Consider the following 261,518-nt stretch of genomic DNA (forward strand, 5'->3'; position numbering starts at 1 on the left):
TCCCCTTCCACTTGAGCAATAGCAGGAAACTGCAAGATCTCTTAAACCTAAATAAAATGAAATCCTAATTTTAAAGAAATTAGTTTTTTTTTACTTCGTTCTGCTGAAAAACGCTCAAAATGTGTTTAGTGCCAAGAGAGGTCACACTAAACACCGACGATGCCTAAAGAAAATATTTAGTCCTGAAAATTTTATTTTTTATTTTGTGTAGATATTTCCTGTATTTTTCTGTATCTTAATAAAATTTATTAAAAAATAAATATGGATGGACATTAAAACTTCTAAAACAACAAAGCTGGTGATGGTGGCCTAAGACTTTTGCACAGTACTGTATGGGTCAATGACGTGACATTAATTATTTTGTGTCTGTATGGTTCAATTAAATGTAAAAGGGTTAAAATTTCAAAATAAATTACTTGCACATATTCTCTTTTTTGAGGGCCAAGTCTAAAATTTCTGGTTTTATTTCATTTTGAAAGAATATTTGGGGGATAATTGCAAAAATATCAATGTGGTATAACCAGTTTGTGTCAATTGGTGTAACTATTTTTAATGAAAATATAAAAATATTCATAAAAAATGTGAGAAAAATGTAATCATCTAGTTTAGAGTATTATGCTTTTTTTAACAAACATTTTTACACCATTTGTCAAAAATTAGTTTGAAAACATAGCTGTTTTCAGCATGGACAAATATTACAAAAATGCACAAAAATTTACATTCAGAAATAACTAATAAAATTATATTTTAAAAAGATTTTTTAAACTATTACGCCTACATGCCATCAAAGTGTATAAAATATTTAATATTTCTCATTCTTTGGCACAATTAGCGGTTGCATCATTTGACATTTTCAGGTCCATTCAGTCTTAACTTCATAATTTCATTAAAAATTTCATTAAAAATTTCATAAAAATGGTGCAAACGTAATTTTTTATTCCATAAAATTAACATAATACACTATGTGCATTGAAATAAACTTGATGTGTCTTTTAAAACCAGTTTTTTTATGATTTTTGAATTTCTCATCTTGCCAAACAGTTTTTGTCACTGACCCTGTTATATTATTATTATATGTTATAATTTGTGTTGTTTTTGTCACTTTTTGTTAAAGGTTATATATTAAAAAACATGCATTTTCAAAAAAGATGCACACTTCTTGTATCCAGTATTTTGCCTAGCGTCTTCCCCTGCCGTTTTCTCGAGTGAGCCTCTCTGCTATGAATTTCCCCTGAGTGCGTCACCGGTCTGGCACCTCCCACGCCGAGACCGCTCTCATATGTACGGTTGTCCTATCTATGTTTCGTGCTCCCCCTGCTGTTCCTCTCTCGCTTAGACGAACAAACAGCGGGCCGTGAGACTAAGATAGATGCATAGACTAGCGCACACGGGCTATCCCCCCCCCCCCCCCCCCGTGTTCTGTCACAACGCAAACGTTCATGCTTTACACTCACAGAGTCCCTTGCTCCTCACACAGTCAGCCGCGAGATCTCTGGCACCCTCATATGAATTCCCTGAGTGCATCGCCGAGTGAAGGCCGCTCATACGATGCATGGTTGTCCTATCTGTGTTACATGCTCCCCTCTGCTGTTCCTCTCTTGCTGAGATGAACAAGTGGCGGAGCCGTAGAACTAAGATAGATGCATAGGACAAGCAAACACGGGCGGGTCCGGCCCCTGTTCTCTGTCATAACACAGCCACTCGTGCTCTAGGCTCGCGGAGTCCCTCGCTCCTCCCTCCGCAGTAGCGAGGTCTCTTAGCGGCTTCTTAGAGTTAGTGCGCGGTCTTACGGCTCCTTGCCTCTAAAGTGCAGCTGTCTAGTGTTCAACAATTACAGAGCTTCATGCCCCTCCCCTTATGGAGCGGCGCGATCTCATTCGTCTGCTCGATAGGGCAAACACGCCACTATTGGAGCACCAAGAACACTTATTATAAGAGCCTAACCGGCCTGAGTCTGTCTCACTTCGGTAGAGCTCTCTATGTTTGTCTGCCCTGTCATTTCTCTCTGGCTTAGACGGAATCAGAGGCTGAACGAATTTGTTTGATAATATGCTGAGGCCCGAATACCTCCCCTTATTCAGTCCCGTCCTATATCAGTGCGCTGAATATTGGTACATTTCTTATACCCCGGTTTTTCTGCCCTTTTAATAAACGGCAAAACCGCGGGCCTCACGGCAGACTTCCTCTCTGCGTATGAGTTCTGTCTGACATCAAACCACCTAGAAATACTGCTCTGCTGTGAGCCGCTCTGGTCACCATCACTACAGAGGCTTGTGCACCTGAACGGCCAAGCTCTGGTCTTACTCGTAGCATAGCTGTGTCGACAGAGAACAGACTGTCTGAGAGAGCAAGGGTTAAGTCGCGCCTCGGCTGGACTGCCCTGAATTTTTTTTGTGTGCTCTGTTTGTCCAGAAACATTCACATGTAATACTTGTGCTAACGGACTTCAGTCCGTTGTGTATGCACGGCGTGATGGGATTACGTTCCCCCATAGCGTCAGCAACTGACGCAATGTGAAGTGAACCGTATTGAAAGGGAACGCTTAGGTTACTCACGTAACCCCGGTTCCCTGAAATAACGGGAATGAGCATTGCGTAGTTGGCCGTGCTACAAACGCCTATGCAGCGAGCTTCATTCGGCTACGCTTCAGTCGAATGCAAGTGAGGTATGGCGCTCTTTTTCGGACTATTATAGGGCATAGTCCCGCCACTTTCGTGGGCTCGAACGCCATAGGTCTGTAATTTTTACAGACAGTAACCAATAGGCTTAAATCGCGGAGTAAACAGGAGTTTTCCCCATAGCGTCAGCAACTGACACAATGCTCGTTCCCGTTATTTCAGTGAAAACAAGGTAACGTGAGTTACCTAAGCATTCAGTTTATACTCCAAACATGCAAAAGCATTATGCATATGTTTCATACATCTTTAATAAAATATAAGTTGGACATCACTTTTGGCCACTACTGTACTGTACATTTTCAGGTCACTATTAAAATGCATAGTGCAATTGGGTATTTTGGCATATTAAAGAGCCACTTTAGATATCTGGATCACAATGGTGATGTTATATTGTACAGTCCTAGTAAACTACAGTATGACGGATTGCAGCAGTCTGCTGCATGCTTTACAAACTATCACTCAGGCCTGAATTAAAGGCCAGTTATGCCATGCAAATTGCATTCAAAACTTTTTGGGCGTGTTTGCGTTGAAACTTGATTTGCATAATTCCTCCATGATTTGAGGGCTAAAACAATACACACTTTCATTCCCAGTGAATTCCCCTCATATTATCTTGCCCTCTGGATTCCTTGACATTTTCACATTAAGAGTCCTTCAGGATTCTCGATGTGGATGATGTGGTGCTCTTTTGACATCCTGCAGGAGGCCCGGTTGTCTCCGCTGGGTTTGTTTTACGGTCAAACAAATCCAGCCGGAGGGCCTTTAACTAGTTTTGTTTCTTCTGCTCGTGCACGAGGATCTTGCAGGGTGACACTCAGCAGGTCTACAGCTTTAGTCATGAGATTGCTGGGCTTGATTTGTTAAGAGTAAGACATCTTATTGCCCCTTCTTTATCTTGTTAGGGGGTACCTAGGGTGCAATCTACCGGTTCTTTCCTGCCCAGGCACAAGTGTCTCACACTGAGAGCTTGATAGGACCTCGACTGTTGAGCTTTTGATTGCTAAAAGGTCAAGCTGAGCTTTGTTATCTCGCAAGAGGACAGTAAAGTGGTGGCACATGAGACCGCTACAGGGACACAGTCACCATTCATAACAAATTTACCAGAGATGAGAGATGCTGACAGACACAGCAGAATACCAATAAGCTCATCCAAGCTGCGTAGAACTTAAGTGCCGCGGATACAACGGCTCTCAATGTTAATGAGCAAAGAGAGGATGAGTTTGTTTGTTTGTTTAGAAAACCCCTCACTTTTCTGTCGGTTACACTTGAGTTAGCTGAAGGTTTGTTGCTTTGAATCAACGGTTTGGAACCTGATACCAAAGGGATAATTAATATTTCCTCTCTTCCTCCATACCTGTTTACTCTCGGATGCTTTGACTTTATCAACGCACTTCATTCACAAATGGGCTCTGTTTGAAATGCAACACTACACTCTAAAAAAAATGTTGCTAAATAGCACTAAAAGCTCGTAATCATAGGGGAACCATTTTTAGTGCTATATAGCACCTATAAAGCACCCATGAATAACCATCCGGGGGTGATATAGCACCACTTTAGCACCAGATATGGTTCTGCACAATATGGTTCTACATAAGTGCTATATGGCACTTAAATGGTTCCCCTATGATTAGGAGCCTGTGAACCACTTTTAGTGCTATTTAGCACTGTTTGTTTTTAGACTGTACACTGTCCAAAAATGGGTACAGAACTGTACCTTTTCTGTCACTGAGGAGGTACCCTAAGGTTCCGTTTTGTACCTTTTCCTGTATACCAAACGTAATACAATGTTGTACCTTTTTGGGAACATTAATGTACATTAAGGATTTACAGTTAAAGGTACAGTTAACTGTAACGTTCCCCCTAAAATTTAACTGGTTTAAAATTGTTCCTTAAGGTACACAGTAGGTCCTCATGGTATAATATTGTACCCCAAAAAAGGGACAAAATTTCAATGTCTTAAATACCCATAAAGGTACAAAAATTCTTAAAGGTACCACTTTTGTACCTTTTTCTGACTGTGTAGCATAGTGTTTTTCACCATACTGCGCAGTGTGCACTATACACTCAACTAAAGGATTATTAGGAACACCATACTAATACTGTGTTTGACCCCCTTTCACATTCAGAACTGCATTAAGTCTACGTGGCATTGATTCAACAAGGTGCTGAAAGCATTATTTAGAAATGTTGGCCCATATTGATAAGATAGCATCTTGCACTTGATGGAGATTTGTGGGATGCACATCCAGGGCACGAAGCTCCCATTCCACCACATCCCAAAGATCCTCTATTGGGTTGAGATCTGGTGACTGTGGGGGCCATTTTAGTACAATGAACTCATTGTCATGTTCAAGAGACCAATTTGAAATGATTTGAGCTTTGTGACATGGTGCATTATCTTGCTGGAAGTAGCGATCAGAGGATGGGTACATGGTGGTCATAAAGGGATGGACATGGTCAGAAACAATGCTCAGGTAGGCTGTGGCATTTAAACGAGGCACAATTGTCACTAAGGGGCCTAAAGTGTGCCAAGAAAACATCCCCCCATCCCATTATACCACCACCAGCCTGCACAGTGGTAACAAGGCAAGATGGATCCATGTTCTCATTCCGTTTACGCCAAATTCTGACTCTACCATCGGAATGTCTCAACAGAAATCGAGACTCATCAGACCAGGCAACATTTTTTCAATCTTCAACTGTCCAATTTTGAGCTTGTGCAAATTGTAGCCTCTTTTTCCTATTTGTAGTGGAGATGAGTGGTACCTGGTGGGGTCTTCTGCTGTTGTAGTCCATCCACCTCAAGGTTGTGCGTGTTGTGGCTTCACAAATGCTTTGCTGCATACCTCGGTTGTAACGAGTGGTTATTTCAGTGAAAGATGCTCTTCTATCAGCTTGAATCAGTCGGCCCATTCTCCTCTGACCTCTAGCATCAACAAGACATTTTTGCCCACAGAACTGCCGTATACTGGATGTTTTTCCCTTTTCACACCATTCTTTGTAAACCCTAGAAATGGTTGTGCGTGAAAATCCCAGTAACTGAGCAGATTGTTAAATACTCAGATTGGCCCGTCTGGCACCAACAACCATGCCACGCTCAAAATTGCTTAAATCACCTTTCTTTCCCATTCTGACATTCAGTTTAGAGTTCAGGAGATTGTCTTAACCAGGATCCCACCCCTAAATGCATTGAAACAACTGCCATGCGATTGGTTGATTAGATAATTGCATTGAGAAATTGAACAGGTGTTCCTAATAATCCTTTAGGTGAGTGTATAGTAGTACTTTATGCATTATAGTTAGATCTTATACAGTACACTGTCAGAAAAAAGGTTTGAAACTGTACCTTTTCTGTCACTGGGGTTGTACCCTAAGTTTCCTTTTTGTACCTTTACAGGAATACAAAACAGAATACAATTTTGGATGTTGCATGTTAAAATGTAATCTGTAATGTTTGGAAAACCTCTTAAGAGCCTGACAGGGTAGCATTGTTGCCTCACATCAAGATGGTACCCGTTTCAAGTCCCTAGCTAGGTCAGGTGGCCTTTCTGTGTGGTGTTTGCATGTTCTCCATGTCAGTGTGGGTTAACTTTAGGTACTCCAGGGGCCTCATTTATAAAAGGATGTGTAGAAACCATCCTACATTTGATCTTATGATCATTTATCAAAAATGCATAGGTGTAATTCATAAACCGAATGTACGTGCAGAAAACATGCGTACCCCTTTCTTTCAGATGTGAAATCACATATGATCTTGAACTTGTGTGCAGCGTAGCAGTTTCAGATATCTGCCTTTAAACGATGCATAATGTAATTTACATATAAAATAGCGCTTGTCAATGTTTAAACCATTTTCGAGAAGCAAGAATGCTTTAAATTCCAAAAAAACCTGCAGCAATCAGACAAGCAAAAGTGCGTCAACTACTCAGACTCTGACGTGGCGCTAAACACTTTTCCATGTCAAAGACAGTTTTTATAAATATGGACTTTGCCGTGGATTTTTGCGTACGCACACTTTACGATCAAATTTGTGCATACGGTGCTTTATAAATGAGTCCTGGAATGGTGTGAAGAATAAATAAATAAATAAATAAACTAAGTCCGACACAGGCATGAGCAATAACGACTTATAAATCTTTTTTTAATTGTTTCCATTTTGCAGTATACTATGTCTGCATCCCAATGTAAAGGCTGCATCCTTCAAAGGTTAATGATGTCAAAGTGGCGCGACGAAGGCTGTCCCAATTCGAAGGCGCCATTAAATGTTAGTTTACAAATGCATCCTTAATTTCCGTGACGTGAAGGATCTATCAGATTTATGCATTCACAGCCTCAGTTATCCCAAGATTCATTGCACTCTTGTAACGGCTATATTTAAAAAAGAAACATTCATAACCTTAGTTAAATAAAAGTGTGTATTTTAAGGTCATTGTCAATGTTTTACTGTTATGTTTTGCATTCATATTATTGCTGCAATACTGTGTATGTTGCATTTTTTCTTACTGTATGTTTGTATACAGTAAATTTAATTTACTGTTGGGTAGTTTAATGTATATCAATGTGTCATATTCTCTAAAATAAAAATAAAAATTGTCTGCCTATATATTTGTTAAAAAAAAATAGAAATGTTTTTTTATAAACAGAGAACAGCAGATAAAGAAACAATGGATCCTTCGTAGACTAGCACAGTGCTTCCCAATCCTGGTCCTCAAGGACCCCCTTCAAAAAGTTTTAGATGTGTTCTTGTTTAAAACACCTGATTAAACTAATCAGCCTCCTTCCAAAATGGTAAACATGTCTCCCTAACAAGCTGATGAGTTAAATCAGGTGTGATAACTAAGGAGACATCTAAAACCTTTTGGGAGGGGGTCCTCGAGGACCAGGATTGGGAAGCACTAGGCTCTGTCCCAAGTGGCACACTTCATGTGGACTTTCGGTCTCGTGGCCTTAAATTGCACGTGCTCGCTCAGTCTACGAGTCCGTAGGGTGTCCCATCTGTCATTTTTATGCTTCGAAGTGTGCTCATCAGCGCCCCCTTTGCCCCCTTGATCCAGTCTTCGAGAAGCCCGCACTGCAGCAGGCTTGGCGCACTTTACCAACCCAGAAGTCCTTGTAAAAAGGAAAGAGACCAATCAGACGATGAAAGGGAGGAGTTCACACTGACGGGCCACTTCTCTTACTATTTCCGGTGTGACGCTCGAAAAAAATACGACTTCGGTGCACCCACATAGACTTGCATCAAGGGTCCCTACAGTCTGCACTACATGATGTCATCAAAGTGTGGACTCTGAGGAGGACCACAAGTCCGGAGTGTGCCATTTGGGACAGGGCCTGTTTCATGTCAGTTCACTCTTTGGACCGATTCCTGGTCTTCGAAGTCAGCGTCCTTCAAAGGATCCAGCCTTCGAATTGGGATGCAGCCAATGTTTGTTTTAAAAGAGCACAAAGCAGGTCTTAACCCTATGCAAATAAACACCACATTCAACTGAATAAACCCTATTTTGTTCCCGAAATGGAAGTTAAGGCTAAAGCGTTCTTGCACACAAAGAATGTCAGATAGGTGTCAAATTGTATAGCATTTAATGGTATTGACATTTACTCAAAAAAGTATTTAAATGCAGAATATCAATCTATTCATACACAGCACAATTTATTCATTCAAAAATGCCTACTATTCCATATCAATGAGATGCATTATGGACAACATTCAGAATGCGTCATTTACAGGAGGAGGTCCAGGTGTCATAAAAAAACGTGAATTTGTAGAATCTTCCACCATTTCCTGTTTCAGCTGTCTGGTAGGAAACAGATAATACCAAATTGGGAGAAAATTGTTCAAATCTGTGCACAATCACCCCCATCTCTCCTCAGTAAGACTCCCCTGGCACGGTGGTTTCCATCGCTGCATGAGACCAAGCTCAGCACTCAGTCCTATCAGCATCCATTTCCTGACCCACTCACAAACATTACTGAAAACTACAGTCGTTCAGGTGCATTTACTGCCAGCCCTTCCCATAGAGTAGAGACTCAAAGACCCGTTGTGTCTGGAGGTGAGAAACAGATAAAAGAGAAAGAAAAGGGAAATGTGTTGTCAGGATGAAAAGGAGTTTGGGTGTCCTGGAGGGTCACAAGGCCATAACAGCTAAACTGGTCGCCTTTTTCTAGTTGAAAACCAAAAAAAGAGCTTTCAGATGTGATTGATGTGAACCAGTCTGTGAAAACCCAGCTATGTAACCAAAATATAAGTTTATTATCTTTAATATTGACTAAGTACTGTAAGGTTGTGTCAAAGATTGAAATCAATGTGAAATCAACCTTTAATGCTCCAAATCGAATTATAATGGTGCATTCACACCAGACGCGGTAGAGGCGGCAAAAACGCGCTATTCACGTGTAGTTGGACGCTTGAACATTTGAGTTTACTCGCTTCATTCGCGAGTGAAAGCTGTGCATGAAATCCTAGTCATTCGGAAATTCGCATCATGGGAGGGTCTTCTGCGACTCTCGCTTCCTGTAATCACGTCACTACTACAGCAAGGTCCTGATTGGTTAATGCGGCGTGGAAATCCGCCGTAGTTCAGATTTTTCAGAGAGAGAGTTCCGCACCATTCGTGCTGCAGGATGCCTAATCGCGTCTTTGCATTGACTTAACATGTAAATCACTTGCTCTTGCCGCCTCTACCGCGTCTGGTGTGAACCCTGCATAATGCTACGTACACACCAAACGCGGGGCATCGCGTTACTTGCTCTAGATTACTTGCGGGATTTAACATCGTGTCATACAAATTTTTCGCTCGAATTGAATATTTTGAGGTGAATTGCGCGTGTTTTCGCGGCAAATGTGGCACCCATATCGCGTCATTTGCATGCGAGGATGCGTCTGATCGTGTCTTTGCATTGACTTTGTATCTACTCACGCAAATCGTTGAACTCGCGCCTGGTGTAAACCCACAGTAAGATTGAGACTTTAGTCTGGATTTCACAGAACGGTCACATATTTATACAGTACAAAATCATTAAGAAGTCTCTGAATAAAATTTGTCCTGGTCTGAGTGCCATAGCTTTCATAGGGATATAATCTTGATGAAATAAGTCTATTCTGACATGAAAAATGTTAAATCATCTGTTAAAAGGAATTTTTATCCTGTTAGGTTTTTTGCATATACTATGTAAATCATCTTATCGATTTAAGTTTTCCATTTCTTTGTTTCCATTAATCAGTCCTTTCAAAAAAACTCTGTTTTTTGTGATTGTTGCTGGCAAAAATCCTTAAATCTTGTGGCACGTTTTCTTAAAAAATGAGATGGAATATGCGGGATATTTATGCAGTTTTATGCAATGAAATTGCGGGAACTTGCCAAAATTGTGGGAACTTGCAAAAACTGTTTGCAGCTTTTCATTGATATTCACGTCGTGTACTGTAATTACGTCACTTCCTAACATTCCCATGAGAACAGGAGACATGGCTGCGCATGTGTGAAGTAAATTTCAACATTTTCAACTTTCTGCTAAAACATATATGACTTTTTGCTACGAAAATGCCGGGATTATGAAATCATGCAAGCCCCGCATATTTCGCGAGAAATCTGCAATTTATGCGGCAAAAGTGCGGCGTATTTAAAAAATGCGGCCCCCGCATAAATATGTGGACTTTGGCTGATTATGCATTGAATCGTGTGATCGCATAATCACCCTTTTCTGGAGGGACTGGTTAATACAAGTATTAAAGGAATAGTCTACTCATTTTCAATATTAAAATATGTTATTACCTTAACTAAGAACTGTTGATACATCCCTCTATCATCTGTGTGCGTGCACGTAAGCGCTGGAGCGCGCTGCGACGCTTCGATAGCATTTAGCTTAGCCCCATTCATTCAATGCTACCATTTAGCGATAAAGTTAGAAGTGACCAAACACATCAACGTTTTTCCTATTTAAGACGAGTAGTTATACGAGCAAGTTTGGTGGTACAAAATAAAACGTAGCGCTTTTCTAAGCGGATTTAAAAGAGGAACTATATTTTGTGGCGTGGTGGCACTTTTGGGAGTGCTTCGACTCAGCGCAGTAACACCCTCCCTCTCCCATTATGAGAGTGAGAAGGGGAGCGGACTTTTCAGGCTAGTCGAAGTGCTCCCAAAAGTGCTATTACGCCATAAAATATAGTTCCTCTTTTAAATCCGCTTAGAAAAGCGCTACGTTTTATTTTGTACCACCAAACTTGCTCGCACAACCACTCGTCTTAAATAGGAAAAACGTTGATGTGTTTGGTCACTTCTAACTTTATCTCTAAATGGTACCATTGAATGAATGGGGCTAAGCTAAATGCTATCGAAGCGTCGCAGCGCGCTCCAGCGCTTACGTGCACGCACACAGACGATAGAGGGATGCACCAACAACTCCCAGTCAAGGCAACAACACACTTCAATATTGAAAATGAGTAGACTATTCCCTCAATAAAGCATTTTCTGTAAAGCAGCTTTGAAACAATGTGCATTGTGAAAAGTGCTATACAAATACATTTGAATTGAATATTTGTATTATTAAATAAAAGAAACGATTGTAAACAAAAAAGCTTTATTTCATTGTTTCTTTTTTCGTAGTTGTCCTTTGCCAGAGCATCTGAACATTTTATAGGAACTCAAAATATGTTTTATTCACATGATTAACAAATAAAAATAATTTCATAGTAACACTTGGAGAAAAAAAAATATTTTAGGACTACATGTACCAGAATGCATCGTGATACAAGCGGGAAACAACAACAACAACAACAGCGACATCTGACTTGTCTAGACTGGTTTAACTGCAGTACCATCGTTGCTCTAATAGTTCAAGGGTCTACGTTATAGTTTCATATCACATATGAAGAATTTCTGCTGCTCTTTTGAAAAGTAAAGTTAAAAATAACACAGGAATAAGTAAAATATAAAACTTCCAACAAACATTTCAAAAAAACGTTATTCGAGTGTCGTTCTCCTAGGCGATCCATGACGACTTTCCTTGAAATCTTCAGGACATATATTCTTGCACAGTCACAAAACAATGCACAAATATTCCCACATCTGTATAGGTTCCCCTTTCCTTGTCATTTCTCAATGAAATTGTCACAAAAGCAGAAGTGCTGTGTGGATTTGAAATCCCTCATATATATATATATAGAGTCTTGTTCATAGCGGTCTGTTTGCAGTGCAAGGCCTCGGCCCGTCAGTCTGTACGCCAAAGGCTGTGATGTCACAGGGTTCCGAGGCCTCTAGTTCAGCGGTCCTTCTCAGCACAGATAAAGGGAGAGAGTGCAAGTGTGGGACATCTATGTGTGACGGGGCAGCACATAGAAAAAGACCACATTCAAAAAGGACAGAGAAAGAGAGAGAGGGGAATACAAAGGAGTAACACGGGTCGGGACTAAGGTTAGAAAGCCGAAACACGAAACATTCGACAGACATCCCTCTTCCACTTGGCACTGTATACACTGCAAAAATCCTTTTTTAAAATCAATATTTTTGTTTAGTTTTCCAGTAAAAACAAAACTTAAATATTGTTAGTGCAAGATAAATTTACTTAAGAAGCATAAAAAAAATAAGTTTTGACTTAAAATTATAAGTTGACCTAACTTTTAAAAACAAGTTAAAATTATTTCACTTAATTTGTAAAAATTTTAAATGTTAATTTGACATCATTTTTTACAATGTAAGATATTATTGTGTTACAATAATGATTTTTTATTTTTAAAATTTTAGACGTAACCAAATTAATTGTATAATGGCCAATGGTAAAATGTAGAAAAAATAAGGAAAATAAATTTAATTCAATAAATATTCCCTAAACGACTCATCTAACACAATGTTTGCTCTTAAAAGTAAATTGATCTATCTTTTACTGGAAAAGGTACAAAAATAATGATTCATGTTGCAGTTTGAGACAGACAAATTCATTTCAGATTAAGCACCAGTGAAAAAAGGCAATTTTTAGCTATTGTTTTTATCTACTCAACATTCTTGTATTTTGTATGACAAAAAAGATAAAAAAAATCTACATTGTCGTTTGTCACATCACCTCCCCTCCCATGATTCCAAAATTCTAGTTCCACGATAACATGTGATCTTATACCAATGCCAATATACCAATTTTCCCACCCCTCTTATTAAAAAAGTTTAAGTACTTAGTGTCTTTGGCAGATTCACAGATATACTTTCAATGAGTAATGGAACAAGTTTTTCTAGTAATTTCGTATGTGACTGTGACCGCTCTGTACAGTACATCTGTTTCTAGGCAAACATCAGCGTACTCGCACCCACGCACGGACAAGCACGAACACATGTATGGACGCTCACGCACTCACAATAGGACATCTTGAGCTCGGGTGACAGCGATGGCTCAGGTAGGTGGTTAACAGGGTGGCGTCGGTTGAATCCGGCCGCTTTACATGCTCTCTGTCTTTTACTCACTGCCGTTGCTGCCCATATTTGGGCATTTACAATAAAAGTTGGTTCGCGGACATCCTGCATGGTTGCAGGACGGAGAGAAATCCGTATTAGCAGTGCAAGAAGGCAGGTGAGGAGCAATGTCTGTTGGCTCGAGTCCAGAACTGATAGGGGAAGAGTATGATGTTGTGATGTAATGTGGGGCGGGGCATGTTGGATGGGCGTGGTCAGGGGAAGAGGATTATAATGCTATGAAGGACACAGAAGCAGAAGCAAAGGAAGGATGAGCCACAGGCTGGGTGTTAATGCGCAACCGCCACCACTGGAGTCATCTGTCAGGAACGGCTCTGGAGACTCATAGAGGGAGTCATCTGAAAGAGAGAGAGAGAGAGAGAGAGAGAGAGAGAGAGAGAGAGAGAGAGAGAGAGAGAGAGAGAGAGAGAGATATTAATCATCACATTTGCCATTTTTTTGCATGCTGAATCCTTGCCACTTCCTGTTTGCTCTAAATCACTTACATACAGTATGCAGAAAATCGTGTAATACCAGCGATCAATGTGTCACCTGTCAAGTATCTCATTGAATGCCTGCACAGCTTTTAGTGTTACACAACCTGCATCCCAATTCACATCCTCCACTAAAAGTAGATTTACTGAGGAAATTCGGGCCACTTTTTGACAGTCATTTCAATGTAAAAAGGTGATTTTTTTCGCCCTACTTACTTCTCTAGTACAATTTCATAGTTGTACTTTAAATAATCAGGATTTTAGCCCCCCATATAAAGGATCTGTCTGAAATCGTTGTTTTATTAGTGAAACCTTGACCTTTGACCCATCCTCATACTTTTTCCCAGCCTGCTTTTCACTGGCTGTTTTTACCAGGTTCAAGAGTTCCCATTCCTCAAGTCCTGAAGACAATGAAATGACATTTGGGGTTTAGATTAAACCTCATTCTATAGCAAGATTAAGTTTCTGTGGGGTAATTGAGTAGGAAAAATAATGGCGAGACGGATGCATTAAAGCTCTTTGCTGACAGGAATCTTTTGTTAGATTCCATCCCGGATATGCACGTATAAATATTTCATGATAACCCAAGTCCACACCCCAATAATCAGGCAATTACGACCTTCTACACCTCTGGTTCTTAATGGCGAATAAACGATGAGATCCACTCGTCGTTTCCTTAACAATTTAAACTATCTGATGAACATGTCAATGTGAAATTTTTAAGACTCTAAATTACACATGAGATTAAATTCTTGTGAGCGTATGTTATCTCTCAAGACATGGATGGAGTCTCAGGTGCTACTGTAAACAGATACATGACAGGTGAGATGAGAAGTGGATTGTTTCTTTCATTTGCATGTGGTTTTCTGAACTGCTCTCTGGAACGAAGCACTTGTGTTTGCTAACAATTACATCACGCTAATAGGCTGTCACTTGAGTCACAGCTTCTCAAGTTTAACATGACCCTTAAAAACGATACAACTAGAGCTTTTGAGAAACAACTAATCGCTGGATTTGCACAAGTTTAGATATGTCAAATATGGACACACCTAACTGGTGGTTTTAATCTATACTGGGTTGTTTCAACCTATGGTTGGGAAAAATGTGGACGAACCCCAACGCTGGTTTAAATGAGCATATACTGATTGTTTAAACTCAAAATGCTGGGTTGTTTCAACTCATGGTTGTGTGAAATATGGACAAACCCAAACATTGCTGTGTGGTTTCAACTTAAAATGCTGGGTTGTTTCAACCCATGTTTATGTAAAATATGAAATAACCCAAAACGGTGTGTTTAAATTAGCCTATGCTTGGTTGTTTCAACTCAAAGTGCTGGGTTGATTCAACCTATGGTTGGGTAAAATATGGACAAACCCAAACGCTGAGTTTGAATTAATCTATGCCCATGGTTTAAACTTAAAGTGCTAGGCTGTTTCAACCCATTCTTGGGTAAAATATGTACAAACCCAAACGCTGGGCTAAAATTAATTTATGCCAGGCTGTTTCAACTCAAAATGCTGGGTTGTATCAACCAATGGTTGGGTAAAATATGGATAAACCCAAACGCTGAGTTTGAATTAATCTATGCCCATGGTTTCAACTTAAAGTGCTGGGTTGTTTCAACCCATTCTTGGGTAAAATATGTACAAACCCAAACGCTGGGTTTAAATTAATTCATGCTGGGCTGTTTTAACCCATGGTTGGGTAAAATATGGATGAACCCAAATGCTGGGATTAAATTAACCTATGCTGTGCGGTTTCAACTTAAAATGCTGGGATGTTTCAACCCAAGTTTGTGTAAAATACAAATTAACACAAACACTGTGTTTAAATTAGCCTATGCTTGGTTGTTTCAACTCAAATTGCTGGGTTGTTTCAACCCATTGTTGGGTAAAATATGGACGAACCCAAACACTGAGTTTAGCCTAATCTATGCTGGGTTGTTTTAACCCATATTTGGGTAAAATGTGTAGAAACCCAAATGCTGGGTTTAAATTAATTTATGCTGGGCTGTTTCAACTCAAAACTGGGTTGTTCCAACCCATGGTTGGGTAAAATATGGATGAACCCAAACACTGAGTTTAGCCTATTCTATGCTGGGTTGTTTGAACTCAAAATGCTGGGTTGTTTCAACTCATGGTTAGGTAAAATATGGATAAATCCAAATGCTGGGTTTGAATTAATCCAAGGTGGGTTGTTTTAACTTCAGGTTGAGTAAAATATGCACAAACCTAACTACTGATTTAAATTAATCTGGAAACAATCCATATTTTGGTAAAAACAACCCAGCATCTTTGGTTAAAAACCCAACACATATTAATTTAAACCCAACGTTTGGGTACTTCCATATTTTACCCAAACATGGGTTAAAAATCACTTGCAGAATATATGAACTAAAAATGCTGAGTTGTCTGTGAAACAGTTTGAACAATAACATTTGATGGGCAGAAATGCTGATGCTAGAATATGTATGAAACCTACAATTAAATTTTTTTCTGTAAAACTGGCAGAAACTACCTTGATATAATTAAAAAAACTATTCACCAGCCTTCAAGCTATGCAAAAATGTGGTTCCTCTCCAAGTATATGCCTCTTGATGCAACGTGCCATTAAGTTTAAGAAACCTATCTTTGACACTGCGCAGGTCTACACGGGCTAAACACAAAGACTGGTGTTTATTAAAGGCTGGCTTAACGAGCACATTTTCTGGACATGCTGCCATGGTCTCTGTAGGGAGAGTGATTTAAACAGCATAGCTGTCAGGCCTACCTATCGTGAGAGGTTAAACAAACCGAGGCCTCTGTGTTTAACTGCAGGCTATACCGGTGTCTGTGGCTTGTGTGTGAGAACCCCCCGCAGGTCTATTAGGGTCTGGGTCTGCTTGCCTTGATTAGTTGCAGGTCAAAGTTTTTTGATTGTTATCTGGCTTGTGTGAGATGAATAGCTTCCTACAGCGAATGCCCCCGAGGGGCAACACTATCTCTCCACCGTTTCGGGTATCATGAACGATCGCCCCCATAAAACAAGTTGTCTTGAGTGGAGGTCCACAGGAATTAAGTTCCTGAAAGTAAATTAAGCAACGTCAACCATCGCTGGAGTTAATACAGGTGTTCCCAGAATTCCCATGGTTGACCTGCTGTGTTAAATCAAGCTGGACACGAGGATTGGGATGTGAAATGCCTGGTACGGATTTGTAAGTATCACCAGCTTTGGTACATAAATAACATACTGTTAGAGTCAGAGAACAGAAAGGTCAGATGCATGCTGGGAAATACTCACTCGTGGGTTTGACGTACACTTTCAACTTCAAACATGGTTTCCCAGCGAGGTTGGGGTGTGGTGAGGCTGTGGAGAGACAGAGGGTTCAAGTTTAAAAATGATTGTATTACTAAATCTTCTCACAGACTGATAAATGTATCTGCCTTGACAAGATTTACATAGAAACAGCTTAGCAAATGTAACATACAGTACATGTAGTTTTACAGTTGACCTAAATCACACAGACTGGACAAGCTTATTCAAACTATTGAGTTTGAACCACTCTGAACAACAGCTTAGTAATGATGGTGATTACAATGTGAAACCCTTTTGTCCAATTGTACAGATTTTGGGACTTAAGACTAGTTTATACTGTGTTTGACCCCCTTTCGCCTTCAGAACTGCTTTAATGTTACGTGGCATTGATTCAACAAGGTGCTGAAAGCATTCTTTAGAAATGTTGGCCCATATTGATAGGATACCATCTTGCAGTTGATGGAGATCTGTGTGATGCACATCCAGGACACGAAGCTCCCGTTCCACCACATCCCAAAGATGCTCTATTGAGTTGAGATCTGGTAACTGTGGGGGCCATTTTAGTACAGTGAACTCATTATCATGTTCAAGAAACCAATTTGAAATAATTCGAGCTTTGTGACATGGTGCATTATCTTGCTGGAAGTAGCCATCAGAGGATGGGTACATGGTGGTCATAAAGGGATGGACATGGTCAGAAACAATGCTCAGGTAGGCTGTGGCATTTAAACGATCCCCAATTGGCACTAAGGGGCCTAATAAAGTGTGCCAAGAGAACATCCCCCACACCACCACCAGCAGCCTGCACAGTGGTAACAAGGCATGATGGATCCATGTTCTGATTCTATTTACACCAAATTCTGACTCTACCATCTGAATGTCTCAACAGAAATTGAGACTCATTAGACCAGGCAACATTTTATCAGTCTTCAACTGTCCAATTTTGGTGAGCTTGTGCAAATTGTAGCCTCTTTTTTCTATTTGTAGTGGAGATGAGTGGTACCCGGTGGGGTCTTCTGCTGTTGTTTCCCATCCGCCTTAAAGTTGTGTGTGTTGTGGCTTCACAAATGCTTTGCTGCATCCCTCGGTTGTAACGAGTGGTTATTTCAGTGAAAGTCGGCCCATTCTCCTCTGACCTCTAGCATCAACAAGCCATTTTCACCCACAGGACTGCCGCATATCGGATGTTTTTCCCTTTTCACACCATTCTTTGTAAACCCTAGAAATGGTTGTGCATGAAAATCCCAGTAACTGAGCAGATTGTGAAATACTCAGACAGGCCCATCTGGCACCAACAACCATGCAATGCTCAAATTGCTTAAATCACCTTCCTTTCCATTCTGACATTCAGTTTGGAGTTCAGGAGATTGTCTTGACCAGGACCACACCCCTAAATGCATAGATAATTACATTAATGAGAAATTGAACAGGTGTTCCTAATAATCCTTTAGGTGAAAATTTAAGTAAATTTCCATGCTCTTCCAAGCTTTATAATAGTAGAAAACAGGGATCAGGGAACAACTTCTGACTTAAAAAAGAGCACAAAAAAGTGCATTCATCTTTCACAGATGTAAAACCAGTCTGCTACATCAGTTTAGTCTGGTTTTAGCTGGTCTTTTTAGTATGGTTGTGGGGAGAGTGTATGGAAACCTGTACACACATACACACCCGAGATTCAGTCATCACATCCAAGGGAGAGCAAGAACACGTTTCTATTAATCTGCTACATGACTCTCTATCACACACACACACACACACACACACACACACACACACACACACACACACACACACACACACACACACACACACACACATACTCAAGACATTACTATGAGAAATCACTTTAAGTGTGTTCTCGATTAAAGGTATAACTTCATTCTGGTTCCTGTTACACCCATCACCTTCAAAAGCACACAAATGGATTTTGGGCTAATTTTTTAAGATCACAAATGGAAAACAAATCACCATTTCAGCCATGACACAGATTTCAAGCTGCTCTTCAGATACATAAAAATTCCTCTGGCAATTACGGCAGATCAGTCAGAGGCTCAGCTAATGGGCGGCTAAAGCGCAGAAAGCTTCTTTTGGGTTAGTTCTCCTCTAACAGGTGTGCTTAAGTGTATGGGCGTTAAATTGGCACCGTGTTTTCTCTCGCTCTCCAAAATAAAATCCAGAAATCTGAAAGATTACATTTTCCTTTGGGGGAAAACATCATTCAGTTTATGTTATTCAGACAATTCCTTACTTTACTTTACTGTACTTTATTTTTATGTAAGATTGGAGTTTTTTGCACATGTACCACCATGTAAACACCATGGTATATGAATATGATAACTGTTAAGTACCGTGGTGGTCTTGAAGTACTATGGTAATACTTTTAATGCCTTCAATGTACCATGGTAACACTGCAGCACTTTGTAAAAGAGGGATGGAAATGAGCCAATTTACATTATATATAAAAAGTTAATGTGCCTAAAACATTTTAGGTTTATGTGCCACCAACGTCACTAAATCAGTTTACTTATTTTACACAAATTCAGCCATTTAAAAAAGTTAACCAACAAAAAGCTTTATAGCAGTCTCTGCATATTGCATTATGATAACATAAACATTAACATATACGCATTTAGCAGATCCAAAAGTGACTTACAGTGCATTACAAGGTAAATTTTTATTAGTATTCATGTTCCCCGAGTTCATACCTGAACCTTTTTGCACTGTTAACGCAATGTCTTACCACTAAGCTACTGTATACAGTAGCTATAAAAACACTTTACCTTTAAAATAGCCTTGGCGAAAGGAAATATCCGGATACCTAATTACCACAAAAGCTCACCTAACCTCATACCCTCGAGCTGCAATCTGTACCTGTTTTTTTATGATCATGCATGTGTGTAAAAGTGTATATTTTTGTATGAAGAGAAGCAATATCAAGAGTATGTTTTTATGAAGAGAGATCATATAGCGCATTAAATGTGTGTGTGTTGGGAGGTGTCTGAAATCCCCATTTGCTGTATTCAAGCACACAGCCATGTGAAAATGTCACAGTTGCCATTTACTCAGTTCCTCGCTCTGGCGGGTCAGGGCGGGGTCGACCCAAAGGTGATGGACATTTTCTATTGTTGTGGGATCACCAAACTAAGCTTCGGTCACCCCCTGCAACCCCCTGGCCTTTTCTGCCAGACCCTTTGCCTCATAACCCCAGGGGCCATGACAGCAACAATATTGATAGTAGCCAAACACTTCTCTGGAGGAGGAGACGGTTTTCATGTGATGAATAGCAAGACTAAGTATTTCTCAGCCCAGACCGCTGTCTGGAACAAAGGGAGCACAATAGCGCGTCTCGCACCAAGCGAAAGGGCGGACTGCATTAAAAACAGCTCAGGACTGGCATAAGAAACGCCCAGCTTTGAGTGCAAACTTTGAACCCCGAGATCTTTCTTTTTTCTTTGATTGACCCTGCTTTTGGGCTTCGTCTTCCTTCAAACTGCGGTGACAACATCACATGGTTGAATTTAAGGTCTAGGACGCCCCGTTGGTTGGGGGACATTTTTGTGACGCCCTTCACCACAATTTTTGTAGACAAAAGATGCCCAGCGAGAGTTTGCTTTGTGCCAGACTGGCAGACCATGAGACGTCACCAAATCTACAAAACTTATTGTATTTTGTTTATTCACCTTTAGCTTTGGGTGAACTACCTAAAATTTTGCTGATACTAAAAGTTAGTACTTTTTTATGGTAGTGAAAGTCAAGATTTCTTTTCTGAACACAGAAAGCCCCCTGATTTTCTCAACCTTAAGGCCTGCTCAGCATCTCTGGCCTATAAATCTTTGCATGTTACAGACAACAGATGGCCATGAACCATTAGAAATGACTCCTCAACAGATTATTAGGACAAATGTGCTTTTAGCGTTCAAAAGAGCAATTTGTGCGACTATGCTTTTAGGATCAGGTGTCCTGACATATAAGGGGAGATTTATAGACACGGAGCTACAGGTTGTTTCCCCCTGAGCCGAAGTCCTTTTAAGCCAAATCAGTTCATCCGGTCGTATTAGCAACGCCCCTGGGCAGCGTTTTCCAGTAAGCACATCTCCTATTTACTTAAATGGGAAAAGATCAAAATCTCAACGACTTTTGATCAAGATTAAGTTCAAATGTGGTTTAAAAATCGGGATTCCGAGAATAAAAAAGATCTGGACACAATGTATTAGAAATGTATTGTACTAAGGCCAAATAGAAGTTTTTGGGTGTCGTCACTTCCAGAAAAATTATTAATTAAAAATCAAGAATAAAATAACATTGTTTCTTTATAACATCCTAACTAACATGCATGCATATTCGCGTGTCTCTCCATTCATACAGCCATCATATTTGGGTGATTCTCACGAAACCATTGAAACACCACGGTTCTAATGATTTTAGCTTTAAAATGTGTAATATAGTAACATTAAAAAGCATCAGAATTAACACAATACTGTGTTCTACCTTGCACAATGTGTGATTTCAACATAAGAATTTATAATTGTAAATTTTATCTCATTTTCTGCTGAAATTCTCATTACCGCAATGTGTCCGGCTGTGTTTGAACATGCGTTATGGTGTAATTTAATCAAATTAACACAAAAATATTAAGAAAAAAAATAAATGGATGTTTTGCTAGACTACTTTAGATGACAGAAAAAATATTTACTGAATATTCATGTATAATAATAATGGAGAAAAATTAGGAAAATGATGTGTCCATGCCTGATGTTCTCATCCACCGCAACACTTTTTGAGAACAGTTTAAGCACACATACAGAATTTTAATAAAGTTTGATTTTGAGTGACCAAGCACATGGACCAGTTACTTCAAGATGGCTACCAGGTAAGATCATTTTTTTTACAGTTAATTTGAAATATTGTCTTGTCAGAATGCTTACACAACATTTTGATTATCATTACCGCAATAGATGCTTATTAAATGTTAATTTAATTAATAGAAGCATAATACTTTGATTTAAAATGCATGTGCAGAATCTCCAAATTATGTTCTTTCAGGTTTGTCATGTCATTTTGAAAATATGTCAGTGTTGATGTTTTCTGACTGTTGCGGTAATGAGATTTTTTAGGACTTATTTTTTGAATTATGTTACAAAAAGTGTTAAATGATAAGTAAACGTTTTTAAATTAATGTTCCCATTTACTCCAGATTTTGTTTTTCAATGTCTGGTGGGAAAAAAAGTAAATTTAAGCAATTTTTACATTTTCATGCTTGACATTCTTAAAACCAAGTTTTCGTGAGAATCACCCATTTACAATAGTGTTGCACTGTTTTCATCACAAAAACGATTGGCTCTTTTAATTGTAAGGGCGGGACTTCCATTTCTACAGCCATCATATTTACTGTTTCGGCACTTTAATAAAAAAAGATGTAAGGTGGTATGAACAATCCAACATCCAAATTGAACTCTGTGACCCATGTAATAAGAAGGTTGCCATATTTAACTTCTCCCTTTCACATATATATACATATATTTGATTGATCCGTGCCCTCTATTTCTAACATCTCTGCCCTGAATCCAGAACCTCTGAACTGCTGGTCTCTGAGGGGACGGGGAGGTTCTGAAGCAACCCAGGACACAGTGAAAAGGGCGGGCGGATGCTAAAATTCATGCCATTCTGCTTAATGAGCTGCATTCATTTAAGATGAAAAGCCGCTTTTACACACGCAAACTTTCCTCTCAAAGTCTCTCCCCTCTTCTCAAAGTTGAAATAAACACACACACGCAGAGAAAAAAGCATAAGCAACAGGAAAAAAACGGGGAAAAACAAAAAAGCGGCGCAATTGCCTCATTAATGCATCCTGCGTGCTGCCCGAAGCCTTTCCCTTTTGCCTGCACCCAGCGGGAGTCCTTTTTATCAGGCCAAAGGACACCTTTCACAGGACCATTAGTGAAACAGGGACAGATGCACCCGGCAAATTCCCCCCTGTCATGTAAGTGAGAGAGAGGAGAGACGGATAAAACAGAGGGTAAAACAAAAAAAGAAATCCAAATCGCTCGCTCCGTCCGGTCGTACTAAAATCTGACCTTGAGGCGGTAGGTGGGCCGCCTCTGGACGGCAAGGTGTCAGGCCTGTCATCCGGGCACCATCCCGAGCCAAAACTCCCCCTCCAGGTTAATGGCTTTTAGCTGTTGTTATCTGAAAAATGGTAATGACCGGCACCCCAGAAGCTTTGGATGCAATTACCCCCATCAGGATCCCCCGGTTAAATATGACTTGACCAATAAGCATTATTTGGACAGTTACGCATGATGGCCCCGGTAACTGGTTTTGCACCGATCTCACTCCGAGCGGCAAAGTGCACGGCTAATAGTGCACGCGCCATTCAACAAATTGACATTTTCATCAGGCAGAGAGATCAGACCATGCCAAACCTATGGGAGTCGGACCCAGGGGAGTTCAGGGGTAGAACCGGACTTTCCGCCCCTCTCCCTCCTGATTAAACTTCTAGACATTCAAATTGCTATAATGAATGTCTCTGGATATCACTGCTCCGAATGTCACTTCAACTAATGCAGTAGAGTAGAGCAGACATTTAAATGACAGTACTTATTGATTTTTCAACTATTTTCATTTGTTTTCAATGTCTGGCATTAGAAAACAGAGTTTTCTGCTTTAGAGAAGAAATTGTTATTTTGTAAAGGCTGCTGTTTCATAACTTAAGAGACTTTGTAGCAGAAATAAAAACATAAATGAGACAATTGCTTGCTTAGAGTAAAAGTACACTGTCAGAAAAAAATGGCCCAAGCTGTCACTGGGGTAGGTCCTAATAAAAAGGTCCTAATATGTACCATTAAGGTACCTTTGAGTTATATGTAAGCACTCTTTGGGGACAAAGAGGGTTTTTCCCCTCCTAGGAGTTTTCCCACAGGGTTTTTCTACTAGGGGTTTTTTCATCAACATTGGCTTAACTTAGCACTTTACTGTATACGTTACATTATTACTACGCTCGCTTGTACAGTTTATTCTTAGCCGCTGAATTCTACTTATATTATCTATCGATTATTCTGTGTTTTCCCCTACATGTATTTATGTAAAGCTGCTTTGAAAGAATTAACAATTGTGGAAAGCGCTTTATAAATAAAATTGAATTGAATTGAAAAGGTGTACTTTTTGAAAGGGTACTGCCCTAGTGAAAGCTAGGGACCATTTTAGCCATTGTGATAGTTTACATAGCTATAAAAATGTGATAAATTCTCTTTTGAGGGTCGGAAAATTTGGTCTTTGAAACTTTTGATAACACACTTAATTTGATATTAAACTTTTACTTGTTTAGATTTTAGTACCTGAGCAAATCTGATCACAGTTAAAGACATTGTTGAGATCCCTTCTGAAAACTCGCAAGTCAGATGTAAGATTTCACAATGTGTTTATGCCGAAAAAATATGAGAAGCAAAGATGACTCCATTTGCCCTCCATCTAGTCTTACTGCTGCCTCCGAGAAACAACTAAAAAATTAAAGACATCTCATGTTTGTCTCATTTTTATTCCTACAGTATGAGTTGGGCTGATGTAATACATATCCTATCTTTACACCGAACAGGAATTTTAGGAGAATGTCAAAACAGATTTTAGAGACCAGTATCCCTTTTGGCAACACACAGTGCAATAAATATCAGCAGAGCGAGTTTCTCAGTAATCTGGTCTTTTGAAATCCTTAAAATGTAACACATACCACTGTATGCTAGTGCAAACAGTAGCTGGAAAATGCAAAGCCATGCATGCCGAATGAAACTGTGAAGCAAAACCTATTAATTAAGCTTAAGCTGACTTGATAAAATCTCATTTTAAAAACAAACACCAGGGAACTAACAACAGCAAACCTGTGAGAAGAAAAAACAGGGTTTTAATCCAAACACAGACTACAAGACTGGAGCTCATTGGCGTTTAATATTTTAAGTCTGCGACTAATCTGTGACAGGTTGTTGCCCGTTTGCAGGACACGCCTGTTGCTGAGGCTCTTTTAGTCTGCACATTTGCTGTGAAGACATCAAACTGTTTCCTATATAACAAAAGTAAGCTTTCTTAGCTGATACTCTCCAATCAGATCCATAAAGCATGTCATAATAACACTAACCTAAGTTTGACTGACACATTTGTGCTTTCAGCCAAATGTCCCTAGAGACCTCATAACAAAATTCAGCCGACTGAACTTGTGTGCACGTTATTGATTAGAGTCTGTTGTGAAATCTGGATGTCCTTATCAAGTCTGCATTTACCCTTTACACCCCAGTTCCTGTAACCCAAGAAGCATCAGTTGAGTGAATGATTGGACCCTGGGGCGATACTGACACCTGGTCGGTCGCAGGCAAAGAGTTTGGGGTTGAAGAACGAGAGTTACGAGAAAGAAAGAGGGGTGGGTACTTACAGATGTAGTAGTATTCATGGCCTGGGCGAAACTCGAAGCCCAAAGAAAAGGGAGTAAACAGCTGGAACTTCTCGGAGAACTTAAGAGGCCCGTTCGGACTCATCGGGCGATTGCATTCCCAGCGCTTGAAGCCTTTCTGGTGGTGGTTGCAGGTGGTGTAGCCATCGTAGTTGACCATGTACAGTATGTAGCGTTCCATGCGCTCCTGAGGAAGTGGATCCTCGTAGTGCGGACAATATATGTCTAGGTAGTCGTTGATGGCCACCTCCACCGTGTATTCTCCGTGCATGAATCTGCGGAAACAAACACAGATAACTTATTGTGCATTTCTTTCGTGTTTGAGTTGGACAAATTCACAAACATTATGAAGATGCCAGTCTGCAGATAGATCTTTTAACACAAAAATCCTTCAAACGGACCCTTTTATCAATGGAAAGAGAAATTGCTAGGCTCCTGTCACTCAGGGAGGAGATATTCGGTGACAGGATGGGATTGGTGGGGGGGTAATCTTGGTGCTAAGGGCCGAACTGACTGGAATGACCAAGTGGAGGTGGATGAGCGGAGATTGACAGCGGGTTAGAGGGAGAAAGTCACTTCATTAAGGGTTTTCACACGGTCTGGCTTCAGCCCAGCTCTCCTGAAATGAGTTTGCTGGCTGGGCCAATTTAGTCACAAATTGTGCACCTGCAGGAAGGTACGAGTTAAGGCGCAGAAACTGCACTCACTTCGCATGGAGCAGAAGAACGGCTGGACACACTAAAGGGTATTTGGACATATTTGGACGTGTAAGACACAGTTAAAAATGTACGTATTATAAACTGATCAACTTGACTTATGAATATTAATTAGGTGATTGCATAGCATAGGTGATTGCATTCATTGGACCAACTCTTTCCAGTGCAAATGTAATGGAGTACCAATTGAGCCCAATGAACAATTGGGTCACTGGAACAAAAATAATTTTTATTAAATGTTTAAAGACAATGTACAACTAATACTGACATTATATAGCTTTCTCATCCTTTCTCGCTATTATTGGGTCAATTTAAAAGAGCTAACCTCACCAAACCATACATGTGGCTTTCACATGGCAAGATGTATTGCAGCAAAGCACACACAAGACCCATGACTTCTTCAGATCTTCTCTTTCGGTCCAGGGCGTGAAGATTACATGAATAAGATCTAACATCTCCAGCAGTGAGACTGTAATGGTGTGTTACCAGTGTGGTTGACACACCTGCTCCATCCTCCATTCACTACGGCATCAAAGCAGCCCCCTTCACTACAAACACTACGAAACACGAGACAGCAAATCCAAATTAAGTGTTCACACACAATGTGAAGCCACACCAGGATGCTTCATCCAATTTAGCAGGATTTCAAAGTGCAACAAGTCAAAGATGAAAACAGAAGAAATGCTCTGGGTTCACAAAGAGCACAACACAAAGACAACCCCCCTGCTTTTTTCTGGGGGTCTTTGAGAGGTGAAAGAGGGCAGGGGGCAGAAAACTGGGGGGCTTTGGAGTGAGATTTGGCATCAGATGACAGCTAATCTAGGTCTGGAATTACTGTCAAAGGGCCAAGCCAGGCCAAGCACCAGCTGTACCAGCAAATGAAGCTTCTGCAGACGTCTCCTTGCCTTATCACCGCGTCCCAGACTACAACCCCGATTCCTTCATTCCCTTCAAGATTTTTCTTTGTTCATCGGCAATACTTTAAACCTCCATGCTTACATTACAGTTGACACGGACCACATCAGTGATGCTTCCCTAGTTCGCCTCGTAGCCAACAAGCTCAATAAAACATCTTGAAAAAACGCCTCGTGTTCATCTTTTACCGCCCCGGCGCAGAGACATTTCTCTCCCTGGCAGCGAAAAACGCTTCGCTCGTTCCGAAGATGTGTTTTTTTCTTGTTCTCCATTTTTTGTAAGGTTCCTGCTAATCCCGGCTTTGCCAGTAAATGATATCAAGAGTGCAAGGAAGAGTAATGGCAGGATAACTTCGCCATAGGACCCGCTTGATGTTTACGGAACTGTAAATTCAATCATCATGCCATAAAAAACACGTGTTAGCGGCCCTTTAATGCGAAGTGCGCTATCATTGCTACGGCGTTCCGCGGGTCAGGCATATCTCTTACAGATTCATACGGTGCATTATGCTTTAATAAATCGATATTGATGCCCCATTCCCCCCCTTTCTCATTCCCAGATGTCATTAAATCCCGAGGAGTCGACCAAATGATCCAACACACTCAGGCAACACGTCGTTCCCTTTGATTCAAAAGTATCTCGGTGTAAAAAATGACCTTACAGCCAATGGCTGGTGGATACGGGGTGGCGGAAGGGGGAGAGATGACAGATGGAAATATCAATAAGTGAGCCCAGAGTGTTTAGAGAGAGCTAATGCATGCAGTTAGGTGAGCTGGCTTCATCAATCACACTGTAGTCAGTTCACTGCTTTACTTCCTCTAGTCCTCCGAGCGCAGACTCGAACAGACCTCCCCGAACTCTCTCTCACTCTTTCTGCCGAACAACTACTGATCTCACATCAGCTCTAAATGAGCTGTATAGCCTCCCTTTCACAGTGTGATGTTTTCATCACTGGCCTACACTCCAGGTTAGACCCAAGAAGGATCTCATGGCCTGATGCTATAAGAGAACTTTCAGTTATTGTACAGTACAACAGAGTTGTTTTAACATCAGTTGGGTAAAATATGTCCAAATACGGACATAATTACGTTATTTAAACCAACAAATTTAATCCATATTTTACCCAGCCATAGGTTACAACAACCCAGCATTTTTAGAGTGTAGGAACTAAAACTGAGATTCATTTCTTTACCTAGCCAAAGAGGTTTTTGCAGACGTCTGATTTTTATATATGAAGTCTGCTATGAAGTCTATAAATGCAATTTATAAAAAAATCCAAGATCAAGCTATCAACATTTATTTGATAACTTTATGCTTTAACCATATGTCAACAACTGTCTTAGTTGTTTATACCTATACTTCTCTTTTAGTGTAAACATTTGATGGCCAAACTACCTATAGACAGGAACCTACAGTACAGTATCATTTAAATATTTGAAATACAAATTAAATGTATAAATGTAATATACAATACTGTGCAAAAGTCTTAGGCCACCATGCCAGAATTAGATTTGTTGTTTTTGCAATGTTATAGTGATCATATATAACTGTTTCTCAGCCTCTTTAATAGAATACATCCAGAAAATACAGGAAATAGTATTTCTAAAAAAAACTGACGTGTCAAGTATTTAGGGTAAACTCCTCTTCCACATGAGCAATAGCAGGAAACTGCAGGATCTCTTAAACCTAAATTAAAATTCATTTTAAAGAAATTCTTTTTACTTTTTTACTTCATTCTGCTCAAAAATGCTCAAGATGTGTTTAGTCCAAGAGCGGTCACACTAAACACAGACGATGCCTAAAAAAGACATTTAGTCCTAAAAATTTTATTTTTTATTTTTGTACACATTTCCTGTATTTTCTGTTTGTATCTTAATAAAATAGATTGAAAAATAAATATGGATGAACATTAAAACTTCTAAAACAAGTCTGGTGGTGGTAGTCTAAGACTTTTGCACAGTATAATATATATATATATATTTATTTATAATTTTATTTCACTGAATTTATTTTTAAAATGTAAAATATTTTTGCATGTAAAACCTAAAAAATCTATAAAATATGTGACCCTGCACAACAAAACCAGTCTTAAGTCGGACAGGTATATATTTGTAGCAATAGCCAACAATGTAAGAGTCAAAATTATCGATTTTTCTTTTATGCCAAATATCATTAGGATATTAAATAAAGATCATGGTCCATGAAGATATTTTGTAAATTTCATGTAAATATATCAAAACTTATGTGAGTGGATGCAGTTGCTAATGACTTCATTTGGAAACTTTAAATGCGATTTTATCAATATTTAGATTTTTTGCACCCTCAGATTCCAGATTTTCAAATAGTTGTATCTCACCCAAATATTGTCCTATCCTAACAAACCATACATAAAATATATAATGGAAAATGTATTTATTCAACTTTCAGATTATGTATAAATCTCAATACAAAAAAAAACAATTATGGTCCAGGGTCACATATAGTATAGTCAAAAACACTACATACCAAATATTAATTTTATATATTCGATTCAATTTTTATTTATATAGCGCTTTTTACAATTGGTAATTGTTTCAAAGCAGCTTTACATTAATAGAAGCTGGGGAAAACACAGAAAAATCGACAGACAACATAAGTAGCAAAATACAGCGGCTATGAATAAACAATACAAGCGAGCATATTAATAATCTAACTTATAGAAGAGGGTGCTAAGTTAAGCCAATGTCGTCTGACTCCCCGGGGTTAAAAAACCCCCTAGGAGAAAAACCTCCCGACTTTTTTAAGCATAGGAGGAAAAAAGTCCTAGGAGGGGAAAAACCCCAATTATATACAGTACATATGTGTGTGTGTGTGTGTATATATATAAATTAAAAAATATAATAAAATAAAATATAATAAAAATATTTTTTGCAGAACCAACACTCTCAGAAGTAAGGTATAAAAGCTTTCATGAGTTCGATACCATTCCAAAAAAAGACATGTTTGTACCTAAAGGGTGCACTAATATGTTTAGCGAAGCAATGAACCTTTAAAGCACACTTGCTGTGGTCATCTATATTTTGTTCATGTATTTTGTTTTGTTGAATACTTCTTTGATGGTGGCTACAAACTGACTGACCGGCCCCCCATTGCAGTCTCTACAGCTGAGGAGAACACATGTGAGCAGAAATCCAACTCTCCATTTTGGGGTCTTTGATTCGTTGTTCGGCCCCTATCATCCCCACAGGACTTCAATTAATCAGAGCGACCGCTTTCGTTCAGTGTGTTTAGAAGGAGGGTAACTCTCGGGGTGAACTTCCCCGGCGGTACGGATGAAGACGGGTTTGAAGTGCTGTGATTTACGCCGATATCTGGTCATCAGAGAGCCTAAATTCCAGATTTTCGAAGGTCTTTTGTAAATGTTTGCCTGTGGAAGAGCATGCTTTCCGAGACCGAAGCAGGAAGTACCTTTAATGCACAAGATTAAAACCAAACAAGCAGATCAGATAAGACACGATTGAAGATTTATTGTTGTATTTAGAGGCTCCTGACCGGTGCAAACAAATGTGAGTAAGACGTATAAGACTACAACGTCAGATTTCTGTTTTCAAACTTGTCTCCATAAGCAATCAGATTTGACCAAATGGAGTGGAAAATTAGTTTTCAGGGTTTTATAAATAAAACATCCATGGCTTGTGTTTCTGTAATCACTGAGGTCATGACAGGGTGACTCGCTCAACCTCTATACTATTGCATATAGACAGTACAGCTGTCTGGTGGTGAGACCAAAAAACAAAACAATCATTCTTCTTCAGAAAGCACTGGGTTTTAAGCCAGATCATTTATAACACTTCATACCAGATCTTTCCACAGAGCAGATGCTGAAGTTGCCAAGCTTTTCCAGGTCAAACATAAATGATGAGCTTGCAAAGGTCTTGTGGAGTTTGGCCCTCATTTAAAACTTCACCAGGCTGTTGGTTGAACCTTTATGTTGTGTTGCAGCCAAAGCAAATATGTGCGTTTATTCTGCAATTAACCAATGACCTGGCCATATTAGTTTAGGGCAAACATGGCCAGATAATAACCTGGCACAAGACTCACACGCTTTCGCATAATTCTCCCTCAAACGCAGCACCATTAGGTTTGGGACTCACTGCCCCTGGCATGCCGCAGGGCTGTGGACTTGTCCCTAGTGAGTTTTGAAATGAAATGATGAGGGCAGCTATGTACAGGTTAGCCCTGTTGTCAGGGGTTTAGCAGCACATTTCACAGCCATGTAAATGAGTGGAAAGGTGAATGCGTTGGGATATGCTGGAATGCGAGTGTTGTTTGTATTTGTGCAATAATGGAGATTCATTTAGTGTTGCACAGCCATGGCTTACTAATAACGCAAGATTTAGAGACCAAAAAATGCTTTCCATTTCAGTGAACTGACAAATTAAAACAAAGCCAAATTACGCTATACATCCTGTGATTACCATTTGGCATTTTGATTGTATATATGGAGGATTGGGCTCTGGGGGTCCCAAATACCGCAAAGGCGGGCTCCGCCCCCCGTCTCTCTGTGTGTGCGTGTGTGTGTTTGTGTGTATACGTGTGTGAGAATGGCCCTTTGTGCCGACGGCTCAGGGTCTGGAACCCATTTCCACATGCTCAGCTTGGGCTTGGTCTGTGCACCACCTCTCCCCATGTGGAACATGTTTATTGTTCTTTGTGTCAGGCAGACGCCGAGACCTCCGTGCCCCCCTCCTCCCTCCACACCTCCCCGCAATCTCTCCTGTTATTCCAACTCTGCTTGAGCAATTTTTCTATCACAGCATTTATGCAAACGTTATCCCAACTGTCGTTCACCCAGTGCTAAAAAACCAAGTCAGGGGGTTGCTGAGAAAAATAAAACAAGCAAAAGAGTTTGGGACAGCTGCCCCAGGGGAAAACCTTGTGTGCTTTGTGTGAAAAGAATAGAAATGCTTATTTTAACCCTTCCTTTGCTTTATTTTAACCCTTCCTTTGTAGTTATAGGCGTTTGGCATATTTATTCGAGCACCGTACGTTCTGTTTCATAGGAAATCTATTGTGTTTCTTTTGGAGACGTAATGTCCTTATTTACTCGGGGCCACTGTGGAGTGGCAGCAGTCACATAAAAGCGTCCCGTCATCACCGGTACATTGCGCCCCCGTGTTTAATTACATTTTTATGTCTCGGTCTACTTTGTAAGACCTTTCAGTGATTGAAAAATGGTGGGTGAGAATAAAAGTGACCAGTGCAGACCGGCAAATGAAAGTACAGCCAACAAATCTGTGTTGTATCATCAAAAGCGTGTTCAGCTGGGATTCTGTCCGTCAATGTACTGCAGCTCTAATGGGCCGCTAATGGAGGATGTTTACACACACACGCACAAATACACACATACAGCGGCTTCAGTATCTCTCCTGTTATTATTCTATAGGGGAGATTCACTGAAAATGAACTGCGTCCGCTGATGGCACAGTTTATTTACACTTGATTCTTTATAACAGCAGATTCACTAAAGGAATTATGCAAATCAGCAAACGGTGCACACCCTAAAAATTTGGTCTGGGTGTATTTCGCATGCCGCAGTTTTTCAGCCCGTGGGTCGGGTCTGAGCAGACTGCTGCGATCTGGCAAATTTTCACACCGTAATTCAGTCAACTAAATCTGTTGTTTAAAATGCCAGAAGTGTGCAAGACTACATGTCACATCTAGATACCGGTTGTAGCACCCACTCCCATCATCTGATCGTAACTAATGAATACCTGCTGCAATGAGCAATGAAAAACAAAGCTGAATGGTTTTAACCAAAAATGTTACACCTCTTGTTCTTTATCTTTTAATGGCAACACTTTACAATACGGTTTTATTTGTTAACATTAGTTAATGTACATATTAGCTAACAACAAACAATACTTACAAAGCATTAATTAATCTTAGTTCATGTTATTTTCAGCATTAACTACTGCATTTTTAACATTTGTTAAAATGATCTAACATAAACAATTGTATCGGCATAAACTAACATTAACAAAGATTAATAAATGCTGGAAAACTATATTGGTTCATCTTAGCTAATGCATTTACTAATGTTAAAGGTGTAGTCCACGATGTTTGAAAAACTCGTTTGAAAATGAGAAGGGCCGACTACCAAAACACACTTATAGCCAATCAAATCAAATCAAATGCCGGGTTGCGTATGTGTGGGGCGGGTATATCAACAGAAGGTCCAGATTCTATTGGGGTAGGGGCGTGTTTGTTTAGGTGATTTCAAATATCAACATTGGCTTTCAAACATCATGGACTCCGCCTTTAACGTATACAAACTTATTGTAAAGTATTACTGGTTTTATTTGTTAACATAAATAAATGTATTAGGGTGAGTCTCACGAAATCCAGACTTAGAAGGTGTCCAGCATCAGATTTTTTAAAAAGCCCTTGAAGCCAATTTTTTTGTGCACATATAATATATAACCATTATTTTTAGAGGATTTAAAAAATATTTCCTATAGAATTATTTAAATTTTTAGATTATTATTATCAAAAATTATCATTACCGCAACATGATATTACATTAAATATATGCACTTACAAACTCATGTTTCGGTAATGAGAACTAAAAAGTTGTCTAGGTACTATGACAAACAAAATTTAAACTGGAGAGAAAAAATAAGAACTGCTTACCTGGTAGCCATCTTGAATGTCACAGTCAATTATGTCCCTTCCAACAATTTTTTTTGAAAATGTTAGTTCATTGAGGGCTTAAACAATGATTGAAAATTGTTGCGGAGGATGAGAAAATTTTTCTTGTACACATTTATATTCCTGATTATTGTCTCTACATTTACCAATGATCACCAAATACCACATGTTTCTTTACTGTAAATGTTTATAGTATAACATGCACTGAAGCTTTTTATTTTTTAGATTTTTTCATTATAAATATTTCCATCAAAGAACCCAAATCCAGTCATGGACACGTTGCGGTAATGAAAATTTTCCCCATTAAATATGGAAAAACAACAAAATTGGTTTGTATGATGTCATTTAAAATCATGTGCAAAATAGTATGTGAAGAGATATTTGTAACTGTATGCTTCTTATTTTGATACTCTTACTTTGCATTTACTTTTTTATAAAAAAAAATCAGGACCCCTCATAAGTCTAATTTCGCGATAATCCTTCATTAGCTAACACGAATTAACAATAATCAGTATAGGTTTTCAGCATTTATTAATCTTTGTTAATGCCAGTACAAGGGTTTTTGTTAGTTAATTGTGCATTAACTAATGTTAACAGTTACAACCTTATTGCAAACTGTTACCTATCCTGTCTGAGATCACACATTTTCAAAAAAAAAAATTCATAACAAAAATGTAAATGATAAGTTACACCGAAATAAACTGAATTTCAGTATGTATTATTGTCTTTTGCTTTAATGATAGCATGTACGCGAGCTGGTTGATGGAGGTAAATCCGGAAATTATCCCAGCATGATTTGAAAATATTCCAAAAAGCATTTTGTGCAAAAGCCAGAAATCCTAAAACTCTGCATCAATTTCAAGGTTTAGTCTCAGACCACATGACCCTTTGTTACTTCAAAATGAACTTTCAGGAACTTTAATGATAAATACATTGTGTTATTAGGAGCTGTCTGGCATTTATTCTGCATGTATGTATTTGGTTCTCGTTGTCACCGGCAGCTCTCACGGCGACTCTAATGAGGCTTCTGGGATTTAATGGCTCGGCTGAGAAACTTTTCGCTCGTACCTGCAGACGCCTGTTGAGAAGCCACCATGCATCCCCGTCTATCCCTCACCGCCCTCAAAAACACACACTTCCTACAAAAATACACACTATGAAGCCTTCAACAACACACACGCTGCTTAAAACAACACGCACACACATGACACACTGCCTAAAACAACCATAAGCAAAATACACAAACTTACAAAACATCACATAAAACAAACCGTTCCCCTAACTTTGCATAAACCTGTTGACATTATATCAAATTATTACACGGCTCGTTGGTATGCTTGATTCTGATTGGCCAGTCGAGACATTTGCAGTCTCAAGACTAATAACACAGTAACCCGAATGCTGCAAATCATTTTGACAGGTACAGTTTAATATTACATATTAAAAATAAATTAAATATATGACATTATATTTAGAAATGATTAAACCAAATAGCGTCTTCGTGACGTGAACATCTTGTCTTATCTTAAAACCGAAAGTAAACTGATTTTCCTTGCTGAAGGTCTGCATTCGACAAAAGTGAGCTAATAAAATATTTTAAATCAATATGTACTGTTCCTTACCTTATTTATGAGGTGTAATAAGCGGGATAATGTATAGGCTTCGCGACAGAATGGACACAAACAGGAAATCATGATTTTTAGCTACATAAGATACTTTTACAGAAAGTATGGTTATGGCCTGTAAGATCTTGTGATTCATGACAAAGAGAACCAAATTACTAAAATAATAAAAGCGAAAGTTTTACGTGCGCACGCAATAGTTTCATGTGCGCATGCGAAAGTTTCATGTGAGCACACGAAACTAAGCACGGTAGTTTCACATGCCCACGCGAAAGTTTTACGTGAGCACACAATAGTTTCACGTGAGCATGCGATAATTTCACGTGAACACGCGATAGTTTCACGTGAGCACGCGATAGTTTCACGTGAGCACGCGATAGTTTCACGTGAGCACGCGATAATTTCACGTGAACACGCGATAATTTCACGAGAACACGCAATAATTTCACGTGAGCACGCGATAGTTTCACGTGCGCACGCGAAACTAAACTTTATTTAATTTTTGCCCCATGTCCCCTTAGGGGCTCCGTATGTTTCACTATAGACTATTTAAAAAAAATTTACCTTTACAAGCATAGCTAAACCTACATACACCAAGTACACACCGGTTCCTTTCACTATAAGACAACTCAAAGACTTCTTTGTTTTCATACTAATGTGATGTTAATGATATTTTATATAAGTTTATAAGTTTTTATCTTGGTGTGGACTTTCCCCTGCGTCCTGCTGATTTTAAAACAGTAAAAATGATATTTTCTATCTCATCTTTCCACCCCTAAAAAAAGTTGCATTTTCATAATAAAAATATAATATAAAATGGTATTCACTTCATGAATCTTTGAAGCCGGCGTTCATGAGAGGTTTTTGTCAGATTAGGTTTAACTTCTTGGAAAGTAAAGCCACATATACACATTTCCCACACCGTTACATCTTGGCAGCTTTCACTCATAAGGTTAATCATACACGACTTTATACTGAGCATAATTCAAACAGCGGCTTAAATCCAAGCCCCTTCGGACGTGTAACTTTCCATACTAAAGCCTTTATCAATACAGAGAGAAATATGAGAGCCTACCGATGTTTGATTCAAAATCAACACTAATTCGAACTAATACTAAAAGTATACGGCGAGCCGAGACATTCGAATCAAGACTCACTACTGAATGGATTTCATAACACGTGTTCAGTTCTTCAGCTCGACTGTATTTGAAAATAAAAACATGTGTGAGGCTGTGATCCAGTCAAATATGTCTGGGGTTTTCTGCTTTGTAATCAACGCTAAACATTTCTGAAGGCTGTTGGCTTTGACTTGCCAATCCTTTACTGCTTATTTGAGCAAGCTTAGTTTGGACGGACAGAACCGGCTTCTGATTAATCGTGCACTTACTGAGGTATTATTTCCAGTCGATTCTCCAAAAAAATGCATTTTTGAAAACATTTAACATGTTGGAGTTATATGTAGAAAATATGCAAGGGCGGTCGAGAGCGACACTAACCTACAGTACACTTCAGGAACATATTAAGTGTCAGCTCCAAGACGCTGCACCACATTACGATTAAAGGGATAGTTCACCCAAAAATGAAAAATCTGTCATCATTTACTCACTCTCATGCATGTTATTACAAACCTGTATACATTTTGTTCTGATGAACACAAAGGGAGATATTTTGAGGAATGTTTGTAGCCAAACCGATCAGAGGCCCCATTGACTTCCATAGTATTCTTTTTTCCTACTGTGGAATAGGGCCTCTGATCGGTTTGGCTACAAACATTCCTCACAATATCTTCCTTCGAGTAAATCAGAATACAGAGTAAGTTATTTTTGGGTGAACTATCCCTTTAACACGGATGAAATCCACCACCCATTACATCCTCTAGGGGGCTGCTGGGACCCGTGCTGTGCGACTGTGAATGTTTTTTCCACAGTGTGATAACATGCTGTTTTTCCCATTATGGGGTATGTAAACACCTGTCTTTGAAAACACACCCCATCCCAAACAAACAAACAAACAAACGTGAGCGTGGTGCGGTGCATAAGCATGCGTACGCATGCATGTACAACTAAACACATACGCAGGAATCCCTGTAATTGTTTCTCTTATTTCGTAAACACACACACACAAATGCCCTCGACTAATTCTCTCCACCTAACACACAAAAGAGTTGCTCTCAGGTTTCTACCTCGGCGTAATAAGGACAGAGTTCGTCAGCGGACATCAAACAGAAAGTGATGGTAATGCCGTGCACTCTACAGCTAAGTGTATCAGACATCCCACTCACTCCGACCCGCCCTCTTTGTCTTTTTTAACACCATTAGCAAAGTGCATGGTAATAGCGTTATAGGACCGCCCCGGTCCGCAGGAGAGGGATTGGGTGACGGACTCTCATCCACTCGGCCGCTCTCATCTCGCCCGGCCTCTTTTAAAAGGGCTTGATGTATTCTTTTCTTTCTTTTTGGTAAGTACGGGGCCATTTTCTCCAGCGTCGCCGCATTCGGTCAAACATCTCGCACAGAATCCTTCCCTCTAAAAGCACTAAACAGCATTTTCTCGATTTCTCCTAAGAGAAGAAAAGATCTTCAACACGCCGTGATTGCCCACAGATGAACCCGTGACTCACTATTTCGGTCAGTGTTGAAGACTTTCTGAACAACAGGAAAAAAGATATGGAGGAAATATACCTAAAAACAAGATCTTACTATAAAGTATGGTACAGGAGATGTGTCTATATTTGCTTTATAAAGACCACATGCATTGATTTTCCACACAAGCTTTCTTGTCAGGGTGTTCGTCACTCTGTGAATGTAACCTTATGCTCTCCACAGATGCGCATAAAGATCTTCTGGTTAAGTTAAGTGTGTTATACTCAAAACCAGTGAAACCCAATAAACACTTTTTATATAGGCCTGCACTACATGTGATGGATTGCGGGATCTATCCCAGATCAAGCTGTAATGCACACTGTTACTCTGGAATAGCATATAACTTTAAATCCATGTTTTTGCATACTTTGAGTTCCTATTTAATCCCTAGTCTGATTTATTGATTTATCAGTTTCTATGCAAGCGTGTAGATGCATTTACTGAATGAATCCCACTGGGCGCAGCTGTTAACAGGCGACATTTCAGACTTTTTTAAGATGTCAAATAAATCTTTGGTGTCCCGAGAGTACATATTTGAAGTTTCAGCTCAAAATATCATATAGATAATTTATTATAACATTGCCACTTTGTAGGTGCGAGCAAAAATGTGCCGTTTTGGGGTGTGTCCTTTAAAATGCAAATGAGTTGATCTCTGCACTAAATGGCAATGTCCTGGTTGGATAGTGCAGATTAAGGGGTGGTATTATCCCCTTCTGACATCACAGGGGGAGCCAAATTTCAATGACTTATTTTTACATGCTTGCAGAGAATGGTTTACCAAAACTAAGTTATTGGGTTGATCTTTTTCACATTTTCTAGGTTGATAGAAGCACTGGGGACCCAATTATAGCACAAAAGTCAGATTTTCATGATATGTCCCCTTTAAGTGATGGACATTTGTTAAACTTTGATGAAGCTCCTTTGTTTGATTCCTGAAAAATCTGCCAAATGTGTGTCTGCATCCCAGGTTTTTCTTTTCCCATTTTCTACATTTTGGATCAGCAGAGAAAAAAGCTAACGGATGCCCAGACCCTGCTGCATTTCCTGTGGGCATGTGGGCACATCAAGCTGGGAGGTGGAGTGAAATCCATATCCATATCCAAACGCTCTTACAACTTTTTCGTAGTAATTACAGGCGGATCATTTTTGAGATACCATCAGCGCTACGCATCAAAACCCACGTGTTTATTTTACCTCCACCCCCTTATACCAATGCCACACCCCCAAACTCAGACCACACCTCCTGTTATGACTAAAAACCATCCCCTGACCATATATGGGTGTGAGCGCAACGGGTCGGTCTCTTAGCTCAGGTGGAGGTCCGCCAGCTCCGCCCGCAACCTGAGCCTTGTAATGACAAGAGCCAAGACAAAGCAGGCAGTGTAGTCACCATCCAGCTCCCAGGCAAGACTCCCAGATGTGAGATAAAAGATACAAGCATAGAGACAAAGTTATCTGCAGCCTGCATCAGCCGGCGGGGGAAATGGAAACCAAAGCCTATTGAGTAGACTGGATCAGTGTGTCTAAAACACCCACAGGAGAAGAAGACAGTGGCGGTGGGGTGCACCCCCCTGGGTGGAGAGGTCCAAAACACAAGTAATCCAAGCCACGACTACCGCCCATTCCCAGGGTCTCCTTCCTTTGCACCCCCACAACCACCCTGACAGGTCCTGCTAGTGTTTTCTTTTCCAAACACTCGTCCATAGTGATGAGATGACAGAGTCGGCCAGGAGATACGTCTGTTGTCACAGGACTCATCTTCATGTTCTTACCCTTTCATGTAGTGGCCATGCATTAGCCGTGTTTTTCTTTGTGAAAGGTGGCAGGTTGAGAATAGATCCCTGCGGAGTCGCATTGGTTTCTGTTTGCGGTCAGATCCCAGTGCGCGACCTTTTCATGCTAAGTAATGAAGTGAGATCAGAGGTCTATCGTATCACGTATCGGCAAAATTACAAGCCTACGAAGGATATCTAAACTATTTAAAGACATTTCATTAAGAAAATCTCATATTATTTTACACAACGCAGAAGCGCTGAAAAGTGCTAAGGCAGAGGTAATGAATTTTTCATGACCTCCTACTGTACACATTTACATATACATTTATGTTCCTTAGCAGATGCTTTTACATCAAACTGTGCGCAAATGATGACAATGGCAATGTATATGAGTCCAAGTTAGGACTACAACTGTATAGATTCCTACATATGGGGTGGATGTATTTAGGAGGGTTTAGTAGTAGGTTAAAATTATGACAGCCTGAAGGTAGTGGGCAAGTCAATGGTGTCAACATAAAAACTATCTTGAGATCTGCTCTTGTGTGCACTAGCTGCCAATACCCGGTAAGTTGTAGCACAAGATAATTTCCTGAGGTTAAAAAAACAAATCGAGCAGGAAGGTTTTAGATGGCTTCTAAGGGACTTGTGTAGCAGATGCTGGACAGCAGGAAAGAGGTTGCGGCAGTCTAGCCGTGAAACAATTAAAGCCTGGAGAATTATCTCAGAAACCATCCAGGAGATGATAAAGATTAAATAAAACCAATTAGCCGTGTAGCATTTTGCCCATTCGAATACAATTTCAACACAGACACAAAAAAAACCAAACTTGTTGGCTCCTAAGACAAAATGCTACATTTTCTAATTTGTTAAATTGCTTTGGATAAACACACACACACACACACATGTTGGCATATGTGGTTTACGGGGACAATTCCTTGGACTCAATATATTTTATACTGTACCAACTGTATATTCTATTCCCATAACCTACCCCAGTCCCTAACCCCAATGTCACAAAAACCTGTTGTCTTTAATCTATGAAAAACTACCTTTTAGTTTACAGGGACATTTTTTGTGTTCCCGTTATTCATGTTTATAGCATAGTAAATATGTCATTATACACAGATATATAAATACATATATTTGCCTCAAGCACAAGCTATTATTTTGATGGTTAGTATGTAAGGAATAACGTACAGACGGTTATCGCAAAATAAATCCTGATAGGATGATCAGGACCCCCGACACTTATTAAAGGACAAGTTTGGTATTTTACACTTAAAGCCTTGTTTTCAGATTGTTTATGATGAAATAGAACGGTTTTGACCGAAACTTCGACATATGCGGGTGCCCCGAGAATTTTCGGGTGCCTGTTGCTTCACCTCCCCCCTCTACAATGTGTGCATAGGTGCACTGGAACAATCGTTCCCAAAATGCATTAAACTTTTGTTTACAAAGACCTGAAACTCACCGAGTGGTCAGGGGTGTTCACTGATATGCTTACACAAAAATCGCTGCATTCCAACAGGTTTTATTGTAGTTTTTGTCCAACTCCATTGACTTGTATTAGATGTGCTGTGAGGTACGTATTACTTCGCGCCGGGAACTTTGTTTGCATTCTTGCAATTGGCAAAGGTGGATTAGCGCCACCACCTGGGCTGGAGTGTCTATTACTCAAGCTCTCAACGGAAGAATATACGGGTGTGAGGCGTTTGGATAAATAGGTCCACAAGTTTACAACGAATGCTAAATCACCTGTTGGAAAGCATCTTTTGCAGCGATTTTTGTGTGAGCATATCAGTGAACATACCCTGACCACTCGGTGAGTTTCACGTCTTTGTAAACGAAAGTTTAATGCATTTTAGAAAGAATTGTACCAGTGCATTGTAGAGGTGGGAGGTGAAACAACAAACACCCAAAAATTCTCGGGGCAGCCGCATATGTCGAAATTTCGGTCAAAACCGTTCTGTTTCATCGTGAACAATCTGAAAGCAGGGCTTTGAGTGTAAAATACCGAACTTGTCCTTTAAGGTGCATTCAGACTAGCAGCAACTAGCAGTAGCACAGCGACGCAATCTCATTGATTTCAATGGAAGCTTGGCGACTGCCGGATACATGAGCGACAGTAACCTTTGGCGACTGAATGGGGCGAGTCCAGTTGCATGACAAAGTTGAGAAATGTTTAACTTTATGCAAATTATGAGCAACATTCGGGAGCTATAAATATTTATTTGCAATGGTCGTTACTGAAAAGCTAGTTATTTTCGTTTGTAACGTTTTAAATATTTATGTTTCTTTTAAAATCAGGCCTTCAGAAGTCTTATATTAACCCCCTGTGAGCCGTGTGGATTACTTATGTGAAAGTTGAAGCACCATTTATTACCATTATAAAGCTTGGAACAGCCAGGATATTTTCTAATATATCTCAGATCGTGTTCGCCTGAAAAAGATCATTACTGTTTATATATCGAGGATGGCTTATGGGTTAATAAGTTAAGGTGACATTTTCATTTTTGGGTGAACTATCCCTTTAAGGCGCCACTGTGGAGACAATTGTGTAGCCTAGTACTACCTTTTCTCAGTGGAAACACATGAAAGAAGGCCAGCACTGTGTGGAAAAGGGGTTAAAGAGGACATAAAAAGAGCCGAGGACTTCTGTCAAAAGCATGCGACTATCAAGTACCTCTACTTGCTCGCTCTGACTTCCATTGTTTGGCCTCACAATACTGGTCTGTAACGGTTTTGAAATCAAAGGTGTGCCAGGATCAAAGCAGAACTTGTGGGCCATTTTAAGCAGGCAGTGAAGTAAACTGACACTGAGGGAGTAGATGAATTTGGAAGGGAGGGATATAAATGTACTTTTAACTTCGAGTCTGGATCAAATCCACTGGATGTCCATTCATTTTTTCTCATCAGCAGCTATCAAATTACCATTACATTAAGAGTATCCCTGTTTGCCATCAGGTTGGTCCACATTAAATACATTTCATCTCTAAACCAAACTTTTCACTCTTATCACTGGAGCAGCTGTCAGCTGTTATTGGTTAAGCCGAGTTAGAGAGGATTGGATGTCAGGGAAATCAAGACAGCCAGATCTGCTCCAGTGTTACTACAGCTCAATGCTGCATGAAACCCAACCACAAAGTCGCACAGTGTCCAGATCTAGTCCAACATTTTCTGAACTTCTCTTGAACCGTGTTTGGTGGAGCGATGACATGTAACCGCAATGCACTTTACGGTTTGAACACGACACTGTCATGTGGTATCATACAGTATCGAATCCAACTAGAATGCATCAACATCCATCGCTTTCAAAACAAAAGCTACGTATTAAAACATTAGCTATGTAAAATAAATGAACCTGTAAATTATTCCTCCACGACCGACTAACAAGATTTTGTTTTAGTGACTCCTATCTAAAGCGGATATGAGCTGCTAGTTGTGGCCCAAAGCTACAACTGAAAACAAGCAGGGGAAGTCGCTCGCTACGGACAAATCTCTCTTTCAGAAGCCTGTGGTAGTCAGCCAAGCTGGGGGGAACGAATCCATCAGAGAGCCAGACGGCAACCAGGCTGACGGATCGATGAGGGCTGTGACCTCCAGCTCTGCAGCCTGTGAAGCTGGTTGAGAAAGTGACAGCTGAGATTTACCCATCGATTCGAGATGACAGAAGTAAGGCGCACGCGGATGAACGAAAGAAAGGAAGCGATACGTTTAGCCTCTATGGTAGTCGAGCCTCCTTTGTGAATTTCAGCTTCTGTGGTAATCGTAGCGAGGTGATCCCAGTGGCCGGCCAGGGGTCTGGGGTCAGGAACGCTGAGGAGCATAATTTCCCTGCCGTGTGGTTATTAGAGAGCGGTTGTAATTCCCAGAGCTCCACGGTTTTCCCCTGGCGTCAACAGCTAACAACAAATTAATGACAAGGGCTGAGGTCCTTCAGCCGCTCGACACCAGGTCTTGAATAAAAACATTTTTCCAAAGCTAAGTGTGTAACCTCACCCTGAAGTAGCCTATGTCCCAGAGGAATGGGAGGGGAGAAGTTTGTGTGCATTGTTTCGGTGCTCTTTACTCTGTAGGAATTACGTATAATTCAGCTTACTGCCTGCTTTCTGTGAATGATAATGCCATGTTTTAATAACGTCTTATATACTTGCACATCAAATAACTTCTATTAGATATTAAGTTTCACTCAACTGGATTTGTTCAGCTGCTCAAACGATCTACTTCCACTTACATTAAAATACATCCTGATTTCAAAGGTAAAAGTTCATTCTCAGTTTTGATAACCCTTGAATAAGTTGTGCAGTAACTCTACAGACAACGTTCATGTGACTCGTGCTTCATCCCTAAAGCGTTTTTACTCGAGTGCTGCTCAGCTGCCGCCCCTCCAGTGATCTTTCAGGCTGGCCCTTGTTTGGCCGGAGCCCCGCAATTGTAAAAGGTTGGGACTGGGTGTCCGCAACAGAAAGCTGGAGCGGGACTGAAATGTGCGTTAATTGAGCCAGCAGCATCCAAACCCTCCATCTGTCCATTTTCTCATCTCTAAGGAAACGTCATTCTGAGCTCAGTGCAAGCTGCTCTTGGCTGCAAAATACTCAATAATAATGGGGAGGTACAGCAGTCCACCAGCACAAAGAAACTTGATGTGTTTGTTGAGCGAGCATTGTAAATTTGATTTTTAAACACTTTTTAATTACAAGCAACTTATAAATTCTTGGAAGTCTGTTACAACGCCTCCTAACTATGCTTTGAGCAACTGCATGTGTGGTTTCTACATCTGCTGTCTTGCATTGAGTAGCCCCGTCCACTTTGAAATCTAATACATTGTAAAAAGTGAAAAGTTGGACTTTAATGCTGCATTCAGACCATCCGCGGTAGAGGCCTCATGCGCGAATGATTTCAATGTTAAGTCAATGTAAAGACACATTGATGTGCGTCTGGAGGTCTCTCGGTGCAAATGAGGCATTTAGCATGTCGCGGTAGACGCAATTCCGCCTCATTCGCACGTCTAGTTCGCGTTGCCACGGGAAATGTGCAAGTTGAAATATGTGTACTTTGGAGGAAAAACGCACCAGGTTAACCAATCAGGAGCTAGTAGTGACGTGATTACAGGACTCGTCACGCCAAGGCATGCGCAGAAGGAATCCCTGTGGAGCCAGAGGCGGAGCCGCAAGATCAAATTTCCGCCCAAACGCTCGCACGCCAAATTCAACCATGCCAATCATAACGACACGTTTCTTCACAGCGTTTTTGTATTCAATTCATATTCAATTAAAATTCGTATCAATCTATGAAACTTCAAGCAAAGGTAAGAAAACATATAAAGACCTATGGCAAAAATGGAATAGTGATATTAACCGAATGCTCTCGGCACGTATACACTTAATCTCGGCCTCGGGTCATTCAGAAATACTGGTTTGTTGGCAGAATCTGTTATATGCCACAACGATTTTTCAGCAAAGTCCTCTTAAGTGCATGGAAGAAGAATCGGATGAACGATGGCATGCAAATGTCAAGATGCAGAGGTTTATTTTGCCCAGTTAAATTGAGGTTTAAAGAATATATTAGGCAGTGTCGCCCGGTGACTTCTCTTCCGGTGGGCACGAATTCAAAATATGTGTCCGGAGTGTCGTGTGTTGCTTGTCACGTCAAAATATGTGTTTGTTGCTTCATGTGAACCATGTGCATCACGTGTTTTGTCAAAATACGTGCCTGCTGCCCACACGTTGAAAGGGTTTCTGATAAAAGAGACGCTTTACAAAATACTCACAAGATACTAATTAAACACTAAACTCTTTTGAAGCTTATGCAGCAGACACATATTTTGACATTACGCATGATGCACATAGGTTCACATGACGTGCCGAAAACATATTTTGGCATGAAAAAAAAGCAAATTTACAAATAACTAGTAAGATGCACTTAGAGCGTTTTGCATCTGAACTCTTCATACATGCGTAATAAATCAAATGTTTCTTAAAAATGTTTTTATTTAAAAACTAATTATACCGTTTGTCTAAGACTGCGCCTGTATGTGTTACCTTGCTTTGATATGACAGTATAGTGTGAAAACCCCAGATCGCTTAAGCAAAAACACTGTGAGTAGTGTGTTGGAAGGGGAAATCCCATAGCGCAGAGTGACATCTTGCTCTGTCCAGGTTTACAGCTCTTTAAAGCGTCCAGCAGAAAGCATGTCTTTGAGTCTCAGCGGTCATTAAGCCAACTGTAGGGCTAATTGTGCATGGTGTTGTGTGTCATCAGTGCATGCAGAGAGCCTGCTGCCCATCGTGTGCTTTCCAAGAATATGTCTCAATCTGCCGGGCAGAAGAGACAATTTTAGCACCACAACAAACCAGAAAATGTGTCTATGGAAAAATGCGACACTAACTACTTCCAAGAAAAATACATGCATGCATAATCGCGACTCTGATTATGACCTTTAACCAACTGCGCATGAGAACTGTTTTGTGGCACCGCTCGTGTTGTTCACGAGCAAAGCAAATACAAAAAACCCTTTTACTTCAGCAAAGTGGTACCCCAAATTTAAAGTGACAAGCTGTCACAATATGTAGAATTTTAAGAGTGCAATATAACCTCAAGAGGCATTGTGGGATATTAAAAAGCGCTATTACTAGCCAGACAGCAGTATGAAAATGTCAAAACCGCTAATACAGGATGAACACAAGTTCTCCGGTTATGGGCACCCATACACGTCTGTTCGGCTGGATATGCAGAAAATAAATAACACACACAGGTAGACACTCATTTCTGAAACAGGGACGCCTTTTTGTCCTTTTTAGTCTCTGCGTGAATCGCGACCCCACGGAAAGATCTGGAAATAGGCATTCGCTCTGGGGAGACAGGCACCAGCTTAGCAGAACCCTAATATTATCTCTCACATTATCCTCCCCCCCTCAGACAATAAGGGTGGTAAGGAAAGCAAGGAGAAAAGGAGAAAAACGTTACTTTGTGAATCTTTTGCATGGAGCAAATCAGAGGTGAGAAAAGATCTGATCGCACCACCTCAAAAACATCTCTGTCCTCGCGCGCCACTCAAGGACAAACACCTGCCGCCACGGGCCCTTTAAACCCCAAGCCCATGGTTTTATTGGAGGGTGCTGAGAGAGGCCATGCGATGGGCATCTAATGGTGAATCAGCGCTGTTCTCAAACAGGTACAGCTGAGGGGTTGATGACCTCAGCAAAGTTTTCCACCAACAATCTCACTGTTTGTGGATGCGGCGCGCAGGTGCAGGTTATCAGATCTCGGTTTTATTACATGATTCTGCTTCAGACCTTCATGACTGGGTTCTCTAAAGCAGTGCTTCTCTACTGAGGGGTTGTGACCCAAAAATAGGTCACAGGTATATTCACGTACGTACTGTAAGGTCATGGAAAGCAGGGGGAAGACCATGACACTGAATTAGTTATTAAAAAGCCCAACTATATAATTAAAAGTCATAAACAAAAGGTCCATACTGTTTTATGTGCTATGTGAATTTACTAATGCAATCCCATGGCAATTTGTACACATTTTACGAGATGGATAATACGTATTCATTCGTCTGACCACACTCGTACGTGACCTTGGAGTTTTATCATTGTTTTTTTACTTTATACGTTAGACCAGGGGGTTTCAAATGGGGTCCAGGGACCCCCAGAAGGTTCCAAGGAAATTTTAAGAGAAAAAGACAAAGTAAAAATTGTGAAATGTCTATGTGTAGCCAATTAATTAAGCTTGTTAACCAACGCAATCTCTTGGTAAACTTGATAAATTGCTCAAATAATGTGACCTTGACGTTTTTATTATTGTTTTTAACGATAATCGTACGGTTAGACCAGAGGTTTTCAAACTGTGCTCCGTCCCTGGAAAAGTTCAAGAGATGAAGACAGAGCGAAAATTGTGAAAACGGCGAATTCACTGATTTGCGTGAGTAGATTTCATACAAAGTCAATGCTAAGACGCGAATAGACGCGATGTGAATAGAGGCAGTGCGAATTGCGCAAATTGGGCGAAGCGAGTGCCGTGAAAACACGCGTTACTGCCTCAAACAAGTCTTCGCGCAAGTTTAAATCCCGCGAGTAATCTACAACGAGGAATGTGGTGCTTTGCGTTTGGAGTCAGTGGCCAAAAATGGTGTCCAACTCTGAACAATTGACATATTTGCAAAGGTGCATTAAAAAAAATGTATGCAAAAAAAATGTATGCATGTATGTTTGGAGTATAAACTGAACCTCAGCTTTGAGAAGTATTTAAAGAGGCTCGGCAAAAAATTGACACAACAAAGTATATAAAGACGTAGCCCAGGACAATTACTTCAAAATACTACTACAACAAATGATAAATAAATATAAATAACAGATCAAGCTTTAGTCCTGTTATATTTTTTATTAAATGGGAACTTTCATCTGTGCATTTTTTTGTGTATATATATATATACCGTTTCATCGGACGCACGTGCGGTGACACAATACGCGTCTGGTCCAAAACTTTACTTCCGGTTTCAGTTTGACTATTTCCTAAACTGAACACTTGAACAAATACCTCGTCGAAGATAACAAATGTTTTGGTTTCCTATGTAATCTACATGTTGTTGTTTTTTTTGCTTGTTATATAAATAAACTACGTTTAAAGTACTTTGTTGTATTTATTTTTTAGCTGAGTTTACCGGAAGTTACGTGTTGACCACGGACGCCACTTGTTTATGTTGTTACTGCTGAAACCGTCAATATATTTTAAAAAAATCTGAAATACGGTTCGGTTTGCGTTTTTTACAATAAATACATTAAAAGTGAAGTGTTTTGTCCATGTTATACCATACACATATATTTTGATGGTTTAATCTAACTTTGGGGGGCATTACAAGCAAAAATTTTGCAAATTTCCTCTCAGACATCACTTTTGGTCACAAATCTATCCAGTAAAAAATTGAAATACGGTCAAATTAATAGATTTCAGTATTTGACCATCTATTTTAATACAGGTTTGGGTCCCCGCAGTTGATGTCTAAAGGACAATTTGAAAGCACAGCTCAAAGGTTTCTTTATTGACAAACCAAACAGAATCATTTGCTAAATTTTGTAATGGCTGCACACAGCTGCCACTACTGTGATTAAAGCAGATTTTCACTAACCAGTTTAATCTGTGTTAGCTGATACTAGTCTCTCCATTCTAATATTATAGTGGCTTTGATTTTAAAGGATTTAAACCCCACTATTCTGGCAACATTCATCTACATCCAAAGCCAATGATGGTAAGCCACAAAGTAATACCAAAGTTCCTTTTGTATATGAATAACAATGAGTCCATTCTTCCTTTGAGCTGTTAAGTGATAGAAATTATGAGCTGAAGTGAAAGATGAAGAATGCTTTACATGAATGAGACTTTAACATGAGGTGTCCGGCTGTGGTGACAGTGAACATCTGAGACACTGTGCGCGCGCCTCAATGAGGTTTGGCAGGAAAGGTAGACTGTACGGCCCTGTAATGAGACAGGGATGAAAGCAGTGGTGGGGGAGATTACAGATGAGCATCGTATCGATTTTTAATTGACTGAGGAAAGTTGTGGAGGCGGTGGAGGGCAGGCCGGTGTGCGGATTATGAAATTAGCTTCAGCTGTCAATCACAGTAAGAGTAGTGGGTGGGGAGTGGCTATATTGTAATAATAATAAAAACTAGTAACTGTTTAAGGTCCAGATCGACTGGTCAAAATATGTACCTCAGGGGCAGTACTCTTTAAAAGGTCCTAATATGTACCTTTTAGGTACAGAAATGTATACCAATATGTACCTTTGAGATACTAATGTTTGAATTTTTAGGTGCAAGGCTGTACTTTTTGAAATAGTAGAGCTCCAATGACAGCTAGGGTACATATTTTGACCATTTCGGTTGATGGTGTGGACTGGTGGGTACAACAGCTGTGAGCAAATACAATACCCACCCACCTTGTGCAGACAACACAGATAAATGGCAAATGTAGGGTCATTAAATGAGCTTGATTTGTCAATGTAGGCGTTGCAAGAATTTTAGACTCTAAAAATGGGTCACACAGCACACAATGTACTATTAGATGATTTCTCTGGGTCACACACGTCCTTATCCTGCCACAACATCCACACACTTCTATTTCCTTCTTGTTACAAACACACATACTCTCTCTTTCTCTCTCTCTCTCTCTCGTGAGGATACATCCTCTTTTTTCTTCCACTGCCCTTCTCTATTTGCATCTTCTCCTTCACAACCCTGTCTCTCGTCCTCTCTCTCTCTCTTTCTCGTTTCTCTCTCATCAGTATCCTGGGGGAAAGAGCAAAAGCCTTTGATCTGGTCTTGCTTTTTTCAGAGGTTGAGAAGTCTTGAAATGGGAAGTGCTCTCCAATTAGCTCGGGTTAAATATTTCAGAGACTACACAGCAATTTTTTCCCTTTTTTCCTCCGATATGGAGAGACTCTACTCTCCTTTACTCGGTCTGTAATGCAAACCTCTGCTTCAGGCTTCATGACAAATATATTGTATTCTATAGGCTTTGAAAAGGCCTGTGGTTAAGGAATCCAGTTTTGGATTGATAGGACGTCCATTTCACACAATTCCTGTTGTGGGTATACCGCTCATCTCACCACATTATGATTGTTGACTTAAGATTTGGGAAGCATACAGGACAGGAATAGTGATTAATTCAAAGAGACAATAGTCTGGCTGGAAAGTTACATTCACGTCCAACTAGATTACTAGTGAATGTTTTGATGATGGACTTCAGACATCAAATAGCGAAATTCCGCAGAAATCATGCGATGCTCACAGCTGGAGCGAGACGCCTCTGACCCTCCTGTCAGGGACGGACAAAAAGCTGGGGAGAGGAACACAGGAGAGGAGGATCAACGGTCAAAGAGGTCAAAGTGACCTACCCTTTCCAGTCTACTAAAACATTGGAGTTCAGACCCTACCCCCCTCTCTCCGACTGTGTGACCGGGGTACGAAATGACAAAACATCAATCACGTATTGAACACACGGGCTCATATCTGTCATGGACCTGTCACAACTAGAGACTCTTGAAAAATGATGTAACTGAATTAAAACATGAAGCAAATGGTTAGTAATAGGGGATGCTTAACCTTAACCAGAAGATATTGATTGTCAGTATCAGGATGTCAAACTAGGTTATGCTATAAGAATGGTCCTTTTAACAACAAGTTACCAAAATTTGAGATGTCTGAATAGTTTAGAAAAACTTTGAAGCATGATAACAAAAAAATACAATTTAAATAGAAAAAAATATATTGATTTTAATAAATAAGCTTAGATTATGTAGATAGGCTTGGGGCACAGCTAAACATTACACCTTTGGTATGCAGTCAAAAAAAAAAAAAAAAATTTCTAACTATTAATGAATCTAAATTTGTAATACATACATCTGAAGCATGCAGTTTATGACATTTTATAAAATACATAACTTTATCATAAATTCTGTCATCTGTCATTAAACTTACAGATACCAACCAATTTAATAAGTTTGATTTAATTCAAATTTCAAGTTTGAAATTGTTTCATGTCATGAATCTTCATTAGTGGGCATGGGAAGGGATGCACCCTACATAAAAGCAGGACACACTCCAAAACGTTTGAGAACCACTGTGTAAGATAATGGTTTATCTAATAGTTATCACAAATTTTTTTTCATTTTTTATTTGTGCTTCTAATGCTTTAAAAAATGAATTGGATAGCAAAGTGTATCATACTCGGAGTGCGCATACAATGTCAATCTCTTAATAAAATAACAATAAACTAAACAAAAAATGTGTGACCCCCAGCCCATAAGTAGACAGCACTGTTCAAGCTCAAAGCTCCATCTGTGGATTTCAGCATTTACAATAAACACTCTGTGTGCTTAAGTCCCAGATGAGCAGTATGGTAATACGGCACCATTCACACATTCACTCCGCTCACCTCCCGTCTGACGTTATGCATCCAAAACATTACAGCCTTCCAACGAAAAACTACAACAACTCACACAAATACAATATGCATGAATCCAAATAACAGAGTGATTTTCTCCTAACGTGCCTTTACGCTTCCTAATGAAATCCTGGGGAATTACGGATAAGCACCTAAATTATTAAATTTTCTCAAACTGTTGCTCGTGCATTATTATTTTTTTTTATAATTCCATTTGAAGTGTGTTAATGAGGTTGGCGAGCCTCGGCCCTTTTTTCCGCGTGGAATAGAAAAGGAAGGTGAAAATAATGTAATGCCAAATTAGCCAGTAAATGGAGAAGAGAAACTGTGACCACAGGGACTTGGTTGGGCTTACTGGCCTGTGTTTCAATTAAAAACGCATATGTGTACAAACGTGTCTGTGCATTTAAACCCTTGCCAATGCAATGAATAAATCTAAACGTTTCTACCTATTCAAAAGCTTGGTATAAAGTGAAACATATCCTATAGGTTACCCTGGACCACAAAACCAGTCAACCAGGGTCAATTTTTTGAAATTGAGATTTATACATCAATATACATATATATCTCCATTGATGTATGGTTTGTTAGGATAGGACAATATTTGGCAGATATACAACTATCTGAAAATCTGGAATCTGAGGGTACAAAAAAATCTAAATATTGAGAAAATCGCCTTTAAAGTCGCCCAAATAAAGATTTACAAATTTAACTAAATATTTTCATGGAACATTTCACAATGATTTTTGGCATAAACAAAAAATCAGTAATTTGTATCAATTTATTGTTGACTATTGCTACAAATAAACCGGTGCGACTTAAAGGGACACTCAACTTTTTTGAAAATATGCTAATTTTTCAGCTCCCCTAGAGTTAAACATTTGATTTTTACCATTTTGTCCAAAAAGTTTCGATATTTTTCCTATTAAAAACTTGACTCTTCTGTACATCGTTTCTAGGCAGATATGGCTGCTGTAACATGCCTGCCGCAGGCGTAGTGATATTATGCACTGCCCGAAAATAGTCCCCTTGGTTACTTTTAATAGCAGGGGACTATTTTCTGGCACTGCATAATATCAAAAATCAAGAGGAGCTGGAAAATTAGCATATTTTCAAAATGAGTGGAGTGTCCCTTTAAGACTGGTTTTGTGGTCCAGGGTCACATATAGTGTAGCACCATTTTAACACATAGGTTATGAAAACTGCTTATAACTAGTAGGGATGCACCAATATATCGGCTTATAATCGGTGTTGGCGGTTATAGCATTTTTTCCAACTTGCAGTTTATATGCTCTGCACTTCTAGGATTTCATGACATAATCATTTGAAACAAAGAGTAAACATCAAAACGGTATATATTGGTATTAGTAGATGTTTTTCTAAGTACTATAAAAATATAATATATATATAAAGTATAAGGGTGTCACGAAATTAAACGAAATTAAGTCACAACTTCGAACTTCAAATTAAAAAATGGGATCGTCGATGCTGCCACGCCCCCATGTCACGTCCGGTCGGCTTGCCAAGCGAGGGAAAAAACTAATTTAGTTTATGTTTAGACTTCGGAGAGATGCGAGAGCGCGTGCACGTGAGACGCGCTGGATTTATTTCAGATGCTAGGAGTCCAAGACGCGCGCATTAAGTGCATGTGCGTGCAAGAAAGAATCCTCTCTCTACAAGTTCTCGCGTAAAGTGAAGCCCACAAACCCCCATGCGAGTTGTGCAATGTGCATCTTAATGTGAAACTATAGTAATAATAATAAATAATGGCATATAATTTTTGTCTTTCAAAACAATATGTAAAAACTAGGGATGCACCGATATGAAAATTTTGGCCGATACCGATAACTCTTTATATTTGGGGGCCGATGGCCGATAACCTATTATATATATATATATATATATATATATATGCCGATAAATATTCATATTAATTTCACAATTAAAAACTCCCAGACCGTGGACATCTTGTCTTTGCGCTAGACTAGCATACTCTTCCTAAGCCCGCAACATGTGTCATCTTCGTGCTCACAGAAAGCACCAATCAAAACTCAACATGGCCAGCAATGAGCAAGTGAAGTGGTTCAACAAACCAAAATAATCCATATTTATCGGCTTTCATTTATCGGCCTAATTTTGCTATCAGACCGATAACCGATAATATTAAAAATAAGCAGTTATCGACCGACATATCGTTATCGTTATATCGTGCATCCCTAACAACAATCGAGAATCGAATCGAACCGTGGCCCTAGAATCGAAAAAAAAAATGAAATCAAATCGAGGATTTGGAGAATCGTGACACCCCTAATAAAGTAATAAATAAATATCGGTATTGGCATAGAAACTGTCGAACCTTCACAGAGGTATCTCTCAAGCTTGTTACAGAGACGTTCTTCGAAGAAATCTTTATAAATAAAATAGGAGGTATAATTTCTTTAGTAAGCGATTTATCAATAATGCGAGAGAGAGAGAGAGAGAGAGAGAGAGAGAGAGAGAGAGAGAGAGAGAAAGAGAGAAAAAGAGATTGATTCAAAAGGTAAAAAAGAAGTAGGGAGTGACCATGGAGTGAAGCTATGCTGACCAATTGAGCAGGTTTGATCCTGTTGAAGTGCATCTCTTGGTTAATGGCTGTATTGATTGGTCTCAGTGCTGCTCTAATGAGTTGCTGTTTCTAAAGGAGGCAATGGGCTGAATTGAGTGGCCGCTCTACACATCTGCTTCACCCAGACTTTCTATTCACAGCAGAGCCAAATACAAGTGACTGTCTTCCTCAAACCATCATCACACTTCTGAACACATCTCACAAACACACATGTAGTACTGTACAAACACCCATGCCACGTTCATTGTAATCGTGTACCTTTAAAAAGGTCCCCCAAAGATCCAAATCCTATTATGCACGCTATGCACTCTGTAGTGAGTTTACTCAAATTTAAACAAATATTTAATATGAAACACTGAGGTACTTGCTATGATTAAAGCTTTGCTGCCTTTAATCCATGCTTGTTATAGCTTAAAAGCCAAATCTATGCTTGTTACCAATAAATAACATTTAGCAGATGTACACATTTTTATTTAACATTCTTCCTCATGAATAAAATCGGAATAAAAGTAATTGATGACTCATCATGTGGGTCAATATCACAATAAAGTGCCTTTGAGACTGCAACCCCCACCCCCCAAAAATCAGAGATTTTCCATTTAAGTTCATATGTTTTGTATTAAGGATACCTTAGGCTGTTAGAAATGCATATTGGTCACTTTTTATAAATTAACTACTGCAAGTAGACACTATACAAACAAACCTATAAAATATGTCCTCCACGTTATGCAAATTCAGTGCAAATTTCAATGTCAGGGTGGACATTTTTAGCTAAAGTTAGCATTTAATGAACACATGATGTAGCTGCTATAGCTAAGAAGTTCACCGTTTAAGCTGACTGTGCACTGTTTAAAATACATATTTTGATTTTCTGCTAAGTTTTATGTTCATTATTATTTCACAATCACAGGGTGGACATTTTAACTTGACAACATGCAACTACAAATGATACAAAATATGATAAAATTAGGAAAAATAAGTGTAGAAAACTACTGTGTGTGAATTATGTTTTCACCTCCACTGAATAAAGACCAAATGGGAGACGGGATGTCACTAACTACATCAGTTTGTTTCTTAAAGGGGCGTTTCCCCGAAAATGACAACAGCAATTTCAGGGACACGTTCAAAATGCTTGATATATTATGAAAACTGAATATAAATTATAAAAATGACTTGTTTTATCAAATAACTTGTTTAGGACAATTAGAAAAATCTAAAAGTTTTTTAATTTTATGTAATTTATTCACTTTTTACACTCACTACAGTTGAGCTGAGCACTGTCTGGTACATGCCAAAATCGAACACATCCAATCAAAGAAAATGGTATAAATGAGAAAACATATTTCAAGAGACTTATCATTATACTTGTGTGTGTAAATGTTTGGTCATTTATAATAAAACTTCATTATAGAATTTCATTATTTTGGATTATATTCATGATGAGTGAGTAATTCTGATGAAGACAGCAAAAGGCACTTTATAATGATATTGACTCATGTCCTAAAGAGTTTTTATCCAATCAAATGCACCCTTAATTTCACATGTTACCAAGTAGTAGGAAAAACAACATTTTAATTATCTCATGATTTACACACCCTCAATCCATCCAGGAAACATATTTTCATAATTTTTCAGACAAACATATATATATATATATATATATATATATATATATATTTAGAAAATACAGCGCAGAGAGCAAAACAACAATGCCAGTCACAAGTTAAACCAATGATTTTAAAAGAAAATGGCGAAGGATTTCGACATAAGAGGATATTGATTTATCCCTATAGATAAAACAACTCACAACTGGATTCTCACTGGATAATATGCATTGGCCTCTAACGGAAGCTAGTTATTTTCATTTGTAAAGTTCGAAATATGGATATTTCTCTTACAAAATCACACCGATTACCCTCAGAAGGCCTTTATTTATCCCCCCTGGAGCCATGTGGATTACTTCTGTGAAGGATGAATACACATTCTTTCGACTTGAAGGAAGTGGACCCGATTTTCAATCGTTATAAAGCTTGGAAGAGATAGAACATTTTCTAGAATTACTGAAAATGTGTTCGTCTGAAAGATGATGGATGACTCAAGGGCGAGTAAATCATGGGGTAATTTTCTTTTTTTGACGAACTATCACGAAAAAAAATCAAGTGGCATCAGTTTCATTGGATCGAGTCCCTGTCAGTATGAACACCCCTACTGAAGTCTCTCATTGAAAATCAGAAATTTTGCACTGTAATGAAAAAAATCATGCCAAAGATACAGTTAAGTACAATGCTGCTCACCACTAGAATGCAGAGTCTAACAAAAAAAAAAAAAAAACAAGAATCTCAATGGGTGATATCAAACACAAGAATTGCCATTGACCCAGCAGACATATAAACAACTCCATGAATCTGACGCAAGGAAGCATTTGCCCAAAGCTACTATTGCTTCCCAACTCTTCCTGTTTATTGGTGGTGAGAATAAGGACTATTTAATGTTGGCCACATCAGCAAACAATTTACTTTTCTTGGTTGTTCCTGGAGGGCAAGAGAGGGTAAACAACAGAGGACCAAGAAACTAGCCTGTAAATTTACAAACCATATATGCAGTCTAAAAAAAAAGAAAAGGTAGCAACTAACACACTTATGTGGCAGACCAAGTCATTTAATTCTAATTTCCAAAGGTGTTTTAACACAAAAACATGAATCTCTAAGCAATAAGCAGTCGGGTTTGCTTTTAAACTGCAATTTTAAAGCTAGTGGCTTCTGACTTCTAAACATAACTGACCTAAGATACTTGAGTTTCTCTGTCAAACCCTATTTCAGTTTGACAGCCTAACCATCAACTGGCCAACACTGACAGCTGGCCGATAAAATGAAATGTATGTGCAGAGACGGGCATGCGACTCAGGGGTCAATCTTCTCAGAGACACAGCGGATGGAGAAACGCCGGTGCTGATTTCTTCATGGCAGAAGCGGCTCAGAAAGGCTTTACATGCATTTAGGAGGTGAAAAGTAATGCGGGCGTGAGGGTCTGAGCTAGGGGGTCCATTACGTACCGTTTTCCCCATGAAGGGTACGCCTAACAGCATCTCCAGCGGAATTAGCGTGGATCAATTTTCCCACGTGTCAGGTTTCGCTCTGAAGATGTTCTCTTATGGCAGATGGTCCGCAGTTTATCACTTCAATTAGCTCTCATGCACAGAGCTGGCACTGGGAAGGGGTATCGGAAGCACTCAGCGGAGTTACCGGCTTTCCAAAGTCCAGCTTTACCGAAAGACCTGCTAAACTCTATCTCTCCCACCTGTGGCTCTGGGCCACATCTTGAATCGCATTTCCACCAACTACCACACGAATTAAAGCATTAGGCTTTCACTACTGTTTCAAATCAGGAGATTAAAATGGCCAGGAATTTGAAATATAACCACCAGGATGGACTTTAATAGTTTTGGATGATGGATTGGTTCCGCTAATGGCCAAGGGATCCCTGTTTCACATAAACAGATTATTTCATTAAGGGCTTTAATTGGTAATAGATTGTATTGATCAAGGCTTTTGTTTTTTGGCCGGCGTGCCTACGACTTTCCTTCTCTCCCCATTGGCCGAAGCTGTCAGGATGACGCCGCGAGGAGCTTTTTACCTGCGTGAGATGATTGGTTCAGCCTTCACATCTCATTTGACTAATGTGACACCCTGGGTTGTCAGGCACCGTGCGCTCACGCTTTTTTGGAGAGCTGCCAACCATTTCTTCCACATTTGCAATTCAAGACTGTCACGAAATTAAATTCGTCCTGTTCCTCTGCGCGGAGAGGAATGTGGGAGTATTCAATGCCATCATCGCTTTTGGAAGGCTTTTCCAGATTTCATTTCACTCTTCTGTCAGTGAAATGCTCAGTTAATGTCACATGCACATTCATTTTAGGATGGTATAACGTATCACCCACAAAACTTTAGAAACTAACAGTACGTTGAACAAGAGGAAATGAAAATGTAAAAATGTGGTCCTTGCACATGCACAAGTCACCACAGCAATGCTAAGATGCAATGTGTGGTTTCAAATGTGTTGCTATGTGGTTTCTAAGGTGTACCGAGTGGCCTTTAGTGCATTGTTAATATCATTACCTCATTTTTGACAGAGGTGGCGTTTAGTGGCTTTTGCATTTGAGCTCTTCATATCATGGACAAACCCAACCTCATATCTGATCCAACCATGGGTTGAAACAACCAAGCATAGGTTAATTTACACCAAAAGTTATGCTACTTACACACCAAACGATGGGCATTGCAAAAAAAACAAGTTTGAGGCGAATAGAGCGTGTTTTCGTGGCAAACGCTCCACTCATATTGCGTCATTCGCATTGCCCCAGGCGAGGACGCGTCTGATCGCATTTTTGCATGTAATCTACTCGCGCAAATCATTGAACTCGCATCTGGTGTGAACCCACAGTTAAGTTTGTCCATGTTTTACCCAACCATGAGTCTAAACACTAAACATAATAGACATATATCGTATAGTATCGCATATAGTATCGCATGACCAAGAGATTTATTCAATGCTTCTCAGATGCCAACTCCCAAGTTTATAATATAGTGATATTTTCCTTTGGTAAAAAACTACAAATACATAGGGAATGAGAAAATGTATAACACTAGTCAACATCAGGGTACGCTTTTTAAATGAATTAAACAAAAAACATGATCTAAGAGCAGTCTGGGTGAATGTCATCTGGCCAATCTGTATGGAAGACAGCTTTCAAGGTTGCACACCGCCCCCCTCTCCCCGCCCCTCTTCTATCTTTCTATAATTGATCATGTATTCCTGGGCAGGATCTTCTCTAGTGTCTGAGTGCCAGTGGGTAAATGTGGATCAAACATAGAGATCTATTGAGGTCTCTACCAGCGGCACCCGCCAACTGCCACTGTCACAGGCCACCGAGAACACCCGCTACACCTCGTCGTGAAATTTAAAAATAAATCCATTCATTTCCACATCAAAGCCAGCGCTGTCGTCTGTCCTCACTAGCAGAGCTTGGCAGGTTGAAGTTGCCTCTTGGCAAGGTACTCGAGGTTCGCTTCTCCTGTTGGCTTTCACTCAAGGACAGGTAAACCTCTGCTCTTGTTTGTTTAAAAAATTATTTGCGATTGACATTTTAGATGCGCAATGGGACTTCTTTGTAAGTGGAGTCAAAACTTGCTGACCTTTCAAACTTTGCTAATTAGGTCTTTGGTGTTGCTGTATAATTAGTAGTTAGGACCTGCAGAATATTATAAAGAGATGAGGGTGGGCTCTTTTGAGATGGTAAGTAAACAATTAGCAACCAACCAAAAGATCCCAGCAACCACCTACCATCCAGATCATCCCACCAGAACTCAGAACGATTTTTGCATGGTCAAGCACCATCCTTTGGGAAGATCTAGCGCATCTATGTTAGACCACCAGTTGCTGAAAGATCATTCCCCATCGTTAACTTGAGTACTGACAGCTTGCTGCGCTGAAAACCCAAATGTGGACAGCTGTGATCATGTATTAATTCCCAGGAAACCTTTGGATTGTTGATCCCTGAGGCTCTACACTGCCACGATCTATCAGTTCCAAATTCACTGAGGACCTGCTGTGACCCACAGGACCCGATAGTAAAAGAGAGAGGTGAGAATGTAACTAACATACACAAATACAAATCTGTCATGCTATGGAGCAAACATTTATCTGGAACGCACAAACCTTCTAAAACAGTAGTAAGGCTCGTGCAAACATCTGGAAAAGGCGAAAGCTGTCGACACTTACTGGGCTTGTGTGCATGTTTTTTTATTTAGGAAATTGTGGACAAATTCATAAAGTTGCATTAAGTGAAAACCAAGCTAAAGTTATTTCATAATCTTAAGAACATTCATTTAAAATATAATCTTATCTTTAATATTGACTGAGTAAGGTCATTGATATGAGTGACTGATATCAAATTTGATTCTTCAAATCTCGAAATTTTTGTAGACTATCAGCCAGGATTTTAGAGACAGATCTATGCACCTTATTCACAAAACTCTTTAGCTTTATTGGCCCGGTGCAAATATTATATCATGTTATTATATGCTTAAATTATATTTTGTTCATATAAAACTGTGAAAGATTTATTTGCATCCTCCTCAACCTTCTGGCCCACAAGATGGAAAAATGTGATGTGCAAATTACGTTCAGCATGGATTTTATGGGCGATTTGCGCCTTAACCTGATTTGCATAACTCCTTTAGTGAATTGGGCGTTAAGCAATGCAGACAGTGTGTATAAATAAACAGCGCTAAAAGTGGGCGCACATTTTTATAAACTCCCCCCATGTGGCTGTGTGTTTTGTAGAAGAGTGAAGCATGCACGTTCTTGTGTGAACTTATGGGAGGCGCTGCATTGCCGGCATGTGTGTGAAAAACCCCACTACGTGGCAGCAGGGACTGTGGTTAGCCATGTGCAGAGAGCCCCTGATGGCAGAATGGGGTGGTATATCCGTGACTGGCATGTCCTTTGCGAGAGGCTGGAAGGAGGAACCCAGGAGGAGAGTTTGGGCCCGTAACAGGACGGACTGACTGATGTGGCGGGGGGTGGCGAAGCGTTGGTGGATGGCATCTTTGGTGGGTATCCAAGAGTGGCACACCTATCAAGGCAAGTAGGAGGTGGCCGGCACCACATCCGACAATCCTGCGGTTCAACCGCCTATCAAGGCGAAGCAGGTGTACATGTCACGGAGGCTGCCTGTGATTGGACGATCCCAGCATGGGCTCGAAAAAAGAGTGCGCGTGTACGCGGGGAGGAAAGGAAATCTGTCAGAACGCTGCACGGCTCACTCACTTTCTCTCGAGCTGTCACCTCAAATCTGGATCTGTCATACCTGTTTACACACTTGACACCTTATTACTGGGCAGCAATCGAAGCCTCTGAGTGCATCTCTGCTGGTTTAAAATCGCACTTCCTCATTCATCTCAGAGTTATCGACTAAACATTGAGAATGATACTCTAACACGTTTGCTTGATAGTCTGCTTGGGAAATCAAATGAAAGTAGCTTTCCTGCTTTTTGGCACGTGTTGTATAACTGAAAGAGTCTAGAAATAAAAAGGATCCGTTCTAATACAACCGGGACCTCTGATCTCAGCTTGTTTCTATCATACTGAAACATGAATAATGTTGTCTCAGTAAAAAGCTATCTATCTGAGAAACACATGCATCTAATGGAATACAGGCCCTGATGTCATAATGCTTTTACTTTGACACTGACAACACTAAGAACTTCATCAGATCTTATAACACAAACATTATGCATATAATGAATCAAACAGAAAACATAAATACTCCCCATGTCATATGAAAGTGTTTAATCTCCTTTAAGATTCTGTTTCAAACTCTAGTGCGCTCGCACAAAGTATAGGCAAGTGTAATAGTTAAGCTTTTAAAATCAATTATACTCAGATAAGAAGAAAACTACATAGGACTTACAAATATTGGTCTATTTTGTCAATACTTTTCATTTATAAATCAAATATACACTCTTAAAATGAAATATGTTTAAAGGCGAGTACATGATTTTTGAAAAAACGATTTGGAAAAGGAAGTCGGGCCGAGTACCAAAACACACTTGTAGCCAATCAGCAGCAAGGGGCGTGTCTACTAAACAACATCGTTGCCTGGGTTGCGAATGTGGGGGGCGGGTCTTTTAGTAATTATAGTTTTAAACAAAATTGCAGAAGACCTTAATTAACCGCTTGGAGTTGTGTGGAATTCTTCTGTAAAGGATGGATGCACTTTTTTGGGCTTTAAAGGCGCTCTAAGCGAATTTGTGAGCGTAGCTAACTCCTCCACCTCCCCCGTGCTTTTATGAACGCGCCCAATCCTTCCCCACCCCCAAATCCTTCTTGTCGTTTATTGGCTGGAACACTTTGTTATCCTTTCTGGTGGTAGGTTTGGCCATTTTGTTTTTATTGCAGTTTGTAGAGCCTGGGCTGTCTACAGAGATCGCGTTTTTTTACAGTTTGATCAGCGGACAGGCAGCAAGCAGATAGTGAGGAGATGTTTGCTGTATGTAACAAAAAATGTTTTATGTTCTAAAACGTGTGAATTCGCTTAGAGCAGCTTTAAAGTCAGAAATTCCGTAATCCGTTTTCTACACTGCAAAAAAAAGACCTTCTTACTTAGTATTTTTTGTCTTGTTTTCAGTAGAAATATCTACAATTTCTTAAATTGAGATGTATTTTCTTGATGAGCAAAACGACAGAAGAAAATAAGTTTAGTTTTTAGCCCAAAAATATCAAATTTAAGTGATTTTGTGCATAAAACAAGCATCCACAATCTGCACAATGGGGTAAGCAAAACATCTTGAACATTTTCTTAAACACTAAATTCAAGAAAAATCAATTTTGCTTGTTTATTTAATCACTTAAATTTGATATTTTTGATCTAAAAACTAGACTTATTTTATTGGATCATTTTGCTTATCAAGAAAAAGCATCTTACTTTAAGAATTTTTAGATATTTTTACTGAAAACAAGACAAAAATACTAAGACATTTTTTCTTGAAAATATTTTTTTTGCAGTGCAGTCAACAAAATAATATTTGTTAGCTGGATGATTATGCTTTTTTTCATTCAGTGAACACAAAATAACGAATTCACGATCTTCAACAAAACAAGTTACTTAATTATCTTTGTTGAAAGAACATTTTGAAGTTGGATTTTTTAAATTGTATAAAATTAAAGTGAATTTGTGCAAGCAAAAATATCTGCCAATGTGGTGAGAAAATTTAGCTTGAATTAGGTGTTTAAGAAAAAAGAAATCTTATTTCAAGATTTTTTTCTCACCCCATTGGCAGATATTTTTGCTTGTTTTAAGCACAAATTCACTTAAATTGTATGTTTTTTGTCAAAAACTAGACTTATTTTCTCAGGTCATTTTGCTCATAAAGAAAATACATCTTAATTTAAGATTTTTTTTATATTTCTACTGAAAACAAGACAAAAATACTAAGAAAGTAATTTTTTGGAATGTATTGTTTTAAGCTTGGAAAAGCAAGGACATTTACTAAAATAACTTTAAATATGTTCATCTGAAAGATGATGGACATGTATCCTGGTTTGCTTGTGGATGAGTAAATCATGGGGTAATTTTGATATGCCATGGAAGAACCATTTCTTGCGTACCTTTATATAATCTAAACAACCCTTTTCACTACAAACAACCTTTTCTTTACGGAACAATTCAGCCAAAAAATGGTTGCTAGCTACCTTGTAAAATAAGCTTCTTGTCATCTATGTTACACAACTGTGTAACCACAACTGTGCATTATCAGGACATTTAAATATTTATGAGCAGCTGTATAATGTCAGTCTTTACACTTCTGAGTTGGGTTTTAATCTAATATGCTACTAAAGCCCGCAGGTCTGTATGTGTGTGTGCATCGAGACACATTTGGCAAGAGACAGAGTTGATCACTCTGGAGTGTTTGTGGACAGAACGTGTGAGCTCATGACAGGAAGCACCTTGCGGGTAGCTGTGACTGACAGTACAGGTCACCCTATGTCTGGATCAATCACAGTTTGTGGAGCAGACAGGGAGGGGTGGGACCCAGGGGAAGAGGGCGGGGTGCTTCACTCCCCCAATCCGAGGGTCTGTCTGTGGGACCGTGGGCCCAGGATGAGGCCGTTGCCTGCTGCTCGTCAGCTCATGGGCAAAACACGGGCAAGTCGGCAGACATTACCGCCAGTCAGCTCACATTAGCGACCTCTCTTCCCTGAGTAGCTGCAAATATTGGATGTGGTTTTATATGCAACAATAATCTGCAATAGAAAGTCAAATTTTCAAAAACGCTGTAAATTTCATGTCATGCGACTGGTATAGCAAAAGGGGAGAGGCATCATGCTAACCAGTAAGAAAAAAAAATAAACCAGTAAATGAAAGACACAAGGCCTACATGTCTTCCTGGAAATTTTCCGAAGTGCTGAGGGAAGCATGGTAGACGAGCGATAAACCAACCACAAAACGTGGGTGCCAAAATCCTGCAAGCGATACCCCAACCCAGACACATTTTGGAAAGGTGGGGGCCCTCATGCATTACTTGTTCATCAATTTCCATTTCATTAAAAGGGTTTATGAAAATGCTCTAATCTTCGAGGAACACACAAAAAGCTCAGAGGTTCGTAGCCCCAGTTTTTTTCTTCCCCAATTTGGGGAGGGCGCATCGTTTTTGTCAAAAAAAAGCTGTTGTATTCAGTAATGGACGCTGTTCCACAGGTAAAGAGTTTCCATTAGGCATCAAAATAATTGAACTAAACCTTACCGATGCCTTTCATGCAAAGCCTGTTTTGCGTAATAAGGCAGGATGTATTCTGCTTTAATATCCGCCTGTCTCTAATGCTTTAGACTCATGCAGGCTAAAACCATTGTTCACCCGTGGCCAATTAGTAAAACATCAGGTGTCCGTGGAGTCTTGATCCCCATCCTAGTTTTGTTGCCTCCAGAGACGGACACCGGCGCATACGTAGGGTCCCAACATGGTACAGGCCGGCTGTTCAAACATCTCAGCATACATCAGAGCTTCAATCCAACAATGCACCACAGGTCCATCACCCTGCGATCTATCTGAAGACGTTACCCAGGGGTCTCATAAAGAGAGAGACGTTTGAGAAACAAGATCCCTTGTTGCAAACTGTTCCACCCCCTCTCTGCTCGCTACAATGTCACAATAACACAAATGGATACATTACAATAATTAGCGGTGTGTCTCATCACCACACCTGTCTCTGGTGGGTAGAGAGTGTGTGTTTGTTTGCTGTGTGTGTTTATGCCTCCATGTTTATAAGTGTGGGTGTATCTGAATGACACAGCACAAAGCGAAATCAAATCAACTGGCACGGTTCATGAGATGTATATGAAAATAACATGCACACAAATTAAAGTCAATATCGAATGGCCATAATGGAGGGTAATTTCAGTTGGAGGTGGAACGCGAGGAGCCCTGAATAATGAACGTTACATAAACAGCTAAAATTACCTGCGAAGCAATTCGGCCACCCAGCAACAACCCGACGCCCCTCTGATGGTGATTCACTTCGATGGAAAATAAATATTACAATTTCCCATTACTGTAAATGAAGTAAACATTAGAAAACAGCTCCGACCATGAAGTTAATCACCAAAGGTCATGATGTAATGAAAAGATGTCTCATTGAGTGATCGCCTGTGCACAGTGGCCAAAAATCTGCTATTCTTAAAAAAAAAAAATCAACATATCAGGGAAAATCATCATTGTTGTTTTTTTTCCTGCATTATGCAATATAAACTTGTATTTAATAATAATAAACATGTTTGTCACACACACAGACATTGGTTTACCTAATACAAAGTGTACATTTAAACCTAAAGTCTGATGGCTAGACGATGTCAACCTGTTGCCTGGTTGAGCTGTTGTTCCAAAAGCTCAAACTGCATTTTATTATAAAGCTGAGAGAATCACACAACAGAACAGGCTCTGTTGTGCAATCCGTGCTTTGTCCCTGTACCACCTGTATCTGCTGTACACACATCATCCATCCTCTGCTGCAGCTCCATCCAACAGGACACACATGGGATGTGGGACACTGGCACCGAGACACCAATATGGTGCTCTGTTCTCCATCCATGCAGTCTGTTAGTGTATTAGTCACAATATTATTATTAAACAGTTCACTGTTATATTATAATCCACTCTTTTATACTTAGTTCTATTCTGTTCTGCCCATCCATTGCATTTTATCCTATTCTTGTCACATAATTTTTATTCTATTCTATTCTATGTCTATTTTATGTCTATTCTATTCTATGTCTATTCTATTATTCAGCAAAAATCAGCAAAACCAACATCTCTACATTTTTAAATTTGGAAAAATATTACATTTAAATTTTAAGTAGATTGTGGTCCCTTGTCTAGCAATGTGTGTTTATATCTTAACTAGGTCGTCAAAAAAAAATAATAATAATAATAATAATTGCTGCACAAAAAGCCGTCAAGTGCATCTCGGAGAATAGCGCGGACGGCTTCACACTGTGAGCGTGCACGCACGACACACGGCCAAAATGGTCCGTCACTCTCTGGAGGATAGCCAGTTGATAAAACGCGTGTCTGTGAGAACTGTAAGTGGACTTTGGGTTTATTTAATTTGATCCAGAAACATTTTTAGTTATGCTGGTTAAAAGTCTCCTCACATCCTGATAGCGATCACTATGTTAAATTGTTTAAATATATTTGTAGAAATTTATATCATCTGTGAAAGGCGTAGGACCAAAAAATGTTCAACCAATCCTAGATCTCGGTCCGAACGTACGTTTCCTTTTTTGTCCCTCATCGGTAAGTGTAATTTGAATGCCACTGCGCAGCCTGTTCATGCAGACACCATACGTAATCGGCGGGTTCACGTGCGCTCACCTCCCGTCTGTAAACAGAGGGAGAATGGCAAAATTTCTGCTGAACTGACAACCTGCACAGGAGCCACAAAACGGAAGACATCTTTTAAAACAACAACAGCAAAAACTGCCTGGATCAGCAAAGAGCAAAAACACAAATTAATATCTGTAACTTTATTGCTTTACCACACAATGCAAACAGCTGCAGGAGGCAAAGGGTCTGAAAGGGTCGTTGCACTGTTTATTTTGGTAAGTTAGGTATGTTTGTATTGAGATGGATTCAGATATTCTACTTTGATGAAACATTGTGTTTCTTATGAAATTTGTGTTCATTTACGGATTAGCGTAACGATATAGTTACTACTTCTACACAACCGAAAGTGTGCTTTAAGTAATTATGTAAACCAGTTGTTTATGTTGGTTATTTTGGTAATGTTATTCACTTTGTACTGCAAAGTTTTCTCACTGGTGAATGAGACATGAGATGTGACCGTCTGATCTGTGTGTGTTCATGTGTTTTGAAAGAGGCGTGACTTTGGAAGGCGATTTGAATGGAGGGTGGGATCATGATTTCATTGCTAGTCGGCTACCGTTAGCATTTTTCAAAATTAGATACCATACCTTTAAGCCTGTTATTGTATTAGTCTATAGTTCTTGCTAATTTAAAGCAAGTTAGCTGGTGATTTTGTTGTTTGAGCAACCTGCTGGCTAGGTTGCACGTTGATTCGATATAATTGTTGAGCGCACTTGCTCACGTTATTTATGTGCATTATTTAAATGATACAATAGTTACACTCCTTTAAGATAATGTAATTAATAGTGGGAAATAATCAGTTTTTACAATCTTCGCACTATCTATCATCGTTCCCAGATGTTCTACAACATCTGCTTCAGTTTGTGTTTATTAACCCTTTAGTTTCACTTCATCACGCAGCTATTCCCATTAGAGGTATCTGTTAAAAAAACATTTAATTAATTAATAATCTTGTATGTGTTCATTTTCTGTCATAGTTTCTTCAAAATTAAGTTTCATTTGAGTGTTTTAAATAAAACCAAACGAAGGTTCCAGTGCAGTGCTGGAAGGATTTGGTGATTGAAAACCCCCTAAAATGGCAGACTATCTGATCAGTGCCCTGACTACTGAACAAGGGCCCTAATTGAGATCCAGCCTTTGTCAATTCTATGTCTATGTCCATGACTATTTTATTCTATTCTGTTCTGTTCTGTTCTATTCTATTCTATTCTATTCTATTCTATTCTTGTCTATGTCTATGTCTATGTCTATTCTATTCTATATTGTCAGTTCTTGTTTACAGTATATGTTAAGCCAATAATGTACCAGTCTTTTCACATCACTGACAAAAGGTCTTACAGCAAAATAAATTATGAATCTGAATGTGCATTCAGATCACCGTCACACACTGTTCGTCGTAAATAATTGGTAAAACTTACTGGGGTGGTACATATTTATGCTATTCAAATCCCCATTCAAACAAAGCTCACGTCCTCACATGCAGTTACACTGCATCTAAAATTGGATCATACAAAGCACACTTATAGCATTTATTTACTCTTTATCTTATGTAAGGCCTCTGTGATGAATTACACAAACAGAGCACCACGCCGCTCCTCATATCTCACCTACAGGACGCGGTTAAAATTCCACACGTGAACTTCCTCTACAGAGCGAATCATTGGATCGCTGAGACAAAATTAGGCCAGTATGTTAGGCCTGATCTTCATTCCCCTCCGTACATGAGAATGAAGAAAAAAGCATTTGAAAAAGAATGACTGGAGCCCAGGGCAATCGTGGCAGAATGGAAAAAACATACAGCCACCCCGTACACACTCCGCACGCAAACATACACACACATTTCAGGAGACTGACAGGCTCCTTTGCTCGATTCTGTTTGTGTGAGCTCTCTCGCGCCACGCTTCTCCATGAGCAGCAGATGAAAGAGCAGGATGCTCCAGCGCGAGCCTCCCACGGGCCTCCCGAAAACGTCAATACGCTCCCTCAACACATCTAAAGCAAGATGTACACACATACACATGCAGTCTTACACACAAACAAGAGGGTGAGATCTCCAGCAACCACATACCACAAACATGAGACATTTTCATAAGCTTTTTCCATAAACATCTGATCGTGCACAATCATTCCAAGGGGGAGAACATTGTAGTACAGTTTTTTGGTTAATTCACTTCAGATTTACATGTTTTGGGGGTTTGCATGAGAATGTCAGCAAGAAAAATGAAAACAGCCATCTGTTGAGACTGGATGACTGTGACAACACAAATCCAGGGTATATGAAGAATTAATGTTCAAAATGAGGTTTCCCAGGGTATTAAAATTACAGTAGTCATTATTTCTCAAAATTTAGTAGCTGACCTGGACAACAGTGTTCTGCAGTTCAGCAGTGTGAAGAACTATTTTTATTAAAAAAATGAATTTGTCAGCAAAAAAGTGTATGTTATACACTGTAAAAAGTGAAAAGTTGGATCAACTTTAAAAAATATTTAAATTGGTAACACCCAAAATTACCTAACATAAAATGTTAAGTTACCAATAGAAATGGATCATTTTAAATTTTTACAGTGCAATTATTAAAATATTTTTTTAAGTTGATCCATCTTTTCACTTTTTACAGTGTATAACATTATTATGATTTGCAATTAATACTTTTTGGCCAGATCACCCCTGAAAAATAGATTTTTAATCTCAGAGAGTCCATCTGGTTAAATAAAGGTTAAATAAAAATTTTTATTATTTACTTGTATTATTAAAATAAAATAAAATAAAATAAAATAAAATAAACAGGGCTAGGAAAAGATTAATCGCGATTAATCGCATACAAAATAAGAGTGTGTGCTGTGTGTAATTATTATGTATATATAAATACATATTTTAGAAATATATATATATATATATATATATATATATATATATAATTGGTATATTTTTATATATTATATATACATTAAAAAAATGTATATACAAATCGGACATGAATATATGTATGTGTGTGTGTGTATGTGTGTGTGTGTGTGTGTGTGTGTGATCATTTTCAATTTTTACATTATATTTAATTATTTACTTGTATTAATAAAATAAAATAAAATAAAATAAAATAAAATAAAATAAAATAAAATAAAATAAAATAAAATAAAATAAAATAAAATAAAATAAAATAAGAATATACACAGATCAATATTTATGTGCTCATTGGGGTCATTTTTCTTTCATTATTTTAAGGATGCAATGAATTTAATTTAATTATTTTGGGCAAGGTAAGGCCTAGGAGTAGCAATGTATCATTTGCAAGGTAGCAAGAGGCCAAAAATTTGGTATGTAGTCAAACCTATTGTCTATCAGCTCAAAATCTGACGCTGACAAATCTCAATGTGCATTCAAGTTTAGACTATGAAGCTCATAGCGGCCATGTAGAGGGAGGCAGATCTAGTGATCTGGTGATACTGGTGTGTAATGAGTCTGTCTAATGAGATGATGCTGTCTTCCTGGCCCTCTCTGAAGAGAACTCCCATCTGCCCGCTGGAGACTCGACTCCCGCAGGCCTTGTATCTGGCGTTTCCTCAAGTGGATGGTGACACATTGCCTCCTGCCATCTGCCCTGTGTGCCATTCCTTCTCCACACCTTCACACCAAACATGTGTGTATGTGCGTGTGTGAGGGGTTCTTGATATGTAGGTTATTAAAGCCAAACGCTCACCACACGACAGACGCTTGTCGCCCTGCTCACGCCCTGCACAAGACTCTGGTGAATTCATTAAACAGTTGCCTCTGCAGTGTGCGCAAAAACCTGCGCCTTATTGAGGAACCGCGGGCAGAAGGGTCAATCTAAGATCTGATTAGCTTGGTATGCACTTCTTATAGAAAGTACATTTAAAAGTCGGAGTCCTACACCGTCAGAAAGCTGGAAACGGTGCACCACCTTTGGACCTAAAGAGTTCATATTAGTACCTCAGAAGTTCATATTGGTGCCAAATGTATACATATCTATACCTAATGGTATGGTTCATATTAGGACCTCTAAAAAGGTATTGCCCTAATGGCAGCTGAGATACATATTTTGACAATTTTTTCTGACAGTGTTTCAGTTATTCAGAAAGGTTATAGGCATTGATGCAAAGGCAGCTGCATGCATGATTAGTTTTATCTAAAAGATTCTCTCAACAGTACCCAGGATCCTTCTCAAGGCCACTGTGACATTCAGCCCTTTCATTGTAAAAACAAGTGGATCTTATCTGACTCGGAGGGACTCACCACGACAACTAAGATAATATATAACGTATATTAACTGCTGCTGAAAGAGGGTTTTCTTTACATGAATCAAGCTTTAGCGTTGCACCGAAGACCACATGAAGAGAGCCCTGCCGGCTGACCCTAGCACCATCTGTGATTTACAAGCTCCCACCAGACAAGAGGTCCTTCAGGGGGCCTGAAAGGGCCAGGACCTGCCTTTTGTGTGCCTGACAATTAATTATCCTACCGCTAATAATGTAGACTTACCTGCTGGGAGAAAGCCTCCTGCATGAAGGGGGGGCCTAAAAGAGGTCAGCAACATTTTAGACACCAAACAGGTGTCATGGCAACTGCCTTAAATCGCAAATTTAAAAACTAAACGAAACCAGCTTGCATTACAGCAACTTAAATTCCGCAACTGCTGACCTTCATAGCACGGTGTTCGCTCTGTGGTCCAAGCAACATAAGATTGAATTCACGATTAGTTTGTCCGATTTCACACATGGGATCTGAACTTGAGAAAACACTGCTTTACGCCAAGACTGGATAAAGAGTAAAATATTTAATTGGTACTGACGCGGGGACTGATGTGGATGCAAGCGGTGGTTGAGTAACTCTAGCGTGGGGCTTTAGGTTAAATTTAAACTCTTTCCGTTCTTTCTGCAACAGTTTTACCCAGACGCTCTCTCACCAAGGCCTCAGGTTTCATGAAGCATGCACTCTGCACAGCGGATACCACAATTGCTGAAAATTACATGCCTGTTTGATTTGGATGATTTGGAAGCTCTGAGGGGATGGTGGAGATGGCGGGTGCGGGCTAGGAGGTGCCGTTGAGGGGGAAACCGGAGCCATTAACCACAGCCAGATTTGAACAATTACAAGTCTCCATCAAAGACGTTGTTGTTGTGCTGCTGCGTAGCGCGAGCAAAATGGATGATTTACACTTCTTTCCTGTCACCTTATATCAGCTCACAATTAGGCCTCATCTAGGCACACGTTCTACAGATGCATACCCAAAACGCTCAAAACAATCAGTTCCCGAAGGAGATCAAAAACAGCCTTTTACAAAGATCCAGCCTCAAAACAGAAGTTGTGTTATTGACTAAAGGCATGTTTTCCATGGATGCTAATAACTGCTGGAGCTCTCGGCTGCCTTGAATGGAAATAAGAGGATCCATGACCATAAAACAAGTAACTGTGATGGATAGAGAAACAAATGTGTTCTTGTTTCAAACAAATTAGGTTTACTGCATCATTGCCAGGGTGTCCTCAAACTGCCTGTTGTAAATCCAAAAAACATCTACCTACAAGAACTCCCCCAATAAGAAAAAAAAATCACATATGAGATCTCTTTAATATCTCTATTTAATATTTCTTTGAATCTCATTGATGTCTACAAGAAAAGCAAACAGAACTTTTTTTGTGTGCCTCAGGGCCTGTTTACAAGAGAACGCTCGAGGGTGAAAGCGTAAAATTTTTTTATCGGATGTGCCTTTCGTTTACACGGCGACGGCGTTTTGGGGGCTTAAGAACGCAAAAAAAGTGAAACCACCCTCCAGAGTGGAAATCTTAAAAACGATCTATCGTTTCGTTCTCGTCTAAAGAGTAAAAACGCAAAAGTCTGCTCACTGTGGCTCTCGTCGCATACGCGTTTACGTCACATGTATGCGCCAGTTCAGGAAAATAACAACAAACAACATGTTGGATTATTTCCATAAGTTCAAACTTCAAGTTGCCAAAGCAGTTCTGATAAATATACAAGTCTTTCCAGCAGTTCACGAAATATTCACAGCTAGTATTACTGGCGCATTTATTACCTCAGTGAAACTGTTGATGCGCCAATTTGTCGGAGGCAAACCAGACGGCTTTGGACGAGACCTGGGAGAACCAGGAAGAAGGTTGTACGCAGGCATACGGACTTGGTGTTGTTGTGTGTCAGTGCTTCACATTGCCACCTAGCCACCTGGAGTGCATACTACATCAAATATCACACACTTTTGCATCACCATATGCACGCAGATTTCGAGATTTCCCCCTCTCGTATAAACGCGGAATAAAAAGTGATAACGCAACGCCACTTTTGCGGTTTCTTTTCAGATTGTTTCCATGTAAACGTAGCCTCAGATATTTCTCATAAAAAAAACTCACAAATATCTTCATTAGAGTTTCAAATAAAATCTCAACAATTTCACAAACTGAGCTCAGATTCATTGAAGATTCGATACAAACTCAAATATTTCTCGATGTTTACCCAAAACCAGATAATTTGACCTATACATTCTACGTTACCGCTCCAAACTCTGTATTTTAAGATGATAAATATTCAAGAATAAGTTGATACTGACAACTGAAAACTCCTTCAAATCTGGAGCAAAAACTCTGAGCATTAACATCTTCCTCTGGGTCAACTCCATAAAGACCAGAGATGTGAATATAAAGGTCATATCATCACGTATATTAAATATGCTCTCAAAATTCAAAACAAACACTGCATTGTTGGGATACCTATCAGGTCTATGTTACAAGTTTTCACAAAATTACTGGGAAACCAATGGTAAATATTTGGACTGCATCAATGTTATTCTGTCACACAGTTTGACAATTGCGAAAGCAAAGAAGATTTTAATTAGATGAAGAAACAAGCGGAACTGCCTAAGAAAACAACCAAAGAAGCACAACAGGGGTCTGATATCTTAATTTTAGACTCCAGTGGCTCTTTCACATGCAACCTGGGGTGTGGTAAAATAACTGTGCTTATTTCACTTAGCAAGTAACAAAGCCTGATACGAACATGAAACCCTCTTAGCCCTGTGCCCCTAATAATGCCTGACATAGCCACACAAACTCTGTCTCTCATTAAGTAGTGGAGCATTTCAACACAGTCAAATTAGTGGCCCTGCACCTCTGCTGTCAGTCTTTGTTTAACAATGTTTTGTGTTCACATTACACACAGACATGCAACTGAGAGACTCAATTAACGCAGTCAGAGAGCGCGGTCTAGTAACCACAACCCAAGAGAACTTGTGACCCTAACTCGGCTCTGTGCCATTCAGACCCCTGCAAGTCTCCTATCGAATAAAAATTTGTCTGAGCTACGTTGTCGCTGAGTTATCGCAGTTGTGCATCTGTGCCTCAATGGCCGCATCCATTCCCAAGATTCCCAGACATCTGCCAAAGGGGAGTCCCACAAGCTGTTTAACCCGACCTATAGCCGTGACCAATCGATTGCACGAAGTGGGTCCGGGCACCGCCTCTTCTTCCACTTGGGGGTGGAGTTAGGAAAGGGGGGTTTGGCAAGGAGGCAACTGCCTTTCAGCATCCCAGCAGGCAGCGAGGAAAGTCCTGGCTTAAACCTCATCCTGGCCTCCCACACCCTCGCCATTTCGTCTGAAAGCCTTCAGCATGGTTTACTTATGGAACGCCTCCCACCGGATCCCCCCTTTCTCCGGTCCATTTGTTTGCGTAAATAAATGAATGGCCAACAACAATCCATTCTCTTTAATTTTTCATCTGTGCTGGTGAATGATGAGGCAGGTTTGAATGGAGCGAAAGACCATAAAAAGATTTTTTAAGACCACCATTGGTTTGGAAGGTTTTGGAGTTTGGACTCCAAAGAGAGGTGCTCTCCCATTGAGTTCTTCGACCCATCTACAGCCAGCATATGTCAGCAATTCAGAAGCGGGGAAAATTGATCCAGTGAACAGAAAGAAGTAGGTTACGAAAATGTCACTTGGTTCTGATTTAGGGACATTTGACACCCAAAAGTAAACGCGTTTGACAAAGAAATGTGATTTGGCGAAAAATAAAACATTTCAGGTTTTTTTCTCTACAGGGAAAAAACGTGGAGCTTGGACGTAAAACACCCTAAAAAATTCAGCTTGCGTTATTGGTCGTGACATTTAATTACTTAAAAAGGTTCCACATGGGCCCTCTCTACTCCCCCATGCTGAATGTGACAAGCCATCGACATGCGTTCTTGGCTCGAATGCATCACCAGTCGTCACAGTCGAACACACAGAGACAAAAACAGTCCTCAGACATTTTACACCCGTCCGTTCTATACAGCTAGAAGGTAGATGTGAATATCTGAATTGCTTCATGGGTTCGAAAACTTTTTATTGGGTTGGGGGAAGGAGCAACCACAAAGAAATCAATACTCGCCTCTTTACCTCAAACTGTTCTGCAGCGGTGAAAAACAAATGTTAAAACTAAACTTCCTAATTTACGCAAAAGAAGAAATGTATAAAAGGCTTACAGAATGTCCTGAATAGAAGAGCGATGGCCCTGCCAACGCTCAGGTGCCTGATCAAACAAGACACTCAGTAAAGACTTGTCTATCAGTTCAGCTCAGCAGGTAATAAAAGTCACAGGTCAATGCCATTGATTTGTAACCCTCTGGCAGCTGAAATTCGATGCCTATAACACCTCTCAAGTGAATGTCACAGTGGAGTGTATTTACCAGACACCCAAATAAAAGAGACAAGGCAAGTTGTTTTAGCCTATTCACGGCAGTAAAAAGACACCTAATGACCAACCTGAAAGCCAGCGCAAGAAACACTGATTTTCTGACAATCTCCAAAGAAAAAGTTGGCCACAAATCAAATATGTTAAACTTAAGGACCTCAATGATGTTTCTTTTTCAAAACTACAGTTTGGATTTTAGGATTTGAAAATAGGCTTCGATCATTTTGCCTTGGACTTGAGGATTTGATGTTTCGATGAATTCCATCGGTACATGTTTGCTCACTCTCGGTCACTCATTTGGAATGTATGAATATTATATCCAAGAATGTGCACCGCAGAGCGAAAGGCTCTTAATGTTCTCAGAAAGCACAGCCTTTCTTCGTTGAGCAGGTAGATTAGCTGATCTGTATGTTAACTCTCAGGAAAAGCTCTTTAGAGATCTAGGACGTGGACCAAGGAAATTCGTCTGTGACCGGTTGAGCTCAGGTAAAACCTTGTCTATCAGTCCGCCTAGGAACAAATTCATGTTTATAAGGAGTGGCACAAAGAGACACAAGATCCTGGTATTAAGGTGCGTTTTGGTTGATCGAATTACAAGTGGACGAGAGAGACACATTCACGTTTACACCTGGTATTTTAATCCGTCTCTTTTGTCCACTTTCGACCGCTTCTGTCCTGATTAATTTAAGGGGATGGTCTGTGGAGACTGTGGGCGAGTCCCTCTTCTTTCATTGAAATGCGAGCGGGAGAAATTACGTGTTGAAATTGACGCAAACTAATATTAGGTCAGAGTCCACTGCTTGTGTTGTAAGTAAACATACTGCACAACGTTTTGTACATGTATATGTAGGAGCTTTTTCTTATATTTCAGATGAAAAAGGTTGGGCAACTTTTACGCCCTAGCAAAATAAAAAAATGAAAAGAGGCGGTAAGCAGCCGCTTCAGTTTTATCAATAAAAGCCTAAAGATCGCACTGAACACTGTGGGCTTGCGCTAGAAGTTATGTCCAATGGAAAAACATTGTGCTCAGTACATTACATTACATTAGATCAATAGGCAAAGAGTAGGCGGTCTCTTGAGTTTGTTCAAACACATTCGACCACATGCGCCCCATATACACCACAAAAGCAATCCGATCTAATGCGTTTTCGACTACCACTGAATGTGGTCGAAAGTGGATGAACTCAAAACCTGCATTTAGCGTCGTCCACTTGTGATCTGATCAACCAAAATGCATATTAGTACCAGGTGTAAACAGCCTCAATGAGTGCTTTTGTGGATGAATTTGCCAAAATTTGCTTGGATAGTCGCATCAAACCTTTAGAGATACAGGCAGAAACTTCTGATCAGATACAATTTTTGTTATCTTTCCATTTTTACTGTACAATTAGTCAAACTAGAGAGATTCTTACTGTTATACAAAATTACTCCAGACTTTTTTTAAATACTCTAAACCTGCTCTAAACTGAGGTAACAAAGAACCATGGCTGGTCACCTATCATGGACAACGTTTGCACCTTCCTTTTTAAGTGGTCCATTTTGGCAAAAATCTGGATGGACAAGACAACGGCGCATCTCAACATGGGTGGTTTTAACCTGTTCCCATGACTGTCTTTTCTTTATGTTCACGGGTGAAATTCACAGCGGGGAACCATTATATGAGAAAAAGTCTAAAAGGGGAAAATGGTTGCATAGTTGTGCCAGTTTTCCATGGGTAATTCAATCTCATCTGGGTTTAAGTGGGAGAAATCGGAGGCACGGAGAGAACTGCCCGTTCAGATGCACACCGCTCAACACATGCCGTGATCTTTATTACATTTCAGGCTCTGGGATGGAACTGTTTAACAGCATTGGGCTCTGGAAATAACATGGTTATGTTTTATTTTTCTGTATCCGTAGGTCATCCTGTTTCTTATAAAAGGGAACAAAGAATGTCTGTCGCCACTGCAGTAGGAAACATTGATCTACAGGCGATACAGAGATGACTAATTCTGCTGACTAGTCAGTATTGTTGTGGGCACCTTTCGGTGTTTCCAGTGCATAGCTCTTCCTCAAAACCGTGAAAAATTTGAATAAAGGGTCTGTGTTCAAACTGACCCCAATTGTGTAACACTATCTCTCTTTTTGCCTTTTTTATGGCACTTTTTTCTACCGAAATGTGAATGCGTGTAGCGGTCAGGTTACTTTTGAAGCGTCTTGAGGTACAGTGCTACGAGAGGGGGACGGAGAGAGGGAAAATTTGTTCTGCTTGAGCGCGTGTATGCTGTATTCACACAACCCCTGAGGTGGCTGCCTGTCAGTCCTGGATATGGAAGGAAAATCAAAGAGGTTGGACGACAATAAACCTTCCCTGAGTTTCTTTATTGTGTTAAGGGCTAAGGATTTCGCCAAGTAGCATTTGCATACTATAGTGGACACCTGGAGATGAGAACGAAAGTTTTGAGAAGTGAGGAAAATTCATGCTTTTGTTGTTGTGTCCAATTCACCGACGTAGTTCGCCAAATAGGGTGATACAAACACGCCTGAAAAATAGCTGGGAACAAATTTCATGGCACAACTATAGATCTTGTGGAAATAACGTAAATTTTGGTACCATTTCTGTAAAATTTGCTATTTTTTATTAATCCTAAATGACTTTCACACTACATTTACCTACGCAGATCAGACTGTGAAATTGGGCCATTTAGTTACATTTTATAAAATGAATTAAAGCCTCAATACAACTGATAAAGAAAGAAAAATGTATTTTTCGTTCCATATTTTTACTCCTTCATACAAAATGACAATGGACTCAGATAATACAGATACTGAACAGAGCTGTACCACAAAACCACTCAAGTGATTTTCAAACAGATTCAAGCGAGCCAATGGAAAGGCTCCAAACTCTGGGTAGGGCCAATCAGAGAAGGGCAAGGCATCCTTGTATCTGGGCGTCTACTCTGCAGTTCTTGGCCGTTCTGGGGTTTTGCTCACAATGGGCCAGTATGTGCCCTTATCGCTAGCCTGACACTACAGGGATTACATGTTACAGGCTGCTGGGAGCACGGCCGTACCCTCTTTAATCCAATCGCTCATTAAAATTCCACGCAAATCCCACAGACAAACAGAGTCGTGGCCAGTGATTGGGACGATTAACCCACCTACGGAGAAGGGGCTGAAAGATGCCCCGAAGAGGGGATGAAAGGTGATCTGTGACAAGCCAATGAAGCACTTTCACGTTTAGCTCTTCACCTTTCTTTAAGATGATGACTCGCACCCAGAAACACCCGCTGCGGGACTCAGCATGGATGTCTTGTGCTGCTTCATGTGATCAAGCATCTCACTGTAGCCTCACTATCCACACATCTTTAGTGTAGACTTGACACGAGCATGCAAGTCCACATGGAAACACTCACGCTTCATTCAAAAACCTAGTAAGCTGCCTGTGTAGACAGGATGTAAGACAACCTTTAAAGTACACAGGCTGTTAGAAGGAATGTAGTAGGTACAGTATGCTATTAGGACGCCCATGCTCTTTAATTTAAAAAATTATCCAAGATTGAAGATGATGTTAATAATTTTTATTATTAATATAATTCTTTTAATGCTGAAAAGTGTCAATAAATATTTTCATAGTAATGCAGCTCACTAGATTTTAAAACAAAGCCTTATTCTCAAAAACCTCAAAGGATTTGGATAAAAAATATGACGCTGCACCACATTAAAAAAAAATATATATATATTTATACATCATCTGAAAGCTGAATTGCGGTATGGTTTGTTAGGATAGCACAATATTTGGCAAAATACAACTATTCTGGAATCTGTGGGTGCCAAAAATCTAAATGTTCATATAATGAACCATCAAAAAATATATGACACTGGACCACTTTTTTTTTTTAGATTTATACATCATCTAAAAGCTGAATCGATGTATGGTTTGTTAGGACAGGACAATATTTGAAAATCTGGAATCTGTGAGTGCCAAAAATCTAAATATTAATATAACAAACCATCAAAAAATATATGACGCTGGACCACTTTTTTTTTTTTTGATTTATACATCATCTAAAAGCTGAATCGATATGTGGTTTGTTAGCACAGGACAAAATTTGAAAATCTGGAATCTGTGAGTGCTAAAAATGTAAATATTGATATAACAAACCATCAAAAAGTATATGACGCTGGACCACTTTTTTTGTAAGATTTATAGATCATCTAAAAGCTGAATTGATGCACGGTTTGTTAGGATACAACAATTTTTGGCCAAGATACAACTATTTGAAAATCTGGAATCTGTGGGTGCCAAAAATTGAAATATTGATATAACAAACCATCAAAAAAATCATCTCTCATCATACTATTAACTCGGGCTGCAAGATATATTATAAAATTTTTGAAATATGGCAAACATTCAAAGTTTTAGGCCGATGGTAAAACTTTAGCATAATTTTTATAAGAATTTAAATAGAATTACAAACTTAAAGCATTATCATATCACATACCATGTCTTATTATTTGGCAAGTTATCGCATATCACATTTTTCTTTACTATACTATATAGTATGCTAATTATGCATAACTGCATACAACATGTTATCTTTTCACGTAAAATCTATTTTTATTATTACAAAATGTATCATTTTTAAATGTCATACCCTAGTGAAATTGTGTGATTTTATCTTCAACAATATTACTTAAATTGAAGGTCTAGGGTAACACATTTTCTAAAACCTTAAATGAATTAAATTGATATAAAGGCAAATGAATAGACAGACAAAAAACTTTTCCTTCCCATTAAACCTCATTTTACATTTGAAAAATTTAATATGGATCCCCACAGTATAAGTGACACACACACACACATAGAGAGAGAGAGAGAGACATAGCATTCAGCCCAGACGATGTTTAAAACATGCACAGATCCTTGAAACTAAAGTGCTATCTCAGGTGTCCTCTGCTTTGTAGCTGTCAACAGTCTTTTCAAAGGGAGGATTTACAACAAAACCGGCTCAATGGGACCTACGTCAGCTGATGAATCTGGTTAAACAATTAGCTAAACCCAGACTGAGCTCTAAACAGAGGCGAGGAATGTGAGAAACCTCTCCAACAGCTGGGTGCCTCTTAAAAACAACCATGAATGGCCTTCGCTAGCCTGCTGCTGTTAGTTTCAGAAGACGAAACCATGGTATCAGTGAAAGCATGTGTTGATGGCCGCTGGTTCCAGATGAGTGGCCATATAGCTTAACCCTTAACCTTTGAGATGACAGAGGGCAGCTGGTAGAGGGAACCTCGCGTCCCTATCCCTGGACAGTAGGACGGTCATGGTGGCCCTGCCCTTTGACCTTACTAGCCAAAATTCTCTTTTCATTGCTTGAACAAACAAAATGTATGTTAATGTTATACTACTTATGTTTTATTAAATATATAAAAACGTATTTATAAATAAATTATTTTCAGCTTCAGATAATAACATCTTTAGCTCAATTTAGCATTTCTCGTATTATTGTCTCCCTAAGATGAACTGCGCTATTGTTTTCCTCACTTTTGTAAGTCACTTAGTGTTCGCCAAATACCAAAATGTAAATGTTACAACCAAGTTAGTCTATTGGTATTAAAATTAATTATATGTCACCCGTGCTGGCAAAATGAGTCACAATGTGCACCGTCTAATTTTGAGCTATTATAAATGTCGTTTTTATATAAAAATAAGTATGTTAAGACCCCATATATGCTCTAAGTAGTCATTAATCATCTAAAATGATCTTTAATTGTACGTTTTCTGAGAGGTGCACCGTCCTAAATGCTTAATCTAATACAAAGATGCCCGTCTATCCATATGTACGTGACATTTTGTTTTCGGTTTTAAAACATGCAGGCATTAGAAAATAGAGTGCAGGACTTGCATGATGATAGTTATTAGGAGAGATTAAGTTCAGTACCTGACTGATGTAAAAAAAATTATAATAAAAATTCCAGTGTACTGTGGGAGTGATACTGCATTATTCGACTAAAAACTTCATCAAATACAACAACTCTAAAACAAAAAGCTAAACATGTCACATATCTTTGGAAAGCTGAAATTATTGTGATTCGGATGATGTAAACCGTTTTAAGATACAATCAGTGCAGCAAGTACAATTTGTGTCCTTTACAGGCATTTTTTTCAGGAATTTTAAGGGTTTTAGAGCAACAAGACCTCTTAAGATCTTCTTTGCACTGACTGACAGATCCAAAGCATGGACAGATGCGTGAGTGCGCGACCCCGATATATACACATATAATTCACATATAATGACAATAATTCACACAGACTCAATGTCTCACATAAAATCTCTAAGTAAATGTTTGATTAACGTTTGGGAAAAATATCTGATGTGTAACATTATTTGATCCTTGCATTACAGCATTTCTTGAAGGATTAGTCCACTTTCTTAAAAAAAATCCAGATAATTTACTCACCACCATGTCATCCAAAATGTTGATGTCTTTCTTTGTTCAGTCGAGAAGAAATTATGTTTTTTTAGGAAAACATTCCAGGATTTTTCTCCTTTTAATGGACCCCAACACTTAACAATTTTAATGCAGTTTAAAATTGCAGTTTCTAAAGACTCTAAACAATCCCAAACGAAGCATAAGGGTCTTATCTAGTGAAACGATTGTCATTTTTGGCAAGAAAAATAAAAAATATGCACTTTTAAACCACAATTTCTTGTCTTCTTCAATTCGTGTGACGCGTCAGCGCGACCTCACGTAATACGTCATCACGGACGGATGATGTATGCAAAACTACGCCCCAGTGTTTACAAGTGTGGAGAAAGAGGACCATTCCGACATTCTTGTATGTGAAATGATACTAATTAATGCCTTTGTGTCATTTTATTGTTTAAAATGGTCCGCAAATGTCCGTTTCATATACGTAACAAGTGACCTTTCGACGTCATTACGCAATTACGTGAGGTCGCGCTGGCGCATCACACAAACGGAGGAAGACGAGAAGTTCTGCTAGATAAGACCCATATGCCTCGTTTGGGATCGTTTAGAATCCTTTAAAACTGCAATTTTAAACTTAATTAAAATTGTTAAGTGTTGGGGTCCATTAAAGTCCATTAAAATTAGAAAAATCCTGGATTGTGTCCTCAAAAAACATAATTTCTTCTCGACAAAACAAAGAAAGACATCAACATTTTGGATGACATGATGGTGAGTAAATTATCTGGATTTTTATTTTTTTTAAGAAAATTGACTAATCCTTTAAAGCTGACTGTCTCAAAGTCAATCAAACAATAAAAAAAGAAATAAAAGAAATAAAAAAAAGTTACATATATTTTTCATATAGTATTGTTTTAAACTTTGTGTGTGCTAAATCAATTGATTTTACCAGTGATTTTAAGGTATGGGTGCGGAGATTTTGCTTTTGAACCCTCAAAACTCGATTTTCCTCAAAACTGACTTTGCCGACTGTCATCTTCAAATCTTGACTTGCAACAAATCATACATCATTTTAAAGTCTTTTTAAAAGAGAATGTCAAAATATCAATAACTCATGTTTGAAAATTTGCTCATTCCGACTCATTTTGCCAGCACGGGTCACATGTGTATATTTTGTATGAAATTATTTATCCTGTAATGATTTAATTTAATTTATAAATATTCATTTATATTTTTATTCTTTAGATTTTCTAGCTTGCAACTTTTACACCAGTCACGGGTTCAGAGAGCAGAGATTTGTAAGAAAATTTGTAAAGCTCTCTCAAAGCTCACTGCAGGTCTATCATTACGGCAACCTCTCACTCGCTGCACTCTCTACGTCACCAGAACAAACTATGGACTTTGACTTGAAGGAATCTAATCTTCTGTCAGGAGAGTTACTTGTTCAGATGTGTAGACCATCTCTCCCAGGGACTTTTCTACTGTCTACTGCTGTCTGCACTAAACCCAGGAAAGATTTACTAAAGGTTCAGATTCTGAGCGAGATTTACTTGTCCATTCTTTAGCAAAACGGATCCAAGTAAGGATATTTTTTGACTTTCTAAGCAATCTCTCCCAACCCTGTTGTTTCGGATGTTGTAAATAAAAATTCCTTCACATGACTAAAACAAAAACCACAAGTTTAAGTCTTACATGTACTTTGTTATGGCCAACTACACAGTAACAAGCCGTACTGCCATTGCACAATCTCATATTACTCCGAAGAGACCAGTGAATAAAGTATGCTTGTCCAAACAGTGTTTGTACATGTGGCCATGACTCCGCAAAGCTTGGCGATGTCAACAGTGATTTAGCGTCATTTGTAGCAGAGCAACTTCGCTCTCGATTTATGAGGAGCGAAGCGTAAACCGTGTTCCCGCACAGACTAAACCAAATCGATATTAATTGAATCATCGGATATCACTGTCGAGAGCCTCTTACTGAACTTATATTAACAGCAAAGCCCACTCGCTTCTCAGCCAGAGATGGCAATTATTTAACAAGAGTGAAACGGCGAATTCCAAATGAAGAAAATTCCGGCACCGACCCCGGGATGATTCCTCCCTTCATGACACGAGGCCATTAGGGATTGTTTTACGCCGGACGCCTGTACAGAAATTCATCATTAGGCCAATAAAGAGCCATTATATTGGAAAACATCTCGAGCTGTCAAAGCGGGTATAAAATATCTCTCCGAGATCATTTGGGCCGCTCCTGAGCGATACCGAGAAGAACCGTACATGACAAGAGCAAAGCTGCCCGAATAAGGGAACAACGGGAGTGTAAGAAAAGTCATTCATCTTCATTTTAGCGCCAAGGAGAAAAATTTTCGGCAGATATTACTCTTTAGCTCACTGAAAATCAGCAGCGGGTAGCATTCGAAGGCCTCTCGTATTGACTTGATAAAAAGTATCTGCGTGGTATTAATTTAGCTGCATATACAAAAAACACCCCCCTACAAACAGAGCCACAGATTGATAAACAGATACTACAAGCTTCTCATGGACCAGACGAGAGCAACGTCGTTTCATTGTGCACCGTTCATAAATAAACAGCACATTTCGGCTAATCCCTTGCCTTATACACACACACATATTCACTCGTCTGCATGACTGCACATGCTCAAACATTTAAATGCAGCTCAGCGCCTCGCTGCTTATCCACTGCGCTCTCTAACTTCTGCTCTATGTTACAGACCTCATGAATGATCTTCAAAAGGAAACAAACAGGCTGGAACCGCATGCTCTTGGTTCTGAGTTAACTGGGCTGGTTAAAGTTATGGGGTGTGGTTGAAGAGACAAATTGCATGTTCTTCTGATTGCTGCATATATTGATGCAACGCTTGAAAGTCCGGCAGTTCTGTACATTGTATCAGTCTAGCTTGGACTAAAATGGTTTCCACTTACATTGCTTGTCCTGCTTTACACAGGAGATTCCCATCTCAAATTAATTCTGTTTCACTCAGAAAAGTGAGACGAGGTACGTTGGGAATACCATTTCAAGTTCATTTTAAATGATAAGGCAAAGCTTTTCATTAGAAATGGAAATACAGGCATAGAAAGGCATTCCAAAAACATAACTAGGATTACATTTTGTAAACGAGGAGATTGGAAATATCTTACCTTTTTCCATGACACCAGGAATGCAGCAAACGGAAAACCATGAAAAGGAGAGAAAAAAGAATTGGAATTAGAAACATTTCAAGGACGTCTGACATAGAAAAACATTTCACTCTCAATTTAATTTAGGTCAGGGAATTCGTCAGTTGAAATATCAAAACAAAGGATTAGCGCTCTTAAACAAAACAATAATAGTTGGATGTTTAGATACATAACTGATAACTGGAAAGGTAAAGTGTTTCTAAGGTCACAGACTTGCATGTTTCTAATGACATGGAAATCAAGTGGGACAAATAATTGGGTTGGTTACATAGAGAATAATCCCTTTAAAGAAATATGCAGATCAGATTTCACTTTCCAAAGGAATGGGATAAAAAGACAAAACAATCAAAAACATGAGAGGGTCATTATGAGAACTCAAAAACTAAGCACTAGTTTAACTAAACAAAAATGAACCAAACCAGGATTACACTTCTCTGTGCATAGCAAGGAATATTAATAGTTTCCAAAGTTGTGGTTCCAAAAAAACCCATAATATCAACAAAAATGTATAAATAATAGTCAATATTTTTATTCCAAGTGTTCTGATGCCGAATAATAGTTTTGTATACAGGCTTCTTGGTCATGTGACGTGTGAACCAATAGTTGTCTTTGACTTCATGCAGCACATGCATGAATGACATCAAAGTACCAGGAGAGCTTTTCGAAAGCAGGCCCCCCGTTATGATTTTTGGGATCACTCTCATTGTACTTTGATGTCATCCGGTTGTTGGTTCTTGTGCTAACGCACCTCATGCCGACTCATAGCGGTTGGTGCCGATTCTGTAGGGGGCAGTGCTCTGAAATATAGTGCGGACGCACTTTCGGACACCCGAGTTCAAATCCCGGCTCAAGGTCCTTTGCCGATCCCATACCCTGTAAGGGTGCGCGGGGCAAAAACTAACGCGGGGTTAGTTGTAACACGGACTGTTTACATTGTTGCACAAAGTTGAGCGTTTTGTTTTTCTGGTATTTTTTTCACGCTGCCAAAAGACAATCTCCTGCAAATTATTGGAAATGTATAATGTTTTTCCAAAGAGTTATTGATGAACGAGTGTTTTGATGGCATGTAAGTACATTTTTTCATCATATGTTTTTTTCGGTTTCTAAGTTGGGTGTGTAAGATACCAAAACTAATGTTGTGTCATATTAATCAGTGTCTTGATAACTAAAACATAGCATCATTTTGAAATATGTCTGCAGCTCTTGGCAACTTTTTTGGTGGGCTTGAAAATAATTTTTGACCCAGCGGGGTTAATTGTAACGCTGTGTCAACTATCCCATCAACACTTAAGAGAAGAAAACCGATAACATTAGCGTAATTCTTGTCGTTGAATTTAGAGATAAAGTTAGAAGTGACCAAACACGAGCAAGATTGGTGGTACAAAATAAAACGTAGCGCTTTTCTAAGCGGATTTAAAAGAGGAACTATATTTTATGGCGTAATAGCACTTTTGGGAGTACTTCGACTCGCCTGAAAAGTCCGCTCCCCTTCTCCCTCTCATAATGGGAGAGGGAGGGTGTTACTGCGCCGAGTCGAAGTACTCCCAAAAGTGCTATTACGCCATAAAATGTAGCTCCTTTTTTAAATCCGCTTAGAAAAGCGCTACATTTTATTTTGTACCACCAAACTTGCTCGTATAACTACTCATCTTAAATAGGAAAAACGTTGATGTGTTTGGTCACTTCTAACTTTATCTCTAAATGGTACCATTGAATGAATGGGGCTAAGCTAAATGCTATCGAAGTGTAGCAGCGCGCTCCAGCGCTTACGTGCACGCACACAGATGATAGAGGGATGTATCAACAATTCTTAGTTAAGGTAATAACATATTTTAATATTGAAAATGAGTAGACTATTCCTTTAATTTTTAGCAAGTGTTAAAACTAACCCCCTGCCTGTTACAATGAACCCCACCTATGGGGTAAGTTGTAACATTTGCACTTCTGTCACGTTTGGTGTAATTGTCCAAGAATGATGACTAGAAACAAACTTCAATGTTCATTTGTAGCAGAGATGTGTGTGTTGCTTGTGTAAAAATATAGTTAATCAAACTCAAATATTTTTTGAATTATTGAGCCAAAACCAAAAAGCGTTAGGTTGTGCCCCGCTCTCCCCTACTTTCCTGTCCTTTCATTTTATACTATATATCAAATAAAGGCAAAAATGGCCGCAAAAATTAAGTTTTAGAGATGTCATACGCCAAAGTTATGATTATCAATTTGAAAAATCGAATAAAATTTTATGTACCACACAAAGCTATCATACAGTATTGGATATCATTATGATATTTCGTTGTTTTTTTAAAAAACAAAAGATTTTTAGTATAAATGTCTATTCACTTTTTTTTCTTAGGTTAACAGAAGCACTTTTGGGGGTTGGAATAACACGATGGTAAGTAGATTTTCTGTTTGAACACATTGACAACATCAGACATGCTCAATCATAAAGTACTGCATCTTTTTCGTCTTGTTTAGAAGCTGTGTTTACAAATGCAACAGGCCTGCGGATTGGATGAGACCACCTACTCCTATTCTTTTCCAGCTTTCTTTTTCATTCTTCAAGAAAAAACAACATGCTTGCTGTTCTTGTAATGAGGTTTGGATAGACAGTGTATCTTCTCTGAATTGAAAAGGAGAGGCCACAGAGTGGGAAGAGCTGAATATTAGGAGGATACATACGACGGAGCCTCTCTTGCTCTCCGCTAACCAATAAAACACTAATTGGTCACAGAACCCATTTCCAGACAGACAAAGGAGAAGAATCCCCTCCAGACTAAAAGAGTCTCTATTCTTCCTCAAAGGAAGCCCCATAACTTTAAGAGCAGCTCGCCAGGGGTGCAAACCTTCACAAGAATCAGGAGTTTGTTTTAGAGGAGAGATGGAGGAATGTAGGTTCTGGGTTAACTATGACATAGAGCTCCACTTATCTGACCGTTTTCTGCTTTTGTCAGGAACAAGCGCAGGTGCTCTTTCTGTTAAACATCGGAGCAATACTGGATACATTTCGGAATTTTGGAGTAATCCGACCGAACAGATGAAAGTGTTTAGAGCTGCTCCTTGGATGGGAGTGAATACGTGATATATTACAGAGAGATGATTTTAAGAGTTATTGCTCACTGATGAACGTTGCCTCGATCTTTATTTTTTCGAGAAAGTGAATGACATGGGATCCTACTCACGTCAGGCTTGTTTTTCACACAAATCGCTTTGAATCATTTGCTGGCTCCGCATCACAGATCTTGCACTTTGGATTGCTCAAACGAACCCTTGCTTTCTTCCCATAAATTAGAGCAATTTTAATAACAGCATGTCAGCCAATATGTACAGCTTAATGACAATAAATACTTCCATTAAACATGGAGCACAATTGGAGAGCCAAATCAAGGAGGATATTAAACACAGATGTGGATCGAGGCCTTGAAAAAAATTCCCTGAACGAATTCTCCCACCGCCCCCCTTCTTCTTCCAGCTATGCTGACTGGAACCCAAAAAATGACCAGTTACACATGCAATTTAGATAAGATATTATTACAAGGAATCACGGAACGTTTGTATAGTTTCAAGTAACATAATGTTGCCGTGAAAAAACCCAGCAATGAAAAATTACGTCTCTGATGGTTGCTGCTATGAAATATCAATCCACGCTGGGCTGCAGTCACAGCTGTCTCGTATCTTTTATCTTCCATGCGTGCAAAATTTCACTCATCTATACGCTGTCTGTCTCTCTCCGTCTCTCCCGTATATGTCTGTTTGAGCATCAACGATGTCGTACACCATGTGACCCTTGGTGTTTTCCTGCAAGTGCTGTGGGGTAGTAGAACAAAGGGCCTTGAGCTTCCTGCCCGCTCGTTTTTCCACAGTCGAAAAGAGACTGCGGGCCAAATGCCCGTGTCATGAATTTACTGTAGCGTGGGCACGGAGCCCAGTTTAGCACTGTGGAAGCAGACTGGGCCCCTTTAGTTGAGGCCTAATGCAAGAGTACCAATAATCTGCTACTTAAAACACACTCTTGGATAAACCCTAGCAAGAATGATTCTGAGATATTTCATGCTTGTTTTCTCAACAAGCTCTCACTTTTTGGTTTTTGAGAACCAAATTGGCTAACCGACCAGCTGAATACCAGACCAGGTGAAACCAAGCAAGCCAATTTAGGCCGGTCTAATCCGTTTCTCTTAACGAGGACTGCGGGTTTTAGAGCGGCTTAATACCTGTGAACCATAACATGAGGATTGATGCTACAAACCCCTCTGAACTATAGCTCTTAAAAGCCTCATTTGCTCCGAGCTACTGAGTGTCTCCAAAGTAGGTGAACAAAAGCTAAAGGATGAGGGATCTCATCCCCCTCTCATGTCGCTGGCTCTCTTTTGGCCAAAACACATCTCAAAGGCTAATCAGATTTGGGGAAAAAATGAAAAGGTTTCCAAAGGACAAGCCTTATAATCCTGAACCCCACCCGGACCCCATTCCTCCCCGTCTGCGCAAAAAAGAGAAAGAAGAAAACCCGGCAGGAGTTTGTGCAGCACTCCTTATAACCTCCAATGACCTCAGCACTGCTGGCTTTGTCAGGTTACCCCAGGCAACGCTGGCCTTACTTTCGAGTAGCAGTTGGCTGCGTGGAAAGGCGACCCTCCTTTTGACAGGAACATGCCCCCTCGGCCCCCTGCAGAAATCTTTAAATGCCACCCTATGGGGTTGGAGCAATTGCTCGGGGTCCCTACCGGTACAAATCTACGCTAAAAAATTTAAGGAATCGGAGATAGCTTACTATCAAATATGATCCATTTTTAGACAATGATTCATTTTAGTAAGTGTTTAGTGTTAATGGTTCCTAATGGTTCAAATCCCAGTGGTACAGTACATAATCTGTATGGTGTATACACCCTTTTACTTTATTAAAGGGAACTTTGTGTCCCTCCCTGTGAAAACCCAGCTAAAGTCATTTATTTGTCATCCTACATAATGTAAAGAGCATTCTCAAGAAATATAAGCTTGGTATCTTTAATGTTGACAGAGTAAGGTCATGTCGAAGATTGAAATTAATGATAGAAATCAAACTTTAATGCTCTAAAGCTCACTATAAAGCCCAGAGCAGTGTTGGGGAAGTTACTTTTAAAAGTAATGCATTACAATATTAAGTTACTCCCCAAAAAAGTAACTAATTGTGTTACTTAGTTACTTTTCATGGAAAGTAATGCTTACGTTACTTTTAACTTACTTTCGCATTACTTTTTCTTACTTCAAGCTCTGGTCTGCCATCTCCGTTTCTGACTCAAACTGTTCCCGCTCAGGTGCACAGAGTGCGTAATTCTATGTTAATATGTTCAGTATATTATTTTATTTTTAAATTAAATAAATTTAACTTTTTTTAAAAAGTAACTCAAATATTAATGTGTACATTTATAAAGTAATGCATTACTTTACTTGTTACTTCAGAAAATTAATATTATTACGTAATGCGCGTTTCTTGTAATGCATTACCGCCAACACTGGCCCAGAGTATAATCCGCTTTTACGTTTACGCAAAAGTACGCATTAGGGGTGTCACGATCCTCCAAATCCTTGATTCGACATTTTTGATTCTAAGGTCGCGACTTGATTCTCGATTTTTACTTTTTTTTTGAAAGATAAAAATGCTATCCCATTATTATTTATTATTATTTTAGTTTAACATTAACATGCACATTGCTTGTTTTTTCTCGCACAGGGGTTTGTGGGATTTACTTTACGCAAGAAAGCTTGTAGGATTTCTTCTTGCACGCACATGGACTTAATGCGTGTGTCTTGGACTCCTAACATCTGAAATAAATCCAGCGCGTTATAAGCAGCTGCGCTTCTCTCTGTCTCAAGTCTAAACATCAACTAAAGTAGTATTCCTTACGTATTTGTTCAGTTTTATGCGTTTCATGCGAGCTGAAGCAAACTATCCCTTTTGTTTAAAATATAACACGCTGCATCTTGGCGCCTCTCTCACTCTCGCGCACGTGCAGAGAGCTGCGCTCTGTCCGAAGTCAGATCACTAGGTAGTAATCCTGTTTATGATATGCATTTCAAGGAGTTGTAGCAATACATCCCTCGTGTTTAAAATATAAATCTCTGAGAGTTTCTTCCCCCGCCTGGCAAGCCGAGAGGACGTGACATGGGGGCGTGGCAGCATCGACGATCCCATTTTTTAAATCGAAGTTCAAGGGTGTGACTTAATTTCGATCGATTTCGATTTAAAATCTAAATCGTGACACCCTTAGTACGCATATAGTTGAATGCACAGCCTTGCAAAGCATAGTTTATTTGACATGTACATGTATGCAGACACTTTTGATCCATGCACATGGATCTCCTGGGCTACATACTACATTCTCCTGTACGCATATGAGCGACCTACACGTACAATTTGCACAGGGTTTCAAAAATGCGTAGTACCTCCGTGTACATCTTTTGATGGCGAAAACTGCATGATGCGCACTGTACGCAGACCCTCGTGTCATGTAAAAATTTACATTACTTCAGCCTTTACATTGCAAGACTTCGCCGTGATTTCACATTTGACAGCAGTTGAATTCACTGTGATGTTTCCCTTTTGATCAGTTTCACCATTTCTTGCTTGACGCTCCCCAGCAGCAGCATCATAGTAACAATGCTGCCATAGCAACAGCATCATGTAAATATGACCTATGCTCATAAACACCAATGCTCTAGTTTTCATTTCAATAGCTATTTAGTTAAATGTGAAACTTTAATCTTAGTTAAATACCCAGAGAGACTATTGCAAGTAATTTATAGATAGGTTGATTTCTTTAAAAAGTTAAAACACTGGGGGCTATCTGTTTGTCTGACCAGAAACAGATGGCGAGAGTATTTAACCCTAACCCCAAGTGAATTTTACAAAAAAGTACGCAATTTCATTTACACGCCTCAACTTTAAAAAAAATAATTTGCAAGGAAAAACTATTGGTTCATTCTTGGAAATCTTTGCAATCCGGTCCTTTAACAATGCAGAAAAAGTATCAATCATGAGAAGTATTAATCATCCGAACCGTCTGCATTTTGTGAATAAAAAATGAAGCAAAGTTCATGTGTCAGCAGTATCGTCTCATGTACCTGAGATGGATTCTACGAGCTTTCCGCTGTCTTTCCAAAACATTTCATATCTTGCCTCATTTGCTTTGTAGATTGATGATGAATGCGCTGAAGAGCATTAAATATGTGCATAACATCCACCGTCATGCTGAATGTTTCACAATAACAATGCGCATAGGAAATATTTACACAACTGGAATGGCCCTACATGGAAAATCTGTATGCTTTTACGATGTCCAATGACAATAATTCTTTTACAAAATAAACACAATACTTATAAATATCTCTCAAACACATATAAAACACATCTCATACCATAAACAGCAAAGTAAAATTTTACTGTAACATCCATTGTTGTGAATAGTTTATATGCTGTATTAGTTCATATGCTGCACAAACATGGTTAAAAATAATTTTGGGTTTTTCTATACCTTTTCTATACAGTGAGTGCATTGGCAGCCAAGGGAACACTCGAAATGTATACCTTGAATGCATTGTAAGTCACTTTGAATGAAAGGGTCTGCCAAATCCATAAATTATATTCCACAGTAAATAACAGCTTGGCGTTTGAAACAACACATGAGTGAGTAAATAATAGCAGAATTTCCTTTCGAATGAACTATTAATTTAACATCCATGACCTAAACTCAACCTTCATAACCGTTCATTTAACAACCACAGTCTGTTCTCAATTCGAACGCCATGCGACTTCCAGCCGAGTTGGGAGAGAGATCCCATCCTGACTTCATCATCCCATTTGTCAATACTCGCAAATAAAGTATTTTTCAGCCTATTGACTGCAGATTGCCGATGCGGGGCGCGTCTTGTGATTGTAGCTCGCTAATGCGCGGAGCACGGCACAGAGTAACCACAGATTGCAGATGTGGGGAGCATGGCGCTCTGTGACCGTACCTCCGCTGAGACAAACAAAGCAGGTGAGTGGGAGGCGGAAAAGGGATGTGGTGAAGGGGAATTCGGCATCCCACTTCATCAGAGTTCTTATCCTTGTTAAAGGATTATTGATTGGAGAAGCTCATTAAGCCCTTTTTCTGACACATCTCTGAGAATCGGCATCAGTTACACGGCTTAATAATTTGTTCCTCACTGGCCTTCTCCTCTGCGCCCTTCCAGCAAAATTTATAAAGCCAGAGATCAGATCAGCAATCTGGTTTTCAAACAAGTTTTTGGTCACATGTACAGCAAATATAAAGGAATATTCCATTTTCTTAAAGGAAAAATCCAGATAATTTACTCACCACAATGTCATCCAAAATGTTGATGTCTATCTTGTTCAGTCCAGAAGAAATTTGGTTTTTTGAGGAAAACATTGCAGGATTTTTCTCATTTTAATGGACTTTAATGGACACCAACACTTAACACTTAACTCAACACATAACAGTTTTTTTCAACAGAGTTTCAAAGGACTATAAACGATCCCAAACGAGGCATAAGGGTCTTATCTAGCGAAACGATTGTCATTTTTGACAAGAAAAATAAAAAATATGCTCTTTTAAACCACAACTTTTCGTCTAGGTCCGGTCCAGCGCGACCTAACGTAAATGCGTACGTAGAAAGGTCGCGTGTTACATATATAAAACGCACATTTGCGGACCATTGTAAACAATAAACTGACACAAAGACATTAATTAGTATCAGTTGACATGCAACAATGTAGGAACGGTCCTCTTTCTCCACACTTGTAAACACTGGGGCGGAGTTTCGCGTTCATCCTCTGTGACCTCTCGACGTCATGACGTATTGCGTGGGGCCACGCTGGCGCACCACGACCGAACCCAGACGAGAAGTTGTGGTTTAAGTGCATATTTTTTCTTTTCAAAAATGACAATCGTTTCGCTAGATAAGACCCTTATGCCTCGTTTGGGATCGTTTAGAGTCCTTTGAAACTCCGTTGAAAAAAACTGTTACGTGTTGAGTTAAGTATTAAATGTTGGGCTTTATTAAAGTCCATTAAAATGAGAAAAATCCTGCAATGTTTTCCTCATAATTTTTTCTCGACTGAACAAAGAAAGACATCAACATTTTGGATGACATGGTGGTGAGTAAATTATCTGGATTTTTTTTTAAGAAAATGGACTATTCCTTTAAGATCTTGTTTGAGGCCTATCAAGACAAATTGGCAGATGTCCTTGAAGTATCATTCTTAATGTTGTTTTATTATCTATTGTATGGCAAGTTTTTTTGGCAAGTTTTTTTTTACCTTTAAAGGTACATAATAGATCCTTAAGGTACAGTAATGTACCCAAAAAGGTACAACCTCGTATTATGTTTAGTACACCTGTAAAAGTACAAAACAGAACCTTAGGGTATCAACCAGTTGACAGAAATGTTTGTACCAATGAAGTTGGAATGAAAACGGTCATTTGTTTTGGAATATTGTGGTATTTTTTACAAATTACTTTATAGCTTCATTTCTTTAAAAAAATTCATTTGCCTTCATAATCTTTAATCAAAAATGCAAATCTCCTCCCCTCCTCGAACCAATCTCTCTTTATTTTCGGTCATATGGTACAGTATAGCAGGTGGGCGGGGTCTGGAAAAAACATGACCCAACATCAAATGATCCAATCAGTTGTCGATAGACAAATTCCAACCCTACCTTTTTTCATTTCAGAAACATTTTCACTCGGATACACGTCACCACAGGAAAAATAAGACAATTCCTACTTTAGTTTAATGGCGACTTAAAGGGGACATACCATGAAAATCAGACTTTAAGTGCTAATTGGGTCCCCAATGCTTCTATCAACCTAGAAAATATGAAAAAAATCAAATTTTTGCCTCCCTAACTGAGCCAAAGATCAGTGACTACCTGTAGGGCTGTCACAATGCTTAAATAATCGTCTCATCGGGATCGTTTGACCTTATCGCGATGATTTCAGATCACCGCAATGATTGCACATCTCTTTAAAAAGCACAAGGGGGAGCTGCAGTGCCTATATAAACGAGACCGTATTAGATGGCGTTCCTTAACTGACAGTGTAACGCGATACATTGCAAAGCCATTCAATACAGTGGAAAATAAATTTAAAGAAATCCTGCAAAACTTTGATAAGCAGTATGAACTGCCAGGTAAAACATACATTTCCAAAACAGCAATTCCAAATTTAGGGAAGTGAAGGATGCTATTCTTAAGGACCATTACAGACATGTGGTCCAGTACTAAAATGACCTTAGTATGATTGGCTACTATTTAAGGTCTGTTCTGGTATAGTCAGTTTATTTTGATAGCACTTTTATTTTCAGTTATTTTTCAGACACTTTATTGTGATTATTTCTTATGAAGAATTTTCAGTTTTTTAAATATATATTCATTGAATAATTACTTTTAAATATGTGTTATGTCATGTGTATTAATATTTACTGCCAGGTAAACCTTGCAAAAGATTTAATTTAAAATAATCACAACTAAAATTATTTCATGAACAAACAAAAAAATGTATGAAAATTAAATGTCAAAACAATAAAACAAACAGGCAATTAATCACCATAATCGTCACAATTTATTAGACAATTAACCGTCAGCCAAATTTCATATTCGTGACAGCCCTAACTACCTGAGGATTTAAAGGAACAGTATGTAAGAAAATTTTATCAATTAATCATAAAATGGCTCTAATATGTCACTAGACATTAAGAAATCATTTTCATTTCAAATACTTATATCACTGACAACAGTGGTCTGGCCAGGATATTGTCATTTAAAAAGTGGAGTTGCAGCCCTCAAATGATGTTTATGTTGTCATTTTGTGTATTGGCCACCAGTTGGGTGATTGCAGTACCAGTTTTAGCCACAAGTTTTGTTATTGCAATACCAGTTTTGGCCACAATCCTACATACTGTTCCTTTAACTAAATATTTTTGTATAAAAAAAACAAAATCCTGCCCACGGCCTCAATACATTTAATCAATAAATGATTAAAATAAATAATAAATTGTTTATTGATTCACTAAAATGAATGGCTAGAGTGCTACACAAGAGTTAGCACAGTTTACGAAAGCGTATCCGACTGTCCAAATAAAAATGTCCTAAATGCTTTAAAATTATGAACCAAAGAAAAGTCGAAATAAAAGTTGGCTAAATGCTATACGTCAGACTGCCAGTTTATAGACGCAACAACAAATAAGCAACAATCGAGAAACAAAACGGAGGCGAGAAGTGCGGTTGTAAGTAGAGCTCTGACAGCTAGTCATCCATATCTGCAAGCCACCATAAACAGAGCTCGGGCTACGCTGAAGACTGAGGGCCCCTTTTATTAGAGCACTTTAGCAGGCCTGGAAAATCTGCCCGGGGTTAAAGAACACCATTTTTCTTGCCATTTTCTTCCTGAGGGAAAAAAATCAGCAGCCAAAGTTAATCTAAAGAGACACCCACAGGAACAGCACAGAATCCAAGAACAACCCTTCAGTTTTGTCTCTGGAGCGACTGCAGCCAGCGCTGAAGAGAAACAGCCGTGTGAAGAGACAGCTACGACGACCCTTGAAAAGGTCTTGAGGCGACGGGGAGTCTGTGAAGTTCGAGTGCGTGCAGTCCGGCAGATTTACTGTAACGCTCGTACTGTAAAGATCGTAAATTCTTGGATGACGAAAATTAACAATTGATCGGTCAATCGTATCGCATATTGGCAGTCAAACATTTTTTGTAGCTTATGCCTCTCCTATTCCTCTTTGCTCTTACATAAAAATATTTGAACTCAAATCAATATTTTACGTCCATTTAGTAAGTAAGTAGCCATGTAATAAGCAGAAAACATACAGTCGGCCAGTGTAATGACTCTTAAATGAATGACTCTCCATTTGAGGCGGATCGATTTGTCTGTTTTATACAACGAGTATGAATGATCTGTTCACAAACTGGTCTGATCCGGTTCAACTCAATGAAGTACAACTCATACACATTGTTTGGCTTACTGAAATACAGCATACTTTTATAAATACCTTCATTTTAGAGCTCGACAGCCACAGTCCATTCACTTTCATTATATGCAAAAGACTCGCCAGGATATTTTTCAATTAGGAATAATTCCAGATCTGGAACGACGTGAAGCGACAGATTTTTCGTTTTTGAATGAACTGTTCCTTTAACTTCTAAACATGGATCAAATGTAATTGTGTAAGGGTTAGGCCCATAAGCTCACTTTTGTTGGAGTGCTTCTGTGTAACATGTAAATATGCTCGGTGGGTAACTTCGGACGAAATGCCGTACCTGTCCGGGTTTTTTTTTCTGAGATGTGTGTCCGTGTTTCTCTAGTCCAGATTAAATCCTCAGGCTCCGAAAACGACAGCCACGCAGAAATCACAGAGTCCGGTGCAGGCTAATCCGCCGTGGGCTGTCAGCCTCTCACATCCGCCTGTGAGTTGATGGAAACGGTTTGAGCTCGATAATAGACATGAGTTCATTAATCACCCACCGATTCTCCCACTGTCACGTCTGACAGACTGAGGAAACGTGTTTGCCGGAGAGCCTGACATCCAAATCATGCAACTTAACACAGCAGGTTGGGGGACGAAAAGCAATAATGAAACAGAAGGGGGGGGCCTGGGGCGGGGGGTCCCGCTTTGCCGATATGGATACGTGCGTTTGAATTCATCAGAATCGTGTGCTCGATTCATAATAAGAGGCTCATCAAGGACACTGTAAGGGACCACGCCGCTTCATAATTGAGATTTTACGTTTCCTTGTCCTTCATCCCTGAGGCCCCGCCCTAAGCCCCGCCCCACCTACGTTTTTATTGTGAGGTCATGTAGTCCTTTAAGCAATGCCCTTTCCTTCCTAGTTTCCTCTCTAGTAAAAAAAAAGGTGTTAATGTCATTAGTGAATTCACTTTAAGGGATTAACTGTGAAGCAGAGCACTGTAATCCCTATAGATCTTGCGCACAACATCATATTTCAGCTTTTCTATAGGATTAGCACTATGCAGTCATCTTCCCCGTGTAGTCAGATGTGACACACACCTTTAGAAAGGAACTGACTCGTGGGATTCTTCAAGGGTGGATAAGGCTGCCCAGCGCATGGATCAATGTGAGCAAACATTTATCGAGTCTAAGATGTTTTTTGTTACCTTAGTCAGCCCATTGTCCACACTCTTAGAACTAAAGGTACAAAAGTTGTCACTAGGACAGTACCCTTTTAAAAAGGTACACCTTTGTACCCCAAAAGTGCATATTAGTACTTCAAAATTTAAAAATTTTCGACTCCCTTTCAACTTACTATTATTTATGTTGACAAGAGATGAGTTGCTACAGCTTGAATGAAGTCAGATGCAGAGGTAGACACTACTTGAGTATTTTAGTTACATTTTCCAAGCATCTGTGCTTTATCAGTGTTTGTCTTGGGAACATTTTTTACTTTACTAAAAAATGTTCACTACATTCTAAAGCACAGATTCATACTGTGTATTCCTTTTATATTGCATATTAAAATTGATTTAATACCTACTTTCATAAAAAATGTGTACTTTTACTTTTCTTGAGTAAAAGTACGAAAGTACTTTTTTTACTAGTGTTGTAGTTCTCGAGACCGGTCTCGGACAAAGATGACTTATTTCAAGACCAGTCAAGACCACAACTGATGGCACATCACACATTTATTTTTTTATCATTAATTTTATGCAGTTTATTCAGGTTTGGCATATGATGTTGGCATTGTTTAGGTATTGTTTAAGTTTCTAATGACACATTTTTCTAATTGTATTACTAAAAACACCTGCATTGTGTTACGTGGATGGCAAGCCATGGAAAGACAGTTCAGAATAAATGGTTTACTTTTATTTGCTTATAGACAAAGATAAATTCCCACATATCTGCAATGCCTTTGATTATTTTATTAACTTTTTCATGGCATACACACACACACACACACACACACACACACACAGACAAGAAGTGCCTATACATATGCATATTCCACATTTTATCATAAGTGTTTTAATGCAGTGACTTGCAATGGTCTTGGTCTTGACTCGGTCTCGACACTTTACAGTCTTGGTCTTGTCTCGGCCTGTCTTGTTCTTGGTCATGACTTGGTCTCGGTTTAGGGGGTCTTGACTACAACACTACTTTTTACTTAAGTAAAAGTAAAAATGTACTAGATGTTTAATGTACTTAAATATTAAATATAAACCCAAAACGTGAAATTATGAAATGTAGTGGACTAAAAATTAAAATAATATGCTTTGGAATGTATGTTTTCCAAAGAAAAAAACTGATAAAACATACATACTTGAAAATGTATGTAAAAAGTAAAATACTTTAGTGTCCACCTCTGGTCAGATGAATTTGACTTATAAAATATAGTTGGAAATGAAATAAGTTAAAATGACTTGTAAATACAAGTTGGTTAAACTAAAAATAATATATTTTTTCAAATAATTTTTTTAAGTGTAAAAAGTGAAAAGTTCGATCAACTTAAAAATGACTTAAAGTTAAAATGAAATTGAATTGAAAATCTGTAATTTTTGTGGGAATATTGTGGTATTTTTATTTTTACAAATGACTTATCTGTGAGCTTCATATTTTGTAAAATTCATGTGCCCTTCTTTAATCAAAAACACAAATCTCCTCCCCTCCTCTAAACAATCTCTCTTTACTTTCGGTCATATGGTATGGCAGGTGGGCAGGGTCAGGGAAACGATTGCCAGCATTAGCAATTAGCAACAAGACCCAACTTTCAAACAATTCAATCAGTTCTCAATGGACAAATTTAAGTGCCCTTCCTACCTTTTATCAATTCATAAGCCATTTCACTCGGATATACATCACCATGGGGAAAATAGGACAATCGCTACTTCCGTTTCAATGACTTTAAATTAGTTTAAAGTTTTTCAAATTAAAATTTTCACCTAAAGTGAAACTAAAGTAAAATTTTAAGTTAAAAAAACTTGAAAGTTGATCCAACTTTTCACTTGTATATTTAAACTTTGATAGAGACAGAGCGCAGCGCGTTATAACCTGAAAACCACGCCCACCGGGGAGGGGGGGACAATCCAACCGTCTCCATTGACTTTGTATTGCGAGAAGCCGCCTCCAACAAGCCAAAAAACCCAGAAATAAGTTTTTATAAGCTGTCGACTCCAAAAGACAAGCGTTTAAAGACACAAAAGAGGAAACAGGCAACTTTTCATAGTACTTCTATTAGTAGAACATGCCCACTAGGGGGAAACTTAGTCGGCGATCGACTTTTTTTTCCTTAAAGGCTGGGTTTTACGTTTCGACAGCTTATAAAAACTTATGTCAGGGTTTTTTGGCTTGTTAGCTGTACATATTGTCACACAGCAGCTTTTAGGCATTATTCTGTTTTTTGTTATAACCCAGAAATGACAAGGAGGCGGCTTCTCGCAATACAAAGTCAATGGAGACAGTTGGATTGTTTCCCCCCCCCGGTGGGCGTGGTTTTCAAATTAGCATAACTGCGCTCTGTCTCTATACTGTAATGCGTTCTTTCCCAGAAATATGTATGTTAGTTATTAAATTTTCAGGATTTAAATATATTGATTATAATATAAAGTGATTTTACAAACCTAAAGCCTTATTGTATCATGAATCGTATATATTCGTGCGCTGACGCGATACACGTCTGGATTCGAACTTTACTTCCGGTTTCGTTTTTTTTTATGGTCTGACTAGTTGCTAAACTGATCTCTTGAACAAATTCCTTGTCGAAAATAACAAATGTTTTGGTTTCCAAGGTAATCTATGTGTTGTTTTTTGCTTGTTATATAAATAAACTACGTTTAAAGAACTTTGTTGTTATTTATTTCTAGCGGAGTTTACTGGAAGTTACGTGCGGACCATGACAGCTGCTTGTTTATGTTGTTACTGCTGAAACCGTCTATACCTTGAAACCGGTAATCGTCCCATGCAACCCAAGCAACAATGTCAGTTAGCAGACACGCCCCTTACTGCTGATTGGCTAAAAGTGTGTTTTGGTACTCGGGCTGACTCCCTTTTCCAAAGTGTTTTTCAAAAATCATGCACCCCACCTTTAAGCAAGTTAGCATATATGGCATTTTCTTAAATATTAAGCAGACAAACTTAAACATTTCTCAATAAATTCATTCAAAGACCAAATTACCCAAGCTGTTCTATCAACATTATTTTTATAGCTCTTTACTTTAACTCCATAGCAACAATTGTCATATTTTACAGTTTTGAGACATATTTGAGACAAAAAAAATGTTCAACAGTAAGTCTACCTACAGTGTGCTGACCTTAGCATATTTCTGCATCCCAGCCTTCAATACCTCTTTCAAATGTGATATATATATTGACAACGATAGCAGATTGATGTTGTAAAAAACACTATACTATAAAAAAGAATCGTCACACTGCGGAAAAAAAACTTGACAAATTGGACTTGACCACTGCTGTCTTGTTAACCATAATCAAACCACAGCCCGAACTGTCAGTCATTTTGCCACTAACTGTTAGCGCTGAAGGCCGCCGGAGCCCGAAGCCACATTCACATAGGAAGTGAGCAAACACGCTTATTCTGCCTTTCAATAAACCTTCACTGTCAGGCCCGCTCACTGTAATAAGGAAACCGTGCAGGAAAATGGAAAGAGATGCTGCCTGGGACACACGAACATTTTGACAAGTTTGCCGTTAAGAATCACATTTGCAAAACAGGCCATTCACAAATAAACAATAATTATGTGCCTCTCACGACCTCAGCGGTTTGTGCTGCTCCCTGGGCGCACGGGAACGAGTCATTAGTGTCATATGAGGTGAGAGAACGCAAAACGCAGAGCGCTCACCCCATGCAAATTAGTCCCGACACGAGGACGGCGCAAAAAAAAAAAAAGAAATTACACGAAATGCAACCTTCTGTAGAGTTCAGCCATCACGGCCGTGTGAGAAAACAAACGGCTTACTGGGAAAACACGAATGAGTACATTTGATCTGCGTTAATCAAGCGGTCATCAAAACCATTAGTTAAACACGCTGCTTAATGAAGGAGAAAGAGAGAGGAGGTTGATTATGATGAAGCTAATATGCAAGTCGTGTGAGCGCCTGGATAGAAAAAATTGATGATTGTAAAAAAGTAGCCAATTTGTCTGATCGTGAAGCATGCGTGTGTTCGGTGCACTGCACAAAATTATCATCTTAATCAGTACTTCTGTCCTGTTTTCCAGTGCAAACATCATCAAAACAAGATAAACGTACATTCTATTAAAATTATGTCTATGGCTTTTTAATTCTCTTGAGCAAACTACTTTTTAGTGAAATGTATGCTATAAACAGGTATATTTTTTTGCGAAAACTATTATCATCATCACGTTTTTGTATTTAATGTATTGTTTAAAGGACATTTACATATTACTAATTAAGAAAAAGATTTTAAACCTAGGCACTTACGTCCACGATCACCATGCGACGATCACATCTTTGCACTTTCTAACCTAAGCACCAGAAATATTTACACCATCCACTATCACACACCCACTCAGGACCATAGCCAGAGAGAGAAACGAAACCGAATTTATCAAGCAGGAACGCGGCTTTCCAGTCACAGCTGTGAATCATTGTGCACGGCGCTGCGAAGAAAAACTGCCTTTTTCTTTAAGCGTTTTCTTGGCTCTATCAGCAAGACGGTGTAATTGCAGTAACTTAGCCTCATTCCTCTGTAACAACAGTCAGTTTTTTGTGTTTGGAAGACATGGCCGGAGTCTGGGTACATTTAAACGCCTGTAATTAATAATTCTCCAGGGAGCGAGCGAAATGACTTCTAATCACCGCGTGTCTCTGCCAGCCGCTGCCCAGCGGCTCACCAAAAAAAGGGCTTAACCAAAATGCACCGGCTTCATCTCAGGCGCAACCTCACTCTCCATTTTGTGTTCTGCTCGCATGAGTAAAAGAAAAAGAGAGGCTTTGGAGAAGAGCCATCCAAAATGGAAGTTTAAGGAAAAATGAAACCCTAAACTATGTGAAAAGTATTTAAGTCAGCTTTCGACTTGTTAACATGGGCAACCTGCTGGTTGATGCAGTAATTACAAAATTCTGCACTGACAGACTTGTCACTTCAGTCCAATTTCTTTAATGCTTTTTTAACACGTTTGTATAGCAATGAAGCTTTAGTAGTAGGGGAGAGCGGGGTAAGTTGTCACACGGGTAAGTTGTCACACTGTTAATAACTCCAACACTAGAGGCTCTATCTCAAAAATCAAATAGCCACTTTATGTGACTTCTTCTTCTATAGTCAACTTCCTGTTCACATGTGGTCAAGATCACTGTAATCTGAGGTTAGCACAATTTTCTTATTTTTCTGCTTAAAAAGTAAAAAAAAATCACTTTACATTTTATGCAATACAACTTTGTTAGGTGTGAATGTTTAAAATGATTATTTTGCACAAAATAGAGGAGACCGTAAAGTGTCTTTTGATACTTTAGCTAAAGTGATATGATGAGCTAAACTTGAGATTTAGACAACATTAGCACACAAGTAAGTATGGGGCAAGTTGTCTCAATGACTTTGGGGCAAGTCGTCACATCTGACAACTTGCCCCTGTACAAACAAACACATCGAACATGCTCAGAAAACATGATATAGAAAAGAATAAGCCTCAATCTAGCAAAAAGCTGTTTCAAAAGAAAGGGAAGCAGAAATCTGGACCTATGAAAAACAAGGCAGCTAAAAGAAGAAAAATCATGCAAGAGTCATCATCAGATGATGAAGAGTGCTTCTGCCTCGTCTGTGTAGAGCCATTTTCAAAGAGTCGTCCAAAGGAGACCTGGGTAAAATGTGTAAAATGCAACAATTGGGCCCATGATGCTTGCACCTCAGGCCAGGCAATTTATGTGTGTCAGAATTGTGATTCTGGAGATGAGTCCTATTAGTCATACAGGGCATCTGTTTTGTTCAGAGGTTAAACATGTTAAGTTAAGCAAGTTATCTGCAGCGTTCCATTCAGTTATCTGGTTTTATGTGAAAGCCATAGAACATTTGAACCAAAGTTCAAAGTAAAGTGGTCTTGCCACTTAATTGAAATTTGCATTATTTGGATTGAAATAATTGTTTTTCCAGATTCTCCAGGCACGGATGTTTATATTTCCAGTTTGGTTTGAGTTTAAAAATTAAAATCAATATTCACAATTAAGTAGTTGTGTTCTTATTTTTAGATAATCTAGTGTGACAACTTACCCGCCCTAGTGTGACAACTTACCCTCCGATGGGGCAAATTGTCACAAGTGCACAGTCACTATTCAACAGTCTACAACTCTGTAATGAGATAAGATATAAAGATGTTATGAATACAACATATGTGCCCAAGACTTCCTTCTTTCATTTGGTATGAGATTTATACCATTTTGATGTATGGTGCTCAGTAAATGTTAGACAGTGTGAAAAGTGTGACAACATACCCCGCTCTCCCCTACAGGTTTATAAAAAAGGGGCTTTTGAAATGTATAGGATATGTGTTATTATTTCAAAATGCACGCACATTAGAAGTGCTAATTGGACAGTTGTGTTCATAACACTATCAAACAACCACGTGCATCAAGTTTTCAAAGCATGTTTATAAAACGGTTAGTTCCAATCCTTGATTCTGATTGGTCAATAGGTGTGCTTTATTCACAATAAAACACTGCTATGACCGCTTCACCCAACGGTTCTATTTAATATCACTGCGCCCTTAGCAACACCCTTAGCAACACATAAACATATAATGAGACAAAGTCTGAGAGCAGTTTGTTGTTTTTATTTGAGCTTTCATGTTGTTGTTCGCAGTCAGGGACTATTTTTTCTAGCGGAAGGAATGCTTTTATTGATTTAACTTCATGAAAGTTGCACTAATATTTTTTTTACTTTAATATTGTGTGGTAAACGTTTTATAAAAGCAATAAGGTACTCGAGGCAATAAGTATTAAGTATAAATAAGTATAAATGTATCGTGAAGTATAAATGTATCGTGAATAAGTAACGGCTGAAGGGGTTGCAGGCACTCCGCTTCGCGTCGTGCCTAACGACGCCCTTCAGCCGTTACTTATTCACGATACAGCACAGCCTCTCGTACCTTATTGCTTACATATATTAGCAGTAGGGGAGAGTGGGGGCGAAAGTACCATTTTTCAGAAAAACTTAATTTTAAAAGATAATGTTATAGACAGAGATATATTTTTGCTGTGGTCAATAACTCACAAGTTTTGAAAAAGCGTAAAACGACTTCAGTATAATTTCACTTTAAACATAAGTAGTGAATTGTTACTTTCGACCCCATCTGCAGTGACGAAAGTAACACAACAAAACAAGATAGATTTGTGTGTTACACTTGTTTTTATTAAATATACATGACTATGACCGTTAATATGTAACTGCAAACATATTTTGTAATTTATCCTTGTAAAAAATAATGAAATTACATTTTAATTTTAAATTTCAGTTTTAATAAATGTTTCAAAATCAACCAACAGTATAAACTTAAATTGTTGAGAATAAAACATGTTTTCAAGAGTTTGAACACTATGAAAATGAAATTAAATCAAATATCAATTTTCAACATAACAGTATTAACAAGTGCTACTCTCGACCCAACAGGATCTCTGTACATTTAAACCAAATTTACTTTTATTTTGAAAAACTCAGAGAGGTCAAACTTCATGATGTGTGTAAAACTGGGGCCCTCAGTTTTATGGCAATTTATGAAATACATTAATTTATCATGAATTCTGTGTAATTAAACCTAAAAAAAATAAGGCTACTAACCAAAAGCACTACTTTTTTGTATAATTAAATTTTTTTTAATACAATCTTGAGTTTTAGAACAGTTTTTTGTCACAAATTTTCTTTGGGGGGCCGCGAAGAAATGCATCGTACACAAGAGGGGCCGTACGCTTAAAAAGTTTGGGAACCACTGTGTTAGAGCACTAAATAACCTGTATATTGATCAGTACTGTAACAAATGAAACCAGAAACACAACGCGTTACAAAAACAAAACGACAGCTTTAGGAATTTACTTATCATGGTTGAAAACACCTTTCTGGATCTACACGCGGAAAATGGTGAGTAAATAACCCGATATTTGTCAGCTCTGTTAGGGGTTGTGTGCCTAAGATGCTGTCGTAGTTTGGGATGCAAATGTTATCAGGGCTCGGAGAAAATCGCTTTGTTACTTTCGTCCCACGTTACTTTTGCCCCGATCTCCCCTACTAACTATAACATTTCTTTGTAGGATTGTAATTGGACGGTCAAATATATAACATATTCTAATAAAATAAAATGTTTAAAACTTTTATTACATTACAGTAAACGCTTTTACCAGAAGCTATCATTTTAAAGTTATAATTTCGGTGAACCTTTTGTAAGGGACCCCCTACCTAAAATATATTTATATATTTTTATGTATAACGAATATATAATTGGCTACACTTTTCAATTTAAATGTATTTTTGTACTGCAGCAACTTTGCAGCAACAAATCTTTTTTCATAGCAGTTTTATAAGGAATCCTGCCTTATAAACCCGAATTAGAGACATAAAAGGGACTGTAATAAGAAAAACACATTAGAAAGAATAAGAAAATATAAGAAAATATAACAATTCTAAATAAATATAAGAAAATCAATGATTATAAAATACATGTGGCAAGAAATGAGAGATAAACACTTAATAAATAAATATAAAAAATTTTGTTTGTTTTTTTCTCTGAAAAAACTAGAACCTCCTAAGGGCTCCTTGGGTGTCCACGGACCACAGTTTGAACCCCCTGCCTTTAAAGGGGCGGTGAATTTGTCCATTTTATTGTTTTATACTGTTGTCTGATGTCTACTTATGATGAGTGGCTCTCTGGAGAAAGCTTCGTTTGAAGGGGCGGGCCGCATTAAAAACCTGAACGTTAACGCCCACTGCTATGATTGGACAGCTTCATTCCCCGTCATTACATGTGGGGAAAAGTTTTAAAAAACATTAATGTGTAAAAATAGCAGCCGAACACAAATATGTTTGAGCCACAAAAGATTCTGGATGCTAAAGATGATACACATAAATGACAATACGTATAGTAAAGTAGAAACAAAACTTGAAACTCAACGTGACTAAATTACCGTATAAAACACAGTAAGCGTGCATCAGAATCTAAACTGCGGCTGATAAGTTCTTATCAATAACTTTGTATATTTCTATTGTGCTTGTGAGGTTGCTCTTCTACACACGTAACGTTACATACCACAATTATATGATAAAAAGGCTTTGTCGAGTGTTTGAGCTTTCAAACCCAAATTGCCTAAATTACCGTATACAACACAGTAAGCGGGCATCAGAACCTAAATTGCGGCTGGTAAGTCCTTCCTTATCACTAACTTTGTATATTTCTATTGTTATATTACAGTCCTATTGTTAAGTGTTGTACCTTTATTAATCGTTTAATGTTTTAAGTAAATTAAAACAATCAAACATACGTGTTAAGACACGGATGTTACAACAGGACATATCAAGCAATCTCTTCTAACAAAGCATTAGTGAATAGCAGTAACTTAAATAAAGTAAAATGTTTTACTTACTGTGTATAAGTTACTGCTGTGTCATTTTTGTCAGATCAAATATTAGTGGTGCTTTTAATCACAGTCTCTCTGCAAATCCAGCATCGACTTCTTGCAAATTTTATCCACGCATTACTAATGTTATGTTCTGAGCCTCCGTTATCCAGTGTCTGTGTTCTTCCCATAGACCTTCCACAACCAAAAACTGCGTTTCCATGGTTACTCTATCATAACAGATCACTGCATTAAAATAAAAGTCTCTCAGAAAAAAATTATTTAAAAGTAATTTTGCTTACATTTGGCAATCTTTAAATACATGTTTACTGATTGTTGAGACACACGTATGTCATGCGAAGCTGTGGGCGGGGCTACAAAAGTGGTCGTTGTATTTGGCTTTGGGGAGATGGTTCAATTCTACTTTGACGTCATATTTCTCCGAATTCCACACTCGGTCTTAATACTGGCTTGGTGCCAAAACTGTTACATTTCAGTAGCACGGAAGTTTTCAGTTCTGAAACTTGCAGGATGTTCATTTAAGTATGATGACCTCTTATATAACAAATTATCAAGTTAAAATTGAGTATTTGATTCACCACTCCTTTAAGGACAAGGTGGGACTTCCTCTCCTCTACTTATAATCTTCATGATAAGCAAAGTGATTTCTTATTTAACTTTTTCCACACTGTCCCAAGCTGTCACTTGGTTAATACCCTTGAAAAAGGTCCTAATATGTACCATTTAGGAACAGATATGTGTACATTTGGAACAAATGTGTACCTTTTAGGTTATTATGAAGTACTAATATAAACTCTGAGTACTTTTAAGAAGGATACTGCCCCAGTGACAGCTAATTTTTTAAACCATTTTTTCTGACAGTGCACCAGTGGCACATCTCCTCCTCTACCCATCTCACTGTACGTAACATAAAAGTTTGATCGATGTTTTATGAAAGCGAGGGTGAGACTTTAGTTGCACTGCACAAGTAAACACAGATAATCTGTCACAAACTGTAATAATAAATAAATAAGATGAAAACAGAGGCGTGAGCTTTATTTAGAAGACGATGAGAAGTGGTTGAGAGTCTGAGCACATGTTAAAGTGTATACTACACTTCTGCTCTTTGATCCTGCATCACTACAGAGAAATAGCATTAAAACATTCATTAATGATTTAGCAGTTTTGCTGAAGCCTGTAAAATATGCTTGCTGTCTTAGTATTTCCATACCACAAGGCTCTTTAATCTATTAATATCTATACATCTAAACTGATCGAGATGGATTGATTTACTTTCATCATACATTTTCTGACTGAATACTGTTATGTGAGATAGTCTGGAATGCCCTTTGATCCCACATCCCTAAAGTTTCTAAAATAGTAAATACCTTTCATATAAAAGCATAATTATCATCCTTGTATATCAAGAAGGCTTGTTTTGTGGACACAAACACACATTAAACTTGAATATTAAGGAAGATAAGATAAGAAAGAGTGCACGCGCAAACAACGCAAGCACAAACCAAACCCAGACAGTGAAGCGAGATAAAATTTGTCCTTTTGCTTCCATTTTGTTTCACAGGAAGGAAGCCCTAGTGAGGCGTAAAATTAAACCCAAGGCAAGACCTTCTTCTCATGATCTCTTAACTAGTTTAGGCCCGGCGGCTGCAAAAATTATTTCGTTACTTGGGAAAAAAAAGCTCCTTTAGGTACAAAAGCACACACAAAGGGAGATAGAGAAAAGAATAAACCGTTCCTCTGAAGGTGCATCTACAATGCTAAACAGGAAGCTTGCTTAGGCCCCGGCTTTCGTTAGCTTTGCCTTTGTGGGCCATCCTTTCACCCACCCCAAATACAAACACACACATTACTAACACACCATATGCAGAAAGAGAGCTGGCGAAGGAAGCATGAATTATTTATGGAGGCCTGTCTTTAAGAATTAAAGCATGCGAGCAGAAAGCTCCACATTGTACCACCTTAAAGAGAGACGAGACACAGAGCGAGGGGGGTACGGTCCGGCCCAGGAGAAGGGCTGGGGGGAGCGTCTCTCCGGAGGGTCTTGAGCACCGATGCTGTCTGGAGTGTGACAGCATGTAGACTGAACGCGAGTCAAACAGGACCTCCGAAACTAGGATGAGTTCCTGTTTTAGTGTGTCCTCATCCAAACCCCACTGACTCTTATTCTTTGCCTGTCTCTGGCAAGGGAGCAGATTCGGCTGGCTTCTCTGTGGACTGTGTCATCATATCATTTTTTTAAGAAAAATTATTTCGTTTGGGAGCTACAAACAAAAAAATGACCTAAATCACAGCACGTACCCCAAATGTGGAGCTCCCCAGCCATTCAGGTAACATCAGACTTTTATTCTTTTAAAAAATGGATGCATGGGGAATAAAGGCAAAAAATGCAGAAAACGTCAACATTGACCTTCAATGGGAATTCCTTGAGTGTTCCTGGCTCCTTTGGTAGAGCATTGTGTAGACTGTGCAAAGGTAATGGGTTCGATTTCCAGGGAAGCACATAATAATAAAATATATAAACTTGATTGAGCGTCTACCAAATGCATAATGTAAATAAGTGTAAATGTTAAACTAACTGCTGAAATATAAACAGTTAACTAGAAGATTAAATGACCACACTGATGTTAAAAGTTTCTGAAACCTGACAGGTTAGAAGGTATGGATGCACTTAGGCACACCTGAAATCCAAAATTTGAATAGCATACTGCCTACTAAGATGTTTTCATTTTCTGTTTTTTTTTAAGGCAGTGTTAATGCATCCTTCTCTGCATGCGATATCCCAAAATCCCATGCGTGTCATGCAGTGGTTAATGGATAGCAAAATGCATTAGATGGATGACTTGAAATAAGCAAATGAATTTACATTCAAGTACACATAAGTAAATTTAATTCCATTTCTTTTATCTTTTTGTCCGAGAAACAAGTACTAAGTATAAGTAGAAATGTAACGTGCTTGGTCGAGTCTAAATCTCACTTGTTTTCAGCTGCCCTCACGTTCTTTCTTTGGGAAAGAGCAAAGCATCCTGGATATTTGGTCCATTAAAGACAAAGGCCAACCACTGACATTGCTTGCAGACACTTTGCCTGTGTTTGTCTCTTTGTGAATGCATGCATGACTATGTGTGGTGTTTCCAAATGTGCGTGCACCATGTGACCAAACATAGCGGGTGGAACAGACAGAAAGAGAACAAAAATTGAACTCCAACCACTGAAAATCTCTGTTTGTGCATTTCCAACCGCGTGCAGCGGGCCTGTGCTGAATATTGTGTTAGTGTAAGTAAGTGTATAATGTGCACAGGCCTCGGAGCAGACTGACTTTTGAGTAGTGTGTGTGTGTGTTTGTGTGAGACAGAGAGAGGTGAATGCTCAGACAGGGTGCCTGATTATATATGCATTGAATAAAAACTATTTCCCCGGCCAGCAAGCCTTCCAGCTCCGCCCAAATACTACCTCTCCCTCCCAATGAGAGGTGAGAAAGAGAGAGAAGCCATCCGAAATGACCCTCAGGAAAAGCGTCACCCTGTGCCGTGAATGACAGCAGAGGCCACTCCAACTGTTTCTCCGATCACTATCCCTAAAAAACGCTTTTCCACACAGTACGACGCTCCGTCCTGCCTTCAGGGCAAACTGAGACGTTCAGGTTTGACAGCACCGCTGCAGAGGGCAGGACATCTCCGCCGAACATCAGCCTTACATTAACGTTCCCGGAAAGAGACATTACGTGTACCGACCGGCGTGAAGGAGAAACACAGAAAATGAATGATAAAACATCACCGTTTTTGACAGCCATCAAACTGAAACAAATCCACAAGAGCAAATTCATTTCAGTTCATCAGCACCAAAGTTATCTTCACATACAAGCTAAACATGTGATGTAATGCGTTATGTTCCCAAACAATACTAACAACACGGCATTCCGAATGTATTTACTCATTATTGTCAGGGGTCTCCTAAATGGCCGCTGTCTCACAAATCTTAGCTACAACCCCCGATCAAACACACCTGCCTGTAATTTTCGGGTAACCCTATAGATCTTGGTAAAGCGGTTCACATGTGTTTGATTAAAGTTGGAGATAAACCCTGTGCCTCTGAAAGCAGAATTGGAGACCCCTGGGCTATGTTCTAGGTCCGCTTCCATTCATACGTGGCACACTTATCCATTTTCCCTTACGCAATGCAACAACCAGTCTGGCACGGTTCCACGGTCTCAAAGCAGTGCGCAACGTTTCAGTCGTTCAACTAAACAAATTCTAAACAAACGAATTACAGATGACTGACAAATCATAAACAAACAAATACGTTTGCAAACAAAGACAATAATGGCTCACATTTGTTTGCAGGCAGCTTAGGCCTTACCACAGGCAGTTACGTCATTGCAAGACGGTGGAAACGCAAATACCCTGGCAAAAACTTTGATTTAAAGTATATAAAAAAATATTTTTACAATGTGTGTCTAATTCATATCGTTCAAGAGCCAATCTTCTGGAGGGCAGAGGTGGTGTAACAATTTCAGGACACTCCGGACGAAAACTAGATCGTGTGAATTGCATTGTGGTTTGGTTAAGAAAAGTTCAAGCAGATATAAAGCGTTGAAGATGGTATTCTTCTCCTAGACAGTTAGGATATGTGGGTTTAAAGGGATTCAAGTTGAGCTCTCAACTACACACTGTACAGTATAAAGAGACGCAAGTGTAATCCCATAATCCTAACCGGTGGACATATACTCCTTATTCCTTCTGTAGATACATCAACATTTAGCTTGCAGGAAGACTTCTGAATGTCTATCGCTCTTTCATCTGTCTCATCTTAGAGTCACAGACACTAGAAATGGTACAAACATACACTCACCTAAAGGATTATTAGGAACACCATACTAATACTGTGTTTGACCCTCTTTTGCCTTCAGAACTGCCTTAATTCTACATGGCATTGATTCAACAAGGTGCTGAAAGCATTCTTTAGAAATGTTGGCCTATATTGAAAGGATAGCATCTTGCAATTGATGGAGATTTGTGGGATGCACATCCAGGGAACGAAGCTCCCATTCCACCACATCCCAAAAATGCTCTATTGGGTTGAGATCTGGCAACTGTGGGGGCCATTTTAGTACAGTGAACTCATTGTCATGTTCAAGAAACCAATTTGAAATGATTCGAGCTTTGTGACATGATGCATTATCCTGCTAAAAGTAGTCATCAGATGATGGGTACATGGTGGTCATAAAGGGATGGACATGGTCAGAAACAATGCTCAGGTAAGCAGTGGCATTTAAACAATGCCCAAGGGGCCTAAATTGTGCCAAGAAAACATCCCCCACATCATTACACCATTGCATTAATGAGAAATTGAACAGGTGTTCCTAATAATCCTTTAGGTGAGTGTATCTACAAGAACAAGGAAGGCCCACTTGTGACATTCAGAAAAAATGTAAAAATAAATAGCTGTTACTCTTTCGAAAAGTACACATTTGCACATAAAGAGTTCTTATTTGTACCTCAGAGGTACATATTGGTACCAAATGTGTACATATCTGTTCCTAAATGGTACATATAGTGTACCTCATGCACTGTTTTGCAAGTATGGCAGGGTTGCCAACATCAGCAGAGGAAATGAAGGGTCACTTCATTTGTTAACACTACATATCACTTTTGGGATTAGTAAACACTTGGCAGATTACAATTGACCAGACTGTAAACAAAAATGAAATACTACCTTGTCACAGTGCATGCTGGCAGCTATGTACGCATATAATAAACATTCAATGCTTGTCTAAATTAAGTGCTAAAACGCATTTGAGACGCAATCACTTTTTTGACTGGCTGACATACGACTTCATTGTAAAAATAAATTAATTTTAAAATGTCACATTTAGGCATCACGCATCATTACACACACATCAGTTTAGCTTCAGCCTAACACTGGAGAATCGTGACGGCAAATAAATGTTTCACGTCGAACGGACTCGGTTCAACTTTTAAGTGCTTTGTATTTTAGACATTTTAATTAACAACAACAAATCCAGTGACAAACGTTGCACCAATTCGGCAATACATCTGCTTTTATACGGGTTGCCATGATAACAGTGGGTGGGAGATCAAGTTAGTTAGATGTTAAGTGAAATATAAAATATAGCAACAACCAATGATCTGTTGCAAAGCATCTGTTTTTCATGACCTTCTTTCACATTTTCCATTTTAAGGGAGATGTGAATTCAAATGCAATAAAAGCATTTTCAAGTGTTTAGGTGTAAAAGTTTCAGAAAAGGGTTCAAGAACATAAAGCATCATTTCAACCCCAACATCCAAACGAAACGTATTAAATGACAAGATAGCATCACCTTTAACAGCATTAGGCTCCAGTGATGCTCGGTTTCCCCTTTCAAGACCGAAATCACGTGATGTGTCAAATTGCACGAGGCACATTTATGACTAATAAATTTATGATGGATGGACCGCTCAGCTGAGATGCCAGGCGGATGAAAACAAAACACTCATTCGCCATCACTCAATTTGCATCTGCGGGCATCAGCACGTAACCAGAGACTTCCGCGAGCGAGCACTTCAGGCCAAATTGAAGCCGATTCATGCACAATTCAATTTGGTTGAGTGACGCAACTTTGCAGATGGACACAAATCGCTGATTTATAGTCGTGCTCTAAGAGGTTAGGCTGAGCTTTCCGAGCAAATTAAAAAATAAAGAAAGTGGAAATGGGAAAAGGGGGCTTAAGCTGTCCACAACGAACCCCGTGCTCCTTGTTCCGCCCCGATCCCGTCTCCAAGGCAGCCATGGGGAAATCGTCATGGCAACTCCCACCTGGGAGCACTTGTTAACATGAAAGTTGGAGCGGAGAGGAGAGGCTGCGGTTTAAATGGAACGGCTGCAGGCTGTGTGTGTCTCAACAGGTTGAAGGGAAGAAACGGGCGCCAAACCGGAAAAGGAGTGGAGTGTCCATCCACAAACTGAGTGTCATCAGAAGACCGGCTTTTCTTATGCAGTTTCAACTCTCAAAGGAAAAACGGCCCGGGGACGAGCCACACAGAAAGTCTGTGAGGACAGAAGCGATTTTGCATCTAATCCCAAAGGAATATTTCCTTGCTTAAAGATCGCTGTGTAGTTTTATTTTAGAATCTCAAGTGTTTCGCTTGAAATATTTTAGAACATAAATGGAAATAAACACGAATTAGGCAACTGATGACATCAGAGTGTTGAGATATTCATGTTTTAGTGCATTTCGAAAACTTGGACTCATATCTGAGCATATTTTTGGACATTGCAGAGATATAATTTGCATATCTTGGGTCTAAGAATGCAGAAGAAGCAAAAGTCTCTGTTTGCTTTCAGTCTTAAATCATTGCAGTCAATGAGAAACAACACAGAGATAATAAAGAGATCTCCTTTGTACATTTTTCTTTCCAACGGGTCACAGCAAAACAAAGGCCGTCCGAGTCCAAGCCTGAATATAAATGACTCAGAGACCCTTGCCGAAATCATCCGAGGCACATAATTGAAGAAAAGCCTGATGGTTCGGAGCAAAACTGAGTGGTTTAAGTGATGACCAAGATGAGAGAGATTTTCAATTTCAGTCAGTAACGTGGAGGTCATTATTTTTCTTTGATGATACCATAATAGAGTTGGCTGAGATATATATTCAGAGCGTTCTGGAATAGAAGCGCATTAGTGCTAAGATACCTTTCCATCTACCAAATCTTACTCATTTGTCCAGACCACAGTCCGGGAGGGGCGACAGCCCCCTCGTCCCACGGGGTGATTCATCCATTTCATCATTCTATATCAATTTCAGGGAATGAAAGTTAAGTAACAGGACGAAGGAGAAACTCATCTGATCTCGACCCCTGATGGATACCTCAGCAAACCAGGAGTATAAAACAGTGTCAATATTTTACTCAATTAAAAGTCAAACTTTATAGCCCTTTATAAACGTACTTTTGTTTAACATTAAAGGATTAGTCAATTTTCTTAAAAAAAATCCAGATAGTTTACTTACCACCATGTCATCCAAAATGTTGATGTCTTTCTTTGTTCAGTCGAGAAGAAATTATGTTTTTTGAGACAAAAAAAATCCAGGATTTTTTTTCATTTTAATGGACTTTAATGGACTCCAACACTTAACAGTTTTAATGCACTTTAAAATTGCAGTTTCAATGGAGTTTCAAAGAAACGATTGTCATTTTTGACAAGAAAAATAAAAATTATGCACTTTTAAACCACAACTTCTCATCTATCTCCAGTCCTGTGATGGGCCAGCGTGACCTCAGTAATTGCGTAATGCCGTTGAAAGAAGGGTCACGTGTGACATATATGAAACGCACATTTGCGGACTATTTTAAACAATAAACTGACACAAAGACATAAATTAGTATCATTCCACACACAACAACGTCGGAACGGTTCTCTTTCTCCACACTTGTAAACACTGGGGCGTAGTTTCGCATACGTCCTCCGTGACCTCTTGACGTGATGACGTATTGCGTGAGGTCACGCTGGCGCGTCACATGAACGGAAATAGACGAGAGTTGTGGTTTAAAAGGGCTAGATAAGACCCTTATGCCTTATTTGGGATCGTTTGGAGTCCTTTGAAACTTTGTTGAAACTGCAATTTTAAACTGCATTAAATTGTTAAGTGTTGGGGTCCATTAAAGTCCATAAAAATGAGAAAAATCCTGGAATGTTTTCCTCAAAAAACATAATTTCTTCTCGACTGAACAAAGAGAGACATCAACATTTTGGATGACATGGTGGTGAGTAAATTATCTGGATTGTTTTTTTGTTTTTTTAAAGAAAATTGACTAATCCTTTAAGTATTATAAAGCTCCTGTTAAACATATAAAAACAACTAAAACTACTCTATTCTACTGAAGTTTGATGGTCTTAACTGGTCTCTTCAGCTTACAGCTTACCAGTTTAAACACCTATAACTGGCTTTGTTAGGAGTAAAAGGTATAACATTTCCCTCCGAAATCTAATACAAGTACAAGCATAATACTCAACTACAAATGACCAACAAATTATACAGTACAGTACAGTACTTAGTGCTTTACGCCCCGTACAAGAACCCTGGGGAGTTTACAGAGAGAGCCGATCACAGTTGTTGGGGTTAATCGCAAAGGGCCTGCATCTGTAAACTTTTGCAATATAAACTATAAAAGACTGACAGGAGAGAGAGTTAGCATTGACATTTCATTACTCAGCACATTTCATTTTTAACACTAAGATGCCATGCCACAGGTGAAGGCAAGGCATACGGTACTATATGCTGTGTATGCACAGGCACTAACGTACTCACGCCCAAACCATAGACTCTAGGGCAGGAAGAACAGGTTTTATGTGCCAACTAAGGCTGAAAATGTCACAAAGTCTTGTAGCGCCGTTAAACCAGCGTCGACTCGGATAACATGTCTGGCCTTGTTTTAAATTTTAAACACCGCTTTGTGTCAGAATCGGATGATCTTATACCATCCTCTATTTTTTGGGATTCTCATGCAGGCCGAGTTCTCGTTCAATGACCACTGTGCAGTGGACGGCGTGTGGAGGTTGGATGATGGGCTTCTGGTATTTTAAAGCCCCCACACTATGAGGCAATAAAAGCCAAACTTTATTTTCTTTTTTTAAATAAAAAACAGAAAAAAATTAAAATCGGGCCATCTTTATTTAGGGAGTGTAAACATAAAAAGTTAATTTACAATAAATGCCCACGTGGACCACATTCATTGTCTCACCAAAACAAATATTCCTCTTTAGCATTGTGCAGCAGAAAGCATTTAAATAATGTATCCTTTTAAATAATGAACAGATTTCAGTCGGCGTACCAGTAATGACATATAAACAACCCTATAATGAGCTTTCTTCTACATTAAACTCGCTGCTCCCGAACATCTGAACCTGTGCAGCGCCAAATCACTGCTCTGAAAGTTTACAATATACGTGCACTCCTAAACATGGCTGTAAACTTTAATTACCGGGTCGGCTGCGCAATAAGGCGTAATGAAATGTTTGATAGCTATCCAAGGGTATTATTCCACCTGTTCTCTACGGCAGTCATGTATTGTTTTACAGATACTCAATGTCGTAAATAGGGCGTAGAGTATATTTCACATTTAATGCTTATGGTTCGACTGACCTGTTCTGCAACATTTGACACACTACGGCTTGTCCGCTAAAGGAATGCATTCTTTCATATTGCAGTGCTTAAAGGATTAGTCCATTTTCTTAAAAGAAAAATCCAGATAATTTACTTACCACCATGTCATCCAAAATGTTGATGTCTTTCTATGTTCAGTCGAGAAGAAATTATGTTTTTTGAGGAAAACATTGCAGGGTTTTTCTAATTTCAATGGACTTTAATAGAGCCCAACATTCAATACTCAACACTTAACATTCCTTTCAACAGAGCTTCAAAGGACCACAAACAATCCCAAACAAGGCACAAGGGTCTTATCTAGCGAAACGATTGTCATTTTTGACAAGAAAAACAAAAAATTTGCACTTCCAAACCACAACATTTCGTCCAGATCCGATCCATTGCGACCTAAAGTAAATGCGTGGTGACGTAGGGAGGTCACGTGTTACATATATAAAACGCACATTTGCGGACCATTTTAAACAATAAACTTCCACTAAGACATTAATAAGTATCAGTTGACATACAACAACGTAGGAACGGTCCTCTTTCTCAACACTTAGTTGTAAACACTGGGGCAGAGTTTTGCGTTCGTCTTCTGTGACCTCTTGACGTCATGACGTATTGAGTCGGGTCACGCTAGCGCATCACGACCGGATCTAGACGAGAAGTTTTGCTTTAAAAGTGTATATTTGTCATTTTTCTTGTCAAAAATGATAATCGTTTTGCTAGATTAGACCCTTATGCCTCGTTTGGGATTGTTTATAGTCCTTTGAAACTACGTTGAAAAAAACTGTTACGTGTTGAGTAAAGTATTAAATGTGGGGCTCTATTAAAGTCCATTAAAATGAGAAAAATCCTGCAATGTTTTCCTCAAAAAACATAATTTCTTCTCGACTGAACAAAGAAAGACATCAACATTTTGGATGACATGGTGGTGAGTAAATTATCTGGATTTTTCTTTTAAGAAAATGGACTAGTCCTTTAACGCTGTTAATACAATATGTAATGGGTGATTCAGTACAGTTACTGTACTAGGTGCCATATAGCAAGAGAGATGTCCATATAGCTCCAAACATAGACATTCATTTCCTGCTAAATCAAGAACGTAAAGCGGGACGGATATATCCGTATACCCCGTTTAATTCAACAGCTTGATAAATAGACATTAATTTCCTGTTAAATCGAGGGTAAGCCGAGCTACCACCATGTAATGTTCTCCGCTCTGTCTTTTACGCATTTCTAAAAAATTTAACAAAAGTATTGAACGTCCCCGAACGTAAAAAAAAAATGCAAATGTAAAAACGTCTGTTCTAATAGTTTTGGCTTTCGCTGTTTATTGAAGTGTCTTATGGCAATTAAATCCTTGGCTAAAACAGCCGAGCCATGCAATGTGTGAGAGCCCCTTTAATTAAAGGCAGGGAAAATTAGTCTCAAATGTGCAGCGAGTTCAATTGCTTCTGCTCGCTTAGTTCAATGAGCAATGGACCGAGATCAGGTGATCAGGTGAGTTTATTTGCTCTCAGGGCCGAGGCTGCGTCTGAGGCGCTAACAAAAATGCATGCAAATACCGAGTCAGCTTTTCCATTAAAATATGTTAGCCACAGGGGTGCTTGCTTTAAAAGCCATTTTTGTTAGAAAGCCACCAAGGAGCGGCTTTAAATAACAATACCAAACCTTGGGAAATTAACCATTTGGGGAATTACTTAAGTGTGGTGTATGTGCATTTATCACTGTCCATTCACAACAGTCCTGCGGAATCGACCAGCCGTGGCAAAAATTAAAAGGTGGCGGAGCCGCAATTTTAAGCAAGCCTAGAGGAGAACGAGTGAGCTTTAAAACTTACAGTAACATTAAATCAGAGAGCAAGCTGTACCTCTGTCCCTCTCTTCGCTGCATCTCCTTCTCCTGCACGGCCGGATCAGCCCTCCATCCATCCTGCCGTCTCCTACCACTATGCTGACAAGCGGGCCAATTGGATTTATTTATTTATTTGTGCCTCTCCTCACCGAACCTTCTCCCAAAACCTTTCCACTGCCTTTCATTTCCACTCCAAACGCTGTAGCCGGTGAACCATTTCCATAATCTCCATTAAACACTTCAAATGGGCCCTTTAAGAGCGCTCTCATTTGCATAATCCCATTAACTCCCCCGTTATTGCTCTGCCTTTACCTCGTCCTCTGCCCCGCTCGTACGACCATCCCAAAATGTAGAGAAAAGACAGGAACTAGGTGGGTTAAAAAGAAAATCACAGGACTCTTTCGTACGAGTTCGGTCTATAAATCGAGACTTGCAGGGGTATTATGATGGGTTCAATGTGAACGGGGGGCTTGTTTTGAGATGGGTCGGTGAAGTTCCAGTTAATCACTCGTTTAACATGGAGCAAAAAAAATTATGTTCATCAGAGGCAAAATGCAATATAATGAATACCTTGTAATGCACTGTAAGTCACTTTGGATAAAAGTGTCTGCCAAACGCGTGAATAATGTAAAATGCATAGCTTAGCCTATGAAATAAGTGTGAACAAGCTTTTACAATCTCTGAATCTGAAGCCCAAATACTTTGCTGTAAGCATTTTACAGCACTTTTTACACTAAAATAAACAAAGAAATTCTAAATTTATAATGTTTTATTTTAAAGTGTACATGTCATACAGCAGGGCTCCAGACTAAACATTTTAGGGCCCAACCAGAAATTTAGGGGCACACACCGTAAATCAACATGCTAACCAAATATTCACATTTCTACTAATTTCCACTGCATTACTAATAAATACTTTGATAATAGATGCAGAAAGTACAATGTGCTGTTTCAAATTCAGTGTCACATCACAAAAAAAGTCAAATTTACTCGTCGCACATGTGCGACTGGATGTAAAATTCAGTGGCACACTCTCAAATTTTGGTGGCCAAATGAGCCCTGTACAGGTATGTATACGATATAGGTACACTGAAAAAAAGATTTGTTGGTTCAACTTACAAAATTAAGTTACCTGGTCGCCTTAAAATTTTGAGTTTGTGCAACAAAAATACTATTTTACTCAAAAAAGTTGTGTAAAAACAGCAACCAGGTAACTTTTTTACAGTCATAAATACTTATTTTTGCATCTTTTTGAATGCATCAGCAATGTTAGTTTCCAAATGTTTGTTGTTGTTCAAATAATAAAATCATAAGTATTAATTCATCCATTAATAAATAAAAAATTTTATGTAAAGAAATTAATGTGCAGGCCGGATTCATATTTGTCTACAAAACTAATTTCAAGTTTTCCTTTTTACATATTTTTTATAAATGTTAAAGATAAATTCATAAATTCATTGGCCCCCGATAGTGTACATTACAACTATTTATTTACACATGCACAAATGCACACAAGTGTTACACACAGCTGTGAATCGGCTAAGAAAATACTCATTACTACATTGATACATGAGAATGTGTTTTTTAAGCCAGGACACCACCTATCATGAATAGTAAAGGCGGAGAAAGTGAGATAAAGTGCAGGAAAGGGGCAGATTTTTACCTATTTTTCACATTTGGCCTTAAAGTGGACATTTCACAAAAAGATGTCAAATGAATCTTTGGTGTCCCCAGATTACATATATGTGAAGTTTTAGCCCAAAATATCATATAGGTAATTTATTATAGCATGTTAAAATTACCACTTTGTAGATGTGAGCAAAAATGTGCTGTTTTTGGGTGTCCTTTTAAATGCAAATGAGTTGATAAAAAGCAAACACTGATCACCATAATGATGGTTTGTTAAAATTGAAACTCAATTTTGCTGTCAATTATTTTCTCAATCTCTCTCTCTCTCTCTCTCTCTCTCTCTCTCTTTGCACTAAATGGCAGTGTCATGGTTAGATGCAGATTTAGGGGTTGTATTATAAAAAGATCTCCTTCTGACATCACAAGGGGATGACCTATTTTTTCACATGCATGCTGAGAAAGGATTACCAAAACTAAGTTACTGGGTTGTTCTTTATCACATTTTCTAGGTTGATAGAAGCACTGGGGACCCAATTATAGCACTTAAACATGAAAAAAGTCCCCTTTAATATCAATCCATAAGCAATCTGTTTCCTATTTGGGTATTAAAGACTCCCTCCAAGTGGCCCTGTAAGCAACACCAAAAATCCCTGAAAGAGTAGAGAGTCGGTCCAGGGCTGACAGGTACCCATGTAACGCATGTTAAAGAATTCTGCCCTAGCCTTGAGTTACCGAGATGAAAATTCACACCAGCATGTCCTGACTGATTTCTGTTCAAAGGTAAGTATGGGTGACGAAATGCTTTAACCTTAATAACATGTTTCAGATTTTCAACACCCTCTCTCACAGACTCCCTAAAAGAGCTTGACAGACATGAAGCCATGTCTGAAAAATGCACTGTCCAAAATACATTGTGTTTGATGTAACTAACACTCATCAATCAATGGTATGTATAGTTGTGGGTCTGAAAAACTACAGTAATGCTCATAATGTACCCGGAGGTTATCAAACTAGGTCTTTTGATCAGGAAAGCATGTCTTTGAAAGAGCCATTACTTAAATGCACGGCATAATTTATTTCATTTTGTTCTACTCAGATCCAAATAGCTTGAACCGGTGTTTAACTGGATCTCATTCCCCAAGGGTATGGAAAAGATATGAACAACTGTTATTCTTCAGATTTAAATGATTTATAAAAAGGCTACACAAAGCAATCTAAAGTCATCCATAATAAACAGCGTAAGGGTATTAAAAATGCATCCATTTCATGAGTATTTTTTATTTGAATAGTCAACAGAATTTATACAATGTATACAATATAATGTATATCAAATCACAATACGCCGAAAGACAATAACGGTTGTTTGTTTTTCATTAAAAGAGGGTCTTTTTCTGGAGCGTGGTGTTATTATAGCAAGTTTGTGGAAAGGTCACTGCATTCCTAGATATGAGCCTTTGTCCCAGTAACTAAAAATCAAAACATTAATTTCGGAGTCGACCAAAATGTACAACCTGTAGTAAAAAAGTTCATGGGATACAAAAATCTCCATATACAATTCCTGCACAGGCACAAAGCAATGTTTACCCTAAACTGTAATGCATTTTATTCTGTATATGCAAATTAAAAAAGAAAACAGATGTAATAGATAAGGGAATACAGGGAAGATGCAAATGCAAAGATGCAAAAGACGCACACCGTGTTATTCATCTCTTATCTCAGACTTAGCACTCTAAAAACAAACGGTGCTAAATAGCACTAAAAGTGGTTCTTGGCTCGTAATCATAGAGGAACCATTTTTAGTGCTATAAAGCACCTATGTATGAAGAACCATCCGGGGGTGATATAGCACCACTATTGCACCACATATGGTTCTACATAGCACCTTATGGTTCTAGGTGCTACACAGGTACTTCATTGGTGCTATATGGCACTTAAAATGGTTTCTCTATAATTACAAGCCAAGAATACACCAGATGTTTTCAACCTTTTTCAGGCCAAGGACCCCTTAATAGATAAATAGGAGGAGCAGAGACCCCCCGTTTATGTATCAAATTAAGACTGGATTTACATACTTTGTTATGATGGTTACAATTAAAGATATTTAAATATTTTTGCGCATACTGTTAATATACTACATAACATTTTATCCTTACTGAATAGTTTTTGACAAAGTAAACTTCATTTAAAGGTGCAGTGTGTAATTTTTAGCGGCATCTAGTGGTGAGGTTTCAAATTGCGCCCAACGGCTCAGTCCACGGCTCATCCCTCGCTTTCGAAACGCATAGAGAAACTACGCTAGCCACCATAGGACAAACATGTCATCGTCAGAGACAACTTGGTAAACAAAGTTTGTCCGTTAAGGGCAAATGGTGGCACAAAATGGCGACTTCCATGTAAGGGGACCCTCGGTGTATATAGATAAAAACGGCTCGTTTTAAGGTAATTAAAACATAATAGTTCATTATGAAAGGTCTTTATACACCATTGATAATATAGTTACGTATATTATATTGCATTTCTGTCAAGGGAATCTTCTGAAAGTTACACACTGCACATTTAAATAAAGGTTTAATAAGCATCTTAATGCATTTTTGTTTCTAATTTCAATATTCCATAGCGATAATTTTGAATTCAAATTCAATATTATACCACCATGGACCCCCTGTTGAAGACCCCTGGTATATATAGATCAATATATAGAACAGGCTTAATAGGCAACCTATATTATGGAATTATATGCATCAGGTGATAAATGTACATGATTGGCTGATTTACAAATTAATAAATAAATAAAAATTGAAGGGGTTGCATAAATATTGTCACAAAAAATAATTAATTTTTTTTATACATATTCAGTCATTTTGTGAGCATATGATTTGCTATTAATTCACTAAAACACATATACCATATATGAGCCATGGTAAAGAGCCAGACACTAAATCTGCACAATTATTTGTACAATATTTTAAACATTATGAAACATGTTAAACAGACCTGAGAGTGCTACACTTTTATTAGTCGTAAATTAGCCCAAATATTTAATAAACAGGTGAAAAGCTTTCTCCAGAGTTCTGCGGTTGCCAATTCTATGTTGGTTTGGCCGGCAGCCACCCTGCTCTCTACTTGCTATCAGCCCGTAAAAAAAACCCTGGTTGACAACTAATTTACACCTGTAAACCCAGGAGTTTCCGAAACACATTACGCTCGTGCACATTGCACACAAAAACAAACTTTCCTGTCAAATATCACTCAAGTGCACCAGTGTGCCACTGTTTTACAGTTATGCCTAAACCTAGTGTGGCGATGTGATTTCGACCAGAATGAGAGCCCGAGGCTATTTTACAGTGGAAGTGTCGCTCTCTGTACAGGGATGTTGAGCTGAGGAGAGAGTGGGTGTTGGGTAAAGTGTCTCCTGAGAGCCAGGGATTAAGGGCAGCATTAACAAACCTTGTGCTTTGTGCCACTGCGACCCAACGTGGCACTGCAGTGGCCGGCGATCTGCATAGCGCAAATAACGGTTTAGTTTTTAAAGCGTCTAGCTAAAGAGGCAATGTGCCGTAATTTAAAACTACTCATTTGTATAAGAGCAATAATCCCCTTGCAATTTCCCTCGAGTGGCCCTGGATTTAATAAAATTTGTCTAATGGATAAAATATGTCTCTTTTTGTTTCCGACACAGTAAACACATTGAAAAGCAGCCTGGAGTAAAACAATACCTCCATCGTACATTGTTTGCGCTGTTACGCTTTGGCCTTTTCAGGTGCTGCGATGTCACGAAGCCCATTTTCTTCTAATGCCAAACAGAGATTTAAATAACAATGGAGAAGTCTGCTTTTCTATAACTGTCAGATTAGATACAAGCTTGTTTGAGCCACCAACGTTTGAAGTTATCCGGGTAGTACTCACTGTGTTTTATTGATACCACCCCCTTGCTCCAGCACACAAAGCCTGTGCAGACCCTGTAGTCTGTTGAAGCTGATCAGTCATGCAGACTGGTTTGACTAACAAGGCTTGATTTTCTTAAAAAAAGTTGAACAAAGCGCCTTTAGCCCCCCACCACTTCTGCAGTCCAGAGAGTTGTCTAAACTTTAATTATAGCTCTGATGGGGATAGGGCAGGGGACACAGGGGCCCTCGTACTGACCGGCCCCGTGGACGCACCTTCTATAGGAACTTTAGTTAATTGCAATTGCTGAACTCTGACGAAACTGAAGGAGAAGTGGAGGGAGCTGCTGTTCCTAGACTTCAGAAATCCCTTTTGTAAAAGCTAATGTGGCAGAAAAGACCCTTGCAGTGGAGTCTCTCACCACCGATTTAATCCCTGTGTGTCGAGTGAGCTCTTCAATAAAAGGCTCAGTGGCTTGGTGCTTCCGAGGATTTCCTAATTGCCCATTCTGCAGACAGATTAAAACGGCACTGACTAGCACCTACTAACACTTGGAAAGCGAGACGGGAACGGATCAAACCGGAATGAGCCTTTTGCTCTTTGGAGGTCATCAAACGTGTCCACTCTCCCTGGGTCTGTGCCTCTGGGTTTAAGGGCTAAAGGTACAGAGGAGGTTACCAAAATTTTGTGAGACCATGACTCTGATCGACTGACCTCCTTCACCTTTCCAGCCCTCTGGACTTTCAAATCATTCACCTCACCATGAGTCACCATCCCAATTCAATCTACATCACAGTTTTCAGTCCCCCTCCAGGCAGGAAGCCTGGTGCTCTGAAATGTCCCCCTCACGTACAGTACGGTCAAGTCCCGAACGCTCTTCAAATGCAGACCCACAGAGATCACATATTGAAAAGTCCTTTGCGTTAGGCTTGGTTATGAACCATGCTAATGACCCATGAAATTCCCTCTTTCCTCGACCCTAGTAGCAACATAAGGCAGTGGTTTTTCAAAGGCACTAAGTGCTCTGGTGTCTGGTGAGCAAACGTTTTTTTGACCACTTTGACCGCTGCCTACAGGTTTCGGCAAAGAGTCCTGTGACCGTTAAGGGAGGTAAAAAAGACATTTTCCCAGAGTGCTTGGTAATGGAGTGTATTGAATGATGGTTTCAAGCGAGCAAGCTGTCGTGAATAGATCTGGATAGTGTCCAGGCTGTGCAAATCTTAAACATTCGGTGTGTCCGAGTGGGAGGCTCTTAACAGAAAAAAACTGAGATGTTGAAGACCAACAGGCAAAGATGTGGAACAGATTCATGGATAAGGGATGATGCAGCTAATGATGCAGTAAGAAATGCAGGGGTGGGACACCATTAACGTTTACTGGAAAGATACAACTAGGGATGTGCAAACCATATATATCAAAATCGACCAATCGGTGGGCGGTTCGAAGGATTAGTTGACAAATAGGCATGATTATACAGTAGAACCTGTATAATTAGACTGGTTTTGGGTTTGTTTGATTCCAATCGACAAATTTCTTGGGGGGGGGGGGGCGTTTATGGACGGATGCCACAACCCTTTAAGAGAATTCATTTTTGTAACTATTTTAAAAACTAAAAGTTTGTGGTGGGGCATGTAAGAAACAACAAGATCCATAGTGCAAAAACATTGGTCTGATTCATCTGTAGTGGGATGCTGTAAAGGGGACTCTTTTTCAAGGGAGGGTTTTGCAAACTGTCTAACAGCTACAACTGTCAGCACACTCATTAAAATACCACCCCTAATAGAAAAACTACCAAAAGAAATCTAGTTGACCCCACTAATCGACTAACGGGTTGTTGGATGACTACTCAACCATCGTGACCCATCCCCTGGAGACACCGGCGCCGTAAAGCATTACTTCCACACATGCCGTGATGAAACCCCACATCTGTGTGACCCAAAAATAAGACATTAGGATCTGACAGCAATATAGACAGATGATGTGTCTCCGTGATGTGTTTGGCTTAGTTCTTTTTCAGCGGAGGGTTAATGGTGATGGAATAAGAGGTTAATGACACTGAATCTCCTGTGATTGTTGCCATTGTCACTGAACTCCAAACATCTGGAAGAAAACGGATGGAAATGGATGGTGCATGTGACCTTGTGCCCGGCCTCTGTGTTGGGGAGAATTCTCCATCATAATTAACTATCTGGGTCAAACTGCAGATGAGAAAAGGTTAAGTTCAGAAGTTTCATCCATTTCCACTGAAAGTTTAATGAAGAACTGAAGAAACCAACAAATCCGATGCATTTGTCTGCATCAACGCGTCTACTATTATTAGGCTTTCGTTGGCGAGGCCCAAAATATGAACGAGCACTTAGGTGATTAATATTAAAGATTTGGGAACAACCTATCAAAAAACGGATGCTTTGATGAATTCCAGATTGTTCAGTTAAGTTTTTTTTTACCTGTCAGAGATTTGATTTAGAGATGCAGTCTGTGAGATCTGGATCAGGGATGTTTTAATACGAAAATGTGAATAGTTCCCATGTGAATCAAATTGAAAATCGTTAAGCGGCACTGCGGTTAAACTCTCCAGAAAAGAGAGAGATGAACTTTAAGATAAGGAAAATGCCTTTATTGTATTCTTTATTTCATCTATCTGTCAAGAAGACTGTGCCATACAGTCTGATTTAATTGAGATACTATAGAGTACATCATTACATAACCATAGTATAAAAATGTATAATTAACCTATAATTTACCATTTATGTACTACATTAGGTTTCAAAAATGATTTGTCAGAAGATACTACTTTATATTTTAATAATCATAATGAGCCAATAAAATCTTTAGCCAGTACTTTCATGATTAAATAGATGTAATTTTGTGCTACACACACCATTAATGTAGTTTCATTTAACACCTTAAAATGGCAATATATAAAACTACACACTAATACATTTTCAATAATAATTTTTCTTTATTAGTTTTTATTCCTCTCCCATAAGTGAAGAGCTAAGGAAATCTAAAGAAAACTTTAAGCCCTGTGTAGGAGTTTGGCTTTTCAAAGGCAAAGTCCTTGCATTAAAAACACATCCCTCTTGGGATTTTCAGTTTGGCCTTCAGAAAGACCACAGTGCTGTCAGTTGTCTTCAGCTCTTGTCACACAGCACAGAGAATGATGCGTGCGATAATCAAAACCAGAACATTATGTGAACAAAGAACAGTGCTGATGTGTCACCCGCTAAGAAAAATAATTCACGTTTGTTCAAATATTTCCACTTCAAATATGTATACTTCCGAAGACCACAAGCATATTCAATTACAGTCAATTTCAAAGCAAATACGTTTTGGAGTTGTTTAAAATCAACATGAACTCAAAATTAACCCTAGTCACATTCCTAATACACAGTCCTATTGTCTATGATTCATCACTGCAAGATAAACTAAACTAAATTCCTCCATGTATTATTTAATGATAATGTAATGTCACCAACTCTATTTTAACTCCTTGTGATGCGTACACACCAAACGCGAATTAAACGATTTAGACGCAAACTCGCGATTGATGCAAATGGACGATTTGATTGCCGCAAAAACATGTTATTCACCTCAGACATGTCTTTGTGCAAGTTAAAAATATTCAACTAAGGCTATGTTTACACGTACATGGTTATTTTGAAAAACAAAGACATTTACCTTCGTTTGCGCCCTTCGTTTACACATAAACATAGATTTCGCCTCTGAAATCGATTCTTTCTAAAAACTCCAGCCAAAGTGGATATTTAAAAAAATCCTTCGTTTGCAAGCTTGCATGTAAACTGAGACAAACGGATGTTTAGGCGGCCGACATCACAGTATGCGCCAGAGCTCGCACCTACGTCAAAAGTGCGACCTATGACTGCTACTCTGAATGCTTCTATGATCACATTTATGTTCATGCAAACTCGTTTCTTGTGTTTGTATTTGCAAATACAGCTGTTCCACTATGCTCCACAATACAGTGTTCCACTATGTCGAGGAGCAGAGACGAGTGATCGGATGTCAGCAATTTTACGGTGTTCGACTTCATGCGGCGCTGCAAGAACCGACACGCGGATGATGTCAAGGTACCGCGAGAGCGAGTTAAGAAATCACACATAGATGTCTAATTTCGCATCGCTCTCGCTGTACTTTTACGTCATCGAACACCTACTGCAACAACTCCTCCCTCCAACACGAAGAACCAGTCCGCGTCACCACCAGCGTCGCCAATGATTGGCTTACGTGGGCTTGAGCTTCTCTTGCCAGCATGTATGCACGGGTACGTGTAAATGAACACTTTTCTGACAACTGACATGTGTGCACGATATTATTTTTGAAATACGAGAGGTTGAAATGTCCGTTTATGAAAATAGCTGCCCACGTGTAAACGTAGCCTAAAGCGGAAAATTTGTATGACGTAAAGTTAAATCCCACAAGTAATTAGAGTAAGGAACGCGATGCTTTGCATTTGGTGTGAAGCAAATTTAACTATTTGCATGAGTAGATTACTTACGAATAGAAATTCGCGGGGTGATGCAGATGATGTAAACTGGATGGAATTTAAAGCAAATCCTTTAAACGCATCTTTTGCGCAGAGTTGAACATATTTAACTGAAGCGGAATATTCGCATGAGTGAGGAATGCGATGTGTCACTTTTGGTGCTTACCAGTGGCGGCTCATGACTGCTCATCCGAGGGGCACAAGTTTAAAATATATGTTCGGAGTTTCATGTGCGTTGCTTGTGTTTTCAAAATATGTGTTCTGGGCGTGTTTTGTTAAAATAAGTGACTGCTGCAAACGCGCCGAAACCGTTTATGATAAAAGAGACGCTCACGTTTACAAAATACCTGCAAGACACTCCCTTAACAGTAAACTCTGATTACACATGAGATTATACGAGTATCTGGCAAACGCGAGCGTCTCTTTTATCATAAACCCTTTAGACGCGTCTGCAGCAGGTACTTATTTTGACAAGACACGTGATGCACATAGAATCGCTTGACGCGCTGAACATTTTTGAAATTACGAACCACACACATGACGAGCTACATACATGTTGTGACAAACTTCGCATCGAAAAAAGAAGTAACCAGCCGCCAGTGCTGTTTATGCAGCATTACTTTTAAACATCATACATCATACAGAATGATTTAATGCGTCACAAAGTTATATATAGTCAAACGTTTTGATCAATGCAGAAAACAGAGAGACTGGTCCACAGACGTTAGTGTCTATGTGTGCATTGGTGCATGCGGGTGCACTAATGTGTTGAAGATGATCAATGAATGTCAATCTGATCAACGATCAGAAAGAAAGTGAAACAATTTGGTTACATCACTTTTGATAGTTTTAAATATATTTTTATCATTGTTTATACTTGAAGCATCAAATTGCATGGCTGCCATACATTGCATTATTTAGCAAGTTATGTTGTCCATTTTGCATATTTTCCTCAATATAATGCAGTCCTAATACAGAGACAACATTTCATAACTGAATCAGTTCTTTCTAGGTTAATATCCTGGTTCAGTTACAAGTAAAACAGGATGCAATGTTGACTTTAAGCGCAAAATATTTGCCGACATGTACGCAATGCCACAAGGGGTGTTCGATGACTACCACGCCTTTGTTTATGGACTATAATTGGTCTTAACGTTGAGACGGAATAGTGGAGGAAGTCTGTAATCCTGTTAGCGTAGCACATGAGTCGAGATAGATAATCCTATTTAAAGTCACAACACAGGCCAGGTAATCTTCCTGTGTCCCGATGAGCAAAGGCTCGAAAGATGACACGCCAATCCACGAACACACCTGCGCCAGGATAAGCCACCTCACGGTGAAATAATGCACTCGTATGGTGGAAATCTTGTATCTCTTGCACTTCAGTAGGGGTTTTAGACGCTGTCATATAGGTTTACGTTTATGTGATAGATTTTTAAGCACAAATATAGACTGAACACAATGACCTACTGTTTTTTATGTTTTTACAGCGATTTATGATTTTATACAAAGAAAAAGGTTTTCAAAGGATTTCTCAAACAGCATTTTAGGAAAATCCTAATATTTGGCAAGATTCATTCCTTTAAGCTTTATATTACAATTATATGTTATGCATTTGCCAAAGGTACCATTGCATCTCCACAGACATGCTAGAATTCAAATGCAGAGGTTTTTGTTTTCCCTGTCACAGTAACCTACATTTGGAGGCAGCCGAGGCATTTTTAGGATGATTTAGGCATGTGTGGCATCGCCTGCACACATCATGCCCATCAAGAACAATGCACACTACTCTTTCTGTGTGTTTTATTTAAACAGACAGCGAGAGAATAAAAACTGATTCTTACTGTAACAGACACGGGGAAGTCTTCGGTTTGAAAAGAAAAAACTTTATTTTACAGTTTTACACAGAAAATAATTCTGCATAACTTATTCGGTTATGTACAGTATGAGGCGGATGTTGATGGCAACATAAAAATGGTGACTGTTACTGCGAGGTGATGGATGTTCTTATGCACACACAACATTTCCCATCTGCTAAATATGGATTTGTAGATGCTGCAAATCCAAATGATATTTTTGTGCATAGTATCACTTTTCAAACTGTGCAACTCGCATTGACTGCATAAATAACAATTACCTAAAAAATACTTGTAGGGGAGACTGGGGTAAGTCGTCACAGGGGCTTAGTATGTATAATGTATTTATATTTATAACTTATCTTAGTATTTATAATGCTTAATTCAGAAGTCTGATTATACAAATGTAGGACATATTATAGGGTCTTTTCATAAATGTCAGGGCAGGGGGACTTATCAGTTAAATATTAATTGGGGCAAATTGTCACATTTTATCCAGCCCATTCCCATGATTTGCATATAAATAGCACGCAGTGTGAAAAGTCGTGCAATTCATACACTAGATTCCAATTTTGCGTGCATATGATACGCCAGTCCTTCCCGCTCACTTAAAACAGTGCTTTTTTCTGCTTTTTTACCATTTTCACTTGGGTTTGGGGTTGGAACAACTTTTTGTTACATAAAATGCCATCCAAACCCCAATTCTAACCCTAATTTCAAGCGATAATGGTTAAAAAAAATCGGAAAATGATGCAAAAAGATCCTCTTTATTAATTGAACAGGAAGGACTGGCATATCATATGCACGCAAAATTGGAATTTGGTGTATGTATTGCACAACTTTTCACACTGCGTGCTATACGCACTTCATGAGAATGTTTTATTTTTTTGCAATTAAATTGTTGTTGGCCAAAGATATGTTTTTATATTTTTTACATTAACATCTAAATTTTTGCCATTTTATGAATGTTTTTGTGCATCATAATTATTTTACCATTGACATTTTTCTAAAAAAAAAAAAACTAGGTTTAATGGTGAACAAGCCCACATATTTTTGTCAGCGTGAAATTTAATACTATTTCTGGAGACAAGATGTATACAATCTCTGTAAAAAAAATCCGTAGAAATTTGCAGCTGGGTTGCCGGTAACTTACTGTAGATCTAAATTTATGTTATTACTGGCAACATTTTGTTCAAAGTTAAATGAACATTAAACATTTACAAGTCTTTGTCTAGAAAAACAGCATCAAGCTAAACATTCTGGGAAACAAAATCTGAAGCAAAAAACAGAAAAGGTTTGATGATGATTTCTGATTCCCAGAATGCTTTGCATGAGGCTGTTATTGTATAGTTTTTTCTGTAAAGATAAAGACTTGTTAATATTTAAAATTTAGGGATGCACCGATCCGATATTCTGGATCGGTATCGGGGCCGATCCGGCCTTTTTTGCTGGATCGGATATCGGACTTACAGGACCGATCCAGTTCCGATACTGCGCGTTACGCATGGTTGTCACTGACAAGCGATTAAAACGACAAAGTATTATAAAAGCACCATAAACGTTTTATGTACTATAATCAAAGTCATCTTACACTCAATAGCTTCATGTGAAGGAACAAACGCACATTTAAAGATATTAAATTAATGTTCACAGAAACACTGTAACTTACATGCAAACTGAGTTAATCCACTGATGAGAAGCGGATGGATGAAAGCGCGTCATTCAACACACGCACACACACAAGATAACTGTAACGTTAGGCTTTATTAAAGATCTGATTTTATAAAGTCTCAGTAAGCTGTTGGATGGATGCAATTCACTATGTGCTGAGTTAATGCACAGGTGAAGCGGACGGATGAAACGCGTCATTCAACACACGAACACACTCAATAACTGTAGTCTGTTTTAAAGATCTGATTTTATAAAGTCTCAGTAAGCTGTTAGATGGATGCAATTCAGTATGTGCCGAACACACGATGCCTCTAATCTCTTTGTTGTAATAGTTATGAATGTAACTTTCCATTGCGGTGCGAGGATTCCCATGTGAGTGTGAGGACGCTTCTAGAGCATCAATGCTGCACCCAGGAAGCACAGTATTGCGCAGAATGCGCACTCAGTATGATTTAGGCGCATCAATTCTGCACCCGAAATGTGCATAAAAGGTCCGGTTAAGTGCATAATTCCCAAAATAACCATCTGCACACTAAAGCTTTTTTACTGTGACGTTTTGCGCAATTAAGGAAAACTTATTTGATCAAACGTGCCTATTTTATTTTCTCCTAAACACTGCCATGGTTAATATAATTACTAATGTTCTTGTAACTTGTAAATCATTTAAAATTTTTGGTTTTTACTTTAAAATTATAATTATATATAATTATATAATTATAATTATAAAAATATAATAATATTATGCTAGATTTAGCAGAAAGCACTATACACATTTATATAGTGTGTGTGTGTGTGTGTGTGTGTGTGTGTGTGTGTGTGTGTGTGTGTGTGTGTGTGTGTGTGTGTGTGTGTGTGTGTGTGTGTGTGTGTGTGTGTGTGTGTGTGTGTGTGTGTGTGTGTGTGTGTGTGTGTGTGTGTGTGTGTGTGTGTGTGTGTGTGTGTGTGATTTAAATTGCTCAAGAAAAATACAGTAGTATCGGATCGGCAGGTATCGGAATCGGCCGATACTCAGAATTCGGGTATCGGAATCGGATCGGAGATGGAAAAAGTGGTATCGGTGCATCCCTATTAAAATTTATTCAACTTTGAACAAACTCTTGCCAGTAAATAACTCAAATTTAAATCTACGGTAATTTACCGGCAACCCAGCTGCAATACCATTGTAATTTCTACTGATTTTTTTTACAGTGATGATTTTCGTGGACAAACCAAACCTAAAGAATATTAACTGAAGTGAAAAAAGTGAAGGACTAGCCCCAGTCCTTCCTCAAACTTGTAAACTTCTCCCTGGCCAACACGCTCATGCAGCAACAGTAAAGTTTACGGTTTAGTCATGAATGATGCATTTTCTTTCCGCACACTCCAGCAGATCTCAGCAGTCTCCACTGCACAACTCTATCATCACTTTCGTCAGTCTACGGTGTGATTGGCTTCGGGGGCCAGAAAGGGCCCAGAAGCCAACCTGCACGTCCACTCCCAGTTTCTGATGGAGATTTGGAGAAAACAGCAGTTTGTCACTAAAAGCAACTTCTGATTCTGCTTCTTGAACAGAACAGACTGCCATCCCTCCTCGTGGGTTACTGCACTTGTCCAAAAGCACTCTCAGACATTGTGAAAGCATCTAATAAACTTTTTCATTGTATTGTGTTCTGAGCTGTGTTCTTCTGAACCATTTTGTACTCAAGATGAAAAACCAGTATGGCAAATTGTCGTCACAAACTGCATTACCATTACAAAAATATCACAGTTCCCTGCCGAGGAGTTCAAACGTGCCATCACCGATCTTTGTGCAAAGCGCATCACAGATTTTTTTGTACAGATCTTAAATGTAGGCAAAAAATTGCATGATTACTGTTGATAAATTAAATTTCTTCCCCAAAACATTTGATCTGCATTCAGCTACGTACAAACCACATCATATCACATCATATCATATTTTTATATAAAGATTTCAGATGCAAAACCCTCTAAGTGTGTCTGGCATGATTTTTTGTTAAAGGCACACTCCACTTTTTTTGAAAATATTTTCATTTTCCAACTCCCATATAATCCATTCAGCTGATCTCCGGGTCTGGAGGTACCACTTTTAGCATAGCTTATCATAATCCATTGAATCTGATTAGACCATTAGTATCACGCTAAAAAAAATAACCAAAGAGTTTCGATATTTTTCCTATTTAAAACTTAAAATAATCAAGGACTTTGCTGCTGTAACATGACTGCAGCAGGCGTATTGATATAACGCAGTGCCCGAAAATAGTCCCCTGCTATTGAAAGTTACCAAGGGGACTACTTTCAGGTGCTGCATCATATCATTGCGCCTGCTGCAACCATGGTACGACAGCAAAGTCCTTGAATATTACGCCAAAATAAGAGTATAGTTCCTAGTCATAACGACCTAGAAAATTCCCATTTTTAATTTTCTGTCAGTCTTGGTACACGATATAACTACAGACGGGTCAAGTTTTAAATAGGAAAAATATCGAAACTCTTTGGTTATTTTTGAGGGCGATACTAATGGTCTAATCAGATTCATTGGATTATGCTAAGCTATGCTAAAAGTGGTACCGCCCGACCCGGAGATCGGCTGAATGGATTCCAAAATGGTAAAATTCGAATGTTTAACTTTAGGGGAGCTGGAAAATGAGCATATTTTCAAAAAAAGTGAAGTGTCCCTTTAATTTGCATTTTTTATCAGACTCTTAATGGATTCTGCCTAAACTGTTCTTCCTTAACTGTTTCTAAATGGCCCGAGGGCGTGATTAAGCGGATTTGATGCGAAAGTATTTGATGAATGTATAGTATGTGTCAATAGCATTCGGTTACAATTCGATTTTTGACAGGCACATTAACACATGTTAACAAGTCTTAATCTTTACAAAATAAACAAAAGACATATCCTGTAAAGATAAATACTTGTTAATGTTTAATGTCCATTTAACTTTAGACAAAATGTTGCCAGTAAATAACATAAATTCAAATCTACAGTAAATTACTGGCAACCAGCTGCAAAACTACAGCATTTTTACAGTGTAGATACTGTACAAGAATGCACATATACAATTATTAAACAGTATTGACAGCGTAAACTTGACATTAAACAATAAACAGCATTTGTGTAAGTCTAACATACGTGTAAACTGTGTGGCAAAAAAATGCAGAAGTTGTTTTTTGTTCGTTTGTTTTCACTTTATTTTTACTTTTCCAACTAAACTGCTTTGTAAGTAAAAAAGAATGCCTTTCAAACAAACATATTTAACTTGTTATACAAAAAATTTTATTCAAAAAAAATTTAGGCCTAACTGAAATGTTGACTTAAATGAGCGCTGCACTCCTGTGCCAAGCATTGCTGCTTATGTTTTAAATCCAGCAGACACAGGACTAACTTCATCGAACCACATGGTTTCCAGCACAGAGCACGAGTGTGAGGTGATACAGCTACGCTGTGTTTCAGAACTGTCCCACTAACCCTGCCAGCGGGCATACAGCAGGTATTTAGGGTAAGGGTCGGCCATTTTCTCTCATAGATCGGTCCCAACCCAAAGTCCCTGCTGCGCCAACACCTTCCCACATAACAAGGCTTTTCACTGGTTCTGCAAGAATGACAGGTTTGACGTATCTGCTGGTTCAAGAGCGAAAACTCCCAGATGACTAATGGGTCGATGTTATACTTTTCACATGCTTGCTTTCTTTCCTATTCTTTTCCTTTAGAAATCTCCAGTTATTTGAAGGTCAAACCCGCTGTGATGTGCGAACGGCTCCTCCCTTGCGCTTAAAGACAGGACCATGTGTTCGGTGACTCTACACTCGAGTTGGTATAAGGAGACATTCGCAAAGTGAAAACAGGTGAATCAACAGAACGCATCAACACGTGTCTGCTAATTCGGGTACGGAGAGATGAAGTCAGATGCCAGAAAGACTAAATAAAACATTTTTTGGATCGTATGAAAGTCTCCAGAGTGACTTCACGATCAGGAATCAAATTCAACTAAACTTAAAATTTAATCCCCTTAAAACTTGGCAATGCTATCGTGCACATTTTACACAGCTTTTATGAGGCAATGTTTTGACAGAATCCAATAGTTAGGAATTTTATTTTAATATATGTAATAATATTTTATATTAGACCTATTATATTTATAATTTTAGCTTTTCATCTAAAAAATAGATAAATAATTTCGAATCACTTAAAAACTGGACAATTTTATTGGAAACTGTTCAGACAAAATTTTTAATGCATATAAATTACAAATTAAGTGAAATAAATGTACTAATTAAAATCGCTCAATAAATCTAAATTTCCCAAAAGAATTCAAATTAAAGGCATATGGGTGATTCTTGCAAAAGTATGAGGTGTCATGAAACATTTTGATAAAAAAAAGTAAATGCAAAGTAAGACTTTTAAAATAAGAAGCATACAGTTACAAACATCTCTTCATGTACTATTTTGCACATGATTTAAAATGACATCATACAAACCAATTTTGTTGTTTTTTCCACATTTAAGGGAAACATTTTCATTACCGCAACATGTCCATAACTGGATTTGGGTTCTTTGACATGGAAAAATGTATAATAAAAAAATCTAAAAAATAAAAAGCTTCAGTGCATGTTATACTATAAACATTTACAGTAAAAAACGTGGTAGACAATAATAAGGAATAAATGTGTCCAAGACCAATTTTCTCATCCTCCGCAACAATTTTCAATCATTGTTTAAGCCCTCAATGAAGTAACATTTTCAAAAAAAAATTGTTGGAAGGGACATACTGTAATTGACTGTAACACTGAAGATGGCTACCAGGTAAGCAGTTCTTATTTTTTCTCTCCAGATAAAAGTTGAAATTTTGTTTGTCATTGTACCTAGACAACTTTTTAGTTCTCATTACCGAAACATGAGTTTGTAAATGGATATATTTAATGTAATATCATGTTGCGGTAATGATAATTTTTGATAGGCCTAATGATAATCTGAAAAAATGTAAATAATTCTATAGGAAATATTTTTAAATCCTCTAAAAATAATGGTTATAGTAAGTTCAGACCTTAATCTTATATGTGCCAAAAAATTGGCTACACGGGCTTTTTAAAAATTCTGATGCTGGACACCTTCTAAATCTAGATTTTGTGAGAATCACCCATATGCATCCCCGCAAAATATTCACACACTGTAAATCTCAGTATTGTGTTCAGATACTAAAGCAATATCTTGCAGGTCCCTTTATATATTTTGTTAAATATACTTTGTGCTTTATAGCAGTGGGACCCCCTAATGGATATAGAGAAGGTGCAGGGACCCCCCCAGTATATGTATTAAATTACAACTGTATTTATTATTACTTAAAATACATACTTTGTTATTATTTTAACGTTACAAAGAGACTAAAATAATACATTTTGGCATACTACATCACATTTTAATTTAACTGAATAGATTATATTGTGGGAAAATTATGCGTTTCATTAAAAAATATATATATTTTAGTTTGATGGCATCTTTCATTTATACCAGCAAGGACCCTCAAGGGTCCCGGACCCCCTGTTGAAGACCCATGCTTTATAGTATCCACAGTATACCTGTCTCCATTTTTTACTGCTACGTATCCTTTACAGTACAACTGGAAACAGTAAACATCTGATCTGATCACTCAAAAATACACTTTAAAGGAGTTATTAAGAAACGTGATATGAACTCCTTTACTGAACTCCTTTCTTTTAATCTATATCCTTCCCGATGATACTCTGAAAAGTCTCTAAAACAGCACTTAGTGTAATTCCTTCCGAAAAACGCACTTGCTTTTATCTGCCTATTTTAAGAGCCAATAGTAATTAAAATGTAAAATGAACTGTGTAAAAAGCCAGATTGAGCAGTGTCCTTTCTAAACAGAAAGCACCGTACTATTATTTATTTACCCATAATTCCATTTCTACTAGTGTATAATGCTTAAAGTGCGTGACTTTAATTATTAGTGCCATAACCGCAAATTAAAGTCAGCCGCTTTAAGCATTATACAATACAAACCCCCACGCAAATGGACCTCATACATACTATTTTACAAATTAGGATCTGGATGTGAAATTAGCCTCCATTTCTTAGAAGAGAGCTGAGTGCATTTCTAAATAAAACTCACTCAAGGAGAGAAATGAGGAGTTTGTAGATGGACATAATGAGCTGACTGGATGTGGGTCAACAAAACCGAACTGCTCTTACGGCCGTTTGGGAATTAAGGGAACGCCATTTGTTTTATGAGCAAATTAAACAATACTTTGTCCAACGTGATGCCTTAAACAATCTATCATGTAAGAAATGTGATGATAAAATTAAAACTGAGCATGCAATTTGTATCAAAAAAAAAATTAGTATCCTTTCAATAATACACCTTTTAAGGGCGCATATTATTATCTCAAAGGTACCTAAATAGTACATATAGGACCTTATTATATGGTCCCGTCCCAGTGACAGCTACCTTATTTTTGACAGTGTGGAAACCATCTTGATTCACTTAAAAATATACATTCTGAAGAAGAAGAGTTTTATGGTACTCTGTGTCTCATAAATACTGTAGACTAAATAAAAAAAAGCCTGAGATAGAGAGAGAAATGTCCTGAGATAACTTTGCAGAGAACTCGATGGCACCTGCATAAAAGCCCCAAAGAAGAAAATATTTAAAAAATAGCTAATCCTTAGTTTTTCTTCATATTTACAGCACTGCACAGCGCTACCTTTGAGATGCTTTATTTAATTTGGGAAAGATCCACCCGTGAACAAGCACCTACTCCAAACCGAATTTCGAGCTCCCTGGATGCACGTGACTGCCAGTGTGCTACGTGAATGTGGGTCAGGCATTAAAATTTATGAGTAATACAGAAGGCAGGGGGACGCTGTGATTGGGTCTGTTGCTGGGTATAAAAACAGACCAAAATTAAAACTGCAAGCAGTGATGGAAGGGCCCTCGCACTTATGTGCACCGCCACTCTATGGCTTAGTAAAGCAATAAACCAGGGGGATTGAAATTTCCGTGGATAAATATAGGTGGATATTCAAAGGAACTTTGAAGTGCCACTACTCCTTTATGCAGCAGGTGGCGCTATGATTGTAATTGATTGTTGTAACATTGATGTGTTGAGGCCAGGACCCTTGTCAAACGTATGATGTTTGTGACAGGTCGGACATTGCATGTCTGAGTTACAACAGCTTTCTCATGGCGAAAAATCAAACTTTGACAGGCCACAACGGACACGCCCCTTTAACGAAATGTCAAGATCTTCACAATTTATCATTGTGAAGTTCCTAAGTTCAGACTCACCAAATATGATGATGATCTGAATACATTTCAATGAGCAGTAAATCACAGTGTAAAACATGTCATTTCCTGCTTCCAGCAGGTGGCGCTATAACTTTAACTGAATATTGCCATGTTGATGTGTTCAGGACAGGACAATTATCAAACTTGTGAAGCGTGGGTCAGATTGGACATTTTAAACCTGAGTTAGAACAACTTCCTGTTTCATTGAGAAACACAGAAATTTGGCAAGCCGCCACATACACACCCTCCATTGAAATGTCAAGATCTCCGCAATTTAGAATTGCAAAGCCCTTTAGATGACACTCACCAAATATGATGATTATCTGATTAAATTTATAGGAGGAGTTTGTTAAAATACGAAGGCCAGAAATGGCAAAATTTGCACTCAAATTACAGAGAAAATTCAAAATGGCCGACTTCCTGTGGGGTTTAGAGCTTTGCTCCAAGAGACTTTTTTGTAGGTCTTGGGGTGATACATGATCCTACCGCATTTCGTATCTGTGCGATTAACGTAGCGGGGGGGCTGCTCTATTGAATTTTTGTAGGTGGCGCTATAGAGCCATTTTAACACCCCAAGTTCTGAGGCCTATATCACATGAAAATATTTGCCACTTTTGACACGTGTGCAACTTTTCATGACTTTTTGAGCTCGTTTAGGCTGTCAAAAATGGGATTCATTTAGCGATACTTTGCGAGGCCGCAACGGACACGCCCTTTAACGAAAAGTCAAGGTCTTGCTATTAATCATCACACAAGGTCTTGAGATTAGACTGATGAAATATGATGTTGCTATGGTTAAATCTCTAAGAGCAGTAAGTCACAGCATAAAAGGTGGTATTTCCTGCTGCCTCTAGGTGGCGCTATGACTGATACTGAATTATGCCATGTTGATGTGTTCAGGCCGGGACCCTTATGAAACGTGTGAAGTTGGGGGCAGATCGGACTATGTATGTCTGAATTACAACAGCTTCCTGTTTCATGGCGAAATATCACACTTTGCCAGGCTGCCACGGACACGCCCTTCAACGAAAAGTCAAGATCTTCGCAATTTATCACGGCAAAGGGCTTAACATCAGTCTGACCAAATATGATGATGATTTGATTAAATCTCTAAGAGCAGTAAATCACAGCGTAAAACATGGCATTTCCTCCTACCTCTAGGTGGCGCTATAAGTGAAGTTGAATATTGGCATTGAAATGTGTTCAGGCCAAGACCCTTATCAAACTTATGAAGCGTGGGGCAGATTGGACATTGTATGCCTGAGTTAGAGCCACTTCCTGTTTCATGGCGAAAATGCAGAAATTTGTCAGGCCGCCACGGACACACCGTCTGACGAAAAGTCAAGATCTCCGCAATTTAACATCGCAAAGGCCTTTAGATGAGATTGACCAAATATGACGATGATCGGATTAAATCTGTAGGAGGAGTTCGTTAAAGTATGAAGCCTGGAAATGACCAAATTTGCACAAAAATCAAGGCAAAAATTAAAAATGGCGGACTTCCTGTTGGGTTTAGAGCTTCGCTCCAAGAGACATTTTTGTAGGTCTTGGGGTGATAGATGATCCTACCAAATTTCGTATCTGTACGTTTTTCATAGCGGGGGGGCTGTTCTCTTGAAATTTTGCAGGTGGCGCTATCGAGCCATTTCTACACGCCCACTTCTGGCGCCTATACCACATGTAAATTTTCGCCACTTCTGACATGTGTGCAAAATTTCATGAGTTTTCGAGCATGTTTCGCCCCTCAAAAATGCGATTCACTTTGGAGAAGAAGAAGAATAAATAAAAATTAAAGCTGCAAGCAGCGATGGAAGGGCCCTCGCACGCATGTGCACCGCCACCCTATGGCATTAGTTAAGCAGTGAACCGGAGGGATATGAATTAAAGTGGGTAAATATAGGTGGATATTCAAAGGACAAAAAATGTGCCACACCGCCTGTGTGCAACAGGTGGCGCTATGACTGTACCTGATTATTGTTATATTGATGTGTTCAGGCCGGGACCCTTATCAAACGTGTGAAGTCGGGGCAGATCGGATAATGTATGCCTGAATTACAACAGCTTCCTTTTTTATGGCGAAACATCACATTTTGCCAGGCTGCCACGGGCACGCCCTTCAACGAAAAGTAAAGATCTTCGGAATTTATCACCGCAAAGGGCTTAACATCAGTCTGATCAAATATGATGATGATTTGATTAATTCTCTAAGAGCAGTAAATCACAGCATAAAACATGGCATTTCCTGCTGCCTCTAGGTGGCGCTATGACTGAAGCTGAATATTGGCATTGAAATGTGTTTAGGCCAAGACCCTTATCAAACATGTGAAGCGTGGAGCAGATTGGACATCGTATGCCTTAGTTATAACAACTTCCTGCTTCATGGCGAAAATGCCGAACTTTGTCAGGCCGCCACGGACACACCCTCCAACGAAAAGTCAAGATCTTCGCAATTTAGCATCGCAAAGGCCTTTAGATGAGACTGACCAAATATTATAATGATCGGATTAAATCGCTAGGAGGAGTTCGTTAAAGTACGATGCTTGGAAATGTCAAAAAATGACAGAGAAAATTCAAAATGGCCGACTTCCTGTGAGGTTTAGAGCTTAGCTCCAAGAGACTTTTTTGTAGGTCTTGGGGTGCTAGATGATCCTACCAAATTTCGTATCTGTACGTTTTTCGTAGTGGGGGGGCTGTACTCTTGAAAATTTGCAGGTGGCGCTATCGAGCCATTTATACACGCCCACTTCTGACGCCTATACTACATGTAAATTTTCACCACTTCTGACGCGTGTGCAAATTTTCATGAGTTTTCGGGTATGTTTAGGCCCTCAAAAATGTGATCCATTTCGGAGAAGAAGAAGAAGAAGAAGAAGAAGAAGAAGAAGAAGAAGAAAAATAATTAAAGCTGCAAGCAGCGATGGAAGGGCCCTCGCACGCATGTGCACCGCCACCCTATGGCATTAGTAAAGCAGTGAACCAGGGGGATATGAATTAAAGTGGGTAAATATAGGTGGATATTCAAAGGGAAACTGATGTGCCACACCGCTTGTGTGCAGCAGGTGGCGCTACGACTGTACCTGATTATTGTTATATTGTCGTGTTCAGGCCGGGATCCTTATCAAACGTGTGAAGTCGGGGGCAGATCGAAAAATGTATGTCTGAATTACAACAGCTTCATGTTTCATGGCAAAATATCACACTTTGCCAGGCCGCCACGGACACGCCCTTCAACGAAAAGTCAAGATCTTCGCAATTTATCACCGCAAAGGGCTTAACATCAGTCTGACCAAATATGATGATTATTTGATTAAATCTCTAAGAGCAGTAAATCACAGCGTAAAACAAGGCATTTCCTGCTACCTCTAGGTGGCGCTATGACTGAAGCTGAATATTGGCATCAAAATGTGTTCAGGTCAAGACTCTTATCAAACATGTGAAGCGTGGGGCAGATTGGACATTGTATGCCTGAGATAGAACAACTTCCTGTTTCATGGCGAAAATGCTGAACTTTGTCAGGCCGTCACGGACACACCCTCCAACGAAAAGTCAAGATTTCCGCAATTTAGCATCGCAAAGGCCTTTAGATGAGACTGACCAAATATGATAATGATCGGATTAAATCGCTAGGAGGAGTTCGTTAAAGTACGACGCTTAGAAATGTCAAAAAATGACAGAGAAAATTCAAAATGGCCGACTTCCTGTGGTGTTTAGATCTTAGCTCCAAGAGACTTTTTTGTAGGTCTTGGGGTGCTTGATGATCCTACCAAATTTCGTATCTGTATGTTTTTCGTAGTGGGGGGGCTGTTCTCTTGAAATTTTGCAGGTGGCGCTATCAAGCCATTTCTACACGCCCACTTCTGACGCCTATACTACATGTAAATTTTCGCCACTTCTGACGCGTGTGCAAATTTTCATGAGTTTTCGGGTATGTTTAGGCCTTCAAAAATGCGATTCATTTCGGAATATAATAATAATAATAATAATAATAATAAACGAAGCAAAAACAATAGGGCTTTGCACCCACGGTGCAGGCCATTCTGGCCTGCTCCTCGGTGCTCGGGCCCTAATTAAAGCTGCAAGCAGCGATGGAAGGGCCCTCGCACGCATGTGCACCGCTACCCTATGGCATTAGTAAAGCACTGTACCAGGGGGATATTAATTAAAGTGGGTAAATATAGGTGGATATTCAAAGAAAAATGTATGTGCCACACCGCCTGTGTGCAGGAGGTGGCGCTATGACTGTACCTGATTATTGTTATATTGACGTGTTCAGGCCGGGACCCTTATGAAACGTGTGAAGTCTAGAGCAGATCAAATAATGTATGCCTGAATTACAACATCTTCCTCTTTCATTGTGAAACATCACACTTTGCCAGGCTGCCACGGACACGCCCTTCAACAAAAAGTCAAGATCTTCGCAATTTATTATCACAAAGGGCTTAAGATCAGTCTGACCAAATATGATGATGATGTTATTAAATCTCTAAGAGCAGTAAATCACAGCGTGAAACATGGCATTTCCTGCTGCCTCTAGGTGGCGCTATGACTGAAGCTGAATATTGGCATTGAAATGTGTTCAGGCCAAGACTCTTATCAAACGTGTGAAGTGTGGGTCAGATTGGACATTGTATGCCTGAGTTAGAACCACTTCCTGTTTCATGGCGAAAACGCTGAACTTTGTCAGGCCGCCACGGACACACCCTCCAACAAAAAGTCAAAAGCTCCGCAATTTAACATCGCAAAAGCCTTTAGATCAGATTGACCAAATATGATGATGATCGGATTAAATCTCTAGGAGGAGTTCGTTAAAGTACGACGCTTGGAAATGTAAAAAAATGACAGAGAAAATTCAAAATGGCTGACTTCCTCTGGGGTTTAGAGCTTAGTTCCAAGAGACTTTTTTGTAGGTCTTGGGGTGATAGATGATCCTACCAAAATTCGTATCTGTACGTTTTTCGTAGAGGGGGGGCTGTTCTCTTGAAATTTTGCAGGTGGCGCTATCGAGCCATTTCTACACGCCCACTTCTGACGCCTATACCACATGTAAATTTTCACCACTTCTGACGCGTGTGCAAAATTTCATGAGTTTTTGAGCATGTTTAGGCCTTCAAAAATGCGATTCATTTCGGAAAATAATAATAATAATAATAATAATAATAAACGAAGCAAAAACAATAGGGCTTTGCACCCACGGTGCAGGCCATTCTGGCCTGCTCCTCGGTGCTCGGGCCCTAATTAAAGCTGCAAGCAGCGATGGAAGGGCCCTCGCACGCATGTGCACCGCTACCCTATGGCATTAGTAAAGCAGTGAACCAGGGGGGTATGAATTAAAGTGGGTAAATATAGGTGGATATTCAAAGGGAAACTGATGTGCCACACCGCCTGTGTGCAGCAGGTAGCGCTATGACTGTACCTGATTATTGATATATTGACGTGTTCAGGCCGGGACCCTTATCAAACTTGTGAAGTCGGGGGCAGATCGGATAATGTATGCCTGAATTACAACAGCTTCTGTTTCATGGCGAAATATCACACTTTGCCAGGCTGCCACGGACACGCACTTCAACGAAAAGTCAAGATCTTCGCAATTTATCACCGCAAAGGGCTTAACATCAGTCTGATCAAATATGATTATGATTTTATCAAATCTCTAAGAGCAGTAAATCACAGCGTAAAACAAGACATTTCCTGCTACCTCTAGGTGGCGCTATGACTGAAGCTGAATATTGGCATTAAAATGTGTTCAGGTCAAGACCCTTATCAAACATGTGAAGTGTGGGGCAGATTGGATATTGTATGCCTTAGTTATAACAACTTCCTGTTTCATGGCGAAAACGCTGAACTTTGTCAGGCCGCCACGGACACACACTCCAACGAAAAGTCAAAAACTCCGCAATTTAACATCGCAAAGGCCTTTAGATGAGATTGACCAAATATGATGACGATCTGATAAAATCTCTAGGAGGAGTTCGTTAAAGTATGAAGCCTGGAAATGACAAAATTTGCACAGAAATCACAGCAATAAATCAAAATCGCCGACTTCCTGTGGGGTTTAGAGCTTCGCTCCAAGAGACTTTTTTGTAAGTCTTGGGGTGATAGATGATCCTACCAAATTTCGTATCTGTATGTTTTTCGTAGTGGGGGGGCTGTTCTTTTGAAATTTTGTAGGTGGCGCTATCGAGCCATTTCTACACGCCTATTTATGTCTCCTATGCCACATGTAAATTTTCGCCACTTCTGACTTGTGTGCAACGTTTTATGACTTTTTGAGCTTGTTTAGCCTGTCAAAAATGTGATTCATTTAGCGATACTTTGCGAGGCCGCCACGGACACGCCCTTTAATGAAAAGTCAAGGTCGTCGCTATTTATCGTTACAAAAAGTCTTGAGATTAGACTGATGAAATATGATGTTGATATGGTTAAATCTCTAAGAGCAGTAAGTTACAGCATAAAACATAGTATTTCCTGTTGCCTCTAGGTGGCGCTATAACTGTCACTGAATTATACCATGTTGATGTGTTCAGGCCGGGACCCTTATCAAACGTGTGAAGTCAGGGGCAGATCGGACAATGTATGCCTGAATTACAACAGCTTCCTGTTTCATGGCGAAACATCACACTTTGCCAGGCCGCCACGGACACGTTCTTCAATGAAAAGTCAAAAGCTCCGCAATTTAGCATCGCAAAGGCCTTTAGATGATACTGACCAAATATGATGATGATCGGATAAAATCTCTAGGAGGAGTTCGTTAAAGTACGACGCTTGGAAATGTCAAAAAATGACAGATAAAATTCAAAATGGCCGACTTCCTGTGGGGTTTAGAGGTTCGCTCCAAGAGACTTTTTTGTAGGTCTTGGAGTGATAGATGATCCTACCAAATTTCGTATCTGTAAGTTTTTCGTAGTGGGGGGGCTGTTCTCTTGAAATTTTGCAGGTGGCGCTATCGAGCCATTTTTACACGCCCACTTCTGACGCCTATACTACATGTAAATTTTCGCCACTTCTGACGCGTGTGCAAATTTTCATGAGTTTTCGGGTATGTTTAGGCCCTCAAAAATGCGATCCATTTCGGAGAAGAAGAAGAAGAAGAAGAAGAAGAAGAAGAAGAAGAAAAATAATAATAAACGGAGCAAAAACAATAGGGCTTTGCACCCACGGTGCAGGCCATTCTGGCCTGCTCCTCGGTGCTCGGGCCCTAATAATAATAATTAAAACTGCAAGCAGTGATGGAAGGGCCCTCGCACTCATGTGCACCGCCACTCTATGGCCTTAGTAAAGCAATAAACCAGGGGATTGAAATTTCCGTGGATAAATATAGGTGGATATTCAAAGGAACTTTGAAGTGCCACTACTCCTTTATGCAGCAGGTGGCGCTATGATTGTAATTGATTGTTGTAACATTGATGTGTTGAGGCCAGGACCCTTGTCAAACGTATGATGTCTGTGACAGGTCGGACATTGCATGTCTGAGTTACAACAGCTTTCTCATGGCGAAAAATCAAACTTTGACAGGCCACAACGGACACGCCCCTTTAACGAAATGTCAAGATCTTCACAATTTATCATTGTGAAGTCCCTAAGTTCAGACTGACCAAATATGATGATGATCTGAATACATTTCAATGAGCAGTTAATCACAGTGTAAAACATGTCATTTCCTGCTTTCAGCAGGTGGCGCTATAACTTTTACTGAATATTGCCATGTTGATGTGTTCAGGACAGGACAATTATCAAACTTGTGAAGCGTGGGTCAGATTGGACATTTTAAACCTGAGTTACAACAACTTCCTGTTTCATTGAGAAACACAGAAATTTGGCAAGCCCCCACATACACACCCTCCATTGAAATGTCAAGATCTCCGCAATTTAGCATTGCAAAGCCCTTTAGATGACACTCACCAAATATGATGATTATCTGATTAAATTTATAGGAGGAGTTTGTTAAAATACGAAGGCCAGAAATGGCAAAATTTGCACTCAAATTACAGAGAAAATTCAAAATGGCTGACTTCCTGTGGGGTTTAGAGCTTTGCTCCAAGAGACTTTTTTGTAGGTATTGGGGTGATACATGATCCTACCGCATTTCGTATCTGTGCAATTAACGTAGCGGGGGGGCTGCTCTATTGAATTTTTGTAGGTGGCGCTATAGAGCCATTTTAACACCCCAAGTTCTGAGGCCTATATCACATGAAAATATTCGCCACTTTTGACACGTGTGCAACGTTTCATGACTTTTTGAGCTCGTTTAGGCTGTCAAAAATGGGATTCATTTAGCGATACTTTGCGAGGCCGCAACGGACACGCCCTTTAACGAAAAGTCAAGGTCGTTGCTATTTATCATCACACAAGGTCTTGAGATTAGACTGATGAAATATGATGATGCTGATATGGTTAAATCTCTAAGAGCAGTAAGTCACAGCATAAAAGGTGGTATTTCCTGCTGCCTCTAGGTGGCGCAATGACTGATACTGAATTATGCCATGTTGATGTGTTCAGGCCGGAACCCTTATGAAACGTGTGAAGTTGGGGGCAGATCGGACTATGTATGTCTGAATTACAACAGCTTCCTGTTTCATGGTGAAACATCACACTTTGCCAGGCCGCCACGGACACGCCCTTCAACGAAAAGTCAAGATCTTTGCAATTTATCACCGCAACAGGCTTAACATCAGTCAGACCAAATATGATCATGATTTGATTAAATCTCTAAGAGCAGTAAATCACAGCGTAAAACATGGTATTTCCTCCTACCTCTAGGTGGCGCTATGAGTGAAGTTGAATATTGGCATTGAAATGTGTTCAGGCCAAGACCCTTATCAAACGTATGAAGCGTGGGGCAGATTGGACATTGTATGCCTGAGTAAGAGCCACTTCCTGTTTCATGGCGAAAATGCAGAAATTTGTCAGGCCGCCACGGACACACCCTCTGACGAAAAGTCAAGATCTCCGCAATTTAACACCGCAAAGGCCTTTAGATGAGATTGACCAAATATGACGATGATCGGATTAAATCTGTAGGAGGAGTTCGTTAAAGTATGAAGCCTGGAAATGACCAAATTTGCACAAAAATCAAGGCAAAAATTCAAAATGGCCGACTTCCTGTGGGGTTTAGAGCTTCGCTCCAAGAGACTTTTTTGTAGGTCTTGGGGTGATAGATGATCCTACCAAATTTCGTATCTGTACGTTTTTTGTAGTGGGGGGGCTGTTCTCTTGAAATTTTGCAGGTGGCGCTATCGAGCCATTTCTACACGCCCACTTCTGGCGCCTATGCCACATGTAAATTTTCGCCACTCCTGACATGTGTGCAAAATTTCATGAGTTTTCGAGCATGTTTCGCCCCTCAAAAATGCGATTCACTTTGGAGAAGAAGAAGAATAAATAATAATTAAAACTGCAAGCAGTGATGGAAGGGCCCTCGCACTCATGTGCACCGCCACTCTATGGCCTTAGTAAAGCAATAAAACAGGGGGATTGAAATTTCCGTGGATAAATATAGGTGGATATTCAAAAGAACTTTGAAGTGCCACTACTCCTTTATGCAGCAGGTGGCGCTATGATTGTAATTGATTGTTGTAACATTGATGTGTTGAGGCCAGGACCCTTGTCAAACGTATGATGTCTGTGACAGGTCGGACATTGCATGTCTGAGTAACAACAGCTTTCTCATGGCGAAAAATCAAACTTTGACAGACCACAACGGACACGCCCCTTTAACGAAATGTCAAGATCTTCACAATTTATCATTGTGAAGTCCCTAAGTTCAGACTGACCAAATATGATGATGATCTGAATACATTTCAATGAGCAGTTAATCCCAGTGTAAAACATGTCATTTCCTGCTTCCAGCAGGTGGCGCTATAACTTTTACTGAATATTGCCATGTTGATGTGTTCAGGACAGGACAATTATCAAACTTGTGAAGCGTGGGTCAGATTGGACATTTTAAACCTGAGTTAGAACAACTTCCTGTTTCATTGAGAAACACAGAAATTTGGCAAGCCGCCACATACACACCCTCCATTGAAACGTCAAGATCTCCGCAATTTAGCATTGCAAAGCCCTTTAGATGACACTCACCAAATATGATGATTATCTGATTAAATTTATAGGAGGAGTTTGTTAAAATACGAAGGCCAGAAATGGCAAAATTTGCACTCAAATTACAGAGAAAATTAAAAATGGCTGACTTCCTGTGGGGTTTAGAGCTTTGCTCCAAGAGACTTTTTTGTAGGTCTTGGGGTGATACATGATCCTACCACATTTCGTATCTATGCGATTAACGTAGCGGGGGGGCTGCTCTATTGAATTTTTGTAGGTGGCGCTATAGAGCCATTTTAACACCCCAAGTTCTGAAGCCTATATCACATGAAAATATTCGCCACTTTTGACACATGTGCAATGTTTCATGACTTTTTGAGCTTGTTTAGGCTGTCAAAAAGGGGATTCATTTAGCGATACTTTGCGAGGCCGCAACGGACACGCCCTTTAACGAAAAATCAAGGTCGATGCTATTTATCATCACACAAGGTCTTGAGATTAGACTGATGAAATATGATGTTGATATGGTTAAATCTCTAAGAGCACTAAGTCACAGCATAAAAGGTGGTATTTCCTGCTGCCTCTAGGTGGCGCTATGACTGATACTGAATTATGCCATGTTGATGTGTTCAGGCCGGGACCCTTATGAAACGTGTGAAGTTGGGGGCAGATCGGACTATGTATGTCTGAATTACAACAGCTTCCTGTTTCATGGCGAAATATCACACTTTGCCAGGCTGCCACGGACACGCCCTTCAACGAAAAATCAAGATCTTCGCAATTTATCACGGCAAAGGGCTTAACATAAGTCTGACCAAATATGATGATGATTTGATTAAATCTCTAAGAGCAGTAAATCACAGCGTAAAACATGGTATTTCCTCCTACCTCTAGGTGGCGCTATGAGTGAAGTTGAATATTGGCATTGAAATGTGTTCAGGCCAAGACACTTATCAAACGTATGAAGCGTGGGGCAGATTGGACATTGTATGCCTGAGTTAGAGCCACTTCCTGTTTCATGGCGAAAATGCAGAAATTTGTCAGGCCGCCACGGACACACCCTCTGACGAAAAGTCAAGATCTCCGCAATTTAACATCGCAAAGGCCTTTAGATGAGATTGACCAAATATGACGATGATCGGATTAAATCTGTAGGAGGAGTTCGTTAAAGTATGAAGCCTGGAAATGACCAAATTTGCACAAAAATCAAGGCAAAAATTCAAAATGGCGGACTTCCTGTTGGGTTTAGAGCTTCGCTCCAAGAGACTTTTTTGTAGGTCTTGGGGTGATAGATGATCCTACCAAATTTCGTATCTGTACGTTTTTCGTAGCGGGGGGGCTGTTCTCTTGAAATTTTGCAGGTGGCGCTATCGAGCCATTTCTACACGCCCACTTTTAGCGCCTATACCACATGTAAATTTTCGCCACTTCTGACATGTGTGCAAAATTTCATGAGTTTTCGAGCATGTTTCGCCCCTCAAAAATGCTATTCACTTTGGAGAAGAAGAAGAATAAATAATAATAATAATAATAATAATAATAATAATAATAATAATAATAAACCGAGCAAAAACAATAGGGTCCTCGCACCCTGGTGTGCTCGGGCCCTAATTAAAGCTGCAAGCAGCGATGGAAGGGCCCTCGCACGCATGTGCACCGCTACCCTATGGCATTAGAAAAGCAGTGAACCAGGGGGATATGAATTAAAGTGGGTAAATATAGGTAGATATTCAAAGGAAAATGTGCAGCAGGTGGCGCTATGACTGTACATGATTATTATTATATTGACGTGTTCAGGCCGGGACCCTTAACACACGTGTGAAGTCTCGAGCAGATCGAACAATGTATGTCTGAATTACAACAGCTTTCTGTTTCATGGCGAAACATCACACTTTGCCAGGCCGCCACGGACACGCCCTTCAACGAAAAAGTCAAGATCTTCTGAATATATCATATTAAAGTCCTTAAGATCAGTATTACCAAAAATGATGATGATTTGATTAAATATCTAAGAGCAGTAAATCACAGCGTAAAACATGTAATTTCCTGCAACCTCTAGGTGGCGCTATGATTAAAGCTGAATATTGGCATTGAAATGTGTTCAGGCCAAGACCCTTATCAAACTTGTGAAGCATGGGGCAGATTGGACATTGTATGCCTGAGTTAGAGCCACTTCCTGTTTCATGGCGAAAATGCCGAAATTTGTCAGGCTGCCACGGACACACCCTCTAACGAAAAGTCAAGATCTCCGCAATTTAACATCGCAAAGGCCTTTAGATGACATTGACCAAATATTACGATGATTGGATTAAATCTGTAGGAGGAGTTCGTTAAAGTATGAAGCCTGGAAATGACCAAATTTGCACAGAAATCACAGGAAAAATTCAAAATGGCCGACTTCCTGTGGGGTTTAGAGCTTAGCTTGAAGAGACTTTCTTGTAAGTCTTGGGGTGATAGATGATCCTACCAAATTTCATATCTGTATGTTTTTCGTAGTGGGGGGGCTGTTCTTTCGAAATTTTGCAGGTGGCGCTATCGAGCCATTTCTACACGCCCACTTCTGGCGCCTATGCCACATGTAAATTTTCGCCACTTCTGACGTGTGTGCAACGTTTTATGACTTTTTGGGCTTGTTTAGCCTGTCAAAAATGCGATTCATTTAGCGATACTTGTCGAGGCCGCCATGGACACGCCCTTTAATGAAAAGTCAAGGTCGTTGTTTTTTATCATCACACAAGGTCTTGAGATTACACTGGTGAAATATGATGTTGATATGGTTAAATATCTAAGAGCAGTAAATCACAGCGTAAAACATGGTATTTCCTGCTGCCTCTAGGTGGCGCTATGAGTGTTACTGAATTATGCCATGTTGATGTGTTCAGGCCTGGACCCTTATCAAACGTGTGAAGTCAGGGGCAGATCGGACATTGTATGCCTGAGTTATAACAACTTCCTGTTTCATGGCGAAACATCACACTTTGCCAGGCCGCCACGGACACGCCCTTCAACGAAAAGTCAAGATCTTCGCAATTTATCAAGGAAAAGGGCTTAACATCAGTCAGACCAAATATGATGATGATTTGATTAAATCTCTAAGAGCAGTAAATCAGAGCATAAAACATGGTATTTCCTCCTACCTCTAGGTGGCGCTATGAGTGAAGTTGAATATTGGCATTGAAATGTGTTCAGGCCAAGACCCTTATCAAACGTATGAAGCGTGGGCCAGATTGGATATTGTATGCCTGAGTTAGAGCCACTTCCTGTTTCATGGCGAAAATGCCTAAATTTGTCAGGCCGCCACGGACACACCCTCTGACGAAAAGTCAAGATCTCCGCAATTTAACATCGCAAAGGCCTTTAGATGAGATTGACCAAATATGACGATGATCGGATTAAATCTGTAGGAGGAGTTCGTTAAAGTATGAAGGCTGGAAATGACCAAATTTGCACAAAAATCAAGGCAAAAATTCAAAATGGCCGACTTCCTGTTGGGTTTAGAGCTTCGCTCCAAGAGACTTTTTTGTAGGTCTTGGGGTGATAGATGATCCTACCAAATTTCGTATCTGTACGTTTTTCGTAGTGGGGGGGCTGTTCTCTTGAAATTTTGCAGGTGGCGCTATCGAGCCATTTCTACACGCCCACTTCTGGCGCCTATGCCACATGTAAATTTTCGCCACTCCTGACATGTGTGCAAAATTTCATGAGTTTTCGAGCATGTTTCGCCCCTCAAAAATGCGATTCACTTTGGAGAAGAAGAAGAATAAATAATAAATATAGCTGCAAGCAGCAATGGCGGGCCCTCGCACGTTTTTTTACCGCTACACGGTGCGTTCAAGAAAACGATGCACGGTGGGCAAGGGCATCAAGTGGGTAAAATATCAGTGGGCTATTTAATGTTGTTTCTGAGCCATTTGGGGACTGTAGGTAAAAGAAACCCCACATTTTAGACAAACGGGGCACTAGTGAGCCACTTAAGAGACACGCCTATGTCTGACCTTTTTGTCAACACTTAACAGCCGAAAACTCTGATGTGTGTGCCAAATTTAAAGTTCAACTAAGCATGTCAAGAGCCTTAAACATGCCTGAAATTAAAGTAAAGTTTGACACGTTGCCATGGGAACAGCGTTCGAGATGTCAAAAATTCCTTCGCAATTTATCATCTACAATATCTCGGCATCATGTTGACCACTTCTGGTGTCAATCGCATGATTATTCTAGAAGGAGTATTTAAAGGTTCACAGCATGTAACTGTCAGCCTTAAATATGTGTAAAAATGAAAGTAAAGTTTGATGCATTGCCATGGGAACAGCGTTCGAGATATCAAAAATCCCTTCGCAATTTATCATTTACAATGTCTCGGCATCATGTTGACCACTTCTCGTGTCAATCGCATGAAAATCCTAGAAGGAGTATTTAAAAGTTAACTGTATGCAACTGAAAGGCTTAAATATGCCTTTAAAATGAAAGTAAAGTTTGACGCGTTGCCATGGGAATAGCGTGTGAGATATCAAAAATCCCTTCGCAATTTATCCTCTACAATGTCTCGGCATCATGGTGACCACTTTTGGTGTCAATCGCATGAAAATCCTAGAAGGAGTATTTAAAAGAACATTGCATGGAACTTTCAAAAAAATCCAGCTTTGTGACTGACACACTTCCTGGCGCCTGCTGGTGGCGCTATACCCGGGAGTCACAATAGGCACATCGATGCGATCAGAATCTTCAGACGAACAAACACCCCGCGTGTCATTACAATAAGACATTTTTTGCCTTAGATATTAGACACTTCCTGTTTCTCTGATTTCGCCACAAATTTGTCGCCATGCCATGGCAGAACCGTTCGAGATATCAAAAATCCCTTCGCAATTTAGCAAATCCAATGTCTCGACATCATGATCACCACGTTTGGTGACATTCGCATGAATCCTCTAGGAGGAGTATTTAAAAGTTCACCGCATGCATTTTTTAAACAACCCAAAATAGCCGACTTCCTGTTGGGCGGAGCTTAAATGTTAGAGGGCGAAAGTTGTTCGGGTCGATGAGATCTATAAGCGTACCAATTCTCGTACATGTGCGTAAATTTTTGCCCGATCTGTGCATCAATGTTTTTTGTTGCATTACAGGGGGCGCTACAGAGCCCCCGTGCCACGCCCGTGTTCCAGCCTTTGGTTTTCTGCGATGACGGACGACTCTGACGTCTGTGCCAAATTTCAAGAGTTTTCGAGTATGTTAAGGCACCCAAAGTGCATGCCAAGAGCTTAAATATGCCTGAAAATGAAAGTAAAGTTTGACATGTTGCCATGGGAACAGCGTTCGAGATATCAAAAATCCCTTCGCAATTTATCATCTACAATGTCTCAGCATCATGTTGACCACTTTTGGTGTCAATCGCATGAAAATCCTAGGAGGAGTATTTAAAAGTTCACCACATGCAACTGTCAAAAATCCACCTTTTGTGACTGCCACACTTCCTGGTGCCTGTTGGTGGCGCTATACCCGAGACTCACAATAGGCACATCGATACGATCGGAATCCTTGGCCGAACATACACACTGCGTTTCATCCCTATAAGACATTTTTTGCTTAAGATATTAGACACTTCCTGTTTCTCTGAATTCGCCATAAATTTGTCACCTCGCCATGGCAACACCGTTCGAGATATCAAAAATCCCTTCGCAATTTAGCAAGTCCAATGTCTCAGCATCATGTTCACCACGTTTGGTGTCAATCGTATGAATTCCCTAGGAGAAGTATTTAAAAGTTCATGACTGACACACTTTCTGGCGCCTGGTGGTGGCGCTATACCCGAGACTCACAATAGGCACATCGATGCGATCGGAATCTTCAGACGAACAATCACCCCGCGTGTCATTACAATAAGACATTTTTTGCCCTAGATATTAGACACTTCCTGTTTCTCTGATTTCGCCACAACTTTGTCGCCATGCCATGGCAGAACCGTTCGAGATATCAAAAATCCCTTCGCAATTTAGCAAGTACAATATCTCGACATCATGATCACCACGTTTGGTGTCATTCGCATGAATCCCCTAGGAGGAGTATGTAAAAGTTCACCGCATGCAATTTTTAAACAATCCAAAATAGCAGACTTCCTGTTGGGCGGAGCTAAAATGTTAGAGGGCGAAAGTTGTTCGGGTCGATGAGATCTATAAGCGTACCAATTCTCAAACATGTGCGTACATTTTTGCCCGATCTGTGCATCAATGTTTTTTGTTGCATTACAGGGGGCGCTACAGAGCCCCCGTGCCACGCCCGTGTTCCAGCCTTTGGTTTTCTGCGATGACGGACGACTCTGACGTCTGTGCCAAATTTCAAGAGTTTTCGAGTATGTTAAGGCACCCAAAATGTCCAAAAGTGTTAAAAAAAATAAAAATAAAAAAAAAAAAAAAAAAAATAATAAATTCGAGCAAAAACAATAGGGCTTCGCACCTTTCGGTGCAGGCCATTCTGGCCTGCTCCTCGGTGCTCGGGCCCTAATTAAAGCTGCAAGCAGCGATGGAAGGGCCCTCGCACGCATGTGCACCGCTACCCTATGGCATTAGTAAAGCAGTGAACCAGGGGGATATGAATTAAAGTGGGTAAATATAGGTGGATATTCAAAGAAATATGTATGTGCCACACCGCCTGTGTGCAGCAGGTGGCGCTATGACTGTACCTGATTATTATTATATTGACGTGTTCAGGACGGGACCCTTAACAAACGTGTGAAGTCTGGGGCAGGTCGAACAATGTATGTCTGAATTACAACAGCTTCCTGTTTCATGGTGAAACACCACACTTTGCCAGGCCGCCACGGACACGCCCCTTAAATGAAAAGTCAAGATCTTTACAATTTATCACCACAAAGGGCTTAACATCAATCTTACCAAATATGATGATGATTTGATTAAATCTCTAAGAGCAGCAAATCATAGCGTAAAACATGGTATTTCCTGCTACCTCTAGGTGGCGCTATGACTGATGTTGAATATTGGCCTTGAAATGTGTTCAGGCAAAGACTCTTATCAAACGTGTGAAGTGTGGGGCAGATTGAACATTGTATGCCTTAGTTATAACAACTTCCTGTTTCATGGCGAAAACACTGAACTTTGTCAGGCCGTCACGGACACATCCTCCAACGAAAAGTCAAAAGCTCCGCAATTTGACATCGCAAATGCCTTTAGATGAGATTGACCAAATATGATGACGATCTGATAAAATCTCTAGGAGGAGTTCGTTAAAGTACGAAGGCTGGAAATGACAAAATTTGCACAGAAATCACAGCGAAAAATCAAAATGGCTGACTTCCTGTGGGGTTTAGAGCTTCGCTCCAAGAGACTTTTTTGTAGGTCTTGGGGGGATAGATGACCCTACCAAATCTCGTATCTGTAGGTTTTTCATAGCGGCGGGGCTGTTCTCTTGAAATTTTGCAGGTGGCGCTATTAAGCCATTTCTACACACCCACTTCTGGTGCCTAGGCCACATGTAAATTTTCGCCACTTCTGACGTGTGTGCAATGTTTTATGACTTTTTGAGCTTGTTCAGCCTGTCAAAATGCGCTTCATTTAGCGATACTTTGCGAGGCCGCCACTGACACGCCCTTTGATGAAAAGTCAAGGTCGTTGCTTTTTATCATCACACAAGGTCTTGAGATTACACTGGTGAAATATGATGTTGATATGTTTAAATATCTAAGAGCAGTAAGTCACAGCTTAAAACATGGTATTTCCTGCTGCCTCTAGGTGGCGCTATGACTATTACGGAATTATGCCATGTTTATGTGTTCAGGCCAGGACCCTTATCAAACGTGTGAAGTCGGGGGCAGATCGGACAATGTATGCCGGAATTACAACAACTTCATGTTTCATAGCGAAACATCACACTTTGCCAGGCCGCCACGGACACGCCCTCCAACAAAAAGTCAAGATCTTCACAATTTATCATCGCAAAGGGCTTAAGATCAGTCTGACCAGATATGATGATGATTTGATTAAATCTCTAAGAGCAGTAAATCACGGCGTGAAACATGGCATTTCCTGCTACCTCTAGGTGGCGCTATGACTGAAGCTGAATTTTGGCATGGAAATGTGTTCAGGTCAAGACCCTTATCAAACGTGTGAAGTGTGGGGAAGATTGAACATTGTATGCCTTAGTTATAACAACTTCCTGTTTCATGGCGAAAACACTGAACTTTGTCAGGCCGCCACGGACACGCCCTCCAACGAAAAGTCAAAAGCTCCGCAATTTAACACCGCAAAGGCCTTTAGATGATACTGACCAAATATGATGATGATCGGATTAAATCTCTAGGAGGAGTTCGTTAAAGTACGAAGCCTGGAAATGCCAAAATTTGCACAGAAATCACAGCGAAAATTCAAAATGGCCGACTTCCTGTGGGTTTTAGAGCCTGGTTCCAAGGGACATTTTTGTAGGTCTTGGGGTGATAGACGATCCTACCAAATTTCGTATCTGTACGTTTTTCGTAGCGGGAGGGTTGTTCTTTTGAAATTTTGCAGGTGGCGCTATCGAGCCATTTCTACACGCCCACTTCTGACGCCTATACCACATGTAAATTTTCGTCAATTCTGATGCGTGTGCAAAGTTTCATGAGTTTTCGAGCATGTTTAGGCCCTCAAAAATGCGATTCATTTCGGAGAAGAAAAAGCAGAAGAATCTGAGCAAAAACAATAGGGCTTTGCACCTACGGTGCAGGCCATTCTGGCCTGCTCCTCCGTGCTCGGGCCCTAATAATTAAAGCTGCAAGCAGCGATGGAAGGGCCCTCGCACGCATGTGCACCACCACCCTATGGCATTAGTAAAGCAGTGAACCAGGGGGATATGAATTAAAATGGGTAAATATAGGTGGATATTTAAAGGAACTTTGATGTGCCACACCGCATGTGTGCAGCAGGTGGCGCTGTGACTGTAACTGATTGTTGTTATATTGATGTGTTCAGGCCGTGACCCTTATCAAAAGTGTAAAGTATAGGGCAGATCGGACAATGTATGCCTGAATTACAACAGCTTCCTGTTTCATGGCGAAATATCACACTTTGCCAGGCTGCCATGGACACGCCCTTCAACGAAAAGTCAAGATCTTCGCAATTTATCACGGCAAAGGGCTTAACATCAATCTGACCAAATATGATGATGATTTGATTAAATCTCTTAGAGCAGTAAATCACAGCGTAAAACATGGCATTTCCTGCTACCTCTAGGTGGCGCTATGACTGAAGTTGAATATTGGCATTAAAATGTGTTCAGGTCAAGACCCTTATCAAACATGTGAAGCGTGGGGCAGATTGGACATTGTATGCCTGAGTTATAACAACTTCCTGTTTCATGGCGAAAATGCTGAACTTTGTCAGGCCGCCACGGACACACCCTCCAACGAAAAGTCAAGATCTCCGCAATTTAACATCGCAAAAGCCTTTAGATGAGACTGACCAAATATGATAATGATCGGATTAAATCGCTAGGAGGAGTTCGTTAAAGTACGACGCTTGGAAATGTCAAAAAATTACACAGAAAATTCAAAATGGCCGACTTCCTGTGGGGTTTAGAGCTTAGCTCCAAGAGACTTTTTTGTAGGTCTTGGGGTGCTAGATGATCCTACTAAATTTCGTATCTGTAAATTTTTCGTAGTGGGGGGCTGTTCTCTTGAAATTTTGCAGGTGGCGCTATCGAGCCATTTCTACACGCCCACTTCTGACGCCTATACTACATGTAAATTTTCGCCACTTCTGACGCGTGTGCAAATTTTCATGAGTTTTCGGGTATGTTTAGGCCCTCAAAAATGCAATCCATTTCGGAGAAGAAGAAGAAGAAGAAGAAGAAGAAGAAGAAGAAGAAAAATAATAATAATAATAAACGGAGCAAAAACAATAGGGTCCTCACACCCTGGTGTGCTCGGGCCCTAATTAAAGCTGCAAGCAGCGATGGAAGGGCCCTCGCACGCATGTGCACCGCTACCCTATGGCATTAGTAAAGCAGTGAACCAGGGGGATATGAATTAAAGTGGGTAAATACAGGTGGATATTCAAAGGGAAACTGATGTGCCACACCGCCTGTGTGCAGCAGGTGGTGCTATGACTGAAGCTGAATATTGGCATTGAAATGTGTTCAGGCCAAGAACCTTATCAAACATTTGAAGTCTGGGGCAGATCGAACAATGTATGTCTGAATTACAACAGCTTCCTGTTTCATGGCGAAACATCACACTTTGCCAGGCCGCCACGGACACGCCCTTCAATGAAAAGTCAAGATATTCACAATTCATCACCGCAGAGGGCTTTACATCAATCTAACCAAATATGATGATGATTTGATTAAATCTCTAAGAGCAGTAAATCATAGCGTAAAACATGGTATTTCCTGCTACCTCTAGGTGGCGCTGTGACTGAAGCTGAATATTGGCATTGAAATGTGTTCAGGCCAAGACCCTAATCAAACATGTGAAGCGTGGGGCAGATTGGACATTGTATACCTGAGTTAGAGCCACTTCCTGTTTCATGGCGAAAACACCGAAATTTGGCAGCCCGCCACGGACACACCCTCCAACGAAAAGTCAAGATCTCTGCAATTTAGCATCGCAAAGGCCTTTTGATAAGACCGACCAAATATGACGATGATCGGATTAAATCTGTAGGAGGAGTTTGTTGCAGTATGAAGCCTGGAAATGACCAAATTTGCACAAAACAAGGCAAAAATTCAAAATGGCCGACTTCCTGTGGGGTTTAGAGCTTCGCTCCAAGAGACTTTTTTGTAGGTCTTGGGGTGATAGATGATCCTACCAAATTTCGTATCTGTACATTTTTCGTAGCGGGGGGGCTGTTCGCTTGAAATTTTGCAGGTGGCGCTATCGAGCCATTTCTACACGCCCACTTCTGGCACCTATGCCACATGTAAATTTTCGCCACTTCTGACATGTGTGCAACGTTTTATGACTTTTTGAGCTTGTTTAGCCTGTCAAAAATGTGATTCATTTACCGATACTTTGCGAGGCCGCCACGGACACGCCCTTTAATGAAAAGTCAAGGTCGTTGCTTTTTATCATCACACAAGGTCTTGAGATTACACTGGTGAAATATGATGTTGATATGGTTAAATATCTAAGAGCAGTAAATCACAGCGTAAAACATGGTATTTCCTGCTGCCTCTAGGTGGCGCTATGAGTGTTACTGAATTATGCCATGTTGATGTGTTCAGGCCTGGACCCTTATCAAACGTGTGAAGTCGGGGGCAGATCGGACATTGTATGCCTGAGTTATAACAACTTACTGTTTCATGGCGAAACATCACACTTTGCCAGGCCGCCACGGACACGCCCTGCAACGAAAAGTCAAGATCTTCGCAATTTATCAAGGAAAAGGGCTTAACATCAGTCAGACCAAATATGATGATGATTTGATTAAATCTCTAAGAGCAGTAAATCAGAGCATAAAACATGGTATTTCCTCCTACCTCTAGGTGGCGCTATGAGTGAAGTTGAATATTGGCATTGAAATGTGTTCAGGCCAAGACCCTTATCAAACGTATGAAGCGTGGGGCAGATTGGACATTGTATACCTGAGTTAGAGCCACTTCCTGTTTCATGGCGAAAATGCCGAAATTTGTCAGGCCGCCACGGACACACCCTCTGACGAAAAGTCAAGATCTCCGCAATTTAACATCGCAAAGGCCTTTAGATGAGATTGACCAAATATGACGATGATCGGATTAAATCTGTAGGAGGAGTTCGTTAAAGTATGAAGGCTGGAAATGACCAAATTTGCACAAAAATCAAGGCAAAAATTAAAAATGGCAGACTTCCTGTTGGGTTTAGAGCTTCGCTCCAAGAGACTTTTTTGTAGGTCTTGGGGTGATAGATGATCCTACCAAATTTCGTATCTGTACGTTTTTCGTAGTGGGGGGGCTGTTCTCTTGAAATTTTGCAGGTGGCGCTATCGAGCCATTTCTACACGCCCACTTCTGGCGCCTATGCCACATGTAAATTTTCGCCACTCCTGACATGTGTGCAAAATTTCATGAGTTTTCGAGCATGTTTCGCCCCTCAAAAATGCGATTCACTTTGGAGAAGAAGAAGAATAAATAATAATAATAATAATAATAATAATAATAATAATAATAATAATAAACCGAGCAAAAACAATAGGGTCCTCGCACCCCGGTGTGCTCGGGCCCTAATAAATATAGCTGCAAGCAGCGATGGCGGGCCCTCGCACGTTATTTTACCGCTATACGATGCCTCCGAGAAAACGATGCACGGTGAGCAAGTGCATCAAGTGGGTAAATATCAGTGGGCTATTTCATGTTGTTATTGACCAATTTGGGGACTGTAGGTAAAAGAAACCCCACATTTTAGACAAACGGGGGCGCTGGTGAGCCACTTAAGAGACACGCCTATGTCTGACCTTTTTGTGCACACTTAACAGTCGACAACTCTGATGTGTGTGCCAAGTTTTAGGTTAATCTAAGCACGCCAAGAGCCTTAAACATGCCTAAAATTAAAGTAAAATTTGACGCGTTACCATGGGAACAGCGTTGGAGATATCAAAAATCCCTTCGCAATTTATCATCTACTATGCCTCGGCATCATGTTGACCACTTTTGGTGTCAATCCCATGAAAATGCTAGAAGGAGTATTTAAAAGAACATTGGATGGAACTGTCAAAAAAATCCACCTTTGTGACTGACACACTTCCTGGCACCTGGTGGTGGCGCTATACCCGGGAGTCACAATAGGCACATCGATGCGTTCAGAATCTTCAGACGAACAAACGTCCTGCGTATCATTACAATAAGACATTTTTTGCCTTAGATATTAGACACTTCCTGTTTCTCTGATTTCGCCATGACTTTGTCGCTTCGCCATGGCAGAACCGTTCGAGATATCAAAAATCCCTTCGCAATTTAGCAAGTCCAATGTCTTGACATCATGATCACCACGTTTGGTGTCAATCGCATAAATCCCCTAGGAGGAGTATTTAAAAGTTCATCACATGCGTTTTTGAAACAATCAAAAATGGCCGACTTCCTGTTGGGCGGAGCTAATAGGTTTAAGGGTGAAAGTTGTTCGGGTCGATGAGTTCTATATGTGTACCAACTCTCGTACATGTGCGTACATTTTTGCCCGATCTGTGCCCCAATGTGTGTTTTTGAATTACAGGGGGCGCTACAGAGCTCCCTTGCCACGCCCGTGGTCCGGCCTTTGCCCGGACCTGATGGCCGACGACTCTGATGTCTGTGCAAAATTTCAAGAGTTTTTGAGTATGTTAAGGCCCCCAAATTGCCCCGAAACGTAAAAAAAAAATAAAAAAAAAAATAATAATAATAATAATAATAATAAAAATAATAATCCGAGCAAAAACAATAGGGCTTCGCACCTTTCGGTGCAGGCCATTCTGGCCTGCTCCTCGGTGCTCGGGCCCTAATAATAATAAACGGAGCAAAAACAATAGGGTCCTCACACTTGTGTGCTCGGGCCCTAATAATAATTAAAACTGCAAGCAGTGATGGAAGGGCCCTCGCACGCATGTGCACCGCCACTCTATGGCCTTAGTAAAGCAATAAACCAGGGGGATTGAAATTTCCGTGGATAAATATAGGTGGATATTCAAAGGAACTTTGAAGTGCCACTACTCCTTTATGCAGCAGGTGGCGCTATGATTGTAATTGATTGTTGTAACATTGATGTGTTGAGGCCAGGACCCGTCGTAAAACGTATGATGTCTGTGACAGGTCGGACATTGCATGTCTGAGTTACAACAGCTTTCTCATCGCGAAAAATCAAACTTTGACAGGCCACAACGGACACGCCCCTTTAACGAAATGTCAAAATCTTCACAATTTATCATTGTGAAGTCCCTAAGTTCAGACTGACCAAATATGATGATGATCTGAATACATTTCAATGAGCAGTAAATCACAGTGTAAAACATGTCATTTCCTGCTTCCAGCAGGTGGCGCTATAACTTTTACTGAATATTGCCGTGTTGATGTGTTCAGGACAGGACAATTATCAAACTTGTGAAGAGTGGGTCAGATTGGACATTTTAAACCTGAGTTAGAACAACTTCCTGTTTCATTGAGAAACACAGAAATTTGGCAAGCCGCCACGTACACACCCTCCATTGAAATGTCAAGATCTCCGAATTTTATCATTGCAAATCCCTTTAGATGACACTCACCAAATATGATGATTATCTTATTAAATTTATAGGATGAGTTTGTTAAAATACGAAGGCCAGAAATGGCAAAATTTGCACTCAAATTACAGAGAAAATTCAAAATGGCTGACTTCCTGTGGGGTTTAGAGCTTTGCTCCAAGAGACTTTTTTGTAGGTCTTGGGGTGATACATGATCCTACCGCATTTCGTATCTGTGCGATTAACATAGCGGGGGGGCTGCTCTTTTGAATTTTTGTAGGTGGCGCTATAGAGCCATTTTAACACCCCAAGTTCGGAAGCCTATATCACATGAAAATATTCGCCACTTTTGACACGTGTGCAACGTTTCATGACTTTTTGAGCTTGTTTAGGCTGTCAAAAATGGGATTCATTTAGCGATACTTTGTGAGGCCGCAACGGACACGCCCTTTAACGAAAAGTCAAGGTCGTTGCTATTTATCATCACACAAGGTCTTGAGATTAGACTGATGAAATATGATGTTGATATGGTTAAATCTCTAAGAGCAGTAAGTCACAGCATAAAAGGTGGTATTTCCTGCTGCCTCTAGGTGGCGCTATGACTGATACTGAATTATGCCATGTTGATGTGTTCAGGCCGGGACCCTTATGAAATGTGTGAAGTCGGGGGCAGATCGGACTATGTATGTCTGAATTACAACAGCTTTCTGTTTCATGGTGAAACATCACACTTTGCCAGGCCGCCACGGACACGCCCTTCAACGAAAAGTCAAGATCTTTGCAATTTATCATCGCAAAGGGCTTAAGATCAGTCTGAGCAAATATGATGATGATTTTATTAAATCTCTAAGAGCAGTAAATCACAGCGTAAAACATGGTATTTCCTCCTACCTCTAGGTGGCGCTATGAGTGAAGTTGAATATTGGCATTGAAATGTGTTCAGGCCAAGACCCTTATCAAACGTATGAAGCGTGGGGCAGATTGGACATTGTATGCCTGAGTTAGAGCCACTTCCTGTTTCATGGCGAAAATGCAGAAATTTGTCAGGCCGCCACGGACACACCCTCTAACGAAAAGTCAAGATCTCCGCAATTTAACATCGCAAAGGCCTTTAGATGAGATTGACCAAATATGACGATGATCGGATTAAATCTGTAGGAGGAGTTTGTTAAAGTATGAAGCCTGGAAATGACCAAATTTGCACAAAAATCAAGGCAAAAATTAAAAATGGTGGACTTCCTGTTGGGTTAAGAGCTTCACTCCAAAAGACTTTTTTGTAGGTCTTGGGGTGATAGATGATCCTACCAAATTTCGTATCTGTACGTTTTTCGTAGTGGGGGGGCTGTTCTCTTGAAATTTTGCAGGTGGCGCTATCGAGCCATTTCTACACGCCCACTTCTGGCGCCTATACCACATGTAAATTTTCGCCACTTCTGACATGTGTGCAAAATTTCATGAGTTTTCGAGCATGTTTCGCCCCTCAAAAATGCGATTCACTTTGGAGAAGAAGAAGAATAAATAATAATAATAATAATAATAATAATAATAATAATAATAATAATAAACCGAGCAAAAACAATAGGGTCCTCGCACCCCGGTGTGCTCGGGCCCTAATAATAATAATAATAATAATAATAATAAACCGAGCAAAAACAATAGGGTCCTCGCACCCCGGTGTGCTCGGGCCCTAATAAACCGCCGCACAGAAAGAGGTGAGGACGTGGGGTGATAAGGTGCCCTGTAAGGTCCTGGGAATGAATTCTGGTTTATGTTCCTCGCACAGAACAAGTGTGAAAAACTAACTGTCATGGCGCCTGCATCGAAAGCACTTTTTCGGCTGGTTTGAGTTATGACTCTTAGACGTTGTGTGCAGATTGACTGACTGAGACATTTGCTACTAAAAAAAATGAAACTATAACATAAATGAAAGCGAAAGGATGCCCATAAAAGGATAAAATTGGCACGTTTAACAAAAAGAAAAAAAAACGCTTACAGTAACGTGTTTTACGCATTTACGAGTTACTGTAAACGGTGCGACCGCATAAACCATTCAAACACTTTTCCACTTCAAACTCCAGGTGACTTAAAATATTTAGCTTTAAAACAAAAACAAACACGAAGCATTTATAAACACAGACCTTTTCGTAGGTCTCATTCGTCCACTAAAACGTTTTGGATTTGTTTGGATGTCATGTCACATCTGGGTAAATGTTCACGTACAGGCCGTCATTCTGTCGCAGGGTGGGGTGCAGAACGCCGCAGATAATGGCGGAGAGGGTTATGTTACTCCAGCAATAGAAATTTAGAGAAGCACAATCGTTTCCCACCATTCAGCCACCGCAAAGCTAAAACACAGCGGGACATTTGAGTCCAACCTGCAGTAATGTAACTTTGATTAACACTGAAAATGAAATACAGAGACCTGCCTATGAAATAAGCTTTGGGCTCAAGCTCACTGTAGGTTATTTTATTTAATGATGCTTTGAACATAGATTAGCGATTACAAAAGTTCATTCATCATATCGGTTGGTTTTTGCACCATAACGTAATTTTTAATTATGCGTTGGAGCATTAAAAAGAAGCTGATGGCCATATTCCATTTCCAAAAAATTTATTTTGAGAAAAACGTCTCGTGAAGCATTTTGCCATTGTCATGTCATTGATAATCATTAGCAGATGAATCTGGAGTTCAGCAGTAAACACCATCAAACAGAATGGAAGCATTATGGCTATAACCGCTGACCTGCAGACCTCAATAACTAAATTTCTCTCTACAGTATCGAAACACAAGTGGCCCGTAATCTCATAGAAATGAAGCACTACCAAGACGGCGTGACTTCATGCCCCCATTTAAAAAGATGCACTGTGGGGTTTTTTTTTAGCAAGTGACCACCATTCCCACTGTAATCTGATTTGCAAACTAACGAATTCACTGCGTCCTGCCCTGTCAGTCTAAGTGCATTCACTTTACTGTCGTAACTGCGCATTAATGGCCGAGAGTCATTCAGGAAAAAACAATGATTATATTTATACCACTTTAATGGATTAGCTCATTCAATTAAACTTCTGGAAGAAACCACGTTCTCATGCTATAGCTGCAATAAGTCACGGGGTGGACGGCGATTCGGTGGTTGTGATGGGATAACTCACAAAGTGCTTCTCACCAAACGGCAAGATAGTTCCCACAAGTCGAGACAGCACGAACAAAAACAAAAACACTTATTTCATTGTGAAACTTTACAGAGCTATTTTTAAGACAAAAAAGCGGTAAAGTGGCATTCTTCAGCTGCCTAATATGAATTTTAAGCACATGTACGACTGGAATTCACAAACAAAGAAGCAAAGCTGAGTGAACTCAAAAGTGCTGCTTAAAACAGAAAAATCAATTATGTCAAACAAAGCTAACCGGCTACAGTGTACAAATGAATCATTTTCCACTATTCAGCGAAGAAATCCCTTTTCATTTTAAAAGTGCAGACAAAAACAGAGAAAAAATATATAAAGTTAAAATAAACAAATTTGTGAGTGTATTTTCATGCATAAAACTTTTTCAAGAGAATTTAATTAAAAGATATATATTTATGCATGTTTGTCCTAACATTACAACAGTTAGGAAATGAAAATTAAAATAATGTAAATGAACTAAAAATATCAAAATATTTTATCGCAAACATTTATTATTCAATATATTACAGCAACTGTAAAACGGATAAATTGCAATAATATACTAAAACACGTTGCCCGAAGTGATGATCCCAATTAATTTATGAATAAAAATGAAACCAAAATAGAAAAAAAATGATTGCTGATATGTTTAAATTGCATGACTGAATTAACCACATACTCCATTTTTTGTCTTCGGCTTGCACCACATTCCAGAGGCAAGTGTGAGGGTTCACAAAATGGCCGACAAACCGTAAACTGGGGCAGAATATGGTGCAATGCCACCTACAGGAGCTGAAGTTTGACACGGCCATACAAGGTCAAGCTTAAAGTCGTTCAATTGAAGAATTACAATCGCAATGGAGGTTAATGTTCCTAGGAGAACAAAACTCCAACCATATCTGTGTCATGACCTCATATTGCCCAAATCCTCTGACACCAGCCATCCCTCGTAACCTTGATGAACCAATTAAATAGTGCCAAAAACTGAACAACACCTGATATCAAACCACACACAGATTAAATATTTTCCTAGAAGACTTTAGCATTTGCCAACATGCTTTTTAAAAGTGAATTAAAATTAAATAGCCCGTTCAGTATGTTAAGAATCGCTGAATAAACTTTGCATTAAAAAAAAATTATTTCGGAAACATTGCATATTTTTGCTGCCACTGAAACCAACTAAATGTGTACTTTAATTGTTAATATTTAAAACACAAATTTAAGTAACCACTCAAACATTTAAGTAAAATCGGGGACATAAAATTGTAATTAAACATCTATTAAAGAACCAGATGTCATGTGGTTATATTATCTGCTGTTCACAAATGCAAACTTAAGCCACTTATGTAAGTTGATATACATAACAGTGCTAAATGCCTAAACCTAAACATAACCCCCGTATTCACCGCTAACACTTTACTTAAAAATGAAGTCATAAATGACCAGTAAAAAATCTGTTAAAACCGTCTGTAAGTGCACCCCAGGCATTGTGCACGGACATGGCTTACTATCTGATGCACCCTACTCACGTTCCCCACTAACTGCTCCTGTTAAGTCGCCAAGCCGCCCATACAACTTATCGTAAAGTCACAGGGGTTAAATCGACACCTCCAGGCTTAAACTCCAACCGAGCAGAAATATATTTCAGCGTATTTATTTATGCTCTGATTGGGGTCATTTAGCACAAGCCGTTCCCTCTTAAACAGCCGAGGCCTGATTCAAACCACACCAGACAGCCCTGCTCGCTTTTATGGTGGGGTGCTGGAAAACCACAGGTCGCGATGAAGCCCGCAAACTCTAACTTTAGTTTCGCCGAGGTTTAAAACTATTAATCAAACCAGATCAAGCGTGCTGAACTATAGAATGGGCAACACTTGATCCCTCCGTACTGGGTATCCAACCCACCAGGCGAACCTGGAAGATCTAATATCTCGCAGATCTAAAGGGTTGAGCGGTAAAATCGATAACATGGACTAAAACACTATCAGCAGGCTAATAATAGAGACGCTGTTTCCCTGAGCTCTTTCAGACACAGAGGGAAGACCGGCTGAAGTTTAGCTGAACAAACATTTCACGGCCCTGCCATAAAACCGCAAATACAAAACTTACTGTGGAAAATGTTACACGCAAAATTAACCTGGGCCAGCCGTAATCAGTGATGTGATTATTCACGAAAGCGTGGAATATAAAACAGAACGACCAAACTTTATTCCTTCGGAGTTGATAGATACGATAATGAGTTGTAATTTATGTTTTCTTTTGAAGGGAAGGCATCTAATTATGTGTGTACCTAATCTAGAATAAATCTAAACACATCAACAAACAAGATTTGTCACTGTGACTTAACCACTGTTCTGCATAGTACATTAGCTGTTTACTTGTAATGCAAAGTCAAACCAATCAACATAATTCAAAGACAGTCTTAAAAGACAAAGATAAAACTGAGGGAAGTTTATCGAGAAGTTACAGTCGATCAGTTTCGCCAGAAACTCTGGAGGGGTGCATTAAATCTCTTACACCCGTTCCTCTTTAAAAGACAATTTTAAAGAAACACTTGCAAAATTATATTCTCTTGTTTCCTGTCAACTTATTGTTCTTTTGTTTTATACAAATGCAGATTTTCCTGTCAAAAAAAGCCACTTTAAAGCTAAAATTTTGTTTAGAAATTCTTGCGGATTTTTAATAATAGTTCCTCAAACTAGATACAAACGTGCCATGAATTACTGATCCGTTTCACACAACTGTTTTGTACTAAAATGTATGCGGTTTAACCGTGTGGTTGGACAAAGCTCTGTCCCATGCCAAAAACTAGAGTAGCAAGACTGCCGATGCTTTTTAGCTGAACTGGCGGTTGGTTGTTGTGAGCGGGAGGCAGTTTGAGTGCCTCATCTTAGACTATTTAAACCATATGTGATATGAAAGCAAAAGTACTGCCAGGTACTAATCCCACCTCGGGAACATCCGTGAAAGAAGGACGGAAAACAAAGCAACGTTATCTTTAGGAGCTGAAAGGATATCATGCATTTATTTGCATATTTTTTGTGTGATTATCAACCCAACAGACCAATGGTGCATAATGTAACACAGCATATGGCCCTCAGTAACTCATAACAGACACCGTGCTACAGTGTCAAACGGTAAGCATGCAATAAATGGGGCCATAAAGTTACACAATGTGCAGATTTTGAAGTGCTTTCAAATGGAAGTTGTTATGTTGTGCTATTGTCAGATCTGTGCCATTATACACAAAGGTATAGGTTTATTTTTTATGTTTTTATGAATGAAATCACACATGAAGCTTTCTAAAGGTAGGCCTCAAGTGCCACTCGAGAGTTACTAACTGATTCTCTAAAATATATATTTACAAAATGAAATATGTATTAGCTTTATAAATATAAGTATATTTAAATACAAATATTTTGGAGTACTTCGATATATGGTTGGTAACTAAAAATAAAACGCAAAAAGTTGACAATCCTTATCTTATATTAGTTTTCAAACTTCTAAAAATCTGACATAGATGCATAAGCATACACTAAACATTAATTCTGTATGGATAATTTAAATATACAAATATTTTATATATGTAAAGTACTTAAATATAAAAAGTAAGCATTAAATTTATAGAAACTTGCATAAAAACTGAAAAAAAAAGGTAAATTTGGAAAAAGATTTAATATCAAACATGAAACTATTGTATGTATTTCTTACCTGGGATTGGTGCTGTTCCAGTAAACCGCATACCGGTCTGATATGATCTTACTGTCATCCGCACACACGGTGACCCAAAACAGCAGGACGACCATCAACAGTGCCAACTCCATCTGATATGCAATACAGTTCTTGTCCATAATGTCAATGCAAGTGAGACAATACAAGCTCAGTCAATGTATAAATTTGTCAGGAGAAATGTATCTGTATTTATTTAATAATCATGTGTGGATGAGTCTCATTCACAAGCATTACATTCTTTCGCAAACACCGCAAAAGTAAAGTCAAAGCTCAGCGCGTGAACTTTTCAGGGATCCGTTCAGCATCTCGACCTCCGTACGTTGATAACGAGTGAAATGTGATGTTTCCATGACGATCAGTCCGAAAGGTGCGTTTCCTTACACGCGCCGCATGTCACTTTTCGCGGTATTATACCGCTTGCTTTTCACATCCATTCTGGCTTTCAAAAACTTTACAAGTATACTTGGTACAGGTAGTTACCATCCATTCATCGGTATGTCCATGCTTTCAAATCCTGTGGATCAGTTTTGGTACTCCACACGTGCGGGATATCCGTGCGTCTCCACTCCAAAGCCACCTAAATATGTCTTCCTTATCACCGACCAAAAGTAACCTACAATTTGTTCGTCATCAGTCCCGTGTATTAACGCCGCGTGAAAGTTATATCGGTGAAGCGCGCACAAACGCGATGTCGAACCCGGAGCCCGCTCCGCATCACCCGCAAAGTTGATGATGTGGTCCTTCAAACGTCAAGGGGAGACTGAACAACAAGCTGCTCCTCATAAACAGTCTCTCTCATATGTGTGAAATGACATTTTCTCTCTTTCGTTCCCAGAGACGAGCGGTCGTGCCTGTAAAGCGCTCTCTCTCTTTCTCTGTCTCTCAGCACATGTCTCTGTGCTGTCTGTCCTCTGCGCGGGGCGGAGCTGAGGGGGACCGCCTGGACCTATACATTGAAACTTTGGAGATATTGCCTATTAGGATGGTCATTAAAGGAAATTAAACGTAACTACAGTTCACATTAGATAATGATGATTGCATTTTTTCTTTCTTATTTGGGGTGTGATATCGTTAAATGTGTTATTGCTGAGAGCTGAGAGTTAATTCAGTAAAATCAAATTACTCTGTTATTACAGTAACTCAATTATTTAGTACCTCAGTTATTTTATTATTTATTCAAATGCTGCACCCTAATTAAACATGTATTTTTTTGTTATCATTAACAAACAATATCCTATATGGGTCCTATATCTGAGCAAGGGCTATCACGATAGATAAAACAATCTGGAGGGCTACTTTTTGATACTCAAAAGTTGTTTATTTTACTTGTTGACTTTATTTTATTTTACTTGTTGATATGTTTTAGTATTCTTTAAAATGTTATCATACGTAAACCAAGCCAAGCTAATATAAAAAATATGTAAAAAAAAAAATAAACATTACGATTATTAATATCTTACAGAATAAAACTATAAAATAAAAGCATCATGCAAAGCATTCTGGGAACCAGAAATCCTCATCAACCTTTTTCTGTTTTTTGCTTCAGATTTATTTTCCCAGAATGCTTTGCTTAATGCTGTTATTTTAGTTTTGCTCTGTAAAGACAAAGACTTGTAAATGTTTAATGTTCATTTAGCTTTGAACAAAATGTTGCCAGTAAATAACATAAATTTAAATCTACGGTAAGTTACCGGCAACCAGCTGCAAGTAACTTGTAATTTATCCGGATTTATTTTTACAGTGTAAAATTTTGTTGATTTTGCATGGTGATCTGACATGTACAAAAAGTAACCTTTTAACAAAGAGTTTTGGTTGACTGTGGTCAACCTGCCAAAAAATATCATGGTAACTTCACTTTACTGTAACAAAACCATGTTTAATTTTATGCAAAATGTATTTGAAAAATACCCTAAACTGCAAGATAAAGGGATGACTACATCATTGGTCCTAAAACAACGCGTCTGCCAAACATTCAAAACTGGTGATTTGTTGCTTTTGGTAATAGTAGTTTATTAAAAGTTGCCACAAGTAGCCTAAATTTAGCATAAGTGTAATCTAGCATTATTCAAAATGTAGTTTATCTCTTCTTGGATAAAAAAAAAAACATTTGCTGTGTCCCAATTCACCTACTCATATGCACTAAAAATCTGTACTGTTTTTGTTATGGGAAGTATATACAATATAGTAGCAAAGAGTTTGCAAGTTCTGGTCCATACAAATATGTAATGGATGTGAACGTTTTTGCCTAGACACACATTGTGATCATCAACAATAACACATTAAAATATAACAACTTAGATTTTAGCATTTCTTCATTCATTATTTGTTATGTAATGTTTACCATATAATTTAATGCATTCATTGCAGCATCACTAAACTCTTTAGTGCCATTAGTGTGCATGGATCTGCACTTCAAATCACTGTAAGAGTAGACCACAAGGATACTCATTTTAACATATGACAACTTGGGACGTATTTATTATAATATTTAATATTATTCAGGACTGAAAGTATGTGAATTATGACGCATGGGGTTAATTATACATCTTACGCTCATCCTATCAGCACTCCTATAACAGTACACTACAGTAACGCATGCTTCATGTTTGTGACGTGAACTACTGGCTTTTTGGAAAAAAGAAACGAAACTCTGAATATATCCAACCACATTCTGTTTGACCACACTAAAGAAACATGCTATCGCCATAGAGTCATTTAAGGTAATCCTTACCCAAGGCCTATTTCTCCCAAACCCTTAAAAACAAAAAGAAGAAAGGTTGATATGAATGAAATTCAAGCCACAAACCCAAAACCAAACATGTATATGTTAGATGGAAACCAGAAACAACAAGATGTTGATCCAAAAACATGGTCAGTCTCAGTGAAATCAGAGTAAGCATGTTGTTGCCAGCGAGCGAGCGAGCGGGCGAGAGAGAGAGAAAGAGAGAGATGGGAGAATCCACAATGTGTGATTCAGCACTGATTAATATTTAAGCAGCAGAGTAGGCTGGGGGCTCAATGGGCATGTAGGAAAGAAAAATACAAATGAAAGTTTAATTCTGCTTTTAAAGATGGCACAGAGATTAATGGTGCTCGTCTATGAAATATTCAGAGAGTTTTATGCATATATGTATGGAGCGTGGAGTGCTTAATGACTTGTGGAGGGGATTGTGAAATGATTATACCCCAAACGGGATACAGAGAAAATACATCCAAAAAACACGGACATCAGACCTGTATACACTTTCTCCATCGCAAACCTTGGTGATTGTTTTATTAAAACATTTCAACTTTCAAATGCGTTTATATGTCAGCTTAGAGCGAATAATGAGAACATCATATGTTATTATTAAATTAAAGACCTATGAGTTGCCAACCCAAATCTTTAATCATAAGATTACATCATACATCCTGCTGTTGTCTAAATAACTCGCATGGTCTAGTGGTTTAACTGGTTATCTGGAGACATTGACTCTGATCAAGCATTTTGTGAGCAAAAGTCACAGGTTTGATTCTCAGCAAAACACACATGCTGATAAAATCCATGCCTTGAAGTCGCTTTGGATAAAAGCATCTGCCAAATGCATAAATGTAATAAGATGAAAAATAAACAGTCCCTAAACAGTGATTAAGATAAGTGAACAAGATAGTACATGAACAACTATACAGCCAAAACAGGAAGCATTAAGCCTTGCTTATATTTTAAAGCTTACAACAGCACCAGCACATTCACAAGAGTAATGAGTCACACTATTTTTCCCATTTATTGTGTTTAAGCATTTCATCAAATTTGACCTACCATTACGAGGTTGCCAGCAGAGGGCGGCGTGACTCACTGAAGTTGGGTTTTGTTTCATTTTGACAATCTCTTATCTGCATCCATCGCTGCTGCACAGGATCCATCAGCGGTCATATTCATCCACTTGAAAGCAGCAATAGAAGCTATGATAGGAAATGTTAGCACTGCTATTATTAAACTGTTCACAAACAAATTTTTCTCCCTCGTGGAAGTCGCTTGACAAGTCCAGACAATGTTTGAAAAATATATCTGTCAGCGTAATAGGTCACTTCTTAAAAGCAGTCAGTTGGAAACGTATATTGGTCTGAAGAGAGATGTGGGTAGGAAAGACAAGAGACCACATCTGTTTTTTCTTTCTTCCTGAAAGATCTGCAGCACACGCCAGCAACCGCCGCTATGTGTGTCAAAGTAGACTTTAGGGAAGCGGCATATCTTTCCAATAAAGCTTCAAACGCAATTGTACTTTTGCCGGACAGCAGTAAAAGGTTTTGTTTGAGCCGTTTGATACTGTAGATATATACATATGCAGGAGTTTTATTTCTGGTGGGATGTTACTCTTAAGGGGATAGTTCACTGATAAAAAATATTTTGTCATCATTTACTCACCCTCAAGTTATTCCAAACTTAAAACGTATAAATTTCTTTGTTCTGCTGATCTGGGGCACCATTCACTTACATAGTATGCAAAGAATACTTTGCATCGTTTGATCAGATCAGTTTAACATTTCCAAAATATAAACTCAAAGAGTTGTATACAGGTTGGGAACAACGTGAGGGTAAGTAAATGATCACAGAATTTTAATTTTTTGGTGAACTATCCCTTTAACTTACTCGAGGTGTGACTATTATAAAATGGCTATTATAAATACTGGGCCCTGTCTTGTTTCTGTGCAGTGCTTTTGAAAATTAACAAAATTGGTAAGTTGTAATTTTGAAGGTATATCTATGAAAGCATTAGGGTTACTTTCAGAAATATGTTCTGGGCGTGATTACTTACACTTTAATAGGACACCTAATAGGATGGAAATGAAAAGCTAGGAAAATATCATGATACTCAAATGTATCAATACTTTCTTACACCCTTATAGAAAAAAGTGAAAAATATGGCACAATGTACTCTATAATTAATATAAAGAAATGTTCCTTATTTTTTTAAATCTGTTTAATCTATATTTGAATTTTGCACTTTATTGAGTTGTGTTTTAGGGTTCAGGGAACTGTCTTAAAATTAACAGACAACAGTATATATATATAGGCCAAAAGTTTGGACACACTCACTTGTTCTTTATTAATACATTATTCCATATAACATAATAATAACATAATAATAATAAACTCATCCAAAGTATGGCATAACACAAATGCAACTTATGAAATTATGTTGGTGACTAAAAGCATCCAAAATAAACCAAAACTCTGTGATATTTTATTATTTGAAGTGCAGTCACCCTTTGCCTAGAAATTGTTGAACCGTATGCGTGTCATTTTTTTAAGAAGCTTCTTAAATTTTCAATTTAGGATGAATTTTAAAGAGTATAGAAAGAGTTCATATTTAATCTATAGGCTCTTATTGGCTGCTTTTTCTTCAATATTCAGTGTAAGTCATCTATTTCAAAGATAATATTTTAAAATAAAATTTAAGTTTTCTAATAACAAAAATTAATCATTTTGGCACAGGTATATTTTTGTCTACAAAAGTAATATTAAGCATTTAACCATACACCTTCAGCTTAAATGATTTTTAAGATCATAGTTAACATTTTAGTCAAGTTTGTCCAAACTTTTGGCCTGTACTATACATATATATATTTACTTAAGTTCCATAAGTTCCTGTCATTTGTGATCTTGCACTTCAGTTACAATGAGTGTTAGTATTTATACAACATATTAAAGCATGCACTCTCAGAAATAAAGCTACAAGATCTGTCACTGGTGAAGTACCCTTTCATACAGTACACCTTTCTATCTCAAAAGTACATACTTTTTTTTTAAAAGGTACTGCTCCAGTGACAACTTTTGTACCTTTATTTCTAACAGAGAAATAAAAAAACATGCTGCACTGTATACACTCTCAGAAAAATGTACAAAAGTTTTTTTTAAAGGCCTAATATGTACCATTTAGGTACAGATATGTACAGGTATGTCCCCCTCTTTGAGGTACCATTATGCACCTTTTAGGTACAAAAGGTACCGCCCCAGTGACAACATTTGTACCTTCATTTACCTTTGTTTTGAGAGTGTTTGAACAATCCACCTAGTTTAGGTTTTTATTTACCTTTAAAATAAATAAAATCATCCGCTACATGTTTTCATAAGCTTACATTGTATTTTACAAACTACAAACTTCTTTCAAAGCTCTGTGTGTCAAATTGTTTTGTATGTATCCTGAAAGATTTAGGGCCCATGTAACCACAGAAACTTTAGGCCCCTAACTCATTCCTAGTGTAAATATCTGTGACACCGAACGTCTCTGCAGATGGAGTCAGTCCTCCTCTGATGTAGTTTGTGAAGGTCATCAAGTCCCTTATGAAGCCCTGCTGTAAACTTTAAAAGCCTGCTGTATTGAAGTGCCTGAAAGCCCACAGATACGAACTCCATAAGCCCGATCCTAATCAAAATCCAAAAGTTTATCTGACTTTAGTCCTTTAATAGCCGAGAAGTGCACACAAAGCCTTTAAAAAGCACGTGAAGTCAGCGTGACACTGTACGGTAAATTAAACACATGCGAAAGCGCGCTCCATTTGGTTACAGTCAGTGAGTTCGAGATATCGACAGATGTGCTATCAAATTACTAAATCATACACTACACGCATGCACACAGTCCCACAAATATCATAATATTTGAACCAGCTCCACTGGATTAAGAGTAATTTTACAATAAAGGAAGTCATTTTCTTCACAGAAACAGCGGGGCAAACATTCAGAGCTCCGTGAGACATCCCACTTAGCTGCAAAAACAAAACCAAAAAGACATTACAAATCAGCCATCTGTTTGCTTTCGGTTTAGCATAATAAAAGCATTTACAACATCTTAAAATTGTTATTTTAGGCAGCTCTGTTGCACAGCTTCAGATGTGAGCGCTAAACGTAAACAGAGGTTATGATACCTGCAGCCTCTGCTGAGTTAATGGACATGTTTGTGATGTTTGGCGCCCCCTTTGAGCTATGCAGGTACTGCACCTCAGGATGGCTTATATGATGCATTTTGGTTGTTTTAGTTCGCTATATTCATGCAATTTGTTTTAATTCATGCGTTTTGATGAGATAAGCAGAGCGTGTTATATAACACAAAACAATAATGCTTATAGGCCTGTTAGTCTCACTGCCTACACATGTAGCAGACACGTGGATACCAGAATGTTATCACGGCGCCATCATTCCAGCAACAGTCTGGGATGGCACGAACTTCCACAGTAACCCAGCTGGGTGGATTTTGCCTCCACATGCTTCCTACAGGTGCCATGTTGCATAAGGCATGTATTTTATCTCCATATCTGCCGACAGTGTCCGAAACCTGAAGCGTTGCCTTTTTAGGAACCATTAGGTAAGAAGGCATCATGGCTCATCCACATGCAATGTTTGGATGATATCATACCATGCCTATTAAGATACATCCATCTGGCTGATTTTGTAAGGCAATGAAGACAAATTATTTCCTATCTAAAAATCTCTCAGCTCAGATAGATGTATTTTATATCATTAGATGTGACATTTCTGTACCTTATAGGGTGGACATTGACTGACTGATGAGTGAAGCGCCAAGCCTTAGTTTTCAAAAAGAGCCACTGAAACAAAGATGCTCTGTTGTCATGCCAACAAATGAAGCTGTCTAGATAAAGGTACTTGTAAGCCACTCTATGGATCGCTCCCTTTGGCCTTACCCTTTTAAAACAAGGTTTCCAATCCTGATTGCACACCTGCTGTGTGGTTTTCTTATCTTCCCACTTTCTGCTTTTGAGCTGTCAGCAACAAACATCTGCAGTTTAACCACATTAGATGACTCACTCTCTCTTTTAAAGGTGTTAATTAAAATGTTTAACAAATAAAGGAAGGAGTAGTTTGAGCTAAACATTATAATCAGCCATGAATGCCTTGGTAATCGAACCCATGACCCTGATAGAAACATGATTTAGAAGTATAGTGACAGAAACAGCATTTGTCATTAAAATAATGACCACTCAAATAAGTTAAGACCCCCAGACTTAATATTATAGAAAACAAAAAAATATTTTCCATGGAAGTGGAATCACATTGATCACAAAATATATCTATCTGTGGCATATAGGCTAATAGACCAAGCTACTACTAATAATTATATTAATAGCTCTTAATAAAATAAATACACTCACCTAAAGGATTATTAGGAACACCTGTTCAATTTCTCATTAATGCAATTATCTAATCAACCAATCACATGGCAGTTGCTTCAATGCATTTAGGGGTTCTGGTCAAGACAATCTCCTGAACTCCAAACTGAATGTCAGGATGGTAAAGAAAGGTGATTTAAGCAATTCTGAACGTGGCATGATTGTTGGTGCCAGACAATCTGCTCAGTTACTGGGATTTTCACGCACAACCATTTCTAGAATGGTGTTAAAAGGAAAAAACATCCAGTATGTGGCAGTCTTGTGGGTGAAAATGTCTTGTTGATGCTAGAGGTCAGAGGAGAATGGGCCGACTGATTCAAGCTGATATAAGAGCAACTTTGACTGAAATAACCACTCGTTACAACCGAGGTATGCAGCAAAGCATTTGTGAAGCCACAACACGCACAACCTTGAGGCGGATGGACTACAACAGCAGAAGATCCCACCGGGTAACACTCATCTCCACTACAAATAGGAAAAAGAGGCTACAATTTGCAAATTTGGACAGTTGATGACTGTAAAAATGTTGCCTGGTCTGATGAGTCTCGATTTCTGTTCAGATGGTAGAGTCAGAATTTGGTGTACACAGAATGAGAACATGGATCCATCATGCCTTGTTACCACTGTGCAGGCTGGTGGTGGTGGTGTAATGATGTGGGGGATATTTTCTTGTCACATTTTAGGCCCCTTAGTGCCAATTGGTCATCGTTTAAATGCCACGGCCTACCTGAGCATTGTTTCTGACCATGTCCATTCCTTTATGACCACCATGTACCCATCCTCTGATGGCTACTCTGTATCCCACAAATCTCCATCAACTGCAAGATGCTATCCTATCAATATGGGCCAACATTTCTAAAGAATGCTTTCAGCACCTTGTTGAATCAATTCCACGTAGAATTAAGGCAGTTCTGAAAGCAAAAGGGGGCCAAACACAGTATTAGTTTGGTGTTCCTAATAATCCTTTAGGTGAGTGTATATTGTTGCTGCTTTCAGAAAAAGCTTAGGGTGTGTTACTTTAGGGTGTGTTTCATATGGTATACCTCCAAAGGGCATTTGGGAGTGAGAACGAAACTGCAAAAATATTAATATACATTCATATTGGGTTGTTTTAACCCATAGTTGGGTAAATATTTTACAGGACTAACCATTGTGATATATACAAACTTCTGGTAGGTTGTTACAAACCATCATTGGATAACAACACCCATACATTTATTTATAACACAATGGTTGGTCCTGACTCCTGTCCAATATTTACCCAACTATGGGTTAAAATAAACCAATATTTTCCAGAGTGTATAATTAAATTTCAGTATCAAATTTATTTCTATAGTGCTCCTAGATCAGCTTTTCAGTAAATATGTACATGAAATATAGAATTTGTGGTATTATTGCAAAATTTTATTGCAATAAGACTGTTAAATTCATAGTGTTATCAAAAATGTTTCATAAAATCTACCTTTACGAGCCCTTCACTGATCTTTGTTTGTCATTGGTAGCATTGGATTTCAAATGGAACACTAAATGACAGTGTTGAGGTAACGCATTACAAGTAACGTGCATTACGTAATAAAAATACTTTTAACGAGTAAAGTAACACATTACTTTTTAAATGTATACATTAATATTTGAGTTAATTTTTTAAAAAAGTAATGCAAGTTCCTTTTTTCATTTAATGAATTTTTTTTATAAAAAAATTATACTGAATTAAACTGAACATAGTCACATTATACTCTATGCGTACACCCCTGTGTGGAATCAGAAACTAAGATGCCAGGCCAGAGCTTGACATTTTTGTGTTGAAATGTGCAATATTTTTGAATGCAGAACTTTTCAGTCATAAAAAACACCTGCGAGTCCTAAAAGAGATCAAGCCTCAGCCAAGAAAAAGTAACGCAAAAGTAACTAAAAGGTAATTTAAGCATTACTTGAAAAGTAACTAAGTAACGCAATTAGTTACTTTTTGGGAGTAACTTAATATTGTAATGCATTACTTTTAAAAGTAACTTTCCCCAACACTGCAATGAGTTATTCGATGCACGATTTTATACATATTAGCGATATGCAAAGGTACAAATCCCATGACGCAAGTTATCGTCTCCAACTTCATCTCTTTTCTTGGACTACAACGATTGCAGGCAACAGTTTTCTTCTGACGAGGACACAACAGACATGATCATAATTCCCGATTCTGACTCACAGCCTTTAAAAAGTCTTTGTTTTCATATTTAAAGAATTTACTACTGACGATTCAAACCATGATTCAAACACGAGTTTTAAACAGTGTAGAGAAGCGCTTGTCATTTCTACAATCACAAATGCAGACATGGTTTTATGTTTTTATAATCCTTACTTTACCAATTTGTTATGTTCTGCTAAAGCCACGCTGACAAAGTTGATCGATCAGCTTGGTCATCTGCATTTTCTTGATCAGATTCAGCCTTGTATTGATAAGGTAGTAAATAATAAACTCCTGTCAGTATTGCATTGACCTTCCAAATGTGGCAAGGAGCGTCACTTTTCCGGCTGATGATAGAGATGTTCGTCCAACCACAACGCACGGGATAGCTGGCCAATCAGAGGACACTGCGCCTTTCAGAACGATGAACTTTATACAAAATCGTTGCGTTTCAGAGAGGTAAGGCATAGAGGAGCAACAAGAAGTTTTTTTAACCATAAACCAAGCGAACACCTTGCATTACACCCAATACACAAAATAACGTTGTTTTTAGCAACGTACTAGGAACTCTTTAAAGGGGACATTTCACAAGACTTTTTTAAGATGTCAAATAAATCTATGGTGCCCCCTGAGTACGTATGTGAAGTTTTAGCTCAAAATATCATATAGATAATTTATTATAACATGTTAAAATTGACACTTTGTAGGTGTGACAAAAATGGGTGTCTCCTTTAAAACGCAAATGAGCTGATCTCTGCACTAAATGGCAGTTGGATAGTGCAGATTAAGGGGCGGTGTTATCCCCTTCTGACATCACAGAGGGGGGGCAAATTTCAATTACCTATTTTTTTACATGCTTGCAGAGAATAGTTTACCAAAATTAAGTTACTGGGTTGATCTTTTTCACATTTTCTAGGATGAAGCAAAGGGGACACAATAATAGCACTTAAACATGGAAAAAGTCTGATTTTCATGATATGTTCCCTTTAAAATGTCAATGCTTTTTTAAAATAAAATTATAAAAATGCATTGTGAACAATTGCTGTTATGTTCTTCATGTTCTTCATGCTAATTTGCATTGATTCGTATGACCAAATTTATACGTTTTTGTATGATTTGTTCTCGCTCCTGTGATGTTGGGGTTAGGAGCGTAGTTTCATTATTGTTTATATTTTAATATTCGTACGTTTTTGTATAACTCACATACAAATTTACCAACTTGTAAAATACCAGTGAATTCCTGTGAGGTCATCCTAAATAGTTAGAATTATTGCACATTTTATTGCCCTCATAAATAGATTATAATCAAATAAAATGTTATATACTATCGGACATTTAGTCAATTAATATAATAAATAACAGGCATCATAATAAACTAGACATACCTTTTCATCTTCCGTGGCCCTTAAAAGCAGATTAAATTAAGAACAGCAGTTTTACATTACATCAAAAACAGCAGTGTAAAAAGCATAAAGAAATAATATAGTAACATCATTAAATTTACATAGAAAGAATGATTGAATTTAAATACTACCACTACTACTACTACTACTACTACTACTACTAATAATAATAATAATATGAGCAATAAAAATGTGTGCAATGTTCCTGAAACAGGCTTTTTTTTTACTCAGGCATACCTGGAGTTAATAAGACACACATTCCTGTGCAACAGAGATTCAAGGAAAAGATGAGTCAGTTCTCTGCATTCACATCATGAACAGAGCAATCTAATTACCGGCCGATTCTAGCAGCTTGAACAGATTACATTAGTATGAGCGTGAGCAGTGAGGATGGGTTAGCGTGGGCCGGCCGGCTCTGGCCCCTTTATTAGATTAAGCAGCACTGTGTGGTGGTATGGCACTCTGTCACCTACCAGCCAAGAGAAGAGCTACTGGCAACTCTCTCGTCTCTGAAGGTCATTAGAGGCTCTTAAGCCATCACAGCGGGGTCACAGAAGGTCAGAGCCGTAATTTCGTTCCCTCCGGCATCTTCCGTTATTGACTGGGACATCAAGAAAGATAGTTATGATTACAGAGGATGCTTCAAGAGGCACTATATGAACAAGAGTTGCTAAATGAGACTCTTGCCGTGGAAGAAAATGAATGGCAAGTGACAACGGAGATAAACAGGAAAGCATTATTTTTGCACCGCGTTTGATCGCTCTGTCGGAACACACAAGTTTGATTTGAGATCCTTGCTGCACCACATCTGTTTTCAATTTTGTGATGGATCGCTTCCGTACCATTTGTTAACCATATTGGGGTCCATGTAATCGAACCCCGGCACAGCTTTTCAGGTGCAGTTTGTTGGTAGAGATTTGAGTTAGAAAAACGTTTTTTACACCGGGTAAAAGAATCATACTGGAAAAAATTATGTAAAAAATCTAAAAATTACAAGATAAAAACTCCCGAGAAGTAAAACAACTAAAGATATTAGGTCTTATGAAAAAAAAATAAAGCCACAGTATCAAAATCCCTGTGAGGTCGCTTTAAAGGGACACTCCACTTTTTAAAAAAAATACTCACAAAATACTCACATTTTCCAGCTCCCCACATTCGATTTTTACCATTTTGGAATCCATTCAACTGATCTCCGGGTCTAGCGCCAGCCCTTTTAGCACAGCTTAGCACAATCCACTGAATCCGATTAGACCATTAGCATTGCGCTAAAAAATAACCAAAGAGTTTTGATATTTTTCCTATTTAAAACTTAACTCTTCTGTAGTTTCATCGTGTACTAAGACTGACAGAAAATTAAAGTTGCAATTTTCTAGGCAGATAAGGTTAGAAACTATACTCTCATTCTTGTGTAATAATAAAGGACTTTGCTGCCGTAACATGGCGGCAGCAGGCGTAGTGATATTACGCAGTGCCCGAAAATAGTCCCCTGCTATTGAAAGTTACCAAGGAGACTATTTTAAGGCCCTGCGTAATATCATTGCGTCTGAATCTAACCTAAATATCTCAAATCTTTTTAACAGCAGATGTTCACCACAAGGGGCCCTATCTTGCACCCAGCGCAATTGACTTTGTCAGTGACGCATGTATCATTCGTATTTTGCACTGGCGCACAGCGGGTTTTTCCCTCAACAGACGCACGTCGGCAAACTAGGGAATGAACTTGCGCTCCCTGGGCGGTTCAGTGCAAAAAAAGGAGGCGTGTTCCGGCGCAAACCATTCCTGATGCTATTTTGCAGTTTCAAAAAACAATTGCGCCACTGATCAAAAAAAAACTAGTCTAAAGTCAGTCTAGCGTTGCGCGTTGTTCATTATGCTATTTTAAGGGTGCATGCTTGACCATAATGTATAGCATGCACAATGCGCACACACTTTGCTTATCTAATCTACACAGATGCAACAGTTATTTTTGCAAATCATAAATTGTTACAATAAAAAATATTAACACATGAGATAAGGGAAATCATAGTGGTGAGCATTGTGGTGATAGTTTTTATTTATTGTGTGGTTGCGTTAAAAAATTCTCATGCAAATAAAGATTAAAATTTTGTTGTGTGGCTGTATTACATTTATTTTATGTAAATAATAATTAAAATGTTTTCATAAGAAACCTTAATGTATATGAACTTGATTTGTAAGTGTAGTCTGGGGCTGGACCTTGCTTGCGTTTCTTGGGTCCGATTTCAAAGCCCCCAAACCCTTTCAGTGGTGAGGGTGGACGCAACGATGTCCTCTGCTGGCGTCAGGTCATGTGTAGAGGCAGATCCACCTCCCGTTACACTGTGTGCCCGATTTGTGCTGGCAAGCTTGGGATTCCCCCGTCTCCTGACATGATTGTAGCGCTTGGCGCAACAATGGGGATGCCAGCTGATGAGACAATTGTGGCTATTTCCTTTCACGCCTGTTTAACCGACGCTGATTTGGGTGGGGTTCTCCTATCCCTATACAAAACAACTTCTCTGTCCTTGACTGCTCTTACAAGAACGTTGGTCTCCTCGGCTGTGAACCGCTCCTGGCGTGCGCCTGGTAAATCGTCATAATAATAGCAACCCGCCATGGAACTTGCGCCCTTGCGTTTAAAGGGAATGTTGGATAGCGTTCTGATTGGTTTATTTGACGTTACGCCCAAACCACACCTATGAATAATGAATCTACTTTAGACCAACCCCTTACTGATTTGCGCCTGGCGCAAGAGTTATTTCTCCCACCGGGAAAATAGAAACAGCGCCCAAGATCCGCCCACAAAGTCACTTGCGCTTTGCGCTTCGCACTTGCGTTTCAGATCGTTAAAATAGGGCCCATTATCTGTTTCTAGTTTTTCCATTAAAAAAACCAAACAAACAAAGCAAACTGTTTGAAGGTCATATGCAACTTATAAAAATGGCATTTTAGAATTAATGATTTTTATTCCACTGAACATTTAATTCAAATTGTTATGATAGTTAATAATGAAACATTCTGCATTACCTTAAAAAATGCAAAACAGAAGTATTTGCAGTATTGGACTTTTTGAACCACGTTATGAAATACAGTATTATGAAATACAGTCTGTTCTCTGTCTGTCCACACCGATCAAAACCATACATATTCCTCTCCCACAGTAAAACATGACTGCATCCCCGTGTTGTCGTAGGCGTGTTTGTGATCTGAGTCATTATCAAAGACGTGCGAGGGCAGAAGAGCAGAAGTCGCACAAGACATCACAACACCAGGCGAAACAGCGTGTGACCCGAACATCTCACGAAGATCAGTCTACTGGTTTTTATAACCCGATAATAAAAAGTCTCAACATCACATGGGAGCCCATAACTTATAACATTTCTTAAACATAAAGATCCATGTGTTGGACAACTACATGAATAAATTTGAAACATCAAAGGTTTAAAAAACATTTCTGCAGGTGTTACGGCTGTCCTAACACCTGTACAATAGAAACGCACTGGTGTGTATTTAAACGGTTGAGTTCTCCATTATTCCATTAATTGTTGGTACTCGACGCGTATCTATCCATTATTCCTGCTGGGCTTTTTTTAGGCTATTAGCGTAATTAACAAAAGTGCTTATTAAACAACTCACCTAATAGCCTCATACTGATCTATGACAGTGCGTTATCTTATTGCTTCAGTGTTATTGCATATGCTAATTGGAAGCCTGGTGTGACTGCTGGTTAGACAGATCTCGCCTCTGTCAAAGATGTAAAAAACTCATTATAATTCTAATTAGCATAAAGAAACTTTAAATAGAGTTCATTTCTGACCCATAACGCTACATGGTCTATTTTGCAAAAACAAAGAGCACTAAAGCTGTTAAAAATTAAAACATTTCACAAGCTTTCTTCATATTAAAGGGATACTTTACCCCCAAAATGTAAACTTTATTGTTATTTACTCACCCTTGGCTTCAAAATGACCCAAAAAGTGTTAAATAAATAACCCCGCTCGGCTTGTGTCATATTTTAAATGTCCTGAATACTTTGCTGCGTCCGAAAACACCATCTTCCATACTATACAGTAGGCAAAAAGCAGTAGGGGAGGCGAGTCCGAATTCATAGTATTCAAAAAACAATAGGTGAAAAGTACCTGGATGACCTATTACTTCCAGCAAGATTTTGAAGTAGAGAAGACCAACGAAAAAGAGGTGTTGTTTTATTCAAAAATGAATGGTGGCTGGCTGCAGTACAAGTCATAAACCCCGCCATCTTCATGCAAACAAATGGGACTCGGGTCTAAATAAAAAAAATTATTTATACTTCCAATAAATTTTTCGAAAGAAGGTTTTGGTCCTTTAGGGTAAATGTTATCATGCTGATATACGTTCAATTGTTAATTTTTGTGATTCATTTTAGCTAGTAATTTTATGCTACAGAAACGGGGCGTGTTGTTATGATTGGCGTGGTTGAATTGGGTGCGCGAGCGTTAGGGTGGAAGTTTGATAGCGCGGCTCCCAATCTGGCTCCACTGACGATTCCTTCTGCGTCCAAACTGACGTTTTTAAAAAATGTGCGGTTTGAACGGAAATGAGCGAGTGCCTGCGGTCACCCATGGTAAACTGCGGTTACGAGTACAAAAATATTTTAAAGGGGCGGTGAATTTGTCGATTTTATTGTTTTATACTGTTGTCTGATGTCTACTTATGATGTTCGCGTGGTTTTTACATTCAAAAACATCAAAAGCAATAAGTGATAGGCTATTTTGTAACATGGATTAGTGGCTCTCTGGAGAAATGGTTCGTTTGAAGGGGAGGGCCGCATTGAAGACCTGAACGTAAACACCCACTGCTATGATTGGACAGCTTCATTCCCCGTCATTACATGTGGGAAAATGTTTTAAAAACATTAATGTGTAAAAATAGCAGCCGAACACAAATATGTTTGAGCCACAAAAGATTCTGGGTGCTAAAGATGATACACATAAATGACAGTATAGTAAAGTAGAAACAAAACTTTCAACTCGACGTGACTAAATTACCGTATACAACACAGTAAGCGCTCATCAGAATCTAAACCGCGGCTGATAAGTCCTTATCAATAACTTTGTATATTTCTATTGTGCTTGTGAGGTTGCTCTTATACACACGTAACGTTACATACCACAATTATATGATAAAAAAAAGCTTTGTTGGGTGTTTGACCTTTCAAACGCAACTCGCCTAAATTACCGCATACAACACAGTAAGTGGGCATCATAACCTAAATTGCGGCTGGTAAGTCCTTCTTTATCACTAACTTTGTATATTTCTATTGTTATATTACAGTCATAATGTTAAGTGTTGTACCTTTATTAATCATTTAATGTTTTAAGTAAATTAAAACAGTCAAACATACGTGTTTAGACACGGATGTTACAACAGGAAATATCAAGCGATCTCTTCTAACAAAGCATTAGTGAAACGAAGTAACTTAAATAAAGTAAAATGTCTTACTAACTGTGTATTATACTGCTGTGTCATTTTTGTCAGATCCAATATTAGTGGTGCTTTTAATCACAGTCTCTCTGCAAATCCAGCGTTGACTTCTTTACAAATGAATCCGCGGTACACAAAGTAAACAAATTCTCCCCACGCCAGCTGGAACTTCTTAAAAACAAACTTTATCCACGCATTCCTAATGTTATGTTCTGAGCCTCCGTCATCCAGCGTCTGTGTTCTTCCGATAGACGGTTCTTCCACAACCGAAAATGCGTTTCCATGGTTACTCTATCATAACAGATCCCCGCGTCAAAATTAAAGTCTCTCAGAAAAATTTGATTTAAAAGTCATTTTGGTTACATTTGGCAATCTTTAAATACATGTTTACTGATTGTTGAGACACACGTGTGTCACGCGAAGCTGTGGGCGGGGCTACAAAAGTGGTCATTGTATTTGGATTTGGGGAGGTGCTTCAATTCTACTTTGACGTCATATTTCTCAGAATTCCACACTCGGTCGTAATACTGGCTTGGTGCCAAAAAACTGTTATTTTTCAGTAGCACGGACGTTTTCAGTTTTCTGAAACTTGCAGGATGTTCATTTAAGTATGATGACCTCTTATATAACAAATTTTCAAGTTAAAATTGAGTATTTGATTCACCGCTCCTTTAATGATATTCGGGTTGCGGTCGGCCGGATCGTTTGAAATAAAGGTGCCTATTAACTATTTTAAACAATTACTATTTTTAAAAAATGCGGGCCAGGGAGCGGGTTGGGTACACTATTTATTTATTTATTTATTTTTTGCACTCCGAGTTGCAGGCAGGTTATTTGAAAATGTTGGTCGGGTGCGGGTTGTTTATACATTGACCTGCGCATCACTGGCGCCCATGGCCCATGGTTTTGGCTTCAATTCATTACAATGGAAGGAAGCGACGTCGTATCGTCCATCTTTTTTACAGTCTATGATAGCGCCTCTACCGGCAGCTAGTGAAACTTAATATATTGGGGTATGAAATTATATATATATATTGTGGTAAGGGATATGATTTTCAATTTCAATTTCAATTAATTTTATTTTATTACACATTACACTATTCATGCATTTAGGGCATGATTATGAAACAACTTCAACATTTACAATTTTGCAGAAAATTAACTCAATCCCCGTCAGCCTTTTTTTTTAAGTTGCACACCAGCATTTTGTGTGATTTTCACAAAAGTTTCATAAAATGTCTTCCTTCTTCTAAAAATATATAAACATACAAATATATCAAATGAAAAAACTGACCCTCTGCTTTCAAACAAACAATAAACAAACAAACAAACAAAACAGGGGAAACATTTTTAACAAAAAGCTGAAATAATTGCATTCATGTGAAGGTATTTTGTCAGAGATCAGATTCAGAATGATTATCAAAATATACATGGAGTGTAAAAAAAAATTAGCTTCAGTTTTTTATAAATTGGTTAAGAGCGCCAGCTAGTGAATAATCGCAGTATTACAGATTAACATAAAAACTCATCAGGGACACGTTTTTTCATATGAATGTTTTCTCTTAATTGACAAAATAACTCGTCAATGACGCGGAAAGAGTTAAATGTGTCTAATCTGACGTAGAGGTCAGAAACCTTAGAACATAACCATAGGTTATAATACGCTGCTTGCCGCTAGATGGCACTGATCCCTTAAACGTTACTTTACATCGTAATAAAGTGCTAGCACAAATAAACTATGAGGTCATTTTTTTTGGAGAACAGTCTCCCATATTCATACTATAGTACATGGGTGGTCCTGGAGGGCCACTGTCCTGCAAATTTTAACTCCAAACCGCCTGAATGTCATTTCCAAGTAATCCTGCGACCTTTGATTAGGATTTTCAGGTGTATTTGATTAGGGTTGGAGCTAAACTGTGCAGGACATTAGCCCTCCATGCCCACCCCTGAGTACCTACTGTTTTAACGGTCACTTCATCTAATTCAATGCCTACTGTCACAGTATGCAATTTCGGACGCAGTGGTTCATTTCTCTACATCACAATTGTTTTAGTTGTAGCACATTATTTTAAAGTAAACATCCTAAAACTGACGAAACAGCAGTTTAGACACAAAGAATGTGCACTGAAAGGCCAGAAACACTGTTCTGCATTTGGATTCTGAAGAACAAAGAAAAACAACGGAGGTCAACAACATGAGGGTGAGTAAAATGGTGCCTTTAAAGACTAAACAAGCAAGAATGAGTTTAAATTAATAAATTGCAGTCTGAAATTTTGAAAAAATTATATAGTCACCTCCCGAAGGTCATTTTAAAGCATGAATGCTAATCACACTGCAGATAGCTGCCAAAAAACACTCAAGACCAAGTTTACAACTTCCAAGTATAAAGCCATTTATTGCAGGCAGTAAAAGGCGAATCTTGAAATCGCGGTGGGAAAAAAACTGTGCAAGTTCTGATGAACTGAACCGCTCAAGCTGAACAAATGGAAACACTCAGAGTCCTGGGAAGTGAGGTGTCTAGAGACGACTAAAATAGGTGCACCTGGAGTCCAAATTTCACTTGGTGCTACGATGAATAAAACATGGTCAACATTCTCTCTCTCTTTTGCTCTCCTCTTTGTTCCTAGCTTTTGGATGCAGTTTCAGTCTCCTTTATTGGCATGACAAATAACATTAGATTTGTATTGCACAGCGGTAGCGCACAAGCTGTGGACAATAGTTTTAATAAAGCATGGTGCTAAATAAATAATGAGAAGAAAATATATACAGTACAGTAAGAGTAATAATGGTAAAACACATAAAAACAAGGTGTGATTTACATTTTAAAGAATAATAAAATATGACAACAAGAATAGCAAAAATAATTCATCATTTTCTGCCTTTAAAGTTTCGGTGTTTTACTTTTCCTGCCAATGTAAGTCTATTAAAGTATTTTTTAGCTGTTACATAAACATCTATTCATATTTGGTGCATCCCAAGCGTCCAAAACCCTTGTGCGTCTGACATGTTTTTTGTAAATGAGACTTAACTCTTTCCCCGCCAGCGTTTTTAAACCGTTGCTAGCCAGCATCAGCATTTTTTATGATTTTCACAAAAGTTGAATGCCTTCCAGAAAACGTGGTTCTTCAAATATATAAACATTATGAAAGAATGAAAGAACAGACCCTCTGCTATAAAAAAAAACAGTTTCGTCCTTCCTTTATTTGCTCCAGGGCCGGCATCAAGGGGGGGCATTTGTGGGCCGTGCCCCCCCAAAGAGGTTGTTGTGCCCCCCTACACAGTTTTTTATTAATTAAAAATATATATCAAGAATAATTAAAATAAATTAAACATTGAATGTTTCATGACTTTTAATGTAATCAAATGAGGAAAATTTATAAAATAGTTGATATATGCTTCTTTTTTAAATTACAATAGACCAGTTTCTATGATTGGTTGCATTGCGGCGTCTCTTGCGTCATTATGTCTTTAGCATATTATTGTGACTTGATACTAGCAACGCGTTTTTTTGCGGCATTTTATGGATCTTGTAAAATATGGATAATAGAACATTTAGAACGAACCAGCACCGCCTGGACACTGTTTTAAGGACGTTTCTACAGGACACTGTTTTAAGGAAGTTTAATGTGAGGTTTTATGCCTTGTTTTTGCACGTTATTGTTTCTGATTGCGTGCCCCCCGTTGGAAGCCGCGTGCCCCCCGTTAGTTATGGTCTGGCGCCATACGATGATCAAAACATACACGGAGTTTGAACTGTTTGCCCTAAGGGGATACTTCCGGGTTTTATAAGTTGGGTAAGAGCGCCCCCGGTGAATAATAGCGGAAATACGGATTGCCAGAAAAACTTGCCGTCATTGTCATGGAAGCGTTTTTTCGTCAATTGCGAGGAAAGGGTAATGGATTCTGCCAACAAACCGGTATTTCTGAATTTCTTGAGGCCGGAATTAACTCTTTAACCGCCAGTGTTTTTTTTTTAAAAAGTTGCCAGCCAGCGTCAGCATTTTTTATGTTTTTTACAAAAGTTTAATGCCTTCCAGAAAATTATCTTTTTTAAATATATAAACATACAATATATCAATTGAAATAACAGACTCTCTGCTTTCAACCAAACAAATTTTCATCCTGCCTTAATTTGTTTTCTTTTGATCACCTTTCAGATATGGGTAGGTTTCTTCCCATACCCCTAATTTTGAGCAAAAAGCTGATATAATTCCATTTTTGTGAAGGACTTTTGATAGAGATCAGATTCAGAGCAGTCCTCAAAACATACGCAGATATACAGCTGTTTTCCTTAGGGCGATACTTCTGGGTTGCGGAAGAGCCACCTGGTGGATACTAGCGGTATTACGGATTACCAGAAAAACTCGTCTTTGGCAGGGAAGCGTTTTCTCTTAAAGGAACAGTATGTAAGAAATTATCAATTAATCATAAAATGGCCCTGATATGTCACTAGACATTAAAGGTGCAGTGTGTAAATTTTAGCGGCATCTATTTGTGAGGTTGTGAATTGCAACCAATGGCTCAGTCTAATGCTCACCTCTCGCTTTTAAAACACATAGAAAAGCCCAAGTAGCCGCCACCGGACAAACATGTCATTGTCGGAGACAACTTAGTAAAAAAAGTTTATTAGATAAGGGTAGAAACATGGCAGCACAAAATGGCGACTTCCATGTAAGAGGACCCTCAGTGTATGTAGGTAAAAACGTCTCATTCTAAGGTAATAAACACATAACGGTTCATTATGAAAGGTCTTTATACACCCCTGATAATATAGTTTTGTATATTATGTTGCATTTCTGTCAAGAAATCCTTCTAAAAACTACACACTGCACCTTTACGAAATAATTTTCATTTAAAATACTTATATCACTGACAACAGTGGTCTTGCCAGGTTATTGTAATTTAAAAAGTGGAGTTGCAGCCCTCAACTGATGTTTATGTTGTCATTTTGTGTATTGGCCACCAGTTGTGTGATTGCAGTACCAGTTTTAGCCACAATTTTTGTGATTGCAGTACCAGTTTTGTCCACAATCCTAAATACTGTTCATTTAAATGGTGGGAAAAGAATTAAGCAGATTAGAAGCAAAAGTATTTGATGATCGTATTATATATGTCTCAAGCATTCGGTTCTCATTTTTGACCGAGGTGGAGTTTAGCGGCTTTTGCGTCTGAGCTCCTCATATACTTTTGTTTTTCCAAAACACGTATAATTGCCTAACAGGCTTTGTTTCCATGTGCATATTAACAAGTGAGGTATTAATTTTGTTTTACGGCAGAGATAAAAACTATCAGTGCTTTGGTGAATAACAGAGTGAGCGGTCTTTAGTCCACTGATAGACTTAATCTATCTCTATACATGTGCATTATCAAGTGCTTTATTGATGGTATGATTATGCCAATCAGAACTCAGTGCTGCATCTCTTATAGTAGCGTCCCAAATGGATCTCTCCAGGAGCACAGCGGCTATTTCCATTACGTTACATTTGTATCTCGTACCATTATTGCACAGAAAGATGCTGTTCTGTTCTGGGTTTCTGTTACAGGCCCTGATGGGCCTCCATTTACATTAATGGTCCAATTTTGTTGGATAAAAGCTTGCTCAGTTTGGCCTGCAGCTTAAAAACAGTGAATCCTGGATTCATTCCCTGTATTTGCACTGTGAAAGGAATTGATGGGAAAAGTTTAAAAAGTTGGGAATGAAATCAAGGCAAAATGATGCAGAGTTTTCTCAAGTAAAGTATTAATAGGTGTAACAAAGCTTTGAATAGCAAATATAAATACAAAATATGAAATGTAATATGGTAAGATGAAATTAACACTATAATGCCTCTTCAGGAAAAAAAGATTTAATGCCTCAAAAATTGTGAGCTTCAGTGGAAGCAAGGACATCTTTTTTACAAATGACTTGACATTGTCAGTGTCACTTTTATATTTTACATCATTACATGTTTAGACTTTAAAGTGCTTTGGATGTTCCAAAATCCTAGAAGTTATCCTAAAGCATATTTTCAGGTTTAAATCAAATCCTTCATTTGGACTCTTGTACCCCACTGTATGTGGAAAGAGCAGTATTTTGATAAAACAGGCTTGGACTGCATTTACTTCACTGGATAAAGAGAAGAAAGCAAGCTTTTAATAGGGAAAACTGGGCGATGACATCACTAGTTTAGTGGTGTGATGCTGAAGTGGCAGTGGGGAGGGCTCGATTGCTCCCAGACGCAGATCTGACCAAAGACCACCTGATTGAAAACAGCGACCCACTGGCATGCAGAATAGAAGCTAATCAGAGAGGTTTAAGAAACTTTTAAAGGGAAGACATGACCACATATGTAGGTCAGGGCCAATGAGCCCCTCTGCATGAGCTTTACAAAGCTGTAGTGTATCAGAGATTATGAGTCCTGCAGGACTGAACATCAGAAGAGAGCATGACCTCATGTTTTGCCATGATAAAATAACTAGGAGAGCTGGTTGGTTGCTGGATGGCTTCTGAATATGAATATGTACAAACCCCTTGAGTGACTACAGGCTTTATCTCAGAATAGAAAAGTTACATGTCACAACTAAGACTAACCCTATGTGAAGATCAAATAACCACACTATCACACTTCATGAATAAAACCACATAATCAAACTACAAGAATCAAGCCAAAGAATCAAACTACATGAATTAAGCTACAGAAGCAAACTACAAGAATCAAGCCAAAGAATCAAACTACTATAATCAACCCAAAGAATTATGCTGCACAACTTAAGCCATAGAATCAAACTACATGAATTGAGCCACAGAATCAAATAAGAATCAAGCCAAAGAATCATTCTACATGAATGAAGCCACATAATCAAGCTACATAATTCAAGCAAAAGAATCAAACTACTAGAATCAAGCCAAATTATTAATCAAGCTACAGAAGCAAACTACTACAATCAAACTACAACAATCAAAGCACATAATCACACTACAAGAGTCAAGCCAACATGTCTACACAAATCAAGCGACAAAATCAAGATACAAAATCAAACTACAAGAATCAAGACAAATAGTCAAACTACATAAACCAAGCCAAATAATCAAAATACATAAACAAGCCAAAGAAGCAAACTAAGAAGTAAGCCAAAGAATCAAACTACAAGTATTAAGCTGAAGAATCACGCTATATTAATCAATCCAAATAATCAAACTACATCAATCAAGCCAAATAATCAAACTACATAAGCCACAAAAGCAAACTACAAAGAATTAAGCCAAAGAATCAAACTACAAGAATCAAGCCAAAAAAAAATCAAACTACAAGAATCAAACTACAAGAATAAAGCCAAAGAATCAAACTACAAGAATAAAGTCACAAAATCAAACTACAATAATAAAGCCAAACAATCATGATATTTGAATCAAACCACAAAATCAAACTACAAGTACCAAGTCAAAAAGTCAAGCTACAGAAACCAAGACATTCTTGTAGTTTCTTGATTCTTGTAGTTTGTTTCTTGTCAAACTACAAGAATCAAGCCAAAGAATTAAATGATAAGAATCAAGCCAAAGAATCAGGATACTCAATCAAACTACATCAATCAAACTATGTCAATACATCAAACTACAATAATCAAACCACAGAATCAAACTATAGGCATCAAGCTAAAAAAATTAGGCTATTTTAGGAAAATCAAACCACAGAATCAAACTATAAGAATCAAACTACAAGAATAAAGTCGCAGAATCAAACTACAAGAATCAAGCCAAAGAATCAAACTACAAGAATAAAGTCGGAAAATCAAACCACAAAATCAAACTATAAGAATCAAACTACAAGAATAAAGTCGGAAAATCAAACCACAGAATCAAACTATAAGAATCAAACAACAAGAATAAAGTCGCAGAATCAAACTACAAGAATCAAGCCTAAGAATCAAACTACAAGAATAAAGTCGCAGAATCAAACTGCAAGAATCAAGACAAAGAATCATGCTATTAGAATCAAACTACAAGAATCAAACTACCGAATCAAACTATAATTACCAAGCCTAAGAGACATTCTTGATTCTTGTAATTTGATTCTTTTAAAATTACAAGAATCAAGTCAAAGAATCGGGCTACTTGAATCAAACTACAACAAGAAACCACAGAATCAACTACAAGAAATGAAAGAGTCAAGCCATTAAGTTAAGCTACACAAATCAAGTGACAAAATCAAACTACAGAATCAAACTACAAGAATCAAGCCAAAGAATTCAACTACAAGAATCATAAAAAAATCTATCTACAAGTACCAAGCCAGAGAATCAATCTGCAGATTCAAGAAATTGTAGTATCTTGATTCTTGTAGTTTGATTCTTTTCAAACTACAAGAATTAAGTAGGGATGGGCGATATGGCCTAAAATCCATATTGCGTTATACATTGCAGCCTCTTGCGATAGCGATATGTATTGCGATATAATAATTTCAATAGACTCGTTTCAGAACAGGTTATATAGACCGTTACAAAAGCCAAACTGCTAAAAAAGTAAGTAAAAGTAAACGGTTATGGCCAGATTAGTCTTGTTACCTCTCTTAGCTGGAACATGTTTCACAATTACTAGACCATAATGCCAATGGAGCAGCAGTTAACTTATGGCTTAAATCCAAAAAATAGATGTTGCATCGGTCTTTTTCACGAGTTCCTCTGTTTCGCTGACGCTTTCATCCACGTTTATTCGGCTGCAGCTCTTGGCTCTAAACTTCGCGGGGTAGATTGTGTCATCAACACGGATTATCGCGATAGTGCAATAGATTTAAAATCTCTATCGTATGCCAATTTTCTATCGTTTATATTGCATATTGTTTATATTGCCCATCCCTAGAATTAAGCTACGAAATTCAACTATAAGAATCAAGCCAAATAATCAGGCTACTTGAATCAATCTACAAGTATTATAGCCACAGAATCAAACTACAAGAATCAAGCCGAAGAATCTAACTACAGGGATCAAGCCACAGAATCAAACTACAAGAATCAAGCCGAAGAATCTATAATCATATAAAAATCAATCTACAAGTACCAAGCAAAAGAATCAAGCTGCAGAATCAAGAAATTGTAGTATTTTAATTATTGTAGTTTGATTATTTTCAAACTACAAGAATCAAGTCACAAACCCAAATTATATGAATCAAGCCAAATAATCAGGCCACTCAAATTAATCTCAAGCCAAAGAATCTAACTACAGGGATCAAGTCAGTCACAAACTACAAAACCTATAGCCACAAAATTAAGGCATGCAAATCAAGCCAAAGAATCAACTTACACAACTCAAGCAAAACACATTTGCAATGTTTCACCTAAAATGAAAATAAATTGTAACACAGCAAGAGTTATCATAAAAATAACAGAACAGTGAAAGAAATGAATAGCAAATAAATGATGAAAATGTACCGAAACGTTTTAGATACACAGTGCACATGGGCAGCGTGTTACAGATGTTTCAAAGCAAAAGCCTTTCAACTGTGGAGTCTAACCATCTGTTTTGTGTGATTCAGTGTGTTTCTGTGTGGGTTATAAAGTGTTGCTGATGTGTGTGTTAAAAGCTAAGTCATGATTTGTGTTTGTGATGCATGTGTTTATGATTGGGCTCGTGAAGTGTTTTTAAGAGAGTGTGTGAGATGTGTCTGTTATATGCTGGCTAAAGACGTTCACCAGCAGTGAGATCTCAGTCCAGGTACGTGCACTTCAACAGAAACCAGAAGATCCAACTGTCAGAAACCTGTAAGCTCAAGCATGGTATCATGAACCATTCCAGGGCTTATCTTTAGATCACTATATTGGTTCATGTGCTCTTGAAAGCATATGTGAGTCAAACATGATGCCTGATTTATTGCTTTCCTGTTTAGATTATAGAAAATTTTCACATTATATGTTTTTGATCCAGTAAACTGTTTAAAATCAGCTTTCTGATTTTAATATGACAGTGCATATATATATATATATATACACAGTACAGTATCGAATGGAAGATTTGGATGCACTAAAATTACATTATTAGAGAATAAAAAGTTTGTTGTGAAACTTTTTAACTTTCGAAAGTCTAAACCCCTTTATTGTTCGCATTAAAACTTTCATTTTTAACTATGTGTGATAAGGCCTTCTGGGGATTTAGGGAATTGTCTAAACTGTAAGAAACATTAACTGCTACTATACAGAGAAATTTTAAAAGGGTCATTTCATACATTTTTATTATTAATTTCCCCCCCGAGGTCCATCTATGTTAGTTATTATGCTAATTTTCTATCCTTCCTATACAGTTTTTCCACTTTCTCACTGGCCCTCAATACAGTCAATAATTTTCTCCTGCATTTTTACGATAGGCTTGATTGTGCTATTCATGTACATGTTTGTTATAGAGTCGAAGGCAGTTATTAAATAGGTAAATAGTCAAAGCATATATTAGATATTTGTAATGCTTTCTGGGAAAACCTATCAGATGTCATGCTGGAGTTTTTGGTCAAAAAAAAAATATGTTGAAAGTCAATATTTTTGTCAAAAATGTGGTCTTCATTAAAGGAAAACATCACCGTTTTTTAATATTTTACTATGTTCTTACCTCAACTTAGACGAATTACATGCCTATCTCTTTTCTCAATGCGTACACTCAATCATTGTACAGCGCATCGTGAATGTGTTAGCATTTAGCCCTATTCATTCCTTAGGATCCAAATTTATCCACTTAAAAAATCAATTGCCACATTTTATTTTGTGCCACCATGCTTACTCTAACTTACTGTAACTACTCATGTAACAGTCTTTAAATAGGGAAACATGGAACTGTTTGGCGACTTCTAAATTCATCCCTGTTTGGATCCTAAGGAATGAATGGGGCTAGGCTAAATGCTAACACATCCACGATGCGCTGTACAAGTGCACACATTGAATAAAGATAAGTATGTATTAATTTGTCTAAGTTGAGGTAAGAACATAGTAAAATATTGAAAAACGGTGCTGTCTTCCTTTAAATTATAATTCAATAACATCAACTCACTCCCTTGTTTAGTGCAGAAATAAGCTATTTAAAGTGGCAAGCTGCTTGCAAGCAAGTAGTGTTTCCTCTCTTAACACTCACGAATTTCCGTGGCATAGTCACGGAATTTTTTGCTCATTTTTCCGTGACATTCTCACGGATCTCCGCATATTTCCGTGGCCCTGTCGCGGACTTTCTTTTCCGTGGCGTTCTCGCGGATTGGTTGCTCGGCTGTTTTGTCCTGTTTTCTTGCCATTGTCGCTTCGGTTTAGGGTTGGATTTACATAAAATTACATCCCTACCCAAACCCAACTCTAACCCCAATGCCAGGTGACAATTGATTAAAGTTTAGAAAATATAAAAGAATACATCAGAAAAAATTGTATAAACCAATAGTTACAGTGATAAAGTAACGCAAGCACCAAATCTAACCCTAAACCGAAGCGACAATGGTTTGAAAATAGGAAAAAGCAGTTGAGTAACCAATCCGTGAGAATGCCACGGAAAAGAAAGTCCGTGGCAGGGCCACGGAAATATGCGGAGATCCGTGAGAATGTCACGGAAAAATGAGCAAAAATTCCGTGACTATCCCACGGAACTTTGTGAGATCATGTTGCAACCGATTGAAGGTCTACCAATGCACACCTATCACCAGTCTTGTATACTGGCACACAAAGATTTTTTTATACAAAGTTATCATAAGATCACGGAGCACATGAGAACGATGAGTCTAAATGAGTAACTGCTCACTTTAATGATAAACACGATAGTAACATTAAAATACAATAAAAGTGAATAGATGTCAATCAGATAATAAATTCACTCTAAAAATAATGGCTGGGTTATTTTTAACCCATAATGGGTAAATATTAGACAGAACACACCGCTGGGTTAAAATTGGTTGCATAACAACATCCCAACACCGGGTAAGAACACACCGCTGGGTTAAAATTGGTTGCATAACATCCCAACACTGGGTAATTTTTAACCCAGCACATGTTCTGTCCAATATTTACCCATTATGGGTTAAATATAACCCAGCCATTTTTAGAGTGTTGGTTGTTATAATAAATGTTCAATTGTTTGTAAGTGTCGTGTCCAATGGGATCAATGTGACAATTTTGTATCTTTAACAATATGTATAGTGACTAAATTTTATCACTGTAAAGTGACTTTTACTTGTAACTTGACTGTTGTGCTTCTATTTTCATTCTCTCTCTTTAAACATGTTTTGCTCAAAATTGAATTCCTGAAAACACCTCAATCAGCCTACTTCAGATAACCATATGCGGCTTTCACATAGGAAGCGGTGTGCGCTGCGCTCGCCGCTTGTGCTCTGCTGGCCAGACCCGAGTATACGCAGCTCTTCGTCCATTTTGTTTGGACGCCCCGTTTCTATTGGCCGCACGGGTAATCGTCACAGAGCGCAGAGCAAAAGTTAAACCCGACGCAACAACAAACCGCCCTCGCGCGGCGCAAGCCATTGAAATGAATGGGTTTCATAGCGCAGCGTCCAACGCGTCCTATGTGAAAGCCGTAATACACTGCAAAAAATGACTTTCTTACTTGGTATTTTTGTCTTGTTTTCAGTAAAAATATCTAAAAATTCTTAAATTAAGATTTTATTGATAAGCAAACTGACCTAGGATATTAAATCTAGTTTTTAGACAAGAAATTTAACATTTAAGCAAATTTGTGCTTAAAACAAGCCAAAAAAAATCTGCTCAATGTGTTTATGAAAAGAGTAAACTTATTTCAAGAATATTTTTCTTATTCCATTGGCAGATTTTTTTGGCTTGTTTTAAGCCCTAATTTACCTAAAGTTTATATTTTTGTCTATAAACTAGACTTATTTTCCTAGGTCATTTTACTCATCAAGAAAATACATCTTAATTTAAGAATTTTTAGATATTTTTACTGAAAACGAGAAAAAAATACTAAGTAAGAAAGTAATTTTTTGCAGTGTAACTTTTGCAGATTTGTAAAGGGCTTAAACCCACTTTCATATGGTATCACAACCTAAAATTTTACCATGTGATGGGTTTTCCCAGATTGCATCATTTGTCCACTTCAAAGTGCCTTCACAACATTGTGGGTATTCAGTTTGTGAAGCTTAGTTTCACTTAATATACACTGTAAGAAAAAATGGTCAAAATTGGTCCCTAGCTAGGGGTGGTACCCTTTAAAAAAGTGGACCTCTGCACCTAAATGGTACTGCCCCAGTGAGAGCTGGAACCATTTTCATGTGTTTTGAGTTCTGTGAGTAAATTAGGGGCGGTTCCTGGACAAGGATTAAACGAGTTCTATACTAAAATAAATGTAAGAGCTGTCCAACCTGAAAATATATTAAAAATATATCAGTGCCATTTGTTTTGCCTCAAAATGCACACAAGTAATGTTTTTAGTAAGGCATGTTTGTTAAAACTAGTTATATTTCATAATTAAACTAAGGCCTAGTCCTGGCTTTAGATAATCCATGTACGGGAAACCACCCCTTAGTATTGCACAATAAAAGATCAATACAAATATAATTCCTTATGATATGACCCTGTTAACAAAAGTACCTTTGAACCATTGAGGATTCCAGCTTTATATTAAATATGAAAATGTTTTTTTTAAAATCTCTGCAACTTGTATCAAATGAATAACTGCACTTGATATAGTGAATAAAACAGCACCAAGTCAATTTTATACAAATCTGAAGAGTCTTGAATACAAACTGAAGATCTTACCGTTGAAATGGCACGTACTTCACAAAGACATCTGTTTCACTGAATGAAGATGTGAAGATTTACTCAAGAACCTTATTGGATACACGACTATGTGTCTCCTGGGTACAACATAAACTCCTTACGTGACAGAGACGGCTGGCTTTAGGAATCAAGACACATTTATCAAGGCTAAGAAGACAGCAGCTCTGTAGCCGACAGGAGCAGACAGGAGGGGCGTCTTCCTCCTGACCGCAGCAGTGCCTGCTGTTGACAGTTTTGTCACCTTATGGAAGATGAATAGGTGAAAGGATTTGAGGGATGAGGGAAGATGATACTGGAAACATACAGGCCCCAGTAGAGTTCCTGACAGGACGTAATTTGTTCATCAACAGATCAACCTTCATTGTTTCAGATGGTGACTAATGCCAAACTTTATTCTTCGGGACAGTGTGAGAAACAGGGAGTGTCTCGCCCTCCTATCCCTCTCTCTCTCTTAACTTCAACAACTTTCTATATTAAACATACAAAAATGGGTAAGTACTCTTTAAAAGGTCTTAATATGTATAATTTTGTATACATTTTATACCAATATGTAGCACCCTTTGGTACAAATGTGTACTGCCTATTTTATTTTCAAAACACACTGATCATGGTTTTAAAGGTGAACATTGAAAAGTATGTAATTACTTAACTGTCTATGCATTATTAAATTTCATGCTGCCACAAAGAATTATGGGAAATGTAGTTTGGTCAAACAAGCCCCTTCATAAACCAACTTTCTAGAAAGTTTTCTGCCAAGCTTTATTTAAATCATGCATCGTCAACATATTACGATTGAAACTACTTTGGCTCCAAAAGTCAAGGCTTAAAGACATCGCAAAGTTTCCTACTGGTAATCTACTGGTAATTATGTTGGCATTCACGTACACTCAATATAAATAAAAAAGACCAGTCTGACATGACTTGAATGCACCGTCATTAACGAAAACCGCAGAAAGCAGGTGCTCAAAGGGAACTATCCATCACGGGCATATTTTCAGAGAATACAAAAGCTAGTTAGAGGTCACTCGAGGATCCATCAGGCATTAATTGGGCTGCATTTCATTGTGTTTCGGGAGGAAAAAGCTCTTTCGTCCAATCGGAGCGTTGAAAAGGCCCTTGAGTGTGATGGGAATGGCAGTGGCTCTCCAGAGCTCTGAGAAGGAAACAGAATGATAAGTGGAAAAGCGTTGTCCGTTCGGCCCACTGTACACCTTACAAGTGCAACCAATTAGAGTAATTGAAAACAGGAGACATGTCCAATTAATAGTTCGGTCGGAGAAAGCAAAAATGGGGTAGAGTGGTTTGCGGCGGGGCAAAAACAGGAAGAAAATTGGCAATTATTTACGTCTCACATGCCAACGCCATTATCTGCCCATTCGCTCTCAACAGGGATTCCTGTAAATAAACAAAGGAGCGGGCAAAAAGCGAGGGCTGCTGCGAGGGCAAAATACAAGCAGTGGGGGGAAAAGGCACTCGTGACCGAAGGCGTTCAACCATAACTTTGCATAATACACCTTTAGGTAAAATCGCCAGCCTGATGGGCACCCAAACCGCGGGCATGCCTAACCAGCCAATGGAGCCATTAGGAAGGCCCGGTGCATGGGTTTTTTCTTCACATGTCAAATCATGCATGCTCACTTTTCAACACATCAAAACCTTTTCATTTCCATCCTTTCCATTCTGCGAACGCCGCACATGGCAATTTATATTGATCACTCTGACATCCGGCATCCGTGAATTCGACGGTGTGGTAAGATTCGGGCAGCACTTACGGCTTCCAGGATATGGCAGGAGATGTGCCAAAAGTAGTTTGCACGGTGGGGGGAGAGCGTACCGCTACAAATTTTTATGCGTGTTTTTGTGTATTATGGGCAAGGAGGAAATTAGCATATAAAGTATTCACTTACTAGGTGATTTTTTGCTTTAGTGCACCCAGTCGGGGCGTTCTGCTGACCTTTAAAAACCTCGCAAAGTCACTGTAAAATTGTCCAAAGTTAGTTTAAGAGCTTTTCGTTGTGTGCACTAATAATATAAACATGACAACCGGCTTTCGAAGTACTTTGGGGTATAACACGAAACAAGTAAGCGATGGTTAAAGGGGTGCTTATGTTATTTTAGCTGCTTTTTACAGTTACAAAGCTACAAAATAAAGCATAGGCTATACAGTAATAAAATATTATTGTACTGTAATGCAATGGTAATAAAGGTACACTGTCAGAAAAAAATGTTAAAGATGCCCTAGCTGTGACTGGGTCGGTACCCTTTCAAAAAGTACACATTTGCACCTAAAGAGATGAGAGGTACATACTGCACTGTAAAAAGTTGGTAAGTTAAAAAATATCAAAAAATTCTTACATTAAGATGTTTTTTCTTGATGAGCAAAACGACCCAAGGAAATAAGTCTAGTTTTTATACCAAAAATATCAAATTTAAAGTAATTTGCATGCATAAAACAAGCAAAAAAATCTGCCAATGGGGTAAGCAAAAACATCTTGAACATTTTTCTTAAAAACTAAATTCGAGAAAAATTAAAAAAATATATTTGCAGAAAAAATTGCAAATTTTTTTGCTTGTTTTATGCACACAATCACTTAAATTTGATATTTTTGGTCTAAAAACTAGACTTATTTTCTTGGGTAGTTTTGCTCATCAAGAAAAAGCATCATGATTTAAGATTTTTTTGATATTTTTACTGAAAACAAGACAAAAATACAAAGAACATTTTTTTTATTGAAAATCATTTTTTGCAGTGTGGTTGCCTTTAAATTTTGAGTTCATTCAACTTAAAAACATTAGTTCACTTAGAAAAGTTTATTTTTTACCGTGTAGTACCTCAAATATCTGTTACAAAATGGTCTATAGGACCTTTTTAAAGGGGTAATATCCCAGTGACAGCAGAAAACAAGACTTCATATCTTTTTTGCTTTTCTTGATTTAAGAAATTTTTCGATATTTGTACAGGAAAATAAGACAAATATACTAAGAAATTAATTTTAAATTTTATTTTTTTGCTGAAAACACATTGCAAAAAATTATTTTTAAGAATAAAATTTCTTCATATTTTTTGTCTTGTTTTCAGTGAAAAAAATACCTTAAAATTCTTACATTAAGCTGTTTTTTCTTGATGAGCAAAATGACACAAGAAAATAAGTCTAGTTTTTAGACTAAAAATATCAAGTTTAATTAGATTTTTTGGCCTAAAAACTAGACTTATTTTTTGGGTCGTTTTGCTCATTAAGAAAAAGAATCTTAATTTAAGAATTTTTTGATATTTTTACTGAAAATAAGACAAAAATACTAAGAATTTTTTTTCTTGAAAATCATTTTTTGCAGTGCAAGTAAAGGGCAGTTTAATAAAAAAATAAAAAAATCGTGCTCAGAATGCAGATATACGTGACCTCAAAGATTTAACAAAGACTTTAAACAGGCAAAAACAGATATACAGAAGACGCAAATCATGCCACTCGGCAAAACTGTACCCACACAGCTCCTGTCAGAGATTGAAGAGCTGCATCGTGGGGCAAAAGTTGCCAACGATTGCCCTCGGTTTGACCTTTGCTTTGAGGAGGTGGCAATTGCTCAACACCTAATTCTGTGACAAATGTTATAAAGATGTGGATGGAGATGAGTTTTTGAGCGATCAGTTTGTTCTTATCGTCAGTAGCTAACGACATTCTGAAGATCATCATCATTTCCTCGGCAAAGCCTCGGTTTTCCCGAGAGGCTGCGTTAAATGAACCTCGCTCAGGCCAAATCAGCTTAACTTCCTCTCAGCGTGATAACGATACCATCTCTTGCCCTCGGGATGATTCTCTCGGTGGGTGAGTTATGACAAACACCCCCCATTTCCATCACCCACCGCATCAGTCCCAATCTTCCAGATAAACGAGAGGAACTACAATGGCGGAGTTTTATATCTGCATAAAAACAACAATCGACGAGAACGAGTTTTTGAGAACACTTCTCTGTTTTGGTATCGCGCTGGGGCTTCAACAACAAATCAATAAAATCGACAGTATAAATCCTGGATGATGAATTGTATTATTAATGAGTCTTGGGTTTGTGCATGGAAAACTTTTGTCAAGTGAAAAAAATGTAAAGTAATAAAAATAAAACCTGTATGCTTTTAACTGATGTCATTGTTATTCTGCAAAATTAGCAAACAAGTGATTATTAAATACTGTTTATGTTGTTCAAGTTTAAATATTTTGTGAAACCTAACAGAAAGTGAGCACAATATTTGTTATTAAACATTAAATGAATAGTAATTAATTAATTCATTAATTAATAGTAATTAAAACCTGAAATTCATAAATATAAATATAAATTTGGAAAAATGAAACTATGAAGATTAATCCCAGAATGTGTTAAATTTTTAGGAGTGTTTTTAACATAGCATTACACTTATATTGTGTTTTGATAACTTTATTTAAACCATAAGGGAGATCGGGGTAAGTTGTCACACTTTTCACACTGTCTAACATTTACTGAGCATCATAAATCACAATGGTATGAATCTCATACCAAATGAAAGTATTGGGCACATATGTCATATTTATTACACTGTAAAAAATACTTTGCTGCCTTAAAATTTTTGTTGAATCAACTAGGATTTACAAGTCATTTCAACTTACTATTATTTCTCTTGACTAGAGATGAGTTGTTATAACTACAGGTGAGTTGTTATAACTTATAAAATTAAGTTGACTTTTCTCAACTATATTTTATAAGTTGTGACAACTCATCTCTGTTGACATGACTTGTAAATCTGAGTTGATTTAACAATAAATTTTAAGGCAGCAAAGTATTTTTTACAGTGTACATTTTCATATCTTATCTCATTACTGAGTTGTAGACTAATGAATAGAAAATGTTTACTTGCGAAAATTTGCCCCATCGGCGGGTAAGTTGTCACACTAGATTATCTAAAAAGAAGAACACAACTTAATTGTGATTATTGATTTTTAAATTCAAACCAAAACTGAAAATATGAATATTACTTTTCATAAAATAACACATCTTGTAGTTAAGGACAACTTTTTCTGTGGCATTCTCACGGATTGGTTCCTCAACTGTTTTTTCCAATTTTCTTACCATTGTCGCTTCGGTTTAGGGTTAGATTTACATTAAATGACATCCTTACCCAAACCCAACTCTAACCCCAACGCCAGGCGACAATTGTTTAAAGTTTAAAAAATATAAAAGAATAAAACAGAAAAATAGTATAAACCAGTGACATATTTACACAAACACCAAATCTAACCCTAAACCGAAGCGACAATGGTTTGAAAATAGACAAAAGCAGTTGAGTAACTAATCCGTGAGAATGCCACGGAAAAATGAGCAAAAAATTCTGTGATTATCCCACGGAAAACATCCTTTTTAGAGTGTATAGGATAAGGATTGTTTCAAACTTGAAGCAAGGTTATATCTTAACCCCTGGTTACGTACGAACAGTGTGAAACAGATAACCTAGGATTCCGTTAACCTGGGGTTTAAAATAACCCAGGGTTAACTATTTCCAGTGTGAAAAGCATGTGACAACTTGCCCCAAACTGACATGTGTGCTAATGTTGGCTCTGGGATAGCACTTCAACTAAAGTATCAAAAGACACGTTATTGTCTCATCTATTTTGTGCAAAATATTAATTTTGAACATTCATACCTAACAAAGTTGCATTGCATAAAATATAAAGTGCATTTATTTACTTTTTAAGCCAAAAATAAGAAAATTGTCCAAATGCCAAACTTTCAAACTGTATAAAGCAACAATTTTACCCCTAATGGATAGAGAGGAGGAGCAGAGACCCCCACTGCATGTATCAAATTAAGACAGTATTTATTATTAATAGTATTACTTAGTTATTATGGTTTAGTTACAAATATATTAAAATAATATTTTTGGGTCACGCTTTATTTTACGGTATCGCTGTTACAGTGTAATTATACATTTAAGTACTAAGTAATAATCATTAACAACATGTACTTATTATAGGGTTGGGGATAGGATTAGGTTTAGGGTTAGTTGCATGCACTGATCTATATAAATGACTGGATTGCACATGACGTCACAACTGTGAAGCCACCGCACTGCCATGTTGGTATACCCAAACATTCTATTAAATCAATGGACGCGATCAGATTTTAATGATAAAACATCACTTTACTAGTCTTCGTTTTTATATCTGAAGTTACCCTGTACATTATTACAACACAAACGTCCTAAGCATGTACATAGTTATTTACTGAAAGTTGTACATTAGTTTAATCAGTTATTATACATTCAACTTCATTGCATCAGATCAGCAGACAGACCGCAACATATTTAGTATTAATGACAAACGTGCTCAATCTGAAATCTAAATAAATAATCATACTTTATACCGTATGTGCATGCAATAATTTGCTGGTTTTATGTTATCTAAACTTACAAGTTACCTAAACTTATTTAGAGAAATAACGCTGACCGTGTAGCTGTCTGAATGTCAAAAAAAAAAAAACTTTATTTATACCCGTGTCATTAACAGAACGCAGCAGACACACTCACCTTAACGGTTTTTTATAAATCCATTTTCCTGCCCGATTAAAACATAAACATTGCAAATAACACCAGAATTAACAGTTAATTTACGTACACGTATCCTAAAAATAATCTTGCGTGACTGATACGCTGTAAAGCGGGAGAATTTAAAACATGATTTTGAATGGAAGTCAATGACCCCCTCTCCCGGTTGGGTATACCAAGATGGCGGCTCGAACTCTGCGCTGGCTTCACCTCACGCTGTTACGTTAAGCGTTCTATGCGCAATCCAGTCATTTATATAGATCAGTGGTTGCATGTATGCATAATTAACTGTTATTACTATAATAATTACATAGCATGTGTAACAAAGACACTGTAAAATAAAGTGTTACCTTTTTTTGCATACTAAATAACATTTTTAATGAACTGAATACATTTTATTGTGGGACCGTTATGCTCTTCGTTTTAAGTTTTTTATTATCAGCCTTTTAATCTATTTTAGTTTGATGCCTAATTTCACTTTTCCAAAAATATTATTTTGCATTCAAACTGTATTTGGGGACCCCTGGTAATACCCCACCCAGTCTCACAAAGTTTCGTGATATAGTCACATATTTTTTATATTCTTTTTTCGTGCTATTATCACGTATAATGAATTCCTGTTTTCGTGTGATTATCACGTATTGGTTACTTAACTGCTTTTTCCTATTTTTAAACCATTGTTGCTGGACCCCCTGTTGAAGACCCATGGTATAAGTATAAATCACTATTTAAAAGTTTTCAGTAACTTTATATTATAAAAGAGCATAAAACGTATGTAATCATTTTTATTTAAAAATGTAATAATTATCAAATTATTTGCAGCTAATTCTTTCCTTTTAATAATTTTTCTTCTCTCTCTCTCTTTCATTGATGTCATGTGATGTTGGGTGTGCAATACCGCACTTGCTGGAAGTTCAGACAGGCTTGAAGATGTCAGTAGCAGCGCTGTGGAGACGCTCATTCTCGATGTTTCTTCTGACAGAGTCAGCGAGTCGATGGACTGATGGGGTATAAAACCAGAAAGATGAATGGATGGCAGAGAAGAGCGAGAAGACGGATAGAAAACGCGAGGAGAAAGATGGATAGATGTCTAAGCTGTCAAACATGTGATGTGTGAGAGCCGTCATTCGTAAATGGAGTCCGAGTTCAATCAATCGCAGCAGAATGTTAAGCGTTCAAGCGTATAATCTTTCAAAACTGCTGGTTTTTGCAACGTAAAGGTTCTTATTGAGGCTTAGACATGGTGTTGCCTTTCGCGTCTGCGAAATGATAAAATACGAAAGTAATCGCAAATTACTGTTGCGGTCCTACATGCATTTTTCTTTCTTGTAAGGTTTTCATAGGCCTGCACCTGTCAAGTGCTCATACTTTAGTATTCGATTTCTGAAGGCCTGTACCGCTTTGGTCTGGGTCATGAGGAGAGGCCCACACTTATCCAAACCTTGAGGAAAGACTGACAGCACTTCTAAAGGGAAACTCCAGCAGGGGCTTTGTATCCCCACTGAGAGTGTTGATGGCTCCGGAGAGCCGTGAGGACAGGGGTGGGTATCCATGCAAACATACGGAGAGCCAACAGGAAAAAGCATCTGATAAACACCCCGTCTGAGTACAAATCAATTAGCAGAGAGCGTCCAAATGTCGACGCCGAGTGCGTTCGGAAAAACGTACGGCAACGCGCCATACAAAACCATTACGAGAAAAAATAGTCACATCTAGGCGCATCTTGCTTTATTACATTTTCAACACACAGGCGGGAACAGTGGGCACAGCGCAGGGCTTCCATCGGCTTATATGAATAACTTAGAGACCACCGACGGCTGCTCCTGATAGCTGAAAAACTCATGATGGCTTTCAGTGAAAACTCCAGGGCGGAGAAGTGATCACAACATGCATCTCTGAACTGTTGTCAAACTGCTGGTGGCAGCACAGAGCTGCTGCAGGGCCGGCGGCGAACGGGGCAGAATTGCCACAGCCTGGTGCCGCCATCAGACGCAGAGGAAGATGGAGATGTGCCGTTAAGAGCCTCATTTACGGAGGACACAGATGCTCCACCTGCCTCCCATTGTGAATGTTTGAGAGAGGAAAGAAAGAAGGGAGGGAATTTTCACTTTGGGCAGCCACAAGTGATTTGTAACTCGCGTTGTTGGGAAGCAGTTATCTGAACCTTGTGATGCCGTTAACTTAAAGGGACAGCTCGCCCCCCAAAAAACAAAGAAAATTTTGTCATTTGCTCACGCCTGTGTCATTCCGATCCCTGTATGGTTTGCATTTCTCAGTGAAACAAAAAGGTGACACTTTCTTATGCAATTACTTTGAATGGGGACTGAAGCATTTCGGTTTTAAAAAAAGCAACTTTGACAGTATAATAAAAGTAGTAGTGTTGTAGTTCTCGAGACCACTTTTTAAAGGTCTTGGTCTCGTCTTGGAATTGACCGCATTTTTACTCATCACAAATTTACGTGACTATAGGTACATAATTTTGTGATACAGAGTTGAAAGATCAAAGAGAATTTATTGATTAAGAGAGAGAGCACGAGTGCTCATACGTTATAAAAGTGCTAAGTTTGACCATACCATTGAGGGGCACTCTTTGTCATCTGGGGGGCACTGGCCCCTATGCCCCCTCCCCGGTGACGGGCCTGAGGTGCCTCTCTTTCATCTAAACTTTCTTTCTTTCTTTCTTTCTCTGTTCTCTATCAAGTTATATTGAAAACAGTTATATGTACATTTATTATTTACCATTTCATGCATTTATAGTACTGTTATTAAATCTTTTTTTTTCATTTATAAATCTGTTCTTTAGTTTGATTTAATGTCCTTAAACGCCATTGCAATACAATACATTTATATTTTAGCGATGCTCTCTCATATATTTTGCTATTATAACTGCGCTTATTTCTGTTGTTGGTATAAGTTGCAGAAGGGTGGTACTGTAATTGACAAGAAATACACAATTTTACACCATCTTGCTGTTTACGTTTCTTCAGTCATATCAGCATTCCTACGGCTTGAACCACTGCAGTAAATCCTTAGATGGGTGAACTATCCCTTTAATGCCGTCACGCAAGTTAACTTTACAAGGTAAGCTTAATTGTTTTAATGTAAAAATATACAGTGCTTAGCAAATTTATCAGACCACCTGCTTTGTTTGTCTCAAAGACCATTGAGCATCCTGAAGTGCTTTAATGCAGACTCTTTCCTTTTTGGAAGTTTTCAACATTTCAGCATTTTGAACAGGAGTGAGGAATGTCAAATGAATTCATGTTTTTATACCTAAATTTAAGGGCACATTCAACTTTTCTCACAATGCCAATGTTTCTATTAAGTACTGCAAGTAAATAACTGTAATTGGGCATTTGAACAAAAAATATAAAAGTGGTAATAAATTACTATTTTTTCGGCCTTTCTTGTAAAACAGTAAATTCGAAAATAATGAATTATATTTAAGCATTAGAGAAATAATACTGTGACTAAAGAGCTTACACATACTGGTGAATAATCCGCTAAAGAAAAAAATATATTTTGGCTATATTGTCACTTAAGGTCAGCTGTGGCACAAACCTTATATTGGGTGGTGGTCTAAAATGTTTATTAAGCACTGTGTCTCTAATTAAATAGTCAATTTAAAAGATATTGCATCTATAAATATGAGGTTTGTAATTTCAGCACCACTAGGAAATCGGATTAAACTTTACATTGGTCCGAAAATTATCCCGCTGTAAACTCATGGCTTTGGTTGAAGGCATAAGTTTTTCTGTGTCAGATGGGTCAGGATATACAAACAAATAGAAAATCTTTTTTTGATCTGCTTATATATAATTGAATCTGGACACTGATAAATAAAAGTATTTCTCTTTTCTGAAAGTGAGTGAAAATGACATACTGGCCAATGTATGGGTTGTTTGCTAGAAGGGATAGAACAATGGCCAATATCTCATGAAATCTCACCAGATGAGCACTGCTTTTATCGTAATCCTACTCCCAATCCTATCACTAAACACAACATTGCACGAGATTTAGGCCGTAGCTGTGTGCCATCTAGCCAGAACCGCCGTTTTCATGCTAACCTAACCCTAAATCCAATATCTTGCGAGATTTAGGCTGTAGCTGTATCCCATCTAGCCAAAACTCAATGTATGCTAACCCATACTTGGAATGTGTCTTCTGCATTTAACCCATGCAGTGACAAGTGGGCAGCTATTTAACTACAGCAACTTGCGCAAGCCCAAATCAGCAACCTTCGAGTTACTCTAAAACAACTAGGCCAGGGGTGCTCAAACTTTGTCCTGGGAGCCAGTGTCCTGCAGAGTTTAGCTCCAACATTCCTCAACACTCCCTCCTGCCTGGATATTTCTAGTATGCTTAGGGGCTGGACACACCAAAGCTTTTACGACCGCGGCTGGCGCATGTTTTCAATCGATTCCAATGGAAACTCAGCATTTTTTCAAATAAGCAAGCAGCTAGCGTTTTTTTCCCGCCACTCGAGGTTTTTTCGCGCTCAGCGCTGAGCGCCGAGAGTTCAAAAACATTCAACTTTGCGTGAAAAGCTCCGCTCGTCAATGTCAGTTCTCACACGGCTGTCCAATTACAGTGAGGAGGGGTGGGACATACCACAGCAACCAACCGGCTCACAGCTGAAGTATCACAGCTACCAAAGCGCTCGGATGAAAAACAGCTGGCATTTGGCGTCCTCAAGGCATTTTCAGCCGCATTTAAAAGTTTTAGTGTGTCCAGGCCCTATCCCAAATGGCGCACTTCATGTGGACTTTCGGTCTCATGGTCTTAAATTGCGCGTGCTGGCTTAGTCTACGAGTCCAATCTTTCATTTTTACGCTTCGAAGTGTGCTCATCAGCACCCCCTTTGCCCCCTTGATGCGGTCTTCATCGAAGCCCACACTGCAGCAGGCTTCGCGCACTTTACCAACTCTGAAGTCCCTGCGAAAGAGTAATCAGACCAATCAGACGATGGAAGGGAGGAGTTCACACTGACAGGCAACTATTTACGGCATGACGCTCGAGTCTGTCCCAAAATACGACTCCGGTGCACCCACGTGGACTCGTATCAAGGGTCCCTAAAGTCTGCACTACATTATGTCATCAAAGTGTGGACTCTGAGGAGGACCACAAGTCCGGAGTGTCCCATTTGGGACAGGGCCTGAGTAAGACCTGCTTCAGGTTTGTTTGATTAAGGTTGGAGCTAAACTCAGCAGGACACGGGCCCTTCAGGATCGGGATTGGGCACCCCTGCACTTGGCTATGGCTTCTTAGCTACTAATTTGTAGTTTAAGACAATTAACTTGTTAGTGATTTGTTTGAAAAGCGACTTCGAGCAAACTACTTTTGTTTATCTTCATACATTTAGGCTGGATTTACACTGCAAATTTTAAGGCCCAATTCCGATTCGCTGTTGTATCCAATTTTTTGGCAACCCGCTAACATCATCCTTTAAAAGCGACTTGTATCTGATATCAGCATTTACTTGTAACACTTGGCAAAATAATTTAAGGAAGACATACTGACTCGGAACAGCTTAAACCACAGAGGAACTAAAAGGTTGCGATATGCAATGTACAGACAAATTGATTATACAAGATTATAAGATTATCCACTTACATTGTGGATGCTAATGCATTTATTTTTCACTTATGAATGAGGCCTGAAATCGATCATATGATATCGGAATCTATACGCTTTTTTCCTGCTTACACGTTCTTGGGTCATATCCGATCTGTGCCACAACTGGAATGGAGTCACTTCAAACATTCAACGTAAATGCATCAATTTACGTTGCGAACCCAATGCGCCACCAACTAAGCTTCTGAAAGTAATCTTCATATTAGTTTAAACTGTATTGAACAGATTAGCTTGATCTAATTGCTTTGAACAGAATTAAGTTGATAAACAGTAGACAACAAGCTCTTCCATGCACAGCTGACTGATAATGAGCATCCGAGCGTTACCTGAGTCGTCTGGTTCAGTCATTACAGGCCTGCTGAGGGACTTGCCACCGGATGTCTAATTACACACACAGGACTGCAGTGTCACTCCTAAACTCCGCTGTCATCGGACACAGATGGGGTTTGATACCTTTAATTAGCGCGCGACGCCTCGCCCGGGTGCTAATCAGAGACAACAGCACGCAGTACATCAACATATGACCCCACCGCGGTCACACTGCGCCCCCGCCGGGCCTCATATGGCAGCGGAGACGCGGGGGAATAATCTATTAAATACTCGACAGGAAATCGAAAGAGATGAGAGGAGAGATGATGGCTTGAACTGTGACCAGAGGAGCATGAAGGAAAAATGAAGGCCCACAGCTCTCTCTCCTTCTCTCTCTCTCTTTCTGGAAGGAAGAGATGTTAAAAAGCAATGGGAGACGAGTGAGATGTTGAAATTGGTGCGATGTGTGAATTTGAGTCACTCATGAGCGTGTGTGTGTGTATGTGTATGCATGAGGATGTCATGTGCATAGGCGACACGCATGAAAGGCTACGCTGCAGGTGTGACCAGGCCGAAACGCTCAACATTTCCTCGGCACCGCTGTGCGTGTCAAGAATAAAGAGAAAAAGATGCAGCGTTTAGTGTAAATGTGTGGGTGTGTTATAATGAGAAAGCGTATTAGGGAGAAATGGCTGAACTGAACGGAGGTACCTTTGATCAATGGCTTGTTTTGGTATTCATCAGGTGCTGGTTGCCCTCACGGTGACACAGATTGTACAAAGGGGGTCTACGATAGCTGGAAAGAGCTGTTTGTTAACATTCCCATGCATCTCAATTGCACTTGCCCGGATGGTGATGGACTCTTTTAAAGACTCACTGAAGTGTCTTGAAATGTGCAGCTGTGTTCAATGCATTGGTGCAATTTCAACATGATCTCAAGTCGTGTTATAGTCATGAATGTCTTTTTCGTGTCAAATTTCTATAAATAGTTTTTCGTGTGTGTGCCACGACTTTCTTTTTCATGTCATTTTATGTATTGTTTTGAAATGAGATTTGAAATGTGCCAACTTTGGCAAGCTGTGCCCAACTCGATTGGCTGATGACACCACAAGAACACACAGTCTCAAACCTTTTCTAAGGGGGCTGTTTGCGCTTGGTATTGATATGTGTTTTCGTCGATCGGATCACAGGTGGACGAGAGAGACACATTACGTTTACACCTGGTATTTAAATCCGTCTCTTTTGTCCACTTTCGACCGCTTTTGTGCTGAATACTATGAGGGGGTGGTCTGTGAGACGGTGGGCTAGTCTCTCTGCTGTCATTCAAACGCGAGCGGGAGTACTGACGAGTTTATATGGACGCGAACTAATATTATGTCGGAGTCCACTGCTTGTTTAGCAAGTAAACATGCTGCACAGTGTTTTTTACGTGTATATGTAAGAGCTTTCTCTGAATTTTCAGCGCAATTGATTAAAAAATAGGATCGCGCAACTTTCACACACTTTCAAAACGAAACTACGAATATCAGCCGCTTTAGTTTTATCAATGAAAGGCTAAAAACAGCATTGTTCACTGTATGTTCATGCCAGAAGTCAAAAAAGACGTAAAACTTGTGTTTAATACCTCAGATTAGATAAATGGGCGGAGAGAAGGCGGTCGCGTGTGGCTGTTCGAACGCATTCAACCACATGTGCGTTCCGCAACTCCAAAGCGATCCGATCGAAAGTGGTTTCGACTACCTCTGGATGTGGTTGAAAGTGGTTGAAACAAAATGGGTACCATTTACTTACTATGATTTAATATCATATCTGCTTTTGCTTCCAAAAATGATTTAATTCAGCAAATATTGCTATTTTAAATAGCTGTCAATTAATGAAGATGCCTTTATTTATTGCATCTGTCAGTAGGGGCTAACTGGCCCATACTAACAAGATAAATATTGACCTCCTTTGACCCCGACCTGGAAAATTCCATGTGGCATCTGCAGAAATATTAAAGCACCAACAGGTTTGTCTGAAACAGGTGGTTTAATGTTTTTTATGAGGCAGAAATAGTGATAACATACAAGCTCATGATTTCATTGAACTTCATTTCCATTTCTCTCTAAACGTCAGAACAAGAGACTTGAATGAAAATGAGGAACAAACAGCCACTTTAGTGAGATTTTTTGTCTTTTTTGGTTTTTGATTATGCCACTTTAAAAAATAATTGAATTTATGGGTTTTTACACATCTGATTCTGTCGCTTCTGTCAATCTTAAGTGTTTTAGCTTTAAATGATGCAAACACTTAAAAAAAATTTGGTTCAAAAGATTTTTATAAAGTAAGTTACTTGCACTGTAAATAAAAATGCATGCAACATTAAAGGGGACATATCATGAAAATCTGACTTTTTAATGTTTAAGTTCTATAATTGGGTCCCCAGTGTTTCTATCAACCTAGAAAATGTGAACAAGATCAACCCAGTAACTTAATTTTGGTAAAACATTCTCTGCAAGCATGTGAAAAAACAGGTCATTGAAATTTGGCTCCAGTTGTGATGTCAGAAAGCGGATAATACCGCCCCTTGATCTGCACTATTCAACCACGACACTGCTATTTAGTGCCGATATCAGCTTATTTGCATTTTAAAGGACATAACCAAAAACGGCACATTTTTGCTCACACCTGAAAGTGGCAATTTTAACATGTTATAATAAATTATCTATATGATATTTTGAGCTAGAACTTCACATATGTACTCTGGTGACACCAAAGATTTATTTTAAATTCATAATGAAATGGTCTATTTTTGCATGAATAATTGTTGTCTAGGACAACTCGGTGGTATTGTAAATTGGAAGTGCACATTAAAAAGCGCGAGCTTCGTCAGATAGCGTCTACTTCAAAATGCAAAATATACGTTAGCAGCGAATGTTAATCGTTAATGATTTGGGACAAATATGATGTTATTTAATGTTAAACTATGTGAGTGGCGCTCTGTGGCGTGACAGGGAGTTGAGCAACTTCCTGAGTCGAAGCTGGGCAGTGCGGACAGGCGCCACCTGTCGGCGCCGGTGTGCGTATACTCATAGAGCGCAATGTGTTTGAGTTTTTTAGAACGGCATGGCGCTGCGCGTCCTGTGTGCGACCCCCTTAAGAGTTAGCATATAGCATTAATTAGCATGTAGCACTAAAGCAGCAGTCACAACTTTGTTTTTAGCATTGTAGCAACATTGTAATTAATTTCATGTGTAATTTAATGTTGGGGCGTACATCGCGACTGTCACAGTCAGTGTTATGTTAAGATTGGTCTGTTTTCAGCAGTCTTTTGCATGTATGAGGTTTACATAAAAATGAGAAAACAAACTCGTTTGAGGCTCACAATATGTTGTTACCATGTACAGAGCTTTTATTATTTATCTATGCCTATACAGTTTTTTATTCTATGGCACCTTTAAAATGTTGCATTTTTTTAAGTGGTAATCCCTATAACTTCCATAAAGCTTCTGTGACAACGTGACAACCTCTTCAGCAACTAATAAAGTTACATAAACTCTGTTGAACAAAAAAGTTCAGGTTTTTACTCTAAACTCTGCATAAAATGTGCACCGACCAATAATCTCTAAGCAAATAAGACTCAGTGGCCTATTTATACCTGTTATGATCTGCAGAAATGCAGCAGCAAACTTTCACACAACCTTCTCCCAACCCAAATGACTTTTTCATGAGCCTAATAAGAAATTATGGCTCATTATATTCTGCCGGATGACACCCCGGTTATAAAATAGCTCAACACAAAGTACTTGTAGAGAGAAAAAATGAGGAGAGGAAAAATGTGCCACTTTATTTTAAAAAGAATCACATTCCCTAATTCATTACTCTCCCAAGAAGCAATATACACCTCATTACATGACAATGAATGGGAAAAAATAATTTCCCGCCTTACATTTGCTCATGACTCTGACCTAATCCTCAGGGCCTGAGGGTAACATACTCTACACCCACCCCCCTATAAAATCTCATCTGCCCTTATTTGCCTCTAATTCAGCTTTCTGCTCAAGTTTAACCATCCATCTGCCCCTCTCAGTCGACAGGGGATGAGACATTATAGCAAAATATATACCTAGTTTTACAAGATTTAAATCAACTACATTTGTTACTTCTGATAAAAGTCTCTAGTGTTCCTTATTCTTAAAAGACACAAATAAGAAACTGGCCAGAATTTAAAGAAATAGTTCACCCAAAATGAAAAAGCAAAATGAGTCTTGTGTGCTATAATCAAGCACCAATCACGACACGTTCAATATTAATATCTGCTTTATGTGCAAACCATTGACTTTTAGGGTCTCCAGCGGAAAAAAATCAATCAGGCCTATGGGTGAATAAATGAGAAATTATTGAAATGAAATATTTGATAAGAAATACTCCAAAGTCACCATTTTAAAACGTCAAGGGGCGGTTTCCCGGACAGGGATTAGACTAGTCCAAGACTAAAATAAATGTAAGAGCTGTCCAAACTGAAAACACTATTTTAAAATACATCAGTGCCCTTTGTTTTGCCTCAAAATGCACACAAGTAGGCCTAATGTTTTTAGTAAGGTATGTTTGTTCAAACTAGTTATTTTTTCTAATTAAACCAAGGTCTAGTTCTGGTTTAAGCTAATCCCTGTCCAGGAAACAACCCCCAAAAGTGCACTTTTACTCTCTGTATAAAGCAACAACACTCCCTAGATTCCAGACAGCTTTGTTGGAAGAAAATATTACATTAACATGTTGAACCCCATGATACTGTATATGGTCATTATGTTCCAAAGAAGATTTTTGGAAGCATCTCTTGGAAAACTGTACAATTTTCCACATTAATTGAGAGTGTCTCGAGAGGGAGAGAGGACAAATTCAATAGCTCTTTGTTGACTGATGGAGCTCTTTTTCTTTAATATGTTTAATATGTTTTTCTTTAATTGTTTTTCTTCTTTAGTTTCCACTGCTTTTTGGATTTTAATAGTGTGGTTTGTAGGATTGTTCTGGCACTTCAAAGGACGAATGTGAGAGATAAAGTCTTTCAAAGCAATCTGTCTCTAACAGAGAGAACAATATTTCTCTTTAAACTCTTTATTATTTTCAATTTGTGCTGGCTTTAATTGGTGTCTTCATTATATATATTTTTAATTTTGTATATATAATATAATAAAATATCCCATATGTTTAAAACCTGTTTATGACAACTGTGAGGGGATACATTTTTTGTAACGTATCATTTTAAATTATATGAAGCCTTAAATTCTGCATACCCAGGTGAAAACGTAGTACAATTCCTTAAAGTGCTTTATTTTCGCACACTAATTTTGTATTTAATATACTAAAAAATTCATCTTTAGTATTTCTTAAGATGTTCTTAAGATTTTCTAAGTGTACTTCACTGTGCTATTTTGAGACACCATGATTATGAACTAAAATGCACTTTTAATACTATCTCTGTATTAAAAAATTTATTAAGTTAACACTTATACAAAGATGGGTTCAAGTTTACTACAAGTGGTACCTAAATACATTTTTTAAATACATTTTTAGCACAGTTTAGTTCATATTCATGGTGTCTCAAAATAGCACAGTGAAGTACACTTGTATAATCTTAAGAACATCTTAAGAAGTACTAAAGATGCATTTTTGGTATATTAAGTACAAAATTAGTGTGCGAAAATAAAGCACTTTAAGTACACTATGGAAATGTACTACTTTTTCACCTGGGTAATTATGGGCCTGGGCACTTGTGTGTGAAAGGTGGACCGCCATAGCTGCTGGATGCCACTACTGCCTCTAGGTGGGCATGGTTTCAGCAACCACCCACGTTCCGCCCCTTTGCCCATTTTGGTTATCCAGAAATATCGTGTCGTAACGCACTGCCAAGATGGCAAAGTCGGCTCCACCCACTTTGGTCTTCGAAAGTTCTTCTCAGTACCCTACGGGTGAGGTCACAGACACTATGTTCGTGTTTTATACAGTCTATGGTTACCACACAACAAAAAAATTAAAGGTGCTGTGCGTAGATTTTAGTGCCATCTACAGGTGACATTGCGAATTGCAACCAACGTCTCCGTCGACAACATCTCACCCCTCCCTTTCAAAACGCATAGATAAGCTACGGTAGCTGCCACAGGACAAATATGTCATCATCTGAGAGAATGTAGAAACAAAACGCATTCTATAGAGCAGTTTGTCTGATTAGGGCTACTGTAGAAACATGATGTCGACTTCCATGTAATGGGACCCGCGGTGTATATAGAATAAAATGGCTCATTCTAAGGCAGGGGTCTCCAACGCGTCGCTCGCGAGCTACTGGTAGCTCGTGTCTTAATTGCAGGTAGCTTGCTCGTGGGTTTATCTCGTGGGTTTATTTATTTATTTATTTTCTGTGGTTATGGCGCATTTAGATGTCTGGTTAGTTTTACAAGCGCCTGTGGTAGTAAAGACTGGGTGCGTGTTTGATGTCGCGTTGAGCTGTGTGGACCGCCGTATCATATGACATCAGTAATTTAACATGTATGATTCAAAAACAAACAGATAAGTCCACGCGCCCGGCAACCGGACGATCCGCGCTACACTGTGAAGCCCGCACCGCGGCAACCGGACGATCCGCGTTACGCTGTGAAGCCCGCGACGTGGCAACCGGACGATCCGCGCTACGCCGTGAAGCCCGCGGCGCGGCAACCGGACGATCCGCGCAACGCTGTGAAGCCCGCGCCGTGGCCACCGGACGATCCGCGCTACACTTTCATGGAAAGTAATGCTTAAGTTACTTTTTAGTTACTTTGCATTACTTTTTCTTGGCTGTGGCTTGATCTCTTTCAGGCCTTGCAGGTGTTTTTATGACTGAAAAGTTTTGCATTCAAAAATTGCATATTTCAAAAATGTCAAGCTCTGGCCTGCTATCTCAGTTTCTGACTCAAACTGTTCCCACACAGGCGTGTACGCATAGAGCGCATAATGTGACTACATTTAGTTTAATTCAGTACATAATTTTTTTATCAAATTAATTAAAATAAAAAAGTAACTTGCATTACTTTTTAAAAAAAAGTAACTCAAATATTAACGTGTACATTTAAAAAGTAATGCGTTACTTTACTCGTTACTTCAGAAAAGTAATATTATTACGTAATGCGTGTTACTTGTAATGCGTTACCCCCAACACTGGATATAGTTATGTATATTATATTGCATTTCTGTCAAGAGATCCTCCTAAAAGTTACATAGTGCACCTTTGTCATATTTACAGAATCTGATTAACTTTTATCTGGGTTCATTTAACTTCATTTCATTTTAAACTCGTCTCAAACATCCAACTATGTAAAACAAGAGCAAATTCAAGAGAGCCACAGAATAAAATCACCAGCTTGAATAGTACTGTTGAATGATCTCTCCGAACTGTCCGTCAACCTCATAAGGAACATGGTCCAATAGATGTGCGTAGTTGGCGGGGGTGGGGGGGTGTTTAGTGAAGGATTATGCAAATGAAATTTGGTAGGAAAAAAATCCTGTCCGAAAATGATTCGGGCGGAACGCTCGCTCTGGCGGGGTGCTTGACTAGCGTGTGTGACCGAGTCGGCAATGCCCACGCTTTCCCACAATCCAGCTTAGTCCACTGGCATGTCACAGTGAGGACGCAGAGATTCTGACTGTGAAGAGGAGGAAGAAAGAAAACAAAAGGAACAAAGACGAGGGTAGATAACTAAGAAAGGATTGTGGACCATCTTTCCATCTGATTTCGGTAAGATTTACTACACTGCATAAGAGACACCCTTGAGGAAGCAGGGCTCAATAGCTGGACTCGAACCTGCACAATCAGGGCTTCCGAGATGCACGATCATGAATTCCTTTCCATTAACTTCCTAAAGTTTCCAATAAACTGGCAAAGATGCAAGCCAACAATCAGAGGCGATTATTAAAGGTCAGATGGTCCATTAACAAACTGCTCTGAAGGGGAAACGTTTGAATTCCCCCATGGCCCAACCAGAGAATGGCTACGCTGTAAAATCTAATTGGTTGACCTAAATGTACTTATTTGGCTCCGGTAAAGTGGACCTAAGAGTTGCATTGCTTTCTCTATTGAAGTACTTGTGTCATCAAGTTTAGTTTAGTGCTCTTCTAAAAGAAGTGATCATTTAAGTAAACTTAACTAGCTGTAAGTAGCCTCAGTCCTAATTCACTTTCATTGGAAACAAAGAGCAGTGTTAGCATTCTTCAAAGTTGAGATGTTTCATTAAAATAAATTCAAACAAGTGTGCACTGTCAAACCAAATGACCAGAAATGGTCCCTAGCGGTACTCTTTATAAAGGTCCTAATATGTACCATTTAGGTACAGATAGGTACACTATATGAGGTACTATTATGAACTCTTTTGGTACAAAAGTGTACTTTTTAAAAGGGTACCACTTAGTGATGCACCGATGTATCGGCTGCCGATATTTATCGGCCGATTTTTGATGAATTTGAAACTATCGGCAATAGCACAAGAAAGGCCGATACCGATTGTTTATTAATTAACTGCATAAAGAAATCCATTATGTGTAAAAAAAAATGAGTTAATGTTGTTAATAAAATAAATGCTTCCTTTGAAGGTTGTCATGCTGTCTTATTATATTTGTTTTAGCTTAATTTGTGCCTCTCTTATTATGTTGGTCAGTTGAATGGTTTAATATCGGTATCGGCATCGGCCAGAAGTTGTCTGTTTAAATCGGTATCGGCCCAAAAAAATCCTATTGGTGCATCCCTAGTACCACTAGTGACTTCTTTTTCGAGGGCGCACGATGCGAAGCTCGTCACAACATGTATTTAGCCCGTCAAGTTTGTTTAGCATGTCATGTAAATTCATGTGCATCATGTGTCATGTCAAAATACGCTTCTAAGGGGTTTATGATAAAAGAGACGCTCACGTTTGTCAGATACTCGCTTAATCTCTATATATAATCAGAGTTTAGTGTTAAGTAAGTGTCTTGCGAGTATTTTGTAAACACGAGTGTCTCTTTTATCATAAATCCTTTCGACTTGTGTGAATCAGGCTCGTATTTTGACATGATGCATGGTTCACATGACGCAACAAACAAATATTTCGACATGACGATCAACATACAAGGACCATTCTTTTCACACAGTGTGTATATTTACATCAACATTCATGCATTTAGCAGATGCACTGTAATGCTACGTACACACACCAAACGCAGGACATCGCGTTACTCGCTCTAGATTACTCGCGGAATTTAACTTCATGTCATGGGAATTTTTGGCTCGAGTTGAATATTTTCAACTTGGGCAAAGACGCGTTTGAGGTGAATTTATAGCGTCATTCGCATCGCCCTACGCTTTGCATTGACTTTCTATGTAATCTACTAGCGCAAATCGTTGAACTCGCGTCTGGTGTGAACCCACAGTAAGAGACTTACATATTGCAATGCTATAATTTAATTAAAAAATAATTAAATAATTTGTTATAAATGTGACCCTGTCTACACTGTTGGTTCAACTTAAAAAGGTAAGTTACCTGGCTTCCTAAAATTTTTTGATTTAATTCAACTTAAAAAATATTAGTTGACACAACATATTTAGCAATTTTTTTAGCTAACTAATATTTTTTAAGTTGAAAAATTTTAGGAAGCCAGGTAACTTAACTTTTTAAGTTGAACAAACAAATTATTTTTTTTACATATTTTTGAGTCTAAAGTCTCATAATCTAATTACACAAATACATTCAAATAGTATATAGTATTAAAGGCGGGGTGCATGATTTTTAAAAACACTTTGGAAAAGGGAGTCGGGCCGAATAACAGGACACACTTGTAGCCAATCTGCAGTAAGGGGTGTGTCTACTAACCGACATAATTTCCTGGGTTGCGTATGTGTAGGGTGGTCAAATAAAGGTCCAGATTCTATTGGTGTAGGGGCGTGTTTGTTTAGGTGATTTCAAATATCAACATTGCCTTTCAGAGATCATGCACCTCACCTTTAATGTTGTTTTGTTTTTTAATAAGTGGAAAGTAAGGTTTGTGGAACATTTGGTGTCACATATTGTCACATAAAACAACAAAGCACACAAAATAGAAATAAAAGAAAGTATGGAGGCCTCTCGTCTGACAAAATGACAGAAAGAAAAATAGAAAAAACAGTGTGAGGTTTCATTCTGCACTTTTGAACTTCCTGGGTCGAGCCACTGAGTGGAAAATCATTTATCAACACAAGAGTGACCACAGGGAAAATCACCACACCAGCACCTCTGAAAAAACATCTTCCTGATCCTCACGATCATCCAAAATAAGGAACCGTTTTCCGATTGATTTACAAAATGACACGAGCAGTTTGGAAAACGATCTTTTCGTCTCCCAAAAAAAAATAGCATCCACTTCATCTGCAGGAGCCACAGGTGAGCCCTCAAACTGATGTCAATCAGCATCACAACACAATGCAAAAGCTCCAGCTTCAGAGGGAAAATAGCGTGAAACTTCCAGAAGGAATATTTTATGCTTGCTGTGCAGACAATGGACAAATGGTTGAGGAAAGCCAGAGCGACTCAGTGGGGAACCAGGAAAATCTCCACACCGGCCTCCGGATTCCAGACAAAGAGGCACAAAAGGTAATTTTTTATCTGCCGAGCGGCATCTAAAAGGTATCAAGCGGCCGCTGCTTTTCACGGATGGGAGAACAGATGGACTGCTGAATCAAGCTGGGATGATCATCAACAACACACCACTGCTCCTCTGCCTTTCAAACAGTCCGAGCGTAGCTTTTCACTAAGTTGGATTTTCGCTTTTCTTTCTTTTTCTTCCTTCGACCGAATTAATCTTCCTGCTTGCATGGGTTTTCCTTAAACTGAGGATTCTTAGCCATTGATTTGATTTCCTTTCTTTTTGACTATAATTTTCATTAAATTGTTGTTGTGGAAATCAATAGCTTTTGTCGTGTGTTTTTCTTTGTTAGGTTGTTTCTGAGCATTCTTGAGGTCTACAAATTGCTTTTCAAGAGGAAATGACATCGAACTGGCACTTTTACAGACTTTTTACAAGAAATGATGAAACAGAAACTGGAAAACAACAGAAGTTATGTTGCGACAGACTTTGACTATAGGCAAATAAATTGTACATGTGATTATGGTAAATATTATAAAAGTTGGATCAACTTAAAAAAGTGAGTTACCTGGTTGCATTAAAATTTTGAGTTAATTCAAGTTAAAAATATTAGTTAACTTAAAAAAAAGTTGTGTAAAAATAGTTGTGTCAACTAATATTTTTAAAGGGATAGTACACCCAAAAATGAAAATTCTGTTAACTCACTCTCATGTGGTTATAAACCTGTATAAATTTTGTTGTTCTGGTGAACACAAAAGAAGATATTTTGAGAAATGTTTGTAACCAAAGCATTCATGGACCCCATTTACTTTCATAGTATTCTTTTTTCCTACTATGGAAGTGAATGGGGTCCACAAACAGTTTGGTTACAAATATTTCTCAAAATATCTTCTTTTGTGTTCATCAGAACAAAGAAATGTATACAGGTTTGTAACAACATTAGGGTGACTAAATGATGACAGAATTTTCATTTTTGGGTGAACTATCCTTTTAAGTTGAATAAACAACATTATTTAGGCAACCAGGTGACTTACTTTTTTAAGCTGAACCAACAAATCTTTTTTACAGTGCACTGTAAAAAAATGCTGCATCTTTGTGAAATCAACATATATTTGTATGTTACTTTAACTTATATAAGTTAAACCATTTCAACTGGTTTTTATAAGTTATGCCAACTTATCACAGGTAAAAATTTAAAATAGTAGGTTGAATTGACTTGCAAAACCAAGTTGTTTTAACTTCATGCTGCATTTTTTTTACAGTGCATGTGAACCATGTGCATCACGCGTGATGTCAAAATACAACAAGCCTGTGGCCCAGACGTGCCATACGCCACTTTTTTCCACTTTTTAAAGTACGTTTCATATGGAATTTTAAGCAATTGCAAGGATGCAAAAATGATGCACTGTATTTTTAAGTAAATCCAGGCTTTATTTTGTTCACGCACCGAACACATATTTTGACATGATGAGCTTCACATAAAGGTCAAGGGTTCAGAAAACACTATTAAATGTATATCATGATTGTAAGTCAGTTTTGTAAAAAGTGCCTGCATAAATGTTTTTTGTGTGTGTCCCTGTCTGTGTAACTATCTCATAATCTAATGATAAAATTAGGAGGATCAAAGTATAATAATTTATTTCACTTTAATTTCAATCTTTGACATGATTACTTAGTCAATATTAAAATATTGCATGAAAATTATATTTTCACAGAAAGTTCTTACATTATGCAGGATGACTTTATTTAAAGTGTAAACCCTACTGAAAAATCCAGCTAAAACCAGCACAAGCTGGTAGCTGGCTCCAGCTGGTTTTAGCTGGTTTAAGGTGGTTTATGCTGGTCCTCCCAGCCTGACAAAGCTGGTCTTGCTGGTGGGCCAGCTGGTATTCCAGCATGACCAGCTAAGTCCAGCTAGACCAGCTTAAAATGTGACCAAAACACAGCTAGACCAGCTTGTTACACCAGCAAAACCAGCTTGCTACACCAGCAAAAACAGCTAAAACCAAGCTGGGGACCAGCTAAAACCAGCTCACCAGCTTATGCTGGTCTTAGCTGGATTTTTCAGTAGGGAATCACAAAAAATTACTTTACCTTTGGTTCACAGACACAGACTGAATTACATTTTGTCACATAACTTAACATTTAAGTGTTTTGAAAAGCTGACTTTTTTGCTCAAAAGCCTTCCTTAGCATTCAGATTTTGAATTCGTTTCTAACCGAACTCAATATTGCATTGATATTTGCCTGTCAGTGTTACACATAAACAGTTGGTCGATAGAAACTAAATAGGTTTCTGAATGCGCCGTAACAATGTTGCACATTAACAAGTGAACAGAAACTGACATCATCAACTACCCGTCATATCAATCTGCGGTAATGATTATTTCTGCTTGTACCTATTTCAAGCATTTGTACTGAAGGTTTAAGTGGTTACACATGGCTGAATTATGAGCCAATAAAACTCCTCTGTTATTCCAGCATAATTATGTTTATAATTATAATTCCCTATATGATATTTAGCAGTTTCAATGGTTCACAGGGCAGGAACGGGGCCAAGCTCAAGCCATTGGGCATCTGGCTGCTGTTCTCCGAGTTTACATCGTCGTCTATTAGACAGATAGATAGCGCCATCTAGTGGATGTCTAGATAGTCTTTCTCCAAAATAAAAGTGAGGTGAAAATAAATGTTTGAGGGGCTTTCTATGCCACACTCATGAATTGAAATAATAAAAACACGGACAATTGTTTAGGATGTGTAGGTTTTTTTGTAGCTACATTTTAGCAACTAAAAATGTAAAAGCTGCACATAATGTAATAAGTATTACATTAGTATTATAATAAAATGTTCATAATGTAATTATTTTCTCAAAACGTAATAACATTTTGAGCTCATAATGTAATACATTTTTGAAAACAATACGTGACTTTGTTTTCTGTTTTGCTGGCGCGTCACGAATTTCCACTAACTTAATAATACTTAGTTTCTTACATCCTCACAGTCTCACCCTTTAATTTCGGAGATTTCTTTTCTTGTCATTCATTTTTAATCCCCGTTGTCACATTTCTTACTGTGATGTGTGGGTGGGAATTTGAAATAAAAGATTTAGTTTTGGCTTATCCAAAAAGTAATTTATCATTTTCTAAAGAATTCAGAGGAGGAGGCTCGTGCGGTGACGCGATTCCGCGTCTGAGCGGAACTTAACTTCCGGTCTCTGTTTGTTTAAGGTCTGGCTAGTTGCTAACTGAACTTTTGAACAAATACCTCGTCGAAAATAACAATGTTTTGGTTTCCTAAAGACTAGGGGAGACAGCGATCATGGATTACCGCTATGGGAGGTTTGGCGCCGATCTGTAAAGATTGTATACATAGTACACATTTTACACAGTGAAAATAGCTTACTGTAGTTTTTGATATGCTTTAGCTATGATTTGAACATGGGGTGGTTGCCATGCGGTTGCTAGGGCACCTGGGGTGATTGCTAGGTTGTTGTATGCAGTTACTAGGAGGTTACTAGGGTACCTGCCTGGGGTGGTGCTAGGCTGTTGCTATGCGGCTGCTGGGGTGGTTGCTAGGGAGTGAATTACCATCCCCTATTACCATGGATTACATTCCAAGCCACGGAGGAAACAAGACCACCCACGTTTCTTCTGATACAGAGATATTGGTCTCGCTAAACAGTTGCTAGGGAACTCTGTTAAGTTGCTAGGGAGAGAATTGGCATCCCCCAATGATGGTAAATAAACAAGCACCCCCCCCCCCCCCCCACATGTCTCTACGATGTGTAATAATAGTAATGCTTTGCATTAATGCAAGCACCACTACAAACAAGTTTGCATGTTTAAAATTATAAGTTATGACAATATTTTTGGTGAGTTTATAATGTAACACACTTTTCATAATGAAATTGGTATTATATTATGAACTCAAGATTTATTACGTTTTGAGAAAATTATTACACTATGAACATTACAATAATAATGTAATACAATCGTGGTGATTGTGTAATTCCGCATGTATGTCATTTTAAAAATGAAGTAAGAAAAAAATTTAACTTGACAAGCATGAAAATAGAGAGCATAGTTGAATTTAATAAATTACAAAAGATCGCAATCAAATTTGATTACAAAAACAGATACAAATGTCAATAGAAGGCACACTTTAGAAACCACAAGACGTATTGATACAGCAATACTTCATGCATCAGAAAATCCAGTAAACCCTCCAGTATTTATTAGGTATAGGAAAGCCTTATCATCAATGCATCCCTCTGTACAATAACAAGCCTCATGAATTTCAAGATATGAAAGTGACAGTGCTGCGACTGACCCATGTATACTTGCTGAATTGAAAAGCCTTCGCACAATAACTTACAACGCATTTCCTAAAAAACTAGTTGGTTGAAAAAACAGCAGTTTTATAGTGATACCTCACTTGCCATAATCCTATTAATAATAACTGTAGCTTTTGTGCATGAACAAGCTGAAAAATGAATACATTGGAACCTAAATCTAGAATATGGGAATGTTTAGTTTCTAAAAACAAAACATTTGAAATGGATATGATGAAATTTTGGTCAGGAGTGTTGCCATGATTGTCACAAATTATTATGACTAGCTGATGCTATGTTCGTTTAAGAGAAACAACTAAACCCTAAAATCAAAGTGCATCCCTTATGCTGGTATTTGGCAAATAAGTCATACACAAGAAATCTGTCAACTTTGCGCATTTTTCAAAAGTCACGTCTGAAATCAATATCAAGTATAGTGCATATTGTAGCATGAAAAGAAAGAGTTAACGAAAATTACAAAGATATCTGAAACTTTAAAGAAAAACATTTTTAAAATAACTTTTTGTACATCTAAAACAATAGGAAATGCACAAAGTCCAAACAACATTACAGTCTTATTAATTAGACATCTGTCAGGCCGTTCAGGGTTTGTATTTGGAAAAAAGGGGCGGTTGTTTACAAAGTTAATTTTTAACACCCAAGACCCCTAAAAACATTATGCATAAGTAGCTTTGGCACAAAACATCTTCCAAATAAGTTGATCCTCTAATAACCCACACCGAAACAAAAAGCACGACTTTCTTAGTAATTTCCAAGAAGATCTATTTGGTCACATCAGTACAGTATATAAAGATCCCACTTAATTGCTAAAAAAAGCATCCGGGTATTCAGACTTGATCCTCTTTCGGCTGTTGGATATGACAACATCCAAAAACCAATTGAGTGGAAATAATGGGATTGTCTTCACCACATTCTTCTGTCTTAAAGCATCAAATACTCCCAAATACTCATCTGTTGATAAAAGCAGGTCAGTCAGGAATAATTATTATATAAATTACTCTCAATCCAGTTTTTGACACTTGTTGATAAATCTATTGTTTTACCTTCTCAGGGATTGTGCTTCATAAACAGTGTTGTCATCTTCATCACTTTCCAGATGGCCCATCTCCATTGTGTCATCATAGTTTGACAGGAGACCATATTTCTTTCTCTGAACAGTTTTTTTCTTCAGACTAAAAAAAAGAGGGCACGAATGCAAGCAATTACACAAGTAAAATAATAACACGTGACAACCAATATGTGGACATCACTGGCGCTTATTGCACCCATGTAGTGCCTTAAAACGCGACTCTCGTTAAGTTTGGAGATATTTCGCTTACATGAAGGCTAATGTGAAATGTTTTGTAGGTTAGACTCACCGGACAGCTCTCATTAAGAAGTACAGGAATCCGATGGCCGTGATGCCAATGAGAACATACAGAGCTCTCTGAATCATTTCATTGTCCAGAGGAGACCTCGAGTCGGGTGATTCTACTTTATTGCCAGGGGTGGTGACATGAGACTCGGTTGTGTTGTTGGTGTGGACCTGATTATCGTCATGATTCTGTTGTTCGTCATTGTCGGCTAAAGAAACAGTCCACAGTGCCAGAAACAGAAGAGAAAGTCTTAACGATGTCATGGTAGATAAATTCCTGGTTTTGAAGCGCGTGAGGAGGACACCCCAACACAAATATAAAGTTGGATAAAGTAACAGGCGAGTTCCTGTTCTTGATTGATGACGACAGCACGCGCGGTGTTACGGACAATTGTGTCCTGAGGGAAACAACAACAACGTGCTCATGTTCCCCACCGAGAGCGGAGCACGAGCACGCTTGATTTTTTAACATAATCTAGTTTTTAAACTGGTAATTTAGTCACCAATGGAACAAGTAATAATTTAAATAATAAAAAAAGATATTTAAAATAAATAATGAAAAATATAGAGATGTTTTAAGTTTATATGATGTCCTCATATCAGTTAAAATGTTTTGTGAATCATCTTTTTAAATATACTAGTCAACATTTGAAATGGATCAAAACCTTTCATGAAAATGTCCTTAAAATTTTGAGCAATACTCGTTCTTGTTTTAGGATAACTTAGATTAACTTTTTTTAAACCCACTTCAAATGTTGCCTTGTGTATTTCACGTGAACCATATTCATTTTTGCTAACACTTTAGAATAAGATTGTGTTTGTTAAGAATTAGTTCATGCATCAGCTAACATTACCTAAGAATGAACAATACTTTAACATGAAGTAATAAATATATATATATTAGTGCTGGGCATAGATTATTCTCATACAAAATCAATGTATTTTTTGCATAATATATGAGTTTGTGCTGTGTGTAGTTATTATGTATATAAATACACACACATTCATGTATGTATTTAAGAAGCATTTACATGTGTACAGTATATATATTTATTTATATTTTTTATAATATAAATAAAAAAGATATATAAATAAAACATTTCTTAAATGTATGTACGTGTGTGTGTTTAAATATACATAACATTTACACACAGCACAAACTCATTTATTATGCAAAAAATGACTTTTATTTTGTATGAGATTAATCTAGATTAATCTGCCCAGCACAGTATATATATATATATATATATATATATATATATATATATATATATATATATATATATATATATATACATTGGAAGAAAAACTTTGTATGTAACAAACCTGTAAACATAACAGGTTTGAAAAGATGAAATATGTTTTCAACTACAAAAATATTCCTATAATTTTATACATAATTTAATATTTATACATTACATACTTATACTTTAAACATTTTATACAAACTTTTATATTCTGTACAGGAAACATTATTTTTTGCCATATGGGTTGTAAAATTAGAAATGTATTTGTTGACCTTGAAATACATTTTGGAATATGTAAATATATGAAGGTTAAAACTAAATATATTTTCAAAATCAAACATTTAAGCTTTACTGTCTAAAATGTATCTAGCGTATACTTAAAACCTATTTTTGCCTAAATCTTTTTTTTTTGCCATATGGGAATTTATAAAATCAAGCGTAACAGTTAACATTAATTAATGCACAACAAAATAACATGCATTCATTTTTGTTAACGTCAATACAGTTATTCATGTTGATAAACTATATTGTTTGTTCATGTTAGTTAATGCATTAATATAAACTTATGGTCAAGTGTTACCTATAGGCTTTGTATTATAACTTTTGAAAATATACATGCATATAACAAATGTGTTTTTCTTACAACATAAAAAAACATACAGAGTTAAGCAAACAAGAATTTATTGAAGGTAAATACATAGAAAAGTACAACTAGGAATGTCATGAAGCACATGATAGACTATAAATCTGTAATCCTGATTGTATCTATTTTAATTCTTTAACTGTATTTTTTGCATGCTAATGATCCTTAGCTGTAATATAGCCAAAATATACACGTTTCAAGGATATAAAAACCTGTAACTTTTAACATTGTGATACAAAAATAGTATTTACACCTCATCTGTCCATTGACTACAAGTAAAAACAATTAATCTAAGGCAGATAAATCAAGGGTTTTTAAATGTTGTGCAAGGATGCATAATCAGGTTTTGTCCAGCCACTGTTAAGAACACATTTTCTTTTGTTTTACATTTTCAACAATTCTTTTCATTTCCACTGAGCCAAGTACTTAACTCTTTTAAAGCACCTGTTTCCTCAGCCTACATTGAGATTGGTCCCACACAAATGGGAATTGTCAAAATAAGGAAAAAGCAAGATCTTTCCTATTGTTTTCTGTATGTCGTCTGGTCCGGATCAGTGACAAGTGTACATCACAAGTCTCTCTGTGGCCCTAATATCATTTTGAAATCAATGCAGCATAATGTCTCTAGGATGGACTGCTACGAATCTACCAGGACATTGAGCATTTTAAAAAAAGGCACTTTTCATATTTTATGAGGGTACAATGAAGGCCTTAAGTCATTATTTACAGAGGTCATTGAAGGCCATTGTATCTGATCTGTTAAGACTTGCGCACTGTTCAGCAGGTGTGATAATGATCCGACATCTGCTGACCGCCCCAATTCACCTGCACAGCCGTTTCCATAACACAGGTGTTCACTACAGAGAAACATCCAGAGCGCTTGGGCACAGAGAAGACAAGTTTCTACAAGCCAATCTGAGGCTATTTGTGTCAGGATGTCCCTTATGAAGGTAAAGAGCGTAAAGACTTTGGTTTTGAGCTGTAGTGTACACGCAGGTACGTGAAAACAAAATACATTGGGCGTTTAACTAGAACAGCTTAAATAATCTGCTATATCAAACATTTATATGAAGCCCAAGACTACTTAACATCTATTCGAACAATAAACAGACTGACCACAGCCAACATGCAATGGCCCACAGTATAAAACAATACAAATCTAGATGTATACACATACGATTGCATAAATTTGCTTGTAAACAATCTATGTCTAAAGATACAGTATAAATGCTAAAGCTAGAAGATATAAAGAGTATAACTCTACTGGAAAATACAGGATGCAGAGTTCAAGGCCTGTACCATCAGCCGGAAATGATACACGGCTCCTGAGAGCATGACTGTTTGACCCCCAAAGGCATGAAATTGATTGCAAACTAGATTTGCAAACATTAGTTGCAGGTGTTTCGCTGAGGTTCTGGGGTAGTAAGGCACAAAATGGTACAGATTGTGAACTTAAAGGCCTATGGTGGTTCGGCTCTGCATCTAAATACAGTAAAGCACTTGTGTCTAAAGTTTAAAGAGTCCTAAAAGTAAATCAGAAAGAAAATGGAGTGACACGTACAGTTGATGAAATTATACAAAACAACATTAATGAATTCGAAGTATGAAGTCGTGGGCCACACTATTGACAACTGTTGATTAAAATATTTGATAAAAATGTAAATATATTTAAAACCACTAAAAATGCCTCTTAAATAAAATAAATGGAATGATGGAAGTGAGCTTTGTAGTTAAGACTCATTAAAGTTGAAAAATAATTAGGTCTGCCATTTGTTTCAAATGGTGGATTTAGAGAAGGAAACCCTAAGATGGTGGTTTTCTCCAAGGTCATGATTGTGAAACTGAATAAGAGACTCGATTGCTTCCTCCACCGAACCCATCTGAATCAGAGCCATCTTGCGGTCTTTCCTAAAAACAGATTTAGGAAATGCGTTAACATTAAAAAAAGAAAACAATGTGAACATAATAAAGCAGAGGTCCTCAACCTTTTCACTACATGCATCACTCACTTGCTACTTTGCTATAATGATTATGTATAAAATAATCATTTTTAGTCTACACAGTTACGGAAGAGGAGAAAGGACATGCACTATTATTATTTGTACTTGCTTGTTTTCTCGTGATCTCGAGATAATAAAAGTTGTGTTTTTGAGATGTGATTAAAGCTTACGTGTACTCGATAGAATGTGTTGTTTTGTTTGTAAACATCAAAAGCATATTTTGATAAATCAGCATGGATGAACAAATGTGATTTTATTTGGATCAGAGATTCGCTCAAGCTGAAATAGATCTCAATATTTACAATTTTACAGTGCTGAATTTAGGGACCGTCTTTAAGTTACTTAATAACATACACATTTTTACTTTTAACAGCATTTAAATAAAATGACTTATAGTCAACAAACAGTCTCAAAACCAGCTATAATGCACACTTTTTAGATTTTGATATTTATTCAAATAAACTGTTAAATGCTATTGAAGAAAAAAATGTGTACAGTATTACTTTAGAGATGGTCCCTAAATTCAGGAACATAAACGTCCAACTTTATTTATTAAGTCTATCGGCTACACATTAGCTACATGTGTGGTAACGGTGAAGACCCCAACCAAAGACCTTATTGCCCCAACTCATGTACTACATAACATTTTAAAATTTACTGAATAGATTTTAACATGGAACCTTCACTTTAAAGAGTTAGTTCACCCCCAAATTACAATTTTATAAAAAATCACTTCCTCCTATGTCGTTCTAAGCCACAAACACCTTCGATTGCCTTCAAAATACACATTATTAGATTTTTTGATGAAAATGAGCTTGTGACATTGATTTTCACAATCAAGCTCAGAAAAAAATAAAAGACATCGGCAAAAGGGTTAATTTTTCATTAGTAGTTCAATAATAACAATAATAAAATGAAGCGACGAAAACACTTTTGTGCACAAAGAAAACAAAACAAACTATTTCATTCAACAATTTGTTTTCCTCCTTGGTCTTTCAGTGCACGTTCACAAGCAGACTACGTACTTTTCAATGTTTTTTCCTCTTTTTTTTACCTCCTAAGAGCTTTGGTTTGGCTTGCATTTTCCAGCTATTTGGGGTTAGTAAGAACCAATAAAGATAATAACCAAATATTTTTCTTTAAACATGAAGCAGTGTAATTGTCCACGTTTGTGTACAACAGGTTCCAGTTACACAGAATTAAGTATTGGTGCAAACAACATAAAAATTTGATGATGCCAGGTCTAAGGAGGTTAAGCCATTATGCAACCATTATAAACAATACTTAACAGCCTGTAAAAATGTGCAAATTACTTGCTAGCATATTATGTGTCTGTACGCTGGCAACTACGTCAGCGGCATGCGCCATAGTCTGCTCGTGAACGCGCACTGAAGGACCGAGGAGGAGAACAAATTTTTGAATAAAATCGTTCGTTTTGTCTTATTTGCGCACAAAAGTGTTTTCGTCGCTTCATAATATTATTTTTGAACTACTGATGGCACATGGACCTTTTTGGTGATGTCTTTTATTGGGCTTGATTGTGAAAATAAAACTGCAGTATATGGGACAGTCACAAGTAGGGCTGTGACGGATCACAAAACTCACGGTTCGGATAACATTACGGTTTTTGTCTTGGGTTGTTTGATTAACATTAATGACACAGACTTAATTAAGTTGATTGAGGTTACTGTCTCTTTAAGACAAAATAAGCACAGACTTGTTTCTGACTCTATAATTCACTTAAGACATAAACAAATGTTTTTATTAGAAAAAGTAGATAATTTTGGGTGTATGTGCCCTGTCAAGAACAGAAAGATTTTATGCTTGGTTTTTGAAACGCGTCTCTCCGTAAATTAAACACCTGAGGGCACTTAAACGCGTGCACACACACACAGGCGGAGGGTGAAGTCCAAACAGTGCTTCAGGAAGAAGATGCAGCATAAACAGTCGCTTCACATAAAAACTTTATGTTGTTTTTCATTGTTCTATTCAGCAAATGTATGGTATTGAACTACAGTATGAGACACAGTAGCACAACTCTCTCTATAGTTTACACATGAGGATTTCGGACAGATTTAACCGCATGTGCATACAGAAATCTGCTCACTTTAGCACCTTTTGCGGTTAAATTATTTTAAATCACTTGAATGTTAACATTTGCAAGCCTTAGAAACACGTGTAAATGATAAACTTTCTCTTTTTTTCCATTTAAATTTGCATATTAATCCGCAAATTGCATCCGAGCCAAACCGCAGGTCGTGATCCGTACATATCACAGATCAACTGCGATCCGTCACAGCACTAGTCCCGAGCCTCACGGTTTTCATAAAAAATATCTAAAAATGTGTTCTGAAGGCAATCAAAGGACTTGGTGGTTAAGTATGATACAGGGGTAAGTGACTTAATTTTTATTATTATCCTAATGCATTTTAGTTTGATTTAATTTTTCAAGAAAAAACATATTGAATTTAAAGGACCCCAGTAATACCATTACGAACGCTCAAGGGGTTCCGGACCCCCATGTAATAAAGATATTAAGTAGTCTGGGATGGTATTAAAATGGCACAGCCAAACAAACAAACACTTACTGAAAGAACTTGAAGTTCTTAACCAGAGCGCCATTGCTAGTGAAGAGCATCTTGAGTTCATCTTCAACAACAGAGGGCCTGGAAACAGAAAAAAAATAGTGATTAAGATTTGTTTTTAAATAACAAGTCTAATAAAATAGAAGGTGATGTGTATAAACTTACGGTATATTTGACAGGTGGAGAGTGGATGATGGAGGAAAGATGTTGGAGTAGTTTTTGGACCCTGGCTTCTTGAAGCGATGAAGAGGAGAGCTACTGTAGTCTTTGGTGAGACCCTGATCCTCATGTCCCTCTCGTGGCATCTGGACAGCCATGTGTTTGGACAGCGTAACACGCAGGGGCCTGCCATACAGCTTCTGCCCATTCAAATGGCTCATTGCTGAAAATACATTAGTATTTAGACATTCACCCGCATATACTGCACGATTCCAAGCCAATGTTATGATTTTAAGACCATATACCAAGCTGTGCCTGTGTCCCATCAGACATCTGTATGAGAGCATTCTCTTTCTTGTTGAACATGATTTTGACTCTTAATACATCCCCATATACACCTACAGTAAAACAGAGAAATGGTAAGGGTGATGTCTTGTACTCACATGCAGTATTGCTATATTAAATCACACCATCATCAAACCAGCTTTGTACAAAAACTTCAGTTCACAATCAAGATACTCCGTTATATCACACTATCACATGCTTTTTCCTTAAACCAGAGACGTGTCTAAAAGCAATATTATCTGGGGGGTTATACTGTTAAAAAAGATGCAGCATAAGAATTGCATTGTAGACTTTTAAGGAAGAAACTGCATTGCATAGAAAAATTAAGTTAAGGGGACAGTTAAAGGGCATATGCAGCTCTTCAGTTTATATTCAGATTAACTGATTGACTGAGGGATAAATCATAACATAAGTATCGAAAGCGAAAGTTTTAGAGGGGATGAAAATGATGTATTTTAACCAAAAAACAAGGATGAACTTATAAAATAGCAGGAGTCTTGACTATTAACCAAGTATTTTAAATAGCTTTTCACCAAAGTCATGCAATAAAAAGGTAGTGGAAAGTTTTCAAAGCATGCAACATTTTTACAAGGTGCCAATTTACTTTGTTGCATCATTAAAAGCTGCAGCCTCCGTGAAATGCAGAAGGCTGCAGTTTTTCATGACGCCTCTCATCTCACCACACCAAATACAGCAGAAAACAAGTGAGGCACTCAAAGATTTAGGAAATTAAAACAAATTAAATGAACAAAACAAACGAGTGACAAATAAAGATGCTAAAGGATGACATACCGAAGAGAATAAAGAGGCAATGGGGCGTAACTCTCTTTAAAGGACAGCAGAGGGGGGCAGCGGAGGAAGAAGAGACAGGTAAAGATCGGAGGCAGAGTGGAGGTTCAACATATCCGAGGCAGCGAGGCAGTTCCACAGGAAATGGCAAAAAACGATGGTTGGATCATGAAGATGGTTAATGGATTGGGAGCAGGAGAGAGGGGGGGTGGGAGAGGGGAGGGAAAGATGTACGTGTGCGTGTTTGAATTGATGTTGGTGTGGTGTGTGTGTGTGTGTGTGTGTGATCATGAAATGATGTTGGATTGTGTAAGTGTTCAGTAAAGAGAGACATATGGTGCGTGCAGCCAGTTGGCAAAGGAGGAACGAGATTTCAAAACAAAAAAAGAGGAATGGGATGAGGGGAACGGGGAGGGAGAAACAGGAGAAAAAAGGAGGTAAAAAACAAGGTCAGTATACACAAAGAAATACAAAAGTAAATAAATATAGTGCTAAGTTAACAGAAAATTCACCAGCAAAATAAGTTATTCTTTAGCAATTAGATAAAATATAGCAAGTTTTCAATGTGAAAAGTTAAATCTGCTCAACATTAGACATATGCAAATGCATTTTCCCCTTGGTCTGTTGAATATTCAATTGACTAATCAATCCTTCCAGAAAAACGCAGAAGTGTTTTGTCATTGTTGTGGGCAAAAATCCTTGATCTTGCGGCATGCTTTCTTAAAAAATGCGATGGAATATGCGGGATATTTATGCGATGAAACTGCGCGAACTTGCCGGAAACTGCGCGAACTTGCCGGAAACTGCGCGAACGTGCCGAAAACTGCGCGAACGTGCCGAAAACTGCAGCCATTTTCATCGTCGCATAATTACGTCACTTCCTAACATTCCCATGACAACAGGGGACATGGCTGCGCATGTGTGAAGTAAATGCAACATTTTTCTACTTCTGCTAAGATATATGAGTTTTTGCTATGAAAATGCAGCGATTATGACATCATGCAAGCCAAACATATTTTTGCGAGCAGAAATATGCAGACTTTGGTTGATTATGCATTGAATCATGCAATCGCATAATAGCATTTTTCTGGAGGGACTGACTAATAAATAACCTAATATTGCTACATTTCTTGAGAACTGTTACATTTAATAAATTGCATTAGTTGGCAAAAGATCTAAGGTAGGGCTGCACAATTAATCGTATTTTTATCATGATAACGATATGCGTGCCCCACAATTAATTAATGACAATCGTCGCGATTAATGTGTAAAGACCAAGCACAAAATAGACAGTCTAGAATCAAGCAAAAAAAAAACTGAACTGCTTTAAATGCAATAGTAGTACAGCTGTAAGGAATCTGTGTAAGGAGTTTTTTTGTTATTTCTGCGGATTTCTTTTGTAAAATCTATGCAGAATTTTGCGGAATTATTTCAAATGTTTTAGAGAATGGGAGCTGTGAATATTATAAAACAATAAAATATTTTATAATATAGGCCTATAAAATGTATATAATATTATATACATGGCTGTAAAGTGTAATAAAAATACTGAAGTAAATAAGAAATGATCGTAATTTTTAATCGTGATCAAAAGTTTGAGCAAAACAATCGTGATCATCATATTTCCTGTAATCGTGCAGCCCTAATCTAAGGTATTAAAAAAATAAATTAACAGTACAGTAAAATATAAACTATTAATTAAACATTGGTTTTACCATGGTTAAGGGGCTTAAAGAAAATGCCCAATAATACCCCTTACCATGGTAAACCCCTTGATTATCTTGCTGTTAAAATTGATGATGATATTAACAAATGTTTATTAATTTACAGTGGGAGCAGACCATTTCTTTTTAACCCTTGATACAACAAGACCAACAGGAAAATACAACAGGAAATACAGAAAAAAAAAACATTTTACTATGGTATAATATTTGAAAGAGATGAGTGGAACACGAAGTCAAGCAGCAAAATATTTAAATAAAAGCAACACAAGAAACAGAATAAAGCTCAACTGAACTGCACTTTTTTATGCAAAACCTCAGGATGTTAAGAGGAAGAAAATGACAAAACTGTAGTACTGGAGGAGGGGTGAGGACACTTGTGTGAATAAAGAGGCGGAGCTTCTGTTAATGGAAACTCTAAGCAACAGCCTTTTTTAATTTATTGACCCAAAACAAAAGGACTTTTATAACGCCATAAAGTATCTTTCATATTTAATAAATGTGTTTTTGTTTAGGTTAAAATGCGAAAGATTAAAGATAATACTGCCAGTGGCCATCAAATAAATCTAGTTTGGGTGAGGTGTGAGATCTGCTAACCTCAGGGTTCAAGTTGCTGACCAGCATGACGCAGTGGCTGCCTGGGAGGGCGGGGAAGCCCAGTCGGCTCGCAGCCGCGGCGGCCGCAGCTGCTCCGGGATTAGCCAGTGATGCCAAAGCTCCAGGAAACCCATGAAGGGTCAACCCTGATAGATGCAATCGTTTACATGAAAGAATTTAATACATATATGATTAACAAATGTATCATTCATAGATGCATGCAGATGCATTCATACCTGTGGCCTGCTGGATGGCAAATGCTTGTGGGAAGGTGTGAGCTCCAGCATACGGTGAAGCGGAGATGATACCAGGTGTAGCTGCAAAGAACAGGACATGGAAAATTAATTCTTACTACTTAACTTCCAAAAACAATTAATATAACTGCATTGAGGAAGGATTTGTTGCTGTAGCAAATGCAGAAGCCATTGCGTGATGTTCAAGAGAAGGCTGGCTGTCTCCTGTGGGCAGGTCTGGCCGTGTGTAGTCACGGCTCTTGTCGTTGTTGTATTTCACATTCAAGCTGGTCAGTTTAGAAAAGCTAATTCGCAGGGTACAGCAACCGTTGTAGATGTTTTGTCCATCTAGGGCCTGATGGGAAAATAAAAGTCCAAATCAAATGAGCTGCTAGTAAAATGTAGACCGTTTATCAGTCTCCAAAAGCGAGCATAGTAGGTGTTATTACTGATACTGACTGATAGATGGCGCCACTCACCAGCTTTGCGTGTTGCGCAGTCAGACCGTCAGCAAACTGGAGGAGAGCTTGAAATTGGTTGTTTTTTGTGAAAGTGATCACCTTTAACACTGTGCCAAACTTGGAGAAGATCTGTCGAGAAAACATTTAGCATGTTTCAATATCTACCAATATGTTCATCATCTTTAAGTAAGAAAACTGAAGGATGTTAATACCTGCTGAAGGACATCCAGGGTCACAGGGTAGAAGAGGTTTTCAACTATAACCCTAAGCACAGGGCTGGGGCCAGTCATACCAGAAGGGTCAACAGTAGCTAAAGACATGCCACCGGTCTGAACGGCATTCACTGCCTGCAGTGCAGCCTGTGCCCTCTATAAACACATAAAATCAAGTGTTTAAAATGATTTAAAAAGTTAACACCCCGCTTGTTTATAGAGATTACATTCCTATATATACACACACATATTCATAGACGGTCTCTTAGCAGACAAAAATCAAACTCGGATTGTGCTGTATGAAGGCCATTTGCTACATGTTGTGTGTGTTTACTCAAACAGAAACACGCAAGGCGACTTAAGCAATCCTCCAAACTTGTGCTGATGGGCTACAGCTGTGGAATTTGCTGTTTAAGGCCTTTAGAGGCATATAAACTGTTTAGAGAGTTTATAGAGGAAAACAAATGCACACTTATATCTACCATCAAATGCACATCTGCTCCGAATTACTCATCATTAAGGTCTGTCTCTATATTTACATAAACATTTATAAATGAATAAAGCATGTAGTTGAAGACTTAAACAAAGTGCTGGGAGTTTAAGTCTGCAGGGAGGGTGAATGGAAACAGAGGGTCTTTAAGCACATACCACTTGATTTGGTGAGTTGTCTGTTTTGAGTTCTTTGTGGTTGGAGTATTGCATGAAGATGGGATGATTTCTGATGACTGGTGTTACAGATGAATAGTACGTGACCATCGTCTGTGCCGCCTCTTCTGAATTCATCTCCAAAAAAGCCTTAGTGGGAAAAAAGCATGTTCGTACGCATATATTTTTCAAGGTAGGCAGCTAAGCGTTAAAGGGACATTCCACCCCCCTTGAAAATATGCTCATTCTCCAGCTCCCCTAGAGTTAAACACTTGATTCTTACCATTTTGGAATCCATTCAGCTGATCTCCGGGTCTGGCACTAGCACTTTTAGCATAGTTTAGCACAATCCATTGAATCTGATTAGACCATTAGCATCACGCTCAAAAACAACCAAAAAGAGTTTCAATATTTTTGCCTAGAAAATCGCAACTTTTAATTTTCTGTTGGTCTTAGTACAGCTAGAGAAGAGTCAAGTTTTAAATAGGAAAAATATTGAAACTCTTTGGTTACATTTGAGCACGATGCCAATGGTCCAATCAGATTCAACGGACTATGCTAAGCTATGCTAAAAGTGCTAGAGCCAGACCCGAGATCGGCTGAATGGATTCCAAAACTGTAAAAATCACATGTTTAACTCTATGGGAGCTGGAAAATGAGCATATTTTCAAAAAAAGTTGAGGGTCCCTTTAATAGTGACACGAATGGTACCTGGTTCTTTCCCTTCAACATAAGGAGATTGGTGACTTTGCCGAATGGAAGGCCGAGAGAGATGACCTCAGCTTCGTTGATGTCATTGGGGAGCTTGCGCACATGTATAACTCTAGAAGGTGCACTGGGACTTCTGATGTCCCCTTTGAACTTCTTGCTGTCGTTGCCGTTGGCTGTAAAGAGGACAGAGTGTCAGGTTCGCTCGGACAAAACTTGAGAAGGTAACAATGAGAGGAAGCCTACCTGCTGAGCTCATGATATAGGGCCCGCTGGAAACACAGGAGAACAGCTCGTCAGATCCTCTCTGGAAAAAAGGAAAGTTCGAGATCAAAGTGTGTTCAAAAATATTTGATTATTTTGTATAGCTGTTACAAAGTTAGAGAAATCAAGTAGATCAAAACATTCAAACTTAAAGGGACACTCTACTTAAATAGGCTAATTTTTCAGCTACCCTAAAGTTAAACATTTGATTTTTCACCATTTTAAAATCTATTCAGCCGATCTCCAGGTCTGGCAGTTCCAGTTTTAGCATAGCTTAGCATAATCCATTGAATCTGATTAGACCATTAGCATCACGCTAACACCAAAGAGTTTCGATATTTTTCCTATTTAAAACATACGTAGTTACATCATGTACTAAGACCGACGTAGAATTAAAAGTTGTGATTTTCTAGGCAGATATGGCTAGGTAGGAACTATACTCTCATTCTGGCGTAAAAATCAATGACTTTGCTGCTGTAACATGGCTGCAGCAGGCGCAATGATATTACACAGCACCCAAAAATAGTCCCCTGCCATTGAAAGTTACCAAGGGGACTATTTTTTTTTATTTTCATTTCTGCCTTAATACACTATGTAACTACAGAAGAGTGGAAAATGAGCCTATTTTCAAAAAAGTGGACTGTCCTTTTAAATTGGGTACCACCCATGAATGCCCACAAGTAGTGAAAAGAAAATATAACATGAAACTGAACACAGAAATAGGACAATATGACGACATCCAGCATTCCTGTAAAACAGCATAGCCTTAAGGGTAGGCGAGGTTGGAGATCAGCCAGTAGACAACATCCCCCAAAAAGCAATAGATCTCAGCAGACTACGGGGAGGGGGGCGGCTTTATGTTTCTGGGTTGCTGATCAAGAGGAATCTAAAAGGTTTCTACAGAGGTTCAGCCAAAATTTAAAAATACACTTTAAAAAACAGATACTAAATATGTTGTCCCAAACTAGACACATATCAACATCTGTTGTCACATATTTATTTGAACACAAAATGACACGTAGCCTAATGTGTTAAATAGCATAATTTTTTTTAAATTATTAATAAATCCTTTTTTATATATTGTAAATTTCACTTCTGCACATAATGAGACTTTGCCCGATTCAGCTCAGACAACTGAAGACAAATGTTTGTTTGTTGTCTGATTTCAGACAACACTGTAACAGAAGATCAAACTACATTGCGATTGTCCAACGCTCTACATCCACAGCAAGGATAAAATCAGAGCATTCAGCAAAAAAAGTCCTGGAGCCCACATAACCACACGCGGTCCTGCCCACCACATATTAACATTCCACAGCCAAAACAACTCAATGAGAACCACATGTAAACCAGAGGGGGGTGACTATACAACAGGCATCTGGTACGACATCTTAACGTACCAAGTCGAGCTTTTCTCTGAATAAACAACCATTTTGAGAAATACTCCAAAATAAGCTAAAATTGAAACTTTATGACCTCTACAGAAAACGTTACTAGCTGCTCTTCTCTACTGCATGCTTACACTAAACTGCATCATTTACTATTTCGTGTTAATACAACTCAAGCTTTATTAAAAGCCACAAATTAAAACAGTGGTTTTAAATGCTGATCAGCATTCAAAATAAAAATGTTGTGCATGATTTCGAACACAATACACGTCGTCATGTGTCTTTACGGGATCCTTATGAGATGTGTGTAGACTCATGCACAGATTTCTAAAAATAATTGGTAGTGTGAATGAACTAAATCAAATGAGCCCCGGAAAACTTTGTGTATTTTCAGTAATCTGTGTGTGAAAGGGCTTTACAGTGCATTTGAGGTCCATTTTATTATTGTGTGTGTTTACAAGGGATCAAACCCATGACCTTTGCACTGCTAATGCAATGCTCTACCAACGAAGCTACATTTTTTGTAAAAACAAACAAAAACAAAAAGCATGTAATACTTTTTAAACCACTATATTCTTTGGTTAAAATTAGGGGTGCACCGAAATTTGCATTATTTGCGAAAACGGCATTATCGGTTTCGGGCCGAAATAAAAAATCCAGCCGAAAATGTCAACCGAAAATGAATGTCAACCGCGCCCCCTCCAATCCGTGCGCTAGCGCTTGGGTTTCACTCACGGTGATCAGTCGTCACACACCCCTCCCCTTCGTGCTCAAGCAGGTTTCACTCACGGTCGAGCCGTTTGCACGTGTCTGCAAAGATTAAGCATGTCTTGATGTGTAAACTTTAGAGAGAGTCGCGCTAATGTGTCTCATACTGTAATCCATTAACGTACATTTGGCAAATAAAGCAACGAAACACAACGTAACGTTTTTATGTGGAGCGACTGTTGCGCTGTTTGAGATTCACCCTCCTTCTCTTTTTGTGCGCGCGCGTTTAAGTGCCCTCTGTAGTGCACATACTAGAGAGACGCGTTTAAAAAAAAAACAAGCAAACATAAAATCTCTCTGTTATTGACAGGGCACATATAAACAAAATTATCTTGTTCTTTTTTATAAATGTTTGCAATTTCTTTGTTTATTAGATTTTTCCCACCCGCTTTTTGCTGATCGGAAAAATAATCTGATCTGTGCCTCAAAAACTGTAACGTGATCCGAACTGTGAGTTTTTTGATCCGTCACACACCCCTAGTTAGTACACAGTGATAGCCATAAATGCATTTGTACTAATAATTGGCATAATAATTTCTTTCAGTGTTTCGGTTTTTCGGCCTTGGTTTGCTTTTTTCGGTTTCGGCCAAGAATTTTCATTTCGGTGCATCACTAGTTAAAATGGTGGGTAAATTGCAAACTTTTGCCACCAAATAGTCCATTGCAATAAATGATTTTGTAGGGATGCACCGAATGTTCGGCAAAATAAAGTTATTTGGCCGAAAATAGCAAAAAAGCATTTTCAGTGTTCGGCTGAACAAGTGAAAAAAAAACAATAGATTTTACAGAGCAGTGAGGGTTTTATTGATGCAATGAAATAGCAACCACCATTGAGTGAGAGGCACACACGTTTTATCTAACCGATCACAGAAAACGCAAGTGACAATGTGTAAAAAGGCACTATTTAAAAAAATATATATTGTTAAATTAACTGTCAAACAAACATAGTAAAAAGCATAGTCTTGATAGTCACTTATGCAATGGTAAAAAAAATTGGCAAAATAACTGGTAAAACAGAAAAAACAAGTTTGGTTTTTGGTATTCGGCCTACGGCTAATTGTGTCTCATTATATTCGGCTTCGGACAAATATTTTCCTTTCGGTGCATCCCCCCTTTTTTTGTGCTTATATTTAACTGTGTTCCTATAGCTCAATTGGTAGAGCATTGCATTGTGGGTTTGATATCCAGAGAACACACAAATGAAAAAACAGATAGTCGCTTTGAATAAAAGAGTGTGCCAAAACATAAATGTAAATGTGACCGAGAGACACATGTAAATTATTTTCAGAAGAAACCAGCAGAGGATAACTTCAAACCCGAATCCTTTTATTCAAGCCTGCAGATGATGTTACACAACACCACAACTGTGCATTTAAGCGAGTTAATCAAGCATAATGAATACAAACATGCAAAGTGTTAAAATGTGTCGGGTGTGGCATGATGGGATACTGGGTTTAACAGATTAGAAAGGTGTGAAAAGCAGGGAGGATGGGCTAAGACCGAAGCAATTCACATCTTTAAAAAAAAAAAAAAAAAAACGGGGGCCGTTGCCACGGTAGCTTTGATTGTAATGCGTTCACCATGGAGATCTTGTGTCTGCGCTGCAGGTAACTGAAACCCAACCCAGAACTGAATACACAGAACCCATTATCTCTATACGCCCAGGTGTGCCACATACCCACAGTTACTATTCAGAGCTGTTTACCACACTAACCATACAGGTTATAAGCAGGTCTAAACCTCAGTTTTACATTACTGCATGCCATAATAGAAACCACCAACTGCATGTACACACAATTTGGGGATTTGTTTGACACTACCACTAAAAACCAGTCACAATGTGTTAATGGTTAAGTTAAAACATGCTGGGAATGTTGTATATTCCTTTAATCAGCACGTGTGGCAAACAATCTTTCGACAAGCAAAGATACCAGGATAGAGAGAAAGAGCGACTGATAACATCAAGCAACCCCATGTGACCTCTTAGCACCTCCCCCAGGCATCTTCTCTCTGATCAGCCCTGCTGAACAAACACAAGAGCTACATGTGTGTGCCGAGTGATCAGGCAAACATATTTGCATTTGATGAATGGCCTTCATTCATCTCATCATATCAACAGCCTGAACCAATCTCTCAGGAATGTCTCTGAAACAGGTCCACTCAGAAATCCAACCAGAAGAATAGAGAGCTCATCACCTGTATGTACAACAAATGTGACCATTGAAACCCCCAAATAAGCCAATTATCATTATAAAGATGACATGAAAGCAAATTTAGTCCATTAACTGTCCTCATAAATGGCTCAAGTTGCGCACAATATTCTAAAACAAAATAAAAGTTTAGTATTTAATTTTGGGGTATATTATGTCATGATCCAATCAGCAGGTTCCAATGGAACCAATATATAATCATAAGTCATGAAGAAATTACTTTTATTTGCTTTTCTTATAATGTCTTATAAAACAAAATGGACCGTTACCAGTTTAAACGTAAAACATTCACACTACTAAAACTTTGCCTGTGCTCTGTATGAGAAATAAAAAAACCTTTTAAAGTCCAGACTATTATATGCTATTATTAGAAGCAAACTCTGAAAAAGTCCCCCTTAAATGCAGGCTTCATGCTCCATACGTTTCTGCATGACCTAAAATGTGTAAGTTTGTAACTTAAATGAGGCCCATGAATGAGCCTTTTGTTCCTCGTGCTCCTCCTCACAACCCACATACCACAGGAAATAATCTTTAATAACAAAGAGGACTGTTCATGTTGTGGCATTGCAAAGGCTAAGCCCAGCGGTATGTTACGTATTTCTCAACCTTGAATTTCACAACGGCCGTCCACATATACAATCAACGGAAATTCTGCAAACCAGAATCCTGTTTGCATGAGTTAACCGAATCAGTATTGAGTTAAAAGTCAACTTTGCGGTAAATAAAAATAAACTGCACGATGGTGTAATGACACATCTGTTCTTGATTTGCCCTAAAACGATTCACTTCTTTGTTGTCAGGATGAATCATATCTAAAGGGGGTGATAGCACAAGGTGTGGACATACATAGCAAACGCCGCGTGATTTTTTTTCCAACACAGAGAGCCGTTACATACACAAGAAAATGAAGATTAGAGAATGGATTTTATTTACTGAAACGGGTCAGGCTGTAAAAGTGTAGCCTATGTATGTAGTCAGTTGCATATGCTGGTTGAAGTTTACAATAGGATTCTTACCTTTGTACCAACTGCAATATCGTGAACAACGCTGTTAAAAGCAGAAAAAAAAGAAAATCAGAGCATGAAACAAGAAATAAAAACAGAATCAAATTGAAATTAGAAAAGGAGAACAGAGAATTAAATAAGCTAAGCGTGTACTAGCACAACCTATCCCTCATTTAAAGGTGCAGGGTGTAATTTTTAGAAAGATCTTTTGACAGAAATGCAAAATAATATACAAAACTAAATTATCAGGGGTGTATAAAGACCTTTCATAATGAACCGTTATGTGTGTATTACCTTAGAACGAGCCCTTTTATCTACATACAAAGAGGGTGCCCTTACATGGAAGTCGCCATTTTGTGCCGCCATTTTTCTACAGAGGCCCTTAACGGACAATTCTTTTTACTAAGTTGTCTCCGACAATGACATGTTTGTCCGGAGGCAGCTAACGTAGCTTCTCTATGTGTTTCAAAAGCAAGGGGTGAGCAGTGGAATAAGCCGTTGGTTGCAATTCGCAACCTCACCACTAGATGCCGCTAAAATTTACAAACTGCACCTTTAAACCAAGTTTGTTATAAGTTTAGGATGAATGAAAGACAAGAAAACCTTAAAAATTTAATATAATACGTAACTTTACATCACAATCAATAAAATATAACCACTTTCAGACTGCAAGTAGATATGGTAACATGACGTAAATAATATTTAGGCGGAGCCTAACATTTCATCTGGCCTAAGTTAGTCAGATGTTTATATCCATTAAAGGAATAATCATCATAAAGAAGATTAAAACAATCTAGTTTTTATTTCCCACAGATCTCTCTAAGAGCAAGAAATATGAGTGGTATTTTGGGTCAGTCAATGGTTGAACATTAACCCCCACATCCTGTTTCACATGAACTCACAGTAAACCCAATGCCAGAATCAGTTCTCCGTCTCAGATCTTTAACAAGCCCTAATATCAACACAGCACAGCGGGCAAACAATGAATAGCGAAAGAAGCTGATCCAAGTTCTGATACATATTCCCAAGAGGAAATAACAGCATGTAAATAGGTGTGTGAGCTCAAACAAGGGGATCCTGTGGCCTGTGGTCACTGTTTTCCTAAAACCAGAGGTGTGGTTGAACTCTTCAGTTTCTGTATATCATGTTACATAGCCCGTGTCCAATGCGTCTTTCTGGTTTATCCAGGTCTATCAGTTAGATTGACTGGACCATCTTTACAACCATTTACAATGCTACAACTGTTACCATAGTAACAATCTGCCATAAAACTGGTAACTACGTTACTCTGGCGGAAACCATGGTTACCATGGGAATTTTCTGTAGGAGAAATAACGTGTTTCGAGACGAATTATGGACCAAACAGCTAATACAAATGAAAAGAGCGGATCAGAAAGAAAAGCTTAAAGATTTAAGAAAAGACAAAGTCACCCATTGTAAAACTTTTTATCACCTGTGAGCTGTAAAATATCAGGTAAACTTACTCTAATTCTGCGTAACTTGATCCCATAGGATACAATTCAGTCTCTAGGCGGCTGCACAGGGAAAAAAATGTCAATGCCATCACACAAACCTAACTATTAATTCTAAGTATGAACCTTACTAAATCTCCTGATTATATAGTTAACGTTAGTTTATACTTTATTTGTTTTTGCGTATGTATAAGTTTTAAAGTAGCCTATCCTGCTCACTACTTTCTGTTCATTACTATTCAGATATTACTGCACACGCGACGCAAGACATTTTGAGGGAAATCTTGCTAAGTTGGAGTGGAAAGTTGAATTTGTCTAATTTAGTTAGTCTAAAACACGGGCAACGTACAAACAGAAATAAAAAAAAACATGTAATTAAATGTTATTATGAAAACTGCGAGCATCGGACAAAAACATGACGTACGGATAAACTGCGGGTTTGTTTCTTCGCAACCGATGATGAAAAAGCTCGCGCTGACCAATCAAACAAAAAAGAAAGCTAGTTTAATAAACCTAAAGTTAATTTGTGCGCTCATAAAAGGTGCTTATCCCCAAAACAGTCCGATTTGTTATCCATTCCTATTATAGTAGCATCACTTACCCGTCCATTGCACACCGAGGAACAGCAGCTCTGATCTGCAACTTTGTTGCTTGGCTGAGTTTTCTTAACGCGCTACAAAATGGCGGGGTGCGTTGAGTGGCGCCTCAGCGAGGAGCTCGGTGATTGGTCAACTTCTATAAACAATGGAAGACTGAGACACGAGATTGATTCTTATTGGATAAGACGAGTTGAAAGCGAAGGGCGGTTACAGTTAAGGGAGTGTAGTGTGTGTCGCGCATCCGAGGATTGTTCAGCGTGTTTGAAAGAAAAGAAGTAACTTACATTGAAAAAACGAGCATTTGTGAAACATGTTTTTTTTTGTGCAATTAGTAAAAGCTCGCGTATTTTTCCATTCAATGTATAATTGTATAAATTAACACGTTTTTAGGTCCCACTATAATGTTGAATAAAGTTGATTATTCTTGCACATTTTGATACAGCAGTAATGGTTGGTTGACTGTGGAGTGGACACAACACAACAGCAGACTGAAAGCTAATATGGCTAGTCACACCAACTTATAAATATTTAAAGTATTGCAAGCTTAGCAGACATCCATTATGTCTGATTAGTGACTTACTGCCTATAGTTTGGTGCAATAGATTTAGGCCAGCATAAATAAGGGGTTGCATCACAGATCACCGGATTAAGTAGGTTGGATGAGGATGAAAATGACATTTAAGAGCACTTTCAGACAAAAGCACCTTTTCTTTAGCCAGTACAGACACATTGCTTAATCCCCGCTGGCATCAAAGGCTCTCCTTGATGTTTGAGAAGGAATCTCATGTGGCCACCTGGTTGAGGAGAGTCTTTACTGTCACTCTGTTCACAGACCGTCGAATACAGCTTACTTCTGGTTTGCTGTAACGGCCTTTATCTTAAGGGGCATTCTTTCATTTAATGCCTATGTGTAATTTAAGGATTAATTCGTCTTCTGGCTGTGTTTTATCAATCAAATTATTTGAAATAGGCTACACCATATATCTAGAATAACACTTAAAATGTGTTGTCCAGAAGGACTACATAGGAGCAGGAGAACTTAGGACTCAGGTATCATCATCAATAATTACCTGTTTTTCACACTCAGTAAATGACTTTTCTTGTGCCATGGGAGACACACCTGCTTGGCTAAATAATAGATGGGGGCTGCAACAGAAACTGAGACTCATTGTCTCCAAGGTAGCCATCTGAATGCATCACCTGATCTGACCAGGTAAATAATAGGCCAGAGCAGAAACCAAACTATCCATTAGGCTTAAACTGAGGAGATTACAGCTGTCAGAAAAAATGCCTTTTAACAATAATTAGTAGACTAATATAGAAAGTAACATACATATGTTTTTTTTTTATTTAAACCTAAATACAAAACATTCTAGGTTTGTGTGTGTGACTCATCTTTTTTTTATTACAGGACTCCTTTGCAAAGACCTTGTTTTAGATTAGGTGACACCATGTGGACGCTTTTGGACATTACAGACCTACTATTATTGTACTATAATCATGCATGCAGATCAGCAAATAATGTAAAATCCCAAACCATCAACTGCCATATTAGCCAAGTAATAGATTAACCAGTCACCAGAAAAAAAATATTATTTATTTTAATAATAATTTATAGTAAAAAATGGTCACCATATGCTCTCTGACAATAAAACATGTTACAGTCTTGTTTTCACAACACATATTTTATTTATTTTGTTCTTTCGTCATATGGCAATAAAAAATTAAATATATGCTAAATACATTTTGTAAAAAGTAACCCTTAATTAAATATATTTTTGAATTTGAAAATATATTTAGTTTTAACCTAGATATATTAACATATATTTCAAAATGTATTTCAGGGGCTACAAATACATTTCTAACTTAACAACCCATACAGCAAAGAATATATATTTTCCTGGCCAAAATATAAACGTTTGTATAAAATGGATAAGTATGTATAAAATATAAAATTATAAGTATAAGCAGTTTAAAATATATTTAATTTTAATATTTTCAAACCTGTTATGTTTACAGGTTTTTGTAACATACAAAGTTTTTCTCCCAATGTTACGTAAATATAAATGCTTTAATATATTTCAACATATAAAAAAAATATATTGGTGAATAATACATTTTTGTAAACATATTTCAAAATATATTTCAGTGCATATATTTTTTGCCCATTTATTGAATATTTTGAAATATGGGGTGGTACTACCAAAGCTACATGTTTGTACATCAAACATAGAAATCTGTATGGTACATATAAGGACCTTTAAACAATTACACTCCCAGTGACAGATTTTGTACATTTCTGCCAGATAGTGTACAATGCAAAAATGCTAAGATGTTTTGAAGAAAATATAAAATAATCCACTGAAGAACAGACATATCCAGCTCTGGCAAAAATTAAACTTAAGTGATTTCTAAACTATTAAAGTTAAGGAGCTTAACATAAAGACCAGTTCCTTAACAGCTGTTCTACTACCATACATACGTAACATTTATGCATTTGGCAGATGCTTTTATCAAAAGTTAAAGTGGCATAGTGGCCAATGTATCACTGAAAAAAATGAGGACTGAAAAAACTAGAAGGACCAATAGTCTTGATGATCCACCGGGAAAAAGAAAATCCTCTGCAATACCTTTAATCAAGCCATTATTACCCCAAATTGTCACTTTCCAAGTACACTGAAAAAAATTATATTCATTGAATTTAATCAATTTTTTTAAGGTAAGTGGTTGCAATCAATTTATTTAAGCTACATTTAAACAAAAAAGATTAGTAAAGCAAAGTAAAATATAAAACTTTTGTTTAAATGTAGCGTAAATAAATTGATTGCAACCACTTAACTTAAAAAAATTGATTAAATTCAATGAATCATTTTTTTCAGTGTACTTGGAAAGTGACAATTTGGGGGAATAATGCCTTGATTAAAGGTATTGCAGAGGATTTTCTTTTTCCGGGTGGATCATCAAGACTATTGGTCCTTCTAGTTGTCAATCAGGAGTGTTGCGCAACTGCATTTTTTTAAAAAGTGAAGAAGGCGGTTCTTTTCTAAAATTAAAAAAAATCCTCCGCTACACCTTTAAGGGCCTCAGGCGCAACTTGCTGGTTGTGAGAATTAAACCAGCACCTTCAGGTTGCAAGCCTGACTCTCTAACCACTAAGCCATGACTTGTTAAATCTTTTATAGCAGTTTGTGTGTTCACTGTGAATCGAACCCAGAACCTTAACCAATAGTAACACATCCACAACAATCTCCAATTTTTTGGCATTACTGTACATTGAGTTTTTGCAGTTAAATCTTATTTCATGCACTAGATAGTAAAAGTCAGTGGAACATTTAGGAAATCATAGATAATGTCAATATACAGTAGATGTCCTCATAACAATGTTCATTCTCTTAAATGGCTTCATGTCTTGGGTTCCTGCCATATAAATAACTGTAAAAAAGCAGAGGAAAGCAGCTGTAACTGTGTAATGTCTCAGCAGTTCCATACATTTGCACTGTATATAGTATGTACATTTAATATCATTAGTCCAATGGATGTATTGAAAGGCATTTTGCTACTGCAATACTCACAGGATTGGGGCGGCACTCATGTAACTAATGCCACCGGAGAGAAGGAAGCACAATCCAGCAAACCAGCCGAGAGTCAGCGGGTAGATGGAGGTGAAAAAGACATTAGACAGAAGTTCAGTCACAGCCAGAACCAGCTGGAGCAGCCCGAAGACTCGGCCTGTAACACAGACTCTTGTTTAGTAAGGAAAACATCAAAAGACCAACACTTTTCCCTACACACTTAAAATAAAGGTGCTAAAAGGGTTCTTTGGATAATTTGGTCAACCAGCTTCACCAACTAAAGTCAGCTTTGTGAATGTAAACTATAAGTACATATAGTGCATGTGAAATATGTTTTTCTGCTTTTATTTAGTTCGTTTTTCGGTGTAAATGTGATATTACCGTATTGCTGGGGATGCAGATTCTTGGACAGCATTGCTCGCAGTGTTGGCATGGGAACACAGGCTAACATCATGATTCCTCTGGCTGTTTGAAACAACACATCTAAATGCCCAAACATGCCAGAAACACTAAAAACTTCAAAATGTGTTAGAAAGTTTTAAAGTCAGGTTTTCTTGAAACATTAAAGATGCTATAGCATTTTCAGTCATTTTACTGACTCACTGAATTAGACCCCCTTGCCTTTCATTCAACCACACGCCCTGCCTTTCAATAACATCAGCAATCCCAAAGTGATTGACAAACAGTGAAAATTTGGCTACACTCAAATAATAATAATAATAATAAACTTTATTTTATAAAGCGCCTTTCTCAAAGGCAACTTCTCAAAGCTAAAAAAGCCTTTTTTCTAAAAAAAAAAAAAAGCTGGGTTGTTGCATTGTTGGGTAAAATATGGACAAACCCAAATGTTGAGTATAAAGGTGCAATGTGGGACTTTTGCTCACCCCTCCTTTTCGAAACACATATTGGGCCCTATTTTAACGATCTAAGCGCATTGTCTAAAGCGCACAGCGCAACGTCTAAATGGGCGTGTCCGAATCCACTTTTGCTAATTTAACGACGGGAAAAATGGTTTGTGCGCCGAGCGCATGGTCGAAAAGGGTAGGTCCTATTGTAATGGGAGTATTTTGGGCGTAACGTGCAGTAAACCAATGAGAGTCTCAGCTCTCATCCCCTTTAAAAGCAAGTTGCGCTGGCGCTATGTCTAATCCCTATTTAGATGACGAACTTAACTGAAAAACTAAGCGGAGGAAGAAGATCCCCAGTTTAAGATTAATGTTAAATAATTGTGTTGTTTTTCACTTGTATTGAAATTGTTCTTTTTTTATTAAAACCTTTAAAGCCCGTTTTCTTTTAGTCATGGAAGTAAAAAGCAGGCTTGTAATTGCTTTAAATGTATGGCTATCCAATATCATCAAAAAATAATTTAGAAGTATATAAGAAAAGGTTTTTACTCTAAAAATACTTTATTTGTAACAAACAGGAGATAAAGAATTTACAAACGGCTCTCCGCACGTTTCAGCACTTTGGACAGCGTTTTTTTTAGCAAAGAGTTTTTTAAGCATTACTTAAAATTGTTTCTCATCTCACCATATCCGCAGGTACAGAGTCATCATATACAATAAATCCGTGAGGTAGCATTAAAAAAAAACATTTAAAAACACGCATTTGTTCAAAGCAAAGCATTTATTTACTTACCAGGCTGCAGGTGAAGCCGCTCTTTGCGCCTTCTAACGTCTCATAATTAGTCCTCATTTATGTCCAAGAGACTCAATAATAATCTTTTACATTCAATCCTTTAATCTTTCATATTTAAAAGCATTTTTGTGCTGCTGCGCATTCATGTACTTTGTGATAAGCAAACCCGCGTTGTCCTCCCTTTTATAGGCGCATGCGCTCTTTAAATAACCTAAAACATTTTGCGCCATTGACTTTAGACCAGGTTTTTGTTGGTCAATGGCGTAGTCTATTTTAGTTGCCTCAAAATAGCAACGCGCCAACAATGCGCCTGAACACGCCTCGTTTCAGACCAGAACGCCCATGGGCGCAAAAGGGGGCGCAAATGCATTTGCTATTTAAACAACGCAGCGCTAAACGTGAAAATTAGGGTGGAAACTAGCGAAAGACACTTGCGTCGCGCATTGCGCTGCATTGCGCCGGGTCTAAGATAGAGCCCATATTGAAGCTACGATAGCTGCCACAGGACAAACATGTCATCATCTGAGACAATATAGTAACAAAACGCACTTTGTAGAATAGTTTGTCCATTTAGGGCTACTGTAGAAACATGATGGCGACTTCCATGTAAAGGGACCCGCGTTGTTTGTAGATAAAAACGGCTCATTCTAAGCTAATATAAACAATACAGTTGATTGTGTAAGGTCTTTATACACCACTGAAAATATAGTTATGTATATTATATTGCATTTCTGTCAAGATGTCCTTCTAAAAGTTACACAGTGCACCTTTAAAACGCCTTATGATGGGTTGTTTCAACCAATAGTTGGTTCAGATGTGAATTTTTTTTTATTTAAACCAACTGTTGGGTTTGTCCATACCCAACCATGGGTTGAAACAAGAGTGCAGGTTTTTTGACCATCTCCCTGGCTTTTGTATGCTGTTTAGAGAGTGCTGTCACAGAGACAAGTGTGATTTATCAGTACACCGTTTCAGTGACACCTGGTGGTTGGGACATTTAATGCATGACATTTAAAAATATCTTATACATATGTGTAAATATATATTTTTCATATTCCTAATTCTTAAAAGTAAATACATTATTTTGATATATTTTATACCTTCAAATGGACTTACCCAGGAAGTAGACCCAACTATCAGTGGCAAATGCCATGATAGCCATCCCAGTACAATTGGACACAATACCCAAAAGAGTGAGCGCTGTGTCCCCTAACACATTATACAGAACCAGGACCCCTAGGAAGCTGCTGAGGTACATGGCACTGGTGGCAGCACGACCATACCCTGCCCACACCGAATCCCAGCTGAGAGGAGGCTTCAGCACATACAGCTGGAGTACATTCTCCGCTCCGATCATGCCTACCATAAAGACCATCATGGCCACCATCAGCATACCTACAGAGATTTTGTCCATCCGGTTCACGCTCTCAGACTGAGACAACAACGGCTCACTCTCGGACTCAGAAGATCTCACATCAGAGAGGAGAAACACGGAGTAAAGCACTGCCACCACACTGAGCAGAATCGCTATAGAGAGGAGAACCGAAGGTCCTATCTGATACAGATACCCAGACATGAGACCTCCCACAACCCCTGCAACTCCAAAACAAAAGTCCACGATGTTCAGTTTAAGAGTGCGTTTGCCCTGCTCCGAACTCAAGGCCGCCAGCGCAGCCACCCCGGCCCAGAACATCGGCCCACCTCCACTCAGACCGTGCAGCAATGAACCCAAATACAGAAACTCCAGAGGAACCTCGCTGTACATGAAGATGAGAAGCATAAACATGCCCAAAACAGATCCGATCTGAGAGGCGACCAGGAAGAATTTAGGCCCGTGACGGTCAGCGATACGGCTCAGGGGTATGATGGACAGCATGGCAGCCACAGAGGACACTAGGCTTTGAATAAGAAGGAAGCGAGAGGATAACGTCTGTGCACGATCGCTGTCTCCATCTGTTGTCTTCAGCGAGTGGTTGTATATGGTCTGTGTAAAGGCCAGCTCGAAAAAAGATGTCCCCAGTTTATTGATGACCACCACTGGCTCCACGAAAGTCAGGATGGTCCCCATTTGATTTGAAGACATGGAGCTTATGTCTTGAGGATGAGATTGTTTAACCTTTAAAACACATATACTTATGTTATTATGTACAGTATAACTTTTGTTGGTTTGAATATTTTTGCTTTTTCATTATTAGTCTTATGCTGCGTTCAGACCAGTCGCAGTAGAGGCGTCAAGCGCGAGTGATTTAAATGTTAAGCCAATGTAAAGACGCGTTGACGCGCGTCTGGAGGTCTTGCGGCCCGAATAAGGCGTTTGAGGCGCGCACTAGACGCGATTCCGCCTCAAATTTTAACTTTGGGGGAAAAACTTGCCTCGTTAACCAATCAGGAGCTTGCTCTAGTAGTGAAGTGATTACAGGAAGCGAGCGGAGTCGCAGAAGCCCCTCCCATGACGTGAATTTCCACGTGAATGTCTCCAATGACTAGAATTTCATGCGCTGCTTTTGACGCCTCCAACGGTTAGTCTTACAATCTAATGATGAGATGAGGAGCATTAAAGTTTGATTTCTAAATGACTTGGCATTGGGTCAAAAAAGGAATTTCACCCATGCTGGGTTGTTTCAACCCAAAATGCTGGGTTATTTTAACCCATTGTTTGGTCAAATATAATTATTTTTACCAAATTTATACATTTTAAGACCTAAAACTGGGTTGAAAAAATCCCAGCACTTTTTTAAAGTGTAACACCTAAATAAATGTAAGCTTTATCAACTTAAATATTTGACTTAAAGTAAGAAAATTTAAGTAAGAAAATCAATCATTTTTTTAGGGGTTACCAATTGACATCATTTTTTTTAAGTTAATCCAACTTTCACTTTTTACAGTGTAATATAAATAGAAAAATAATGATATACTTACCTACAGGATCTTATCTACAGAAATATTTTAAATAACAGTAAATGTGTTGAAAGTCCCGCTTGGCACTGAGCTAAATATGAAACCTGATAGAAGCTGTGGATTAAAGGTGAAAGTGAATTTAATGGAAAATTGTTGATGCTTGTAAATGCTTCAACAAGTAGTTTACCATGAGACTGGTGATGAGAATGAGACCAACTCATTTTAACCATTTAAATTCACAATTCACAGGCATTTAAGTGCATGTACTGATATTGATATTTATGACACTAATAAAGAATTGTTAACACAGTATTAGAGTTATTTATACTGAAATGATTACTTTATTTTTACAAATGTTTGTTTATCTAAAATGTGACTTTTTTACTTTATGTATTTCTTTGTCTGTGTGAAAAGTGCGAAAACTCAGCAAAGAGTCAAACCTGGAGAAAAGCCTCAACCAATGAGCAGAGGCAGTCATATTAGGGGGGCCCCCAACCAACCAAATAAATAAATAAAACCTTATCATCATGAACACTTCAAAAGCATGGTAAATTGTATTAATATTCTTAAGAAATACGTTGAAACTTTGAAGTAGTAGTTAAAATGTCCAGTTCATGTTTATCTGTCACTACACACATATACACCCCTTTCTTTCAAATTAAAATGGACCGTCCGTAACGGTGTGCGCTGTGTGAAGGATAAACAGTAGGAGTGACAGTAGGATTGGGAAAGTACACGAACAGAGACAAATCAAGACAAATATAACCGCGAAAATTAAACAATCTTATCCAAACGGCTCAAATAAAAAAGCGTTGATGGGGCTTTGGTGAGTCAACCGCCTAGTTCTGCTAATAATTGCCCTATAGCCCTACACTGATAAAAAGGATTTTGTGGTGAAGTAAATAACGTTACTAAAGAAAAACTAATTGAACCCTTATGTTATGTTGGGGATGTTTTCGTCCACTATGGGGTGCTGTTGAGTCTTAATTTGGCCACAATTTTCTCTGTGTTTCAGCAAATAGAATGATTTTTGGTGACAAATCTTATTTTGACACATATTTTGGGAAAATGCTTTGACATTTTTTCAAAAACTCAACAATACACTGTGGGCAAATTCACAACCCTTTCGTTATATTCGTGATGAAACCATCCACTTAAATAAATATTTGGTTTCAAACTTTTTTTGCATAAATCTGTTAATCAACCTCCGTACAGTCCTGATCAAAACTGCTGAATGTTTAGGAAAAAAATCCAGGGTTTTTACTCTTTAAATGCCAATGATTTGTTCAAAAACTCACTCAAAACTGATGTGGACTTAAAGCATTTTATACCATACAAACTGTATATTCAATTCCCTTCCCCTAACCCAAACCCTAACCCCAACCATCACAGAAAACTTTTTTTGTACCTTAGATTCTCAATTAACATCATTCTGTTTGATTTATAAGCTTGTTTCCTCATGGAGACCTCAAAATGTCCCCACGAGGTCACAAATTTACTGGTATTCCTATCTCCACAACGTGATAATTACCAGGTACACACACACACACACACATACTTTTTATTCACTTATTTTCAATATAAAAAGTGATTGTGGATTGTTTTTTTTTACTTTTTATCACAGTCTCTGACATGTGAAAGATTAGTAACAACATTGACTTTGATGCATTGTTAGTTCTTGTGCAGCATCAGATTAATTTTTTTTCTCCCTCATTTACTGTCTGTGGCTGTTTTTGCCCCATTGACTTATTTTCTATTGGGTTCTATCATGGCTATTAGTTTGTGTAGTGTTACACTGTGTGTGTTCTCTGCTTTCCAACTTCATTTTGGAGTAAAAAAAATTCATTCCCTTTTAAAGATCGGATACGGGGGCCCCATATACCTTCGCCTTGGGCCCCCAATTGCTAAATCCGCCACTGCGAATGAGACACAAATGGACTGCATTTATATAGCAAATGTTCAGCCAAATAGTCGTTCCGTATTGAAACTTTCTGGAAGGGATTACTACAATCATTACTTATATATGCAGACCCCCATAGGAGATAATAAACTTGTGTAACTTTTGATTATGTAATATGTAGTATATGTAATTT

General features: G+C 38.6%; 4 protein-coding genes and 1 long non-coding RNA gene across 6 annotated transcripts; 1 reads left to right on the top strand and 4 right to left on the bottom strand.

Moving 5' to 3' along the window:
* Nucleotides 1-11,235: 11,235 nt before the first annotated feature.
* On the bottom strand, nt 11,236-172,503 carry efna2b (ephrin-A2b). The gene is made up of 4 exons (XM_055184373.2): nt 171,488-172,503; nt 25,316-25,608; nt 16,885-16,950; nt 11,236-13,470 (listed from the first exon to the last, which is right to left on the bottom strand). Exons 1-4 carry the CDS (start codon nt 171,625-171,627, stop codon nt 13,349-13,351), a joined length of 621 nt encoding a protein of 206 aa, XP_055040348.1. The 5' UTR covers nt 171,628-172,503; the 3' UTR covers nt 11,236-13,348.
* Nucleotides 172,504-229,633: 57,130 nt separating this feature from the next.
* fam174c (family with sequence similarity 174 member C) lies at nt 229,634-231,697 on the bottom strand. Its single transcript, XM_055184674.2, has 3 exons — nt 231,272-231,697; nt 230,957-231,085; nt 229,634-230,864 (listed from the first exon to the last, which is right to left on the bottom strand). Exons 1-3 carry the CDS (start codon nt 231,529-231,531, stop codon nt 230,861-230,863), a joined length of 393 nt encoding a protein of 130 aa, XP_055040649.2. The 5' UTR covers nt 231,532-231,697; the 3' UTR covers nt 229,634-230,860.
* A 1,858-nt stretch (nt 231,698-233,555) lies between these two features.
* ptbp1b (polypyrimidine tract binding protein 1b) lies at nt 233,556-251,425 on the bottom strand. 2 transcript variants are annotated; one of them, XM_073875909.1, is made up of 16 exons: nt 251,320-251,425; nt 250,731-250,781; nt 249,259-249,289; nt 243,859-243,919; nt 243,616-243,788; nt 242,908-243,054; nt 242,260-242,415; nt 242,066-242,176; nt 241,759-241,941; nt 241,590-241,665; nt 241,354-241,499; nt 239,039-239,072; nt 238,207-238,299; nt 237,908-238,124; nt 237,746-237,823; nt 233,556-235,065 (listed from the first exon to the last, which is right to left on the bottom strand). In XM_073875909.1, exons 1-16 carry the CDS (start codon nt 251,325-251,327, stop codon nt 234,933-234,935), a joined length of 1,698 nt encoding a protein of 565 aa, XP_073732010.1. In that variant the 5' UTR covers nt 251,328-251,425; the 3' UTR covers nt 233,556-234,932. The 2 variants fall into 2 exon arrangements, with proteins under 2 accessions (XP_073732010.1, XP_073732011.1); XM_073875910.1 differs by lacking the exon at nt 250,731-250,781 and having other exon boundaries at nt 251,320-251,422.
* Nucleotides 250,456-252,995, top strand: LOC129428149 (uncharacterized). Its single transcript, XR_008638859.2, has 3 exons — nt 250,456-250,720; nt 252,405-252,530; nt 252,729-252,995. It is a non-coding gene; the product is annotated as an uncharacterized lncRNA (long non-coding RNA).
* Nucleotides 252,996-254,680: 1,685 nt separating this feature from the next.
* Nucleotides 254,681-258,595, bottom strand: LOC129428148 (solute carrier family 46 member 2). Its single transcript, XM_055185065.2, has 4 exons — nt 257,644-258,595; nt 255,271-255,354; nt 254,890-255,046; nt 254,681-254,749 (listed from the first exon to the last, which is right to left on the bottom strand). The coding sequence occupies exons 1-4, from the start codon at nt 258,593-258,595 to the stop codon at nt 254,710-254,712; spliced, it is 1,233 nt and encodes a 410-aa protein (XP_055041040.2). The 3' UTR covers nt 254,681-254,709.
* Nucleotides 258,596-261,518: the final 2,923 nt, after the last annotated feature.

The sequence above is a fragment of the Misgurnus anguillicaudatus genome, chromosome 14, assembly GCF_027580225.2.
Source record: "Misgurnus anguillicaudatus chromosome 14, ASM2758022v2, whole genome shotgun sequence".
Lineage (NCBI taxonomy): Eukaryota > Metazoa > Chordata > Actinopteri > Cypriniformes > Cobitidae > Misgurnus > Misgurnus anguillicaudatus.

What these genes read in the sequence shown, in the direction of transcription:
- efna2b (XM_055184373.2), bottom strand. Translation starts at nt 171,627, where the DNA reads ATGGACAAGAACTGTATTGCATATCAGATGGAGTTGGCACTGTTGATG. An exon ending in TGGAACAGCACCAATCCCAG is followed by an intron (nt 25,609 to 171,487) that starts GTAAGAAATACA and finishes TTGTTTCCGCAG; the next exon opens with ATTCATGCACGGAGAATACA. An exon ending in AGTGTACGTCAAACCCACGA is followed by an intron (nt 13,471 to 16,884) that starts GTGAGTATTTCC and finishes TCTCTCTTTCAG; the next exon opens with ATGACTCCCTCTATGAGTCT.
- fam174c (XM_055184674.2), bottom strand. Translation starts at nt 231,531, where the DNA reads ATGACATCGTTAAGACTTTCTCTTCTGTTTCTGGCACTGTGGACTGTT. An exon ending in TTCTTAATGAGAGCTGTCCG is followed by an intron (nt 231,086 to 231,271) that starts GTGAGTCTAACC and finishes TCTTTTTTTTAG; the next exon opens with TCTGAAGAAAAAAACTGTTC.
- ptbp1b (XM_073875909.1), bottom strand. An exon ending in ACAACTCACCAAATCAAGTG is followed by an intron (nt 242,416 to 242,907) that starts GTATGTGCTTAA and finishes ATGTGTTTATAG; the next exon opens with AGGGCACAGGCTGCACTGCA. An exon ending in TGGCTTCTGCATTTGCTACA is followed by an intron (nt 241,666 to 241,758) that starts GCAACAAATCCT and finishes TTTGCAGCTACA; the next exon opens with CCTGGTATCATCTCCGCTTC.
- LOC129428148 (XM_055185065.2), bottom strand. Translation starts at nt 258,595, where the DNA reads ATGGGGACCATCCTGACTTTCGTGGAGCCAGTGGTGGTCATCAATAAA. An exon ending in TAGTTGGGTCTACTTCCTGG is followed by an intron (nt 255,355 to 257,643) that starts GTAAGTCCATTT and finishes TGTTTCAAACAG; the next exon opens with CCAGAGGAATCATGATGTTA. An exon ending in ATGAGTGCCGCCCCAATCCT is followed by an intron (nt 254,750 to 254,889) that starts GTGAGTATTGCA and finishes GCTTTTTTACAG; the next exon opens with TTATTTATATGGCAGGAACC.